The 288,358-nt window shown below is 44.2% G+C and overlaps 3 protein-coding genes across 6 annotated transcripts in view; 1 reads left to right on the plus strand and 2 right to left on the minus strand.

Annotated features, from left to right (window-relative positions):
* Nucleotides 1–7,199: 7,199 nt before the first annotated feature.
* DNAAF11 (dynein axonemal assembly factor 11) lies at nucleotides 7,200–154,958 on the minus strand. Of its 2 annotated transcripts, XM_089685937.1 has the most exons (12): nucleotides 154,870–154,958; nucleotides 145,207–145,374; nucleotides 142,965–143,042; nucleotides 126,118–126,290; nucleotides 110,335–110,564; nucleotides 98,613–98,795; nucleotides 73,307–73,384; nucleotides 66,462–66,527; nucleotides 64,996–65,065; nucleotides 58,347–58,442; nucleotides 32,794–32,870; nucleotides 7,200–9,845 (listed from the first exon to the last, which is right to left on the minus strand). In XM_089685937.1, the coding sequence occupies exons 1-12, from the start codon at nucleotides 154,877–154,879 to the stop codon at nucleotides 9,656–9,658; spliced, it is 1,419 nt and encodes a 472-aa protein (XP_089542063.1). In that variant the 5' UTR covers nucleotides 154,880–154,958; the 3' UTR covers nucleotides 7,200–9,655. The 2 variants fall into 2 exon arrangements, with proteins under 2 accessions (XP_089542063.1, XP_089542064.1); XM_089685938.1 differs by lacking the exon at nucleotides 142,965–143,042.
* A 6,821-nt stretch (nucleotides 154,959–161,779) lies between these two features.
* Nucleotides 161,780–229,835, minus strand: TMEM71 (transmembrane protein 71). 2 transcript variants are annotated; one of them, XM_089685940.1, is made up of 12 exons: nucleotides 229,466–229,835; nucleotides 214,047–214,110; nucleotides 205,104–205,164; nucleotides 199,571–199,774; nucleotides 195,376–195,524; nucleotides 191,167–191,295; nucleotides 185,302–185,442; nucleotides 185,013–185,120; nucleotides 182,791–182,872; nucleotides 181,588–181,643; nucleotides 170,144–170,196; nucleotides 161,780–167,986 (listed from the first exon to the last, which is right to left on the minus strand). In XM_089685940.1, exons 2-12 carry the CDS (start codon nucleotides 214,090–214,092, stop codon nucleotides 167,978–167,980), a joined length of 1,038 nt encoding a protein of 345 aa, XP_089542066.1. In that variant the 5' UTR covers nucleotides 214,093–214,110; nucleotides 229,466–229,835; the 3' UTR covers nucleotides 161,780–167,977. The 2 variants fall into 2 exon arrangements, with proteins under 2 accessions (XP_089542066.1, XP_089542067.1); XM_089685941.1 differs by lacking the exons at nucleotides 161,780–167,986; nucleotides 170,144–170,196; nucleotides 181,588–181,643 and having other exon boundaries at nucleotides 182,787–182,872.
* A 26,101-nt stretch (nucleotides 229,836–255,936) lies between these two features.
* Nucleotides 255,937–288,358, plus strand: part of PHF20L1 (PHD finger protein 20 like 1) — a 195,672-nt gene continuing 163,250 nt past the window's right edge. For both annotated transcript variants that reach the window (XM_089685942.1, XM_089685943.1), the window contains exons 1-2: nucleotides 255,937–256,166; nucleotides 257,411–257,523. In XM_089685942.1, coding sequence (XP_089542068.1) covers nucleotides 256,161–256,166; nucleotides 257,411–257,523 — 119 coding nt within the window. In that variant the 5' untranslated portion in view covers nucleotides 255,937–256,160. The remainder of the gene's footprint in view (nucleotides 256,167–257,410; nucleotides 257,524–288,358) is intronic.

Here is a 288,358-nt window from a genome sequence, read left to right on the forward strand (position 1 = left end):
AATGGCGCAACATTTTGTGGACTGATGAAAGTAAGATTGTTCTTTTTGGGTCTAGTGGCCGGAGACAGTTTGTCAGACGACCCCCAAACACTGAATTCAAGCCACAGTACACTGTGAAGACAGTGAAGCATGGTGGTGCAAGCATCATGATATGGGGATGTTTCTCATACTACGGTGTTGGGCCTATTTATCGCATACCAGGGATCATGGATCAGTTTGAATACATCAGAATACTTGAAGAGGTCATGCTGCCTTATGCTGAAAAGGAAATGCCCTTGAAATGGGTGTTCCAACAAGACAACGACCCCAAACACACCAGTAAACGTGCAACATCTTGGTTCCAGACCAACAAGATTGACGTTATGGAGTGGCCAGCCCAATCCCCGGATCTTAATCCAATAGAAAACTTGTGGGGTGACCAGGGGCGGACTGACCATTTGGAAACTTGGGCCCTGCCCAACAGCCCGGGGTCAGTAGGGGGCCCCATGAGATGCCCCTGGTACCTTTTCATAGGTTTTTTGAGCTTGGGCAAGGACACAGGGGCCCCATGATCCCCTATTGCCCGGGGCCCCATGAGTTGTCAGTCCGCCCCTGGGGGTGACATCAAAAATGCAGTTTCTAAGGCAAAACCAAGAAATAGAGAAGAACTGTGGAATGTAGTCCAATCATCCTGGGCTGGAATACCTGTTCACAGGGGCCAGAAGTTGGTTGACTCCATGCAACACAGATGTACAGCAGTTCTCAGAAACAGTGCGACTACAACCAAATATTCATTAAGTGATTCAAAGGAAAGCAAAATCTTCAAACATTTTTCAGTTTATATAGTGAATGTTTGAGTTTGTAAAGAAGAATACAAACACTGCTATTTTTTTGAACAGTCTAATATTCACTTTTCTTCAATTTTTTTAGAGGAACAACACAAATTTGATCTATTTTTCTTCATGGTTTGATTTGGAATAGAATGTGTAGTTTTTCCGATGCGTTTGTGTGTAAGGAAATAAAAGCTATTAGAAGGATTTTGAGCTTTATTCACTTTTTTCAAAAGTGAACCATCCTCCAAATTCCAAGGTCACAATGTATGCTACAGAAAACAAAGGCAATTTAGATAACTGTGCACTTTCAACCTTGTGTTAAGAGTTTGAAGAAGGCCCTTTTTCTGTTACATCATGTCCACACCCTGTGCATAAAAGCAGCTTAATAAGAACATGGTTTGATGAGTTTGGTGTGCAGGAATTTGAGTCGCCTGCCAAGAGCCCGGCCCTCAACCCTACTGAACACCTTTGGGATGAATTGGAACACACACAGGTTTTCTCACCCAACATTGGTACCTGACCTCACAAATGTTCTTTTTGCTTAATAAGCCAAAATTCCCACAAAGGCAATCCAAAATATTTTGGAAAACCTCCCCTGAAGAGTGGAGACTATTACAGATGCAAAGGAGGGCCAACTCCATACTAATGTCCATGGTTTTGGAATGGGATGCCCAAGCTTATATAGGTGTTATGGTCAGGTGTTAACAAACTTTTGACCATATACTGTAGTTTATCTACAGATTCTTCTGGTTTTGTTTCAGCTTTTGCAGATTACTTCCCCTTCTGTGTGTTTAGAGCTCACAACAGTAACAAGCAAAATCCTAAAACAATAAATACTTTATTAGCCTGTATAAAGTGGAACAGGATAAATTATAAATAATGTTTGCAAAGTTATTTTGCTAAAAAAAAAACTGACCTTAGGTTACATGTAGGATGCCACCTGACCGGTAAAAATGCAACCTCCTGCCAATGTAATAGGAAACAATCTGTTAGGGACCAGCCGGTGGTAGCCTCTAGCGGCCCACAGACCAGAATTCCCCAGGGCGCGGAATCTAAGTTCCGACCTGCTTGTTCACCAGAGCCCCTGATGGTGGGGATGGACTTGGAGCAAGCCGAGACCAGGTCGCGACCCCTGGGTGCAACCAGCTGTGGTAGAGGCACCTGTCGGTGGTACGCAGCAGGTGAGAGTCTGATGTGAGAAGGTAGAGTAAGCGAGGTCAGACAGGCCGGGTCGGTAACAGCGGAGCAGGTCGGTACAAAACAGCAGGCAGAAGAATAAACGGGTCACGGTCCGGGTTTGGCAACAGGAGATCAAAAGTGCAGGAGCAGGCAGGAGAATGGTCAGGCAAGCCAGAGGTCAGAGCAGGAGAAGTCAGCAGATCAGGATCAGGCAGGGTCCGCAGCAAAGTAAACTCACAGGAAAGACCATACGGCACTTGAGCATTGCAAGAGCTGGGTTTAAATAGCCCGCCCGACTCCTGACAGGCGCTCCTGGGTCCTAATGCTTGCCCGGCGCCGTCATTGGTGACAGGCGCGCCTGGGTCCTAGTGTCCGCCTGCCTGTTCGATTTGTCAGGACTCTACGCATGTGCAGATTCGATCGCCGCAGCGATCTTCCCATTCCCTGACATAATCACAGGGTCAGTATTTTATTCCAGGAAACATTGTCATGTTTAGGAATATGGCATCATTTAGTATTCTGCCTTCTTGCAACTAAGGATGAGTGAACGAATTTTAGTAAAATTTTGCCTATGCACAAACTCCAACTTTCACCCATTGAGCTGCTTAGGTGAAATTTGGTTGGAAAACCAAAAATGTTCTACCCATGCATCCTTATTTGGGGGGGGGGGGGGGGAGTATTTAAAGAAGTTCAATTTATCTCATTTATGGGTCTGCTTATAACTGTTTTCACATGACTTTTATCCAGGATTCACACATTTTTGGGTAAAAACTGTGTGAATCACCTACAGTTAATGTTTGGTGACTGTTTAAATTCTCTGCTTTATAAATATGTAGCCCTCTCTAAGTTAGGTTGCAAAGAAATCGGTAAATGTAGCTTTTAGCTGGTCAGCCCAGTTTGATGTGTGTAGGCGTGCGTTTGGTTTCTCCCTAAGCTCAGAAGGTTTGTGGTCATTCACTATTACCAGTAGGGGGTCATCACTCCATTGGCCATAGTTCCTGTTAGGCTTATGAATTTTCATGTTCCTTCTGGTCATCCCAGTAGGAGGTTCAAGGCACTGGGTCATATTGAGGTAAGAACAGGGCTTTTTTTCAGCTGGATCTTGGTGGAACTCAGTTCCACCACCTCTGGCTCAGGCCCTCTGCTCCCTGCTCACCACTGTAACTTGTAAATGCAGAAGTCCAGCTTGTGTTTACAATTGACAGCTTTTCTCCCAACAGCTCCGATCTCCTGAGTGGCATAATGGGGACAAGGAACATTCCGGTGCCTGGGGTGCAGTGCGAATGCTGACACTGGATGATCTCCCTGCAAGTGAGAGAGGCAGAACCACCTACAGTGTGCGGAGAGGTATTTGATCCAGATGGGTGCTTAAGCTTAATACAGCAACAAAAGTAAGACATGGAAGACGGTAGAGGTCAGAGCCGAAAAGGAGTGAAAGTGAGATGTGGATGGGAAATGCAGAGATAAGCAGCCTTGGAAGAAAGCTGAACACTACACTCTTTGCGTAACCCCCCTCAACTCTGTACTCTGTGTGTAACCCCCCCAACTCTGCACTCTGTACATAATGCACTGTACTTCATGCCCCTTTAAGACCCTTCTGCTGTTGGTGACTACTGATCAGGGTAATGTTTGGTGCTGCAAGGAGATAAGAGCCCATGTAGTGTTATGGGATATGGAATGCTCAACTACCCCTAATCTGTCCTTTCCCTTCCAGTCTCTGGGGTCAAGGTGTGCTTTTTTCAGGACAGTAAAGCTAGTGAACTCTTCTTTCAATCTGCAGTTATCAGAGTATCCCATGCCCTACACCCTAGATAAAGTAAGAGAAGGTTATAACCAGAGGTGGACTGGCCATTCGCGCACTCGGCACTGCCCGAGGGTCCGGGGTCAGTAGGGGGCCCCATGAGATGCCCCTGGTACCTTTCATTGTTTTTTTCATAAGCTTTTTTGGGTGTGGGCGAGGACACGGGAGCCACATGATCCCCTATTGCCTGGAGGCCCCATGAGTTGTCAGTCCGTCCCTGGTTATAACCCCTGTCAGATTTGTTTTTTGGAATCTGTGTCCCATTGGGGAGATTTACTTTCATCTCCTGTCCCAAGGAACACACCAGACAGGTCAGGAATAAATTTGTGGAGACGTTTACAGCAGGGTTAGGTTACAAAAAAAATATCCCAAGCTTTGAACATCTCACAGAGCACTGTTCAATCCATCATCCGCAAATGGAAAGAGTATGGCACAACTGCAAACCTACCAAGACATGGTTGCCCACATAAATTGGCAGGCCGGGCAAGGAGATCATTCATCAGAGAAACAGCCAAGAGGCCCATGGTAACTCTGGAGGAGCTGCAAAGATCCACAGAACAGGTGGGAGAATTTGTCCACAGGAAAACTATTAGTCGTGCACTCCACAAATCTGACCTTTATAGAAGAGTGGCAAACAGAAAGCCATTGTTGAAAGAAAGTCATAAGATGTCCCGTTTGTAGTTTGCGAAAAGCCATGTGGGGGATACAGGAAATCTGGAAGAAGGTGATCTGGTCGGATGAGACCAAAATTTAACTTTTTGGCCTAAAAGCAAAATGCTATGTGTGGTGGAAAGCTAACACAGCACATCCCCCCAAACACACCATCCCCACCGTGAAACATGGTGGTGGCAGCATCAAGTTGTGGGGATGCTTTTCTTCAGCAGAGACAGGGAAGCTGGTCAGAGTTGATGGGAAGATGGATGGAGCCAAATACAGGGCAATCTTAGAAGAAAACCTGTTAGAGTCTGAAAATGGTTTGAGACCGGGGCAGAGGTTCACCTTCCAGCAGGACAATGACCCTAAACATATAGCCAGAGATACAACGGAATGGTTTAGATCAGGGGTGGGCAACTGTGGCCCTCCAGCTGTTGTAGAACTACAAGTCCCATGAGGCATTGCAAAACTGACAGTTACAAGCATGACTCCCAAAGGCAGAGGCATGATGGGTAGTTCACCAACAGCTGGAGGGCCACAGTTGCCCACCCCTGGTTTAGATCAAAGCATATTCATGTGTTAGAATGGCCCAGTCAAAGGCTAGACCAAAATCCAATTGAGAATCTGTGGCAAGACTTGAAAATTGCTGTTCACAGACGCTCTCCATCCAATCTGACAGAGCTTGAGCTATTTTGCAAGGAAGAATAGACAGAAATGTCCCTCTCTAGATATGCAAAGCTGGTATAGACTTGGAGCTGGAATTGCAGCAAAAGGTGGTTCTACAAAGTATTGACTCAGGGGGGCTGAATACAAATGCACGCCACACTTTTTACATATTTATTTGTAAAAAATGTTGAAAACCACCAAGGAAGTTACCAAACTCCTTTCCAAGGCCCACTTCACCACCTGTCTCCTTGATCCTATCCCCTCACGACTGTTGCAGCCTCCTTCCTGCTCTATCCTAAACTCTCTAACCCACATCTTCAACCTCTCACTCTCCATGGGCACCTTTCCCTCCCCACTCAAACATGCACTGGTTAGCCCCCATTCTCAAAAAACCCTCGCTGGACCCCACCTGTTTGAATAACATAACACTCATCTCCCTGCTCCCATTTGCCTCCAAGCTTCTTGAGCGCCTTGTTCACAACCGTATGAACTGCTACCTCACAGACAACAACCTTCTTGATCCCCGACAGTCTGGCTTCCACCAACAACATTCCACAGAAACTGCCCTACTAAAACTCACTAATGACCTACTAACTGCTAAAACCAATGGCCATTACTCCATACTCATACTCCTTGACCTTTCCACTGCCTTTGACACAGTCGACCACCCGCTCCTCCTCACTAAACTCCACTCCATCGGCCTCTGTGACTCTGCTCTCTCCTGGTTCTCCTCTTACCTTTCTCAGCGCACTTTCAGTGTCACATACAACTCCTCCTCCTCCGCTCCTCTTTTTCTTTCTGTTGGGGTACCCCAAGGTTCTGTCCTTGGGCCCCTCCTTTTCTCTCTCTATACCTCCTCCCTGGCCCAACTGATAACCTCCCATGGCTTCCAATACCACCTCCATGCTGATGACACCCAGATCTATCTCTCTGCTCCCCAGCTCACCCCCTCAACCTCCTCACGTATCACAAATCTACTAAGTGACACATCAGCATGGATGTCACATCACTACCTTAAACTCAATCTTTACAAAACTGAGCTTGTAATATTTCCTCCCCCCTGATCCCCCACTCATGACTTTACTATTAAGATAAACAGCACAACCATTGGTCCTTCCCCTCATGCCAGGGTGCTAGGCGTAATTCTAGACTCTGACCTCTCCTTTGGGCCCCACATCCAATCACTGGCTAAATCTTGCTACCTCAACATTTCCAAAATCCGCCCCTTTCTGACCAATGACACCACAAAACAACTTATCCACGCCTTGGTTATATTCCGCCTCGATTACTGCAACTCCCTCCTCACTGGTCTACCGTTACACAGGCTATCCCCCCTTCATTCTATTATGAATGCTGCTGCTAGACTCATCCACCTTACCAACTGATCAGTGACTGCTGCCCCTCTCTGCCAATCCCTTCACTGGCTTCCACTAACCCAACGTATAAAATTCTAAATACTAACCACAGCTTACAAAGCCACCCACAACACTGCCCCTAGCTACATCGCCAACCTCATCCGCAGATACCGCCCAAATCGCCCACTCCACTCCTCCCATGATAGCCTCCTCTCTAGCTCCCTCATCACCTCCTCCCATGCTTGCCTCCAGGACTTTTCTAGAGACTCTCCCATCCTCTGGAACTCCCTACCACAGCATGTCCGGTCAGCCCCCACCCTGTCTGCCTTTAGGCGATCTTTGAAAACTCACTTCTTCAGGGAAGCCTACCCCACCTCCACCTCCACCTAAGAACTGTACTTGAATCACCTCCACCAGATCATCCCCCACAGCTATCACCTTTTGTATCACCTCCCCCTTCCTTTAGATTGTAAGCTCCACGAGCCGGGCCCTCCTATTCCTTCTGTACTGAAATGTATTGTTCCTGTACTGTCTCCCTTATATTGTAAAGCACTGCGCAAACTGTTGGCGCTATATAAATCCTGTATAATATTTGAAAACCATTTATCATTTTCCATCCACTTTACAATTATGTGCCACTTTGTGTTGGTCTATCACATAAAATCCCAATAAAATACATTGACGGTTTTGGTTGTACCATGACAAAATGTGGAAAATTTCAAGGGGTATGAATACTTTTTTCTTTACCAAAGAGTTTATTAAGCATATGAAAAAACATACAAACCGTAACAAATCGAATGTTACAAAGCAACAACAAACAATAAAGGGCAGGGAAACATCACACAACAAACGCAGGGATACACATACAAGACCCCCTCTGGGGTCTGGATAACACTATGGAAGGCAAAGGGCCATAAGGCCTGCAACCACCTACAAAAATATAAAGGTTACATACAAAATGATAACAAAAAAGAAAACACATAAAGAGTCACCTTCTCATGAGGGACAGTAGTCTCGGAAAATCATAGACCTGCAGAACAACAATAAGAACTGAGAGGCACTTGGTCAAGTATAAACAAACCATACAGAAGAGGAACGAGAAAATGGAAGGAAAAAAAGGCAGAGAGAAAAAGAGACAGACCAGCAAAGAAGAGGCGTTCGCCTAGGGGGTTGGAGAGCCGGGAGACATGATCCCCACACAAGGGGAATGGAGGGGTAAAACCCAACACATCATAGATTAGTACGTTTTTTAGGTTAAACGAGAAACCGGTTGGTAATCCACCCACGGTTGCCAAACAGAAAAAAAACTTATGTTTGTCCTCCAATACCGCTTTCAGTTTTTCAAGGATAAGTTCACCTTTTGACAAAAAATAATAAATTACATTTTTTTGCAGGTTATTATTTTTTCTTGCAGGAGCCTGGAAAGCATTGTGCCAGTGATATCCTGACTGTCAGTATATCTGCTTGCTAGTACATGAGCAAGCCGGCACAATCTGACAGGAAGAAACAATGAACTACCACAGCGCTCACAGCACCGTGGTAGTTCATTGAGAAGGTTGTCCGTACTTGTAGTTTTCACATTCACAGAGGACTGTGATAGAGTGGTGCAGCCTGGGTGGGCGGAGCCCCGCATAGACGCATTTTTTTTTTTTACATATTGACAGCTAGCGGGGGAAGAAGATCCCCCGCTAGCTGTCAAAGTAGTGGAGTAGGGGCCGGTCCTTTCATACATGTTACACCATGAATATGGGTGTAACATGTTATGAAAGGTGAACTATCCTTTAAGCTCTGCTGTACAGTGGATGATGCGGCTGATACCAGGTCACATTTTTGTACATTTTATCTACTAATAGAAACAAGTAGTTGAGTGAAGCTCAGCTTCAAAATGCTCATACGTATACCGATGATTTGCTCATGTGTACAATACACAGTAATTTATTCTCAAAGTAAAATAAAACTTCACTCTCTCAATCAACACTGACTATTGTTAATCCTTATGAGGCTAGTATAAGTAAATATATTTGAAAGTGTATCATATTTACATTTTTTAAACTTTTTTTTTACATTTCTTCTATAATTCCTGGTTTCTGACCTAGGCAAATGATGCCATGGGGCAGCACAGTGGCTAAATGGTTAGCACTTCCGCCTGGCAGTACTAGGGTCATTGGTTTGAATCCCAACCATGGCACCCCTGCCTGGAGTTTGCATGTTCTCCCTGTGCCTGCATGAGCTTTCTTTGGGTACTCCGGTTTCCTCCCACACTCCAAGGACATGCTGGGAGGTTAAATGGCTCCTGTCTAAATTGTCCCTAGTATGTGTATGTATGAATGTGAGTTAGGGGCCTTAGATTGCAGGCCCCTTGAGGGTTAGGGACCGATGTGAATGTACAATATATACAGGCGTACCTAAGTTTAAGAATTTAATTCATTCGGAGGGACGTTTCATATTGCGAAAAATGTGTAAGCCGAAACGCGTTTTCCCATAGGAATGCATTGAAAACCAATGAATCCGTTCCGGAGGTCAGAAAAAAATAAAAAAAAGTCTTATCTGTTCAATACTCTTTATAAAGGCATAGTACTGTACAGGGACATGATTAAAAAACTATTTTTAAATGCAAAACCAAAATGTTTAAATGCAAAAATGAAAACCAAGTAATCCGTTCATATTGCAAAACAAATTTGTGAACAGAGGCATTATTTTCAATGAATTTTCATTTGTAAACCAAAAATTACGTTAACCATGGCGTTCATAAACCAAGGTATGCCTGTCTGTAAAGCGCTGCGTAAATTGATGGCGCTAAATAAGTACCTGAAATAAAAATAAGTAAGCATGCCCTCCTGCCTTCATGCCTGAGCTAAGGGCAAATGGATTCCAGGAAGTAAATGCTGCATAAATCATCTTCCTTGCTCAAGAAAATGCTAAAAAGTAAAGGGATTTCTCAGAAAAATAAAGCATGGAGACATGGATGGGTGGGGAAGTTTGCTCTGTATATTAAAAATGGATGAAATAGTGTTTTTGGTTTGTGGAGCTCAGGTGCAGGGCAGTTCCATGTAATGCATAGGATTGAGGCTGCATTTGGTGCAGTCAAGCTCCTGCAGCTCTTGCCTATAAATGCAGTATAGAGCAGCTGCCAGAGAAACAATGGATAAAACAATAGAAAGTCCAAACTGTGGCAGGAGTTTTTCCCATCATAGAAGAGGTGGAACCTCATCATTATCACTAAACTCCCCATCTTTTTCCTTTTCGTCTTTTGCTCTGCAGTTGTGCAGCTGGAGGGGTCCCAGGCCCCTACTGGTCTGTTCCTGGACAATCCTGGTCACATCAGGGAAGGAGTACACGTCTGGATCCACTTCCAGTTTTTCACTTCTTTTCACACTGCTGATTGTAAATGAGAAAAGCACGAATGAGTGGAAGCTGTAAAGGCATTGACTGGAAACCTAATGTAGCATTCTAGTAACCAGTGAGTCAATATCTTTGGTCATAACTGAAAAACTCTTGTAGGATCATCTGTTGTATTATTATTGTAGGGACATTCCAGTCCAAGAGATCACCTGCTGAGTCATTCTTACTGGTTTCTTTGATAACTTGATATAAATAACTAATGATATCGTTATCTTACAGCAGCGTTTTTCACCCTCCTTACCCCAGAGGAAGAGTTAAAATCATTTTCAGGTCTCCTGGAACCCTTACTAAAACCAAATCATTTGAGGTCAGTGGACAAGTACCCCTTACGTTGGTGGTGAATAGGAAGAATGCCACCCTCACAGATAGCTAAAAAAACATCGGTGTCATGCCACTGGCTCTGTCATGTAAAGTTGGACCTAAAATTATCCAGGTGCCATCAGATGGAACGGGAGGTCAATCAGCCATAGCTCAAGTGGATGCTACTAGTGGATGCCAAAGATACTTTATGGTCCCCAGCTGCGAGAGTTTAGACTGTCCTCTAATTCATGTTTCTGACCATTTTGGAGTATCACATGCACCAATCCCTCTCCTGTTACAAGTTCTGCAAGCAATAAATTACAAAAAGACAAACCCCTAGACCAGAGGTGTCCAAACTGCAAGTCCCATGAGGCCTTTCAAGACTGATATCCACAGGCAAGACACCCAGAGGCAGAGGCATGATGGCATTTGTAGAGCTTCAACAGCTGGACGGCCATAGTTTGGACACCCCTGCCCTAGACTGTTTATTGGAGCCGGAAGTCACAAGACTGCTCTAACTGCTGATGAGAAAAGCCAACCTTAAGCATCCAGAGAAGGGAGTCCCTTAAAGCAAACTTCTACACCCGTCCACCCCTTAAAGGGATCTCTGGCCAGTTGGATCCTGTACCTACCCGTGAGCTCCTGACAAGCACCACCACACCTAGAAGGAGGATTAGCCCGGATTAGGATCTTATCCAATTCCTAAAGGGACCTCTACAGTGTCATTTAATGCGTATTCACTTTACGCATCTGGTGAGTGCGTAATTTTACCACACGATTTGGAGCACTATTTGTGGATTCTACAGCTTATTTGCACCTAGACCTGCACAGACTGTTTCTTTATTGGCATACTGTTTGGGGAAGAATGAGTTAAATATCAGCAGCCCTCTATGGGTTAACACTACATTTATGTAACCTGTACATTAACCCTTCACCTCCTCCTCTCTTTGTGTACAATGTATCTAATGCACCATTGCCAAGCTCCATGTTCCAACCCCCTAAATACTAGCATATTAAAAAAAAATTGTCATAAACAATAAAATCTTATTGAAGTGTCTACTTTCTTAAAAGGGGTCATTACAAAAGTAAGAAAAGGGGGGGGGGGGCAGTAGGGGTGGCTGCTCTAGGCAAGGTGGTACCATGTGGGGGGGGGGGGGGGGGCACCGGTACAATCTGCAGAAGCCTTACTACTACTGTCATCATTGAGAGGGAAGTGCAAAGCCCAGTCTGGTGAGGAGGAGAGAGCTGGAAGGAGGTTCACACTGTGCTCTCTCTCCCCTCCAGGTTCTTCCTCCTGTCACTGCCATGCTCCTCGATTGGAACTGAGCAGGGTTTGCCTATCCACCCCCATCTCCTCCCAACAAAGAATGTGGGTAGAGGGCAGGTAAGCAAACCCTGCTCAGTCCCAATCTGACAGCTACTACAATCTCTATTGTGAGTTTCCGCGGCCACGATCCCATGCCCTTGCACCTCTCCCTACCAGTTGTCTGTCAAAAATTTTAAAAGCAGCTTCTACCAGGCTCCTCCTGAACTGTGAGGTGTCAAAAAGAGGAGGGGCCAGGGAGGCAGAACATCCCACAAACCTCTACAGCATCATTGTATGTGAGGTCTGTGTGTGAGGAAGGGGGAATTGAACTGGGTACACAACTAGAGCAGAGTAGCATATATCTGTGATAGGAGGGGGAGGGAGAAGTGCATTAGGGATAGGAGGGGTTTGGGGGGGGGTGGATAAGTGGTGGAAGGGGGGACTGGGGGATTTGTGCTGGAAAAGGGCTAGAGAGGGAAATTTGTGCTAGGAGAGGGGGATTGGTGAAGAGGATCCATGCAGGGAGGATTTGGGGGGCAGTGGGGGGGGGAGATTTGTTCTAGAAGGAAAAATGGGGGGGGTGGGGGGAGGCAGAGGTAGGAGGGGAGATTTGTGCTGGGAGGTGTTTTTTTGGGCGTTGTGCTAGATGTGGTGATTTGGAAGAGGATAATTTGTGCTAGGTAGGGGAAACTTTGGGGGGGCGGGGGGATATTGGTCTTAGGAAGGGTGATTTTAGGGGGAGGATTTAAGCTGGAAGAGGGAAAGGGAAGGCTTGTGCTAGAAGGGAAGATGAGGGGAGATTTGTGCTGTGAGGGGGAATTCTGCTTGGGGGGTAGGAGTTGTTCTACGAGAGGAAATTTGTGGGAGAGAGGATTTGTGCTGGGGGTGATTTGCGGTGTGTGCAAGGAAGGGTAATTTAGGGGTATTTGTGCTAAAAGGAGGATTTGGGAGGGGGGATTTGTGTTAGGAAGGGGGATCTGGGGGGAGGAGTTATGCTAGTAGGAATGATTGAGGGGATTTGTTCTAGGGGGGAAAATGTGGTGGTGATGGTGTGTGTGTGGGGGGAGAGGGGTGATGATTTGTGCTCAGAGGGGAAATCTGAGGAGTAGAGGATATGTATTAGGAGGGGGAAGGATTTGAGGGGGGGGCATAGATTTATGCAAGGTTGGGGACTGCATTGTGGGGGTGGAATTTGTACTAGGAAGAGTGGGAATTCTTCTTTGGGAGAATTTTGATTTTCAAAGGGAATTTATGCTTAGAGGGTATAAGTGTGCAGATAAGTGCTCAAATGTTTTTCGGGAGGGGGAGCGCAGAAGGTTATTTTTGCTGATGCACAAAGCTCATACATCTTGGGAGGGGGGCACTGTTTTGCATCTTCGCCCTGGGCACTAAATGGCCTTGTCCTGGCACTGGGGGAGGGGAGGCATCTGTTTTTTTTCCCTTTTTATAGTAAAAAAGTTATTAAGTACCAACAAAAGAAAGTTCTGTGGTGTACAATTAGTTTTTCTACTCTGTTGCATGACTGAATAATTGTCAATCAAACTATCACAGCACTGGATACTAAAAATGGCCTGGTAACAAAGTCGTATTACAGGCTGGTACTCATGCGGTTAAAAGTTGCAATCAAGGCCTACAGCTCGTATTCATCAAAATTTAAAGACGGGAAAACTAAACTGTGAGACTGCTGAGAGTATTAAACATTTTTAGGCATATGCGATCTTTCTACTGTAATATTTCTTGGGGCAGAAATATTGGAAAGAACATTACATTATATATAACTATATTAATATATGTAATATTATTTTATTCAAAAGATAGATTTCGGAAATGCATTGAAATTATCATTACATTGTAGAAGGGTAGGACATTCATCCCATTCTCATCCACTACTGAATAGCAATGCAAAGAGATTTAATTACAGCTGCATTTAACTAGTATAGTGAAAATGAGCCTAAAGCTCCACCTTCTGGTTTAGAAGGAGAAAGCTAAATGTGAACATGCAATATTTCATATTTAAAGGTGAAGTATGGCCAGAGCAATTTTGGCCATGCTCTCCTATGGATCACAGGAGTGCTCTTAGTTCTACACTTCTGTGACCCAGACTCAGCCAAAGTCCGCTGCTGGCTGACATCACAGACCGGTCCAGGCTATGCAGGGATCCTGACATTAACATTGGGATCCACCCAGATGCCTGACAGCAGCTGGCTCAGCCTCTATGTGCACCGCTGGGAGCCTAAGAAAGTCACTTCTGCCCCTTCCCAGTCTGGCGCTCCAGTGAGCACTGGAGGGGCAGTGCAGAGAGCTGTGATTGACAGCCAGCACTCTGTGCTCAGAACGGACCCAAGAACTCACCAATCAGCAGCTCTTTATCACTCAGTTCTCGGTGAAAAGCTGACTGGAAACATCTGCAGCATCAGATCAATGCTACAGCCATCTAGGAGAGTATGTTTTTTTTTTTATTCTCATGCGTCTCTTTTGACTAACAACATTTTAAATATTAGAATTCATTAGTCTTGTAAATCATAATGAAAGAATACACAAAAAACATAACCAAGGCAGCTATAAAGGCTTTTGCTTTCTTAAAATAACAAACATTATTATTATTATTATTATACAGGATTTATATCGCACCAACAGTTTGCTCAGCTCTTTACAATATAACAGGAGACAAAACAGCAACAATACAGTTCAATACAAGAGGGTTAGGAGGGCCCTGATCCTTGGAGCTTACAATCTAAGAGCGAGGGGCTAGTGGTACAAAAGGTAATAACTGTGGGGGATGGACTGGTAGGAGGAATAGAAGGTTCCATTATTAGCTGAGGGCAGGATAGGCTGCCCTGAAGAGACAGGTTTTCAGAGACCGTCTAAAGGTGAGCAGAGTAGGCAATAGTCTAATAAATTGAGGCAGAGTGTTCCAGAGGATGGGGGAAGCTCTGGAGAAGTCCTGGAGATGAGCATGGGAGGAGGAGACAAGGGAGCTAGAGAGCAGGAGGTCGTGCGAGGAGCGGAGAGTACGGTTTGGGTGATATTGTATGGTTTGGGTGATACTACATGTTAAACTTACCTGCTCTGTGCAATTTATTGCACAGAGAGACAACGAACCTCCTCTTCTGGGACCCCCCTTCTCTGGTGATATCAGCTCCTCCTCTTCAGTGTCTGCCACACCCCCCACTTTCTGCTCACAGGGTTTGATTGACAGCCGCGGGAGCTAATGGCTCCTGCTGCTGTCTCTGTGTCTTGTGAATGCAGAGAGAGAGAGAGAGAGAGAGAGCGAGAGAAGAGAGCTGCTACAGATGGGCACAGTGTCGGATAAAGTGAGGTAATCTAAGGTTAGTATTTAGGGTGGTAGATACTGCTACTGGGACACTTTTTAACTTACTGCAGGGAAGGCATTGAAATAAAAATGTCCTGGCTTTTAGGACAGAAGGGAGAAGGACTGTATAGAATATGGCTTATAAGGTTGAAAAAAGACCCAGGTTTATCCATCTCAACCTAGGTGTGTGTATGATTTTTATTCTCTAGTAATTCCCATAGACCTGTATATTCTACTTCCTGAAGACATCTAAAAGTTTGCTTCTAGTCCCCCAAAGACTCATTGCTCCATAGTCCAACGTCAGTCAGCTTCCTGTTAGCCAAGGGTATTATGCCTTGAGAAAGAGGATCCTTGAAATGTGCCGTGCTGTAAGAACTATATTTTACAGAATGAGCTTTCCTGCTGCTGAACACCAAGTGTTGCTGCCACAGGCCATGCACACCTAAGACTTCAAAGTGAGAGGTACATGTTTGTGGGCATCATGGACCCAGCCCCTGGAAAGAGATCATCACATAGACTAAGGCTCAGCGCAGTGTTGAAGAGAATGGTGCTGACATTAAAACATCAATACAGAGACACTTGATCTTCTGTTATTGGTATCTGGTGTTGTCAAAGATAATCGTATTTTTGAAGCTAATCCATACAACAAAGTGCAGCAAACGCGTCAGTGTTTGAAATGTTAAAATAATCACATAACAAGGTGATTAAACTGCCACTATATGGGACAAAAGCACTCACTGCATGGAGCCAAACACTAAACAATTAGCATACCCTGAAGATGTGCATTTGCACGAAACGCTTCCGGGCGGAGCTTCGCACTGATGTCACGCCGCCACTTCCAGTCTCGGAACTGGTGGCCATTTTAGAGTTTGGCTGCATGCTGTGAATGCTTTTCTTCCATATAGTGGCATTGTGGAAGGCTCAATTCCCTGTAGTGGTACGTGCTGCTGTTGCCAGGAGATTCCAGATGGACGGATGGAGCTGGATTACCACACAAGACGATCAAAATGTAATGTTTCAAATGGGCTACTTGCTGCATTGACAGCTTTGGAGCTGGTGAGTGCGGTATTACTCTTATTCACAAGTGGTGTGAATTTAACTGGATGGTGGAAGTCACACACAGACACCTATTGGATCTACTGGATCTTTAATTTATCATATTATTTCACATGTATTCGGTGGACTTTCTCATTTATTTAATCACTTTGTAATATGGTTATTGTCACACGGTATTCTAAGATTTCTTTGTTTTTTCTTGCACTGAGGAGCTGCACTTTGTTGTATGGATTAGATTTTGGGGTTTTGTATACTTACCTGCTGCTAGCTGCCTTGCTGCCTTTTGGTGCTAACCTATTATATTTACCAAAAGCTGCCTTTTGGTGCTAACCTATTATATTTATCTTTTATTATTTTTGAAGAGCTAACTTCGTTGGGTTAGGCTGTTTGCAAATATCAGAACACACCCCCAAACAAAGGTGGGATTCAGACACATCCAACTATAAAGGAAGCAGAGGGAAGGCTACACCAAAGGTCTGAAGGTTCAATTCACAAAGCAATACTGAATTCGTTACATGGACCGCGTGACTCAATTGGTCCAAATATCTCATGCGATATTGAAAATCTCAATTCATATTCAGTTTATGTGGTATTTTCTGCACAGTAAATACCACATAAACTGATGTAAAAGTCAATTCACAAAAAAAAAAAAAATACAATCAGTATGGGATTCAGCAGACTGGACTTTTAAAAGCAACAGATGGCTTGAGCGTACCCCCACAAGCCTTACCAGGCCCTTCGAGTGGTACCCCCATGTTGAGGGCATGTGACTTGGTATAGTTCAGAAGGGGGATGGGGGTGCACACTTGCCTCCCCCTTTCCTGACCTGCCAGGCTACATTCTCGAACAAGAGTGTGGTGTGGATTTTGAGGGGGACCTCACACCATTTTTTAAAACATTTTTTGGCGTTGGGTCCCCCATAAAATTCATACCAAATCCAAAGGGCCTGGTAGGGATTGTGGGGAACCTCCAAGTTGCTTTTTTAAATGTCTGCACTGCTTTCTTCACATTGTGCTGTCAGCCAGGAATCCTGGTTGTTAGGAAGCTGGAAGGTGCTAGCTCCTCAACAACCAGCTCAGTGCAGAGAAAATTGCATAATTTACAGCTAAAATTCCACACCATTTAAAGGAAAAGCGCTTACTGTATTTTACAATCATTTTTTATGGAATTACTGTTTTTTGGAAAATACTGCATTCCCCGTTTTATTGCTCATTTTGGTGTGGTATTTTAGTTTTAGTGAATTGAGCCCTGAGAGTCTAAAGCAATGTCTTATAAAATGAATATCATATAGCTGTTGCTTTTTAGCCGAGTCCAGTCACATTTAGAGATTATTATTATTATACAGGATTTATATAGCTCCAACAGTTTGCTCAGCGTTTGCACAGCAACAATACAGTTCAATACAAGAGGGTTAGGAGGGCCCTGATCCTGGGAGCTTACAATCTAAGAGGGAGGAGCTGGTGGTACAAAAGGTAATAACTGTGGGGGATGGACTGGTAGAAGGAATAGAAGACTCCGTCACTAGCTGAAGGCAGGATAGGCTTCCCTGAAGAGATAGGTTTTCAGAGATTGCCTAAAAGTGGGCAGAGTAGGCGATAGTCTGATAGATTGGGGTAGAGAGTTCCAGAGGATGGGGGAGGCTCTGGAAAAGTCTTGGAGATGAGCATGGGAGGAGGAGACAAGGGAGCTAGAGAGTAGGAGGTCGTGCGAGGAGCGGAGAGGACAGTTTGGGTGATATTTGGAGACAACACATTACACCAGCCCTGATGAAGAGGGAATGTCGAAACCCTTGAAACACATTGACTTTCTTTCTACTAATTATCTAATAAAACATAACTTTGGACTCTCAGACCTTTAGTGTGGTGCTTCATTGAGGGCTGCCTACCTCCAGAGAGGAGGGGAAGGGCATCCTGCATGTCATGTGGCCTGGCAGAAAACATGAAAAATTATATAGACAAAAAAGGGGCAGGAGGAAGAAGAAAGACTGTGAGTTGGTGGGGTGGGACTGCAATTAGGCTTTAAAATCTGACATAAGTTTTCCTCCCAATGCACAATCTTGGGAGGAAGCTATAAGAAACCTATATTTGTTAAGGAATCCCACAAAAACAAAATGAAAAAAATACAAACTCCATGCATAGAACATTAGTGATGGACGGAAAGAGCATTAAACACTTATCCACCCTGCTGCTCAGCATAAATCAATGGCTACAATTTAACTAACTACACAGGGGGGGGGAAGTAATGATCTGTCTGTGACCACAAATCCTTGAATAAGGAATAAACCCTATTCAACATTATGTATGACAATGCTGGGTCTTCTGCACACACTGACACATAAATGAAATATTGCAGAACACTTTATTCATGTCGATGCTGCACAGGCCCTCTACCGCAGATCCTTGAAGTAAATCTGGACACATCAGCAATTCCAGGAACACATTCGTGGCAGTACATCAGCCTTTCTTGACCATGGTTCTGTGGAATAATAGGGTTCCTCCAGAGATTGCTAGGGGTTCCTTGAGCAAGTAGAAACTCAGAGAGAGAGATATCATTTCCCCCGGTACAAATCATTAGTAAAACCTCATCTGGAATATGCAGTTTAGTTTTGGGCACCAATTCACAAAAAGAACATCGGGGAACTGGAGAAAGTACAGAGAAGGGCAACCAAACTGATAAGAGGCATGGAGGAGATCAGCTATGAGGAAAGATTAGAGGAACTGAATGTATTCTCTCTCAGGAAGAGGAGATTAAGGGGGGGTATGATCTCCATGTATAATACATAAGGGGGGATATGATCACCAAGTATAATACATAAGGGGGGGTATGATCTCCATGTATAATACATAAGGGGGGATATGATCTCCATGTATAATACACAAGGGGGGATATGATCTCCATGTATAATACATAAGGGGGGATATGATCTCCATGTATAATACATAAGGGGGGGTATGATCTCCATGTATAATACATAAGGGGGGATATGATCTCCATGTATAATACATAAGGGGGGATATGATCTCCATGTATAATACACAAGGGGGGATATGATCTCCATGTATAATACATAAGGGGGGATATGATCACCAAGTATAATACATAAGGGGGGGTATGATCTCCATGTATAATACATAAGGGGGGATATGATCTCCATGTATAATACATAAGGGGGGATAGGAACTCCATGTATAATACATAAGGGGGGATAGGAACTCCATGTATAATACATAAGGGGTGGATATAATCTCCATGTATAATACATAAGGGGGGATATGATCTCCATGTATAATACATAAGGGGGGGGGGTATGATCACCATGTATAATACATAAGGGGGGATATGATCTCCATGTATAATACATAAGGGGGGGGTATGATCACCATGTATAATACATAAGGGGGGATATGATCTCCATGTATAATACATAAGGGGGGATATGATCTCCATGTATAATACATAAGGGGGATATGATCTCCATGTATAATACATAAGGGGGATATGATCTCCATGTATAATACATAAGGGGGGGATAGGAACTCCATGTATAATACATAAGGGGGGATATAATCTGCATGTATAATACATAAGGGGGGATATGATCACCATGTATAATACATAAGGGGGGATATGATCACCATGTATAATGCATAAGGGGGGATATGATCTCCATGTATAATACATAAGGGGGGGGGATATGATCTCCATGTATAATACATAAGGGGGGATATGATCACCATGTATAATGCATAAGGGGGGATATGATCTCCATGTATAATACATAAGGGGGGGGGGGGGATATGATCTCCATGTATAATACATAAGGGGGGGTATGATCTCCATGTATAATACATAAGGGGGATATGATCTCCATGTATAATACATAAGGGGGGGGGTATGATCTCCATGTATAATACATAAGGGGGGGTATGATCTCCATGTATAATACATAAGGGGGGATATGATCTCCATGTATAATACATAAGGGGGGGATATGATCTCCATGTATAATACATAATGGGGGGGGGGTTATGATCTCCATGTATAATACATAAGGGGGTATATGATCACCATGTATAATACATAAGGGGGGATATGATCTCCATGTGTAATACATAAGGGGGGATATGATCTCCATGTATAATACATAAGGGGGATATGATCACCATGTATAATACATAAGGGGGGGGGATATGATCTCCATGTATAATACATAAGGGGGATATGATCACCATGTATAATACATAAGGGGGGATATGATCTCCATGTGTAATACATAAGGGGGGATATGATCTCCATGTATAATACATAAGGGGGGGGGGATATGATCACCATGTATAATACATAAGGGGGGATATAATCTCCATGTATAATACATAAGGGGGGCTATGATCACCATGTATAATGCATAAGGGGGGATATGATCTCCATGTATAATTCATAAGGGGGGTGGGGGGTATGATCTCCATGTATAATACATAGGGGGGGGGGATATGATCTCCATGTATAATACATAGGGGGGGGGGATATGGGGGATATGATCTCCATGTATAATACATAAGGGGGGGTATGATCTCCATGTATAATACATAAGGGGGGATATGATCACCATGTATAATACATAAGGGGGGGATATGATCTCCATGTATAATACATAAGGGGGGATATGATCTTCATGTATAATACATAAGGGGGGATATGATCTCTATGTATAATACATAAGGGGGGGATATGATCTCCATGTATAATACATAATGGGGGGGGGGGTATGATCTCCATGTATAATACATAAGGGGGGGGGTATGATCTCCATGTATAATACATAAGGGGGGATATGATCACCATGTATAATACATAAGGGGGGATATGATCACCATGTATAATACATAAGGGGGGATATGATCACCATGTATAATACATAAGGGGGGATATGATCACCATGTATAATACATAAGGGGGGATAGGATCTCCATGTATAATACATAAGGGGGGATAGGAACTCCATGTATAATACATAAGGGGGGGTATGATCTCCATGTATAATACATAAGGGGGATATGATCTCCATGTATAATACATAAGGGGGGGGGTATGATCTCCATGTATAATACATAAGGGGGGGTATGATCTCCATGTATAATACATAAGGGGGGATATGATCTCCATGTATAATACATAAGGGGGGGATATGATCTCCATGTATAATACATAATGGGGGGGGGGTTATGATCTCCATGTATAATACATAAGGGGGTATATGATCACCATGTATAATACATAAGGGGGGATATGATCTCCATGTGTAATACATAAGGGGGGATATGATCTCCATGTATAATACATAAGGGGGATATGATCACCATGTATAATACATAAGGGGGGGGGATATGATCTCCATGTATAATACATAAGGGGGATATGATCACCATGTATAATACATAAGGGGGGATATGATCTCCATGTGTAATACATAAGGGGGGATATGATCTCCATGTATAATACATAAGGGGGGGGGGGATATGATCACCATGTATAATACATAAGGGGGGATATAATCTCCATGTATAATACATAAGGGGGGCTATGATCACCATGTATAATGCATAAGGGGGGATATGATCTCCATGTATAATTCATAAGGGGGGTGGGGGGTATGATCTCCATGTATAATACATAGGGGGGGGGGGATATGATCTCCATGTATAATACATAGGGGGGGGGGATATGGGGGATATGATCTCCATGTATAATACATAAGGGGGGGTATGATCTCCATGTATAATACATAAGGGGGGATATGATCACCATGTATAATACATAAGGGGGGGATATGATCTCCATGTATAATACATAAGGGGGGATATGATCTTCATGTATAATACATAAGGGGGGATATGATCTCTATGTATAATACATAAGGGGGGGATATGATCTCCATGTATAATACATAATGGGGGGGGGTATGATCTCCATGTATAATACATAAGGGGGGGGGTATGATCTCCATGTATAATACATAAGGGGGGATATGATCACCATGTATAATACATAAGGGGGGATATGATCACCATGTATAATACATAAGGGGGGATATGATCACCATGTATAATACATAAGGGGGGATATGATCACCATGTATAATACATAAGGGGGGATAGGATCTCCATGTATAATACATAAGGGGGGATAGGAACTCCATGTATAATACATAAGGGGGGGGGGATATGATCACCATGTATAATACATAAGGGGGGATATAATCTCCATGTATAATACATAAGGGGGGATATGATCTCCATGTATAATACATAAGGGGGGCTATGATCACCATGTATAATGCATAAGGGGGGATATGATCTCCATGTATAATACATAAGGGGGGTGGGGGGTATGATCTCCATGTATAATACATAAGGGGGGATATGATCTCCATGTATAATACATAGGGGGGGGGGATATGATCTCCATGTATAATACATAAGGGGGGGTATGATCTCCATGTATAATACATAAGGGGGGAAATGATCACCGTGTAAAATGCATAAAGGGGGATATCATCTCCATGTATAATACATAAGGGGGGATATGATCTCCATGTATAATACATAAGGGGGGATATGATCTCCATGTATAATACATAAGGGGGATATGATCTCCATGTATAATACATAAGGGGGATATGATCACCATGTATAATACATAAGGGGGGATATGATCTCCATGTATAATACATAAGGGGGGATATGATCTCCATGTATAATACATAAGGGGGGATATGATCTCCATGTATAATACATAAGGGGGGATATGATCTCCATGTATAATACATAAGGGGGGATATGATCTCCATGTATAATACATAAGGGGGGATATGATCTCCATGTATAATACATAAGAGGGGATATGATCTCCATGTATAATACATAAGGGGGGATATGATCTCCATGTATAATACATAAGGGGGGATATGATCTCCATGTATAATACATAAGGGGGGATATGATCTCCATGTATAATACATAATGGGGGATATGATCTCCATGTATAATACATAAGGGGGGATATGATCTCCATGTATAAATACATCAGTGGTTCATATAGTGAACTCGGTGTAGAGCTATTCATCCTGAGGTCATCACAGAGGACAAGGGGGCACTCTTTACGTCTGGAGGAAAAGAAATGTAATCTCCAAACACGGAAAGGTTTCTTCACAGTAAGAGCTGTGAAAATGTGGAATAGACTCCCTCAAGAGTTGGTTCTGGCCAGCTCAGTGGATTGCTGCAGGAAAGTCCTGAATTCTTTCTTGGATACACAGAATATAACTGGATACTAACATTTATAGGTAAAGTTGATCCAGGGAATATCTAATTGCTTCAGGGGATCAGAAAGGATTTTTTTTCCTAGCGGGAGCAAATTGGATCGTGCTTTGCTGGGTTTTTTTGCCTTCCTCTGGATCAACTGTGGGTATAGGATTATAACTTTTTTTTTTTTAATGGTTGAACTAGATGGACTTTGATGAATCTTCACAATGACCACAAATATAAGTGACCATCACACTTATGTAATGTGTGCTTTTGACATAGTAATTATTAGCAGGGATTCCTTGAGCCTGGAGAGTTATTTCAAGGGTTCCTCCATGTTAAAAAGGTTGAGAACGGCTGCAGTAGATACAAAAAGTTGCAACGATACACCGATGAGGAATATATAATCTAGCATTCCTGCACACAAGAGGGAGGAATGCTAGCTCATATGTGTACCAGATTATTTGGAAAGAAGTGATAACTATCAGCTGTCATGGGAAAGACGTGCTGTCCTTCTCAAGAAATCTTCCCGAGAAATACGAAATCGTACATTTCCATAGAATAAGTGTTCCCCCAGGCTGTGGTGCTAGCTGTGAAATCACTATTATTATTTTAATTGTGAAATGAATGAATAACAAGGTGATTATGCACAATCATGATCATGGCGAGTCACTCTGTTTGCATATGTATTTATATTAGAGATTCTGTGTATGCTTCAGTCCCCCAGGGATAATTACTAAGAACATATTATTAACACAGAAGAGGGCTTCAGAAGGAACTACAGGAGCACATACAATGATAGCATACTATTCCCATCCGCACAGGAGCTAATGCAAAACAAAGGCACACATAACACCAAGTCCCGTATGATTAGTCATGTATGGTGTAATGTGGTATAATATTAATGTTATATAATAATACTTTTATCGATGTGTGTAATGATTGTGGCAAAAATTATTTCACAGTAAAAGGTGAAAACTCTCAATTTTGCTCATTGAATTTTCTTGAAAAAAATATCAATTTTTTCCTTTATTTACGGGTGTTTTTCGAGGGTGAATTTGAGATAGTTTAGTAGTTTCATTTTGTGTTCTTTAAACATCAGTTTTTTTCTTTTTTTGTGGGGGGAGGGCATTTGATCAATATTTGTGTACTGCTTCTTCTTTGACTGTCCAATCACAGGCTGGAGGAGGGACAAGACCTGCTGCATTTGGCCCGCGGGCCATAGTTTGGAGAACCCTGAGAACTGCAGGAGGATCCAGAAGACAGCTACTCCTGGAAATGTTGGTCTCCGAGTGGACGTCAGTGGACAGTTTTAGTGATTAGAGCGATCAGTATATTTACTGTCTTCTTTTACAGTCCACAGACCTACTCCAGGAACGGATTACAACATACCACCCAGGCCATCTGGAGTGACTACATCCCCTAGGACCATATAGGGGGACCTCTTGAGGAGAAGGACAACTCACCTAGGACCCGATAGAGGGAAGACCACCCATCACCTGGCAGCAGGATTATTATACACAAGGCGCATTTAATATGCGCGTCCGGTGAGTGCGCATTTCATTACCACCTCAACACGGATATCAAAGTCACCTCAACTATTTATATTTACTTATGTTTACGGAACTACCTCATATCCTTGATTTTTTTGATCCAACAGGGACTTTTACATATATTTTGGTTATAAGCGCTGCACCTTCCACATATATTGTCTATTTCATAGGTCATTGGTACCTATCTTGTGCATAGCAGCTTGTTGATTCTTTACTAAGGCACTTTTTACCACTTCTTGTACAAAATAAAAAATATGTCATAAAATAGTTGAAATATAATAGAATTAAAAAATGTATAATAATAATGCTAATGAGGGACATTTTTCAACACAAGAACAGGTCTAAATTAAAAAAGAAGTTCACGATTAAAAAAAACAAAACAAAAAAACTTACATACTCACCTAGGTGGATACAGCATTGATCTGATGCTGCATCTGTCCCTCTAAGAGAGAACTGAGTGATCAAATACCGCTGATCGCTCAAGTCTCAGTCTTCAGTGAGCACAGAGGCTCTCTGCTCTCTCCCCCAAGCACTCACTGTATTGCTGGGCTGTGCAGGGGATGGGAGTGGCTTGCTCAGACTCTCAGCGGCGTGCCTCATTGGTTGAGACAGCAGCAAGAGCCATTGGCTCCCACTGCAGTCAATCACAGCCAGTAAGCCAATGAAGAGAGACAGGGGTGGGGCCTAGCCATGGCTCGTGTGTGAAAGGACACACGGAGCAGCGGTTCAGAAGCCCCCATAGCAAGCTGTTTGCTCTGGGGGCATTTGGCAGGAGGGAGGGGCCAGGGGCACTGGCAGGGGACCTGAGAAGAGAAGGATCAGGACTGCTCTGTGCAAAACCCTTGCACAGAGCAGGTAAGTAGGACATGTTTGTTATTTTCTTTTTAATTGCCTATAATAATTCCAATTTTTATGTTTTACAAGATCTGGATCAGGATTATTCATAAAATAACAGCAATACATATGTTTTATACTAGGTCAGTGTACAGATTCAAAGATTGTATCTGTCTAGAAGAACAAATGTTGCTCAGTGTTCTTATAACTGGACATAGCCTTTAAAGCAGAGTTCCGCCCCCCTCCCCTCTCAGAAATTAAAATTCAGCAGCTACAAATACTGTAGCTACTGACTTCTAATATTAGGGCACTTACCTGTCCATGGATCTAGTGGGGTCCTCACCCCGAGCCGATTCTTGAGGGACTCTTAAGGGAAACCAACAGTGAAGTCTTGTAGCTTCACAGCTGGTTTCCTGCTGTGCTTTACGAATGGGCCGTAGTCTTCTGGGACAGGTGAAATGACCCAGAGGGCTGCAAGGGGAACAAGGGGAGCCAAACTTCTGGCTCAGTGCACCACAGCGAAATGAGCCAAAAGTGGGAGTGGGTACCTGTCAAAACCAGGTACTCACCCCTCCCCCAAAAGGTGCCAAATGTGGTAGCGGAGGGGGGAGGGAGGCAGATAAGTGGAGCTTCCACTTTTGGGTGGAGCTCTGCTTTAAGAATATTTATAATTAAAACTGCAAAAATAAAAAGATCTTATGATCAACTGGATAAGAAAGAAGTGTGACCTCTTCATAGCATCTGCAGAGTAGCAGAAACTTGCCACACAAATCATCTGAGGATATCAAGTGTCTTGCTCACTCACCTCCACTCCAGCACTGTTCCCCTGCAGAGACCCCCCCCTATAATTCAATTCTCTTCCCGGTTGAACGATATCTAGCAGTGGAAGACTAGGTGGGTAAGAAGGGGGGGGGGGGCTACAATTGGTCTTTAACCTCCCTAGCGGTCTGATTATGTCAGTATTTCTGTGCTCAAAGCGGTACATTTTTTTGCATGGAAATATGTATTTTTTTTATTGTAGGCCTGTAATTCTTAGGAATAACTCACTGAAATCTGTCTGAACAAGAGTCTAGTAAACATCCCGGGTATGTTAAAATTTGAAACACGAAATCATAAATTATAATATAATAAATAGTCATAAAAAATAATAATATAATAATAATAAATTTAATTCAATAATATAATCAAACCAAAAACACTGAAATTTGAAATATAGCGCCAAGTTCGCACATCACTGAGCAAAGTCGCAGAATCGTTTTCAGTGTCTGATGATGAATTTCCCGCACGAATCATTATCACTCAATTCTGCAAGTGGTTCTGATTTACTATCGCTGTTCTCTAGCCGGTCTAAAACCGATTTTGACCTAAATGGACGCCATGGACGTTTCTCAGTTTCCAGGCAGAAAGAACAGTAAAAATGCAGGCAGGGCGCCGGACAAAGCACTCGGGATAAAATGTATGTGAAATGGTTTGATACAGGAATGTTATATTATGAGACGTTAGTGTATTGAGTGAATGTCACTTTTAAAATTTTTGAATTTCCCGCCGGTTCCATCCCCCGTACATCCCGTTGCTCGCAGGGAACAGGACCCGGAAGATGGATGCCAGCATCGGCCGGAGGAAATGGCTGGGGACACTGCAGGGGGGACATCGCGGGAGCGCAGGACAAGGTAAGTGCAGGAGGGAACCCGGAGCAACGCTGCAGTGTATTCCCGAGTGTAGCTCGTGGTTACCGCTTTTGGTACTGAAAGTTAACCCCGAGCTACACTCGGGAATACCGCCAGGGGTGGTCAATATAATAGTGCTTGCAGGAGGCACACACACCAGGGTCCAGGAACCAGTGTAAGTTCTTCCATAAACAGATCTTGTTTGTCTTGGCAAGAGTAGCCCAGAAATGTCTTCAATTAGCATGACATATACCACCAGCATTTGCAACATGGAAACTTAGCTCATCCCTAACAGTTATTACCTTTTGTATCTCTCCCTTTTAGATTGTAAGCTCTAATGCAGTGGTTCTCAACCTGTGGGTCGCGACCCCTTTGGGGGTCAAACGACCCTTCCACAGGGTCACCTAAGACCATTAGAAAACACATATTTCCGATGTGTAAAGAGCAGCTACTGTGTAGAGAGCAGCTACTGTGTAGAAAGCAGCTACTGTGTTGAAAGCAGCTACTGTGTTGAAAGCAGCTACTCTGTTGAAAGCAGCTACTCTGTTGAAAGCAGCTACTCTGTTGAAAGCAGCTACTCTGTTAAAAGCAGCTACTCTGTTAAAAGCAGCTACTGTATTGAAAGCAGCAGTATTGGAGGTAAAACGACACTTCATGACTTATAATTACTGGGTAAATAATTTTATGGTTGGGGGTCACCACAACATGAGGAACTGTATTAAAGGGTCACGGCATTAGGAAGGTTGAGAACCACTGCTCTAATGAGTCATCTGATTCCTCCTGTATTGAATTGTATTGTAACTGTACTGTCTGCCCTCATGTTGTAAAGTGCTGAGCAAACTGTTGGCGCTATATAAATCCTGTATAATAATAATTATTATTATTATTATTATACAGGATTTATATTATTATTATACAGGATTTATATTATTATTATTATTATTAACAGGATTTATATATTATTATTAATATTATTAGAGATGAGCGAATTATTCAAAAATTCGATTCGGCTGATTCGCCGAATTTGAGGAAGAAATTCGATTCGATGCGAATTTATTCGCTACGAATTCAACTTATAAAAAGGCTTTCTAGGCTTCAGAGAGCCTTTATATTAGTGCAGAACACTGTACCTTTAATTTGAATGCCCTTGGAGATGAGGAAGGAGAAGGATAAGGATAAGGATAAGGATAAGGATAAGGAGAAGGAGAAGGAGAAGGAGAAGGAGAAGGAGAAGGATGAGAAGCAGAAGAAGGAGAAGGATGAGAAGAAGGAGAAGGAGGAGGATGAGAAGAAGGAGAAGGATGAGAAGAAGGAGAAGGAGAAGGATGAGAAGAAGGAGAAGGATGAGAAGAAGAAGAAGGATGAGAAGAAGGAGAAGGAGAAGGATGAGAAGAAGGAGAAGGAGAAGGATGAGAAGAGGGAGAAGGATGAGAAGAAGGAGAAGGAGAAGGATGAGAAGAAGGAGAAGGATGAGAAGAAGGAGAAGGATGAGAAGAAGGATGAGAAGAAGGAGAAGGATGAGAAGAAGGATGAGAAGAAGGAGAAGGATGAGAAGAAGAAGGATGAGAAGAAGAAGAAGGATGAGAAGAAGGAGAAGGATGAGAAGAAGAAGAAGGATGAGAAGAAGAAGAAGGAGAAGGAGAAGGATGAGAAGAAGGAGAAGGATGAGAAGAAGAAGAAGGATGAGAAGAAGAAGAAGAAGAAGGATGAGAAGAAGGAGAAGGATGAGAAGAAGAAGAAGAAGGATGAGAAGAAGAAGAAGGATGAGAAGAAGGAGAATTCCAAGCCGGCAAAAAGTGTATCTGCAGAGCTCCGCTATTTCTTAGCGGAGCTCTGCAGATACACTTAGCGGAGCTCTGCAGATACACTTTTTGCCGGCTTGGAATTCTTCTTATTTTCATCCTACTTCTTCTTCTTCTTCTTCATCCTCATCCTCAGAAGAAGAAGAAGAGGATGAGGATGAAGAAGAAGAAGAAGAAGAAGAAGTAGGATGAAAATAAGAAGAATTCCAAGCCGGCAAAAGTGTATCTGCAGAGCTCCGCTAAGTGTATCTGCAGAGCTCCGCTATTTCTGACAGTTCTCTGACATTCACTCCATACAGCGATTGAAACATTGTATCTATTTGTTTCCATTTATGGAAACAAATAGATACAATGTTTCAACCGCTGTAAATGTGAATGTCAGAGAACTGTCAGAAATAGAGGAGCTCTGCAGATACACTTTTTGCCGGCTTGGAATTCTTCTTATTTTCATCCTACTTCTTCTTCATCCTCATCCTCAGAAGAAGAAGAAGAATGAAAAGAAGAAGAAGAAGAATGAAAAGAAGAATGAAAAGAAGAAGAAGAAGAATGAAAAGAAGAATGAGAAGAATGAAAAGATTCTTCTTCTTCTTCTTCTTCTTCTTCTTCTTCTTCTTCTTTTCATTCTTCTTTTCATTCTTCTTCTTTTCATTCTTCTTCTTCTTCTTTTCATTCTTCTTTTCATTCTTCTCATTCTTCTTTTCATTCTTCTTCTCATTCTTCTTTTCATTCTTCTCATTCTTCTTTTCATTCTTCTCATTCTTCTTCTCATTCTTCTCATTCTTCTTTTCATTCTTCTTCTCATTCTTCTTTTCATTCTTCTTCTTCTTTTCTTTCTTCTTTTCATTCTTCTCATTCTTCTTTTCATTCTTCTTTTCATTCTTCTTCTCATTCTTCTTTTCATGAAGAAGAAAAGAAGAATGAGAAGAATGAAAAGAAGAAGAAGAAGAAGAATGAAAAGAAGAATGAGAAGAAGAATGAAAAGAAGAATGAGAAGAATGAAAAGAAGAAGGAAAAGAAGAATGAAAAGAAGAAGAATGAAAAGAAGAAGAAGAATGAAAAGAAGAATGAAAAGAAGAAGAAGAATGAAAAGAAGAAGAAGAAGAATGAAAAGAAGAATCAAAAGAAGAAGAAGAAGAATGAAAAGAAAAAGAAGAAGAATGAAAAGAAGAAGAAGAATGAAAAGAAGAATGAGAAGAATGAAAAGAAGAAGAAGAAGAATGAAAAGAAGAATGAAAAGAAGAAGAAGAATGAAAAAAAAAAGAAGAAGAATGAAAAGAAGAATGAAAAGAAGAAGAATGAAAAGAAGAAGAATGAAAAGAAGAAGAAGAAGAATGAAAAGAAGAATGAGAAGAATGAAAAGATTCTTCTTCTTCTTTTCATTCTTCTTTTCATTCTTATTCTTCTTTTCATTCTTCTTCTTCTTCTTTTCATTCTTCTTTTCATTCTTCTCATTCTTCTTTTCATTCTTCTCATTCTTCTTCTCATTCTTCTTTTCATTCTTCTCATTCTTCTTTTCATTCTTCTCATTCTTCTTCTCATTCTTCTTTTCATTCTTCTCATTCTTCTTTTCATTCTTCTCATTCTTCTTCTCATTCTTCTTCACATTCTTCTTCACATTCTTCTTTTCATTCTTCTCATTCTTCTTTTCATTCTTCTTCTCATTCTTCTTTTCATTCTTCTTCTTCTTTTCATTCTTCTTTTCATTCTTCTTCTCATTCTTCTTTTCATGAAGAAGAAAAGAAGAATGAGAAGAATGAAAAGAAGAATGAAAAGAAGAAGAATGAAAAGAAGAATGAGAAGAAGAATGAAAAGAAGAATGAAAAGAAGAATGAGAAGAATGAAAAAAAGAATGAGAAGAATGAAAAGAAGAATGAAAAGAAGAAGAAGAAGAATGAAAAGAAGTAGAATAAAAAGAAGAATGAAAAGAAGAAGAAGAAGAATGAAAAGAAGAAGAAGAAGAATGAAAAGAAGAATGAAAAGAAGAAGAAGAATGAAAAGAAGAAGAAGAAGAATGAAAAGAAGAATGAGAAGAATGAAAAGAAGAATGAGAAGAATGAAAAGAAGAAGAAGAATGAAAAGAAGAATGAAAAGAAGAAGAAGAATGAAAAGAAGAAGAAGAATGAGAAGAAGAATGAAAAGAAGAAAAAGAAGAATGAAAAGAAGAATGAGAAGAATGAAAAGAAGAATGAGAAGAATGAAAAGATTCTTCTTCTTCTTCTTTTCATTCTTCTTCTTTTCATTCTTTTCATTCTTCTTTTCATTCTTCTTTTCATTCTTCTCATTCTTCTTTTCATTCTTCTCATTCTTCTTCTCATTCTTCTTTTCATTCTTCTTCTCATTCTTCTTTTCATTCTTCTTTTCATTCTTCTTCTTCTTTTCATTCTTCTTTTCATTCTTCTTCTTCTTTTCATTCTTCTTCTTCTTCTTTTCATTCTTCTTCTTCTTCTTTTCATTCTTCTTTTCATTCTTCTCATTCTTCTTTTCATTCTTCTCATTCTTCTTTTCATTCTTCTCATTCTTCTTTTCATTCTTCTTCTCATTCTTCTTTTCATTCTTCTTCTTCTTTTCATTCTTTTCATTCTTCTCATTCTTCTTTTCATTCTTCTTTTCATTCTTCTTTTCATGAAGAAGAAAAGAAGAATGAGAAGAATGAAAAGAAGAAGAAGAATGAAAAGAAGAATGAGAAGAATGAAAAGAAGAATGAAAAGAAGAATGAAAAGAAGAAGTATTCCAGTACAGCAAAAAGTGTATCTGCAGAGAGCTCCGCTATTTCTGACAGTTCTCTGACAGTTCCTTCACATTTACAGCGGTTGAAACATTGTATCTATTTCCGAATAAAAACATCTGTATCCTAAATGGAAACAAATAGATACAATGTTTCAACCGCTGTACATGTGAAGGAACTGTCAGAGAACTGTCAGAAATAGCGGAGCTCTCTGCAGGGACACTTTTGCCGGCTGATCGGGAAAAATCTGATTCGCGCACCCGAAGCATGCTAATATTCGGATTCGCCGCGAATTGAATTTTTCCTGAAATTCGAAACGAATTCCACTTCGCCTGGTTCGATTCGCTCATCTCTAATTATTATTATACAAGATTTATATTATTATTATACAGGATTTATATATTATTATTATCATTATATAAGATTTATATTATTATTATTATACAGGATTTATATATATATTATTATACAGGATTTATATTATTATTATCATTATACAAGATTTATATTATTATTATTATTATACAGGATTTATATTATTATTATTATACAGGATTTATATAGCGCCAACAGTTTGCTCAGCACTTTACAATATAACGGGAGACAATACAGCAACAATACAGTTCTATACAAGAGGGTTAGGAGGGTCCTGATCCTTGGAGCTTACAATCTAGGACATCGAGAAAGCCAAAGGATAAAGATAAGAGGATAGTGACCTATAAAGCTTTGAAATGTCTAGTAGGGCGGAGAAGAAAGGTTACATATAGAGAATGGCAATGCAAATCCTGCCAGAGGGCGAAGCTGTTCATGGACTGTAATGCCATACAGTAAGCAAATTATTTTGGCATCCCTACTAAGCTGCAGATTGTGTTTTCTGCAAGGTTTGCCTGTAGCTGCCCGAAATACAGAGACGACTAAATTCCTGTATCCCATCATGCTGCTTTAGATCTCATTTTCTAGGAATGACCTTTTCCAGTCAAGGTAACGACCCTTATGATTACTTTATACTGAAGCAAGCTGGCATTTATTCAGCAACGCTCTGAGAGGTAAAAGGTCTAATTGCACAGTACCTGTTTTTCACTTTATTACATTCGGTTTTTTTGGCTCCAGGTGAAACAGTCTGCTTTATATGTATCAGTCCTGATGCCTGAAATACACAAAGGAAGAGAATAATTATCAGAAATGCAGATACCCAATTATATGTATAGAATGCACTACATTTATGGGCTGGTAAGACTTTGCAGAAAGACTGCCTAGAATCTGAATAGAGGGAAACACACACTGCTTCATGATCTTAAATGTCATACTGTTGCTAGCAAGCATGCATAAAAAGTAATGTCATCCACAAACATGTAGGAGTTATTTTATTTGTGCTAAAGTGGTATTAAACCCACAACAGTACAATCAGTCTGTATATGCAGTAAAGCATGCTTGTTATACTCACTGTGGACCCTAAGGGGTTAATCCTCTGCATTGTGTAAAAATGCTGATCCCGTCTTCCCTGATCCTCCCCTTCTTCCAGTGCCCCCCTCTTATCTCCTGATAAGACATATCATGTGAAGCCACTCTGCACATGCTCAGTTTGGTGTGTATTGCTAGAGAGGGTTTTTTTTAATCTTGGGAGAGTGCATGTGATCAGCACAGGGCCAATCAGTCCAAACAGAGGTCAGGGGTTCTGCATCCTCCTAGAGCAGAAAGAAAACTCCTCCTACAAGCTTTAACATGTATTCTGCTGGACACTGATAGAAGTTACAAGACTGCTATATACTGCTAATGAGAAAAGGTATTTATCTGTTTATAATTATGAAAATAATTGCATTTCCATGTTGTTTGTACTGTGGGAGACCAGATATAGTGAATGCAGGGTCCGGGGAGACCAGATATAGTGAATGCAGGGTCCGGGGAGACCAGATATAGTGAATGCAGGGTCCGGGGAGACCGGATATAGTGAATGCAGGGTCCGGGGAGACCAGATATAGTGAATGCAGGGTCCGGGGAGACCAGATATAGTGAATGCGGGGTCCGGGGAGACCAGATACAGTGAATGCAGGGTCCGGGGTTTAGTAACACGATAAATATTTTATCTGATCCTGTTCTGTATAAAGTGACAAGTTCACAAACCTAATCATCACCCGTTGCTAATCTCAACCGCTTCCTGTCCGCCCTATAGCAGAAATACTGCTACAGGGCGGCACGGGTGAGCGAAATCACGTATATATATATATATATATATATATATATATAAATACACACACACACACACACGATTTTGCATTTCCGTGTAGGAGGCACGCGCGAGCCGCATGCGCACCCTACCTGTGCCGCCATTCGTGGCCGCAGCTGTCAGTCATTGGGTTCCAGACAGTAATTACTCACCGGCGCCCGGTGATTTCCGAAGATCTCCGACAGGGAGGAGGACTGTTTTGTTTACTAACAGTTCTCTTCGCTTTCAGCTCGGGCACACTGCTCTGGATGGCTGTGCACAGCAGCCATCCAGAGCAGTGTGATTACAGTAAAGCACACTGATACGGCCCTCTAGTAAAACACTCCCAGCACACAGTTAACCCTTTGATCGCCCCTCATGTTAACCCCTTCCTGCCTGGTGCCATTAGTACAGTGTCAGTGCTTTTGTTTAGCACTGATCACTGTATTGGTGTCACTGGGACGTCAGTGACACCAAATCAGTTCCCCCCAGTGTCTGAATGTCCGCAGTCCCGCTATAAGTTGCTGATCGCTGCCATTACTAGTAAAATTTAAAAATTTTTAAAAATTCCAGTAAACCAATTATTTACATGTATTGGGATTTTTATTTAGCAAAGACATGTAGTAGAATACATTTTGGCCTAAATTTATGATGACATTTGATTTTTTACATTTTTTATTGGACATGTTTAATAGCAAAAAGTCAAACATATTGTTTTTTTTCTCAAAATTGTCAGTCTTTTTTTTATATCGCAAAAAATAAAAAAAACGCACAGGCGATCAAATACTACCGAAAGAAAGCTCATTTTGTAGGAAAAAAAGGACTTAAATTTCATTTGAGTGCAGCGCTGCATGACCGTGCAATTGTTATTTAAAGTAACGCAGCACCGTATCACAAAAAATGGCCTGGTGAGGAAGGGGGGTAAATCCTCAGGAAGGCAAATGGTTCACGCAAAATAACTATTTAACCTATGAAAGCCTTTGTTTTACATAAATTGGTACACTAAATGGGAAAGGTTTGTGAACACTTGATCATTACCACTACAACTATATGGGTAAACGTGAGTATCCCCTTTAAATGAGTTCTGGTGATTCCAGTGAAAGCTGTGGTTAATGATACAGCATAGAAAGATATTTTAGACAACTGTGCATTTCCGACTTTTTGGTAACAATTTGGTGAAGGCCCTTTTCTTTTTTCAGCATGACTGTTACCCTGTGCACAAAGCCAATTTCATAGACATTATTTGTTGACTATAGAGTGGAGGAACTTGAGTGGCCTGCAACCTAACTCAACCCTACTGAACACCTTGACACATTGGAAGTCCGGTATGGTGGTCAATAACACTTTGGATAGAAAACCTTTTTGTTTTCTTTTTGTTATTGGAGGGAAAGGGAGTGGGAGAGGGCAAAAGGGGGGAAAAAAATTATGCTCTGTGCATCATCCCCGCAAATTATATATATTTTATATATATATATATATATATATAATGTTCTTAAGTAGAACTTTAATAGCCATTTATTGTTTATTTTCTAAAAATGAGCCGAGCAGGTGCACCAGGTACATGTTGGTAAATGTGTGTGCTGTACTTGGCAATTAGACTGTTTGGTACTTGGGTAGTAGTGCATATTTATAGTCTTAGTTTTGATTTATTGTATATTAAAGCTTTTGGATTTGTGAAATTTGTAATGAGTCATTCTAAATAAAGAATAAGGACGATTGTAAGCTCTAACGAGCAGGGCCCTCTGAATGCTCTTGTATTATTTGTATTGTAATTGTAGTGTCTGCCCTTATGTTGTAACGCACTGCGTAAACTGTTGCGCTATATAAATCCTGTATAATAATAAAAAGGAGGCAGTGGGGATCAGTGGTAGTGGAGCAAGATAAAAGGGGCAACAGGGATCAGTGGCAATGGTGCATATTATGGGAGGGGGCAGTGGGGATGAGTGGTAGTGGAGCAGGATAAAAGAGGCAGCAGGGGTCAGTGGCAATGGTGCATATTATTGGAGGGGGCAGTGGGGATCAGTGGTAGTGGAGCACGATAAAAGAGGCAGCAGGGGTCAGTGGCAAAGGTGCATATTATTGGAGGGGGCAGTGGGGATCAGTGGTAGTGGAGCAGGATAAAAGAGGCAACAGGGGTCAGTGGCAATGGTGCGTATTATTGGAGGGGGCAGTGGGGATCAGTGGTAGTGGAGCAGGATAAAAGAGGCAGCAGGGGTCAGTGGCAATGGTGCATATTATTGGAGGGGGCAGTGGGGATCAGTGGTAGTGGAGCAGGATAAAAGAGGCAACAGGGATCAGTGGCAATGGTGCATATTACACTGTTCAACAAATTTTTATTTTTTGCCAGTTTTGGAAACAAAAGGATCCATTTCTTAATGAATTTCACATTCTGAGTTCAAATATAACAATGAAATTTGTCAATTGGCTCTAGTTTTTCTGTAAACGGAACGATTTCTACTATAGGCGTAATGACTACATAATGCACAATAATTATATAGATAGATGTCTTTCCACAAATATAAAGCAAGTGATATTGACTACATAACAAAGCCTAAATGGCATAATATATTGCATAGGATTACCAAGAAAAATTATAGCCATAAGCTAAGTTGAATCATTTTAATACTTAGGATTCTCACTAGTTTTGTCTTCAGTTTGTGTCGGTTTTGCTTCTCTTGGCTTTTCTCTTGTATTTGAGGAAAGGGCTATCTCTTACAACTGCACGTGACTACACGCTTCAGGTTCTTCCTCACTTGACTCAACCACGAAGGATTCTGGTGCTTTAGGAATTGGTAGCCCCTCTCCATGAGGAACTGGACGTAGTGCCGATGGAATATTTGGATAGTGCACAGATAACTTTTTCTTCTTATTTAGCCCTTTTACAATTGGAGGCACCATACAAAAGTAACAATTGCTAACATGATCTGTTGGCTCTCTCCAAATCATTGGCACAGCGAAAGGCATAGATGCCTTTTTTCCATTCAACCATTGCTCCAGTGCCGTCCCACAAGAATTGCAGCATATATGTGGTGCCCAGCTCTTGTCCTGGTCTCCTATCTTGCAGCCAAAATACAAGTTGTAGGCTTTCTTAATCATTCCTGTTATCCTCCTTTTTTGTGAGATAAAAGTTATTTCACCGCAGATATAGCAGAAATTATCTGCTTTATTCACACAAGTTCGAGGCATTACTGAGTAGCCTATATAAGCATAAAACGAAATGTAAAGACGCTGTCGAACTACAATCAGCTACAGATACTGCAGCTTTTATGCAGTGAAGTGATGCAATTAAAGGCTAATATTGCATCATCTCAGTATACATGCAATTTTCTATTGGTCACCAGTATCAATTGCGCAATATGCAGCTGAAGTTGCATCATAATTTTGAATGGCTTACGTCATTAGATGGGTGAATATATCATGGAAACTAGAGCCAATCAACATTTTTTAGGGTCATTTTCGTTTTCAGCACCCCAAAATTATGTAAGATTAGCTAATTTTATGCCCAAAACTTTTTACCTGTTGAACAGTGTTATTAGAGGGGGCAGTGGGGATCAGTGGCAATGGTGCAAAATATGAGAGGGAGCAGTAGGGACTAGTGGCAGTAGAGTGATACAGAAGTGCCTGAGGTGGTCAATAAGGCTAGAGGAGTAAGCAAGATTATGAGGAAAGGCTAGCACTCGAGGACCCTGTAGGTCTGAACAGGTCCAGGCTGAGCACCTGTCCACAAATTCAGTCCCTTCATTTCAGGCCAGAGCTATAGCTCTCCTTTACTGTCTGTCCCCTGCCTCCCATCATTCTCTCCTCATGTGAGCAACTCAACAACTTCATGGAGAAGGTCGGGTGGGGAGGGAGGTGCAGCAGGGACCTAATGCAGCCTACATTACTGCCATCACAAGCATTTCTCCCTCAACGGGCAAAGCAAACTTGTCAAGTTCAATCAAAGTAAATAAAGCTAAACAAGTAAGCAATTATAAATCTTTAATAGGTACGCCTACACAGGTGTAATAATGGGAAACTGACTATTTAGCCTCTTACATAAGCCCAGCTGTTACTGGTTCTCATTGAATCAGCAAAAGGCTACCTACATACCTCCAGCCCATGTAAAACTATGAGTTCCTACAAGCCCCAACCAACACTAGCTAGAACCAGTATTTCATCAAGAGCTGAATGGACCCAGGTTCTCCAAGAATGGGTTAAATCCAATTTACAGCCTAATAGAAATGTCAAGAAAACTGACATTTTGCTGTGTAATAGCCAGACTAATGTCATTTTCTTCTTAATGAAGTCATTTCATGTCTGCTTAATATTTCAGAAGGGGATGGTGGAAGTGAAATTCAATTAATATAATGTGAAGGCTTTCAGTGATTTCTGAAAGTATTAAATTAGGTTAAAAACAACAACACTTTGATTGTGTCGGCGGTCCAGCACAGTGTTTCTCGGTTGTATTAAATTATGTACCCCTTAATGAGGGCCAGTGTTTACCAAGTAATCCCCAGAGTGGCCCCGTCTGTACCTTCTAAATGTCTCTAAATATTTAATAGTGTTTGACACAAATACTGATATTTGTCCCTAAATACCTCATTGTGGTTTAAGGTGAACTTGTCATTAAAAAAAACAAAAAAAAAAAAACACTTGAGATGTGAGATTATTGGACATTCCATTCCAAAGCCACGACCATTAATATGGCATTGCATTCTCACATTTGTGGTTTTAATATCCTCCACTCTTCTGGGAAGATTTACCACAAGATGTAGGGGGGTGTCTGTGGAAATGTGTTCCTATTCAGCCATTTGTGAGGTCAGGTACTGATGTTAGGTGAGAAGACCTGGCTTCCAATCACATTCCAATTCATCCCAAATGAGTTAGCAGTATTGAGGTCAGGCCACTTGAGTTCCTCCAAGGCAAACTCATCAAACCACGTCTTTATAAAGCTGGCTTTGTGCACTGGGGCACAGTCATGATGAAACAAAAAAAGGTCCTCCAGAAAACTGTTGCCACAAGATTGGAAGCTTGAAATGATCTAAAATGTCTTTGTATGTGGCAACATTAACAGCAGCCATCACTGGAAACACCTGAACACAATCATTTATTTATTTAAGGTACTTATATAGCGCAGTCAATATACGCAGTGCTTTACATATATATTGTACATTCACATCAGTCCCTAACCCTCAAGGGGTGTACAATCTAAGGTCCCTAACTCACATTCATATATATACATACTAGGGACAATTTAGACAGGAGCCAATTCACCTACCAGCATGTCTTTGGAGTGTGGAAGGAAACCGGAGCACCTGGAGGAAACCCATGCAGGCACAGGGAGAACATGTAACTCCATGCAGGAGGCGCCATCATTGGGAATCGAACCCATGACCCATTTACTGCAAGGCAGACGTGCTAACGTCTAAGCCACTGTGCCGCCCGTAGGTGTGTCCACATGAATATTATATACCGTATTTTTCGCTCCATAAGACGCACTTTTTTCCCCCCAAAAAAGGGGGGAAAATGTCAGTGCGTCTTATGGAGCGAATATAGAGCGGCCGGTCCGGTATTTCCACCGCCACCGTGTCAGAATACCGGGCCAGCCGCTCAGCTCTGCAGCGGGACCTTAAGGAGAGGACTGCTGACCTTTGGGGAGGTGGGGAGCGGGTACCTGAATTGGACAGGTACCCGCTCTTACTTCTTTGTTCTTTATCTTACCTGTACCTCTATCCAGCGGCGCGCTGTCTTCCCGGCTTCTGTAGTGTGGGCACTGGGCATGACAGCCGGGTGCCAAGTGCGCATGCGCAAGAAGCGGTGCTTTTTGTGAATGGTAAGGCGGCACCTGGGACACATGACCGATCCCAGAAGCCGCCGGACCAATCACAAAGCGCAAGTGCTTCTCGCTCATGCGCACTGGGCACCCGGCTGTCATGCCGAGCGCCATTACAGAAGCCGGGAAGACAGCGCGCGGCTGGATCAAGGAACAGGTAAGATGAAAGAACAACTCCGAGGAAGTAAGAGCGGGTACTTGTCAAATTCAGGTACCCGCTCCCCCTCCCTCCCCAAAGGTCAGCAGTCATCTGTACTGTCCACAGTCTCTGGTCATCCCTGTGCTGTCCGCAGTCTCTGGTCATCCCTGTGCTGTCCGCAGTCTCTGGTCATCCCTGTGCTGTCCGCAGTCTCTGGTCATCCCTGTGCTGTCCGCAGTCTCTGGTCATCCCTGTGCTGTCTGCAGTCTCTGGTCATCTCTGTGCTGTCCTAGTCTCTGGTCATCCCTGTGCTGTCCGCAGTCTCTGGTCATCTCTGTGCTGTCCTAGTCTCTGGTCATCCCTGTGCTGTCCGCAGTCTCTGGTCATCCCTGTGCTGTCCGCAGTCTCTGGTCATCTCCTGTACTATGTCCGCAGTCTCTGGTCATCCCTGTGCTGTCCGCAGTCTCTGGTCATCCCTGTGCTGTCCGCAGTCTCTGGTCATCCCTGTGCTGTCCGCAGTCTCTGGTCATCCCTGTACTATGTCCGCAGTCTCTGGTCATCCCTGTACTATGTCCGCAGTCTCTGGTCATCCCTGTGCTGTCCTAGTCTCTGGTCATCCCCTGTACTGTGTCCGCAGTCTCTGGTCATCCCCTGTACTATGTCCGCAGTCTCTGGTCATCCCCTGTACTATGTCCGCAGTCTCTGGTCATCCCCTGTACTATGTCCGCAGTCTCTGGTCATCCCTGTACTATGTCCTAGTCTCTGGTCATCCCCTGTACTATGTCCGCAGTCTCTGGTCATCCCTGTACTATGTCTGCAGTCCATTAGTTCAGAATTTTTTTTTTCCTGTTTTCTGCCTCTAAAACCTAGGTGCGTCTTATGGTCAGGTGCGTCTTATGGAGCGAAAAATACGGTAATCAAATTGTTAAAATGTTTTTATTGTTTTGAGATTCTAAACTGCATCAAATTCAACCCAAAATTTCAAAATTAAGTTCATTCAAATGTAATCAAATCTTTCTAATTCAAATGATTACATTACATTAAAGCTAATAAAAAAAAGCAATATATAGTGCTACCATATATAAATAAAAAGTGCCACAAAAACACTGATAAGTCAACAATAATCAAACATATAATACTTGTTTTATTAAATATGGTTGATGTACTACTGTATTTTTAGTCACTTTATTCATGGTAGCACTATATATGACTTATTATTTTTATTAAATTGTAGGTATATTCACCTTCAGTTATAATTAGAATAGAGCAAAATGTAGAATTGTTCTTTAATTTGCTTTTTTATGGATTACTATACAATCGTGACTTTTCTGTGTCTGGTGTTCAGGTATCATGTGCTGCTTCTTTGTCTTTTTTGCTTCTTTTATATGCTTATGTGTCTTTGTTGATTAAGATCAATAAAAAATAAGGGGCTAATTTTGAGTCAAACCAAATTTTGGCAGATTTTCACCTATCACTACATTTGAGCTGTATGTATGTATGTAAAAATAGACTGGTGCTTTTGTTACAACTAATGTTATCCACAGTTATAATTCTCAGAAGACACTATGGGAAGGTGCTGATCCAATTTCCAGTGTGCACCCCTTTATCTGTAGAAAACAATTGTATCCACTTTAAAATTGGTTGTAAACCTCAGACATGAAATATGAACAAAGCACATCCCTCTATATTGTGCACTTGTTTCAATTCAGAGCACTAAGTGTCATTTCTGTCTACTGCCTCGATCCTCTGCTATTGGCATGAATGACATCTGACAAGTTTTCCTGACACCAAGAGAAAAATGGTGACAGGGGAGGGAGCTCCAGCAGATTGACAGCCTAAGCTTTCTTCTTGTGTGCTGTGTGGATGGGGGGGTGTCTCTTCCCTTAAATCAGCTATCAGACCTCTCCTTACTGAGCTCTGCAGTGTGTAACTTCAGCTCTCCACCCCCCTTTTTTGACAGGTATACGAGCTTTATAAACTCAGTATTTTGAACTGATATAGAGAAGAGAAGACTGCAGATAGACAGGTACAATTTATGTGGGAAGATTTGTTTCATCTCTGTGTATCACCTGAGGCCAGTCACTTCACTAGGTGAATGAAAAGTTTTCAACCCCTTTAAGGCCTTGTCAGGAAACCCACCAAGTAAAAGATGATTTTAAAAATGAGAAGTATAGCCAAAGCTTTTAGGCCACACTTTACTTGTGGGTCACAGGAGTACACTTACTTTTGCACTCCTGTGACTCAGAATCAAGTAACAGCTGTTAATGTGACAGAGGTGCTCCACCCTCTGGAAGAAGCTTGACCATATTGTCAGAATCCCCCCAGCTGCCTGACCAGGGGCGGACTGACAACTCATGGGGCCCCCGGGCAATAGGGGATCATGGGGCCCCTGTGTCTTTGCCCAAACTCAAAAAAGCCTATGAAAAAGGTACCAGGTGCATCTCATGGGACCCCCTACTGACCATATCAAGCAGCTTACTATGGTGGACACTCTTCAGAGGGGAGGAGCCAGGAGCACCGGCGGGGAACCCCAGAAGAGGAAGATCGGGGCTGAGAAACCATTACACAGAAGAGGTAAGTATGACATGTTTGCTATTTCTAATAGATACAAATTGTGCCTCACTCCGTCAGAATCAGGCGGGGGAAGAATAAAACCTGTAAATATTACTGACTTGCAACAAAGGTACATTAGGTCTCCTACCTTGCCAGACAAGACTCGGCCGTTGTCAGGAAAAGTCTCACTGCTGGTGGTGCTGGGGCTCACCTGCTGTGTGGTGCTTGCCGGCGGGTGCTTTCAGCAGCCAGGTTCTCACTCCTGCAATCAATCCATCACCTCAGGCTGATTGCAGGAGGTGTATTTAAGCAGTACCAGGCCTGCAATCAGTGCCTTGGTGTTTTCCCATGTGCCCTGTTGTTCTGATCCTGTATCCTGCGTCCTGTATTCTGCCTGCTTGACTCTGCTAGAACTCCGCCTGCACCGATCCCGGCTATTCCTGACCATTCTCCTGCCTGCTCCTGTTGTACCTTATCTGCCCGATTGTTCCTGACCCGGCCTGCCTGACCACTTCACCTCTCCAGCCCTGACTACACTTGTACATATTAATATTAGTTTAAGGTTTGGTTTTTGTTTGCACTGCGTTTGTATATTTGTGCAGCTCTTAATAAATTATATTACTATTTCATCATTTCTGAAGCCTGCTGTTCCCTGTGTCAGTCCACACATCTCTGGTCATACCTGGATCCCTGACAGCTGTCTAGCAGAGATATGTAAATCTAAGAACTGGATGAACAGAAATACAGGGTAAAATAGCCCTCAAGGATTTTATCAGTGAATTTAGCTGTTCAGTTTAAAGCTGTTGTGTTAAATTCACTCCTGTTCCGGTTTCTATAGTTAACCCTTTGAGGACCAAGGGACATATTTGTCCCATGTTTTTAATTGTCTGTATCATCTGATTAAGAACCTAAAATACTTTTTTTTTTTTGGCTTGAGTCAAAATATTAGTTCTTAACAAATGGATCTAGCTTTTTGCCAATTATTTCATGAAATGGCTTAGTTACAGAAACTGAAGGGTACGAACTTTAAAAACAAAAAATTGATTCTTTTGGCATTCCGTAATCTTTTGGTCCTCAAAGGGTTAAGGCATGCTTACCTACACAATTTGGTGGCTCCCTTCTCCATTTACAATCTGTTGAGATAGAGACATTACTGAGAGATGACTCTTTGGAGAAGCCTTTATCTAATATCTACAAGGCCCTGCAGCCCTCTGTCCATCATGGGCTAGATCGTTTACATGCAATGTGGCAGGCAGAAGTACCCGCTCTGGATGGGAAGAGATTTGGGAGTATCCCTCTTAGCAGCTAGTTTCCACTAGGGACAGGTTGATTCAGTTTAATTTACTGCATCGTTTTTACTTCACGCCCTATAGCACAGGTGATAAACTGGCAGCCCTCCAGCTGTTGCCAAACTACAAGTCCCATGAGGCATTGCAAGATTGAGTTACAAGCAAAGGCAGAGGCATGATGGGACTTGTAGTTTCGCAACAGCTGGAGGGCTGCCAGTTTGACACCCCTGCTATAAGATGCATAAGATTTATTTTCATTGGCCCCCCCACCTGTTGGCAGTGCTCGGCAGACACTGCGGACTACTTCCAGATGCTATGGTCTTGCCCTCATATATAGAGTTTCTTGGTATTAGTTTTGGAATTTATCTCAAGCCTAACCAACATTCAGGTTCCACGACAGGTAGATATCTGCATATTGGGTTTAGTGGAGGCCCTGGCTCCCACTAGGGTGGTCAGATCTCTTCTGGGCCTTCTACTGTTTTATGCAAGGAATTCGATTGTGATGCAGTGGAAATCTGCCACTGCCTCCAACTTAAGTTCTTGGAAATCACGAATCAACTCGGTGGTCCCTCTCTATAAAGATACATACCAATTTAGGGGTTGCCCCAAAAAGTTCAATAAAATTTGGGACATTTGGATTGACTCTGTCACAAGCTGCACCCCCCCCCCCTTTTTTTCCTCTTCTTTTCTGTTATTGTATGTTTTTACTTGCAACTTCACTGGTCTTTGGGACCACGGTGATAGGATTTGGTTATTGATAGATATCGAATTTATCAGTTATTATTGTCACTTGGCTCTCCCCATACATAATGTTATCTAATGTGCTAGGACATATCTGCTTTTTATTCACTCCTCCTCATGAATTTGGGTAACTATGAGCAAGGTTGTAGCACTCTGAGTGTCATTTAGTCTTTTATTTTGCTGTTTTGTTTTTTCGGCTATGAAGTGCCTTATGGTAACACCTTGGGCCAGGGTATGCCCCATAGTTTTGTATTTTTATATGCTAAAAATAAGAAGTTTCAAAAAGAAAAAAAAAAAGTTAATCTGTTCTCCAAAACAATACCAAAGGCTGGTCTGGCCATACCAATCCACCCGTTGTTTGACAGTAATTTTCCTGCTGCTCAGTACATCAGCAAAGGACACGGCTTACAAATCCTGTAAGGTGAAAGTCATACAGACTAGAAATCAGCTCCAGACATACACTGAACAGCTTACACCTACGCAGTCACAAAACACTTTCTAAGCAAATCCACTTCACCGGACATTTCCTGCACTGCAATCGCAAATTATCGGCAGATTAACATTTCCTCCCGCCGACTCTGCCGAGGGATTGATGGGTCGGGTGAATATTAGCTGCGGGAATACACGGCTATTTCTAAAATACAGTTCAGCAAACTAGGTTTTCAACTGTTTTCAATTTCTTAACGTTTTTTTTTAAAAATTCAGGCTTATTACATATAGAGGATTAGTCCCAATAATCTGAATATTCAATCTTGTACAGTATTTATGAAATATTTGCCTTCTTATCAAGGGTTTATTTACTTTGCCCAAATTTGTCAGGTCAGCCGAGGTGTAAAAGCTGCCATGCTGTCAAAGTGAAACTAAATTGAATAGAGAATGTTTAGAAAGAGATTCTGTGTTTTATATGCCCACATCTTAAACATTGTACATATAGTTACATAGTTAGTCTGGCTGAAAAAAGTCCATCCAGTTCAACCATTAAAAAAAAAAAAAAAAAAGTTATAATCCTACACCCAGAGTTGATCCAGAGGAAGGCAAAAAAAACCAGCAAAGCATGATCCAATTTGCTCCTGCAGGGGAAAAAATTCCTCCCTGATCCCCCGAGAGGCAATCGGATATTCCCTGGATCAACTTTCCCTATAAATGTTATATCCAGTTATATTCCGTGTATCCAAGAAACAATCCAGGACTTTTTTTTAAAGCAATCCACTGAGCTGGCCAGAACCAACTCTTGAGGGAGTCTATTCCACATTTTCACATCTCTTACTGTGAAGAAACATTGCCATGTTTGGAGATTAAATTTCTTTTCCTCCAGATGTAAAGAGTGCCCCCTTGTCCTCTGTGATGACCTCAGGGTGAATGACTACACCGAGTTCACTATATGAACCACTGATGTATTTATACATGGTGATCATATCCCCCCTTATATATTATACATGGTGATCAGATCCCCCCTTATGTATTATACATGGAGATCATATCCCCCCTTATGTATTATACATGGTGATCATATCCCCCCTTATGTATTATACATGGAGATCATATCCCCCCTTATGTATTATACATAGAGATCATATCCCCCCTTATGTATTATACATGGAGATCATATCCCCCCTTATGTATTATACATGGAGATCATATCCCCCCTTATGTATTATAATTGGAGATCATATCCCCCCTTATGTATTATACATGGAGATCATATCCCCCCTTATGTATTATACATGGAGATCATATCCCCCCTTATGTATTATACATGGAGATCATATCCCCCCTTATGTATTACACATGGAGATCATATCCCCCCTTATGTATTATAATTGGAGATCATATCCCCCCTTATGTATTATACATGGAGATAATATCCCCCATATGTATTATACATAGAGATCATATCCCCCTTTATGTATTATACATGGAGATCATATCCCCCCTTATGTATTATACATGGAGATCATATCCCCCCTTATGTATTATACATGGAGATCATATCCCCCCTTATGAATTATACATGGAGATCATATCCCCCCCTTATGTATTATACATGGAGATCATATCCCCCCTTATGTATTATACATGGAGATCATATCCCCCCTTATGTATTATACATGGAGATCATATCCCCCCTTATGTATTATACATGGTGATCATATCCCCCCTTATGTATTATACATGGAGATCATATCCCCCCTTATGTAATATACATGGTGCTCATATCCCCCCTTATATATTATACATGGAGATCATATCCCCCCTTATGTATTGTACATGGAGATCATATCCCCCTTATGTATTATACATGGAGATCATATGCCCCCTTATGTAATATACATAATGATCATATCCCCCCTTATGTAATATACATGGAGATCATATCCCCCCTTATGTATTATACATGGAGATCATATCCCCCCTTATGTATTATACATGGAGATCATATCCCCCTTATGTATTATACATGGTGATCATAACCCCCTTATGTATTATACATGGTGATCATAACCCCCTTATGTATTATACATGGAGATCATATCCCCCCTTATGTATTATACATGGTGATCATATCCCCCCTTATGTATTATACATGGAGATCATATCCCCCCTTATGTATTATACATGGAGATCATATCCCCCTTATGTATTATACATGGAGATCATATCCCCCCTTATGTATTATACATGGAGATCATATCCCCCCTTATGTATTATACATGGAGATCATATCCCTCTTATGTATTATACATGGAGATCATATTCCCTCCTTATATATTATACATGGAGATCATATCCCCCCCTTATGTATTATACATGGAGATCATATCCCCCCTTATGTATTCTACATGGAGATCATATCCCCCCTTATGTATTCTACATGGAGATCATATCCCCCCTTATGTATTGTACATGGAGATCATATCCCCCTTATGTATTATACATGGAGATCATATCCCCCCTTATGTATTATACATGGTGATCATATCCCCCCTTATGTATTATACATGGAGATCATATCCCCCCTAATGTATTATACATGGAGATCATATCCCCCCTTATGTATTATACATGGTGATCATATCCCCCCTTATGTATTATACATGGTGATCATATCCCCCTTATGTATTATACATGGAGATCATATCCCCCCTTATGTATTATACATGGAGATCATTATTATTATTATTATTATACAGTATTTATATAGCGCCAAAAAGTTTGCTCAGCGCTGTACATTATAGTGGGGGACAGAACATGAGACAATACAGCAACAAACAATACACGAGGGGTTCGAGGGCCCTGCTCTTTCGAGCTTACAATCTAGGAGGGAGGGGAGAGTGGTACAGGAGGAAGTGGCTGTGGAGGATGGAGTGGTGGGAGAAATGGAGGAGATCGGCAGTTTATTGAGGGCAGGGTAGGCTTCCCTGGAGAGATGGGTTTTCAGGGTGTGCCTAAAGGTGAGGAGGGAAGGTGACAGTCTGATGGATTGGGGTAGTGAGTTCCAGAGGATGGGGGAAGTCCTGCAGAAGTCCTGCAGTCGGGCGTGGGAGGTGGAGACCAGGGAGCTAGAAAGTAGGAGGTTTTGTGAGGAGCGAAGAGTGCGGGTAGGGTGGTATTTGGGTATCAGGTCGGTGAGGTAGTTTGGGGCAGCGTTATGAATGGCTTTGTATGTCAGTGTTAGTAGTTTGAATTTGATGCGTTGGGCAATTGGGAGCCAATGGAGGGCATGACAGAGGGGGTTGGCAGAAGAAGAGCGGTTGGTAAGGTGGATGAGTCTGGCCGCTGAGTTCAGGATAGACTGAAGCCGGGATAGTCTGTGATGAGGTAGGCCGGTGAGGATGGAGTTGCAGTAGTCCAGACGTGAGATAATAAGGGAGTGAATGAGTTGTTTAGTAGTGTCTGGGGTTAGGAACAAACGAACGTATTTTGGAGATGTTGTGGAGGTGGAGCCTGCATGAGTTTGCTAACGATTGGACATGGGGTTGGAAGGACAGGTTTGAATCTAGAGTGACACCTAGGACTTTGGCTTGCGGGGTGGGACTGATGGTGGCGTTGTTGGTCGTGATGGAGAGAGTGGGGGGGCGCGGGCTGGGGGGAAAATTAGGAGCTTTGTTTTGGAAATGTTCAGTTTGAGGAAATGGAGCGACATCCAGTCTATGTCGTTCAGTAGGTGGGTGATACGGGCGGAGACTGAAGGGGTGAGGCGAGGGGTGGAGAGGTAAATTTGCATGTCATCGGCGTAGAGGTGATAGTTGAAGCCGTGGGAGTATATCAGTTTGCCGAGGGAGGACGTGTAGATGGAGAAGAGAAGGGGCCCGAGGACAGAGCCTTGGGGGACCCCAACAGAGAGGGGGAGAGAGGAGGAGGTGGTAGCGTTATTGGTAACGCTGAAGGAGCGTTGGGAGAGATAGGAGGAGAGCATTATGTATTATACATGGAGATTATATCCCCCCTTATGTATTATACATGGTGATCATATCCCCCTTATGTATTATACATGGAGATTATATCCCCCCTTATGTATTATACATGGAGATCATATCCCCCCTTATGTATTATACATGGAGATCATATCCCCCCTTATGTATTATACATGGTGATCATATCCCCCCTTATGTATTATACATGGAGATCATATCCCTCTTATGTATTATACATGGAGATCATATCCCCCCTTATGTATTATACATGGAGATCATATCCCCCCCTTATGTATTATACATGGAGATCATATCCCCCTTATGTATTATACATGGAGATCATATCCCCCCTTATGTATTATACATGGTGATCATATCCCCCTTATGTATTATGCATGGAGATCATATCCCCCTTATGTATTATACATGGAGATCATATCCCCCCCTTATGTATTATACATGGTGATCCTATCCCCCCCTTATGTATTATACATGGTGATCCTATCCCCCCCTTATGTATTATACATGGTGATCCTATCCCCCTTATGTATTATACATGGAGATCATATCCCCCCTTATGTATTATACATGGAGATCATATCCCCCCTTATGTATTATACATGGAGATCATATCCCCCCTTATGTATTATATATGGAGATTATATCCCCCCTTATGTATTATACATGGAGATCATATCCCCCCTTATGTATTATACATGGTGATCATATCCCCCCTTATGTATTATACATGGTGATCATATCCCCCCTTATGTATTATACATAGAGATCATATCCCCCTTATGTATTATACATGGAGATCATATCCCCCCTTATGTATTATACATGGAGATCATATCCCCCCCTTATGTATTATACATGGAGATCATATCCCCCCCTTATGTATTATACATGGAGATCATATCCCCCCCTTATGTATTATACATGGAGATCATATCCCCCCTTATGTATTATACATGGTGATCATATCCCCCCTTATGTATTATACATGGAGATCATATCCCCCTTATGTATTATACATGGAGATCATATCTCCCCTTAATCTCCTCTTCTCAAGAGAAAATAAATTCAGTTCCTCTAATATTTCCTCATAGCTGAGCTCCTCCATGCCTCTTATCAGTTTGGTTGCCCTTCTCTGTACTTTCTCCAGTTCCCCAATGTTGTTTTTGGGAATTGGTGCCCAAAACTGAACTGCATATTCCAGATGAGGTCTTACTAATGATTTGTACCGGGGGGGATGATATCTCTCTGTGGAGTCTATACCTCTTTTAATACAAGAGAGGATTTTGCTCGCTTTAGAACCCGCAGCTTGGCATTGCATGGTATTATTAAGCTTGTGATCTACCAGAACTCCCAGATCCTTCTTCACCATTGACCCCCCCAGTTGTACCCCCCTAGTATGTATGATGCATGCATATTCTTAGCCCCCAAGTGCAGAACCTTACATTTATCAACATTAAACCTCATTTGCCACATAGTTGCCCAATTACACAGAGCATTGCGGTCGGCTTGTAAATTGGAGACATCCTGTAAGGACGTTATTCCACTGCACAGCTTGGTGTCATCTGCAAAGACTGAAATGGGATTTATAATCCCAGACCGTATTGTTTATAAATATATTAAAAAGTAAGGGTCCCAACACTGCACATATGATGCCAAGGAAATTGTAGCTATGGACTTTAACCACTTCTGGACTGCCCACCAAAGTTTTACTGGAGCAGTGCAGCCCCACTGCACCGGACCACATACATGTATATGATCCAGCATTTCTGGGTAGGGGGCATACGCCCACTGCCTGACCTGAGCTGTCATTCTACATTCTACTACAGCACAAGTTGGTCAGCAGGTCTCAGCCAATCGTTTATGGCTGGGACCTGCTGATCGGCTTAGCGAATGACAATAGAAAGCTCTTTGTTGACAAACAACACAGGGCTCTGTACAGACAGCAGCAATGTGGCTGTTTTTTTCTCTCTGCAAAGCATGGAGATAAAACAGTCACAGTCACATTTTTTAATAAAAGCAGCACATATTACATTACACATTATTAGGCACCTAGTTAACCTTTTGATTGCCCCTAGATGTTAACCCCTTTCCAGTGTCATAGTACAGTGACAGAGTATACAGTTGCAAGAAAAAGTATGTGAACCCCTTGGGATTACGTGGAGTTTTGCATGAATTGGGCATAAAATGGGCTCTGAACATCATCTAAATCACAGCAATGGAAGAACGCAGTCTGCTGAACATAATACTACACAAACATTAGATGTTGCCATGGTTTAATTGCACATAACATGTAAACATTCACAGTGCAGGGAGGAAAAAGTATGTGAGGCCCTAGCTTAATGACTTCTCCCAGAGCTAATCGGAGCCAGGAGTGAGCCAACCTTGACTCCAATCAGTGTGGTGATATTGGATGTGTTGCTGACAGCTGTCCTACCCTTAAAAAACACACACCTGTTTTGGTGTTACTGGTTTCAAGAAGCACTGTCTGATGTGAACCATGCCTCGCAGAAAAGAGCTCTCAGAAGACCTACGATCAAGAATTGTTGACTTGCATCAAGCTGGAAAGGGTTACAAAAGTATCTCCAAAAGCCTTGATGTTCATGTGTCCACGGTAAGACAGATTGTCTACAAATGGAGAAAGTTTAGCACTGTTGCTACTCTCCCTAGGAGTGGTAGTCCTGTAAAAATGACTGCAAGAACACAGCGCAGAATGCTGCATGAGGTAAAGAAGAATCCCAGAGTGTCAGCTAAAGACCTACACAAATCTCTGGCACATGCTAACATTTTTGTTGACACATCTACAATAAGGAAAACATTAAACAAGAATGGAGTACATGGGAGGACACCACAGAGGAAGCCATTGCTGTCCAAAAAGAATATTGCAGCACGTTTGAAGTTTGCAAAAGAGCACCTGGATGTTCCACAGCACTACTGGCAAAATATACTGTGGACAGATGAAACCAAGATTGAGTTGTTTGGGAAGAACACACAACACTATGTGTGGAGAAAAAAAGGCACAGCACACCAACATCAAAACCTCATCCCCACTGTAAAACATGGCAGAGCGTGCATCATAGTTTGGGGCTGCTTTGCTGCCTCAGGACCTGGACGGATTGTTGTCATTGATGGGAAAATGAATTCCAGAGTTTATCAAGACATTTTGCAGGAAAACGTACGACCATCTATCCACCAACTGAAGCTCCGCAGAGGATGGGTGATGCAACAGGACAATGACCCAAAGCATACAAGTAATTCAACAAAACAATGGCTGCAACAGCACAGAATATGCCTTCTGGAGTGGCCCAGTCAGAGTCCTGACCTCAACCCGATTGAAATGCTGTGGCATGACCTTAAGAGAGCGATTCACACCAGACATCCCAAGAATATTGCTACACTAAAACAGCTTTGCGAAGAGGAGTGGTCCAAAATTACTCCAGATTGTTGTGCAGGTCTGATCTGCAACTACAGGAAACGTTTGGTTGAGGTTATTGCTGCCAAAGGGGGGTCAACCAGTTATTAAGTCTAAAGGTTCACATACTTTTTCTTCCCTGCACTGTGAATGTTTACATGTTATGTGCAATTAAACCATGGCAACATCTAATGTTTGTGTAGTATTATGTTCAGCAGACTGTGTTCTTCTATTGTTGTGACTTAGATGATGTTCAGAGCCCATTTTTTGCCCAATTCATGCAAAACTCTACGTAATCCCAAGGGGTTCACATACTTTTTCTTGCAACTGTAGTATCAGCACTGATCACTGTATTAGTGTCACTGGAGATGCCCGTGTCATTTAGTCAGTTCCCATCCAACGTCAGTTAGTGTCAGATTGCTTGCCACACTATCACGGTCCCACTAAAAGTCACTAATCACTGCTATTAATAGTATAAAACAAAATAAAAACTTCCAGTATATGTACCATAATTTGTAGATGCTATACCTTTTGCACAAACCAATTCATAAACACCTATTGGGATTTTTTTTTACCACAATCATGTAGCAGAATACATTTTGGCCTAAATTTATTAAGAAATTTGTTTTATTTTTTTTAATCGGATATATTTTATAACAGAAAATCAAATTTTTTTCCCCAAAGTGGTCAAAGGACATATAGTTATTAGCACCACAAAGAATTATAAAAGTATAATGTTTATTGTACAAACATTAAAAGCACATATAGCATCATGTCCAATATAGGTCTTACAAATCTTTTCTGTCGAACAATTCACATGTTGGCTCAATGAGTTTCAAATGATTGAACATCTTCCTCAGGAACACATGTGAATGAAATCAGCATAATAGAACCCAGTCTCTTGAAACCACAAATATATACGATCTGCTGGAGCAAGATTAATGTTAGTCATCATTCCCAGAAGGGTGCGACCAAAGAATGATAAAATGGCCAAAGGTTACCCAATCTTCACACAAGGAATGCCATAAGTGGACAGCCCAGCATCAGTCCAATCTCCCAAGGAGGAACTCTCCAATTTATAGGGATCCCAATAAGGTAACACACACACAGTAGTAAAAAGGTTAAGGATAATCAGTCATATGAAGTAATACAGCAAGTACGTCCAACATCTCCCATCACACGGCTAGGGGATGTTGGCCATGTTGGGATCCTGATAAATTGGAGAGTTCCTCCTTGGGAGATTGGACTGACACTAGGCTGGGTTATCCACTCATGGCATCCCTTGTGTGAGGATTGGGTGTCCTTCAGCCATTTTATTGTTCTGTTCCCTCTTCTGGAAATGATGACCCACATTATTCTTGTTCCAGGAGATTGTATATATGGTTTTAAGAGACCGGGATCCATTATACTGATTTCATTCACATGCGCGTTGAAATGCGTTGAGCCAACATTACATCTTACATTAGATGTACGATATGTGAACCCTATATTGGACATGATGCTATACTGTATGTACTTTTGATGCTTGTACAATAAGCTTTATATTTTTATAATTCTTTGTGGTGCCAATAACTATATGACCTTTAATGACCATAGCTACACTAGACTGAATGTATAGCCAAAACGTTTTGGATAGTGATGGGTTAAAAGCTCTGACAATTAATTTTTTCCCTTCACTTCTTGTCCCGCATATAGAAAAGAAAGTGAGAAGAAATCTCTACAAAATGAGGGAATTGCCATTGCAGAAGAACAGGTGTCCCCAATGGAAGATGTTCTCTACAAAGTTGGCCATACACGATTAGTTTTATTTATTTATTTTTTTTCGTTCGGCCAGTCCTAGGTAATACCCACATGCGATGCTGAGCTTCATTGACTAAAGCAGTGGTCGGCAAGCCGCGGCTCGCGAGCCACATGCGGCTCTTTACCCAGTCTAATGCGGCTCTTCTGTGTGCCGGGCGCCTGCTCCCCTCCCTCCTCTCGGTCGGCCGCTCCCCTGCCTCCTCTCGGTTGGCAGCCCCAAAAGTCCGCGCGGACCTTTTAATCCGGCCTGCGGATGTGGCTGTCAGGATGTGTGTAGGCGGGGCAGCGTGCCGAACGTGAGGGGAGGGGAGCTAGGCTCCTCTCACAGTCCGCCCTGAAGACCCGAACGGCGCGGGAAGACAGCGAGAGGAACGCAAAAGGTAAGTGAATTGACACGGGGGACTTGGCTTACTAGAAGGGGGGGGGGGGGAATAGTACTGTGGGGGATGAAATACTATATGAGGGATGAATTACTTTATGAGGGATGAAATACTATATGGGGGGATGAAATACTATATGGGGGGATGAAATACTATATGAGGGATGAAATACTATATGAGGGATGAAATACTATATGAGGGATGAATTACTATATGAGGGATGAAATACTATATGGGGGGATGAAATACTATATGGGGGGATGAAATACTATATGAGGGATGAAATACTATATGAGGGATGAATTACTATATGAGGGATGAATTACTATATGAGGGATGAAATACTATATGGGGGGATGAAATACTATATGAGGGATGAAATACTATATGGGGGATGAATTACTATATGAGGGATGAATTACTTTATGAGGGATGAAATACTATATGGGGGGATGAAATACTATATGAGGGATGAAATACTATATGAGGGATGAATTACTATATGAGGGATGAAATACTATATGGGGGGATGAAATACTATATGGGGGATGAAATACTATATGAGGGATGAATTACTATATGAGGGATGAATTACTATATGGGGGGATGAAATACTATATGGGGGGATGAAATACTATATGGGGGGATGAAATACTATATGAGGGATGAATTACTATATGAGGGATGAATTACTATATGAGGGATGAATTACTATATGAGGGATGAAATACTACATGGGGGGATGAAATACTATATGGGGGGATGAAATACTATATGAGGGATGAAATACTATATGGGGGGATGAAATACTATATGAGGGATGAAATACTATATGAGGGATGAATTACTATATGGGGGATGAAATACTATATGAGGGATGAAATACTATATGGGGGATGAAATACTATATGGGGGATGAAATACTATACGGGGGATGAAATACTATACGAGGGATGAAATACTATACGGGGGATGAATTGCTATGGGGGATGAATTACTATATGGGGGATGAATTACTATGGGGGATGAATTACTATATGGGGGATGAATTACTATATGGGGGATGAATTACTATGGGGGATGAATTACACTATGGGGGATGAATTACTATATGGGGGATGAATTACTATGGGGGATGAATTACTATATGGGAGATGTATTTTCAGTTTTAAAAATGTGGCTCTCAAAATAAATTTCAATCATGGTTTTGGCGAGATTTGGCTCAGTTGAAAAAAAAGGTTGCCCACCACTGGACTAAAGGAACTAAAGTCCAATAAATGAAAGGGGCAGGTAAAGGACAGTCAGGCTGAGGAGGAAAGAGCTAAATGATAATAATGCTACCAACAAACCCGCCCGCAGGCCAGAGTACTTGGTGTCATTCTGGACTCCAACCTATCCTTCCAGCCCCAAGTCCAATCTTTAACAAACTCGTGCAGACTCCACCTCCGCAACATCGCCAAAATCCGCACGTTCCTAACCCCAGAAACCACTAAACAGCTCATCCACTCCCTCATCATATCACGACTCGACTACTGCAACTCCCTCCTCACTGGCCTGCCTCGCCGCTGGCTATCCCCGCTTCAGTCAATCCTGAATACGGCTGCCAGACTAATTCACCTTTCCAACTGCTCCGTCTCCACCACCCCCCTCTGCCAATCCCTCCACTGGCTTCCGATTGCCCAACAAATCAAATTCAAAATCCTAACGCTGACGTACAAAGCTGTCCACCATACTGCCCCGAACTACATCACTGACCTAATATCCAAGTACCGCCCAGCACGCACACTGCGCTCCTCACAAGACCTCCTTCTCTCTAGTTCCCTGGTCTCCTCCTCCCATGCCCGCCTCCAGGACTTCTCCAGGGTGTCACCCATCCTCTGGAACTCCCTGCCCCAACCCATCAGATTATCACCTACTCTCCTCTCCTTTAGGCGCACCCTGAAAACCCATCTCTTCAGGGAAGCCTACCCCACCCCCTGCTAACTTGTCGACCTCCTCCACTCTTCCTACCACTCCATCCCCCACAGCTATCTCCTCCTGTGCCACCATCCCCTCCCTCCTAGATTGTAAGCTCGAAGGAGCAGGGCCCTCGATCCCCTCATGTTTTGCATTGTATTGGTATTGTTCTGTCACATGTTCTGTCCCCCTTTGTAATGTACAGCGCTGAGCGAACTATTGGCGCTTTATAAATACTGTATAATAATAATAATAATAGATGTTCTCAAGCCAAAAAATGATACAGGTTATATCTGACTTGCTGCAGTTTCTACATTGTAATGTATATCATTAGTAAGCAATACCAGTACAGGAGCTTTAAATATACAGCATTATGTTGTGCAATGTAGTCTTATTAGCTCACAGTTACACAGCAAAGTCTTGTCTAGCAGGTCAATAGACACGATTTTTGCTACTGCTCAGTAACTTGTCCCTCCCCCAGCCTGTGACTGGACAGTGAAAGAAGAAGCAGCAGACTGATGTGCTCATCTCTCTGTCACTCACTATCTTATCGGCATGTTCTTTGTTAGAACATAAGCACCACAGTTTAACTGACTGGTTCCTTGTGTTGCTTTTCCCTTTCCCAGTCTGAGCTCTGATGTACAGGGGATAGCAAGAGACTGATAAGGTAAATTTAGGTACAGTACCTACACTGATTGCATTTAAAAATTGTATTTGATGATGTATACATGAAAAACAGCTGCAATAATTTGTGCCTTTTAAAAGAGAACTATGGGCTTCCTAGGTGGAAGCAGCATCGATCCAATGCTGCATCTGCCCCCCACCTCCTCTATACCTAGAACTGAGCGATCAAACAACATTGACTGCTCAGTTCTCCACTCCGCTCTGATCAGAGAGCTGTGATTGTCAGTCTCCAGCTCTCTGCTCTGCCCCTCCAGTACTGACTGGAGCACTGGACTGTGGAGAAGACAGGAGCAGCTGGCTCAGGCTCTAAGCGGCTTGCAGTCCAAATGATTGGTTCCTTATTGTGACCATAGACAAAACACTTTGGGTACCGCTCTAGGTCTTCAATCCAATTATCATCAGTGATTCACGCTAAAAGGACGCCGGCATGGAAAGAGCCCATCCCAGCTCAATGCACTCCCGGAAAAAAGAAACAGTCTAGATGCCACACACCAAAAAGTCTTAGTATAGACAAGTAAATAAAAGCCCAGCTTACATCGGATCCCCTCCATAGCTAAGCCATGTGGGCCGGGTGAAATGCATTGGGGGGCATGGCCTAGCTGCAGTCAGGCTGAAGCCACTTTTTACTTGTCTACACATGGTCTTTTGCTGCTGTGCGACGTCTGGACCAGCCTGTCGGGTTTTTTCACCTGATCACTGACAGAATCTATAGCCTCCAGCAGTGATCACTGTATTCTGCCAGCAGGGAAGGGTCCCCGCTGGCAGATTACAATAGCACTGCAATGGGATTCCCCAGCAACACTGTTTGTGCTGATGGGGAAACTGAACAATTTTCTTTCCTTCCACCCATGGTTAAAGGAAAGAAAATTTCATAATATATGGTCTGCCTTAGGCAGGAATTACATTTTAAGCCTTAACTCTTCCAAACTAGACAAAACTAAAAGTTTAGGTTTTAGATACAGTTTAATATTAATAAATATACAGAGAGCATTTTAGGTCATTTAAATAGCAATATTAAAAGATTGTTTTTTAATAAAATACATCTTTTTTTTATACATTTTAAAAGTTCTGTTTAAAATGTGTTCATTAGTAAGAAACAAAATAGTTGTTTAAATGTGGTACATTCTCTTTGTAGCTCATGTTTCCATGCCACCATTTTAGTAGGACAGTCTCTAGCAAAATGTCAAAAAGAGACAAAAAGACCATATGGATTTTCAATACCTTTGGCATGGTGACCACCAAATGGCCAGTTGTCTGGGATCTCTTGGCAGTGCTGCTGTCTGGTTTCACTTCTCCCGGAAGCACAAGCTGGAACGGCTAAATCATGAAGAATAAAAATGGACAGATTACAAAAAAGCTGAATTACAATAAATACATTACCACTGTGTTTCAATTAAATGGAAATGCAGTCTAATTCTGAACATAAGAAAGCAAATGAATGCAAAGGAAAATGAAAAAAAAGCCATACAAATTAGAAGGCAAATGAATTGCCTTGAAGTATAACTAAAGGCAAAACTTTTTTTTTAGTTTTGGATAGAGCAGAGAGGGATTAGAGCATCTGTCAGTTTTTATTGCCGTCTGTGCCCCTGTTATGGGATTCATCCTCTCTGTTTGTCCTGTTTACCATTATCATTGAAAGTGAAAGTAAAAGAAAATCACAATTTTTGGGTTGTTCCCAGAAAAGTAATATAGAGGAGAAATCTTCCAATGCATACGCTAGTTCCGGAGACCTAGGGGTCCCACAGGAATTCCCTTAATTTTCAGGGATTTCCTCTCACTTCCTGTTTGGCTATGGGACAGGAAGTGAAGGTAAATCTCCCCCATTGAGACACAGATGGTTATAACCCTCCCTTGCTCTATCCACAATTGAATAAAACGTTTTTCCTATAGTTCTACTTTAAAGGATAAACTGTGACCTTAAATATAGTAAAAAGTCCTTTTCTGTTCCAGCATGAACCTCAGGTGTTCTGTCCATAAACACTTGGTCATATAGAGTTTCACTCAGATCCAGCGTGTTACTTCTACACTATTGTTCTGAAATCTGATTACTGAAATATTTGTAAAGCCAATGCTTGTATCTTTTCCATTTTGGATAGAGTATAGAATGGGTAAAACCTGTCAGTTAAATCCCATCTTTGTCCTACTGAGGAGATTTCCTATCACTTCCTGTACAATTGATACAACAAGAATTGAGGAAATTGCTCTAAAGTAAACTAAATTTTCTTAGATAGCTATCATCACAAGTACCCCCATTGGAAGGCTCTCCCTTTATTCCTAGTCCAGTGACAGTTTAAACCAGAAGTGAACTCATTAGTGGGTGTCAGACTTTGCCATAATCTGCAAGTATTCACAGCATACAGTACTTGCAGATTGTGGCACACAACTACCTCCCTCTGTGTTTTTCTCAAGCCAGGACAGGTCCAGGATCCTCTCATCTCTAGGTCCCCCATCACCACCATTTCTGCTGGTGATTCCTCTAGGTCTTGCAGTGATCACACTACTACCTCATTCTACGATTTCCTCTAGCCAGGATGTGTCCAGTATCCTGTGATCTCTGGGTTCCCTGTAACCTCCATCTCTGATGGTGATTCTTCTAGATCCTGTAGTGATTACACAACTACCTCACTCTGGGCTTTTTACCAGACAGGAAAAGTCCAGGATCCTGTCACCACCATCTCTGCTGGTTATTCTTCTAGGTCCCGTAGTGATCACACTACTACCTTGCTCTGGGCTTTCCTCCGGCCAGGACAAGTCCAGGATCTTGTCTGCACCATGTCTGCTGGTTATTCTTCTAGGTCCCGTAGTGATTACACAACTACCTCACTCTGGGCTTTTCACCAGACAGGATGGGTCCAGGATCTTGTCACCACCATCTCTGCTGGTGATCTAGGTGCTGCGGTGATCACACAACTACTTCACTCTGGACTTTCTTCCGGCCAGGACAGGCCTGGGATCCTGTCACCACCATCTCTGCTGGTTATTCTTCTATGTCCTGTAGTGACCACACTACTACCTTGCTCTGGGCTTTCCTCCAGCCAGGACAAGTCCAGGACCCTGTCACCACCATCTCTGCTGGTTATTCTTCTAGGTCCTGTAGTGATCACACTACTACCTTGCTCTAGGCTTTCCTTCAGCCAGGACGGGTCCAGGATCCTGTCACCACCATCTCTGCTGGTTATTCTTTTGCAGTGATCACACTACTATCTCACTCTGGGGTTTCCTTCATCCAGGACAGGCCCAGGATCCTGCCACCGCCATCTCTGCTGGTGATTCTTCTAGGTCCTGCAGTGATCACACTACTACCTTGATCTGGGCTTTCCTATAGGCAGGACGGGTCCAGGGTCCTGTCACCACCAGCTCTGCTGCTTATTCTTCAAGATTCTGCAGTGATCATACTACTACCTCACTGTGCTTTCCTCCAGCTAGGACACATTCAGGATCCTGTCACTGTCATCTCTGCTGGTAATTATTCTATGTCCATCAGTGATCATACTACTATCTCACTCTGGGCTTTCCTGCAGCCAGGACAGGTCCAGGATCCTGTCACCATCATCTCTGCTGGTGGTTTTTCTAGGTCCTGCAGTAATCACACTACTACATCACTCTTGAGTTTTAATCCAACCAGGACAGGCCCAGGATCCTGTCACCACCATCTCTGTTAGTGATTCTTCTAGGTCCTGCAGTGAACACACTGCTACCTCATTCTGGGTTTTCCTCTAGCCAGGACAGGTCCAGGATCCTGCCATCTCTTCTGGTGATTCTTTTAGGTCCTGCAGTGATCACACAACTATCTCACCCTGGGTTTTCCTCCAGACAGAACGGGTCCAGGATCCTATCACCTCTGCATTCCCAGTCACCACCATCTCTGCTGGTGATTTTTCTGGGTCCTGCGGTTACTTATGTTGTAACTTCTGCCCATGAGCACAGGAGTTGTATTGTTTTCAGCATCTAGCTCCAGTCTAGGCATAGCAAAAATAGATCTGAGACGCATACTGCACAGTGCATGCACAGGAAACAAAAAGCCACCAGGAACCAACCTCAATCTCCTGGTGACTCTTTGTTAAAGTGAGTTTAGAATGCAAGATGTTCCCTCAGTTTTAGTCTTGATGAGCAGTAAGACAAATAAATAAGGTGAAATAATTATAACAGGGCAATAGGGAAACACAGATTAGTGTCCTAAGGGGCCCTGAGGACCTCACAAAAATTGGCAAAGGGTCACACATGGCCACCAGGCCATAAACTGGGTACCAGAGCCTTAGATTGTAAGCTGCTTGAGTACAGGGACTGATGTGAATGTACGATATGTAAAACTGTGTAAATTGCTGGCACTGTAGAAATGTCTGTAACAATAATACAATGCATACATAAGACAAAACGATGTGGCACTTTAAATGTATGCTGAAATCACTTCTCTCACATCAGTTATGTCACAGCACAGCCTGCAGCATGGATAAATCCAAAGCAGGACCGATATAATGGGAATGGTAGACCGTATTCCCTTGTGTGGAGACTGATTGATTAAACGAGAGGCAGGAAGCGGCAGATTGCAAATAATTTTGCAACTCAATTCCCTGCTGAGCCGTTTGAGCAGGCCAGAGAGCAGTGAATTATCTGAACATGCAGCTAACGCTGTACCTTATTCTTTATGAACATATAGGACCTCAAGTACAAGGACTAAAGATATTACAGAACATTTGCCTGATCTAGCTGTTTACAGCAACCCTGACATGTCAATAAACAAACCTCATCAATAACATAGTTCTTGTAAAGAAGAAACAGAATAATTAACTTTTCCACTGTAGTGCTGCTGAACGCTTCTCTAATGCTGGAAAATCGCCTCCTGATGTCTCTGGAAGGGTCGAAGTTCTGGGTCTCCCACATTGCTCACTGGTTCCACCCCACAACCTCCACTCATTACAGGACATGTGCTGTTGAACACTGGTCCACTGCTGAAACCTCCCTGAAGGTCTACTGGGAAACCAAAGCTTCCAGAAGTGTTGATCTTCTGAGTCCCCCACAGGATCACTTGTTGCTCCTTCTGACCTCTTCCCTTTACAGGATACATCAGTGCCACTGAATGCTGCTCAACTGCTGAGAAATGTCCCCCAAAGTCTACTGAGCAACCGTCACTTCTGCAACTGTTAATCTCCTGGGTTTCCTGGCATTGCTCACTGGCTTCTCCCTGTGACCTGCTCTCATTACAGGATACAGCAGGGCCGCCAAATGCTGCTCTACTGCTGAAAAAACTGCCCCAAAGTCTACCAGGAAACGATTGCTTCAAGAACAGTCAATCTGGGTTCACCGTCACATTTACAGATTCCTTCCTTTAACCTCCACTCATTGCAGGATACAGAAGTACCGCTGAACGCTGCTCAACTGCTGAGAAATTGCTCCAAATGTCTAACAGGCAACCAAAACTTCTGAAAGCATCTCTCTCCTGGGTCTCCCGCATCACTCACTGGTTCCTACCTCTGACCTGAACTCATTACAGGATATAGCAGGGCCACTGAATGTTGCACAACTGCTGAACAACTGCCCTCAAACTCTACCGGGAAACCATAGCTCATGGAAATGTCAATCTTCTAGGTACTCCGCAGCACTCACTGGTTCCCCCCTTCTGACCTGAACTCATTACAGGATATAGCAGGACCACTGAATGTTGCACAACTGCTGAAAAACTGCCCTCAAACTCTACCGGGAAACCATAGCTCATGGAAATGTCAATCTTCTAGGTACTCCGCAGCACTCACTGGTTCCCCCCTTCTGACTTGAACTCATTACAGGATATAGCAGGGCCACTGAATGCTGTTCAACTGCTGAGAAACTGCCTCTGAAAACCAAGGAATTGTCGATCTCCTGGGTTCCCAGCATTGCTCACGGCTTCCTCTCTTTGACCGCCACACATTTGAAGATACACCAGTGACATAGAGGTCAGCCAAAGAAACCCAGGAGACTGGCACTCCTGAAAGTGTTGGTTTTCCCTGTGGACTTTGTGGGATGATTTCTCCGGATCCTGCAGAAATCAGTGGTGCAGGAAGCAGTAGAAGTAAGTATTCTTTACATCCATGGAATTTCTTCTTTACATCCAAGTGCTTTCTCTTATGGTCAAATCAGGAAATGTGGGCATGTTTGCTGGCACCCCCATGATGGTGGCGGATGATACCCAGCTGGCTCTGCAGCACTCTCTCCTCCACAAACACACATTTCAAGTGGTTGTAAACCTCTAACAAGAAATATGAACAAAGCATATCCCTCTGTGTACTTGTCTCAATCCAAAACACTAAATGTCATTTCTGTCTGCTGCCTTGTTACTCTGCTATCAGCATGAGTCAATTCTGACAAGTTTTCCTGACACCAAAAGATAAAAAGTTGACAGGGGGTGGAGCTCCAGCACACAGCCTGTGATTGACAGCCTCTGCATTATTCCTGTGTGCTGTGTGAAGGGAGGTGTGTCCCTCCCTCCAATCAGCTCTCCTCACTCCTGCAGAGTGTAGCATCAACTCCATGCATCCTGCTTTCTGAAAGCTCAGACAAGTTGTAGAGTTTCTGAACTTTGAAAGGATGTAGAGAAGACAAGACTGCAGATAAACAGGTACAACACATGTAGGAAGATTTGTTTGATCTCTGTGTACCACCTGAGGCCAGTCTCTTCACTGGGTATATCTAAGGGTTTACCACCTTAAATTTGGTGGCTGGGTGGTGCATGCATGACCAGTCACTGTCAAATGGTGAGTAACTTAAATTCTAACTCTATCAAAAAATATTGATAGAAAAAAAATAAAAAAATTAAATATATGGATATTTAATTAAAGAGGATCAGCTCAGTCAGTTCTGCAGAAATTACAATTCAGCAGCTACAAAAACTGTAGCTGTGACTTTTGATAAACAAACATTCAACAAACATTTATGGGCAGCACAGTGGCTAAATGGTTAGCACTTCAGCCTGGCAGTACTCGGGTCATTGGTTCGAATCCCAGCCACGGCACCACCTGCCTGGAGTTTGCATGTTCTCCCTGTGCCTGTGTGGGTTTCTTCTGGGTACTCCGGTTTCTTCCCACACTCCAAAAGACATGCTGGTAGGTTATCTGGCTCCTGTCTAAATTGGCCCTAGTATGTGTATGTATGAATGTGAGTTAGGGACCTTAGATTGTACGCCCCTTGAGGGTTAGGGACTGATGTGAATGTACAATATATATATATATGTAAAGCACCGCGTAAATGGACGGCGCTATATAAGAACCTGAAATAAATAAATAATAAATAAATCTGTGCAAAGATCCAACTCTGTCCTCACCCGGGCATGTATTTCACAGGTCTTCGGTTCCCCGGCGCCACAGTGTTCTGTGGGCAGCCGGCTGTGACTCCTTGCTGCTTTACAACTGGCTTTCCACTGCGCATGCATGAGACTCCCACTTCACTTTGTGAATGGTCCCGCAGGACTTCTGGGACCCTTGATGTGTCCTAGAAGGCTGCGAGCAGGAACGAGGGGGGAGTAGAACTTCCATTCAGATCACCTAGGTGATCTGAGTGGAAGTGGGAGCAGGTACCTGTCAAAACTAGGTACCTGCTCCCCCCCAAAAAATATATTCCAAAAATGGCAGAGGAATGGAGGAGGAGGAAGAGTGGAAATTCCCCGTTTGGGTGAAAGTAATAGAATGAAGACTCGGAAGTTTGAATGTAAGACGTCCGTGGAGGTTAGGTAGGATGGATATGTGGATTTATATGAATGTATTTCTAATTTTCTGGACCTAGAAAACAAAGTTTGTTGTGTTCTTGTTTAGTGATTGCTGCTCATGTATCTGCTGAAGTCCTGTCCTCCTCAATGTACTGACAGTGGGAATGTTGGCTGTGTACCAATAGATGTAAGTACCTTATTTTTCACCAGTACTCTCACGTAAGTGGGCTGAACATCCACATCAACCATCGAGGTGTCCAGATGCCTGGAAAGTAAAAGTGAACATGTTAAGCCTCACTGCAATCCCCTATTACAAGAGCTGGTAATGGCAAAACAAATTAAAAAGAAAAGGACCGGGACATTTTACTATAACTAAAGGTATGGTCAGGGGCGGACTGACCATTTGGAAACTTGGGCACTGCCCGAGGGCCGGGGTCAGTAGGGGGACCCATAAGATGCTCCTGGTACCTTTTTCATAGGCTTTTTTGAGTTTGGGCAAGGACACAGGGGCCCCATGATCCCCTATTGCCCGGGGGCCCCATGAGTTGTCAGTCCACCTCTGGGTATATGTGAGCAAGCCAGCAGTGGTGAAATGCGTCAAGGAAGGTGGTTTTTCGAGTGGAGACAATAATGTTTGCAGTTTTCATCTTTTGACTAATTAAATATAGGAAAAAAAACAAAGTTTTGCAGTGCAGTTTATATTTACTTTTGACTGAGACTGGAGACCGGCTGTGGTAGCCTGCACCTGAATTGTCCGTGTGGGTTAAAAGAAGCAAGTCTGGAGCAGAGCCATGGGTTTGGGTATTTTCCTATTATACGGTATCTGGTGTTACAATTAGTTTTTACTGAAGAAGAGGCACTTAAGAGGGTATCTCTATCTATCCATTCAGTCGTATCTGACCCTTGGCGATTGCATGGACCATCACTCGTAAGTGACCTTTTCCATGAATTCTCTTAGCAATTATTTTACAGGGTAGGTTGCCAGGTCTTTCCCCAACTCCTACCATGCAGGAGATCCCACATGGCCAGGGATGAAACTAGGACAATTTAGACAGGAGCCAATTAACCTACCAGCACGTCTTTGGAGTGTGGGAAGAAACCGGAGTACCTGGAGGAAACTTCATGCAGGAGGCGCCATGGTTGGGAATTGAACCCATGACCCAATTACTGCAAGGCAGAAGTGCTAACCACTAAGCCACTGTTCCGCCCTAAGAGGGTATAGGATCAAAATATACAAATCTTTCAATGGCCACTGAAGCATTGGGAGAAAATGGTTTATTCCAGTGCCTCTAAAGAAAACACACGGCCATAAAATGAAGTTAGATGAGAAGTGGTTGAAACTCAAACTGCGTGATTCTTTTCTGTTAGACCAGTAAAGCCCTTCCACAGTGTAGAAAGTAAAATCCCTTCCACAGTTGGTGGCATCAGCAGGGGATGCAGATAGATTCAGAAAACGTTTAGATGTGATTCTCAGCTAACACAATATATAGAGATATGGAAATTGGTAGCAACATAGACCTCTACACACACGCACACATTGAACTGGATGGACAATGATGTAACCAAAGAATAATATTAATAATAATAATATATAAATATTAGTTTCCAACTGCCTTTCTGAACTCAAGAAAGTCATCTCATGGGAGTCATTGCACCAATACCTGTAGATGGCCAAGTCCAAGATGAACTGATTGTTCTCTTCATCGTCAACCAAGGAGAAATCCAGCCTGAGAGAGAAACGAAAACATTGGCACAACATGGCACTTTCTGAAGTGGAGGTTATCCTCAAACTGGCAAATGTACAGAAATCTTGAGGCTTGTGATCTGTCCTTTGTCTGCGTAGACCTCACGCCAATATAAATTCATACACAGTCATACAATATAACATGCATCTCTGTCCCTGCTCCCTTCCTCTGTGGTCTCTAATGGTACAGCTGTACTGTACATGTCAAGTATCATTTCATAAAGCTGTGAATATCCTGGCACAGCAAACCCTTTGCTTTGCTGTACCAAAAAGACACACATATGGGTCACTGCCATCTCCCACATGTAAGTGTCCCACAGTCACATCATATTAATTTATTCTGGCCATTGAAATGAAAACTCAAGCATGCATTTTTTTCTGCCAAAATGTTCCTTTCCTGAATACGAAAATGATGTTTTTTTCTGCCTCTAAAAGCCTACAGTTGCAAGAAAAAGTATGTGAACCCCTTGGGATTACGTGGAGTTTTGCATGAATTGGGCATAAAATGTGTTCTGAATATCATCTAAGTCACAACAATAGAAGAACACAGTCTGCTGAACATAATACTACACAAACATTAGATGTTGCCATGGTTTAACTGCACATAACATGTAAACATTCACAGTGCAGGGAGGAAAAAGTATGTGAGGCCCTAGCTTAATGACTTCTCCCAGAGCTAATTGGAGCCAGGAGTGAGCCAACCTTGACTCCAATCAGTGTGATGATATTGGATGTGTTGCTGACAGCTGTCCTGCCCTTAAAAAACACACACCTGTTTTGGGTTTACTGGTTTCAAGAAGCACTGTCTGATGTGAACCATGCCTCGCAGAAAAGAGCTCTCAGAAGACCTACGATCAAGAATTGTTGACTTGCATGAAGCTGGAAAGGGTTACAAAAGTATCTCCAAAAGCCTTGATGTTCATGTGTCCACGGTAAGACAGACTGTCTACAAATGGAGAACGTTTAGCACTGTTGCTACTCTCCCTAGGCGTGGTCGTCCTGTAAAAATGACTGCAAGAGCACAGCGCAGAATGCTGCATGAGGTAAAGAAGAATCCCAGAGTGTCAGCTAAAGACCTACAGAAATCTCTGGCACATGCTAACATTTTTGTTGACACATCTACGATAAGGAAAACATTAAACAAGAATGGAGTACATGGGAGGACACCACAGAGGAAGCCATTGCTGTCCAAAAAGAATATTGCAGCACGTTTGAAGTTTGCAAAACAGCACCTGGATGTTCCAGAGCACTACTGGCAAAATATACTGTGGACAGATGAAACCAAGATTGAGTTGTTTGGGAAGAACACACAACACTATGTGTGGAGAAAAAAAAGGCACAGCACACCAACATCAAAACCTCATCCCCACTGTAAAACATGGCGGAGGGAGCATCATGGTTTGGGGCTGCTTTGCTGCCTCAGGGCCTGGACGGATTGTCATTGATGGGAAAATGAATTCCAGAGTTTATCAAGACATTTTGCAGGAAAACGTACGACCATCTGTCCGCCAACTGAAGTTCCGCAGAGGATGGGTGATGCAACAGGACAATGACCCAAAGCATACAAGTAATTCAACAAAACAATGGCTGCAACAGCACAGAATACGCCTTCTGGAGTGGCCCAGTCAGAGTCCTGACCTCAACCCGATTGAAATGCTGTGGCATGACTTTAAGAGAGCGATTCACACCAGACATCCCAAGAATATTGCTACACTGAAACAGTTTTGTGAAGAGGAGTGGTCCAAAATGACTCCAGATCGTTGTGCAGGTCTGATCCGCAACTACAGGAAACGTTTGGTTGAGGTTATTGCTGCCAAAGGAGGGTCAACCAGTTATTGAGTCCAAAGGTTCACATACTTTTTCCTCTCTGCACTGTGAATGTTTACATGTTATGTGCAATTAAACCACGGCAACATCTAATGTTTGTGTAGTATTATGTTCAGCAGACTGTGTTCTTCTATTATTGTGACTTAGATGACGTTCAGAGCACATTTTATGCCCAATTCATGCAAAACTCCACGTAATCCCAAGGGGTTCACATACTTTTTCTTGCAACTGTATATGTGCATGGACACATAGGCTAACATGCGGGGCATTTAGAAGCAGGAAAAAAAACAACCATCAAATGCCCTTAACAGTTGCTTTTTTGACGCACAGTGTGCATGAGGCCTATAACTTGATAGGGATACTAACTCTTCCAAAAAAAAAAAAAAAGAGCTTTTGCCCTAAGCTGGCCATACACAATTAAAAAAAATTTACCAAATTCCTCCACTCTCACTATAAGGCACAGGTGGGCAAATCCCCTTGCTGGTCTAATGTATTCTGACAGCCACTAGTGGCAGCTGTCAGAATACCCCAAAAGCAGCTGCATCTGATTGGATGTATGTTAGTGGACAATTATCAGCCCAGCTCTTTCGATTTTAGAATTGAAGGATGTCGGAGAAGAGGAACCGGCCTAAATTCATTGTGTATGACCAGTTTTAGACACAGTTTAATGGTTTTGCTATCATACATTTTTAACTCCTGGTAAAAAAAGTTTTCAAAAACAGTTCTCAATGAGAAGTTCAATTACATGCATCCTCCTTTGCTTTGCAAAACACACCTTTGAATGTATGCAATATGGCCAAAAGTTTGAGGACACCTGACAGTTACACCTACAAGAACTTGATGGATATCCCATTGAAATTAAAACAGTAGTAAACTCTGTTTAGAAAAAAAATAAAAATAAAATAATAATAATAAAAGGTCCCCCTGCAGGTTAATGTCATAATGTGCTAGTATGCACCACCTTCTGCCACAATATGACAGATTTACTTGTAAAAATGAAGCTCTCCAGCGATGCGCCTTCACCCTTGTTGGTGCTGCCATCTTTACCATGTCAGTAAACTACTGCACTCAAATGTAAAATTTTCAGTTTTAGTTTTACTGGTTTGTACTCAATGCTCTATTACTGATCTTTACTCAGCTATGTGTAATGTCCATTTTCATTGACTAAAATCGCCAGTACATTTCAGTCGACTATATTAATTTTAGTTATCTAAAATCTAATGGGTTTAGGTAACCACTTGCCCTCCAGAGGATTTACCCCCCTTCCTGACCAGACCATTTTTTGCGATACAGCGCTGCATTACTTTAAGTGACAATTGCGCGGTCATGCAACGCTGTACCCAAATTAAATTTACATCCTTTTTTCCCCACAAATATAGCTTTCTTTTGGTGGTATTTGATCACCTGTGCGTTTTTTATTTTTTGAGTTGTAAATAAAAAAAACCAACAATTTTAAGAAAAAAAAAACAATATTTTTGACTTTTTGCACATTAAACATGTCCAGTAAAAAAAAAAAAAAAAAAACATAAAATTTAGGCCAAAATGTATTCTGCTCCATGCCTTTGCTACAAAAATCACAATACGTGTAAATTAATTGGTGACCATGAGAGTTATAGCATCTACAAATGGCGGCAGAGGTGTCACTAGGGTTGGTGTCACCCGGTGCGGTAACACTTGGTGACAGCCCCTCCGACGATCTCCTCAGAATGGATCGGATCTGCGGATTGAGCATAATGGATTGGTCTCTGGCCACTAGACCCAAAAAGAACAATCTCACTTTCATCAGTCCACAAAATGTTGCGCCATTTCTCTTTAGGCCAGTCAATGTGCTCTTTGGCAAATTGTAACCTCTTCAGCACATGTCTTTTTTCCAACAGTGGGACTTTGCGGGGGCTTCTTGCAGATAGCTTGGCTTCACATAGGCGTCTTCTAATTGTAACAGTCCTCACAGGGAACTTTACACCTTCTTTCATCTTCCTGGAGCTGATTGTTGGCTGAGTCCGCGCCATTTTGGCTATTCTTCTATCCATTCCAATGGTAGTTTTTCGCTTTCTTCCACGTCTTTCAGGTTTTGGTCGCCATTTTAAAGCATTTGCGATCATTTTAGCTGAGCAGCCGATCATTTTCTGTGCTTCTTTATATGTTTTCCCCTCTCCAATCAACTTTTTAATCAAGGTACGCTGTTCTTCTGAACAATGTCTGGAACGACCCATTTTCCTCAGAATTTCAGAGAGAAATGCACTGTAACCAGCATGTACAACATTTGCTGCCTTCCTTCCTTAAATAAGGGCAATAATTGCCGCCTGTTTTTCAAAGAATGAATGACCTCACTAATAGAACTCCACACTGCTATTATTTTGAACATGTCCCTTTCAATTAGTGATTCAATGACACAGAATCAGCAGCATGCATGTCATGACTGTTGGGTCTGTTGATTTCTATTACTCTACTACACCTGCTAGTAAATTATTTGCCATGTAGAAATATCATTTCTACCAAAAACAGTGATTGATCCGGTTAGTGATGTCTGACTGCTATTATTTTGAACACAACTGTATATACAGTGAAAAAACAATCATAAAAAACAATGTCTAATAAAGTCCAATAAAGTGCAGAAAAAAATCCCCCACATCTAAGGTGCTTCGCTATTCAATGGACGTGAAGAAATGGTGCCATGTGGTGTGCGCACCAAACAAATCCTAAAATGGCTAAAATGCCCCCTCACCTCCTTTAAATGACCCTATGGGCCAATGCGCCTTTTGGATCACACCAGGATCCTACACAGTTAAGGCCTCCTTGCTATCCGACCTCCAAAAAAGGGCTCCACAAACAGCATCAGGAGTCACGTGGGATACATGAAGCAACGCGTCGATACGCTGTGACGTCATTATGGCGGCAGCCATCTTGGTACACCCTGATACATGTTAATACACCCAGAACATGTGGTGTGAATGCCTGCATACTACTACTAAAATGTGAGTGTAAACCTAGCGTTTTTTTATAATTCTGTTTACTGGATTAAAACACTATTGCACTATGGAGAATTTCTCTTGTTCTTTTATGCGCTATGCATGACCACATGTGAGCAAGTTGGTGGTTGTAAGGTCATCTGCCTACCTATCCAGGAAAAGGGAACATCCTTATGCTGTTTGTGGAGGCCTTTTTTGAAGGTCGGATAGCAAGGAGGTCTTAACCATGTAGGATCCTGGTGTGATCCAAAAGGCGCATTGGCCCATAGGGTCATTTAAAAGGTGGTGAGGGAGCATTTTAGCCATTGTAGGATTTGTTTGGTGCGCACACCACACGGCACCATTTATTCTCGTCCATTGAATAGCGAAGCACTTTAGATGTGGGGGTTTTTTTCTGCACTTTATTGGACATTGTTTTTTATGATTGTTTTTTCACTGTATATACATATTTTTTCCATTTTTTATTTTTTATGGATTTATTGAATTCACATGTGAATATTGTATGAGATTTTGATGAGCACTTGTCACTTTGGTATTTGATGTACGATTATCCCATTATTGGGATTCACCTTTTTTACACATTTGGTGTGTGAGAATTATCCCATTTTTGGGATTGGGAAGTTTGATGTTTTCCACTTTGTATAAGGGTCCATTTTTAGGACCTATTTGTTTATTTCACTATTTGCACTATATGGCACTTTGTGATAGATCCCTGTAGGATCTCTTTTATTTTACATTTATTTTGTTTATATATATTTAAATATATATATTTTTAGAGTTATATATATTTTAGTTTTTTAGCGCTGCACCATTGATAGTTTATATGTTAGTGGAATAGTACCCCATCATTGGTATCAGTTGCAGGAATGGTACCCCAACTTTGGTGTCAGTAGAAAGAATAGTGTGCCATCATTGGTGTTAGTGCAAAAGAATAGTACTCCATCATTGGTGTCAGTAGGAAGAATAGTACCACATCATTGGTGTCCATAGGAAATCTAGTACCCCTATTGGTGTCAGTAGAAAGAATAGTGCCCCATCATTAGTGTCAGTGGAAGGAACGGTACCACATCACTGACGTCAACAGGAGGAATAGTGCCCATCATAGGTGTCAGTAAAAGGAATAGTACCCCATCATTGGCATCAGTGGAAAGAATGGTACCCTACCACTGATGTCAGTGGAATGAATGGTGCCCCATCATTGGTGCCAGTAGAAGGAATAGTGCCCCATCATTGGTGTCAGCTGGAGGAATAGTGCCCCATCATTAGTGTCAGTAGGAGGAATAGTGCCCCATCATTGGTGTCAGTGGAAGCAATAGTGCTCCATTATTAGTATCATTAGAAATAGTGCCCCATTATTGGTGTCAGTGGAGGGAATAATGCCCCATCATTGATGTCAGTGGAAGGAATAGTGCCCCATCATTGATGTCAGTGGAAGGAATAGTGCCCCATCATCGATGTCCATGGTAGGAATAGTGCCCTATCACTGGTGTCAGTAGAAAGAATAGTGCCCCATCATTGGTGTCAGTGGGAAAAATAGTGCTCCATCATTGGTGTCAGTGGGAAGAATAGTGCCCCATCATTCGCGTTAGAAGAAAGAATAGTACCCCATTATTGGTGTCAGTGGAAGGAATAGTGCCCCATCACTGGTGTCAGTACAAAGAATAGTGCCTCATAGTTGGTGTCAGTGGGAGGAATAGTGCCCCAAGGGCTGATAATGGCAAGCAAAGGGCCGCATCTGGCCCCCAGGCCGCAGTTTTGAGACCACTGCTCTAGTACATTATTATAATGATGGGGAAATTTAGCAAGCATAAACAGCAACAGATCTTTACAGCTCCATCACTTGCCTTTCTACGTGGAAAATTATGGAATCATTTCTAAGCACAACAGCCCCATATGAAAACTGGCAAAATAGATCATCTCCTCCTCCAAAATGTTATTCATTGTCCAGATTTCATCAGTCACCTACTTGGGTTCATTAACATTCAGAGCACGTCCATCAGCCATGATCAGCGTCCTCGGTGGTTTTACTTTCTTTTTATCTTCACTAGAAAATAAAAACAATGATAATTATTTCACACATGTGGACACAACAATAATTATATCACTAAAGTGAATATTTCAGACCTCAAACATTTTTTGAGGCTTGGTAATAACTAAGAGCATTTCAATTACAATTTGGGCAATTAAAACTATGCAGCAGTAACAAATTCTGTTAGTTTAGAACATTGACATCAGCACTTCTCAAGCTAGGTACCATTGCTTGCTGTAAACTACTCTGCAAAGAGAAAGCTCTTGATGCATGGCTTTCTCATTGCATGGCCAGGGGAAGCCACTGAATACAGACTGGAAGTGGGTACTAGGGAGAACATTCTAGCACCTAACAATACACATTTATTAAGCAAATTAGTGACACAACTAGTTGCAAATCAGGCAACGTCAGCAAAGTCTCTGCCACAAGTTTACATACCTGTGCCTTTGTATTCCTTGGCAGCAAAGTGCAACATTTTGCAAAGTATTACTGAAGATAAGACAGATAAAGTGGACTTTAGAGAAGCCAAAGAAGGAATTTATGGCTCAGGCTGTAACTTGGTAATACATTTGTTTCTCTACTCCTGTTTAGCACTGCTTTGCCTTGCAATAGAATTGATAAATGTCCCCCAATGTTTCTTCGGTACTATTGAATGGAGTCCTCTCCTGCCTGACATTGCCTGTATAGTTCCAGCTGTCAAGCAGCATGGAACATGGAGCATATTGAAAGGGAAGTGCCACTGAATGCCGATGCTGAGGATTCTATCCTAATCCCATTGACACCAACAATGGAGCACTATTCCTCCCACGGGGGTATTCATTAGTCCCAGTGACCAAAACCACAGGGGAAAATTTACTCCCACCATTGTAGGGACTCGCACTGACTACAAACACAGGGCCCTGCATATTTAGTCCCACTGATTGCCACCACTGAGGCATTTTATGTACTTCCACTGACCACCAACACAGGTGCATTTTTTACCACCATTGATGCTGGTGATTTTTTTTTTTTAACTGCCATTGGCCACAGTCACTGGTCCTTTTTTAAGAAGTTTGAGCACCCCTAACTTATGTCTTAGGCCCCTTGCACCCAGGGCAGACTACATTAGGAGTCCACTTGCTCAGTGGCAGATCTGTACGCTGATCCCCTGCTGAGCAGGCGGATGACTGGTCTGTGTCTGATCTGCTTATGCAGAGCAGACACAGCCCACTCTCCTCTATGGCCTTCGGATGTAAATGGCCCACCTGTCCGTTTACACCCGACTGCCATCCGATCCGATCTGCCTAGACTGAGGGGAACAGATCCCCATTCGTCTGTTTTTAGCAGATCAGATCAGATTGGATTTAGGCGGGTGTAAACATGTCCAGTTATAAAGAGCAGACCTAGTGCATAATCCAAGATTTATTATACGTTTATCCCATTATTGAGATTCACCTTTTTTACACATTTGGTGTGTGAGAATTATCCCATTTTTGGGATTGGGAAGTTTGTTGTTTTCCACTTTGTATAAGGGTCCATTTTTAGGACCTATTTGTTTATTTCACTATTTGCACTATATGGCACTCTGTGATAGATCCCTGTAGGATCTCTTATATTTCACATTTATTTTGTTTATATATATTTATATATATATTTTTTTAGAGTTATATATATTTTAGTTTTTTAGCGCTGCACCATATGATAGTTTATGTGTTAGTGGAATAGTACCCCATCATTGGTATCAGTTGCAAGAATGGTACCCCAGCTTTGGTGTCAGTAGAAAGAATAGTGCCCATCATTGGTGTTAGTGCAAAAGAATAGTACTGCATCATTGGTGTCATTAGGAAGAATAGTACCGCATCATTGGTGTCCATAGGAAATCTAGTACCCCTATTGGTGTCAGTAGAAAGAATAGTGCCCCATCATTGGTGTCAGTGGAAGGAACGGTACCACATCACTGACGTCAACAGGAGGAATAGTGCCCATCATAGGTGTCAGTAAAAGGAATAGTACCCCATCATTGGTATCAGTGGAAGGAATGGTACCCCACCATTGATGTCAGTGGAATGAATGGTGCCCCATCATTGGTGCCAGTAGAAAGAATAGTACCCCATCATTGGTGTCAGTGGAAGGAATAGTGCCCCATCATTGGTGTCAGCTGGAGGAATAGTGCCCCATCATTAGTGTCAGTAGGAGGAATAGTGCCCCATCATTGGTGTCAGTGGAAGCAATAGTGCTCCATTATTAGTGTCAGTAGAAAGAATAGTGCCCCATTATTGGTGTCAGTGGAGGGAATAATGCCCCATCATTGATGTCAGTGGAAGGAATAGTGTCCCATGATTGATGTCAGTAGAAATAATAGTGCCCCATCATTGGCGTTAGTAGAAAGAATAGTACCCCATTATTAGTGTCAGTGAAAGGAATAGTGCCCCATCATTGGTGTCAGTACAAAGAATAGTGCCTCATAGTTGGTGTCAGTGGGAGGAATAGTGTCCCAAAGGCGGATGACTGGTCTGTGTCTGATCCACTTATGCAGAGCAGACACAGCCCACTCTTCTCTATAGTCGGTCGGATGTAAATGGACCACCTGTCCGTTTACACCCGACTGCCATCCGATCTGCCTAGACTGAGGGGAACAGATCCCCATTCATCTGTTTTTAGCAGATCAGATCGGATTAGATTTAGGCGGGTGTAAACATGTCCATTTATAAAGAGCAGACCTAGTGCATTATCCAAGATTTATTCAAAGGTGTAAAATACAAAAACATACTCACAGACATAGCATGTATAAAAAACCTTTGCATAATGGAGATGGCCGCAACAACGGGCAAGGTGTTCCAACTGTCAGTGTAGTCAGGATGATGAAGCGTTTTGGGGGAACAAGTCCCTTTCCTCAGAGCAGGGTGGGTGCTACCACTAGGAAACCTTGGCAACTGCCTAGGGCGCAGCCATGGCCGCTGGTTTCCCTACTCTGTGACATGGTTGGATCTAGGGGGATGCTGGGGTGGGCTATGCCCCCCACAGATTTTTGCTAAAAGGAGAAGGTTAATTTGGAGAGGTTTTAGCTAGAGGAGGGATTTGGGGGAATTTGTCCTAGGGGGGGGGGGGATTGAAGGAAGAGGATTAGTGCTGGGAGGGGGGATTTCAGCTAGGAGAGGAGATTGGGGGTATTTGTGTTAGGAGAGGGGATTGGAGGGGAGGGGGATTGTGCTTGGAGGGGGGATTTGGAGAGGATATGTGCTAGGGTGGAAAATTTGAGGGGAAAGAAGATGTGTGCTAGGAGGGGTGAAGTAGAACTACAGGTAAAGTTTTTTCTTTTTGACGGGGGGGTATGCAAGTAGCTGGTTTTGCCTAGGGTGCAAAATTGTCTAGCACTGGCCCAGCTCACTCGAAATCTGAATTTCTATTAAAGTCACATTCCACTTTTCACAAAGGTTTAAAAAATAGATTGCCCAGCAGTGTAAAGAATAATAAAAAAAATAAAAGTTCAGCTTTTCTGCAACACTCGTCTCCAAATGGAGGTTTGTATACTAAGTCCGTGTTTTTTCTTATTCAAAAACTGTTATTGAAATTTTAAGGTACAGTGAGTAAAGCACAAAAAAATGAGGATTTAGGACCCCCCTAGAATAATGCAGTTCAACCAGACCTCCACGTAGTGAGGGTGGATAGGTTATACAGGAGCATAGGAGAGATAATTCCTCAAAAACATAACATCTCCTTCTCACAACAGATCATTTCCTACTTTAGTCGAAGATAGGACGGTTATTACCATACAAACTTTAGTTGGTAGCATAAAAGAAAAAAGGGATATAGACATGAGACTCTTGAAAAATGAAGAATAAGAAAAGATGGGGGGGGCAAGAAGGGGAAACATGGGAAAGACTTGGAAGAAAAATTGCGAGAGGGGGGTTTGTGGCTCTTTTGACCGACCAAAATGTTAGGGGTCAGGGTTCAAGAAGTGAAGAGTCAAAATTTGGAAGGGGGCAAAAGTGGTCCACCCAGGGCTGCCAGACTTTCATTTATTTACGTATTCTATCCTATAGGAAAGCTTCAAACTTTACATGAACCATAGCCTGTGTCATTCTATTCTTAGCTAGGACACAAAGTGAAGGTGTCTTCCAGGTTCTGGCTATCGTTTGTTTAGAATATGCAAAGTCAACTAAAGCTGTGTTTTTTTACACTACTGCCCTATATTGATTTTATTGCCATATAGGAAATTCCTAGAAAGCCAAGTAATCCGCAAAATGCTACAGACAAAATTGAACCAATAAGTTCTACAGAAGGTGTTTTATGAAGGATGGGAGAATTCCAATGACTGTATGGTGCCACCATCCACCAATTCACTACAGCATCCTACAAGAACTGTCAGCAAGCCTGTAAGGAGTATGTCAGATACAATACAACTTCTTTATGAAGAATGGGATCACCAATATGCTTTCAACACTAAAAGGTATCATATCAGGACAGTGCTTAACACAAAGCAACCCTCTGACTGTATCCATCCAGCAGATTGTCTAATACTAACCTGCCACATAAAAATATGTATACTAATAGGGTGAGTGACTCCTTACAGTCTCCATTGCAACATCTCAAGGTGCCAGTTTGGCTCGTGTCTCTCCAGCGAATTAGTTAAAAAAGAAAACGAATCACTGCACTCCAGACTGCAGCAACCTTTCTTGTTTGTTTAATAGCAACAGGGATCACCTCTGACATGTTTCATGTTGAAAAGTGCTTTTTCAAACAACTATTTTACACCTTTTCAAAGATTCTTTGAAAAACCACATTTCAACATCTAAGCAGGGCTCTGATTCACTGCCAGCAATGGTCAACCTGGCCAAGGGCACCTCCTACCATCTTCCTGTAGAGCAGCGGTTCTCAACCTGTGGGTCGCGACCCCTTTGGGGGTTGAAAAACCCTTTCACAGGGGTCTCCTAAGACCATCGGAAAACACATATTTCCGATGGTCTTAGGAACCGAGACACCACTCCTCTATCAGTCTCCAGGCGGGTCCGCCCACATGCAGATACGTCCACATTTCCCTGGACCGCGATGTGTGCGCGGGATGACATGCCGCCCGTCATCTGACCACATCCCCAAGATCACTCAACAGCTCCGCCTCCTCGCCAGTGATTGGCCGCCGGAACTGTAGCTCAGGAGAAGCACACAGGCAGCCAATCACTAGTGAGGAGGAGGAGCCAAGCAGCAGCGCGAAGATCAAAGAAGATCGAGCGAGGGAGCGGCCAGAGAAGGAAGAAAGCTGACAGGTAAGTGTCTGTAGCATGCAGATGGTGCTGCTGCAGCCAGGTAAGCTGGCTGTGGATGGGAGAGGGAGGGAGCGAGCCCAGGCTGGAGTAGGAGTCAGCAAGGTAAGTATCATTGGTGTCAGTGGGAGGAATAGTGCCCCATCATTGGTGTCACTAATACCAATGATGGGGCACTATTCCTTCCACTGACACCAATGATGGGGCACTATTTCCTCCCCCCCCACTGACACCAACGATGGGGCACTATTCCTCCCCCCACTGACACCAACGATGGGGCACTATTCCTCCCCCCACTGACACCAACAATGGGGCACTATCCCCCCCACTGACACCAATGATGGGGCACAATTCCCCCCACACTAGTATCAATGATGGGGCACTATTCCCCCCCCCCACTGACACCAATGATGGGGCACTATTCCTCCCACACTGACACCAATGATAGGGCACTATTCCTCCCACTGACACCAACAATGTGGCACTATTCCTCCCACTGATACCAATGATGGGGCACAATTCCTCCCACTGATACCAGCGATGGGACACTATTCCTCTCACTGACACCAATGATGGGGCACTATTCCTCCCACACTGACACCAATGATAGGGCACTATTCCTCCCACTGACACCAACAATGTGGCACTATTCCTCCCACTGATACCAATGATGGGGCACTATTCCTCTCACTGACACCAATGATGTGGCACTACTCCTCCCACTGCACAATTACAGTTATGAAGTAGCAACAAAAATAATTTTATGGTTGGGGGTCACCACAATGAGGAACTGTATTAAAGGGTCGCGGCATTAGGAAGGTTGAGAACCACTGCTGTAGAGGATCGAGATAGGGTACCAATTCCAGAGGTATGGAGGAACTTCGACATCTTAGTTACTCACATACTCACTGCCTCAGTACCACCTCTAGGATATTTACCAACTATTAAATAAATGATTGTCCACACTTTTTCAGATGCTCTAATTGACCCACTTAGAAGTATTATAACAATACAGCACATTGCCAACATTTCCTCCCTCTATCCCCACCAACATCAGCAGAACTTGCAAAAACCAATTGATAATGCTTAGCCTTTCCAATATGCATTCCTCCAAAAACAGTCCTTAATTTAGGTCCTCTCCTCCAAGAGTAGCCTAGGGCCTACCCTGAAAGGGCATATCTCTAATGCTTTAGAGCTCACATAATGACTGCACTAGACCAATTCTTTCCATATGTCTCTCTTTTGTAACCTGAGGGGTTGATATACATATGGTTCAATTCCACCCCATGACACTTATTGGAGTGGGAGTGAACCATGCAGAGAATCAACCCCTGCCTGCAAGCGTTAAACACGTCAAAGGTGACTTCTGCTGCTATTTAAAAACACAAGAAAAATTGCTGCAGCCTGGAGTGCACTGATTTTTTTTTTCTGATTAACACTAACCCAAACCCCTAACTGAGACCATTCAGAAGGACACTTAGCACTAAATAAACCCCCAACTATAACCATTGAAGAAGGTGTCTAGAACTAACTCAACCCCCAACCATAACTATTCAAGAGTGTGCCTAGCATTACCCCACCTTCTGAACATAAACCACCAACCTGACTATAACCATACAGGTGGGCACCTAACTCTAACCTGCTCCCTCATTGTAACCATTCAGAAGGATGCCTAGCACTATCCCAACCCTCAACCATAACCATTGAGGAGGGTGCCCAGCACTAAATTAACCCCTAACCAAAACCATTCACCTAGCGCCTAGCCTATCCAGTGCCTAGCACTAACCCACCTTCTGGCCATACACACCCTGGAGGATGTTGACCACCAACCGGTTTCCTGACTGTTTCCATTCTGAAGGATGCATAAAACTAACCCCCTCCTCCCTTACTGTATCAATTCAAGAGGGCGCCTAACACTAACTCCTATCCCCTGACTGTAACCATAAAGGAGAGTGCCCAACACTAACTCCTCTTCTGACTGCAACCATTCAGAAGGGTGCTTAATACTAATACGCTCCCCGACAAAAGCCATTCAGGGAGTGCCTAACACTAACCTCACCCACTAAAACATTCCTGAGTCATAGCAGGTTACAGGGGAAACCATCCTTTCATGTGACAACAGAAGATAAAGTTTGCTAACTTGAGGATAACTAGAGCACTTGCCTACGCATATGGTCATTTATCATCTAAAATAGCATGCCTGCTACATACCATCCCATACAAACCCAACCCGCACATCTATTAGGAACAGACTGTAGTTCAATAGCTTGAGAAATTGCAAGTAAAGGATGTACATTTCTGTCTAAAAATATCTGCAAGCATAAAATAAATTAAAAACAGGAGAGATGGGAATGAAAACACTGTCAGACATATAAAATACAAAGCGATATAAGAAGCACCACCAATCACTGTAGTGGTATAAATCACAGAGCATCTCATTTTCCCAGCAGCAATTTTCCAGACAATACAAATGCTATACAGCAGCATGATTCGTCCAAGTATGATGAAGAAAAAGTGATTTACTCTAAACTGTCAAAGAAATTATATATAGTCACTATCAATACAAGTAGAATGGTGCAGAAAAGTTAAGAGAAGCATGTGACACGATTTTAAAGTTATTTTTGGAATTTTTTGTAGTAGATAGAGAGCCTCCTGAATGTTCTCCATTATATATATATATATATATATTATATATACACACACACTATATTGCCAAAAGTATTGGGACGACTGCCTTTGCACGCATGAATGTTAATGGCATCCCAGTCTTTGACCTTTCTTCTAGAAGTGCATTTGCGAGGTCAGGCACTGATGTCAGATGAGAAGGTCTGGCTCGCAGTCTCCACTCTAATTCATCCCAAAGGTGTTCTATGGGGTTGAGGTCAAGACGCTTTTCAACCCAGTCAAGTTCCTCCACCACAAACTCGCTCATTCATGTCTTTATGGACCTTGCTTTGTGCACCTGTGTGTAATTTAATCTCAGTATAAATAAAGATGTTCTGTAAAGCCCTCAGAGGTTTGTTAGAGAACATTAGTGAACAAACAGCATCATGAAGGTCAAGGAACACCACAGACAGGTCAGGGATAAAGTTGTGAAGAAGGTTAAAGCAGGGTTAGGTTAAGAAAAGCTATCCCAAGCTTTGAATATCTCACAGAGCACGATTCAATCCATCATCCAAAAATGGAAAGAGTATGGCACAACTGCAAACCTAACAAGACATGGCCATCTACCTAAACCGACAGGCCATAAATTAAAGAAGCAGCCAAGAGGCCCATGGAAAATCTGGAGGAGCTGCAGAGATCGACAGCTCAGGTTGGAGAATCTGTCCACAGGACAACTATTAGAAATGCACTCCACAAATCTGGCCTTTATAGAAGAGTAGCAGGAAGAAAGCCATTGTTGAAAGAAAGCCATAAGAAGTCCCATTTGCAGTTTGCAAGAAGCCATGTGGGGGACACAGCAAACATGTGTAAGAAGATATTCTGGTCAGATGAGACCAAAATTGAATTTTTTGGCCTAAAAGCAAAACACTATGTGTGGCAGAAAACTAACACTGCACATCGCCCTGAACACACCATCCCCACCATGAAGCATGGTGGTGACAGCATCATGTTGTGGGGATGCTTTTCTTCAGCAGGAACAGGGAAGCTGGTAAGAGTTGATGGGATGATGGATGGAGCCAAATACAGGGAAATCTTTGAAAAAAAACCTGTTAAGAGTCTGCAAAAGACTTGAGACCGGGGCGGAGGTTCACCTTCCAGCAGGACAACAACCCTAAACATTCATCCAGAGCTACAATGGAATGGTTTAGATCAAAGCATATTCATGTGTTGGAATAGCCCAGTCAAAGTCCAGACCTAATTCCAATTGAGAATCTGTGGCAAGACTTAAAAATTGCTGTTCACACACGCTCTCCATCCAATCTGACAGAGCTTCAGCTATTTTGCAAAGAAGAATGGGCAAAAATGTCCCTCTCTAAAAGTGCAAAGCTGATAGAGACAACCCCAAAAAGACTTGCAGCTGTAATTGCAGCGAAAGGTGGTTCTACAAAGTATTGACTCCGGGGGAAGGGGGGGGATGGATACAAATACATGCAACTCATTTCACATATTTATTTGTAAAAAAAAATGTTGAAAACCAACCGCTGTGTTGCATATCTGAGTGGTTGCAGCCAGAGTATGGGTTAGACACCCTCCTATGTGATTACAGTGGGTGGTGGGTCGATGATAAGCACCCAGTCTGGGGCCGGGTCAGTGATAAGCACCCTCCTGAATGAATTTAGCAACCAGGTTAGTGGTAGGCACACTCCTAAATGGTTAAACACCGCGTTCCAAATTATTATGCAAATTCTATTTAAGTGTCACAAAGATGAAATATTTTGCTTTTCAGTGTAACTCATGGATGGCATTGTGTGTCAGGGCTCTTTTGATCGCTGAAAACAATCTCAGACACCTGTGATAATTAGATTGGCATGGTGCATGGTGCCTACTGTGAAACATGGTGGTGGCAGTGTCTTTCTTTGGGGCTGCATGAGGGCTGCTGGTGTCGGGGAGCTGCATTTCATTGATGGTATCATGAATTCACAGATGTACTGCTCTATATTGAAAAAGAAGATGCTACCATCACGCCATGTCTTTGGTTGTGCACTTTTCCAACATGACAATGATCCAAAACACACATCTAAGGCCACTGTTGCATTTCTGAAGAAGAACCGGGTGAACGTAATTCAGTGGCCAAGTATGTCTCCTGATCTGAACCCAATCGAACACCTATGGGGAATTCTGAAGAGACAAGTTGAGCATCACTCTCCATCCAGCATCCAGGCTCTAAAAGAGGTCGTTCTTGAAGAATGGAAAATGATCTGACTTTTACATGATGAGGGGGGTTTAGATTTGATCTCATATTACACCGTGTTCCAAATGATTATGCAAATTCTATTTAAGTGTCACAAAGATGAAATATTTTGTTTTTCAGTTTAACTCATGGATGGCATTGTGTGTCAGGACTCTTTTGATCACTGAAAACAATCTCGGACAACTGTGATAATTAGATTGGCCGGTGAGCCCAATTTAAGGAAAAACTACTAAAGGACGGTGTTCCACATTATTAAGCAGAGCACAATTTTCAAGCAATATGGGGAAGAAAAAGGATCTCTCTGCTGCCGAAAAGAGTGAAATAGTTCAATGCCTTGGACGAGGTATGAAAACATTAGATATTTCACGAAAACTTAAGCGTGATCATCGCACTATTAAGAGATTTGCGGCTGATTCAGAGCACAGACGGGTTGGTGCAGATATAGGCACATTGAGGAAGATTTCTGCCAGATCCATGCATCGGATCAAGAGAGCAGCTGCTAAAATCCCATTACATAGCAGCAAACAGATATTTGAAGCTGCTGGTGCCTCTGGAGTCCCACGGACATCAAGGTGTAGAGTCCTCCAGAGTCTTGCAGCTGTGCATAAACCTTCGATTCGGCCACCACTAACCAATGCTCACAAGCAGAAACGGCTGCATTGGGCAGAAAAATACATGAAGACTAATTTTCAAACAGTCCTGTTCACTGATGAGTGCCGTACAACCCTGGATGGTCCAGATGGATAGAGTAGTGGATGGTTGGTGGACGGCCACCCTGTTCCAACAAGGCTGCGACGTCAGCAATGCGGTGGTGGAGTTATGTTTTGGGCCAGAATCATGGGAACAGAGCAGGTCAGCCCCTTTAGAGCCCCCGAAGGTGTAAAGATGACCTCTGCAAAGTATGTGGAGTTTATGACTGACCACGAAAAAAAAAAATCCTGTTATCATTAGGAGGTTTGTTCAATAAAATGTGAATTGTACTCTTAATAGTTGATAACATGAGAATTATGCTGACTGTTATTTACATCAATTATTTAGGTAAATGAGAAAAATATCATTTGCATAATAATTTGGAACACGGTGTAGTAAAGGGGTGTTTTAGTGCTAGGCACCCTCCTGAATGGATAAGTTAGTGGACAGATTAAAAACAAAATTTGTTATAATACATATTATACATTTTTTAGAGGTGTTGGGTTTAATTACACACTGAGTATAGCCTGGTCCTAGGTTCTAAGTGGGCTCCACATTGACTGACATGATGTCTAACAGGGATTTGCAGACATCACTCCCACAGTATTTCAAACCTAGGCACATTTTAGGACCTAGGACAGTATACACAGGAGGTCACAGGTGCTGATTATAGATTCCCTAATGCCATACTGACCCTGAACCTGAATATGGGTGCAATATGTAACATGCTACTAAAGGTGAACTTATTCTTTAACTCTGTAAAGCCTATACAGGATAAGGATAAGGAGATAGACGCTGCTCCACCCTGTCCTTGGACTCCGGTGTGAGTAGGATGGCCTCAGCAGCTGCTTTGGCCACACCCTCTGATACAATTCGCCATCAGAATACAATGATCAGTGTTGCCGGCTATGGCTGACAGCACTGATTGAGAGAAAAAAAAACCTGACAGGCTGGTTGTACAGAAGTCGATAAAGAGATTGACTTCTGTACAACCAGCCTGCCCATAGATAGATCCAAATTCAGTTGGTCCCTGCTGAACCGACCAAATTTTGATCTATCTATGGCCGGCTTTAAAGTAGCCATAGATGGATCGAAATTTGGCCGGTTCAACAGGGACTAGCCAAATTTCAATCAGTGTGTAGGTTCCCCCCCACTGAAGAATGGGATATGTTGGAATATTTCCCATTGATCAGTGGCTGCAACCAATCAGTTGCAGCTGCTAATCAGCGTATTCTGAGAGCAACAGGTGCCACTGTCAGAATACAATGTCCCGGCAAGGAGATTCCTCTATCCATTGGCTTTTCTTGTTTGGCCTGCTCGATTTATGCTGGCCATAAACCTGTAGATATAATCTGTTCAGCCTGCATTCTGAATGGAAAAAATGTAACAGATGCCTTCATCCACACTACACAGCACGGATTGAGGAACTTCTGACTGCAACCACCAGGGGCGGACTGACCATTTGGAAACTCTGGCACTGCCCGAGGGCCTGGGGTCAGTAGGGGGCCCCATGAGATGCCCCTGGTACCTTTTTCATAGGCTTTTTTGAGTTTGGGCAAGGACACAGGGGCCCCATGATCCCCTATTGCCCGGGGGCCCCATGAGTTGTCAGTCCGCCTTTGTGTAACATTCAGTGGTAAAATCAAGCCGGCAACTCAGTTCCATCCGAACATAAAGAACTTAATTGGCTACGAGGTCAAAAACAGTATAGTTACAATAACACACTAATGCAGGCCATAGATGGGGAGAAAAAACGGCAGATTTTTCTTTTAAAAAACGAAAATTCGGTCGTTCAAGCGGCCGACGTTACCATCAATGGTAAAAAAAATCGGCCGATTTTCATCCCTTCTACAGCTGGCAAAAAGTGTCCCTGCAGAGAGCTCCGCTATTTCTGACAGTTCCTTCACATTTACAGCGGTTGAAACATTGTATCTATTTGTTTCCATTTAGGATACAGATGTTTTTATTCGGAAATAAATAGATACAATGTTTCAACCGCTGTAAATGTCAAAGAACTGTCAGAGAACTGTCAGAAATAGCAGAGCTCTCTGCAGAGATACTTTTTGCTGGACTCGAATTCTTCTTATTTTCATCCTACTTCTTCTTCTTCATCCTCATCCTCTTCTTCTTCTTCTTCTTCATCCTCATCCTCTTCTTCTTCATCCTCATCCTCTTCTTCATCCTCATCCTCTTCTTCTTCCTCATCCTCTTCTTCTTCTTCCTCATCCTCATCCTCTTCTTCTTCATCATCCTCATCCGCTTCTTCTTCATCATCCTCCTCCTCCTCTTCTTCATCATCATCCTCCTCCTCTTCTTCTTCTTCTTCTTCATCCTCCTCCTCCTCCTCCTCTTCTTCCTCATCCTCATCCTCTTCTTCTTCTTCTTCATCCTCTTCTTCTTCTTCTTCTTCTCCATCCTCCTCCTCTTCTTCTTCATCATCCTCATCCTCTTCTTCTTCATCCTCCTCCTCCTCCTCCTCCTCCTCCTCTTCTTCTTCTTCTTCATCCTCCTCCTCCTCCTCCTCCTCCTCTTCTTCATCCTCATCCTCTTCTTCTTCTTCATCATCCTCATCTTCTTCTTCTTCATCCTCTTCTTCATCTTCATCCTCTTCTTCTTCATCCTCATCCTCTTCTTCTTCTTCTTCATCCTCATCCTCTTCTTCTTCTTCATCCTCATCCTCTTCTTCATCCTCATCCTCTTCTTCTTCATCATCATCATCCTCCTCCTCCTCTTCTTCTTCTTCATCAGCATCATCCTCATCCTCTTCTTCATCATCCTCTTCTTCTTCTTCTTCATCCTCATCCTCTTCTTCTTCTTCATCATCCTCATCCTCTTCTTCTTCTTCTTCTTCTTCTTCATCCTCATCCTCTTCTTCTTCATCCTCTTCTTCTTCCTCTTCCTCTTCTTCTTCTTCATCCTCTTCTTCTTCCTCTTCTTCTTTTTCTTCTTTTTGTCTTCCTCTTGCAGGTCACTGCTCATGCGCAGATTTTTTATCGGTAAAAAATCGGCCGATTTGCCCACTACTTGCCGCGAAAATCGGCCGATCGGCAAAATCGGCCGATTTTTTTCCAACTTTACCGAAAAAAAAAAACGGCCAAAATACCGAAAAACGGCCGACCAAATCGCCCACTAACGATCCGAAAATCGGCCGATTTTATTTTCGGCCGAAAAATCGGCCGATTTTCGACCCATCTATGGCCTGCATTAGGAAAGCTATGAATGAGGCCTGACAGCTGAAATGTGTTAACATATCTGTACTGCACCTGCTCAATTTTACCATTGAATGTTCAGTTTTAATGTACAGGTAATCTTTGAATTTGTGTATATAATTTGTTTGTCCATATGGTCGACAGTTTCTCCACCTGGCTGCCCACCCAGCCCATTACAGTGATTTATGTGCCGTTATTTTTAACTAGAATTAGCATTCACTCAAATCTCAAATGCTGTCCGCTCTGCATATTTGCGAGGTCAGGCATTGATGTCGGAAGAGAAGGTCTGGCTCGCAGTCTCCACTCTAATTCATCCCAAAGGTGTTCTATGGGGTTGAGGTCAAGACGCTTTTCAACCCAGTCAAGTTCCTCCACCACAAACTCGCTCATTCATGTCTTTATGGACCTTGCTTTGTGCACCTGTGTGTAATTTAATCTCAGTATAAATAAAGATGTTCTGTAAAGCCCTCAGAGGTTTGTTAGAGAACATTAGTGAACAAACAGCATCATGAAGGTCAAGGAACACCACAGACAGGTCAGGGATAAAGTTGTGAAGAAGTTTAAAGCAGGGTTAGGTTAAGAAAAGCTATCCCAAGCTTTGAATATCTCACAGAGCACGATTCAATCCATCATCCAAAAATGGAAAGAGTATGGCACAACTGCAAACCTAACAAGACATGGCCATCTACCTAAACCGACAGGCCATAAATTAAAGAAGCAGCCAAGAGGCCCATGGTAACTCTGGAGGAGCTGCAGAGATCCACAGCTCAGGTTGGAGAATCTGTCCACAGGACAACTATTAGAAATGCACTCCACAAATCTGGCCTTTATAGAAGAGTAGCAGGAAGAAAGCCATTGTTGAAAGAAAGCCATAAGAAGTCCCATTTGCAGTTTGCAAGAAGCCATGTGGGGGACACAGCAAACATGTGTAAGAAGATATTCTGGTCAGATGAGACCAAAATTGAATTTTTTGGCCTAAAAGCAAAACACTATGTGTGGCAGAAAACTAACACTGCACATCGCCCTGAACACACCATCCCCACCATGAAGCATGGTGGTGACAGCATCATGTTGTGGGGATGCTTTTCTTCAGCAGGAACAGGGAAGCTGGTAAGAGTTGATGGGATGATGGATGGAGCCAAATACAGGGCAATCTTTGAAAAAAACCTGTTAAGAGTCTGCAAAAGACTTGAGACCGGGGCGGAGGTTCACCTTCCAGCAGGACAACAACCCTAAACATTCATCCAGAGCTACAATGGAATGGTTTAGATCAAAGCATATTCATGTGTTGGAATAGCCCAGTCAAAGTCCAGACCTAATTCCAATTGAGAATCTGTGGCAAGACTTAAAAATTGCTGTTCACACACGCTCTCCATCCAATCTGACAGAGCTTCAGCTATTTTGCAAAGAAGAATGGGCAAAAATGTCCCTCTCTAAAAGTGCAAAGCTGATAGAGACAACCCCAAAAAGACTTGCAGCTGTAATTGCAGCGAAAGGTGGTTCTACAAAGTATTGACTCCGGGGGAAGGGGGGGGATGGATACAAATACATGCAACTCATTTCACATATTTATTTGTAAAAAAAATGTTGAAAACCAACCGCTGTGTTGCATATCTGAGTGGTTGCAGCCAGAGTATGGGTTAGACACCCTCCTATGTGGTTACAGTGGGTGGTGGGTCGATGATAAGCACCCAGTCTGGGGCCGGGTCAGTGATAAGCACCCTCCTGAATGAATTTAGCAACCAGGTTAGTGGTAGGCACACTCCTAAATGGTTAAACACCGCGTTCCAAATTATTATGCAAATTCTATTTAAGTGTCACAAAGATGAAATATTTTGCTTTTCAGTGTAACTCATGGATGGCATTGTGTGTCAGGGCTCTTTTGATCGCTGAAAACAATCTCAGACACCTGTGATAATTAGATTGGCATGGTGCATGGTGCCTACTGTGAAACATGGTGGTGGCAGTGTCTTTCTTTGGGGCTGCATGAGGGCTGCTGGTGTCGGGGAGCTGCATTTCATTGATGGTATCATGAATTCACAGATGTACTGCTCTATATTGAAAAAGAAGATGCTACCATCACGCCATGTCTTTGGTTGTGCACTTTTCCAACATGACAATGATCCAAAACACACATCTAAGGCCACTGTTGCATTTCTGAAGAAGAACCGGGTGAACGTAATTCAGTGGCCAAGTATGTCTCCTGATCTGAACCCAATCGAACACCTATGGGGAATTCTGAAGAGACAAGTTGAGCATCACTCTCCATCCAGCATCCAGGCTCTAAAAGAGGTCGTTCTTGAAGAATGGAAAATGATCTGACTTTTACATGATGAGGGGGGTTTAGATTTGATCTCATATTACACCGCGTTCCAAATGATTATGCAAATTCTATTTAAGTGTCACAAAGATGAAATATTTTGTTTTTCAGTTTAACTCATGGATGGCATTGTGTGTCAGGGCTCTTTTGATCACTGAAAACAATCTCGGACACCTGTGATAATTAGATTGGCCGGTGAGCCCAATTTAAGGAAAAACTACTAAAGGACGGTGTTCCACATTATTAAGCAGAGCACAATTTTCAAGCAATATGGGGAAGAAAAAGGATCTCTCTGCTGCCGAAAAGAGTGAAATAGTTCAATGCCTTGGACGAGGTATGAAAACATTAGATATTTCACGAAAACTTAAGCGTGATCATCGCACTATTAAGAGATTTGCGGCTGATTCAGAGCACAGACGGGTTGGTGCAGATATAGGCACATTGAGGAAGATTTCTGCCAGATCCATGCATCGGATCAAGAGAGCAGCTGCTAAAATCCCATTACATAGCAGCAAACAGATATTTGAAGCTGCTGGTGCCTCTGGAGTCCCACGGACATCAAGGTGTAGAGTCCTCCAGAGTCTTGCAGCTGTGCATAAACCTTCGATTCGGCCACCACTAACCAATGCTCACAAGCAGAAACGGCTGCATTGGGCAGAAAAATACATGAAGACTAATTTTCAAACAGTCCTGTTCACTGATGAGTGCCGTACAACCCTGGATGGTCCAGATGGATAGAGTAGTGGATGGTTGGTGGACGGCCACCCTGTTCCAACAAGGCTGCGACGTCAGCAATGCGGTGGTGGAGTTATGTTTTGGGCCAGAATCATGGGAACAGAGCAGGTCAGCCCCTTTAGAGCCCCCGAAGGTGTAAAGATGACCTCTGCAAAGTATGTGGAGTTTATGACTGACCACGAAAAAAAAAAATCCTGTTATCATTAGGAGGTTTGTTCAATAAAATGTGAATTGTACTCTTAATAGTTGATAACATGAGAATTATGCTGACTGTTATTTACATCAATTATTTAGGTAAATGAGAAAAATATCATTTGCATAATAATTTGGAACACGGTGTAGTAAAGGGGTGTTTTAGTGCTAGGCACCCTCCTGAATGGATAAGTTAGTGGACAGATTAAAAACAAAATTTGTTATAATACATATTATACATTTTTTAGAGGTGTTGGGTTTAATTACACACTGAGTATAGCCTGGTCCTAGGTTCTAAGTGGGCTCCACATTGACTGACATGATGTCTAACAGGGATTTGCAGACATCACTCCCACAGTATTTCAAACCTAGGCACATTTTAGGACCTAGGACAGTATACACAGGAGGTCACAGGTGCTGATTATAGATTCCCTAATGCCATACTGACCCTGAACCTGAATATGGGTGCAATATGTAACATGCTACTAAAGGTGAACTTATTCTTTAACTCTGTAAAGCCTATACAGGATAAGGATAAGGAGATAGACGCTGCTCCACCCTGTCCTTGGACTCCGGTGTGAGTAGGATGGCCTCAGCAGCTGCTTTGGCCACACCCTCTGATACAATTCGCCATCAGAATACAATGATCAGTGTTGCCGGCTATGGCTGACAGCACTGATTGAGAGAAAAAAAAACCTGACAGGCTGGTTGTACAGAAGTCGATAAAGAGATTGACTTCTGTACAACCAGCCTGCCCATAGATAGATCCAAATTCAGTTGGTCCCTGCTGAACCGACCAAATTTTGATCTATCTATGGCCGGCTTTAAAGTAGCCATAGATGGATCGAAATTTGGCCGGTTCAACAGGGACTAGCCAAATTTCAATCAGTGTGTAGGTTCCCCCCCACTGAAGAATGGGATATGTTGGAATATTTCCCATTGATCAGTGGCTGCAACCAATCAGTTGCAGCTGCTAATCAGCGTATTCTGAGAGCAACAGGTGCCACTGTCAGAATACAATGTCCCGGCAAGGAGATTCCTCTATCCATTGGCTTTTCTTGTTTGGCCTGCTCGATTTATGCTGGCCATAAACCTGTAGATATAATCTGTTCAGCCTGCATTCTGAATGGAAAAAATGTAACAGATGCCTTCATCCACACTACACAGCACGGATTGAGGAACTTCTGACTGCAACCACCAGGGGCGGACTGACCATTTGGAAACTCTGGCACTGCCCGAGGGCCTGGGGTCAGTAGGGGGCCCCATGAGATGCCCCTGGTACCTTTTTCATAGGCTTTTTTGAGTTTGGGCAAGGACACAGGGGCCCCATGATCCCCTATTGCCCGGGGGCCCCATGAGTTGTCAGTCCGCCTTTGTGTAACATTCAGTGGTAAAATCAAGCCGGCAACTCAGTTCCATCCGAACATAAAGAACTTAATTGGCTACGAGGTCAAAAACAGTATAGTTACAATAACACACTAATGCAGGCCATAGATGGGGAGAAAAAACGGCAGATTTTTCTTTTAAAAAACGAAAATTCGGTCGTTCAAGCGGCCGACGTTACCATCAATGGTAAAAAAAATCGGCCGATTTTCATCCCTTCTACAGCTGGCAAAAAGTGTCCCTGCAGAGAGCTCCGCTATTTCTGACAGTTCCTTCACATTTACAGCGGTTGAAACATTGTATCTATTTGTTTCCATTTAGGATACAGATGTTTTTATTCGGAAATAAATAGATACAATGTTTCAACCGCTGTAAATGTCAAAGAACTGTCAGAGAACTGTCAGAAATAGCAGAGCTCTCTGCAGAGATACTTTTTGCTGGACTCGAATTCTTCTTATTTTCATCCTACTTCTTCTTCTTCATCCTCATCCTCTTCTTCTTCTTCTTCTTCATCCTCATCCTCTTCTTCTTCATCCTCATCCTCTTCTTCATCCTCATCCTCTTCTTCTTCCTCATCCTCTTCTTCTTCTTCCTCATCCTCATCCGCTTCTTCTTCATCATCCTCCTCCTCCTCTTCTTCATCATCATCCTCCTCCTCTTCTTCTTCTTCTTCTTCATCCTCCTCCTCCTCCTCCTCTTCTTCCTCATCCTCATCCTCTTCTTCTTCTTCTTCATCCTCTTCTTCTTCTTCTTCTTCTCCATCCTCCTCCTCTTCTTCTTCATCATCCTCATCCTCTTCTTCTTCATCCTCCTCCTCCTCCTCTTCTTCTTCTTCTTCATCCTCCTCCTCCTCCTCCTCCTCTTCTTCATCCTCATCCTCTTCTTCTTCTTCATCATCCTCATCTTCTTCTTCTTCATCCTCTTCTTCATCTTCATCCTCTTCTTCTTCATCCTCATCCTCTTCTTCTTCATCCTCATCCTCTTCTTCTTCTTCATCCTCATCCTCTTCTTCTTCATCCTCATCCTCTTCTTCTTCATCATCATCATCCTCCTCCTCCTCTTCTTCTTCTTCATCAGCATCATCCTCATCCTCTTCTTCATCATCCTCTTCTTCTTCTTCTTCTTCATCCTCATCCTCTTCTTCTTCTTCTTCATCATCCTCATCCTCTTCTTCTTCTTCATCCTCATCCTCTTCTTCTTCATCCTCTTCTTCTTCCTCTTCCTCTTCTTCTTCTTCATCCTCTTCTTCTTCCTCTTCTTCTTTTTCTTCTTTTTGTCTTCCTCTTGCAGGTCACTGCTCATGCGCAGATTTTTTATCGGTAAAAAATCGGCCGATTTGCCCACTACTTGCCGCGAAAATCGGCCGATCGGCAAAATCGGCCGATTTTTTTCCAACTTTACCGAAAAAAAAAAAACGGCCAAAATACCGAAAAACGGCCGACCAAATCGCCCACTAACGATCCGAAAATCGGCCGATTTTATTTTCGGCCGAAAAATCGGCCGATTTTCGACCCATCTATGGCCTGCATTAGGAAAGCTATGAATGAGGCCTGACAGCTGAAATGTGTTAACATATCTGTACTGCACCTGCTCAATTTTACCATTGAATGTTCAGTTTTAATGTACAGGTAATCTTTGAATTTGTGTATATAATTTGTTTGTCCATATGGTCGACAGTTTCTCCACCTGGCTGCCCACCCAGCCCATTACAGTGATTTATGTGCCGTTATTTTTAACTAGAATTAGCATTCACTCAAATCTCAAATGCTGTCCGCTCTGCATATTTGCGAGGTCAGGCATTGATGTCGGAAGAGAAGGTCTGGCTCGCAGTCTCCACTCTAATTCATCCCAAAGGTGTTCTATGGGGTTGAGGTCAAGACGCTTTTCAACCCAGTCAAGTTCCTCCACCACAAACTCGCTCATTCATGTCTTTATGGACCTTGCTTTGTGCACCTGTGTGTAATTTAATCTCAGTATAAATAAAGATGTTCTGTAAAGCCCTCAGAGGTTTGTTAGAGAACATTAGTGAACAAACAGCATCATGAAGGTCAAGGAACACCACAGACAGGTCAGGGATAAAGTTGTGAAGAAGTTTAAAGCAGGGTTAGGTTAAGAAAAGCTATCCCAAGCTTTGAATATCTCACAGAGCACGATTCAATCCATCATCCAAAAATGGAAAGAGTATGGCACAACTGCAAACCTAACAAGACATGGCCATCTACCTAAACCGACAGGCCATAAATTAAAGAAGCAGCCAAGAGGCCCATGGTAACTCTGGAGGAGCTGCAGAGATCCACAGCTCAGGTTGGAGAATCTGTCCACAGGACAACTATTAGAAATGCACTCCACAAATCTGGCCTTTATAGAAGAGTAGCAGGAAGAAAGCCATTGTTGAAAGAAAGCCATAAGAAGTCCCATTTGCAGTTTGCAAGAAGCCATGTGGGGGACACAGCAAACATGTGTAAGAAGATATTCTGGTCAGATGAGACCAAAATTGAATTTTTTGGCCTAAAAGCAAAACACTATGTGTGGCAGAAAACTAACACTGCACATCGCCCTGAACACACCATCCCCACCATGAAGCATGGTGGTGACAGCATCATGTTGTGGGGATGCTTTTCTTCAGCAGGAACAGGGAAGCTGGTAAGAGTTGATGGGATGATGGATGGAGCCAAATACAGGGCAATCTTTGAAAAAAACCTGTTAAGAGTCTGCAAAAGACTTGAGACCGGGGCGGAGGTTCACCTTCCAGCAGGACAACAACCCTAAACATTCATCCAGAGCTACAATGGAATGGTTTAGATCAAAGCATATTCATGTGTTGGAATAGCCCAGTCAAAGTCCAGACCTAATTCCAATTGAGAATCTGTGGCAAGACTTAAAAATTGCTGTTCACACACGCTCTCCATCCAATCTGACAGAGCTTCAGCTATTTTGCAAAGAAGAATGGGCAAAAATGTCCCTCTCTAAAAGTGCAAAGCTGATAGAGACAACCCCAAAAAGACTTGCAGCTGTAATTGCAGCGAAAGGTGGTTCTACAAAGTATTGACTCCGGGGGAAGGGGGGGGATGGATACAAATACATGCAACTCATTTCACATATTTATTTGTAAAAAAAAATGTTGAAAACCAACCGCTGTGTTGCATATCTGAGTGGTTGCAGCCAGAGTATGGGTTAGACACCCTCCTATGTGGTTACAGTGGGTGGTGGGTCGATGATAAGCACCCAGTCTGGGGCCGGGTCAGTGATAAGCACCCTCCTGAATGAATTTAGCAACCAGGTTAGTGGTAGGCACACTCCTAAATGGTTAAACACCGCGTTCCAAATTATTATGCAAATTCTATTTAAGTGTCACAAAGATGAAATATTTTGCTTTTCAGTGTAACTCATGGATGGCATTGTGTGTCAGGGCTCTTTTGATCGCTGAAAACAATCTCAGACACCTGTGATAATTAGATTGGCATGGTGCATGGTGCCTACTGTGAAACATGGTGGTGGCAGTGTCTTTCTTTGGGGCTGCATGAGGGCTGCTGGTGTCGGGGAGCTGCATTTCATTGATGGTATCATGAATTCACAGATGTACTGCTCTATATTGAAAAAGAAGATGCTACCATCACGCCATGTCTTTGGTTGTGCACTTTTCCAACATGACAATGATCCAAAACACACATCTAAGGCCACTGTTGCATTTCTGAAGAAGAACCGGGTGAACGTAATTCAGTGGCCAAGTATGTCTCCTGATCTGAACCCAATCGAACACCTATGGGGAATTCTGAAGAGACAAGTTGAGCATCACTCTCCATCCAGCATCCAGGCTCTAAAAGAGGTCGTTCTTGAAGAATGGAAAATGATCTGACTTTTACATGATGAGGGGGGTTTAGATTTGATCTCATATTACACCGCGTTCCAAATTATTATGCAAATTCTATTTAAGTGTCACAAAGATGAAATATTTTGTTTTTCAGTTTAACTCATGGATGGCATTGTGTGTCAGGGCTCTTTTGATCACTGAAAACAATCTCGGACACCTGTGATAATTAGATTGGCCGGTGAGCCCAATTTAAGGAAAAACTACTAAAGGACGATGTTCCACATTATTAAGCAGAGCACAATTTTCAAGCAATATGGGGAAGAAAAACGATCTCTCTGCTGCCGAAAAGAGTGAAATAGTTCAATGCCTTGGACGAGGTATGAAAACATTAGATATTTCACGAAAACTTAAGCGTGATCATCGCACTATTAAGAGATTTGTGGCTGATTCAGAGCACAGACGGGTTGGTGCAGATATAGGCACATTGAGGAAGATTTCTGCCAGATCCATGCATCGGATCAAGAGAGCAGCTGCTAAAATCCCATTACATAGCAGCAAACAGATATTTGAAGCTGCTGGTGCCTCTGGAGTCCCACGGACATCAAGGTGTAGAGTCCTCCAGAGTCTTGCAGCTGTGCATAAACCTTCGATTCGGCCACCACTAACCAATGCTCACAAGCAGAAATGGCTGCATTGGGCAGAAAAATACATGAAGACTAATTTTCAAACAGTCCTGTTCACTGATGAGTGCCGTACAACCCTGGATGGTCCAGATGGATAGAGTAGTGGATGGTTGGTGGACGGCCACCCTGTTCCAACAAGGCTGCGACGTCAGCAAATCGGTGGTGGAGTTATGTTTTGGGCCAGAATCATGGGAACAGAGCAGGTCAGCCCCTTTAGAGCCCCCGAAGGTGTAAAGATGACCTCTGCAAAGTATGTGGAGTTTATGACTGACCACGAAAAAAAAAAAATCCTGTTATCATTAGGAGGTTTGTTCAATAAAATGTGAATTGTACTCTTAATAGTTGATAACATGAGAATTATGCTGACTGTTATTTACATCAATTATTTAGGTAAATGAGAAAAATATCATTTGCATAATAATTTGGAACACGGTGTAGTAAAGGGGTGTTTTAGTGCTAGGCACCCTCCTGAATGGATAAGTTAGTGGACAGATTAAAAACAAAATTTGTTATAATACATATTATACATTTTTTAGAGGTGTTGGGTTTAATTACACACTGAGTATAGCCTGGTCCTAGGTTCTAAGTGGGCTCCACATTGACTGACATGATGTCTAACAGGGATTTGCAGACATCACTCCCACAGTATTTCAAACCTAGGCACATTTTAGGACCTAGGACAGTATACACAGGAGGTCACAGGTGCTGATTATAGATTCCCTAATGCCATACTGACCCTGAACCTGAATATGGGTGCAATATGTAACATGCTACTAAAGGTGAACTTATTCTTTAACTCTGTAAAGCCTATACAGGATAAGGATAAGGAGATAGACGCTGCTCCACCCTGTCCTTGGACTCCGGTGTGAGTAGGATGGCCTCAGCAGCTGCTTTGGCCACACCCTCTGATACAATTCGCCCTGCCCACCAGGGGCTTGTTCATAGAGGAGCCTCATGAGTTCCCTGCCATCAGAATACAATGATCAGTGTTGCCGGCTATGGCTGACAGCACTGATTGAGAGAAAAAAAAACCTGACAGGCTGGTTGTACAGAAGTCGATAAAGAGATTGACTTCTGTACAACCAGCCTGCCCATAGATAGATCCAAATTCAGTTGGTCCCTGCTGAACCGACCAAATTTTGATCTATCTATGGCCGGCTTTAAAGTAGCCATAGATGGATCGAAATTTGGCCGGTTCAACAGGGACTAGCCAAATTTCAATCAGTGTGTAGGTTCCCCCCCACTGAAGAATGGGATATGTTGGAATATTTCCCATTGATCAGTGGCTGCAACCAATCAGTTGCAGCTGCTAATCAGCGTATTCTGAGAGCAACAGGTGCCACTGTCAGAATACAATGTCCCGGCAAGGAGATTCCTCTATCCATTGGCTTTTCTTGTTTGGCCTGCTCGATTTATGCTGGCCATAAACCTGTAGATATAATCTGTTCAGCCTGCATTCTGAATGGAAAAAATGTAACAGATGCCTTCATCCACACTACACAGCACGGATTGAGGAATTTCTGACTGCAACCACCAGGGGCGGACTGACCATTTGGAAACTCTGGCACTGCCCGAGGGCCTGGGGTCAGTAGGGGGCCCCATGAGATGCCCCTGGTACCTTTTTCATAGGCTTTTTTGAGTTTGGGCAAGGACACAGGGGCCCCATGATCCCCTATTGCCCGGGGGCCCCATGAGTTGTCAGTCCGCCTTTGTGTAACATTCAGTGGTAAAATCAAGCCGGCAACTCAGTTCCATCCGAACATAAAGAACTTAATTGGCTACGAGGTCAAAAACAGTATAGTTACAAAAACGCACTTAGGAAAGCTATGAATGAGGCCTGACAGCTGAAATGTGTTAACATATCTGTACTGCACCTGCTCAATTTTACCATTGAATGTTCAGTTTTAATGTACAGGTAATCTTTGAATTTGTGTATATAATTTGTTTGTCCATATGGTCGACAGTTTCTCCACCTGGCTGCCCACCCAGCCCATTACAGTGATTTATGTGCCGTTATTTTTAACTAGAATTAGCATTCACTCAAATCTCAAATGCTGTCCGCTCTGCATATTGCAAGGTGATAAGCTCAATTAAACAAGGCAATGATTCACGGTTATTTTTTTACCTCTTGCTCTCTTTAGATTTGCGTTTTTCCTCCATGTATCTGTGCGTTTCTAATCGACTTTCTGGCGTGTAGTGTGTAGGTTCCTGCCAAAATGCTTTGTCCTCCTCATTTTCATCTTCTGTTGTATCCCGGTCTCCTGGGGATATTTCAGGACAGTTTTCTTTGTTCTCATCACAATCTGGTCTAAAAAAAAACAGATAGGAATAGTCCTCAAATTGAAACAGGTTATAAAATTGTAGGTTAGGTCTTACATTTTTATTTTACATATTTTATTAGGAGGCAATATACAACAGTAGACATTTGTGATTCATTTTGTTGCGAATCGAAATTCAGAGAAAATTTTCGTTATTCAGAGATTCGGATGTGTCTTCCAATCACAATAATAAACCATTTCAAGGAATCCAAAATAAAATATAACCAACCGAACAAATTAATTTGCTTTATTCGAATGACATGATGCGATAATTGGGGCCTTTCTTTTGTTAATGTTTTCAGTAGTCTTTGACTCTTACTGTAGATAATCAGACGATTCTTTTTTGCATTAACATTTTTCATTATTATAAAAATGCACTATTATTATTATTATTATACAGTATTTATATAGCGCCAAAAAGTTTGCTCAGCGATGTACATTATAGTGGGGGACAGTACATGGGACAATACAGTAACAAAACAATATACGAGGGGTTCGAGGGCCCTGCTCTTTCGAGCTTACAATCTAGGAGGGAGGGGATAGTGGTACAGGAGGAAGTGGCTGTGGGGGATGGAGTGGTAGGAGGAGTGGAGGAGATCGGCTGTTAGGTGAGGGTGAGGTAGGCTTCCCTGAAGAGATGGGTTTTCAGGGTGCGCCTGAAGGTTAGAAGGGTAGGTGACAGTCTAATGGATTGGGGTAGTGAGTTCCAGAGGATGGGGGAAGTCCTGGAGAAGTCCTGCAGTCAGGCGTGGGAGGAGGAGACCAGGGAGCTAGAAAGTATGAGGTCTTGTGAGGAGGGAAGAGTGCGGGTAGGGTGGTATTTGGGTATCAGGTTGGTGAGGTAGTTCGGGGCAGTGTTATGAATGGCTTTGTATGTCAGTGTTAGTAGTTTGAATTTAATGCGTTGGGCAATCGGGAGCCAGTGGAGGGAATGACAGATGGGGATGGCAGATGCGGAGCGGTTGGTAAGGTGGATGAGTCTGGCCGCTGAGTTCAGGATAGACTGAAGCGGGGATAGCCTGTGTTGGTGTAGGCCGGTGAGGAGGGAGTTGCAATAGTCGAGTCGTGAGATAATAAGTGCTACATACAGTATGTAATGGAAACATTACAATAAATACAGTAAGGTTTAAAAATGTAGTAATATGATTCCTACTTATTGTGTTTGGGTTGGATGGAGGTGGATCCATCAGAATTTCCAAATCATTGCATACAGTAACAAATGAATCCAAAATTAATTGTTTCATTCATTACTTTCAGATGCATGCAACTCCAGTCAATAGCTCATTCAATTTCTCTTTGTGGGTTGGACTAGCAGGGATGACTCAGAGTGCATGAATAATCTCTCGAAATAACGAATTAACAGGTTAAAACAAAAATAGCCAATCTCCGGAAATAACTTCTGAAAATACGCATCAATCTGGAACAACGAATATAAAAAATTAATTCAAATATGTGAAATGAATTCCGAAAACAAATCATTCTAACATAACTAATATGACGAAACGAAATGATTTACTTACCAAACTGAATCTGAAACAAAACTATTTTTTATTTTGTGCACATCTCTATACTATAGAAAAAAGTGGCAACCACTCCAACCTTTGACTAGCCTTTGCAGTAAGGTGCAGATGGAAGGGCAACGCAGATCACAAACAAAAGATTTCACAGCAGACATACCAGCTAGCCTGCAAAACAACCAAATTGACCCTGTCTATTTACGCTAGCCACATCTCTATACTAAAAAGGTATGAGAATGTAATCAATCTATTCAACATCTGGGTGTTGACAAACTAAAAGGATAAGTTCACCTTTTGGACAAAAAAAATAAATGCACATTTTTTTTGCAGGTAAAAAAATGTGCATTTATTATTTTTGTATGCAGGAGCCTGGAAAGCATTGCACCAGAGATCAGTAGTTTGCTGATGCCATGCAGGTCTCCTGCAGACCTGTCAGAATATCTGCTTACCGCATGGGATGTACAGTCAAGCAGATATATTGACAGGAAGCTTCAATGCTCCTCAATGCCGTGGTAGTTCATTAAAAACTACAAGCCAGGGGCGGACTGACCATTTGGAAACTCGGGCACTGCCCGAGGGCCCGGGGTCAGTAGGGGGCCCCATGAGATTCCCCTGGTACCTTTTTCATAGGCTTTTTAGAGTTTGGGCAAGGACACAGGGGCCCCATGATCCCCTATTGCCCGGGGGCCCCATGAGTTGTCAGTCCGCCCCTGCTACAAGCCCACAGTCGCTAAGGATGTCGGGACTTGCAGTTCATTCATTCACGGAAGCCCATGAATGAATTAAACAGCCGTGTGGGCGGTGCCTCGCACGGCCGCGCTGTTTTCACATCTGACAGATAGTAAGGGGAAACTTCTCCCCGCACACAGGTGGAACCAGGGGCCCCCGGGCAATAGGGGATCATGGGGCCCCTGTGTCCTTGCCCAAACTCAAAAAAGCCTATGAAAAAGGTACCAGGGGCATCTCATGGGGCCCCCTACTAACCCCGGGCCCTCGGGCAGTGCCCGAGTTTCCAAATGGTCAGTCCACCCCTGGGCGGAATATGAAACGTTCCCAAAGGTGAACTTATCCTTTAAAGCCCAACTGAACTTTCAGTTTTAATCACCTAAATACATTCCAGGTGCAAGCTGTAGAGAAGGACCCCTGCTCTTTATGTGAAAGCAGAAATCTCTCTGTGAGATCCCACACACCCCCGGCTGAATCAGAGCAAGAGCTCTTCAATCAATAGGGAGTATGAGTTTTACTGATTGCAGACCTTTAGCTCTGATCCTGCAGGGGGCAAGTCAGACCTCTGCAGAGAGACCACTGCTTCGACACAGAGTATAGTGGCAGGGGAGAGGTTCTTCTACTCAAGTTGCGGCTGCCTTTTAAAGAAAAATCTACTTTTTTTGTATCTAAAAAGTATTTATATGATTTAATCTGAAAGCTCAGTTGGGCTTTATAGTACAGAGTAATTAGCATGCAGTTAGAGCACACCAAAATAGAGACTGTATGTAGTCATATCTAGATATGCAGTCAGATGGACACTGTACAAAAAAAAAAAAACAATTTCCACAGTATTTCCTCCAGCACTTCAGCAAGGTGTCAATGACTGGATGGTCCAATAAGCACCAGAGTTAGATCTAGTGCATCTAGTAACCAGCAAACAGAAAAAGACCTGGTCAGACACATCCCCTCTTCTTCTCTGAGATGTAGGTCTGTTTGAGGACGCTTGTGATGAGGGGTGTGGTGGTTACTTAGCTCTGTCAGCACAGAGCACTGCAGTGTGAGGGCAAGACTCTTACTGAGAGAAAAGATGCTCCTCATGGTGGCACACTGAGAAGAGGTCCTGTGGGGGGACCTCAGAAGAGGAATAGGGGCCACTCTGTGCAATGCCCTTGTACAGAGCAGATATGTATAAATTCTTTTTTTTTTATTTAAAAACAATAATCACTTTAAAGTTTACTTGACTCTGTCAGCACAGGCTAAAATGCAATATATTTAAAAGAGAAGCACAGCCAAAACATTTTTGTTCTTGCGTTTAGACACACTTTAAATTTGAAACACTTTTTTGCTGGTAAAGTTTTATGACATAAGGGACTCTGCAAGTCTCTTGTGTCATAAAACCTCTTTCCTGGTCTGCGAACAATATTTTCTCATTGAACTCTGACTGCTGTGCAATGCTGAGCATGTAAGAACCAGATCTCAGGAAAATGCACCATCTGTGGCTGCCCTGTAATTGAAGACACCGAACCTGGAAGAAGACCATGAGAAAATGGAAGCAGAAAAAGCATCAAGAGGTGGGCAGACCTCACATTGCTGGAGGAGGGTGGTCTGAGAGGTAAGTATGCCAAAATGTGTGAGTATGTAAAGGTGCCTACTTGTACATTATGGCAAGAGTTCTGGTGGCCCAACTATTCACTCTTATTTGCTTTGAATCTGAGTCATATACACTATATTGCCAAAAGTATTGGTCGGCCGGCCTTTACACGCACATGAACTTTAATGGCATCCCAGTCTTAGTCCGTAGGGTTCAATATTGAGTTGGCCCCGCCCTTTGCAGCTATAACAGCTTCAACTCTTCTGGGAAATCTGTCCACAAGGTTTAGGAGGGTGTCTATGGGAATGTTTAACCATTCTTCCAGAAGCACATTTGTGAGGTCAGGCACTGATGTCGGACAAGAAGGCCTGGCTCACAGTCTCCGGTCTAAATCATCCCAAAGGTGTTCTATGGGGTTGAGGTCAGAACTCTGTGCAGGCCAGTCAAGTTCCTCCACCCAAAACTCACTCATCCATGTCATTAAGGACCTTGCTGTGTGCACTGGTGTGCAGTCATGTTCATTCTTATTGGAACAGGAAGGGGCCATCCCCAAACTGTTCCCACAAAGTCCGGAGCATGAAATTGTCCAAAATGTCTTGGTATGCTGACACCTAAAAGATTTCCCTTTACTGGAACTAAAGCGCCAAGTCCAGCCCCTGAAAAACAACCCCACACGATAATGCACACCAAACTTTACACTTGTCACAATGAAGTCAAGTACTTTTCTCGTAGTAGCTGCCAAACCCAGACACATCCATCGGATTGCCAGAGAAGAGAAGCATGATTCAACACTCCAGAGAGCGTGTCTCCCCTACTCTAGAGCCCAGTGGTGACGTGTTTTACACCACTGCATCCGAAGCTTTGCATTGCACTTAGTGATGTAAGGCTTGGATGCAGCTGCTCGGACATGGAAACCAATTCCATGAAGCTCTCTACGCACACATGTGCTAATCTGAGGGCCACAGATTGGAGGTTTTTAGCTATTGACTCTGCAGACAGTTGACGACTTCTGCGCACTGTGCACTTCAGCATGTGCTCATCGCGCTCTGTCATTTTCCGTGGTCTGCCACTTTGTGGCTGAGTTGCTGTTGTTCCCAGTTGCTTCCACTTTGTTATAATACCACGAACAGTTGACTGTGTAATATTTAGTAGCAAGGAAATGTCACAGATGGACTGATTGCACAGGTGGCAACCTATCACGGTACCACGCTTGGGTTCACAGAGCTCTTGAGAGCGATCCATTCTTTCACAAATGTTTGTAGAAGCAGTCTGCATGCCTAGGTGCTTGATTTTATACACCTGTGTCCATGGAGGTGATTGGAACACCAGAATCCAATGATTTGGAGGGGTGTCCCAATACTTTTGGCAATATAGTGTACAGTATGTAGCCCCAGTCCGATGCACTTCCTGGACTACAGCTGCATGGACCAGGCTGTCACTGATCGGGTCACACATGTTGCTGCAGCTCACGCATAGCCAGTGCTGCAGCTTTCTCCCTCTCCTGGACTTTCAGTAAGGAGAGAGAGAAACCATGGAATGTTGCAGGGCTATAAGCAGCCAGAGAAGCCCCACCCACCACCTGGGAAAACAAAGCAAGCAGTAATGGTATTGCTGTGCAGCCTGGAAAAGGACAGAACCTGGTGGGAGAAACTATGACATGGAGTCATGAGTGAAGTCCCCAGGGAGACTGAGCCTATACTTCAGATTGGTCCTGGACCTACAGATCCCAGCATTACCAGAGCTTCAGAGGGAGAAAAAGGAATGACTGTTCCGGGCTAGGGTCAGTTATTGGGAGGACGTTGGAGAGCACAGACAGTGCTAACAGGACATTTGACTACAGCATAACAGACAGCAAGAGGCTAAGCAGCAGACATCTGCTGGTCTGTGGGATTGCCACCGTGTCGCTGCCTGATCATTGAGAGGACATCACTACGGCTGACAATGCTGAGTTCCGGACAGAGAGCAGGAGGAAGCAAGTTGTCACCTTAAAAGTTGGTGAGAGGTCGTTGGTCAAACTCTACTAAACTCTGTTAAAGGAACAGTATTGCCCATTCAGGGCACCAGGCTGGAGCCTATTCCCAGGTTCAGAGGAATTTAATATTGAGTGCTCCAGTGCCAGATTTGGGTCGCAGTGCACTGAGCAGTAGGGGACATATTACCAAAGACTGCCAGACCATTGTCTTAGCATTGCCCCTTAGACAGGACCTCCCATAATGCAGAGATAAGGGGTCAGTTACTGGTCTGTTTTTTATCACCGAGTATATATGTTATTTTGCAATGGTTTCACATACTTATTGAAGTGTTTATTGCTATTGCCATTGTTTATTACTATTGCCATTCTTTGGTTGTTGAATGATTGTTCATTGTTGCACTAAATATCTACCCTTCAGCCCTGCTGTGTCGGAGAGTCATGGGTACTAGGAACAGGGGACCCAAGAAAACAGCGCCTCCTTCGGGGGTAAGCACTACATATAATTAATTTGACTGCTTCAGGTGGATGGAATAGAGCTTTCATTGTGTCTCTGAGCAGGACTGTAGCCTACGTCCTTTCTTGCTATGCTTCCTCAGATCTAGGTCCCTCAGTAAGCATTCTGTTGGATGGAATTGGAATTCCTTGGACTCAGAATTAAAGGCTTGGAATTAGGTGTTCCCTGAATACCAGGCTGCTGCAGACCACAGAATCTGACAGAGGAGGTAACCTGGTCTATTGAAGCAATGTCAGGATGCAGAACAAAATCTTAGACTATGATTAGATCGAGTCTCTTCAATACTCATCTCAGTTTGACAGAGGTATGCTTTTTTTGCCCTTAACCTCCTCGGCGGTATGATTATTTCCGATTTTTTGTGCTGAAAGCGGTACCATTTTTTTGCATGGAAATATGTAGTTTTTTATTGTAGGCCTGTAATTTTTAGGAATAACTCACTGAAATCTGTCCGAACAAGAGTCTAGTAAACATTCCGGGGATGATAAAATTTGAAACACGAAATCATAAATTATAATTTAATAAATAATCATAAAAAATAATAATATAATAATAATAAATTTAATTCAATAATATAATCAAACCGAAAACACTGAAATTTGAAATATAGCGCCAAGTTCGCACACCGCTGAGCAAAGTCGCAAAATCATTTTCAGTGTCTGATGACGAATTTCTCCACGAATCATTATCACTCAATTCTGCAAGTGGTTCTGATTTACTATCGCTGTTCTCTAGCCGGTCTAAAACCGCTTTTGACGTAAAGGGACGCTTTTTGGACGCCATGGACTTTTCTAAGTTTCCAGGCAGAAAGAACAGTCAAAATGCAGGCAGGGCGCCGGACAAAGCAGTAGGGACAAAATGTATGTGAAATGCATTGAAACAGCAATGTTTTACTATGTAATAGTCATTTAAAAAAAAATGAAATTTTAAAAAAATTTCAAATTTGCCGCCAGTTCCGGCGCCCGTACGTCACGATGTCACAGGGACCGGAACACGGAAGCCGGATGCCGGCATCGGCCGGAGGAGATGGCCGGGGATGCTGCAGGGGACACATCGCGGGAGCGAAGGACAAGGTAAGCGCTGCAGGGACTCCCTGAGCAACACCGCATGGTAATCCCGAGTGTAGCTCGGGGTTACCGCTCTTGGTACTCAAATTTTACCCCGAGCTACACTCGGGAATACCGCTAAGGAGGTTAAAGGAGACTTATTTATTTCCCTGAGCAAGGAGCATCATTATTACTGGATCACAGTAGTTGTGACTGTGCAGGAGGCATCTCTGAGTGCTGGAGATAGACTGTTGCTTCCACACACAGCAACAGCGTGTTGTCAGAGAACAGAAGAATAGAACGGCGCTGGGCCCCCTAACTAAAAGAAAATACTTAAAATTGTTGTAAAGGCTAAAGGCGCTGTGCACAGGAGCCTTGGCTGTCCCGGGTCTCTGTCAGGGATCTGGGTATGACCAGAAATGTGTGGACTGACACAGGGAAGTAGCAGGCTTCAGGAATGATGTAATAATAATATAATTTATTATTAGCCGCCCAAATATACAAAACGCACAGTAAACAAAACCAACCTCACACTAATATCAATATGTGCAGGAACACAGGCGTAGTCAGGGCTGGAGAGTTGGAATGGTCAGGCAGGCCGTAATGTAGTGTCAGGCACCGCCCGGCGGGATCTCTAGTGACCCACGGAACGGGATTCCCCAGGGCGCGGAGTCTAAGCCCCGGTCTGCCTTTTCACCGGAATCCCTGATGGTGGGGATGGACTTGGCGCAGGACTGAGACCAGGTCGCAGCCCCTGAGTGCACCCAACTGTGGTAGAGGGGTCCGCTGAAGGTATGTACCGGGGGAGAGCCTGATGTGTAGGGGCTGGCAGGTTTGGACAGTAGTGACTGGATCCGTGCGGGATGGATGGATGACAGTATGGAGTGTAGCGTAGTCAGACAAGCCGGGTCGGTAACGGTGGAGGTCAGTACAGAGCAGCAGGCAAAGAGTAAACGAGTCACGAGCCAAGCTACAGCAAGAGGATGTCAAACAGCATAGGAGTAGGCAGAAGAATAGTCAGGGATGAGCCAGGAGTCAGAGCAGGAGACGGTCAACAGGAATCAGGATCAGGCAGGGTCGGCAACAAGGTAACTTCTCTCAGGAACAGATGCACAGGACACTAGGAACAAGATACAGGGGCTCAAGGGAAAACACCAAGGCGTTGATTGCAGGCCTGGTCCTGCTTAAATACACCTCCTGCAATCAGCTTCAGGTGATGGCTTGCTTGCAGAAATGAGATCCTGGCTGCTGAAAGCACCCGCTGGCAAGCACCGGTACTGCAGCCCACACGGCAGGTGAGCCCCAGCATCACCAGCAGTGAGTCCATTCCTGACAGTCTCCCTCTACTCATTGGCAGAGGCACAGTAGTGGGAGCCATTGGCCATTTAACAATTTTTTATTTTTTAACTTTAGTTCCACTGTATTTGTAAATTCACATGTAAAAATCATCTAACACTGTTTTAAAAAAACACCTTTAAAAAAATTTAATTTACCTTTCTTGCGTCCACTTCCTTGATCCGCTAAAAGTACAAGGGACGTAACCCCAGGTCACTGGTGCCTTCAGGGTGATATCGTGCCTAAGCTGCGAGTGCTCAAGATATGTTGCTTAAAAAAATATATAAATAGAAAAACTTTCTCCCCAAGATATTGCGATTTTTTTTTTTCTATTACACAGATTAATGTAATGTTGTACAGTACATGCACAAGACATCATGTGCTCCATTTTTGACATGCGCATTAAAATAAATTTTCAAAGCGGCGGCACAGGAGCAGCCTTCAAAAGTGTATGTGTACTAATTTATGTACACTGTATTAGATATTGTTACAATTTTTCTTTGAGAGAAGAGCGAAGGTATGGGAAGGAGTACATTAAAGCATTTGTAAAAGTGTTTTTTTGTTTTTTTTTAAAAATAACAAACATGTTATTCTTGCCTGCTCTGTGCAATGATATTTCACTGAGCAGCACCAAACCTCCTCTTATGGAAACCCCCGCTGGCACTACAGACCCCTCCAACTCTAGGTGTGCATTCATAAGAAGCAGCTTGTTATTGTGGCATACCTGTGGGCTTGATTCTGAGCCTGGCTGTGTGCTTCTATTGATACACACAGCGCGGCTCAGCCCCACCCCCTGCTGTCTGCTCACAGGATTAGACTGACAGCAGCAGGAGTCAATGTCTCCTGCTTCTACCTCTGTAAGAATAGAGAAAGGAGAGAGCCACTGCAGATGGGCACAGCACTGGATCAAGATAGGACTCAGGTAAGTAAAGAGGGGGGTGGGGTATAAGGAGGTGATACAAACACTGGGACATTTTTTACCTTATTGCAGGGAATGCATTAGGCCGCAGGGGTGGGCAACTGTGGCCCTCCAGCTGTTGGTGAACTACAAGTCCCATCTGCCTTTGGGAGTCATGCTTGTAAATGTCAGTTTTGCAATGCCTCATGGGATTTGTAGTTCTACAACACCTGGAGGGCTACAGTTTCCCACCCCTGCATTAGGGTAAAAAAAAAAGTCCAGGTTTTAGAACCACTTTAAGGAAGGGAGCCTGCACAGCACTGAAACATTAGCTGTAATTGACCCATGTGGCCTTACACAAATTTTTATTTATTTCAGGTACTTATACAGCGCCGTCAATTTACACAGCACTTTACATATATATTGTACATTCACATCAGTCCCTAACCCTCAAGGGGTGTACAATCTAAGGTCCCTAACTCACATTCATACATAGGACAATTTAGACAGGATCCAATTAACCTACAAGCATGTCTTTGGAGTGTGGGAGGAAACCAGAGTACCCGGAGGAAACCCACACAGGCACAGAGAGAACATGCAAACTCCAGGCAGGTGGTGCCGTGGTTGGGATTTGAACCAACAACCCTAGTACTGCCAGTCGGAAGTGCTAACCATTTAGCCACTGTGCTGCCCACAAATAAACACATATAAATTGCTGATCTTTAATTGAGTACTGGTGATTCTCTTCCATTTTACTGGGACGGTGCTGGAACTCCAATAAAAAAAAAAAATTAAACCTTACCTGTTCAGTACCTAGTCTTTATCTAAAAAATACAAAATGAAGGTACAATTGGGTTTAAGCTGATCACACGGACATGTAAATCTAAAACATTTAACCACTTCCTGACCGGCTGTTGCATATAAACAGCCGGACGGTGGCAGTTCAGGGTCGGGTGGCCGTTTATAACAGCCTCCCCGCACCCTGCTTGTGCGCGCTCCCTGGGAGCGCGCAGCACCGCGATCCGGTGCCCGCTGTGTCCTCCGGACACAGTGAAACACTGATCGTTGGACGGGACCTCTGTACGAGGTCCCGATCATGTGATCACTGATTGGCCAATCAGTGATCACATGCAAAGTAGTAAGCAAGATGTCACTTGTGACATCATTGCTTACTACGTGTGAAATCTGTGAATGATCACAGAGGTCACATGGTACAAGCCTATTCACAACAGGCTTGTACCATGTGACAAGCTGTGACCAATCACAGCTCACACAGTACTTCTCAATGAGTGCAAGAATGCAGCCAGAGAGAAATAGAAATGATTGCTTTTACATCCTATATGGGTGTAAAAGCAATGTGTAAAAAAAAAAAAAAAAAATCTTCATCACCCCCCACAAGTAGTACAGTGTCACCATGGTGACACTGTACTGCTAGGGTGACAGTATGTAAAAAAAATAAATAAATAAAAAATATAAAAAAATAAATAAAAACGTAAAAAAAAAATGTTTAAGAATTATAATTTTTGGTTATAAACTAATTTGGATTTTTTTTTTACTAAAAAGATAATGGAATAAATTTTGGCCAAGATGTATGATGAAATATTATTTATTTGCAAAATTTTATTAAAAAAACACTTTTTTTCAAAAATTTTTGGACTTTTTCATTTACATAGCATTTTCATTAACAAAAAAAATAAAAATCCCAGCGGTGAATAAATACCACCAAAATAAAGCTTTATCTGTCTCAAAAAAATGGTAAAAAATTAATTTGGGTACAGTGTTGCATGACCGCGCAATTGTCATTCAAAGGGTGATAGCGCTGAAAGCTGAAAATTGCCCTGGTCAGGAAGGGGGTAAAAGTGTCCGGTCTGGAAGTGGTTAAACACTCTCTAACTGATAATTATACCGTATTGTATAAAATCAAGCAAGAGAAATTCGGTGTTGGACATACAAGGTGTTGTTGATGTCTGTGTACCAGCGTCCATCAAATCCCGGCCTCCTCTCTGGCGCTGTCTTGTTAGCGGTTTGTTTTGCAGAGGATTCTTTTTGGGCCTCTTCTCTCTCTCTGGTCCTCTTCAACACGTAAGCCTCCTCTTGTGCTTTGATTTGATGCTGCACTTGGCCATAATCCTGCAAGGCCCGGATTCGCTCTGAGCGCTCAATCTCCTTGCCATCCAGCCACTTCAGAAGGAAAAACAATATTATGGTTTCATCTCAACACCAGAGCAGAGAAATAAAATACAAATCATTGAAACCTCTGGAGCCCGAGAACCTCAGCTGAAAGCAATAAGGCAACGTGTGCCAAAGGCATACAGATCCAGCTTAAATAATTGATGGCCCTTGCACTCTGGTGATCAGTGAGATCATGCAGTGTGGGCAATTCACCGGCACATGCAATCCTCCTAAAGCAATTCAAGAAATAAACTTAGTGAAGTATTCATGAAGAATTGACGTTCATTCTGACAATTAAAGAGAAAGCCTTCAACATCTTTCAAATGTTGATTTTAATTAATGGTGAAATTACGCAAAGTCCCAAAGCAGTAGTCACCCTCTACACGGTCCAGCGCTGCACTCCTTGTCCTCCTGAGGTCCAAACCTTCGATCCTCTTCCAGGTTGAATGAGGCACAACATCCCTGGCCAGTAAATGAATGGGGCCAGGTGACATCACTGGTTGCTAAGGACGCAGCGGGTGCCTGCACCCACTGCTTCCTTAACTGTTGATGGAAAGGAACCTGTCATGGATGGTAGCAGTATTTCTACCGCTACTATACATGACGTTTAGCTCCTGCTGAATGAGTAAAATGTCCAGACTGAACTTTGAGCTCATTGTGGGAACTCGCTTCAAAGTGGTAGAGCTTATGTAACGCACACAGCAACTCGCTTCTTTAAGGGCCTTTTAGCCCACTTTTGTTTAAATGAAAGTCCCATAACATAAAGCTTCCCACGAAGGGGTATCCACCATCAAACAAAACAACGATTCAGCCTCCTGGCTTATACTCAGGTTGACGTCTGGCTCCTGCAGACTTCTTCAAGAATTATGGCTCTTGCACACAGCTGACCACTAGCACACAGCTAGTCTCTAGCAGCCCGTTGCTGCTTTTGGCTTCCACCTCCCCTAGGTGGAGTCCTCCTGACTCCTGTCTTCCAGGTGGAGCCCTCCTGACTCCTATCTGCCGGGGTGGAGCCCAGAACCCTGGTCCTGACTCTTATCTAAAGGCCTGCACACACCTGTGCAATCAGTCTCCTGGCCTATTCCAACACCTGGTCCCAGGATTGGAGATTTCATCCCTCCCAGATCTCTTTGAAATCTCCAGGCTCCAGATCCCAAAGCAGACCTTACAAACAAAGGAGGAAAGTGAAAAGCCACTTTCCTCTGCATCCAACACTTAACCCTGGAGCCCCTCAACCTGCCTCGTTGAGAATCCTGGGTGACAGATCGCCCTACTGTCACATCATCCATACTCAGCATACCACATATACTATATTGCCAAAAGAATTGGTCGGCCGGCCTTTACACACACATGAACTTTAATGGCATCCCAGTCTTAGTCTGTAGGGTTCAATATTGAGTTGGCCCACCCTTTGCAGCTATTATTATTTTTTATTATTATACAGGATTTATATAGCGCCAGCGGTTTGCTCAGTGCTTTACATTATAGTGGGAGACAATACAGTAAAAATACAGTTCAATACAAGAGGGATTTGAGGGCCCTGCTCCTTGGAGCTTACAATCTAGGAGGGCGGGGTGAGTGGTACAGTAGGTAGTCACTGTGGGGGATGGAGTGGTTGGAAGAGTAGAGGATACCAGAATTAGCAGAGGGCGGGATAGGCTTCCCTGAAAAGAAAGGTTTTCAGTGATCGCCAAAAGGCAAGTAGAGTAGGTGATAATCTGATAGATTGGGGTAGGGAGTTCCAGAGGATGGGTGACGCCCTGGAGAAGTCTTGGAGACGAGCATGGGAGGAGGAGATAAGGGACCTAGAGAGTAAGAGGTCTTGTGAGGAGCGCAGTGTACGGTTTGGGTGATATTTAGAGACAAGATCGGTTATGTAAGTTGGGGCAGAGTTATAAATGGCTTTATATGTCATTGTTAGTGTTGTGAATTTTATGCGTTGGGCAACTGGGAGCCAGTGGAGGGATTGGCAGAGAGAGGTGGCAGATACGGAACGGTTAGTGAGGTGGATGAGTCTGGCAGCAGTGTTCATGATAGACTGGAGGGGGGATAGTCTACGATGAGGTAGGCTATAACAGCTTCAACTCTTCTGGGAAGGCTGTCCACAAGGTTTAGGAGGGTGTCTATGGGAAGGTTTGACCATTCTTCCAGAAGGACATTTGTGAGGTCAGGCACTGATGTCGGATGAGAAGGCCTGGATCACAGTCTCCACTCTAATTCATCCCAAACGTGTTCTATTGGGTTGAGGTCAGGACTCTGTGCAGGCCATTCAAGTTCCTCCACCACAAACTCGCTCATCCATGTCTTTATGGACTTTGCTTTGTGCACTGGTGTGCAGTGTCCTCCTGAGGTCCCAACCTCCGATACTCTTCCAGGTTGAATGATGTTCTGATTTGAGCATATGGTAATTATATGTGTAGATATGGTTTGAAGATACTCCATTAGTTGCCAGACATGACTCTCAATTTTTAATTGGGTTCATTTCAGGGGCGGACTGACAACTCATGGGGCCCCCGGGCAATAGGGGATCATGCAGCCCGTGTCCTTGCCCAAACTCAAAAAAGCCTATGAAAAATGTACCAGGGGCATCTCATGGGGCCCCCTACTGACTCCGGGCCCTTGGGCAGTGCCCGAGTTTCCAAATGATCAGTCCGCCCCTGGTTCATTTATATATGTACAGTGTGTTTTGGCTTTTAACTAATAAATGGAATTTTGTAGGTCATTAATATCTGTCGGCGCTAAATTATTTTCTAGACATTCAGTTAACATATGTTTATTGGGTATAAATATACTGTATTGATTTGGGTTGAGGTGTAGAGCATAATCCATTTTTTATATATGTTTTTCTGACATAGGTAACGGTTTACAACCATGTAACCCTGTCACAATCCGATATCCCCACCGCAGGCTACACAACAGAGGTCACTCTCTGTAGGCCAGTTTATGTCTGTTTTAAAATAATATATGGCTGCTGTCAGCAAACTGTGGCCTTCAGCTTGTTGTAAACCAGCCCCTGAAAAAAGAAGGACCTGCATGCATGGGGCATCATTGCTCCTACTAACACCATCAATGGGCTACTATCCCTTCCTCTGCAACTGCTGGGCACTATTCCTCCCACTTACGCCAATGGTTAGACACTATACCTTGCGCTCACATTAATGATGGGGCTCTATTCCTCCCACTGACACCAATGATGGGGCACTATTCCTCCCACTGACACCAATGATGGGGCACTATTCCTCCCACTGACACCAATTATGGGGCTCTATTCCTCCCACTGACACCAATGATGGGGCACTATTCCTCCCACTGACACCAATTATGGGGCTCTATTCCTCCCTCTGACACCAATGATGGGGCTCTATTCCTCCCACTGACACCAATGATGGGGCTCTATTCCTCCCACTTACACCAATGGTGAGACACTATACCTCACGCTTACATCAATGATGGGGTGTTAGTTCTCTCACGGACACCAATGATAGGGCACTATTTCTCCAACTGACACCAATGATAGGGCACTATTTCTCCCACTGACACCAATGATGGGGCACCATTTGTCCCACTGATACCAATGGTGTGACAGTATACCTCACGCATACATCAATGATGGGGCACTATTCCTCCCACTGACACCAATGACAGGGCACTATTTCTCCCACAGACACCAATGAGGGAGGCACTATTTCTCCCACTGACACCAATGGTGAGACACTATACCTCACGCATACATCAGTGATGGGGTACTATTCCTCCCACTGACACCAATGATGGGGCACTATTTCTCCCATTGACACCAATGATTGGGTCACTATTCCTCCCACTGACACCAATTATGGGGCACTATTCCTCCTACTTACACCAATCGTGAGGAACTATACCTCACGCTTACATCAATGATGGTGCACTATTCTTCCCACTGACACCAATGATGGGACACTATTCCTCCCACTGACAACAATGGTGGGGCACCATTGCTCCCATTGACACCAGTGACTGGGGCTCTATTCCTCCCACTGACACTAATGATGGTGCACTATTCCTCCAACTGACACCAATGATGGGGCACAAATTTTCCCACTGCTGCCAACAATGGGCTACTATTGCTTCCACTGCCAACAACAATCAGGAATTATTCCTCCTACGGCCTCCAATGAAGGGGCATGATTCTTAACTCTACCTCCAACAATAATGCCATATTTCATTCACCACTGCCAATGACAGGGCATTATTTCTACTAATGAAACTAACACTGGGCACTATTCCTCTTCCCACTGACACCAACAATGGGGAACTATTCCTCCCAATGACACCAATAGGGCATTTTTCATTTCACTGACACTGACGAGTACTATTCCTCCCATTTACATCAACAATGGGGCACTACTCCTCCTTTCACTGACACCAATGACGGGGTACTATTTCCTCCAGACACCAACGACGGGGCATTTTTCCTCCCACTGTTACTACTGACAAACATTATTCATCTCACTGACAACAACAAGGAAGCACTATTCCCCCCACTAACACCAACAATGGAACAGTACTCCACCTCCCACTGACACCAACAATGGGGCATTATTCCTTCCACTGACACCAATGATGGGTCACTGTTTTTCCTACTAACACCAATGATGTGGCACTAATCCCCACTGACTGCCGGGGAATTTAATACTCCCACTTCAACAGAGCATTTTTTTATTCCTATAACTACCAATGCAGGGGTACTTTTACTCCCACTGAAACCAATGGAGCAGTGGTGAAAATAAAAAGATGAAAATCCATCCACGATTATTATGTACAGTTAGGTCCATATATATATTTGGACACAGGCACAATTTTAGTTTTTTTCTGGTATTTACCAAAACATATTCAAGCTATAGTTATATAATGGATATGGGCTCAAAGTTCACACTCTCAGGTTTAATTTGAGGGTATGTACATCCAAATTGGAGGAAGGGTTTAGGAATTACAGCTCTTAAGAGTAGCCATCCCCCTTTTTAAAGGGACCAAAAGTAATTGGACAATTGAATCAAAAGCTGTTTCATGGCCAGGTGTGGGCTACTCCTTCGTTATTTCTTCAATTAAGCAGATAAAAGGTCTGGAGTTGATTCTAAGTGTGGTATTTGCATTTGGAATCTATTGCTGTGAACCTACATCATGTGTTCAAAGGAGCTGTCTAAGCAAGTGAAACAAGCCATTGTAAGGCTTCAAAAATGAAACAAATCCATCAGAGAGATCGCAGCAACATTAGGAGTGGTCAAATCAACAGTTTGGTACATTCTGAGGAAAAAAGAACGCACTAGTAAGCCCAGCAACATAAAAAGGCATGGACATCCTCAGAAGACAACAGTGGTGGGTGATCGCAGGATCCTCTCTATGGTAAAGAAAAACCCATTCACAACATCCAGACAAGTGAAGGACACTCTCCAGGAGGTGGGCACATCATTGTCAAAGTCTACAATCAAGAGAAGACTTCATGAGAGCAAATACAGAGGTTTCACCACAAGGTGCAAACCATTCATAAGCCTGAAGAATAGAAACGCCAGATTAGACTTTGCCAAAAAACATCTAAAAAAGCCAGACCAGTTCTGGAAAAGTATTCTTTGGACGGATGAAACTAAGATTAATCTGTACCAGAATGACGGGAAGAAAAAAGTGTGGAGAAGGCTTGGAACAGCTCATGATACAAAGCATGCAACGTCATCTGTAAAACATGGTGGAGGCAGTGTGATGGCATGGTCATGCATGGCTTCCAGTGGCACTGGGTCATTGGTGTATATTGATGATGTGACAGAAGACGGAAGCAGCCGGATGAATTCTGCAGTGTTTAGAGATACACTGTCAGCCCAGATTCAGCCAAATGTAGCAAAGTTGATTGGACGGTGCTTCACAGCACAGATGGACAATGATCCAAAACACACTGCAAAAGCAACCCAGGAGCTTTTGATGGAAAAGAAGTGGAATATTCTGCAATGGCCAAGTCAATCACCTGATCTCAACCCAATTGAGCATGCATTTCACTTGCTGAATGCAAAACTAAAGGCACAAATAAAGAACAACAAAAGACAGCTGCAGTTAGAGCCTGGCAAAGCATCAGAAAAAAGAAAACCCAGTCTTTGGTCATGTCCATGGGTTCCACACTTCAGGCACTCATTACCAGTAAAGGATTCTCAACAAAATATTAAAAATAAACATTTTATTTATGAATATGTTCATGTGTCCAATTACATTTGAGTCCCTGAAAATGGAGGGACTGTGTATAAAAATTGTTGCAGTTCCTAAAATTTGTACTGGATATTTATGTTCAACCCCTTGAATTAAAGCTGAAAGTCTGCACTTCAACTTCATTTGGATTGTTTGGTTTTAATTTTTTCTGGTGGCATATAGAGCCAAAAGTATGAAAATGGTGCCTGTGTCCAAATATATATGGACCTAACTGTATACATTTGCAGTTTGTTATGATACAGGAAAAATGGTTTTGGATGTTTGCACAAAAGAGAAGACAACATTCTAGGACCTTCTACACAAAGCAGATAACCCACAAAAAACAAGGGCACACATTTGAATTCCTAGCTTTAAATGTCATGTAAAGCTGGGTAGTATTATTTGCTGCATCCACACAAGTATTGCTCTAGGCTGTGGATTTTTTTAATGCAAGTTACACAAGTAGAAATAGTAACCTGCACACGGCACAGATAGAAAACTCTCCAGCTAGGTAAAAAAAGTATTTTCAGCAAATATTCTTCAAGATCAAAAGAACCCCAAGGGGTTTTAAACCAACATACACATGAATAATTTCTCTTTATTCCACATTCAGTGCAGCTGAACATGTATTAGGTAACACAGCAATTTAATTTCTCAGTGTGCCAGTTATTATCTGACCAGAAATATGTATATACACACACATAGATACAACACACACATACAACACACACAAAAACACAACACACTCACACCACAAAACACAACACACACACAAAACAAACACCACAAAACACATACACACACACACACTCAAAACAAACACCACAAAACACATACACACACACACTCAAAACAAACACCACAAAACACATACACACAAAACAAACACCACAAAACACATACACACACACAAAACAAACACCACAAAACACATACACACACTCAAAACAAACACCACAAAACACATACACACACACACACACTCAAAACAAACACCACAAAACACATACACACACACTGAAAACAAACACCACAAAACACATACACACACAAAACACATACACACACAAAACACATACACACACACACACACAAAACACACACACACACAAAACACATACACACACAAAACACACACACACACACACACAAAACAAACACCACAAAACACATACACACACAAAACAAACACCACAAAACACACACACTCAAAATAAAAACCACAAAACACATACACACACTCAAAACAAACACCACAAAACACATACACACACAAAACAAACTCCACAAAACACATACACACAAAACAAACACCACAAACCACATACACACACTCAAAACAAACACCACAAAACACATACACACAAAACAAACACCACAAAACACATACACACACACACACACAAAACACATACACACAAAACAAACACCACAAAACACATACACACACACACAAAACAAACACCACAAAACACATACACACACACACTCAAAGCAAACACCACAAAACACATACACACACGCAAAACAAACAGCACAAAACTCATACACACACGCAAAACAAACACCACAAAACACATACACACTCAAAACAAACACCACAAAACACATACACACACGCAAAACAAACACCACAAAACGCATACACACTCAAAACAAACACCACAAAACACATACACACACACAAAACAAACACCACAAAACACATACACACACACAAAACAAACACCACAAAACACATACACACACACAAAACAAACACCACAAAACACATACACACACACAAAACAAATACACACACACACACAACAAACATTCACAACACACAAAACACAAAAACCACACACACCAGTAATACCAAACATAAAAGGTGATAAACCTGAAAGTAACTAAATCATAAACATAACTACATAGGCAAGTCATATTAAAGTGGTTGTAAAGGCTCAAGGTTTTTTTTTTTCTTACCTTAATGCTTTCTCTGCGTTAAGGTGAAAAACCTTTTGCGTACAGCCCCCCCCCCCCCAAGCCCCCTAAATATTTACCTGTTCCTGATCTCGATCCGCCCCCCCCCCTCCAATAAAGAAATAATTAAATAAATACAATTTAAAAAAAAAAGTAGAAAATATTAAATCAACAAAACATGAGACTGCTAGGTTTCTTTTATAAAAATAAGCACCAGAAAATGCCACCAGCACCAATATTAAAAACAAAACCAGTGTCATTGACGGACTGTATCTGTGGCTGGCAGTTGCAGTGTGTGGAGGATGATGGATCCACACTTTGTCAGATCCCAGGCTGGGATTCTCCCAGGCAATGGGGGGGGGCGATAAAACCTGTGACAGCAGGCAGCACACACACACAAAACACCTGAACTGAGCGATCCCACACAGTGACAGATGGAACACAACACATCATCACTAACACAGATCAGCAGGCCCAGCAGGCACTAGAAGAGCAGGTTGTGGGATCATCATGATATCATCACTCACTGCCACATTGCTCAAGTGATGGCCAGCCGGGTCACACTCATACAGACATCAGTCAGACATTACCTTCCTCCGCAGGCGCAGCTCCACCTCTACTGATGAATGGGAAGGGTTGGAACTTCACAATGATCAGCAGCCTCCAGCCGGCTTGCAGTAAGGGACTGAGTCTGAGAGGAACACTGCAAGGAGCGGCAGCTCAGCTGCTACACTGGCCCCGGACACCTGGCATCTTCCTCTGTCCTGTCTTCCTCTCCTCTGCCACCGCCGTTCCCCTCAGCTGAAGGATCATTCATGATGTGGCAGCGTCCCACACAGAAAGAGTGCCGGTCTGTGCTGCACCCAGGTGCCCCTAGGTGGCAGTGCGCCCTAGGAAGCTGCCTAGTTTGCCTAGTGCAAGCACTGGCCCTGGGGCCAAGATGCACTGTGTGTGTCAATAGAAGCACAGTGCAGCTAGAGATCCAGCCCACAAACGTGCCCCTATAGGAAGTGGCTTGCTGTGGGGGCACTTGGTAGGGAAGAGGAGCCAGGAGCACCGGAAAGGGACCCCAGAAGGGCAGGATCGGGGCTGCTCTGTGCAACACCATTGCACAGAGCAGGTAAGTATAACATGTTTGTTATTTAAAAAAAACAAAAAAGAGCCTTTACAGTCACTTTTAAATTGGCTACCATTAAAGAGGAATTTCAGATATAGATATTTTATATACAGGTGAAACTCGAAAAATTAGAATATGGTGCAAAAGTTAATTTATTTCAGTAATGCAACTTAAAAGGTGAAACTAATATATGAGATAGACTCATTACATGCAAAGCAAGATAGTTCAAGCCGTGATTTGTCATCATTGTGATGATTATGGCTTACAGCTCATGAAAACCCCAAATCCACAATCTCAGAAAATTAAAATATTGTGAAAAGGTGCAATATTCTCGGCTCAAAGTGTCCCACTCTAATCAGCTAATTAAGCCATAACACCTGCAAAGGGTTCCTGAGCCTTTAAATGGTCTCTCAGTCTGGTTCAGTAGGAATCACAATCATGGGAAAGACTGCTGGCCTGACAGTTGTGCAGAAAACCATCATTGACACCCTCCATAAGGAGGGAAAGCCTCAAAAGAGAATTGCAAGTTGGATGTTCCCAAAGTGCTGTATCAAAGCACATTAATAGAAAGTTACGTGGAAGGGAAAAGTGTGGAAGAAAAAGGTGCACAAGCAGCAGGGATGACAGCAGCCTGGAAAAGGATTGTCAGGAAAAGGCCATTCAAAAGTATTGGGGACTTTCACTAGGAGTGGACTGAGGCTGGAGTCAGTGCATCAAGAGCCACCACACACAGATGGATCCTGGACATGGGCTTCAAATGTCGTATTCCTCTTGTGAAGCCGCTCCTGAACAACAAACGTCAGAAGCGTCTTACCTGGGCTAAAGAAAAACAGACCTGGTCTGTTGCTCAGTGGTCCAAAGTCCTCTTTTCTGATGAGAGCAACTTTTGCATCTCACTTGGAAACCAAGGACCCCGAGTATGGAGGAAGAATGGAGAGGCCCAAGGACCCAGAGTATGGAGGAAGAATGGAGAGGCACACACTGCAAGATGCTTGAAGTCCAGTGTGAAGTTTCCACCGTCTGTGTTTATTTGTGGAGCCATGTCATCTGCTGGTGTTGGTCCACTGTGCTTCATTAAGTCCAGGGTCAACACAGCCGTCTACCAGGAGATTTTGGAGTACTTCATGCTTCCTTCCGCAGACGAGCTTTATGGGGATGCTGACTTCATTTTCCAGCAGGACTTGGCACCTGCCCACACTGCCAAAAGCACCAAAACCGGGTTCAATGACTGTGGGATTACTGTGCTTGATTGGCCAGCAAACTCGCCTGACCTGAACCCCATAGAGAATCTATGGGGCATTGCCAAGAGAAAGATGAGAGCCATGAGACCGAACAATCCAGAAGAGCTGAAGGCCGCTATTGAAGCATCCTGGTCTTCCATAACACCTCAGCAGTGCCACAGGCTGATAGCTTCCATGCCACGCCGCATTGAGGCAGTAATTGCTGCTAAAGGGGCCCAAACCAAGTACTGAGTACATATGCATGCTTCTAATTTTCAGAAGTCTGATATTGTTCTATGTACAATCCTTGTTTTATTGTTCATGTAATATTCTCATTTTCTGAGATTGTGGATTTGGGGTTTTCATGAGCTGTAAGCCATAATCATCACAATGATGACAAATCACGGCTTGAACTATCTTGCTTTGCATGCAATGAGTCTATCTCCTATATTAGTTTCACCTTTTAAGTTGCATTACTGAAATAAATGAACTTTTGCACGATATTCTAATTTTTTGAGTTTCACCTGTATAGTTACATTGGTCCAGCTTTCACCAATCTATGTATACCCCATTCCTGGCCAATGCCCCTGGAAGCTGGAAGTCACTGAAGTAGACACCTCTACTCCAGTGATCTCTACTTGCTTCCAGGTCCCATCGGCTGCTCTACTGCATTGTGATGACAGGTCAGCCGCTTGGCTCAGGCGCCATTCAAAGAATGTTTTGAATAAAGTTCTGCTTTAATGAGATCCCATCACCAGTTTCTAATTTCATTTACATTTTTTTTATTAGAGAAAAAATTATACATCTTTGTGTCAATTTTTAATGGCTATTAACTTTTTTTTTTTTTATTTACAACCCTTGCAAATTTACCAGGTCCAACATTTATAAGAGGTCAGATCGTACCAACTACCACCTTCCCCCAATCACTGTTGCCTGAAGAAAAAAAAAAGCCCCCTCTCAGCAGTTGCAGATAGTTAGCCATTATGAATGTTATTTCGGCTAGGTTCACACCTATGCAGTTTGCCTTTGGTCCATTTCTGCAGTTATTTTTGTGGTGCATTTTGCACATGCGTTTTTTATTTTGCGTTTTCTTTTTTTTCAACTTGTTGCTGGGCAGATTAAAACACAAAACTCATTAAAAATGCATAACAAACACATTGCAAGCATTTCTGCAGCGTCTCCATTAAAGTTTATTGAACCAAAAACGCAACGTTTTGTGTTTAAAAAAGTCCTTGACCCTTTCCAAAAAACACAACGGTGTGAACGTGTCCCATAGGAAATCATGTTAAATGGACTGCTGCGCGTTTCTGCAAAATGAAAAACGCAACGGAAAATGCATAGGTGTGAACCTAGTGTTAATCATCCCACCCTGAGACCTCCAGAAAGACTCTCCAATGCTGTCAGGTATGCATGATGAAAAACAATTAATCGCTAACTATCTGTATTTGGATACCACTGTCAGTAACAGCAACCTCACTACCTGCACAAAAAAAATAAAATAAAAAAATAAAAAATAGCCACATACAAGTATTTCTGACAGTATCAAAGAGAAATGTATTAAGAAAACTAAGGTAGAATTAGGCTGTTAAAGTATAAATAAAGGCAAAACTTTCTCTGTAAATTGTCCCGTTCAACATCCCCCATCATTATTACTTTTTGTACCACTAGCCCCTCCCTCCTAGATTGTAAACTCCCAGGATCAGGTCCTCTAATCCCTCTTGTATTGAACTGTATTGTTGCTGTATTGTCTCCCGTTATATTGTAAAGTGCTGAGCAAACTGTTGGCGCTATATAAATCCTGTATAGTAATAATAATAATAATATAAATCCTGTATAATAGTATATAAATCCTGTATAATAATTATATATAAATCCTGTATTATAATAATAATGATATAAATCCTGTATAATAATAATATAAATCCTGTATAATAATAATAATAATAATATATAAATCCTGTATAATAATAATATATAAATCCTGTATAATAATAATATAAATCCTGTATAATAATAATATATAAATCCTGTATAATAATAATATATAAATCCTGTATAATAATAATAATAATAATAATAATATAAATCCTGTATAATAATAATATAAATCCTGTATAATACTAATATATAAATCACGTATAATAATAATAATATATAAATCCTGTATAATAATAATAATAATAATGTCACATGGAATAAACATGAGGGTAAATGAAAAAGTTGCCACCAGAACAGGAATAGAAAGGAAATCTTTCGTAACAGCAATGGGAAAGATTCCCTCTCACTTTCTGTTGAGTCTACAGGACAGGAAGTGAAGGAAAATCTCCCCAGAGCAACACACATGGAAAAAAGCAAACCAAAAAAAAACTGAAAGCAGTTTTAACCCCTCCCCCTACTCTACTAAAATGAAAAAAAATTGCCTTAAGATCAGAGGCGTCCCTAGGGTTGGTGTCACTCGGTGCGGTAACACTTGGTGACACCCTCTCCGACGATCCCCGCAGAATGGATTGGATCTGCGGATTGAGCATAATGGATCGGACGCCGATCCATTTTGCTCAATCCGCAGATCTGATCCATCCTGCGGAGATTGTTGGCTTTCTTTACAACTTACCTTTTCTTGGAGCGGGTCCGGGTGTAGCGGAAAGATGTGTCTCCCATGTAGATATGTCCCCCCTGAAGCAACTGCGCATGTCCCAGTTTCAGGCACGATCAGTCGCTGATAGCAGTAGTTGTATCATTGATTGATCGTGCCTGAAACCGGGACATGCACAGTTGCTTCAGGGGGGACATGGGGACACATCTTGCCGCTACAGCCCCGCAGGATCATCGGCATGCAACCTATACGAGGTGACACCGGACCCGCTCCAAGAAAATGTAAGTTGTAAAGAAAGCCGACGATCCCAGCAGGATGGATCGGGTTCATCCTGTGGGGATCATTGGCTTGCTTTACAACTTACCCTTTTGTGGAGCGGGTCCGGTGTCACCCCGTGCGATCAGTGTCCCCCCCGCACCTGCCTCGGGACGCCACTGCTTAAGATATACTGTACCTACAATCCATTTCAACTAATTTCCTATGAGCCCCGTTCATATCTATGTAGCTTCCTGCAATGTGTTTTTTGGAAAGGTGAAGGGACTTTTTTTTTAAATGCAGCACAGTGCGTTTTTGGCTCCACAGACTTCAATGGAATTGCATCAAAAATGCATGAAAAACGCACATCTACATGGATTTTTGGCATTGTTTCCTGCATGACAGTAGACACTTACCCCTAATAACATCAAACTGTATTAAAATCGCATAAAAAATATGCATAAAAAAACACATCGCATAGATGTGAACCTAACCTCAAGGCTAAGTTTACTTTCTAAGAAAAAATAATAAATGCACATATTTTGCAGAAAAAAAAAATTGCATTTATCATTCTTTCCTACAGGAGCCTGCATAGCATTGAACCTATGAGTAGTGGATCACAGGTTCAATGTCAGGCTCCTGCAGACACTGCCTACAGCTTTTTGTCAGTACCTCCATAAGGGCTTTCAGGTAGAAAGCTGTAGGTAGTATCAAAGAACCACAAGGGTGCTCTTCAGCACCTTCCAAGTTCATTGAGAACTAAAAGCCATCTTCCGCAGTGGCAGATGGGAATTGTAGTTTATTCATTCACAGATTGCTGTTAATGAATTATATGGCTGTGCAGGCAGAACCCCGCTGTTTTTATAATGTGACAGTGGCTGTGGAGAACGTATCCCCTGCCCGCTGTCACAGTGGAGGGGTGGTGGGGTGAGTGGAGCACGAGCTGGAACATGTTACACCCTAAACAACCCCAATGTATAAAATTCAAAATACTAACCACAGCTTACAAAGCCATCCACAACACTACATCACCAACCTCATCCACAGATACCGCCCAAATCACCCACTCCGCTCCTCCCATGATATCCTCCTCTCTAGCTCCCTCGTCACCTCCTCCCACGCTCGCCTTCAGGACTTCTCCAGAGCCTCTCCCATCCTCTGGAACTCCCTACCACAGCATGTCTGGTCAGCCCCCACCCTGTCTGCCTTTAGGCGATCTTTGAAAACTCACTTCTTCAGGGAAGCCCCACCTCCACCTAAGAACTGTACTTGAATCACCTCCGCCAGATCATCCCCCGCAGCTATCACCTTTTGTATCACCTCCCCCTTCCTTTAGATTGTAAGCTCCGCAAGCCGGGCCCTCCTATTCCTTCTGTACTGAAAAATATTGTAATTGTACTGTCTCCCTTTTGTATTGTAAAGCGCTGCGCAAACTGTTGGCGCTATATAAATCCTGTACAATAATAATAAATACAGGTGTAACATGTTCCAAAGGTGAATTTAGCCTTTAAGGGTAGTGTTTTCCTATAAATGTTGACATTTACACTCCGGTCACATCGGGAGCGTCTTGGCATGCGATTTGCATGCCAGGGGACTTGCAAATCATATGCCAAGTCGCACCCTATTGTCCGCTATTAGAACGGTCATATCGGTGCGGTTCTGACTTGGTCAGAGCCGCACCGATTTCTAAAGCAGTGCATGCCCTACTTTTGTTGCGATTTGCATAGACATCTGTGTCAGATGTCTTGCAAATCGCAACTGAAATCGGCGTTTCACCCGACTTTGAAATCGTGCGACTTCACTGTAAATCGCACAATTTCAAAATCGGCTTTGATGTGACTGGGGGCTAAGGGACCGTTCCTATCACGCAATCTAGAATTGTGGGCAGAATTGAGGCAATTCTGCCCGCAATCCCAAAAGGCAAGGCGCACTTTTCGATCCCAAACGTAATGAGATTCTGCTAAAATTGCAGAAAAACACACGTTTTAAAAAATGCGCTACGCCTGTCACCCAAAAAGGAACAAGAGCTTCTTTTCGGGAAACAAACGCATAGTCGCGTGCAAATCGCTCACAAAAATAACGAGCGGGAATGCTTGCTCCCAATACACTAAAATGTGAATACAGCCACAGAAGTTTTTTTCGTTTTCTATAAAATGTGACAGGCTGCGAGGCATTTTATGCAGCTGAAAATGTTTTAATGTCACTCACCTTCAACTGCGGCAAAGCAGCCACAACGTATTTCCGAAATCCTTCATACTGTGCACAGGGGTTCCCCACCAGATACAGCTCCCGCAGATGAATGTTGTGCTGCAGGCTCTGAACAGTAGACAGCTCACCTACAAAGTTCACCGTCAGATCCAGCTTCTGGAGAGACTCACAACCTGAGAAGAAAAAACACAAATGTAAGATATGTATACAAAAAAAAACATGGTCAGTTGGCAACCCCCAGCATTACTCTAGGAAGAAAAGCCTAAAATAGAGGTGGAATCAGATATTATTATTATTATTATTATACAGTATTTATAAAGCGCCAATAGTTCGCTCAGCGCTGTACATTACAAAGGGGGACAGAACATGTGACAGAACAATACCAATACAATGCAAAACATGAGGGGATTGAGGACCCTGCTCTTTCGAGCTTACAATCTGGGAGGGGGGGGATGGTGGTACAGGAGGAGATAGCTGTGGGGGATGGAGTGGTAGGAAGAGTGGAGGAGGTCGGCAGGTTAGCAGGGGGTGGGGTAGGCTTCCCTGAAGAGATGGGTTTTCAGGGTGCGCCTAAAGGAGAGGAGAGTAGGTGATAATCTGATGGGTTGGGGCAGGGAGTTCCAGAGGATGGGTGACACCCTGGAGAAGTCCTGGAGGCGGGCATGGGAGGAGGAGACCAGGGAACTAGAGAGAAGGAGGTCTTGTGAGGAGCGGAGTGTGCGTGCTGGGCGGTACTTGGATATTAGGTCAGTGATGTAGTTCGGGGCAGTATGGTGGACGGCTTTGTACGTCAATGTTAGGATTTTGAATTTGATCCGTTGCGCAATCGGAAGCTAGTGGAGGGATTGGCAGAGGGGGGTGGCGGAGACAGAGCGGTTGGAAAGGTGAATGAGTCTGGCAGCCGTATTCAGGATCGACTGAAGCGGGGATAGCCAGCGGCGAGGCAGGCCAGTGAGGAGGGAGTTGCAGATATAGGCTCCCCCTAGCAATGCCTTCAACTGCTCTCCGGAAAGACGGTGCCATCTTTGTTCAGGCATCATTCAGGGTTAGTATATACTTCCTGGACTAAGATCCCAGCTCAGAAATGACACACTAGTGTAAATATTAATGCCTGTGAATTCTTGGCTGTGTTCACAAATGTCTGATGCAGATCATTACCATATTGCAGAAGACTGGGGGAGAGGAGACTGAGCAAATGCTTTTGACTACCTAATAAAAAGGTACCAATGATGCCAATATGCAAACAATACAAATATATGTAAAAATTAGCAATACAGTTCTATGAAGGTGCTCTCTGCGTTTCCAGTGCATCTGGTAGGAATGCGCACTAACCTGAAGCGTATTTAAAATACGCGGTGTGTGAATAATCCTGAAGATCCCCCTCTTTGTGGTCAGAAAATGGACTGGAGCTGAGGAAAATGAAGAAGGAGCGCCCTCGTGTGGTGAAGATGGGATCCGGAAAATCAGAGATCTCCTTCCAATAATGTAATAGGAAAACCTTGATGGTGAACACACTTTCCCCTTTCTGGAGCTGGATGATCCCGTCTGGGCTCTGAAAAGTGAAGTGCTCCTCACAGGAGAACAAGGGAAATACTCATGGTGTAGTATGTAAATGAAGAACTTTTATTGGAGCAAATATAGCAGGGATACAATGAATCGCATTGAAGATAAAAACCAGAATGACTGACCATCCAGTATCTAAAATGGCCACCGGGCCTCCACGTGCTCCTTCTTCATTTTCCTCAGCTCCAGTCCATTTTCTGACTACAAAGAGGGGGATCTTCAGGATTATTCACACACCGCGTATTTAAAATACGCTTCTGGTTAGTGCGCATTCCTACCAAATGCACTGGAAACGCAGAGAGCACCTTCATAGAACTTTATTGCACTTTATTGCTAATTTTTACATATATTTGTATTGTTTGCATATTGGCATCATGGGTTTGTGTACTTGCATCATTGGTACCTTTTTATTTGGCAGCGCTGCATTTTACATCTTTTATTATTTCACAAGGTTTTATTTGGTTTCCTTGAATGTTCAGCTGCTTCCTGAGAGCGCTCACTGTAACATTTTATTATTACGCTTTTGACTACCTGCAGCAGACCGATGACATCATCTCAGCCTAAGCAAAGTTCGCCTCTGCTGAATATCATTAACCCCAGGTTCACATCTAAGTGTTTTCTGCAGCGTTTTGAAGAAACCCAGTACAGTCCATTTAACATGATTTCTTATGGGACATGTTCACATCTTAGCGTTTTCACCCGATGCATTTTTTGGAAAGGGTCAGGGACTTTTTTGAATGCAAAAAGTTGCGTTTTGTGGTTCTATAGACCTCCATGGAAATGCTACAGAAAAGCATGTATTGCGTTTTTGCTGCGTTTTTGATGCTTTTTGCGTTTTAAATCTGCCTAGCAACAAGAAAAATTAAAAAATGACCCACGCAAAAAAATGCAAAATGCATCCGAAACGCTTCAAAAACGCAAGTGCAAAAACACAATGCAGAAATGGCTCACATGCAACCTGCCTTAACCACTTCCAAACCGGCCGTTGTATATAAACGGACGGACGATGGCAGTGCAGGATCGGGTGGCCGTTTATAAACGGCTTTCCCACACCCTGCTTTTGCGCGCTCCCTGGGAGCACGCAGCACCGCGATCCGGAGCCCGCTCTGTCCTCCAGACAGTGAAACACCAATCATCGGGCAGGACCTCTGTACGAGGTCCCAATCATGTGATCGCTGATTGGCCAATCAGTGATCACATGCAAAGTAGTAAGCAAGATGTCACTTGTGAGATCATTGCTTACTATGTGTGAAATATGTGAATGATCACAGAGGTCACATGGTACAAGGCTATTCACAACAACCTTGTACCATGTGACAAGCTGTGACCAATCACAGCTCACTCAGTACTTCTCAATGACTGCAAGAATGCAGACAGAGAGAAAGAGAAATGATTGCTTTTACATCCTATATGGGTGTAAAAGCAATCAGTGTAAAAAAAAAAAATCTTCATCACCCCACACAAGTAGTACAGTGTCACCATGGTGACACTGTACTGCTAGGGTGACAGTATGTAAAAAAAATAATAATAATATAAAAATGTAAAAAAAAATATTTAAAAATGATAACTTTTGGTTTTAAACTAATTTGGATTTTTTTTACTAAAAAGATAACGGAATACATTTTGGCCAAGATTTATGATGAAATATTATTTATTTGCAAAATTTTATAAATAAAACACTCTTTTTCAAAATTTTTGGACTTTTTAATTTACATAGCAAAAAAAATAAAAATCCCAGCGGTGAATAAATACCACAAAAATAAAGCTTTATCTGTCTCAAAAAAATTCATTTGGGTACAGTGTTGCATGACCGCGCAATTGTCAAAGTGATAGCGCTGAAAGCTGAAAATTGCCCTGGTCAGGAAGGGGGTAAAAGTGTCCGGTCTGTAAGTGGTTAATGTCAGGAATTTGTTCATGTAACATTACAGAAGTGGAATATTCTGCAATAGCCGAGTCAATCACCTGATCTCAACCCAATTGAGCATGCATTTCACTTGCTGAAGGCAAAACTAAAGGCAGAAAGACCCACAAACAAAGAACAACTGAAGAGAGCTGCCGTTAGAGCCTGGCAAAGCATCAGAAAGGAGGAAACCCAGTCTTTGGTCATGTCCATGGGTTCCAGACTTCAGGCAAAGCATCAGAAAGGAGGAAACCCAGTCTTTGGTCATGTCCATGGGTTCCAGACTTCAGGCAAAGCATCAAAAAGGAGGAAACCAAGTCTTTGTTCATGTCCATGGGTTCCAGACTTCAGGCAAAGCATCAGAAAGGAGGAAACCCAGTCTTTGGTCATGTCCATGGGTTCCAGACTTCAGGCAAAGCATCAAAAAGGAGGAAACCAAGTCTTTGTTCATGTCCATGGGTTCCAGACTTCAGGCAAAGCATCAGAAAGGAGGAAACCCAGTCTTTGGTCATGTCCATGGGTTCCAAACGTCAAGCAGTCATTGCCAGTAAAGGTAAAAGTAAACGTTATTGAATGCAGAACTCCATCCAAAAAGTTAACTGCATGGTTGAAATACCTATATATTGATATTTATGAATTTCTTTTCCTGTAAAAAATATTTGTATCTCTGTTGAGACTTTTTTGGTTGACATACCTGCTGCACTGCAAAGCCAGAGGTTACACTACTTTTTTTTTTTAATCTGTTTATTGAAAATATTGAACATGTTACACATGGAAAACAACCACATAAACAAAAAAAACACAAGTAACAAACAATGTTTTACAGATATCATACCCTGTGGAGCAACGCAGGAATATACATTAAGATAAATCGTAAACAGGGAGGTTACATAGACAATCTATTAGTGTTGCCAAGGTGGCAGGGGCGGACTGACCATTTGGAAACTCGGGCACTGCCCGAGGGCCCGGGGTCAGTAGGGGGCCCCATGAGATGCCCCTGGTACCTTTTTCATAGGTTTTTTTGAGTTTGGGCAAGGACACAGGGGCCCCATGATCCCCTATTGCCCGGGGGCCCCATGAGTTGTCAGTCCACCCCTGCAAGGTGGTCATAGTCATGAACTGAAGAGTACACATGACTATGTGGAGTGTCTAGTATAATATAAATTATGGGGTTTGAGATGCTCTCGAGACCAGAAAGATACACTGGAGCACCTCAGAATTGTAATAAACCACTCAAGTTGTTGGCATATCAGAAGCAGTGTGTCAAGGTCCTACCTTTTCCCTGAGGTTATGTTTCTCCATGTGCTGGCGTCCATCTTGGATTCTGCTGTGCATGGTGGGAATCCTTTTATGCCTTCAGGTCTCTGTGGTCCATCCCCCAGAGGGGTGTGGCTGATGACATATAAGCCTGTGGCCCGCACATGCTCTTTGCACTTGTGTCTTGTGTCTTTGTGTTGCTATTACTCTGTTCTGACTCTCGTGACTCTCCTGGTATCTGATTCGGCTTGTGACTCGACTATTCTTTGTATTCTCCTTTGATCTGACCCTGTGTTGCTGAACCCGGCTCGTGACCTGTGATTCTCGTCTGCTGTCCTGTACTGTTTTGTCCTGTTGTTGTTGACCCGGCTGGTCTGACTACTCTTTTGTCTCTTCCACCAGCTACACGCCATTGGCGGCGGCCATTACCGCAGCTGAGGTGTCTCGGGGGCCGCGACCTGGTTCCTGGCTGCGTCAAGTCCATCCCCACCATCAGGGGCCCTGGTGAAGGGCAGCCTGGGGCTTAGACTCCGCGCCCTGAGGGACTTCGGTCTGTGGGTGGTGGTTGTCGTCAGCCAGTGCGTTACATTGTTAGGCCTGCCTGTCCGTTCCTCGGCCCCTGCCCTGACACAGTGGAAGGTTCGGCTAGCCATTTGGACCATACTCTGTCATAATTTTTGGGACAGCCTCTGTGCATATAATTATCTTTATAAAGTGGCAAATTATCATTAACTAACCGCTTCCGAAATAGAAGAGATGGAGGGGCAGACTATTTCCAGTTCAATGCTATGGCCTTTCTTGCATAGAATAAAAGTAGGCTAACCAGAGTGCGTTCAGCTATTGTAGGCAGAGGATTACTGACCAATCCCAAAAAACAGACTGGTATGGAGTGCTGTAGGGAAACTGAGGTCATTTTATTGCACAGGGATATCACCCCACTCCAGAAAACAGTTTTCGCCAGGCAACGCCAAAACACATGGGTGAAATCTCTGGGGACCTCCCCACAGCGGCAGCACTCCAGAGAGTGAGAGGGATTCATCTTGTGAAGTCTATAGGGCGTATAATACGCTCGATGTACTAATTTAAACTGGATTAAACGGTTCCTTAAAGAAACCAGGGTGTGGAAGGGAAGGTTCCAGATGTCATCCCAATCATCATTATCCGGCACATCCCCTGACCATCTGTCCTGCAGGCTCTCCAGAGTGGTTAGGGAGATACCCAGTAGGTGAGAGGAGATATGAGAGGTAGGTTTCACAGTGCAATCAGATCTCAGTACTTACTTCAGGGTCGATTGGATGACCCATAGAGTAGATTGAGGGAACTGAGCGCGGAAGGCATGGGAAAGTTGTAGGTATTGAAATAAGTGGGATGCAGGAACATTATACATGGAAGAGAGGACAGAGGGGGTAGAGCAGAACCAATGACAATTTAGGAGATGGTTTTAATATTGAATTTAGTCCAGACATGGGGTTCAGGTACCATATAGAGATGGGGCAGGGAGGGATTAAGCAATAATGGAGTATTCGTGGAAACAGCCAATTTGGGGTAGTGTTCCCATGTCAGGGCAGCTCGCCAGGATCGCAGGGTGGTAACCATGGAGGACGTCAGTGGGTAGGGAGTGTGAGGCCCTGATACACAAGGAACTTTAGAGCCTCCATGGAACACACCACTGCAGCCTCGAGAACAGTAGAGGGATTATTGAGGTCAGGGTTTAGCCACCAGGCAACTGTAACCAATTGGGTGGCCAAAAAGTATTTGTTGCAGTCTGGGAAGGCTAAGCCGCCTTGAGCAGGCGGTCGCATAAGGGTAGAATGTTTGTATCTGGGAGTGTGAGGGCCCCATATGAAGGAAGAGAACAGTTGATCAAGTTGGGTGAAAAAGGACTTAGGGATCCATTGTGGAGAGTGTCTAAATAAATGAGTTTTGGAAGGAGTTTCATTTTGATAAGATTGATGCACCCAAGGAAAGACAGAGGTAGGGACTCCCATGCCTTCAGCTTCAGCTTAAAATCTTGTACTACAGGAGTAAGATTCAGGGAGAAAAAGTCAGAGGCCTTACGAGAGACCATGACTCCCAGATACTTGAAACTCTCCACCCATTGTAATTGAACATTTGGGGAGGCCGCATTTGGAGCCTGGGGGTTGATGGGGAACAGTAAGGATTTCGTAGAATTTGGAGGGCCCCTGCGAGCGACAGTCCAGCATCGTTTAGGAATAAAAGAGGTCATCAGCGTACAGGGCTACCCTCTCATCCAGACAGCCAACGCGGAGGCCCTTGATGTTAGAAGAGGTACGGAGAGCCTCAGCTATGGGTTCCATGGCTATGGCAAAAAGAGCTGGAGAGAGAAGGCAGCCCTGCCGAGTGCCTCTAGACAGAGAGAATGGGGCCGATAAGCAGCCACTCAATCTGATCGCAGCCGTGGGGCTGGCATACAATATCTTAAGCCATGCAAAAAATGATAAAGGGAAGCCCATCCTACAAAGCACCTCCCAAAGGAAAGGCCATTCAATCGTGTCAAAGGCCTTCTCATGGTCTAGGGAGGCCACCACCCTGGAACCCACGTTGATACTGTATGTCTGGCAAGGATATTCGTGTACAATCTGAGTATATTAATGTCCGTGGCCCAGTGGGCCATAAATCCTGTTTGGTCTGGCTCAATAATAGTGGGCAAGATCGGTTGTAACCTTAAAGTGAGAAGCTTGGTCAGGATTTTAAAGTCGGTATTAAGCAGAGCAATGGGCCTATAGGAGGCGCAGGAGGTAGAGTCTTTAGGGAATTTATAGATCAACACCGAGGATAAACTTTGTTTGTAGAGGGAGGCTAACAGCAGGGCGAGTATATCACTATGAGCCTTATAGAATTCAATAGGGAGGCCATTAGGGCCAGGGGCTTTCCCTGTAGAGAAGGAATGAATGGCAGTGGAGACCTCCTCGGGGTAATGGACCTCACCAAAGATTCCCATTCCACATCTGAAAGCCAGCCCAACGCTAACTGGTCCAACAGAGATGACAAGTCCGAGGGTAGCGTGGAAGCATATAGGGTATTGTAAAATTGACTGAAAGTTTCTAGAATGTCCGACAGGGAGGAAACCATCTCCCCCGAGGAGGTCTGGATCTGGGGAATTAAGGTGAGTGGCTGATCGTGTTGAGCCAGCATCACTAAAAGCCACCCATTACAGTCACTTTGTTACAAAAATCGCTGTTTGCTGTTAAGGAGATACAATCAAGTAATTTCCACTAACTGGAGGTGCAATTCCCTTTTGGCCATGGAGAGGAGGTCAAAGTTGGATTCAGAGGGATCTGCTGCATATTTGCTAGTGTGATCCTCCACTGAGTCCTGCAAAGTATGGGTAGTGTTGGTTTGAACTTTGCGGATCGCAGAATTAGAGGGGATTTATTGACCCTGTGTGTCCCTGTGTGACCCTGAAGGCGTCCCATGTAACATCTGGAGAGGAGGACCCAGTATTATATTCTCAGAATTCCCCCAGTAATGGTGGAACAGCATCCGCAACGGTTGGGTGGGAGATCCAATGGTGTCCCAATCGCCAGAGGGAAGCATTGCAAGAAGGGGGGGAAGGAAGCATCAGGGCCAGCAAACAATGGTCCCACAATCCACCGGGCAGGTAGGAGGCAGTGAGGACATCTGCTAATAATGCGGGATTGGCTAAAGCTAGGTCAATGCGGGAAGAGGTTTTGTAGGATGTGGAGAAACAGGAGATGTTTCCATCTCCAAACCTCTTCTACCCCTGCCGTTTGTGCCCAGGTAACAAGGTCAGTGGAAAATTTTCTTTTTTTGGGGGGGGGGGGTTGTCAAGGTCAGGATGGCACTAAAATCCCCATAGTTATCAGTTTGGCGGGGCAGTATTGGGTAAACTTCTCCAGAAGTATGTATAGTAGTGTGGGGGAGGAGGGCGGGGGGGGGATATAAATCGTAGCAACAATATATCTCTGACCCCATAACATAAGAACCATCAAAACATATTTGCCCTGTGGGTCGGTATGAATGGTCTCGATCACACAGGGGAGGGATTTGCTGATCAGGATGGATACTCCTTTAGCAAAGGTGGAATAGGTAGCATGGAAGGCTTTTTGAATCCACTGTTTTTGAGAGCCAGGAGCTTGCTGCCCATGAGATGTGTCTCCTGGAGAAGTACGATATGGGGGAATGAGATTTAAGATATTGGAAGAGCAGAGCCTGTTTAAATTTGGAGTTTAATCCACGAACATCCACGAAAGCACTGTGAAGGAGGCATCATTAGGTGTAGCCATCATGTGCACCGTAAGCTAGAAAAATTTGCAGGAGGCTATGAAACCAACAAGGGCATCTCAGGAGCAGCAATCCCCACCTCGGCCAGGGACAACAGTGAACCAAAACATATAAAACAAAAAACAAGAACCCAACATGCACCGAGGTGCATACCCTGTCCTCATCCTGCATCTTTCCTCAAAACTGGGAAGGGCAGATCGGCTTTTACCCTAAACAGTAACAAGTGCAGGCAGTAGTACAATACTATGTCCAAATGTCATATACAAAAAAGGGGGAGAAAAAAAATTCCCTCCGCAGCGACACATCAGGGCAGAAGGCCAATGAGGTGCACAAGGTGGGACTGTCCCAGGGGGAGAGAAAAAAAGGGGGGGGGGGGAGAATGCAGGTCCCTTCGGTGTAGATACCGATGAAAGAGGGGGTATTAACTTTAAAAAGGCCTGCAATAACTTACTGGACTCAAAGAGGAAGGTGGGGAGAGGGACCCTCAATCACCAACAGTGAAAAAAAAAATGGGGAAAAGAGGAAGTCACCGTGGCATCCGTGGAACCTAAAACAGTAATCATCGGTGGAAGGTATGGTCGCCAGTCTTAAAGAAAATCCAACCAGTTGGCAGCGGCCTCCGGTATGTCGAAGAAGCGAGCCCGATCCCCATCGGAGATCCTCAGTTTGCTAGGGTACAGAAGACTGAAACGGATGCCTTTTTCTCGGAGTCGCCTGCGGATTTCTGTGAAGGGTTTTTGGGGTGTTGTTGGACCTCCTGGGAGTAGTCTGGGAAAAACAGCAGCTTGGCATCCTCAAAGAGTAATTCAGGTGTGTTATGGGCCGCCACTAGGATTTTTTTGCGGTTCCGATAATTGAGGAGGGTGAAGGAGAAATGGGCACAGAGGGGACCCTGGTGGCGGAGGTGTTGGTGGGACCCTGTGGGCCCGTTCCACAACGAAGAGAAGGCCCAAAATGCGAATGTTATTTCTTCAGTATCGATGGCTTGTTCCTGGAGTGTCTTGACCTGCAGCTGTAGGGCCCTCAGCTCCCGTGAGTCAGAGTGGACCGCGTCCTCCACCGCGGCAACCCGACCCTCCACCTCAGAGACACAGGACATAAATCCGTCAAGGTTGTGATGAATAAGACTGATGTCTGTTGCCAGGAAGTCTATCTTTGCTGTCAGTGTCTCCTTGCAGGTGGTGATTGCTGCCAGGATGTCAGTGCTGGATGGAGAGGTCTCTCGCCCGCAGCCGCCGTAGGTGTCTGAGTGCTGCCTGACATGGTACAAGGAGGAGGCCTTGTGGCCAAGATGGCCACTGATGAGGAAGAAGGGCGGGATGAGGCCAGCCCGCCATGGGAGGCGCGCCATTTGCTTGGTGCCATCGGGGGCTCAAGGGGTATGGGAGAGGATCACAGGATTAGATAACCCTTTTAGAAGTGTCGGAAGCAAGTTAGGAGGTTGGTAGATAAAAGGCAGGATCGGAGCTCCAGCAGCACACGTCTGATCATGGTCACATCCCGGCCATGCCCCCCAAGGTTACACTACTTTACAGCACCTGTAGCGGTTTCGTTTTCCATGTCACCTCCTAACCTCCAGCCAAAACTTAACGCTATTTTTTTGGGGCAGAATGAGGAAAAGGTTAGAACATCTGTTGAGTTTTTTTGCGGTTTATGTCCCCAATGGGAAAATTTCCCCATATTTCCTGTCCTGATCACAGGGTGTCACAGGGACAAGAAGTGATGTGAAAAGGACATTAAAGATGAAACTCATACATCTAATGAAAATGTTAGTTTTTTTCCTTACTCTTTGGTGCTCTTTTTATGCTGTAGAAATATACTGACAAGCTCAGCAGATCCAGCATCATCCTCTTCTCTTGCACCGCTCTTGCTACTCCATGTTCTGTCCCGCTTTGCTATCTTCCTTTGTTACATCACAGCAAGCCAACTGTCTCTTCTGGGTTCTCGCAGGTAGCCCCCTCAAAGACGCAGCATGAGATCTTGCACATGCGCATACAATTGGCACTGTGTTTGTATACATGTTGTCTTAAGAATGGTATAAACTAAAGCCTTCTGGGACACCAGTGTCACATATCTGAGGAGACATTGCTATCCTCTATTCATAGAAGAACATGTTAACAGACACAGTGCCAATTCTTTGTCTGCGTATGTAGAGATCAGTTGCCTTGTTGGTTTACATGAAAGTTGGAAACTTTTGTGCTTTCAAATTGTTAATTAGTTGCATCCTCAGCTACACTAGCCAAGGAATGACAGCTGTGACCCTGGAAATAACGTAATTCACATCGCTTCTGGGGTCATTAGGGAGCGGAGCTTGTAATATTTCCTCCTCCCTGATCCTCTACTTATGACTTTACCATTAAGATCAACAGCACAACCATTGGTCCTTCCCCTCATGCCAGGGTGCTAGGTGTAATCCTAGACTCTGACCTCTCCTTCAGGCCCCACATCCAATCACTTGCTAAATCCTGCTGCCTCAACCTCCGGGACATTTCCAAAATCCAACCCTTTCTGACCAATGACACCTCAAAACAACTTATCCACGTCTTGGTTTTATCCCGCCTTGATTACTGCAACTCCCTCCTTACTGGTCTACCGTTACACAGGTTATCCTCCCTTCAGTCTATGATGAATGCTGCTAGACTCATACACCTTATCAACTGATCAGTGACTGCTGCCCCTCTCTGCCAATCCTTTCTTTGTCTTCCACTAACCGAACGTATAAAATGCAAAATACTAACCACAGCTTACAAAGCCATCCATAACACTGCCCCTAGCTACATCGCCAACCTCATCCGCAGATATCGTCCAAATCACCAGCTCCACTCCTCCCAAGACATCTTGCTCTCTAGCTCCCTTGTCACCTCCTCCCATGCTCGCCTCCAGAACTTCTCCAGATCCTCTCCTATCCTCTGGTCAGCCCCCACCTTCTCTGCCTTTAGGCGATATTTGAAACTCATTTATTCAGGGAAGCCTACCCCACCTCCACCTAAGAACTGTACTTGCGTCACCTCCATCAGAACATCACCTACAGCCAGGGGTGTATTTACCACAAGGCAAACAAGGCTTTTTCCTAGGGCGGCATTTTTCAGGGGGGGCAGCACTTCCCCTTGGAAGAAGGGACACAAGTGGCAAGGGGATCTGATGGGTTCTGAGAGATGCTGTAGGTTTCATGACGGTGTATGCACAGCCCAACTCTCGTTCCTGGGGATGTCCGGAGCTGTGAAGGTGAGTGCCTTTCTCTCTCTCGCCATGGGGGATGGTGGCTGGTATATGGGGGGCAGTGGTAGTGGAAGGCTCAGGTGGAGGGCAGGGGTGTTCTTGGTCAATGTCAGGCTCTTTCTGCAGGGGGGGGGTGCCAATTTTCGTGTTGCCTAGGGCAGCACAAAACCTAAATACACCACTGCCTACAGCTATCATCTTTTGTACCACCACCCCCTTCCTTTAGATTGTAAGCTCCACGAGCAGGGCCCCCCTATTCCTTGTGTACTGAAATGTATTGAACTTGTACTGTCTCCCTTATATTGTAAAGCACAAACTGTTGACTCTATAAATCCTGTATTATAATAATAATAATATTAATGGTTGCAGGAGACCCTGGAACCACCTTGGGCACCACAGGAGAGGAGTGTGTACTTCCAGAGCCCCATAAAAGAGATCGGATGGACACTATAGCAGCGCAGATCACTATTCGGAAAGCCCTCGGCGGCTGTTACAGACGGTACTAAGCTCACAGCTACAGCACTTTAACCACTTGTCTTCCATGCCATGTATAAACATACCTTGGTAGACAAGTGCTTAAAACATACAAAGAGAGAGAGCGCAACACTGTTTTATTATAATAAGGATTAAAAACTTTTCAGATTGCACTCACGTTTTCACATAGGTATCAAGCATGTCTGCATGTAAAGTGATCCACTGCGTGGTCCCTGTAAGATCTGAAGCCTCTAGGTGATCCACTGCTGACCGCAAACAAGCAAGGGATACGTTAGAGGCACAGTAACAGACCGCTGGCGTCCCTCCCCACCGTGCATGCGGCTGGTCTAGCCGGCGCCGTGCTCCGTAGGCAGCTGGTAGCTCTGAGGGAGGTGGATCACAATGTAGGAACACACGTCACAACCACATCACGGTTGCTATGATGATGCGTTTCAGAGGCGTAGCCTCCTTTATCAAGTCACACCCAATCCCTCTTGTCAAAGGTTTTATAGGGAACCATGGCACCTCCTGGCATTCGGATCTTAAGGGACCACGCCACCTATACAAAGCCTTGGTGTACAGTATGCAGCCACAGCCGTCCACTCCATCTGGCTCCCGCCTGACAACACTTGGTAGACAAGTGCTTAAAGAGACACTGTCATTAAACATTCAAACAAATTCAACCAGAAAAAAAAAAAATCTTACCATAAAATTATATGCGCATTTAATATTTTATGAATGTAATTTTCTGGTAAAAGCCTCTCTTATGCAGACATCCAGAAGATCTGAGATGGCTGCTGGGTGCCGCCATCTTGGATGTGATGTCAGCTGCCCCAGCAGAATCAGAGCTGTCCCTCAAGTGACACTCTATAGTAGAGTGTTATTCAAATTACATGATACAGGGGGCCTCAGGTGCGGCTCCAGACATCACCAAATGGCTGCACATAATATTCAGTGAATGTAATCGACTTCTGTCAAACAGGGACAGCTGCACACAGTTCGAAATTCAGCCGGCTGAATTTTGATCTGTCTCTGGCCAGCTCAAACGTTACAAATACTTGATTTTAATTTTACCTGCATTTTTTAAAATTGTTGACAGAGTCTAATATACGGGATGTGGTGCCAATTGATCTCCAGCCCTTCTGCAACAATTTAGATTGGTGTCAGAGTCTGTTTATGGTGCACTAGTTGGGGGGAGATGCTGGTGGGGCTAGAAATTTTTGGTTGACTGTCCATTCTCAGCGACCCCTTGGGAACCCTGTGGTGTGAGATGACAGTTTCACACTACATATTGTGCCCTTCTTTATTGATTTAGTTGATCTTGAACTAAATAACACAAGTCACTTGTGAGTGAAGAAGTCCTGTGAAGAAAATGACATATGCCTGGATCAATGGATATCTAAGACCCAAAAAAACCCATAAAGATATACACCCGGCTGTGAAAAGCCACCGATTACTGTAAACAACGTGATTTATGCTTACCCCATGTGACGCCTAATAAATAAAGGGTTACAAAAAACCACACGCAGCTGAAAATTGTACCCGAGAATCAAAATAAACCACCAACGGCACTATTCTACTTATAATGGCAACATGAAAGTCTTTTTAACGCTTCCACTGCAACCACAGAAACTACATACTATTGCACAGGAGAAATGAACTCAGGCACAATGGCAGCTGAGAGTTGGGTTGTGGCACATTTGTAGAAGTTATTCGCTAAACATGATCACATTATGTGCAATTAAAGTGGTCCTTGTCCTGAACTCCTCCATTTCATGTCACCAAACATCCAGAAACAGTCTCAGGATGGTGAGCAGTGGGAGATCGTCAATTCATCTGCAAATGTGAACCTCAGAAGCCCTCTGTGAACTTGTTGTTGCTGACCAAAACGGCTTTCTCAGCTTTAATTACTGTCAGGAAACAGGTAACTTCTGAGGAAGCCAATGGATGTGCATGATAGCCAATCAGCTTCTTTCTAACTTCAGTTCGTTCAATTAAGCTTTAACAAAACCAACCTGGAAGCTGATTGGTTTTTATGCAGAGCTGCACCAGATTTTTCACTCTCCAGCTTTAGTAAATAACCCCCAATGTGTAGGACTCTGCAAGTCTATGGGTACAAGCAGAAGAGCACAGTGGTCTGCGAATGTGACACACTACAGGTCTCTGCCAGGTCCCATATACCCAGCAGAGACCTGCCTATTTGCAGGATATCATTCCAAGATGGAGGAGTGGGAGCAGAGTGACAAAGAACTTAGAGCTAGAAGGTGGACAAAACTGGACTCATTTAACTAGTATGATTTTTTTTGTCTTTTTTATTTACATACAGGAACAATTATCAAGTAAAATTCGAGCTAGGTAGGGTGAAGCTCTTTTTTAAAAGAGTAGTATCATAACATGGTACTATGACTGACACCAACGATGAAGCCCCATTTATTCCATTGACACCAACAATGGAGCACTATTCCTCCCACTGACCTTGAACATTTCAAATTGCTCAGTGCCTTGTGCTACCGTTATCATATGCAGCCTTACCTCGCAGTTGGGGTGGAACCACTGAAACACACCTGTGTCTTTCCTACCTAGTCCTCCACTCCCTTCTCTCCACTCCCCTCTTGCTTCTCCCCAAACTCCCCTCTCACCCCCATTAGATCTGCACCACTTTGTGAACATTGTACATGGTGTCACAGTTTATGTACAGCAGTGTTTTTCAACCTTTTTTGTGCAAAGGCACACTTTTTTCATGAAAAAAATCACGAGGCACACCACCATTAGAAAATGTTAAAAAAATTTACCTCTGTGCCTATATTGACTATATATAAAGTAATTCTCTTGAATAGGAATCAAACACAAAGAAATTATTTTATAATTACTTTATTATGAAATAATAAAGTATTTTATAATTGGACCCGGGGGCCGGACCAAGAGTAGATGAATGATGTGTATGTGTCATCCATAGTAAGTATAGTAATATTCCCCCATAGTAAGCATAGTAATTAATCCCCCATATAGTAATTCATCCTCCATATAGTAATTCATCCCCCATAGTAATTCATCCCTCATATAGTATTTCATCCCCCCATATAGTATTTCATCCCCCCATATAGTATTTCATCCCCCCATATAGTATTTCATCCCTCATATAGTAATTCATCCCTCATATAGTATTTCATCCCTCATATAGTATTTCATCCCTCATATAGTATTTCATCCCCCATATAGTATTTCATCCCCCCATATAGTATTTCATCCCCTCATATAGTATTTCATCCCTCATATAGTATTTCATCCCCCCATATAGTATTTCATCCCTCATACAGTAATTCATCCCTCATATAGTAATTCATCCCCCATATAGTATTTCATCCCTCATATAGTATTTCATCCCCCCATATAGTATTTCATCCCTCATATAGTAATTCATCCCCCCATATAGTATTTCATCCCCCCATATAGTATTTCATCCCCCCATATAGTATTTCATCCCTCATATAGTAATTCATCCCTGATATAGTAATTCATCCCCCATATAGTATTTCATCCCCCCATATAGTATTTCATCCCTCATAAAGTAATTCATCCCTCATATAGTATTTCATCCCCCACAGTACTATTCCCCCCCCCCCCCTTCTAGTAAGCCAAGTCCCCCGTGTCAATTCACTTACCTTTTGCGTTCCTCTCGCTGTCTTCCCGCGCCGTTCGGGTCTTCAGGGCGGACTGTGAGAGGAGCCTAGCTCCCCTCCCCTCACGTTCGGCACGCTGCCCCGCCTACACACATCCTGACAGCCACATCCGCAAGCCGGATTAAAAGGTCCGCGCGGACTTTTGGGGCTGCCAACCGAGAGGAGGCAGGGGAGCGGCCGACCGAGAGGAGGGAGGGGAGCAGGCGCCCGGCACACAGAAGAGCCGCATTAGACTGGGTAAAGAGCCGCATGTGGCTCGCGAGCCGCGGCTTGCCGACCACTGAATCATTAGATTCTAATGATTGGTCTATTTGTGAGCCGAAGCCACATGTTACAGATGAAATTGGAATTTTTCCCACGGCACACCAGACAATATCTCACGGCACACTAGTGTGCCGCGGCACAGTGGTTGAAAAACGCTGATGTACAGAACACCACATGGATAGCAGTCTGGATTGTGTGTGTTGTGAAAAAAAATGTACACATACCTTCCAGGTTCTCAATTCTTTCAATGTTGTTCAAAGCTAAGTTCAAATATTCCAGTTTTTTCAAACGGCCAACATTTTCTAACAATAAATAAATAATGATTAAAAAATATATGTAGTTAGGAAGCAGACTGTTAAACACTGACACTTATGAAGCACCATTCCTCCCACTGACACCAATGATACCATTTCTCTCACAGATACCAATGATGGAGCACTATTCCTCTCATTGATACCAATGATGGGCACTACTCCAACCACTGATACCAATGATGGGGTACTACTCCAACCACTGATACCAATGATGGGGCACTACTCCAACCACTGATACCAATGATGGGGCACTACTCCAACCACTGATACCAATGATGGGGCACCATTCCTCCCACTGATGCCAATGATGGGGCACCATTCCTCTCACTGACACCAATGATGGGGCACCATTCCTCCCACTGATGCCAATGATGGGGCACCATTCCTCTCACTGACACCAATGATGGGGCACCATTCCTCTCACTGATACCAATGATGAGGCACCATTCCTCTCACTGATACCAATGATGGGGCACTATTCCTCCCACTGATACCAATGATGGGACACTATTCCTCCCACTGACATCAATGATGGGGCACTATTCCTCCCACTGATACCAATGATGGGGCACTATTCCTCTCACTGATGCCAATAATGGGGCACTATTCCTCTCACTGATACCAATGATGGGGCACTACTCCAACCACTGAAACCAATGATGGGGCACCATTCCTCTCACTGACACCAATGATGGGGCACTATTCCTCTCACTGATACCAATGATGGGGCACCATTCCTCTCACTGATACCAATGATGGGGCACCATTCCGCTCACTGATACCAATGATGGGGCACCATTCCTCTCACTGATACCAATGATGGGGCACTATTCCTCTCACTGATACCAATGATGGGACACTATTCCTCCCACTGACACCAATGATGGGGCACTATTCCTCTCACCGATACCAATGATGGGGCACTACTCCAACCACTGAAACCAATGATGGGGCACCATTCCTCCCACTGATAATAATGATGAGGCACTATTCCAACCACTGATGCCCACGATGGGGCACTATTCCGGCCACTGACACCACTGACGCTATTCCTCCTCTTACTGACCACAGGTGCTATGTATTTTTTTTTTTACTCCCACTGACCAGCAAGACTAAGTCATTGTTTACTCCCACTGACCACCAAGACTAAGTCATTGTTTCCCACTGACCACCAAGCTGAAATCATTATTTACTCCCACTGACACTGGTGAATTTATTGCCCCAACTGGCCACAGTCTAGCCAGTCTAAAATTCGGAAGGACAGTAAACTGGCTCTTTATTTAGAAAGTATGGAGATCCCTGCTTTACTGCAATGCATGACACTCTGTGTAATATGTTGCAGGGTAATTTATTAAGATTGGAATCCTAACTCACAAATACAGTAGGTGCTGACAGACCTGTACTCCAACACACATGCCACGCACCGTGGTGCACTACATTAAAAAAATGTAATTCTTTTCTTCTGTTGCCATGCATCAGAACATCATTATAAATGAACAGGCTGCCTTATCGCACCATGATAACTCACAAAATTTTACATGTTAACATGTATTTGGTATTGCACTAAAACAGGATGGCCATGTGAAAAGTGGACCTTAGACAGTGGTCACCAGAACCAGTGTCCCCTTTGGAACATTTCCCTTACCTCCTGTTATGGCGACTGCTATAACATTTTAGATTTCCCACTTTTTCTGCCCCAGTGACAAACTAAGTGTATGAAACTCTAGTCTTTAAATCTGTTTTAGGCCTTTTATTTCATTGTGTAACAGCAACCCCCCTTTCTTCCTTTCAGTGCCAATCCAAACTAACTGCCTAAAACTAAAACCTAATATATTCTTGCATCTGGGGTTAGGAGCACGGAGACTAAACAGTCACTTAGCTTGGTGATTCATATAAAGTATTTATTGGTCAAAGCATCAGATATAGCCAATTAATTTAGGGGGAAAATCCTCAATTTTCTTCAAGGATACCATCAAAAAGAGTAAGCTATACATCCTGCAAAGTTACAGTGATTTGCATTAGACATGGAGTTGCCATATGACCAATATTAGGGCCGGAAGACACTTCATCCACATTCAAAATTTAATAATAACAACATTCATCTCAGTATTATATTGTGAAATTCTGGTGGGTCCAGCATCTGCTCGCTCACCTATTTTAGGTATGAGATTGTTCTGGAGGTAAAGGATTTTCAGTTCCTTGCACCATTTGTCCAGATGATCAATCTTTTCAAGATCTTGCTGGTGAAGTGAAAGTTCTTCCAAGGAGAAGATTTCACAGTTATTGTGTTCTGCTCGTCTCCTGATCAAATCTTCTGTGACTGCAAGACAAAGTGGCAATACAATAAACACATACCAGTGAGTATCTACTGCTACATTGATGGAAAACATCTATTTCAAATGTGGCAACAGTACATATTTTAATGGAGATGTTGGGAGCACAAATAAGGGAGGTTTAATTTGTAAAAGAGGTTGCAATGACTGCTTTATGTATCAAGTCTACGGCCTCAGACCACCTCCTATATCAGGATGGCATTCCTAGACCATCTTCTGTGTCATGTCCACAGTCCCAGGCCATATTGCCCCCACAGTATCTGACCATTTCCCAAACTGCGGCCAAAGTATCTGACCACCTCCCATATTGCATCCATTATTTCCTGTATTATGTTGGCAGTATCTGGCTATCTCCTGTATTGTGTCCTCAGTATCTAACCATCTCCTGTATCACATCCGTGGTCTCCAGCCATCTCCTGTATTATGTCTGCAGTCAAATACTCCTTTATTCATTGAGGACTACAAGCCGAAAGCCACTAAGACTGTCGGGACTTGTAGCTCATTCATTCAGAGAACACTGTGAATGAAAGAAGCGGCTCGGCGGGAGGAGCCCCAAACGGCCAAGTCTTTTAAATGGAGAAGATTCCCCGCTAGCTGTCAAAATGGTGGATCAGAAGGTAAGCAGGCGCCGGTGCTTTCATAACATGTTAGATGTTACACCCTGAATATAGGTGTAACATGTAACATGTTATGAAAGCTGAACTTATCCTTTAAAGTATTACTAAACCCTGGACCCTGCATTCACTATATCTGGTCTCCCCGGACCCTGCAATCACTATATCTGGTCTCCCCGGACCCTGCATTCACTATATCTGGTCTCCCCGGACCCTGCATTCACTATATCTGGTCTCCCCGGACCCTGCAATCACTATATCTGGTCTCCCCAGACCCTGCATTCACTATATCTGGTCTCCCCGGACCCTGCATTCACTATATCTGGTCTCCCCGGACCCTGCAATCACTATATCTGGTCTCCCCGGACCCTGCATTCACTATATCTGGTCTCCCCGGACCCTGCATTCACTATATCTGGTCTCCCCGGACCCTGCATTCACTATATCCGGTCTCCCCGGACCCTGCATTCACTATATCTGGTCTCCCAGGACCCTGCATTTACTATATCCGGTCTCCCCGGACCCTGCATTCACTATATCCGGTCTCCCCGGACCCTGCATTCACTATATCCGGTCTCTCCGGACCCTGCATTCACTATATCCGGTCTCCCCGGACCCTGCATTCACTATATCTGGTCTCCCCGGACCCTGCATTCACTATATCTGGTTTCCTCGGACCCTGCATTCACTATATCTGGTTTCCCCGGACCCTGCATTCACTATATCCGGTCTCCCCGGACCCTGCATTCACTATATCCGGTCTCCCCGGACCCTGCATTCATTATATCCGGTCTCCCCGGCCCCAGCATTCACTATATCTGGTCTGCCAGGACCCTGCATTCACTATATCTGGTCTCCCCGGACCCTGCATTCACTATATCTAGTCTCCCACAGTACACAGAACATGGAAATGCAATTATTTTAGTAAATATAAACTGCTAAATACCTTTTCTCATCAGCAATTAGAGTAGTCTTGTGACTTCTATCAGTGACCAGCAGAGCACTGGTTAAAGCTTGTAGGAGGAGTTTTCATTCTCCTCTAGGAGGATGCAGGACCCCTGACCTCTGTCTGGATAGTGCTGGTTGGCCCTGTGCTGATCACATGCACTCTCCCAAGAAAAAAAAAACCTTTCTAGCAATACAGACCAAACTGAGCATGTGCTGAGTGACTCCACAAGATATGACTTATCAGGAGATAAGAGGGGTGCCCTGGAAGAAGGGGAGGATCAGAGAAGACAGGAACAAACAGCATTTTTACACAATACAGAGGATTAACTCCTCAAGTTCCACAGTGAGTATAACAAGCATGCTTTACTGCATATACAGACTGATTCTACTATTGTGGTTTAGTAACACTTTAAGATTAGATAGGCTTTGCTCAGACCTCCACTTTAATGGAGATGTGCTGCAGATGGATCAAGCTCTGCTTGAAAGAATTTAATGTCAGCAGACATATAAGGATAGAAGCCCATAAAAAAGAGAAGAATACCATCTTGATTTCTTGAGTTGCGATTCTCAGTTGAAACCTGATGAATGCTCTGATTGGGTGGAGTTATATGACGTGCGCTTAAAGCCGCTGTAAACCTTCCTACCTGCACCTTGCTCTTTTCATTTGCATACGATGTACATTGGTCATGCAGTTTCATGGTGTCATTTGTTGCCCTGTATGTACAGTGGTACAGTAATTCTTCACATTCCAGTATCGGCAGTTTATTGTGTTCATACATGAGGCATAATGTGTGGCATTGCACATGTTATTGCATGACCTCTGTCTGTAGTTTGAGAACCGCATATTCCTGTGAAGAAACTACAAATCCTATGGGTCTCTCAGTCTAGCACTGGTCCAAGTGAGAGCTGCACAGTAATTTGGATCTAACATAGTGACAAACAGGCAGAGCATTCACAGACACACAGAGAACTTGCAAGGGAGAATGTCACCAGAACACCGAGGATCACCAATATGGGTCCCAAAGTTTTAATAAACGATCACATAGTTACAGCAAGGCAATGTTTCAGAGTCACAAGGGACTGATGAAGGGGTCCTGCGAGACTCCGAAACGTTGCCTTGCTGTAACTATGTGATCATTCATTAAAACTTTGGGGCCATATTGGTGATCCTTGATGCCTGATGAATGGGTCCTGCGAGACTCCGAAACGTTGTCTTGCTGTAACTATGTGATCCTTCATTAAAACTTTTTGACCCATATTGGTGATCCTTGGTGCCTGATGAAGGGGTCCTGCGAGACTCCGAAACGTTGCCTTGCTGTAACTATGTGATCATTCATTAAAACTTTGGGGCCATATTGGTGATCCTTGATGCCTGATGAATGGGTCCTGCGAGACTCCGAAACGTTGTCTTGCTGTAACTATGTGATCCTTCATTAAAACTTTTTGACCCATATTGGTGATCCTTGGTGCCTGATGAAGGGGTCCTGCGAGACTCCGAAACGTTGCCTTGCTGTAACTATGTGATCATTCATTAAAACTTTGGGGCCATATTGGTGATCCTTGGTGCCTGATGAAGGGGTCCTGCGAGACTCCGAAACGTTGCCTTGCTGTAACTATGTGATCATTCATTAAAACTTTGGGGCCATATTGGTGATCCTTGGTGCCTGATGAAGGGGTCCTGTGAGACTCCGAAACGTTGTCTTGCTTTAACTATGTGATCGTTCATTAAAACTTTTTGACCCATATTGGTGATCCTCGCTGTGCTGGTGACATTCTCCCTTACTGATTCTGTTCGGTTCCAGCCGACGGTCGCTGCAGCACCCACTTATACACACAGTAGGAACGTGTGTGTTTGGATTGTACACTTACACAGAGAACTTGGACACCATGGGGTTTATTTACTAAAGCTGGAGAGTCCAAAATCAGACTCCCTTCTGCATAGAAACCAATCAGCTTCCGGGTTTCATTGCCAAAGCTTCATTGAACAAGCTGAGGTTAGAAGCTGATTGGTTTCTATGCAGAAGGGAGTCTGATTTGGGACTCTCCAGCTTTAGTAAATAAACCCCCATGTGACCTGGAACAGGAGGTTTATATGGCCTTTTAGCAAGTAGGGACAAACTAGGTGAATGAATACATGGACATAGGAGAATCAATTAACCATGACACTACCATCTGCAGCGACAACACAACACGTGAGCCCATCGTTACAAGGTAAGGCAAACAAACAGCACAGGGACTATAAATACTGAATATTAAGGCTATATTCACACTTGCACATGTTGGGAATGCATGCCAAATTGTGCGCTTTCCTCACAGTCTCTGATACTCACAGAAGCGCACTACCCTTTTTTACAGACACGTGGCAGTACCATTAACTGCATTTCGGAGCAGTACAATTCTGCATAAGAGTCAGTGATGTTTTTTGCACATTTGTCATATTTAGGGCAGCCAACTGAAATTAATGGGCTGCCCTACATGCAATGCGTGGAGACGCACACACCCTGTTGCACCTGCATAATGTAACCAGAACCTAGTTAAAAAAACAAAAAAACATTGAAACGTGTACAATACCTTTGAATATACCAGTCCTGAAATAGGACTAAGGGGTTACTGTGCCATTTCTCACATTTTAGGAGTTATATGATATGGCGCTCCTCAATGCTCATGAACAAATAGTACTTGTGAAAGCAATTTTAATCAGCATGTTAAAGCGGTAGTAAAGTCGTGTCCTAAAAAGAAAAAAAAGCTGGTCCCCCGTAGATGTAAGTCAAAGCGTACTAGTATGCACCACATACTAGCACATTATGACAGACTTACCTGCAGACAGAGCCATCCAGAGCAGTGCTGTTATGGCTCTCCTGATGCTTCCATCTTCACCCACCCAGAAGAGAGCGCACTGCACACATGCGCTCTTTGAATGACCTGGAATGGCCACTACTGAACTCAAATAAAGAAGAAGAAAGCGCACTGAACACATGCACAGTTTAAATGGCCTGGAATGGCTGCTACTAAGTTCAGCTAGAGCAGAAGAGAGCGCACTGCACACATCCACAGTTTGAATGGCCTGGAGTGGCCACTACGGGGCTCAGCTAGAGCAGAAGAGAGGGCACTGAACACATGCACAGTTTGAATGGCCTGGAGTGGCTGCTACTGAGCTCAAAGAAGAGAGCGCACTGCACACATGCACAGTTTGAATGGCCTGGAGTGGCCACTACGGGGCTCAGCTAGAGCAGAAGAGAGGGCACTTAACACATGCACAGTTTGAATGGCCTGGAGTGGCTGCTACTGAGCTCAAAGAAGAGAGCGCACTGCACACATGCACAGTTTGAATGGCCTGGAGTGGCTGCTACTGAGCTCAAAGAAGAGAGCACACTGCACACATGCACAGTTTGAATGGTGTGGAATGGCTTTACTGAGCTCAGCTAGAGAAGAAGAGAGCGCACTGCACACATGCGCAGTGTGAATAGCCTTGAGTGGCCACTACTGAGCTCAGTTAGAGCAGAAGAGAGCACACTGCACACATCCACAGTTTAAATGGCCTGGAGTGGCTGCTACTGAGCTCAGCTAGAGAAGAGAGCGCACTGTACACATGCGCATTTTCAATAGCCTTGAGTGGCGACTACTGAGCTCAGCTAGAGAAGAAAACAGCGCATTGCACACATGCACAGTCTGAATGCCCTGGAAAGGCCGCTACTGAGCTCAGCTAGAGAAGAAGAGAGCACACTGCACACAGCCACAGTTTGAATGGCCTGGAGTGGCCGCTACTGAGCTCAGATAAAGAAGAAAAGAGCGCACTACACACATGATTGAATGGCCTGGAGTGGCTGCTAATTAACTCAGCTAGAGAAGAAGGGAGCGCACTGCACACATCCACAGTTTGAATGGCCTGGAGTGGCCGCTACTGAGCTCAGCTAGAGAAGAAGAGAGCGCATTGCACACATGCACAGTTTGTATGGCCTGGAGTGGCCGCTACTGAGCTCAGCTAGAGAAGAAGAGAGCGCATTGCACACATGCACAGTTTGAATGGTCTGGAATGGCCGGTACTGAGCTCAGCAAGGAAAGAGCACTGTGCATGAATGCAATTTCAATGGCCTGGAGCAGCAAACAGCAGGATGGAGGAGGCCAGTGGTTTTTGTGGAAAGGACTTCACACAGCTGCATGTGTAATTGAAGGAGGTGCAGCATTTGAAACAGGAGGAGAGCTGGTATGTACTATTCGGTTATGTAATTTCATAGAGGGATTTTTGGAAAATGTTGCTGAAGGTGAATTTTACACTTTAAGATTCAATTCTAGGCAGAGCAAAGTGCAACATTATTGACTCGCATGTAGGAAGCAAGGTCCGCTAAAGTGCCTCCAAGTAAATACATCCAATATCCCTGAGTAGTAGGGCATGAAGAAACATTGTGCAATATCTGTCAACTACAATGTTTCAGGGTAGTTCACCATGTAGTAGAATGATACAATGTAGCAAGTTAGACAGAAAAAATGCTTTCTAGTTCAATACATGTCAGTTGTAGCAGCTGATCATTTGATAATCACTGATTTAACTGGTGCCATTTGCATCATTCTTTGTTTAGGACTGGTATTAGCTCCCATTATAGACAATTCATATCTGCCAAAAGAATTCCTTCATTATTCAGCAATATAGGTATAAAAGTGGGACCTTCCCTTGGAGGTATGATCCGAGGATTTATACTAGTTGGCCTATTTTATCAACAGTCTTTGTAAATTTTGTGTTTGCAAGGGTGTCTGTATTGGTGAGGGATATAGGCATTCACCTACAACATAGACATACAGACAGTCATGTTTGTATGGAGATAATTATTTTAATATTTTTATATATATCAAAATATTATTTTTGTATATGGTCAATGGTAGCAGTGGAGTTTTTTTCCACTGCCTGTATTCCTTTCTTTTGAAATTTGTATACATACAGAATGCTTCAGGATTTGATCAGGCTGCTGAGAAGATGACCAGGCTGCACCTGGGGGTGTTCAGGGTACCTTGGGAGGTGATCAGGATGCCTGAAGAAGTGACCAGGTGCCACAAGACGTGACCAAACCTGTTGAAAAGATGACCAGGGTACGCAGTATGTGACCAGGATGCTAAGAAGATGACCAGAGTGCCTCTGTGGATGTTCAGTGTACACAGGAAGTGATTAGGGTGCCTTGAGAGGTGACCAGGGTGCTTTCCAGAGGTAACTAGAGTGCTGAGGAGGTGACCAGGTTGCTTCAAGAAGTGACCAAGCTGCTGAGATGATTACAACGGTGCTCCTTGGGGCTTCATAGGTGCTCAGAAAGTGACTAGGGTGTCTCAAGAAGTGACCAGGCTGCTGAGAAGATGACAAAGGTGCTTCTTGGAATGTCCTGGGTGCTCCAAAAGTGACAAGGATGCTTCGGGAGGTGGCCAAGCTGCTGAGAAGATGACAAGGGTGCTCCTTGGGATGTTATGGTTGCACAGAAAGTGAACTTTGGAGGTGATCAAGATGCCTGAGGAAGTGGCCAGTCTGAGAAGGTGCCCCTAGGGGTGTTCAGGATACTCAAAAGTGACAAGGGTGTCCTGGGAAAAGACATCCCTAGGGGAACCTTGGTCATCTTCTTGGCAGCCTGGTCACTTTGACGTGCCCCAGTCACCTCCCAAGGCATCCTGGTCACCCCTTGGGACACCCCTAGTGGAACCCTGGTCACATCTTTAGGCACTCTAGTCTTCTCCCAGGACACCCTCGTATCTTTCTGAGTGTCCTGGTCACATTCTGAGCACCCTGAACACCAAAAAGGGCATCCTGGTCATCTTCTTGGCACCCTGGTAACCTCCAGATGCCCCCTGGTCACTCTCTGAGCACCCTGCACACTCCCAGGGGAACTCTGGGCATCTTATTAGCAACTTGTCCACATCCCGAGGCATCCTGGTCACTTTCTGAGCATCCTTGACACCCAAGGAAAACTCTTGTCATCTTCTTGGCAGCCTGATCACCCCTCAAGGCATCGTGGTCATCCCCTGAGGTGTTCTATTCCTCCGGAAACATCCTGAACACCCTGGTTATCTCCTGAGAACCCTTGTCATCTACACAGCACCCTAATCATACTAGTAAGTATGACCAGTATGCCTCAGGTGGTGACCAGGATGCAAGGGAAGGTGACCAGGATGCAAGGGAAGGTGACCAGGCTGCTGAAAAGGTGACAAGGGTACTCCTTGGGGTGTATAGTGCTCAGAAAGTGACCAGGGAGCCCTGAGAAAGGACTAGGGTGCCTCCAGAGGGGATCAGGGTTCTCCTAAAGGCATCAAAGGGGGTGACCAGGATGCCTTGGGAGGTGACTAGGGTACCTTGAAGTGACCAAGCAGCCAAGAAGATGACCAAGGTTACCCTATGGATGTACTAGTCACTTCCTGAGCACCCTGGACATCCCTAGGGGAACCCAGGCCATCTTCTTGGCAGCCTAGTCACTTTGAGGTGCCCTAGTCACCTCCCATGGCATCCTGGTCACCCCTTGGGATACCGCTAGTGGAACCCTGGTCACCTCTCTAGGCACCCTAGTCTTTTCCCAGGGCACCCTCGTCACTTTCTGAGCATCCTGAACACCCCCAGGGGCATCTTCGTGCTTTGACGGATAACCAGGCTGCTAAAAGAGTTCTCCCTGGGGTGTCAAGGATGCTCAGAAAATTACCAGGATGCACCAGGAGAGGACTAGACTGCCTAGAGAGGTAAGTTCCCCTATGGGTGTCCCAGGGGGTCACCAGGATGTCTCAGAAGATTACTAGAAACCCTGCCCAGGCACTAGGGTGCCTCAAAGTGACCAGGATGCTCAGAAAGTAACCTTGGGAGGTGACCAATGTGCCTCAGGAAGTGGCCAGGCTGCCAAGAACATGACCAGGGTGCCCCTGGGAGTGTCCAGGGCGGTTATGAAATGGCCAGGGTGCTGAGTAGATGGCAAGTGTGCTCCATGGGGTGTCCAGGGTGCTCAGAAAGCAGCTAGGGTGCCCTAAGAGAGGTCTATGGTGACTGAAGATGTGTCCAGGGTTCCTCTAGGGGTGTCCAGGGTGCTCAGGAAGTGCCGGGGTGCCCTGAGAGAGGGCCAGGGTGACTGGAGAGGTGTCCAGAGTTCCTCTAGGGGTATCCAGGGATCCTCCAGGGGTGTCCAGGGTGCGCAGGAAGTGTCCAGAGTTCCTCTAGGGGTATCCAGGGATCCTCCAGGGGTGTCCAGGGTGCTCAGAAAGTGCCAGTGTGCCCGAGAGAGGGCCAGGGTGACTGGAGAGGTGTCTGGGGTTCCTCCAGGGGTGTCCAGGGTTCCTCCAGGGGTGTCCAGGGTGCTCAGAAAGTGCCAGTGTGCCCGAGAGAGGGCCAGGGTGACTGGAGAGGTGTCTGGGGTTCCTCCAGGGGTGTCCAGGGTTCCTCCAGGGGTGTCCAGGGTGCTCAGAAAGTGCCAGTGTGCCCGAGAGAGGGCCAGGGTGACTGGAGAGGTGTCTGGGGTTCCTCCAGGGGTGTCCAGGGTTCCTCCAGGGGTGTCCAGGGTGCTCAGGAAGTGCCAGTGTGCCCTGAGAGAGGGCCAGGGTGACTGGAGAGGTGTCTGGGGTTCCTCCAGGGGTGTCCAGGGTTCCTCCAGGGGTGTCCAGGGTGCTCAGGAAGAGACCAGGACTCCTCTGGAAGTGACTAAGTCGCAGAGGAGATGTCCAGGCTGCCCCATGGGGTTCCCAGGGTACTGAGATCACCGGGGTGCTCAGGAGGCGTGCAGGATGTTTCCTGGGGTGTAGAGGACGCTCTAGGGGGGTTTCCATGGCGATGTCAGGTAATGCAGCCTCAGAATCCAGGACAGCCCCCCGTCGTAGAGCGCCCCCTGTAGACCCAGTAGGGATGGGGGGTTCCTATCTCCGTACACACAACTCTCCATACACATAACAAGGATGTCTGATAGAAATACTCACTGAACACCATGGCGGCGGATCCCGGCTCCTTTAATGGCTGTGATACTCCGACTATCACTCCTGAACGCCGCTCCGGTCACCATGACAACCAGCCGACTACGGCCGACACTGGACAAACTTCTTCAGAGGAGCCGCAATGTGATCCCGCAATGACAGCCAGAGGGCGCCCGAGAGCACTACATCCAGGTCCCTTCCGTGCCTGCACATTCCTCCTTCCAGGGTGGGAACATCGATCCTTCCATGGTGGGAACATTGATCCTTCCAGGGTGGGAACATTGATCCTTCCAGGGTGGGAACATCGATCATTCCATGGTGGGAACATCGATCATTCCATGGTGGGAACATCGATCCTTCCAGGTTGGGAACATCGATCCTTCCAGTGCGGGAACATTGATCCTTCCATGGTGGGAACATTGATCCTTCCAGTGCGGGAACATTGATCCTTCCATGGTGGGAACATTGATCCTTCCATGGTGGGAACATTGATCCTTTAGGATGGGAACATTGATCCTTCCAGGGTGGGAACATTGATCCTTCCAGGGTGGGAACATTGATCCTTCCATGGTGGGAACATTGATCCTTCCAGGATGGGAATATTGATCCTTCCATGGTGGGAACATTGATCCTTCCATGGTGGGAACATTGATCCTTCCATGGTGGGAACATTGATCCTTCCAGGGTGGGAACATTGATCCTTCCAGGGTGGGAACATTATTCCTTCCAGGGTGGGAACATTGATCCTTCCAGGGTGGGAACATTGATCCTTCCAGGGTGGGAACATCGATCATTCCATGGTGGGAACATCGATCATTCCATGGTGGGAACATCGATCCTTCCAGGTTGGGAACATCGATCCTTCCAGTGCGGGAACATTGATCCTTCCATGGTGGGAACATTGATCCTTCCAGTGCGGGAACATTGATCCTTCCATGGTGGGAACATTGATCCTTCCATGGTGGGAACATTGATCCTTTAGGATGGGAACATTGATCCTTCCAGGGTGGGAACATTGATCCTTCCAGGGTGGGAACATTGATCCTTCCAGGGTGGGAACATTGATCCTTCCAGGGTGGGAACATTATTCCTTCCAGGGTGGGAACATTGATCCTTCCAGGGTGGGAACATTGATCCTTCCAGGGTGGGAACATTGATCCTTCCATGGTGGGAACATTGATCCTTCCATGGTGGGAACATTGATGCTTGCATGGTGGGAACATTGATCCTTGCATGGTGGGAACATTGATCCTTCCATGGTGGGAACATTGATCCTTCCATGGTGGGAACATTGATCCTTCCAGGATGGGAACATTGATCCTTCCATGGTGGGAACATTGATCCTTCCATGGTGGGAACATTGATCCTTCCATGGTGGGAACATTGATCCTTCCAGGGTGGGAACATTGATCCTTCCAGGGTGGGAACATTATTCCTTCCAGGGTGGGAACATTGATCCTTCCAGGGTGGGAACATTGATCATTCCATGGTGGGAACATTGATCCTTCCATGGTGGGAACATTGATCCTTCCAGGGTGGGAACATTGATCCTTCCATGGTAGGAACATTGATCCTTCCAGGGTGGAAAAATTTATCCTTCCAGGGTGGAAAAATTGATCCTTCCATTGTGGGAACATTGATCATTCCATGGTGGGAACATTGACCCTTCCATGGTGGGAACATTGACCCTTCCATGGTGGGAACATTGACCCTTCCATGGTGGGAACATCGACCCTTCCATGGTGGGAACATCGACCCTTCCATGGTGGGAACATCGATCCTTCCAGGGTGGGAACATTGACCCTTCCAGGGTGGGAACATTGATCATTCCATGGTGGGAACATTGATCCTTCCAGGGTGGGAACATTGATCCTTCCATGGTGGGAACATTGATCATTCCATGGTGGGAACATTGATCCTTCCAGGGTGGGAACATCGATCCTTCCATGGTGGAAACATCGATCCTTCCATTGTGGGAACATCGATCTTTCCATGGTGGGAACATCGATCCTTCCAGGATGGGAACATTGATCCTTCCATGGTGGGAACATTGATCCTTCCAGGGTGGGAACATTGATCCTTCCAGGGTGGGAACATTGTTCCTTCCATGGTGGGAACATTGATCCTTCCATGGTGGGAACATTGATCCTTCCAGGATGGGAACATTGATCCTTCCATGGTGGGAACATTGATCCTTCCATGGTGGGAACATTGATCCTTCCATGGTGGGAACATTGATCCTTCCAGGGTGGGAACATTATTCCTTCCAGGGTGGGAACATTGATCCTTCCAGGGTGGGAACATTGATCCTTCCAGGGTGGGAACATTGATCATTCCATGGTGGGAACATTGATCCTTCCATGGTGGGAACATTATTCCTTCCAGGGTGGGAACATTGATCCTTCCAGGGTGGGAACATTGATCATTTCATGGTGGGAACATTGATCCTTCCATGGTGGGAACATTGATCCTTCCATGGTGGGAACATTGATCCTTCCAGGGTGGGAACATTGATCCTTCCATGGTAGGAACATTGATCCTTCCAGGGTGGAAAAATTGATCCTTCCAGGGTGGAAAAATTGATCCTTCCATTGTGGGAACATTGATCCTTCCATGGTGGGAACATTGACCCTTCCATGGTGGGAACATTGACCCTTCCATGGTGGGAACATCGATCCTTCCAGGATGGGAACATTGATCCTTCCAGGGTGGGAACATTGACCCTTCCAGGGTAGGAACATTGATCCTTCCATGGTGGGAACATTGATCATTCCATGGTGGGAACATTGATCCTTCCAGGGTGGGAACATTGATCCTTCCATGGTGGGAACATTGATTATTCCATGGTGGGAACATTGATCCTTCCAGGGTGGGAACATTGATCCTTCCATGGTGGAAACATTGATCCTTCCATTGTGGGAACATTGATCTTTCCATGGTGGGAACATTGATCCTTCCATGGTGGGAACATTCATCTTTCCATGGCGGGAACATTGATCCTTCTATTGTGGGAACATTTATCCTTCCAGGGTGGGAATGTTGCTCCTTCCAGGGACACAAATCAGAATTAACTTTTTCACTGCTAGAGCCGTTTAAAAAATAATTTTAGGCCTGAAGATTGCATAAACCCCCAAAACATGATATATTTTCTGAAAGCAGACACCCTAGGGAATACAATAGTGGTAGCTGCAATTTTTTTATGTTGCATGATATTACCGCAAAGGTCTAGTAAAATTTCAGTAACAAAATACACTGTAGTTAATTTTAGGGCACGCAAACACAATACATTACCCAATTACTCAGTAAAATGTCAAATATGAGGTTTTATCAAGTAAATAGATACCCAACATGTCAAACCTTTAATTTGTGTGCGTCCGTGAATTGGTGACAAACTTCAGTACCCTATATTTTCTATAGGCGACACTTTAAAAGCCCCCTCTAGGTCATCAGTTTAGCGATACGGAGGAGGTCTGGTGCCAAAAAATGTTGTTCTCATTATGGCGTGTGCGGCAATATGTACCATGTGTATCGCAGTTGACATATACGTGGCGGTGGGGTGGCCTCAAAAATTTTATGTGCTTGGGAGAGCGGGTACCCGCTCCCACTTCCGCTGTAATTGCCTAGGTGATCAGAAGCGGAAGTTGCCCTCCCCCCCTCCCTCCTCGTAGTCTTCTGGGACACGTGACAGGTCGCAGAAGACTACAGGGCCATTTAGGATGCGCAGCACAACTCGCGCAAGCTGTCACAGTCAGGAGCCCACACTGAAGATGCCGGCGCCTGGAACACAGGACGGCCGGTGTAATGGGCTGCGGGGAAGACACCACAGGATCGTGGGACAGGTGAGTGGCTGTTTTTTAAAAGTCAGCAGCTACATTTTTTGCTAGAAACCTGGGATGAGTCGGCCTGGGTGTGAGGCAGTGAGGTTAGCTCAGGCCAAGCTAGAAGGCTCTACAGGTCAGGGCTTCTGGAGCCCTCCCACCAGGGGTGGACTGACAACTCATGGGGTCCCCGGGCAATAGGGGATCATGGGGCCCCTGTGTCCTTGCCCAAACTCAAAATAGCCTATGAAAAAGGTACCAGGGGCATCTCATGGGGCCCCCTACTGACCCCGGGCCCTCGGACAGTGCCCGAGTTTAAAAATGGTCAGTCCGCCCCTGCCTCCCACCCTTATTGAAAGCTCTGGCACTTTCTAGATGAGGGACAGAGGAGGGGAGGAGGCCTGAATCTGCATGTATGAGGGAACCTGGCCAATCCCCAGACAGGAGGCCTGGCATGGTGGCTGGGATAGCCCTTGAGTGTGGGAGAGCCTGCACAGCAGGGGTGTCGGGTGGAAAATGGAGTGAAGGAAGGTGCTAGAGTGTGGAGCTTGGGAGTGGGGCCTACCTACAGGCTGGAGCTGGACAGAAGGATCTCCACTGTCACACAGTCTACTAGAAAAGACATCCTGTCAGCAGGGATGGAGCCAGCCCAGCGCAAGTCCTGAAAGCAGGTACAACCCATTAAACTACAGAAACAGGATAATGTAAGTACTTATACACCCCCAGGGCCAAAGAAGGGAGAGGGCAGTCAGGTGCAATACCCAACTAATCCCCCCTGGGACTGCTTCATTGTAGGTCTCGGAATCCCTTGCTCAGGGACACCCTCAGGACAGCCAGTCAATGAGATGACTTTCATCTGGGGTCTGAGGAGGTTAACCAAAGGCGACTCCTTAAGGAGGTTGTTTGCTGATTCTTGTCCATTTTTTCTGAGAAGTTTGTCCTCTAAGTTGTACAGTTCTTTGAGCATCCTATATACCCCTAGACCCATCCAAGTTGTTAACCCCTAATAAAAACAACAAAACCAAGCTCAAGGACTGTTTTACTGACTTTGGATGAGAGTGCCAGAAAATGCGTGTTGCCCAGATGTGCAGAGCTTAGTCAGGGACCCAAAAACTCAGCATCCCTCGAGAGGGTAGCACTACAGTAATAATAAAACAAGCTGTAAAATGCACTGTGCAAGAATCAGAAATAAAGACACAACAACCAGTAACAATATGTCTTTAATCATTTTTTTTTTAAAAGTGCAACAATAAATTCTTTGGTGACCATTTACAAATCTATTCCAAAATATGGCAATTTGATAGCAATGTAATTATATTACTGCTTCCCTATATACAGTACAACTTCTTAGAATAATAAAATAAACATTTTATATACAGTATATCACTTTAAATTGGTACCATGTTTTATTGTAGAAGTTCTCTACCCAAAGTTAAATGTTGCCTTTAAGGAGAATATGAAATTGTAAGTTATCTTTAGCAGTTATATTTTTTTACAGGATCCTTGTCTGAAGAGAGTTTCATGGAGAAATGTTAAATAGACTTTGTCATAATATTAAAGAGTAAAATGAGCAGTCTGATGTCACAGAATGTCCAGAAATACTAAATAAATTTAAAGTGGAACTATATTCACCTTGGATCCAATGATGCGGCCTCCAGGAGCTCGCTGCCCGCATGTGCGGGAGTTCAGTCAGATTCAACATGGCCGAGTTTCTGCAGTGAGCTGCGCCTGCACGCCTCACTGTACAGGGACAGACAAGCAGGTAGGCAACTTGAATGCAGAAGAGACAGCATTTCCCTTCTGCATTAAAATTCTTTCCTATTCACCCTTTTTTTTTTATTTTTTGGCTAAAGTTCCACTTTAAATTGATCTGTACCCTGAACCATTCCACCCTAATTGTTCAATCAGAACCTTATGTATCATGCAGGACTCATACCAATCTGAATGAATAAATGTTGCTTAACGTGATATTCAAAGTTTTGTTTATTTATTGTTTTTTTTTTATAACAAATGTCATACGTACCTGCTCTTTGCAATGGTTTTGCACAGAGCAGCCCCAATCCTCCTCTTCTTAGGTCCCCTGCTGGCGCTCCTGGCTCCTCCCCCCTGACATATGCCACAAAGAGCAAGCCGCTTGCTAGGGGGGCACTGGTTATGCTCACCCCCGAGTCCTACTCTATGCATCCATAAGACACACAGAGGTGTGGCTTGGCCCCGCCCCTCTGTCTTCACTGGCTGTCATTGCCAGATGTGGGACCAGGGGCGGACTGACAACTCATGGGGCCCCCGGGCAATAGGGGATCATGGGGCCCCTGTGTCTTTGCCCAAACTCAAAAAAGCCTATGAAAAAGGTACCAGGGGCATCTCATGGGGCCCCCTATTGACCCCGGGCCCTCGGGCAGTGCCCGAGTTTCCAAATGGTCAGTCCGCCCCTGTGTGGGACCCAATCAGATATTGACCAAATCATCACATAGGCAGGTGTGATAGGAATTAAAACTCTACAAATATCTTAACCATAAGTAACGGTATACTGCTTCAGAAGGCATCAACCTCCTCACCTCCTGAAGAAGTAGACCGTTGGCCTAAGAAACCAAAATCAAACTCTCTATACTCATTGACCACTTTATTAGGTACACCTTACTAGTACCGGGTTGGACCCCTTTTGCCTTCAGAACCAGGGGCCGACTGACCATTTGGAAACTCGGGCACTGCCCGAGGGCCCGGGGTCAGTAGGGGGCCCCATGAGATGCCCCTGGTACCTTTTTCATAGGCTTTATTTGAGTTTGGGCAAGGACATAGGGGCCCCATGATCCCCTATTGCCCGGGGCACCATGAGTTGTCAGTCTGCCCCTGTTCAGAACTGTCTTCATTCTTCATGGCAAACATTCCTCAGAGATTTTGGTCCATAGTGACATGAGTTACTGTTGCCTTTCTATCATCTCGAACCAGTCTGCCCATTCTACTCTACCTTTCCCCGCAGGATCGTAGGCATGCAACCTATATGGGGTGACACCAGACCCTATCCAAGAAAAGGTGAGATGTAAAGAAAGCCGACGATCCCCGCAGGATGGATTGGATCCATCCTGCCGGGGATCGTCGGCTTGCTTTTCAACTTACCTGTTTGTGGAGCGGGTCCGGTGTCACCCAGTAAGACCCGCACCCCCTACACCTGCCTCGGGACGCCACTGTGCTGAAATAATTCCTCACAATCTCCATATACTATCTTTACAAAGGAATACATAAGAAATGAATTCTAAAAGGTAGGACAGTAAATGCAGCAGCACCATTCTAGTATGTGCCATTTTTAAAACATAAAGGACTTAAATAATAAAAAGTTCATATTACCCAGAACAACCGATCAGTCTATTTTGTTCATGGTTACTAGAGGAAATACAAATCCTATCCTTAAATTCAATGATGTCCTTGAGGACCAATGTATTAAAATGAAGGTGCATAAAAATTATTACATTTGTGAGAATGAGAGAACATAGCACAGTTGTTCATTTTAGCTGAATCTCTGCTTAAATTCCAAAAAAATCAGTTTTGCATGATTGTCGGGATGTTAAATCGCATGCTGGCTTCTTGTACCTCCCAGTAGCTTGAGTGGTTGATATATCCGCACCACAATTATCAGTTCCACCTAACAAAGGCTCCTCTGAAGGATTCATCATGATCAGGGGCGGACTGACCATTTGGAAACTCGGGCACAGCCCAAGGGCCCGGGGTCAGTAGGGGGCCCCATGAGATACCCCTGGTACCTTTTTCATAGGCTATTTTGAGTTTGGGCAAGGACACAGGGGCCCCATGATCCCCTATTGCCCGAGGACCCCATGAGTTGTCAGTCTGATCATGATATATAAAATATTGTGGAAAAGTGACATCTCCACTATGGCCTTGGGTTGTCGTTGTGGGATGAACTCATGAAGTCTCACCATTGAAGCATCCAGGAGATATAAGGAGCCAGGAGCTCATTTAAAGCACCAGTACCCAACCGAAACTCAAACATTATTTTTGGGTGGAAAAGGCCTTTAGCCACATGCCGCCCAGCCACTGTAGAAATACAGCGGCAGGGCGGCACGGCTGGGCAAATCCACGTTTTAAAACGTGTGTTTTTAAAACAGGTAGGGGGCGCGTGCGAGGCGTGCCGCTGCCCTACCTGTCCCGCCGATCACGGCCACGGATATCAGTCGCCGGGTCACAGCCGGTTGTTACCGGCTATGTCCCAGCGATTAGCGGCAATCAGTGACAGAGAGCACAGCTGCAGTAGCTGTGCTTTCTGTCAGTTCCCTGACAGCTGCAGAACATGCTAATCGGGACAGAAGAGTTTCTCTCTCCCGATCAGCGGTGTTCCCTGCAGTACACACCCCCACCCCCTAGTAAAACACTCCGCTCACACAGTTAACCCTTTCACTGAATAATAAAGTTAACCCCTTCCTCCCCAGTGCCATAAGTACAGTGTCAGTGTTTTTTTTTCGCACTGATCACTGTATTGATGTCAGTGACCCCAAGTCAGTTCCCCCCCAGTGTCAGAATGTCCGCCGCAGTCCCACCATAAGTTACTGATCGCCGCCATAAGTCGCTGATCGCCGCCATTATTAGTATAAAAAAAAATTAAAAATCCCAGTATCTTTCCCGCCATTTGTAAACGCTATAACTTTCACGTAAACCAATTAATTTACACGTATTGGGGTTTTTGTAGCAAAGACATGTCGCAGAATGCATTTTGGCAGAAATTTATGACTAAATTTGTTTTTTAAATTTTTTTTTACTGGACATGTTTTATAGGAAAAAGTCCAAAATATAGTTTTTTTTCCTCAAAATTGTCAGCCTTTTTTTTTATAGCGCAAAAAATATAAAAAATGCATAGGCGATCAAATACCACCGAAAGAAAGCTCAATTTGTGGGAAAAAAAACTATGTAAATTTCATTTATGTACCTTATTGCATGACCGCGCAATTGTCTGTTAAACTAGCGCAGCGCTGTATAGCAGAAAAATGTTGTAAATTGCAGTATCTATACCATAGTTTGTAGACGCTATAACTTTCACACAAAGCAATCAATATACACTTATTGGGATTTTTTTTACCAATAACATGGAGCAGAATACATTTTGGCCTAAATTTATAACCAACTTTGAGTTTACTATATATTTTTTATAGCTGAAAGTAAAAATCATCGTTTTTCTTCAAAATTTTTGGTCTTTTTTTGTTTATAGCGAGAAAAATAAAAAGCGCACAGGTGATCAAATACCACCGAAAGAAAGCTCTATTTGTGTGAAAAAAGGACATAAATTTCGTTTGGAAGCAGCATTGCATGACCGCGCAATTATCATTTGAATTAGTGCAGCGCCGAGTAGCAAAAAGAGGCCTGGTCATTAAGGGGGGTAAATCCTCAGGAGGGCAAGTGGTTAAAGAATAATAATAGCTTATGCCATAATATTGACAAACAAAACGTAAGTGCTAGAAGTCCCAGCTTGTCATGTTTATATTGCTAAAGGAAATCTGTCATTTCCATTACTGACCTCTCCCTCTGAAAATGCTATTTGCCTGGCCGTAATGCTGACCTCCTTTCTTCAATAACTTCCAATCAGTGACTCAGAAGAATCATACATATAAATTTAAGGCTTGACCTTCCTGATCTGCAGATTTGTTTCGGGTCACGGACTCAAAAGTATCAAAGCCAGTGGGGCAAAATAACAGGCTACTAGGATATTGAGAAGGGCAGAAATGACAGAAATCCTGTACGTCTTCAATGACAGGTTTACTTTAAGCAAATAAAGCTATAATTACAAATAAAGTGCATCAAACAGCAGGGTTCATTTGGTAATATTTTCTGCAGCCTTTCATAGGTGCCTGTCCTGCTTTCACATACTGAAGTAAAAGCTATAGGTGTCTCCACCCAGTCAATAATTACAGGCAGGGCTGCTGTTAGAAACCATGGGGCCCCATACAGCCAACCTGGCAGGGCACCCCTCAAAAAAAACAAAATAGTTTACTATGCTTAAGTTATAAATGAACACAATGAGTGATTGGTATTGATCACTCATTGTGTTCATTCAGTAAAGAAAGGGGCTGGTAAATGTGACATATTTACCGGACCTTTCCCCCATTTTCCATCCTAAGGATCCTATTGCATGACTGCAGCTGCCCGTGGGAAGGAGATGAGGGAAGCCGGCAGCACTGCAGGGGTGGGGGCACACAGGGGGGCCTGGGGGAATGGTGCACAAGAAGGGTGATGGGTGCGCCAAGGGCAATTACTGGAATCGATCTCCTGTATGGCTCCCTCTGCAGCAGCTGAAAGCCGGAGGGAGAGTAGAAGAAGCCAGCCTTCAAGTTGCTGCAGAGAGAACCATACAGGGGATAGGTTCCAGTAATTGCCCCCCCCACCATACCGATCACTCTCCCTGCTCACATTTGATTCACTCAGCTGCCTGGGCCCCCCTGCTGGCCTAGGCCCCATACAGGAGGACAGGTGGTACCCCCTTATCCACGGCCCTGATTACAGGACTGTGAGAGACCACAGACCATTAGCTGGGAGCAGGGCTGCTGTTAGAAATCACGTGGCCCTGTACAGCCTACTTGCCGGGGCTGCTCTCCATCTTGAAAGGATCCCCCTGTGTACCCGCAGCAGCTTCCAGCCGGAGAGGAGAGGAGGGAAGCCAAAAGCGCTGCGGGGAAAAGGGGCACACAGGAGGGGGGGTGCACAGACAGCAGGGGGGTGGGTGCGCAGAACCTATTCCCCTGCAGAGCAACTGGTGGGAGGGGAGGAGGAGAAGCCAGAAGCGCTACAGGGGGAAGCACAAAAAGATTAGTGCCAGCAATAAAATAGTACAGCTGGCCTTCCTGCTGGGAAGGTGCCTGGGCCCCCCTTTTAACTGATGGGGTCCGGGCCTGGTACAGAATGGCAGGCTGTACTGCCTTATCAGCGGCCCTGGCTGGGAGAGATAATGATAAACAGGCTTGAATCTAAGCACAGGAAAGGCTGTTGCTGGCTACACACAAGCAGGGGCGGACTGACCATGTAGAACCTCGGGCACTGCCCGAGGGCCCGGGGTCAGTAGGGGGCCCCATGAGATGCCCCTGGTACCTTTTTCATAGGCTTTTTTGAGTTTGGGCAAGGACACAGGGGCCCCATGATCTCCTATTGCCCGGGGGCCTCGTGAGTTGTCAGTCCGCCCCTGCACACAAGACGTTTTTTCATTCAAATCAGCGGCTGAAAGAAACAAAAACTGAGAGGGTGCTGTGCTAACTAAACCATGTTAGAGTGGCGATCTCCTCCACTGAGCTATTGTGTTCTTACAGAGGGACTACCATCGACAGAACACACTGATCAGTGCTTGCAGCCATTGGTGCTGAACGGATGTTGGTTTTCCAGCATGTTCCTTCAATAAAAGCCAATCCTGACCAGCTTCTGTTGGACAGGCTTCTATACCCACTGGCCAAATGTGGGCAGATTTCTGTTTAACTGGCTGATATTCAGCCCGTGAGTACCAGCCTTTAGAGCAGCGGTTCTCAACCTGTGGGTCGCGACCCCTTTGGGGGTCGAACGACCCTTTCATAGGGGTCGCCTAAGACCATCGGAAAAAACATATTTCCGATGGTCTTAGGAACCGAGACACCGCTCCTCTATCTCCATGTGGGTCCGCCCCCATGCAGATACGCCCACATACGAGTACGAGAACAGTCAGCAGTGATGAGACCTGACCCCTCTGCCCCAGCCTATCATCTCCCACAACATCCACCCCGCCCATTGTCTGCACTGCTCCCCCAATCATCGCTGAGCGGCGACATCATCCCCAGCTCTAAATGGAGGGCGGACTAGAACTTGACCAACCAGACGAGGTGACGTGTCAACGGGAAGCGCCAGTGAAGAAGTTTTGACGTCCTCAGATTGGGCGTGGCCTCTGTCAGGGAGCCGGCTAGCTGGGGACTGGGTGGAAGAGGGGGGAGAGCGGATCCAAGATGGCGTCAGTCAGGAGGTGAGAGCGGGCCGTGTGTGAAGAGAGCTGGCAGCTCTGTGTGGTGGGGATGGGGGAGGTGTGACACCTTGTATGGCGGGAATGAGAAGAGCTGCTGCAGTTATGAAGTAGCAACGAAAATAATTTTATGGTTGGGGGTCACCACAACATGAGGAACTGTATTAAAGGGTCGCGGCATTAGGAAGGTTGAGAACCACTGCTTTAGAGAAACTTAGGACCATGTTCCATATGTAATTAGGGTTTAACATGAAGCATATTTGCGTTCCTCAACCCCCTTACCCTCAAACCGGCCATTCAACCCACGCCTCATATACATACATTTCCCTAAACTGCAAGGTACTTCCTCACTATTTCTTTAATTAAATGTGGCTGTTCATGACTCCACCTGCACATCCATGTCATACAGATCTGTGAATTAACATACTACAAGTCCCATTTTCCACCACAGTAGAATATATCAGCAGAACAACTGACAGTAGGGTGGTGATGTCACCACACATGTAATCCATTCATTACTTCCTCCAGCCCCATACCAGAAAGTCTGTACCTCCATAGGGACCCCCTGTTGGAGGATGTAAGTAGGCACCTGGTGGGCTGGGCAAGGCGGGTTCAGGTTAGAATAGCTTATGGGGAATTTGGAGATTTAGTACAGGGTGGATGCTTCCTTTGCTTACAAGCAGACACCAAACGTGGTTGAACATACATTTTGTTACAAAGTGGTTTCTGTGTTGCCAAGAAGCACCCAAATACTGGCACTCCTCATGTGCTATGATGTCTTGGAGCCCCGACATCCTATGTGGAGCCACTCTCTTTGCAGTGTATCATGGGATTCTAAGTGTAAGGCAGACCTAAAGTACTTTACATTTTGATTGGGGATGGGGGGGTGCAAGCTTAAGGCAGTAAACAGTCACTACACTTATCTTCCTGACATCAACAATCAATACCATAAATAATACCAGGGGCGGACTGACCATTTGGGAACTCAGGCACTGCCGGAGGGCCCAGGTTCAGTAGGGGGCCCCATGAGATGCCCCTGGTACCTTTCATAGGCTTTTTTTGGGTGTGGTTTGAGTGTGGGTGAGGACACAGGGGCCCCATGATCTCCTATTGCCCGGGGGCCCCATGAGTTGTCAGTCCGCCCCTGAATAATACATTCATAAATCAGTGCAAATTTCAATACATTCATATCTATCATGTGCGATCAATCCCAAGCTTTACTCCTCTGCTTTAGACATATACAGTATATACAAAAGTGAAACATTGTTCTTCAAATCCTGGGGTTGCTGGTGTGTCTGCAGACTGTCATCATACAGAATCCTCAAGTATCCTACAGACAAAAAAATATTAACTGTAAATGTCCATTCGGTAGAGAAAAATATTCTGAGTGCTGAGCAGCATTTGACAGCTATTCAGCAATTAGATTGTTCCATCTTACGTTGTTGCATACCCACCAACATTTCAGTCCTGGTCCTTGGGACACAGTCTGGTGACAGTGGCTGGGTGATCCTGCCAACACCTGAGCCCACTAACCAGGTTGGCCCACCAAAGTCACATCTCAAATTATGCGGTGACCACAAACTCACAGCCCTTGAACACCATGTTTCCCTTACTTTGTTATAAAACATATAAAATAAAAATGCCAGGATGCTCCAAACACCCCTGAAATGGCCCCTTTTTGAAAAGTAGACACCCCAAGGGAAACTTATGTTTTTTGAAAATGAAGAAGTATTTTGGTTGTGAGGTGGTTAAGGTGCACTTAGCATTTAAAAGTCACCCACTGAAGCCAAGTGCAAGTTTTATGTAATGGAAGAAAGTTCCTTGGAGGATGCAATTGCATTGCACTGAAAATGCTTTGTTTGCAAAAGCTAGATGTCATGGATAAACCCAAAATACTTTAATCCCCTTCAAAGAGATCCCACAGTCATTGGTGGTCAGTGGCACTTTAACCCTCTCCCTTCCTAAACAATCCCACAATCACTGATGGTCAGTGGTATTTGCAAGCTCCCACCCAATCATTGGTAGTCAATGGCACGTTAAAACTCTCCATCCCATTCTCCATCATTGGTGATCATTGGCACTTAAAACCTTTCCTCCCATAACAATCTCAGAATATTGGGTGTCAGAAAACTTACCTCAGTCTCGGCATCAGACGTTTCTGGAGGAAGCAGATGAAGTCTCCGGCTTCCCAGGAACGATCGTCACTTGAAATTCCACAGGAATGCACTCAACCTATTGCCTGATTACCTTTTTGTGGGATTTTGAGGGCCAGCTTTGCTAGGAGGCTTCTATAATGCTGAATGACTTCCTCCCAGAAGCCAGGGCTGAGGTAGGTAATTTTACTATGTAAAAACGTTTTTCATGGGATTTTGTACACTATATGAGGCTCGAGGCTATCAATAAAGTGGATCCTCCATTTTCATGGAAAGTCCACTTTAGGAGAAAAATATGACCTTCTTTTAGGCACATTTATACAGTACATGGGACCACCCATACCAAATGTAGCACCTTTTTAGGCAGCAATTGGGAGCTAGTGTTCAATTTTTAGTTAGGAGGGCAGAGTAGCAGCCCAGGTGTAAAAGTTACCAGGGTTAAATTCAGATCAGGGCTGAGAGGCTCTGCGAGTCAGTTCCCTGATACCTCCCTCTGCTCTAGAATCTTAGATAAGATTCTAGAAGCAGTGGGCGGGGATGAGGAGAGGCTGGCCTGCACACTTAGGGGACCCTGGCCAATCCCCAAGCAGGAGGCTTGGCATGAGGCCAGGGCAGCTATTATTTGTGATAGAGCCTGCTCAGCAGCAGGAGAGTTTGGGTGGAACATGGAGTTAAAAGGCTGAGGTGCAGGAGCCTGGGAGGGAGCCCAGTTGGGAAGGGATCCACATCCAGGCAATGGTGCTGGAGAGGAAGAAAGCTCAGACCTCATTGGCCCCCAGAGCGAGGACCACCTGTCCAGCAGGGAAGGAGCTAGCCCAGCAAAAGGCCTGAAAGCAGTTACTAACCCACCAGCTCATAGAAACAGGACTGAGTAAGTAATACTACACCCCTGGAACAGTTAAAGAGGAAAGGAGCATTCTGGTGGAGAACCTGATTAGCTCCTTACCCAGAGCTGTTCAACTTACAGTGGCAGGCACTGGATCCCCTTGTCCAGGGATTCCTTCAGACAGCTGGATAGAGAAGGATTATCTGGGGTCTGGGGTGGTACACCAGTAGAAGCTGGAAGCTCTCTAAGAAGAGATTTTTTCTGTGTAAAGTCTTGTACATAGTTCCAGGAAGTTGTCCTCATTTACAGTTCCTTTGGGCATCCCATACATCCCTTACCCTATCCAAGTTCAATTCCCCTAATAAAACTTACAAAAACCCAAGTGCAAGGGCTGGTTACTGTCTCCTGGATACAAGTCTGTGAGGAATGCGTGTTGCCTGGCAGTGCAGGACTATAGGGGGACCCAATTCTCTAGGGGTAGTGCTACACTAGTCTTAAAGTCACTTACCCCTCTGTTCTTCTTGGGACCTCTTCTACTTCTTGATGCCGGGTATAGAACATCTGTTATACAGGAAATAAAATGTCAAACGTAAATTCTAAAGTTAACGTTTGTCTAACTTTTAGGCTGGCTTCAGACCTTTAAGACCTTCAGTGCCATGGTTTTGCATCATGTACAGCCCCAGTTGGCAAATCTCATAAACCCATATTTTGTTCACAATAGAAAATTGAAAAAATATCAATGTTTAAACTGAGAAAATATACTATTTTAAGAATAAAATAAGGTAACTTTGCAAATGATGGCAGCAATATATCTAAAAAAGAGTTGTGAAATTCTTTGCAATTTTTATATTATTCCAAAATTGTTTGCCAATTTTTAGAAGCAGCTTTTCACAGATTGGTGAACCTCTGCCCATTTTTACTTCTGAGACACTCTGACTCTCTAAGATGCTCTTTTTATACCCAATCACGTTACTGATCTGTTGCCAATTAACCTAAAAATGTTTTTTACAGCTCTTCCTTGTTAGTACCATTTACTTTGCCAGCTTTTTGTTGCCTCGTCCCAACTTTTTTGGGACATTCTGCTGCCATCAATTTCAAAATTACCTTATTTTTTTTTTATTAAAATAGTACGTGGTTCATTTGATCTGTTTACTATTATTAATAAAATCTGGGTTTATGAGATGCATATCATTGCGTTCTGTTTTTATGTAGACTTTACACAGTGTCCCAACTTTTTTGGAATTGGGGGTTGTATGCATTAGTACTTTGAAATTAATTTTGATTAGAATCCAAGTGCAGTGCGATGCATGATAACACAGTACCTTGTGTTGTGGCGCATTGAAAGGGGTCAGGTGCATGAGTTCTGGTCTGGTCTGGTGTGTTGGGGTATATTTATTTTGAATGGGCAGCATAGGGGTGAAGCCAGCCTTAGCTCTAAGATTTGCCTTGCACAGGTTAACACATGACTTCAAACCAGGGAAGGACTGACCATTGGGGAACTCGGGTACTGCCCGAGGGTCCTGGGTCAGTAGGGGGCCCCATGAGATGTCCCTGGTACCTTTCATATGCTTTTTTGGGTGTGGTTTGAGTGTGGACGAGGACACAGGGGCCCCATGATCCCCTATTGCCCGGGGGCCCCATGAGATGTCAGTCTGCCCCTGCTCCTAACTCTGACAAACCGTTCCGCTGGAGGAAACTTCCAAGTTCACTGGCCACAGGTGCCAGGCCCAGTTTTGGCAAGCAAAAGTCCAGACCACATACCACTATTTTTGTTCTTTAGTTTCTAAAAACATTATAGACATTACTGAATGGCCATTTTTGCTTAATTACTCCTCCAGGATATGACTCCTCCACTGACGCATTTTGCCCTCAAATTTGGCCTAAGGAGTCCTTTGATAAATCCCTAACTGAGGGCAAACTACATCAGAGGAGTCATGTTTGGTGGGAGTAATGATTTAAGAATGGACACACAGCTGTGTCAACAAAGTTTATTGAAATTAAAAAAAAACACAGTGGTGTGCACCCGGAACCAGGGGCGGACTGACCATTTGGAAACTCGGGCACTGCCCGAGGGCCCAGGGTCAGTAGGGGGCCCCATGAGATGCCCCTGGTACCTGTCATAGGCTTTTTTGGGTGTGGTTTGAGTGTGGATGAGGACACAGGGGCCCCATGATCCCCTATTGCCCGGGGACCCCATGAGTTGTCAGTCTGCCCCTGGGCTGAACCTTTGTTTGTTAGGACTAACAGGAAGCATATTGTTACGATACATCCAAAATTCCTGTTTGCACTTCCAATGGTACTCACAGAATGCCTGCCAATGGTACACGCAGAACTGCTGCAGGACTTCAAAAGTTCCCTGAAACTACACAGGGCATTGCCTCTGACCAAAAGGATATTTAAGCTCCAGCCTTTGAAGTGGAGGGTACTGTGTCTTCTCATCAGCTACCCCTTGTTGCAAGAGCGACAATACTTACCTGTCAGACTGCCTGACCATTGTTGACCCAGATTAACCCTGACTATTCTTCTGCCTGCCAACTGCCAAGACCTTTCCCTGGACGGGGTACTCTTTTGAATGCTACCTGCCAAGACCCCTGCCTGGACTTGACTACTTTCCTACCTGCTGCCTGCCAAAACCTTTGCCTGAATCTGACTGCTCTTCTACCTGCTGCCTGCCAAGACCCCTGCCTGAACCTGACTACTCTTCTGAATGCTGACTGCCAAGACCCCTGCCTGAACCTGACTACTCTTCTGATTGCTGACTGCCAAGACCCCTGCTTGGACTTGACTACTCTTCTAAATGCTGCCTACCAAGACCCCTGCCTAGACCTGACGAATCTTGCCTCGTGCCAAAACCCTTGCCTGAACCTGACTAGTCTTGTGACTGCCACCTGCCAAGGCCCTGTCTGGACTCGACTGCTCTTCTGCCTGCTGCCTGCCAGGAGCCTTGCCTGGACCTGACTACTTTTATGCCTGCTGCCTGCCAAGAACCCTGCCTGTACCTGAATATTCTATCACCTACTGTCCTATACTGCAGTCTTCACACTGTAGCTGTTCCCGTTTCTTCAACCTCTTGGTGGGGCAATACGAGTGACAATTGCAGCAAAGCAGACCACTAAGCTCTCTGGCCCATCTCAAGCTTCATGATCTCACATAAAGACCACTGTCACTTAGAACCCATGCCAGGAGTCCACCATAACACATACTACAGTTGCAAGAAAAAGTATGTGAACCCCTTGGGATTACATGGAGTTTTGCATGAATTGGGCATAAAATGTGCTCTGAACGGCATCTAAGTCACAACAATAGAAGAACACAGTCTGCTGAACATAATACTACACAAATATTAGATGTTGCCATGGTTTAATTGCACATAACATGTAAACATTCACAGTGCAGGGAGGAAAAAGTATGTGAAGCCCTAGCTTAATGACTTCTCCCAGAGATAATTGGAGCCAGGAGTGAGCCAACTTTGACTCCAATCAGTGTGATGATATTGGATGTGTTGCTGACAGCTGTCCTGCCCTTAAAAAACACACACCTATTTTGGGTTTACTGGTTTCAAGAAGCACTGTCTGATGTGAACCATGCCTCGCAGAAAAGAGCTATCAGAAGACCTACGATCAAGAATTGCTGACTTGCATGAAGCTGGAAAGGGTTACAAAAGTATCTCCAAAAGCCTTGATGTTCATGTGTCCACGGTAAGACAGACTGTCTACAAATGGAGAAAGTTTAGCACTGTTGCTACTCTCCCTAGGCGTGGTCGTCCTGTAAAAATGACTGCAAGAGCACAGCGCAGAATGCTGCATGAGGTAAAGAAGAATCCCAGAGTGTCAGCTAAAGACCTACAGAAATCTCTGGCACATACTAACATTTTTGTTGACACATCTACAATAAGGAAAACATTAAACAAGAATGGAGTACATGGGAGGACACCATGGAGGAAGCCATTGCTGTCCAAAAAGAATATTGCAGTACGTTTGAAGTATGCAAAAGAGCACCTGGATGTTCCACAGCACTACTGGCAAAATATACTGTGGACAGATGAAACCAAGATTGAGTTGTTTGGGAAGAACACACAACACTATGTGTGGAGAAAAAAAGGCACAACACCAACATCAAAACCTCATCCCCATTGTAAAACATGGCGGAGGGAGCATCATGGTTTGGGGCTGCTTTGCTGCCTCAGGGCCTGGATGGATTGTTGTCATTGATGGGAAAATGAATTCCAGAGTTTATCAAGACATTTTGCAGGAAAACGTACGACCATCTGTCCGCCAACTGAAGCTCTGCAGAGGATGGGTGAGGCAACAGGACAATGACCCAAAGCATACAAGTAATTCAACAAACCAATGGCTGCAACAGCACAGAATACGCCTTCTGGAGTGGCCCAGTCAGAGTCCTGACCTCAACCCGATTGAAATGCTGTGGCATGACCTTAAGAGAGCGATTCACACCAGACATCCCAAGAATATTGCTACACTGAAACAGTTTTGTGAAGAGGAGTGGTCCAAAATTACTCCAGATCGTTGTGCAGGTCTGATCTGCAACTACAGGAAACGTTTGGTTGAGGTTATTGCTGCCAAAGGAGGGTCAACCAGTTATTAAGTCCAAAGGTTCACATACTTTTTCCTCCCTGCACTGCGAATGTTTACATGTTATGTGCAATTAAACCATGGCAACATCTAATGTTTGTGTAGTATTATGTTCAGCAGACAGTGTTCTTCTATTGTTGTGACTTAGATGACGTTCAGAGCACATTTTATGCCCAATTCATGCAAAACTCCACGTAATCCCAAGGGGTTCACATACTTTTTCTTGCAACTGTATATTGTATAGTTTCCTTCCTCTACGTTTACATTACTGCACATGTACCTGACAATGAAAGTCACACTGTTGCTACAAAAACATAATCCAAAAACACCATGTAAAAGAAAAAAGCACTAATACCCACCTGTCCTGCTGCCTATTTCTCGGATCTTCGATCCAGCAGAATCCTCACATTGGATGCACTTTCCAAGGTGTTTAGTTTCTGCTTCCCCACTGTGCCCCGTTGTTCCATCTGCTGGTCTCTATGTCACTAACAGACATCAGTGACGCAACAGCCAGCAGATGGCTGATTTAGCCCATGGCTTCTAAGGTCCATGTGGCATTTAGCCACCCTACATGGGTGTCAGGGCTCCAGGGTATGACCAGAGGTATGTGACTGACGCAGGGAAACGCAGACTTCAGATATTTTATAAACAATATAATTTATTAACACTAACAATACAAACATAAACGCAGTGCAATACTAAAACATAACACAGTGCAAACAAACCAAACCAACCACCCTCAGATGACAGTACATACAAGCAAGCATCGTCAGGCAGGCCGGGTCAATATCAATCGGGCAGGTAGGTACAGGGGGAGCAAGCGGAGAATGGTCGGGGTCACAAGCCAGGTTCAGCAGGTAGCGGGCAGCGTGGTACAGAGGGTCAGGCAGAGGAGAATGGTCAGACAAGCCAGGGATCAGGAGCAGGAGAAAGGTCAGACAAAGCCAGGGATCAGAGCAGGGTCAGCAACGAATCAGACAGGAACAGGGAGCAGGAACAGGATACAGGGCCCAGGAGAAACACACACCAAGGCAGAGTCTGCAGGTCTGGCCATCCCTTAAATACACCAGTATAATCAGTTCCAGGTGTTTGACTGGCTGCAAGGTTGAGTCTCTGATTGCTGGGAGCACCCGCTGGCCAGCCCTGGTACTGCAGCTGTCAGGGATCCCCTCGATCCCCGCCGCGATGGTCCCGGCGCAGGCGCAGTATGCCGCCCGGCGCAGGGACTCGAGCACTGGGTCCGGGCCGGCCGCGGCGTTCGAGTTCGCGCATGCGCAGTAGAAGCCGCGGCCGCCCGCTGGGCACCAATGGCAGCGCAGGGCGGGATATTTAAACGACCCTGAGCTGTCATTCAGTGCCTTCTGGTCTTACCTGTATCCTGTACCCGTGAACCTGTGAATTGTAGTTGCTGACCCGGATTGTACCTGACCTTGCTGTATTTCTCCTGCCCAGACCCTTGCTTTGCCTGACCTCTCTCCTGAATGCCCCCTATTGGATTTGACCTGCTGTTGCTGACCTGGCGTGTGACCCGACTATTCTATGCCCGCTGCCTTGTACCTTGCCGTCCTCTCTGTTACCGACCCGGCCCGTCTGACCTTGCTCATCCATCCATCCATCCCGTGCAGTGGGGTCTGCTGACCTCCTCATATCAGACTCTTCCCCGTGGGAGCCCTTGGCGCATACCACTACCACTGACGGACGCACCCAGTAGCCACGACCTGGTCTCAGGGGGCTCCAAGTCCATCCCCACCATCAGGGGCCCTGGTGAACAAGCACCCTGGGACTTAGACTCCGTGCACTGGGGACGCCTACTCAGTGGAGTGCTAGTGGTACCGCCAGGCGGTCCCTTACAGTACCAGAAGGCCATGACTGAGTCTAGAGAAGGGCCCTCGCCGCTTGAGGAGATCTGCAGGCACCTGTCTAACTTGACGCAGGCCGTATCGGCCCTGCAGGACAGATGTCAGCAGATTGAGAATCACTTCCAGACCTGCACTATATCCGTTTCTGCCCCACAGGCCGCGGTCCCCGCACCCCCGGCCGTAGCAGCCCCTGTACCGGTTTCTGGGGCATCCGCCCCACTCCCGGCGGCCGAACCCCGAGTACCCCTACCGGAACGGTTTCACGGGGACCGCACACGCTTCAGGTCATTCCGTGAGTCCTGTCTCCTCTATTTTGAGTTGCAACCACGAACCTTTGTGACTGAATCCGTGAAGGTGGGGTTCGTCATCTCCCTCCTGCAGGGTGAACCCCAAGACTGGGCCCACCGACTGCGGGGAAAAAATGACCCTCACCTTAGCTCGGTTGACTTTTTTTTTGACGCAATGGCCATCCTATACGATGACCCACAGCGGGCAGCTTCTGCTGAAGCTACTTTGTACACGCTCCGGCAAGGCCGCCGAGCGGCGGAGGAGTACGCGTCTGAATTTAGGCGCTGGATGGGGGACACACGTTGGAACGAGTTTGCTCTCCTGCATCAGTTCCGTATAGGCCTATCAGAAGGCCTGAAAGATGAGCTCGCCCGGGTGGAGGTGCCTGAGACTTTAGAGGACTTAATTGCACTGACTATTAAGATTGACCGTAGACTGCGGGAACGCAGGTTTGAGAGGTCCGGCCAGGGTCATGGAAATCCCTGGGGGCCATTTCAAGGGCCCAGTCAAGCACCTAGGCCAAACATCCAGAACCGGCCACCTGGAGATATCCCTGAACCTATGCAACTCGGCCTGGCGCGGCCTAAACTATCTCCAGAGGAACATCAGCGCAGACGATCCCAGAACCTGTGCCTCTACTGTGGCGAAGCTGGTCATATGGTACGATCCTGCCCGCAGAAACTGAGTAAGTGCACCTCTTCTTCCTTGTCCATTGGCAATGTTAGTCCATCCCAATACTTAGTGGTGCCCCTTTCCTTTCAGCTTCCGGAAAGGACCGTGGAAGTGTCAGCCATAGTTGATTCGGGGGCATGCAGCTGCTTCCTGGACATTAATTTTGCTCACCAGCAGGGTATTCCTCTCCAATTGAAACAGAAGGGGTTCAATATTTATTTGGCTGACGGTTCCCGGATAAAATCAGGGGTGGTGAACCAGGAAACCCCCTCCATCGCCACTGTCATTGCCGGCCAGCACCAGGAACTGCTCCGCCTGGATGCTATAGCTTCACCCCTCTTCCCAGTCATTTTGGGGCTCCCATGGTTACGGGCCCATAACCCCCAAATTGACTGGGAGACCGGAGTAATTTCGTTCCCTTCTCCATACTGTCGGGTATACTGCTGCACTTCGGGCCCGGGGGTCCCCCAAATCCTCCTGTGCTCTGAGGGGGAAGCTGAATTAAAACAGGTAATCCCGGCAGCCTACCATGAGTTTCTAGATGTGTTCAGCAAGCGGGGAGCTGATACTCTACCCCCCCACCGCCCTTATGACTGTCCCGTTGACCTGTTACCCGGTTCAGAAATTCCTTTTGGGCGAATCTTCCCCCTTTCAGAGCTCGAATTGGGAGCCCTGAAGGAATATATCGAGGACAGCCTCCAGAAGGGGTTCATCCGCCCCTCCACTTCACCGGCGGGGGCGGGAATTTTCTTTGTTGAAAAAAAGGACAAAACCTTGAGGCCGTGTATCGATTACAGGGAGTTGAACAGGGTCACGATAAAGAACCGTTACCCACTGCCGTTAGTACCAGAATTATTCCAAAGTTTAAAAACAGCAGTGGTTTTTACAAAGCTGGATTTGAGGGGAGCATACAACTTGGTTCGCATAAGGGAGGGGGACGAGTGGAAGACGGCCTTCCGCACCCGCTTCGGCCATTTTGAATATTTGGTCATGCCGTTCGGGTTGTGTAATGCTCCGGCCACGTTTCAACACTTTGTGAATGACATTTTTAGGGACTTCCTGGATGTCTTTGTTATCGTCTATCTAGACGACATTTTGATTTTCTCCCCTTCCTTGGGGGAACACAGAATACATGTAGCGAGGGTATTGGGGCGATTGCGGCAGCATGGGTTGTACGCCAAGGCAGAGAAATGTTGTTTCGAACAATCCAGCATTACTTTCTTGGGCCTGATCATCTCCACCGCGGGGGTCGCGATGGATCCCCAGAAAGTCGCTGCAATACTGGATTGGCCTCAACCCACGGACAGGAAAGGCGTCCAACGGTTTATTGGTTTTGCAAATTTTTACCGAAAGTTCATCAAGAACTTCTCGGGTCTGGTCTCCCCCATTACTCAGCTAACCAAGCTGGGAACCCGGTTCAGATGGACACCTGAAGCTCAGAAAGCTTTTGAAGCCTTGAAGAAGTTGTTCACCTCGGCACCCATTTTGGGTCACCCAGACGCCGCCCTGCCCTACATCCTGGAAGTGGATGCATCGGAGAATGCGGTAGGTTCCATTCTCTCCCAGCGGAAGGGCACCAAGGAATTGCTCCATCCTGTAGCTTTCTTCTCACGGAAGCTTACCCCAGCAGAGAAGAATTATGATATCGGTGATCGAGAGCTACTGGCGATCAAAACGGAATTAGAGGAATGGAGGTACCTGCTGGAAGGTGCTGTGCACCCCATCTTAATTTTTACTGATCACAAAAACCTAGAATATCTGAGAACCGCCAAGCGTTTACGCCCGCGACAGGCAAGATGGGCACTATTCTTTTCTAGATTCAACTTCCACATTACGTACCGGCCTGGATCAAAGAACACTAAGCCAGATGCGTTATCACGTATGTACGAGGACGCCAAGGAGACCCCAGTACCCGACACCATCTTGTCCTCGGGAAACTTCTTGGCCCTTCAGTCGGACCTTCGTTCCAAGATAATGGAGGCATCCACAACCGTCTCTACCTCAGCCGGAGGGCTCCTCCAGAACAAGGGGGGACTCCTATGGAGGGAAGATCGGATTGTGGTGCCGGAGGTAGCCCGAACCCTGGTCTTGGGCCATTGCCATGACCACCCGATGGCGGGGCACTTTGGCCCAGAAAAGACCCTGGAACTTCTCTGACGCTCCTTCTGGTGGCCGGACATGGCTAAAGATTGTAAGGGCTATGTAAGGTCCTGTATCACCTGCCAAAAGAATAAGCCTTCCAGAAACAAAGTTTGGGGTCTGCTGCGACCCTTACCGATTCCTGAACGGCCTTGGCAAAAGATATCGTTAGACTTTATAGTCGAGCTTCCGCCATCACTAGACCACACGGCAATCCTGGTGGTCGTAGACCACTTGTCCAAGATGGCCCACTTCATCCCGTTGAAGAAAACCCCCTCGGCAGCCGAGACTGCGCGAGTTTTCATTCGTGAGGTAGTAAGGCTGCATGGGGTCCCCGAAGACATTGTCTCAGACCGAGGGGTCCAGTTCACGTCGAGATTTTGGAGGGCACTGTGCAAAGCCCTGGACATCAAATTGTCCCTTTCCTCTGCATTCCACCCTCAAACTAACGGTCAAACCGAAAGGACCAATCAGACCCTGGAGCAATACTTGAGATGCTACATGTCATTTACTCAAGATGACTGGATGCCACTTCTCCCCCTAGCGGAATTCGCATACAACAATGCCCGTCACTCAGCGACGGGCCAGTCCCCGTTCTTTGCCAACTATGGGTTTCACCCTGTCTTCCTCCCGGATTTGGTCCCGGAATGCCCAGTACCAGCATCGCAAGACGTAGTAACGTTTTTCTCCACGAACAATAAGAAGCTTCAAGAGGCCATTAGTCGGGCCCAGGAAGACTACAGGAAGGCATTCAACAGGAAACGGAGGGGAGATCTTGTGTTGCGGCCTGGGGAGAAGGTTTGGCTAGCGACGTCCAATTTAAAGATGCTTTGTCCGTCGAAGAAATTGGGACCCAAGTTTATAGGCCCCTTCTGCATTAAACGGATGGTCAACGAAGCGGCCTACGAACTCGTCCTTCCTGACACACTCAAAATCCACCCAGTCTTCCATGTGTCTCTGCTGAAGCCAGTAATCCCAGATGCCTTCCCTGACCGAGAATCTAGACCCCCGGAAGCCATAACGGTCGAGGGTGAGGAGGAATTTGAGGTGGAATCAATCCTGAAGTGCCGAAGGAGGGGGGGCCAGGCCCAATTCCTAATCAAATGGAAGGGCTATGGCCCTGAGGACAATTCCTGGGAACCAGCCCAGAATGTCCATGCACCTAGACTTGTCCGGAGGTTCTTTCGCGATCACCCGTGGTGGAGAGATCGGGTGGGCATCCGGAGGTTGCCCGTAGGGGGGGGGGCAATGTCAGGGATCCCCTCGATCCCCTCCGCGATGGTCCCGGCGCAGGCGCAGTATGCCGCCCGGCGCAGGGACTCGAGCACTGGGTCCGGGCCGGCCGCGGCGTTCGAGTTCGCGCATGCGCAGTAGAAGCCGCGGCCGCCCGCTGGGCACCAATGGCAGCGCAGGGCGGGATATTTAAACGACCCTGAGCTGTCATTCAGTGCCTTCTGGTCTTACCTGTATCCTGTACCCGTGAACCTGTGAATTGTAGTTGCTGACCCGGATTGTACCTGACCTTGCTGTATTTCTCCTGCCCAGACCCTTGCTTTGCCTGACCTCTCTCCTGAATGCCCCCTATTGGATTTGACCTGCTGTTGCTGACCTGGCGTGTGACCCGACTATTCTATGCCCGCTGCCTTGTACCTTGCCGTCCTCTCTGTTACCGACCCGGCCCGTCTGACCTTGCTCATCCATCCATCCATCCATCCCGTGCAGTGGGGTCTGCTGACCTCCTCATATCAGACTCTTCCCCGTGGGAGCCCTTGGCGCATACCACTACCACTGACGGACGCACCCAGTAGCCACGACCTGGTCTCAGGGGGCTCCAAGTCCATCCCCACCATCAGGGGCCCTGGTGAACAAGCAACCTGGGACTTAGACTCCGTGCGCTGGGGACGCCTACTCAGTGGAGTGCTAGTGGTACCGCCAGGCGGTCCCTTACAGCAGCTCATAAAGCAGGTGAGTCCCACCATTGCTGGCCAGTCCATTCCTGACAATGGGGCTCCGGTACTGACTGTACCATCCAGCCCTGTCCAGATGCAGTAGCTGTGAGCCTCTCATAAAGTTTGATAGGCTGTGGACAGTGGGGCTGGATGGTGCATCTGGGCCCTCCACTTGTGGCTGAACAACGGCACTCCATGAACTGGTACTTCCAATGCCCGGTGTACATGGGGCCTTCTATGTCTTGGGTGCTAAAACAGTGTGATCTTCTGACCATAATGCTTGACTATTCCAGTCTAGTTGGAAATTCTGAGTGTTCACATCAACTTATATGCTTTTCAGCATCTCCCCATGTACATTCCATTATATAAAATAAACCAAAGGGACCCTTTTCAATTTTTGATTGCAAGAAAGGTTAGAACTTGTAATAAAACTTTTGTTACTTTTGTACTTACATGCAAAACTCAACAGCAGAGCAAAGAGACTGGGGATGAAGGCACTTGTCCAGAACCTACAATAAATAGTCATGGTTAATAATATCAGTATAGCCTTATGACCGGCATTCATAGACTTTGTTGTTTTGCTGGGCTGTAAGGTTCCATTTACATAGATGTCAAATGCATGTTTTCTTTTTTTGTGCATTTTTCGTATGACACGCATAGGGCAGCCCAACCAATTTCAATAGGCTGCCCTCCGCACGACAAACACGGCAATGTAGCTCATGGAGCTTTCGGACATGTTCTGGTTTGTGCATTTTCGACCCCACGTGCATAGAGAAGCGCTGATGACCTCATGTGGTCTAAAATAGGGTATATCAGGGCGCAACAAATCCCAGGCGCAACGTCACCATGGCAAGTAGAAATTGTGTCCTGGCACTTGAGTTCAAAAATTACCTCCAATAGATTTGAGTGGGAAATTGTGCCCCATAGACTTGAATGGGAAATCGCTCCTCATGGACTTGAATGGGAAATTGCGTCCCATAGACTTGAATGGGAAATTGCGCCCCATAGACTTGAATGGGAAATTGCGTCCCATAGACTTGAATGGGAAATTGCGCCCCATAGACTTGAATGGGAAATCGCGCCCCATAGACTTGAATGAGAAATCACGCCCCATAGACTTGAATGGGAAATCGCGTCCCATAGACTTCAATGGAAAAACCGCCTCCCATAGACTTCAATGGGAAAACGCTTCCCATAAACTATAGTGCGCAAATGCCTCCCAATAGACCCCAGTGCGCAAACACCTCCCAATAAACTTCAATGCAAAAACTCCTGTCAATAGCAAAACACTTATCTCCACATGCCCTTAATAATGGCACTCAAAACATAATGCGTGTGGACCACATCTGTGTGAACCACTTCAATAGGAACACGAAATATCTAGCCTATCATGCGAATCTGTGAGTTTCAAAATGAATCCAGAATCCCATATGTGTGAACCAGGACAGCTCCATTCACACCTGGGCATTTTGGGATCGCAGCAGAATCGCTGTGATCGTAAAACGCAGGTTCAGGTGCCATTATTTTCAATGCCGCGTAAAATGTGGTGCGGTGTTGCCATGATCGTCGAGAGAGCAAATTTTGCAAGCCCTGGGGTATGTAATATACTTGTAAACAGCAATGTTTTATTTTAAAGCAACTTTATATGTTCCTTACCTTGCACAAAGGAAGATGAGGAAAATGAAGATGCAGATGTATAATACAGCAATACAGATATTTATCTCCTGCCTTGCTTTATCTGAAAGAAAACATATGCACAGATTCCATACATAGCTGATCTTCACATACACCTATATTATTTTATGTTTTATATATATTAACACTTAATAATTGAGATCATTTGCATTATGTTTAAAAAGCCACAGATAACATTCATTCATAACATTTAGGCCTCTTTTTGAGCCAAGGTTTAACTGCCCTCCCCTCAGACCGCCTCTTAAAGTCTTCAATACACCCAGAGGAGGGTGTTCACGTGCCGCTGCTCTGATGCTGCGTGTTGCAGCCGCAGCATATTTAATGCAGCATTATACCACTAAAAGGCTATTTTTAATGCATAAACGTACCAACCCCACTTGTCATAAGTGTGAAATAGAACAGGGAGACTTCCCTCCTATGGTATGGTCTTGTAACAAGGTCACACTGTTCTGGTCAGCGGTCACTGCTTTCATCTCGGAAATCTTAGAGCTCCCTAATATATGTAATCCTAAATGGTGTCTTTTGGGGGTGTTTGATGATGTTGAGCTTCCCTCCAAGACTAAATTGTTCTTACGATTATTGCTTTACTATGCTAGAAAAATAATTGTATCATATTGGATACAGTCTGAACCATTACATATTAGTCTATGGTGTCACCTTATCAATCAACATCTTCCACTATACAAGTTGACCTATGATGCTAGAGGGTGCCCAGACAAATTTGCCAAAATTTGGGGACCATGTTTAGACAAGCAGGATATGAGTGACTCTTTGCTACATTTGATCTATGATCCTCCTTTATAGTTGACACCTCCCATGGTCCTGCCACTGTTTTGTGGGCTGACCTTTAATCCCCCTTTTGGAAAGTGAGGTCGGAGTTCTGTGATATACGTTTGGGGGCGACAGGGTGGCAGGGCTGCACAAAATCACGTATATATATATATATATATATATATATATATATATATATACTGTATATATATACACACACACACATATATATATATACACACACATATATGTGTGTGTGTGTGTGTGTGTGATTTGGCATTTCTGAGTAGGGAATGCTCGCACCATCCTACCCGAGCCATTGGCGGCCACAGATGTCGATCATTGGGTCCCAGCTGGAGATTCCCCGCCGGCACCCAGCCATCGCCGAGAAACAGTGACAGGGGAGAGACCTTTGTGTAAACAAGATAGGTCTCTATCATGCTGCTGTGTATTTCTCTGCACAGCAGCATGTTTCTCTAGTAAAACACACACAGCACACACAGTATTACAGCACACAGTTAACCCTTTGATTGCCCCAGATGTTAACCCCTTCCTGCCCAGTGTCATTAGTACAGTGTCAGTGATTTTTATTAGCACTGATCACTGTATTGGTGTCACTGGGGATGTCAGTGGCAGTTAGTGAGTTCCGCCTCCAGTGTCAGAATGCCCGCCGCAGTCCCGCTATAAGCCGCTGTTCGCTGCCATTACTAGCATAAAAAAAAAAGTCCCAGTATCTATACCGCCATTTATAGACGCTAAAACTTTTATGTAAACCAACTAATTTACATGTATTGGGATTGTTTTAGCAAAGACATGTCGCAGAATACATTTTGTTCTAAATTTATGACAAAATTTGATTTAAAATTTTTTTTACTGGACATGTTTTATAGCAAAAAGTCAAAAATATTGGGGGTTTTTTTTTTCAAAATTGTTGGTCTTTTTTTGTTTATAGCACAAAAAATAAAAATGCCACAGGTCATCAAATACCACCAAAAGAAAGCTCCATTTGTGGGAAAAAAATAACATAAATTTAATTTGGGTGCAGCATTGCAGTTGCATGACCGCGCAATTATCAGTTAAATTAAAGCAGCGCCATATCGCGAAAAATGTCCTGGTCAGGAAGGGGGGGGGGAATCCGCTGGAGGGCGAGTGGTTAAAGTTTAGGTAACCGGATAAACAGATTGGCTTATGTAAGATGCATTTTTGTGTAAATCTCTATCTGATATTGCTATTATAATGGATATTTGAGTAGTTTCTGCACCTATTCTCTGAAAAAAAAAAAGCCCTGCCTGTTAGTAGTTTTTGCCCCCCCCCTCCGTTCACACAAAACAAATGTAAATGCAGTATCACTGGATGAATTATTCTGCAATTTTTTTATCAATACACCCCTAGGTGCGGCCCCCCATCATTACCAGGTTCTTTAACAGAAATTTCCTCCACGCTTCCAACCAGACTTAAAGGAATTGTCTTCTGCTGTGCTGGTATGAGGTTCTTTGTGTCATCTGAAAATGTGTTGTTACCTGTAAAAATTACATTTACATATTTTTATACTGATTTAATGGTAATAAAATGCAGATCTCATCCGTTTTTCCAAAATTAAGGAATCTCCTAAGCCCCACCCCTCACATACAGCAATACAGCCAGGCATAGACTTCCTATGTGAGCAATTACCAGGAAGAAGCAGCACAAAGTCATACCTACCTTTGTTAACACATGGGCGTCCTTCCATAGAGCTGCACACAGAGCTTTTCTCTAATATTTCTTCCACTTCTGCTGTACTTGGAGAGCTTATTACTGGGATCAAAGTTCTGCTCTCTGAATTGAAAATCGAAGATAGTGACCCTAAAAACAAAAACTTTGTTTAAAAAATTGCATTTATTATTTATTTAAAATTGCATTTATTATTTATTTAAAAATAATAATAATAATGTATTCATTTTATTCATAGGTTTATTTATCCCAACCACAGCTCCACCTGCCTGGAGTTTGCATGTTCTCCCTGTGCCTGCGTGGGTTTCCTCCGGGTTCTCCAGTTTCCTCCCACTTTCCAAAGACATGCTGGGAGGTTAATTGGTTCCTGTCTAAATTGGCCCTTATATGTGTATGTATGAATGTGAGTTAGGGACCTTAGATTAATACAAAATAAATAGCACTTCCTTCCTCTACCAAAATCCCAATAAATTGCTTAACATTCCTTCCCCTGAAGTACAAACATAGTAATAATAATAAGCAAACTTATAAGTGACTACCCAAAAAAATATCCAAAAGAATAAATCCAAAAGAATATATATATCCAAAATATATATGAAGTCCCATACACCTCAAGTCCAAAATAAAGTTCACGTATCCAAAATCTTTACAAGTGATCTCTCAATATGTCTTTATCCCCAGATCAGATTGGTGATATATTCCAGAAAGTCTTCAAGTGCCTCAAAAGAAAAAACTCAACATAGTGTGTTACCCTAAAAAATATATATATATTTTGTGCCACACGTGTAACATGCAAAATATAAAACTAAGAGTGTCACAGCAATCGTGAGATCTCAAGGGTATAAATTGAGTTAGTAACTTCAATATATTTTTTAGGGTAACACACTATGTTGAGTTTTTTCTTTTGAGGCACTTGAAGACTTTCTGGAATATATCACCAATCTGATCTGGGGATAAAGACATATTGAGAGATCACTTGTAAAGATTTTGGATACGTGAACTTTATTTTGGACTTGAGGTGTATGGGACTTCATATATATTTTGGATATATATATTCTTTTGGATTTATTCTTTTGGATATTTTTTTGGGTAGTCACTTATAAGTTTGCTTATTATTATTACTAGGGACCTTAGATTGTACACCCCTTGAGGGTTAGGGACTGATGTGAATGTACAATATATATGTAAAGCGCTGCGTAAAATTATTGCGCTATATAAGTACCTGTAATAACTAATAAATAATACGTTTATAAGCTGAATTTTATGCTTTTTCATTATTTGTATAAAATTGATAGTTTAAATATATATATACTGTACTTTATAATATGGGGTACTTCCATGAAACTTTGTTTGCAAACCATGCTTGACTTTCTAATAAGAAAGGATAGCACTTCCTCTGCACTTTAATTGATCTTGTTGGATTTGATGCAAACGCACACTGAGGATTTTCACAGTCTGGGTGTCTGTTGTGTTGCAGTACTTTTAAAAAATATCTTAACCAGGGGCGGACTGGCAACTCATGGGGCCCCCGGGCAATAGGGGATCATGGGGCCCCTGTGCCCTTGCCCAAACTCAAAATAGCCTATGAAAAAGGTACCAGGGGCATCTCATGGGGCCCCCTACTGACCCCGGGCCCTCGGGCAGTGCCTGAGTTTCCAAATGGTCAGTCCGCCCCTGATCTAAACCATGGAATGTAATATTGCACCTTATCAGTCCTTAGATCTGGTGGCTGCATTTGTTTTCTTTTTTGCAAGACTTTTTTTTTACCCATTATTTTTACCTGGTGATCCTGCAAATAATATGCTTCCTGTCCTAGGGTGATAATGTCTACTCCACTGTTTATGGAGGGAGCCATGGTCATCACCCAGGCTAGACTTCAAACATGCCTGCTGTTGTTCAAGTCAATTACATGGGGGAGGAGTGACTAATTAATTTAATTGAATTTCAGGTACTTATATAGCGCCGTCAATTTACGCAGCACTTTACATATATATTGTACATTCACATCAGTCCCTAACCCTCAAGGGGTGTACAATCTAATCTATCTAGTAGTTTATAGAAGGAAAAAACACTGTTTTATTATTATTATTATTATTATTATTATTATTATTATTATTATTATTATTATTATTATGATGCTGTTTTATGCTTCCAGTTCAGCCACCACATCTGAAGATTGGTAAGCTGCCATAAAATTTTCTCTCTCAATAAATAAATAAATAAACAAACAAATGGGCAGCACAGTTGCTAAATGGTTAGCACTTCCGACTGGTAGTACTATGGTCATTGATTCGAATCCCAACCACGGCACCACCTGCCTGGAGTTTGCTTGTTCTCCCTGTGCCTGCGTGGGTTTCCTCCGGATACTCCAGTTTCCTCCCACACTCCAAAGACATGCTGGTAGGTTAATTGGATCCTGTCTAAATTGTCCCCAGTATGTGTATGTATGAATGTAAGTTAGGGATCTTAGATTGTACACCCCTTGAGGGTTAGGGACTGATGTGAATGTACAATATATATGTAAAGTGCTGCGTAAATTGACGGCGCTATATAAGTACTTGAAATAATAATAATAAATATATATACATATATCACATTGTAAAGTGCTATGCAAAACTGTTGGTGCTATATAAATCCTCTAAATTACAGTATAATTGTATATTTATTAAATTTTGTGTGTGTGTGTGGCTTCACATGTACTTGCAAAAGTATGTGAGAAACACTAAAAAAAACAAAGACCAGAGCAATTTTAATTTTTTTCATTTCTGCTATGGGTCTGTTTATTCCACTACTTGGAGACTACTTGGGATAACATAATACATACTGTATATAATTTTGGTATAATTTGTTGGTACAATTGTCATGCAGAAATTATTTTATTATGCAATCCATATAACAAAACTGCAAAAAAAAAAATCTACTTTGATTGGTGTTTGTCCTGTTTAAAATGACATTACAATTATTATTCTGGTACAAAATATTGTAAAGTTATTTACGATGAACAAGAAATGAATGAAAAGGCTTTGTTTTTCAATTTTGCACTTTTGTTTTTATTGTGGCCTAAAAAACATTAGCGAATAGAATGAATAAAAATAAAAAAAGGTTAAATATTAATCGTTAAAAAAAAAAAAAAAAAAATTGGCAGGATTAAGGCGAGAAGGGGAAAAGGGAGTTAAAAAGGGCTGATTAGGGTAAACTATAGATAACATAGGAAAATATTTTTTAACTTGTCAGGTTGCTTTAAAGTATACCAAAAGGCAAAACGTTTTTTTTTTTAGTTTTGGATAGAGTGGAGAGGGATTAGAACACCTATTAAGTATTTATTGCTGTCTGTGTCTCCCGTTGGGGAGATTCACCCTCTCTATATGTCCTGTTTACCATTATCATTGAAAGGGAAAGTTAAACAAAATCCCAAATATTGGGTTGCCCCCAGACAAGCAATAGAAGGGACATCTTCCAATGGGGAAACTAGTTCTGGTGACCTGGGGGTCCCAAAAGAATTCTGGTAATTTGAAGGGATTTCCTCTCACGTACTCTTTGGCTTTGGGACGGGAAGTGAAGGGAAATCTCCCCGATGGGACACAGATGGCAGAAAAATCTGATGGGGGTTATAACCCTCCCTTCTATTCAAAGTAGAAGAAAAAAAAGGTTTTGCCTATAGCTCTACTTTAACTGGTATCATATGCAGATCAATGCTCATACCTTTAACCACCTCCCGTCCGGCCGTTCTATATAAATGGCCGGACGGTGGCAGTGCAGGGTCGGGTGGCCGTTTATAAACGGCCTCCCGCACCCTGCTTGTGCGCCCTCCCTGGGAGCGTGCAGCACCGCGATCCAGTGCCTGCTGTGTCCTCCGGACACAGTGAAACACTGATCATCGGACGGGACCTCTGTACGAGGTCCCGATCATGTGATCACTGATTGGCCAATCAGTGATCACATGCAAAGTAGTAAGCAAGATGTCACTTCTGACATCATTGCTTACTACATGTGAAATCTGTGAATGATCACAGAGGTCACATGGTACAGGGCTATTCACAACAGCCTTGTACCATGTGACAAGCTGTGACCAATCACAGCTCACACAGTATTTCTCAATGGCTGCAAGAATGCAGACACAGAAAGAGAAATGATTGCTTTTACATCCTATATGGGTATAAAAGCAATCAGTGTAAAAAAAAAAAAAAATCTTCATCACCCCCCACAAGTAGTACAGTGTCACCATGGTGACACTGTACTGCTAGGGTGACAGTATGTAAAAAAAAAAAAAAAAAAAAACAAATAATATAAAAAAATAAAATAAAAATGTAAAAAAAATGTTTAAAAATTATAATTTTTGGTTATAAACTAATTTGGCGTATTTCTTTTTTACTAAAAAGATAACAGAATAAATGTTGGCCAAGATTTATGATTAAATATTATTTATTTGCAAAATTTTATAAGAAAAACACTTTTTTTTCAAAATTTTTGGACTGTTTCATTTACATAGCAAAAAAAAAATAAAAATCCCAGCGGTGAATAAATACCACCAAAATAAAGCTTTATCTGTCTCAAAAAAATGGTAAAAAAATTAGTATGGGTACAGTGTTGCATGACCGTGCAATTGTCATTCAAAGTGTGATAGCGCTGAAAGCTGGACAGGAATGGGGTAAAAGTGTCCGGACAGGAAGTGGTTAATCTGAAGATGAAAGAAACAGAGCAACAGGACAATGTTACTTTGTTTCTCTCTCTCGCTCTCTCTGTCAGACAGTTGGTTTCTGACTACAGCAGTTACTGAAGCTGCTATAATTACACAGCAACTCCCGGCTGTCATTTTTGACAGCTGGAATTGCCAGAAGGGGAGCCCAGCAAGGGCAGAAGGCAAGGCATACTACACATGCCCTGAGTACTTCAATGAACTATAGCACACCTAATGTCCACTACCGGTGAAATGTTTTAACAGTGTAAGGCCCCTTTCACATGGGTGTCCATGTTTCATCTGTCCGTTTACGGATGAAAAATGGACACCCGTGTATTTCTATGGACTAGATGATCATCTGTTTATATCCATTAATGTCCACATCCGTTAACTGCTTGCTGACCAGCCACAGTAGATATACTGCGGCAGGGCGGCACTGCTGCACAAAATCACGTATATATACATGATTTTGCATATCCGGGTAGGGGGTACGCACGACCACCCTACCCGTGTCGCTGATCGCGGCCGCGGGTGTCAATAACCGGGTCCCGGATGGTGATTATCCGCCAGAGCTCGGTGATTGCCGGCAAACACTGACAGGGAGGAGTGCTGCATTGTTTACAATGGAGCTCTCCTCCCTGTCAGTTTGGGCACACTGATCGGGTGATAAATACCACCAAAAGAAAGCTCAATTTGTGGGGAAAAAAAGGACGTAAATTTAATTTGGGTGCAGCGTTGCATGACCGCGCAATTGTTAATTAAAATAACAGAGTGCCGTAACACAAACCGCTTCTGTAAGATCTGTTTTTTGAACGGAAGAAAACTCTATTTTCTTACATTAAAAAAAACGGAAAGGATGAAAAACTGATGTAAACAGAAGAAAAACGGATGTAAACGGACAAAAATGGATGTAAACGGATGAAACCGGATGTAAATGGATGAAAAACAGATGTAAACTGATGAAAAACTGATGAAAAAAAACGGAACGCCCGTGTGAAAGGGGCCTAATTAGGGTTTTTTGTGCTGATCAACTGGATTGAGTGTTTTGTTTTTTTTTGCATTGTTTAGTGCATTGTCCTGCCCATTCACACCTTTCCTGCACCAAATGTACATTGGTCAGCACTGGTGATATGCTTCTAAATCTATAAAATATGGGACAAGAATTGTAAGTCTCCCACCATTGTCCTGGAATGGTTCAGAAGTTTGAAGTTCCTGAAGATTCGATTGCTCTGACTGTAATACTTGGGAAACACTTGCAGCAAGACATGATCCAATAGTGCTTCTTGAAGTGCAATTGGTAATCCTTTCTGTAACATATAGAAAATATCATTAGAATGGGTAAAATACTAACCAGGTGGAATTAGCAATAAAATTGCATGGAAACTATCTGACAGCACATCTTGGTCAGAAGCACACGTCCATTCTGCTGACTAGACAGCAAAATAGTAACTGCAGCCCAATGGTTTGTCATCTCTCTCTCTCTCCTTCTGTCAGTATGCTCACTGCCAGCACATGGAAAGCAGCCGAACCTGATTGACTCCTTGTGCTTGTCCCTGTCGGCCTTACGGGGGTTTCGGGAGGCTAAATTTAAGTAGTTCCATTAGATGCATTTAACCTCCCTAGCGGTCTGATTATTTCCATTTTTCTGTGCTCAAAGCGGTACATTTTTTTGCATGGAAATATGTATTTTTTTTATTATAGGCCTGTAATTTTTAGGAATAACTCACTGAAATCTGTCTGAACAAGAGTCTAGTAAACATCCCGGGTATGTTACAATTTGAAACAAGAAATCATAAATTATAATTTAATAAATAATCATACAAAAATAATAATATAATAATAATACATTGAATTCAATAATATAATCAAATCAAAAACACTGAAATTTGAAATAGAGCGCCAAGTTCGCACATCACTGAGCAAAGTCGCAAAATCGTTTTCAGTGTCTGATGAGGAATTTCCCCCACGAATCATTATCATTCAATTCTGCAAGTGGTTCTGATTTACTATCGCTGTTCTCTAGCCGGTCTAAAACCGCTTTTAACCTAAAGGGACACTTTTTGGACGCCATGGTCGTTTCTCAGTTTCCAGGCAGAAAGAACAGTAAAATTGCAGGCAGGGCACAGGACAAAGCACTCGGGACAAAATGTATGTGAAATGGTTTGATACAGGAATGTTTTACTATGGGATTTTAGTGATTTTAGTGAATGTCACTTTTTGTCATTTTCAAATTTCCTGCCGTTCCGTCCCCCGTACGTCCCGACGCTCGCAGGGGACGGAACCCAGATGACAGATGCCGGCATCCGCCGGAGGACATTGCCAGGGACACTGCAGGGTGGACATCGCGGGAGCGCAGGACAAGGTAAGTGATCGAGGGATCGTGGAGCAGCGCCGCATGGTAAGCCTGAGTGTAGCTCGGAGTTACCGCTTCTGGTACTGAAACTTTACCCCGAGCTACACTCGGGAATACCGCCAGGGAGGTTAAAAAAAAAAAATGTACTGAACAGGGACGGACTGACAACTCATGGGGCCCCCGGGCAATAGGGGATTATGGGGCCCCTGTGTCCTAGCCCACATTCAAACCACACCCAAAAAAGCCTGTGAAAGGTACCAAGGGCATCTCATGGGGCCCCCTACAGACCTCGGGCAATGCCCGAGTGCCCATATGGTCAGTCCGCCCCTGGTACTGAATATACATCAGTCAGCTATAATATTATGAATACCTAATATTGAGTTGGTCCCCTGTTTACTGCCAAAACTGCCCTAACCAATCAAGGCATGGACACCACCTGACCTCTGAAGGTATGTTGTGGTATCTGGCACCAAGCCGTCAATATCAGATCCTTTAAGTCCTGTAAGTTGTAAGGTGGGGCCTCCATGTATTGGGCGTCCAATAGTGCAAATCTCTTCTCCTGGTAAGTGATGCACATGCACCTGGCCATCCACATGATATGAAAGAATACGTGACCAGGCCATCTTCTTCCATTACTCTGTGGTCCAGTTCTGATGCTCATATGCCCATTGTAGGAGCTTTTGGCTGTGTACTCGGGTTAGCATGGGCACCCTGACTGGTCTGCAGCTACACAACCCCATACAGAACCATCAAAACCAGCATTTAAGCAGGCCATAGACAGCTCGAAAACCTGGCGTTTTTTTCGTCCGATAAACGAAACCAACGTAACCACCAATGATTACGAAAATCGGCCAACCAAGTCATAAAAATCAAGACATATAACGGGAAATTACAGGTCATGGCTCATGCGCATATTTTTTTTTCTCGTAAAAACGATCGTACGATTTGACCATCATTAACGCGAAAATTGGTCGTTTTCCACATATTTTCCAACATGACCAATAATCCAAAAATGGAAAAAACGTGAAAACCAGCCGATGAATTAACCCACTAACAGTGCGAAAATCTTTCAGACGAAAAATCGGCCGATTTTCGAACCGTTTATGGCTGGCATAACGTTTTCAGAAATTTGAGCTACAGTATCTCTTTTATTGGATTGGACTACACGGTCCAGCCTTCACTCCTCACGTGCATCAATGGAGTAGATTTACCAAAGGCAAATAGACTGCAAATAAATGTGGTAAAGCTTTGCTGACAGTTATCATCCAATCATGTTCAAGCAAAAATGTGTTTTTTTTTATTTTCCTGGCATGTGATTTGGTATTCTTTGCAAAGTGAAGGTTTTACTTCATTTACTAAGCTTTGCAGCAAATGCCCTTACAAAGTGCACAGTCTATTTGCCTTCAGTAATTCCACCCCTATCTCTGCCTTCCTGTTCTAGTGGCAGCCACTTCCTTCATTTCGTGTTCTGCTTTTACAAGGACATGAAGTGGAGGGGAATCTTCCCAAAGGTATCAGAAAAAAGAAATTGGAGAGAAGCATTTACCCTTCCCAAAATTGCAAAAATATGTCTTAACTAGAGTTGGGCCTTTAATCCCTTCAAGTCCAACCCACTGACCATGGCTCTTAGGAACTGTCTAAGCAGACCACAAATTCAGTCATGTAAAGGTCTACCTAAATTTATTCAAATTACAATCAGGCATTACTTATCTATTGGTAGATCTAGATGAGGTTATCTAATCAGATTGTTAAATATATGGTTAACATTAATAGCGCACCTCTATAAAAACTAGCTGGGACAGCTTGGCCAGCAGACAGACTGACCAATACAGAAAACTAATGCTGGCCATAGATGGTTAGAAAATCGGCCGATTTTCGCACTGTTAGTGGGTTATTTGGTCGGCCCTTTTTGGGGTTTTTTGCACTTTGAGATTATCGGTCATGTTGGAAAATTTGCGGCCAATTTGGACGAACGGCCGATTTTCCCGGTAATGATGGCCAAATCTGCCGATCGTTTTAACGATAAAAAATTGGCGCATGAGCAGTGACCTGCAAGGGACAGAAATTATGGGGTGAACTTTATGATTTAGTCGGCCGATTTTTTAAACTGTTGGTGGTAACAACGGCCGAACGACCAATTTTTCGTTTATCGTTCGAAAAATCATCCGATGTTCGACCCGTCTATGGCCTGCATAACGAACCACACTAATGCAGGCCGTAGACTGCTCGAACATCGGCCGATTTCTTGAACGATAAACGAAAAATTGGTTGTTCGTTCGGCCGACATTACCACCAACGAATAAAAAAAAAAAATCGGCTGACTAAATGATAAAGTTCACCACATAACTTCTGTCCCTTGCAGGTCACGGCTCATGCGCCGATTTTTTATCGTTAAAACGATCAGCCGATTTTGCCATCATTGCCGGGAAAATCGGCCGATCGTCCAAATCAGCCGCAAATTTTCCAACATGACAGATAATCTAAAATTTTAAAAAACCCGAAAACCGGTCGACCAATTAACCCACTAAGTGCAAAAATCGGACGATTTTTTTTCGGCCGCAAAATTGGATGATTTTCGAACCGTCTATGGCTACCATAATGCAGGCCATAGACGGTTCGAAAAACGGCCGATTTTTCGAACGATAAACGAAAAATCGGTCTTCGTTCGGCCGACATTACCACCAACGAGTAGAAAAAAAAAAAATCGGCCGACTAAATCATAAAGTTCACTCCATATCTTCTGTCCCTTGTAGGTCACGGCTCAGGCGCCGATTTTTTATCGTTAAAACGATCAGCCGATTTTGCCATCATTGCCAGGAAAATCATCCGATCTTCCAAATCTGCTGAAAATTTTCCAACGTGACCGATAATCTAAAATTGCAAAAAACCCAAAAAACAGCCGAACAATTAACTCACTAACAGTGTGAAAATCGGCAGTTTTTTTTTCAGCCGAAAAATCGGCCGATTTTTGAACCCGTCTGTGGCCGGCATAACCAAGAAGGGCTTAAAAACCGTAAATGTAGGGAAGTCCCACCTGCAAAGTTATTGAACGTTTGGATGAAATCGAGAGGCTCACAGTCACAAAGGTCTTCTTCAAGCTGCGGCCTCCAGCCTTCTTGGTTTTCATGATTTGAAAGATCGAGGGCTCTCTGTGCATGTGGTCTACGTCTCCTTCGAAATATTCTAAAAACAAACAAACAGAATATTTCAGTTTGGACTTTAGACCATTGGTGCTCAACCTGCAGCCTGAGGGTCATATGTAACCATTTCATACTTGCTGTGCGATCCTTTGTAGACATTGATTGAAAATGTTACTGTAATGTCTGAAATTGCTAACAAATCATCATGGTTGCGATATGTGAACAGCCCCCTCTGCCTGGTATTTTTACAGTTCGGGTGGGTGGCCAACTAGAGGGAGAACCATGGCTCAGTCACCAATTTTTACCTTAAGGCAGTGTTTCTCAACTCCAGTCCTCATGGACCCCCAACAGGTCATGTTTTCAGGATTTCCATTATTTTGCACAGGTTATTTGATCAGTTTCACTGCCTTAGTAATTACCACAGCTGTTTCATCTGAGGGAAATCCTGAAAACATGACCTGTTGGGGGTCCATGAGGACTGGAGTTGAGAAACACTGCCTTAAGGAGACCTTAAGGCTTCCTATACCCAGGGGCGGACTGACAACTCATGGGGTCCCCGAGGCAATAGGGGATCATTGGGGCCCCTGTTTCCTTTCCTACACTCAAAGCACACCCAAAAAAAGCCTATAAAAAGGTACCAGGGGCCTTTCATGAGGCCTCCTACTGACCCCGGGCCCTCGGGCAGTGCCCGAGTGCTTGAATGGTCAGTCCACCCCTGCTTATACCTCATAACTTTACAACCTTTGCTCTAGACAGTTCCCTGCAGTCTGTAGGCTACATGACTATGCCTCTCCTCTATCACCTCTAGTTTTACATGGCATTTCTCTGTCAATTTTTTTATTCAGGGAGAAAGTACCTTACTCGGTACCTGCTCCTGCTTCCTTAACCGTCACTTAGACGAGTAAAAAATTGCCTTGGCTCATCGGCAGCCTCTTGGGATAAGATTACACACGTTTCCCTGCACCACTTGATCTTGCGCATGCACAGTGGGGAGCTGACTGTGAATCATCAGGGAGTCACAGCTGACACCCAAATTCAAGATGGTCCTGAAAAGAATTGACAAGGGGAAAAACAGCACTGGACACTATGGACTGGGACTATAACACCCTCCGGGTTAGTTAGGTAGTTTTTTTGTTAGATAGAGGCTAAGGCTGGTCATACATTATAAAATTATCTGCAGATTTTTGGTTTAGATTTACCAAAAACCATATAATAGGAGGACAAACCTAAACAACACTTTCAATTGTATCCAATTAGGCAGGCCCTTGCACTACACAGTTGAAGGTAAATCTAAAGAAAAGTGGGCAGAAAATTGGAAGATAATTGTATAATGTATGGCCAGCATAAGTAGCAGCCTGGGGATGAATCTGCCTGGGAGTGAAGTAGTGAGGTCACCTCAGGACTAGCTAGGAGGCTCTAACAGATCAGGGCTTCTGGAGCCCTCCCACCTTTCCAGAAAATTGAGAACTTTCTGGAGCAGGGAAGAGGAGGAAAGAGGCCCAGATATGCATGTTTGAGGGACCTTGGCCAACCCCCTGGCAGGAGGCTGGTGACCAAGGAAACCCTCAAATGTGGCAGAGCCTGGGGGGAGGTGTGCAGGGTAGGGTGGAAGATGGATTGAGGAAGGCTGCAGTAAGAAGCTTGGGAGGGGGCCCAGAGAGGGGAGCCTACCTACAGGCAGGTCACTGGAAAGGAGGATCTCCATTGCCTCAACATCTCCTGGGAAGGACAGCCTGAGCAGCAGGGAAGGGGCAGCCCAGCGTAAGGCCTGAAGGAAGCCACCAACCCACTAAGCTAACAGGAGAAGACAGTGTGAGTACTCTTACACCCCCTGGGCCAGATAAGGGGGGAGAGCGATCAGGTGTAACACCCAACTAGCTTCTCATCTGGGACTATTCAATCGGCAGCTCTTGGGCCCCCTTGCTCAGGGATACCCTCAGGCAGCTGGGTGAAGAGAAGGAATCATCCGGGGTCTGAGGAAGTACACCTAGGAGCCTTTAGTGCTATTCAAGAAGACACTGTTGCTAAGCTGAATCTTTGTACATAGTTGCTAAGGAGTTGTCCTCAAGTTCTTCAGTTCCTCGGGCATCCCATATACCCCTAGACCAGGGGTAGGCAACCTTAAAGAGGAGGAGATCTACCCAAAAACATGGGAGAAATCAAAGATCACCAGGCACAGTGTTACCTAGTCACACCTGCAGGTGGAGTGCAATTGGTATCACTCCACATGGGACAGGAGCCAGCACTACAGAGGAGGCATCGGATTATGCGGCTCTTGCTCCATACTACAGGGCCAGCTTTACAAGTAGTCCCTCTGCATTGCACTCTGTTTGATCCCCTGGAATGGTGGGTCAGCTAGCCCAGGCCTCGATCTACCAGTCACCTTGCCGCGATCTACAGGTTGCTGACCCCCGCCCTAGACCCTATCAAATTTTAACCCCTCAATTAAATCACAAAACCAAGCTCAAGGACTGACTCCAGTGTGCAGCGTGTGGGAAATGAGTGTTGCCTGGCCGTGCAGAGATTAGTGTGACCCAAAACAAATTCAATGGCCCTTGCAAGGGTAGTGCTACATAAACATCTGTTTCTTAAAGTGTTACTAAACCCAGGACCCTGCATTCACTATATCTGGTCTCCCCGGACCCTGCATTCACTATATCTTGTCTCCCCGGACCCTGCATTCACTATATCTGGTCTCCCCAGACCCTGCATTCACTATATCTGATTTCCCCCGACCCTGCATTCACTATATCTGGTCTCCCCGGACCCTGCATTCACTATATCTGGTCTCCCCGGACCCTGCATTCACTATATCTGGTCTCACCGGACCCTGCATTCACTATATCTGATCTCCCCCGACCCTGCATTCACTATATCCGGTCTCCCCGGATCCTGCATTCACTATATCTGATTTCCCCCGACCCTGCATTCACTATATCTGGTCTCCCCGGACCCTGCATTCACTATATCTGGGCTCCCCGGACCCTGCATTCACTATATCTGATCTCCCCCGACCCTGCAATCACTATATCTGATCTCCCCCGACCCTGCATTCACTATATCCGGTCTCCCCGGACCCTGCATTCACTATATCTGGTCTCCCCGGACCCTGCATTCACTATATCCGTTCTCCCCGGACCCTGCATTCACTATATCCGGGCTCCCCGGACCCTGCATTCACTATATCTGATCTCCCCTGACCCTGCAATCACTATATCTGATCTCCCCCGACCCTGCAATCACTATATCTGGTCTCCCAGGACCCTGCATTCACTATATCTGGGCTCCCCGGACCCTGCATTCACTATATCTGGGCTCCCCGGACCCTGCATTCACTATATCTGGGCTCCCCGGACCCTGCATTCACTATATCTGGTCTCCCCAAACCCTGCATTCACTATATCTGGTCTCCGCCGACCCTGCATTCACTATATCCGGTCTCCCCGGACCCTGCATTCACTATATCTGGTCTCCCCGGACCCTGCATTCACTATATCTGGTCTCCGCCGACCCTGCATTCACTATATCTGGTGTCCCCGGACCCGGAATTCACTATATCTGGTCTCCCAGGACCCCACATTCACTATATCTGGGCTCCCACAGTACACAGAACATGGAAATGCAATTATTTTAGTAAATATAAACTGCTAAATAACTTTTCTCATCAGCAGTTAGAGCAGTCTTGTGACTTCAGCAGAGCACTGGTTAAATCTTGTAGTAGGAGTTTTCTTTCTGCTCTAGGAGGATGTGAAAGTCCTAACCCTCTGTCTGGACAGTTTTGATTTGCCCTGTGCTGATCACATGCACTCTCCCAAGAAAAAAAAAACCGCTCTAGCAATACACACAAAACTGAGCATGTGCATGTGACCACAGGTTCAGTCTTTATCAGGTGGTCATTTCAACAAGAGGAGGGGCAGAGAAGAAAGGATCAGACCGCCTTTTAACACAATGCAGAGCATTAACCCCTTAGGTCCCACAGTGAGTAGAACAAGCATGCTTTACTGCGTATACAGACTGATTGTACTGTTGTGGGTTTAGTAAAACTTTAAATGTCAGCAACTGCTCAAAATTAGTGTACAATAAAAATACCTTACAACATTTTCTTTATAGGAAATGGTACATTTTGTTGGGCTGAAAGACAGATTCCCTTCATCATCCGTGTTGTAGCTGTCATCCTCAAACATGTAGTATCCATTAGAAAGTAAGCGAGGACTGTGCCGACATGGGGATGCATCAAGCGTAGGCAGGAATGATTTATTAGGTGTATCCAATCTTAGCAAATCACATGTGTCTCTAGAAAGAGAAAGATACAAATCATATTGGGGGAATCAATGGTGGAGAAGGATCTGGGGGTTCTGGTAGATCACAAGCTTAATAATGGCATGCAATGCCAAGCTGCGCTTTCTAAAGCGAGCAAAATCCTCTCTTGCATTAAAAGAGGTATAGACTCCAGAGAGAGATATCATTCCCCCCGGTACAAATCATTAGTAAGACCTCATCTGGAATATGCAGTGCAGTTTTGGGCTCCAATTCACAAAAACAACATTGGAGAACTGGAGAAAGTACAGAGAAGGGCAACCAAACTGATAAGAGGCATGGAGGAGCTCAGCTATGAGGAAAGATTAGAGGAACTGAATGTATTCTCTCTTGAGAAGAGGAGATTAAGGGGGGATATGATCACCATGTATAATACATAAGGGGGGATATGATCTCCATGTATAATACATAGGGGGGGATATGATCTCCATGTATAATACATAAGGGGGGATATGATCTCCATGTATAATACATAAGGGGGATATGATCTCCATGTATAATACATAAGGGGGGGATATGATCTCCATGTATAATACATAAGGGGGGATATGATCTCCATGTATAATACATAAGGGGGATATGATCTCCATGTATAATACATAAGGGGGGATATGATCTCCATGTATAATACATAAGGGGGGATATGATCTCCATGTATAATACATAAGGGGGGATATGATCCCCATGTATAATACATAAGGGGGGGGATATGATCCCCATGTATAATACATAAGGGGGGGGATATGATCCCCATGTATAATACATAAGGGGGGATATGATCTCTATGTATAATACATAAGGGGGGGATATGATCTCCATGTATAATACATAAGGGGGGATATGATCTCCATGTATAATACATAAGGGGGGGGGGGATATGATCTCCATGTATAATACATAAGGGGGGGATATGATCTCCATGTATAATACATAAGGGGGGGGTGATCTCCATGTATAATACATAAGGGGGGGTATGATCTCCATGTATAATACATAAGGGGGGATATGATCTCCATGTATAATACATAAGGGGGGGTATGATCTCCATGTATAATACATAAGGGGGGATATGATCTCCATGTATAATACATAAGGGGGATATGATCTCCATGCATAATACATAAGGGGGGGATATGATCTCCATGTATAATACATAAGGGGGGATATGATCGCCATGCATAATACATAAGGGGGATATGATCTCCATGTATAATACATAAGGGGGGATATGATCTCCATGTATAATACATAAGGGGGGGATATGATCTCCATGTATAATACATAAGGGGGGATATGATCTCCATGTATAATACATAAGGGGGGATATGATCTCCATGTATAATACATAAGAGGGGATATGATCTCCATGTATAATACATAAGGGGGGATATGATCTCCATGTATAATACATAAGGGGGGATATGATCTCCATGTATAATACATAAGGGGGGATATGATCTCCATGTATAATACATAAGGGGGGATATGATCTCCATGTATAATACATAAGGGGGGATATGATCTCCATGTATAATACATAAGGGGGGATATGATCTCCATGTATAATATATAAGGGGGGATATGATCTCCATGTATAATACATAAGGGGGGATATGATCACCATGTATAATACATAAGGGGGGGGATATGATCTCCATGTATAATAGATAAGGGGGGATATGATCTCCATGTATAAAATACATAAGGGGGATATGATCACCATGTATAATACATAAGGGGGATATGATCTCCATGTATAATACATAAGGGGGATATGATCTCCATGTATAATACATAAGGGGGGATATGATCTCCATGTATAAAATACATAAGGGGGGATATGATCTCCATGTATAATACATAAGGGGGGATATGATCTCCATGTATAAAATACATAAGGGGGATATGATCTCCATGTATAATACATAAAGGGGGATATGATCTCCATGTATAATACATAAGGGGGGGATATGATCTCCATGTATAATACATAAGGGGGGGATATGATCTCCATGTATAATACATAAGGGGGGAAATGATCTCCATGTATAATACATAAGGGGGGATATGATGTCCATGTATAATACCTAAGGGGGGGGGATATGATCTCCATGTATAATACATAAGGGGGGATATGATCTCCATGTATAATACATAAGGGGGGATATGATCTCCATGTATAATACATAAGGGGGGGATATGATCTCCATGTATAATACATAAGGGGGGATATGATCTCCATGTATAATACATAAGGGGGGATATGATCTCCATGTATAATACATAAGGGGGGATATGATCTCCATGTATAATACATAAGGGGGGATATGATCTCCATGTATAATACATAAGGGGGATATGATCTCTCAGATCAGGAAGGAATATTTTTCCCTGCAGGAGCAAATTGGATCATGCTTTTCTGGGGTTTTTTTTGCCTTCCTCTGGATCAACTGTGGGTAAAGGATTATAACTTTTTTTTATGGTAGAACTGGATGGACTTTTGTCTTTTTTCAGCCAGACTAACTATGTAACATTCACATTTTTCTTTTAGGCGCTTCTTTTAATGCAAAAATGCTTCAAAAGCTCCTCAGTGGGAAAGTATCCTTATTGTTGCCTGTAAGCCCACTACTCCCTGTACTTCCTGTCTTAGTGACACCAATGGCAGGAAATGGAGTTGGAGAGGTGTCTCCAGGACACAATGTCACATATAGTATTAGTAACCTAACAGAGGTTCTAACCCTTTCTTAATACAAAACAAAGCAAAAATGCATAGGTTGGACATCAGCTTTAAAAGAACACGTATGTCAAATATTCACTGGAGCAGTGATATGAGCAGTCTCCATTGGAGCAATTTCCCATCACTTCCCTTGTCACTGAGATAAGTAGCTAGGAGAAATTTCTTTAAAGGGAACAGAAACAGCAATGAAAACCTTCCAAACCTTCCCTACTTTGTCAAATACTGAGGAAAGCTTTGGCTGAAGTTGTTTGGATTTACCCCAGGCTCACACCTAAGTGTTTTTTCTGCAGCGTTTTGCAGAAACGCAGTACAGTCCATTTAACGTGATTCCCTATGGGACATGTTCACATCTCCGCGTTTTCCCCTGGTGCGTTTTTGGTTCTATAGACTTCAATGGAAACGCTGCAGAAAAGCATGTATTGCGTTTTTGCTGCATTTTTGGTGTGCTTTGTGTTTTAAATCTGCCTAGCAACTAGAAAAAAATATATATGATATATGTTTCACATATCATTTGGATTTGGTGGCTCAGCCAGTTTTTTTTTTTTTATATACTATTAACTTTATTTGTTTCAGAGATTTATTCAATTACTCATTGGGTTTGATGCTCAGGAGGGTGTTTATTAGGTTTTTTTTTTTTTGGGTCACTAGGGGGCAGTGCAGCACTATTCTTGGGGAACTCTACAGTTAAAAGCCTCTTTCCTCTTCACTGTACAGTTCCCTTTCCAAATGCAGCAGTTAGGAAGGGGACACAGTGGAGCAAATGTTCTACTCACCAGCACATCTGTAGCCTGTTACCTCACTCCCAGTGCTAGAGCAGTTCCCACCAGTCACTTAGTGCAGAACTCTATTGCTACCGAGCTTGACTTGTATTCCTCCTTCCGTACCCTCCAGCTAGGTCCCTGGGTGCCCCGTTCTGCGATATCTGTCCCTAAGTGGGGCACCAATCACTAGGGAGGGGGTCAAGCTCACCAACCCCTCACTACCAGGTCAACCATCACCAATGCCAGGTACCGACCTCCCGCTAACCGCATTCCCACCACTGCGCTGGTTACCCATGGCAATTTAGCTGCATCTCCCGCTAACTCCTCTGCACATTTAACCCTTGCAGGGTGGCCCTCTTACATCTTCTTTTCGTCCACTTTTGTACAAGCCCTGTTCAGATATGCCCTGCATGCACCCCTTTGTGGATGAACTTCAGACCAGGCACTGAAACAGTTAAAGGAACTTAAAGGGCCAGTTCACACTCCATGCATTTCAGTTGCTTTGTTTCTGCATCCAAAACGCACAGAAAGTAGGTTAAATGGTTGTCAATGTCATAGTTCACATCAGTGCTTGCAGTTACAGTGTATTCCAGTTGCAAAAAAAAAAAAAGTAGAACAGGCTGCATTTTTCCTGCAAAGAACTGTACTGAAATGTGGTAAGACGTATAAAAAACACACCGGAACGCACTGGAAGGCCCCAAAAATGCACTGGAACGCTCATGTCCCTATTTCCATTGAAGAACAAAAGAGGGGGAAATTAACTGGAAAGTATCAAAAACGCACCGGAATGTGTCAAAAATACAGTGGAACAGGTAAAAAAAATGCATCAAAAACGCACCGGAACATTCCAAAAAAAGTGTCAAAAACGTGCATACAGAAACGCAGCCAGAACACATCTAGACTGTGTCCCTAAGGTGTGAACCAGCCTTAAGGGCCTGTTCAACTCATGGGGCCCCCGGGCAATAGGTGATCATGGGGCCCCTGTGTCCTTGCCAAACTCAAACAAGCCTATGAAAAAGGTACCAGGGGCATCTCATGGGGCCCCCTACTGACCCCGGGCATCTGTGAACCGTGCAGCAAGTACAGACATTTTCAGCAGTCTCTTACAGCTAGTCTTTGGCATAGCTCTGTCTCCTCCAGGGGCGGACAGACCATTTGGAAACTTGGGCACTGCCCGAGGGCCCAGGGTCAGTAGGGGGCCCCATGAGATGCCCCTGGTACCTTTTTCATAGGCTTGTTTGAGTTTGGCAAGGACACAGGGGCCCCATGATCACCTATTGCCCGGGGGCCCCATGAGTTGTCAGTCCGCCCCTGCTCCTGCCTATTGGTGTCCATCCAGCACTCCTGCTCCGCTATGGTCTACTAATGGTATTCCCCTGCTTGATCCAGAGAGTCCGTCCAGCCCTGCTGCTAGCACGATCAATAGGCACTCATGGCACTCAGTACTCTTGCACCACCTGTCTGCTCTATCAGAGGTATAAGAAGAGCCTTCCTCGTCATATCAGGCTCTTCTACCAGGTACCTGACACTCACTCACTATTCTTAACCAAGAACTTGGCAACATAAAGGAAAAAAAAGCAAATTTAGCCTATGCAATGCAATAAAAACGAATTGAAAGTTTCTGCTTTGGTGAGAGTTCACCAACATAACGGTGAGATCATACATCACAGATGCATGCAATTCATGAAATACCTTACATTATATATAACAGACCCATATATAAGACAGACCTGGAAATACTGTATGTTTAGCTACTAAAATGCCCAATGGAACAATATTTTATCTTGCAGGTGAAATGGATCCTTACCTTGAGTAATGGCCAAATAGAATGGAAGGCAGTCGTGCCAACTCCTTGAACAATGATGAATCTGTTTGGGATTAATTATAAAAAGAAAAAACATGAAATAAATACATAATTATCTGTGTGTTAACCCCTTCACGCCTAAGGGTAAAACAAATCTTAACGCCTAAGCACAATTCTGCAACGTTGACATGTGTTAGTAAAACCGTACATATCATCACAACTACTTTGTACATCCAGGTGAATTATACCTTGTTTTTTTTCAGGACAATTTGGGCTTTCATTTGGTGGTAAATGGTAATGGATAGCTCCTAATTTTTTTTTATTATCAAAGGAAAACTGGCCCAAAATAGTAAAAAAAAAAAAATTTTTTTTTAATTTAGCTGTCTGTTTCTTGTTACGACCATAACCTACCTCCATAGAACAACCCAAAATAAATTCACCAGCTCTTGACGATCACAGTGATACAATATATGTGTATGTTATTTGTACCCGCAGTACAGCCCAGAAACAATAGTGCGCATTTTGTTTTTGTCTTTTTTTTTTTTTACCTAAAAACACACTGACATTAACGCTAACTGACACTGATACCTATTTTTTTTTAAATCCTGACCTTTGACCCTAACCTTGACCCAAACACTAACCCTGGCACTGAACTAGATCAATCCTTGATCTAGGTATTTTTCTTTATTTTTTATTTTATTTTTTAATATTTATTTATTTATCTTCTTTTTTTTTTTTTTTACAAACATTTTTTTATCTCTCTATGTCAGGAATTAGAGAGATACAATGTATCTCTCTTCTCCATTCATAGAGAGAGAAAAAACAAGGGGGCCGGGCTACACAGTGACTGATCACTGTGATAGTCAATTAGAGGCTATCACAGCGATCATGTGACCCGGAATCGGGAGTCCCGGGTCCCGATCGTTAGAACTGGACCCGTGGCTCTCAGTGACACCGCGGTCATTGTGCTGGGAGCACACCATGCAGCGCGCTCCCACCACAAAGATAGGTACGCAAATATGCGGCCCCACAGAAAAAAGCCCAGTTCCATACTTGTGTGCCGTCGGCGTCAAGGGGTTAATGTGCATTATGGACACATTCCTACTACGGGGGTCTATGTATAAAAAACTTGCTGTGCAAATGCCTCAAGGATTCACACAACCATCACAAATAATCACCATAATAAGTGTACTATGTTTATTTCCTATGATATGATCTAGTGGCCCTAATGCGGTATTGTCCTTATTGCACCCCTGAGGAAGGAGTTGTTTCTCTGAAATGAGTCGGGTGATCCCGTGTTAACAGCAATACAGACGACACATTATGAAGCGAGACAATTATTATTGCTAACTGCTTGAGCTCTGGAAGGTTTTACCCCCTTCATGACCAAGCCATTTTTTACTATTCGGCGCTGTGCTACTTTAACTGGCAATTGTGCAGTCATGCAATGCTGTACCCAAATGAAATTTATGTCATTTTTTTCACACAAAGAGAGCTTTTATTGGTGGTATTTGATCAGCACTGGGGTTTTTATTTAATTATTAATGAAAAAAAAAGACAAAAATTTGGGGGAAAAAGCTATTTTTTCTACTTTCTGTTATAAAACATATCAAATAAAAAAAAATAAAAAAAAAAATATATATTTTCATACATTTTGTCCAAAATGTATTCTGCTAAATGTATTAACTTTGGTTAAAAAAAGTCCCAATAAGTGTATATTAATTGGTTTGGGTGAAAGTTATACCGTCTACTAACTATGGTGTAGATAGTGAAATTTTTGTATTACAGGTACTTATATAGTGCTGCCAATTTCCGCAGCGCTTTACATATATTTTGTACATTTACATTAGTCCCTAACCCTCAAGGAGCGTACAATCTAAAGTCCCCAACTTACATTCATACATACACATACTAGGGACAATTTAGACAGGAGCCAATTAACCTCCCAACATGTCTTTGGAGTGTGGGAGAAAACTGACGCAGGCACAGGGAGAACATGCATACTTCAGGCAGGTGGTGCTGTGGTTGGGATTTGAGTCAGCGACCCTAGTACTGCCAGGCAAAAGTGCTAACCATTATTTCTTCAATCTCTCCCTCTCTAATGGTGCCTTTCCCACCCCTCTAAATCATGCACACATCACTCCCATACTTAAAAAGTCCTCATTGGACCCCACCAACCTGAGCAATTTAAGACCCATCTCCCTGCTCTCGTTTACCTCAAAACTCTTAGAATGCTTAGTCTACAATCGCCTGAGCTCCCACCTCACCGACAACAACCTTCTTGACCCTTTACAGTCCGGCTTTCGCTCACTACACTCCACTGAAACTGCCCTACTAAACCTCACTAATGATCTACTAACTGCTAAAACCAATGGCCACTACTCCATACTCTTACTACTTGACCTCTCTGGGGCTTTTGATACGGTTGACCATCCCCTCCTCCTCCTCAAAAAACTCCACTCTCTTGGCCTCAGAGACTCTGCTCTCTCCTGGTTCTCCTCCCTCGCTCCTTCAGCGTTACCTATAACTCAGTCTCCTCCTCTCCACTCCCTCTTGCTGTAAGGGTCCCTCAAGGTTCTGTCCTTGCGCCCCTTCTCTTCTTCATTTACACCTCCTTCCTTGGTCACTTGATAAACTCCCATGGCTTTAAGTACCATCTCTATGCTGATGACACACAAATCTATCTTTCTACCCCTCACCTCACTCCTTCAGTCTCCTCTCGCATTACTAACCTACTAAGTGACATATCGGCATGGATGTCACTCCACTTCCTCAAACTCAATCTTTCCAAAACTGAGCTCTTAGTATTCCCCCTAGCCCATGCCCCGTCCCCTGACTTCTCCATCAAGATCAATAATGCAATCATCAGTCCCTCCCCTCATGCCAGGGTACTAGGTGTAATCCTGGGCTCCCATCTGTCCTTTCACCCCCAAATCCAATCACTGTCCAAATCTCGTAGACTTCACCTCCACAACATCTCCAAGATACGCCCGTTCCTAACCTCGGAAACCACTAAGCAACTTATTCACTCCGTGGTTATCTCTCGCCTTGACTATTGTAACTCCCTCCTCTATGGCCTACCTCATCGCAGGCTATCCTCTCTTCAGTCTATCATGAATGCTGCTGCCAGACTCATCCACCTTATTAACCGTTCCATATCTGCCACCCCTCTCTGCCAATCCCTCCACTGGCTTCCCATTGCCCAACGGATAAAATTCTAAATATTAACAATAACTTATAAAGCCATTTATAACTCTGCCCCAAATTACATCACCGATCTTGTCTCTAAATATCACCCTAACCGTCCTCTCCACTCCTCGCAAGACCTCCTACTCTCTAGTTCCCTTGTCTCCTCCTCCCATGCTCATCTCCAGGACTTTTCCAGAGCTTCCCCCATCCTCTGGAACTCTCTATCCAAATTTATCAGACTATCACCTACTCTGCTCACTTTTAGGCGATCTCTGAAAACCTATCTCTTCAGGGAAGTCTATCCTGCCCTCAGCTAATAATGGAATCTTCTATTCCTCCTACTAGTCCATGCCCCACAGTTATTACCTTTTGTACCACTAGCCCCTCCCTCTTAGATTGTAAGCTCCAAGGAGCAGGGCCCTCCTAACCCTCTACTATTGAACTGTATTGTTGCTTTATTGTCTCTCGTTATATTGTAAAGCGCTGAGCAAACTGTTGGCACTATATAAATCCTGTATAATAATAATAATAATAATTTATGCAGCTATTATGCTATACTGGTAATGGTGGTGATAAGTGACTAATAGAGTGACTGTGATAGTGTGGTAGGCAATCTGGCGCTAGCTGACTCCGGCTGGGAGGGACACTAACTGACTGACACTGACATCAGTAGTGACACTAATACAGTGATGAGTGCTAATACTGTACTAATGACACTGGCTGGGAAGGAGTTAACATCTATGGGCAATCAAACTGTGGGTCTTACAATGTGTAATATGTTCAATATGTGCTGCTATTTCTTTAGTGTATGGCTGTTTATTCTCCCTGCTTTGCAAAGCAGGGAGAATAAACAGCCAGATCATTGTTCCCTGTACAAAGAGTTCTGTGTGTGATTGGACACAGCCAGTCTGCTGATTTCTGCCAAAATCAAAGGCTGAAATCAGCTGGCTAATACACACTGTATCCCATCACACTGTGGGTTGGGTGGGGGCATCCGTGTGCTGCCCAAAACCGGAAGTTTGGCTGCGACATACCAGTATGACGCCTGGCCTGCCTGTGCTGGTCACCCGCAGTACATGTACTGAGAGCAGGTGGCACATGGTTAACCAAGTGTATCGGGTATTCATATGCATGTAATGCACTACATCATGTATGTATAAAAATCAGCCATGTCATGATTTTAGAACAACTTTTTATGGATTTTGTAATAGAATAAACATTGACACGATTGTCTTTTAATATGGTGTGCTAGTTTACCTAACAAATCCCAAATATGGAAATGTGAAATTTTGTGCTATTGTCCTTATTGAGGTATTTTAGGAAAATACTGCATTATGGCCACTATATGGAGCTGATGATTATAGGAAATAAACTCATTATGGTGAATAATCCTGGTGGCTGTGTGAATGTAAGTATATAAATATATATATATAAATACAGATATGCTGCTTTATTTCTGCAACACACTGGAGCTCACCTGGAGTCACTTTCCCTTTCCACATGAAATCCCATGATAAAGTGTGGGATATGTGTTCTGCCATTCATTTTAAATGCCAACTCAATGCACATATACATACCTGCACTATAGTGCACCACAACACACCAAATGTGACTGTTCTGTAACTTGTAATGTAGCAATTTTTTTTCATGTGTTGCCCCGAGTTAACTCACTTGGGGAGGTGTGAATGGGCTCTTAGTGTTTCATTTTACTCATGCTAGCCTTAAGCAGAAATTAGGATTTTGAAATGTGGACACATTCATAAAAGTGTTCCTAAACCCTGGACCCTGCATTCACTATATCCAGTCTCCCCGCACCCTGCATTCACTATATACAGTCTCCCTGCACCCTGCATTCACTATATCCAGTCTCCCTGCACCCTGCATTCACTATATCTGGTCTCCACAGACCCTGCATTCACTATATCCGGTCTCCCTGCACCCTGCATTCACTATATCTGGTCTCCCTGCACCCTGCATTCACTATATCCAGTCTCCCTGCATTCACTATATCTGGTCTCCACAGACCCTGCATTCACTATATCTGCTCTCCCCGGACCCTGCATTCACTATATCTGGTCTCCCCGGACCCTGCATTCACTATATCTGGTCTCCCCGCACCCTGCATTCACTATATCTGGTCTCCCCGGACCCTGCATTCACTATATCTGGTCTCCCCGGACCCTGCATTCACTATATCCGGTCTCCCCGGACCCTGCATTCACTATATCCGGTCTCCCCGGACCCTGCATTCACTATATCCGGTCTCCCCGGACCCTGCATTCACTATATCTGCTCTCCCCGGACCCTGCATTCACTATATCTGCTCTCCCCGGACCCTGCATTCACTATATCTGGTCTCCCCGGACCCTGCATTCACTATATCTGGTCTCCCCGGACCCTGCATTCACTATATCTGGTCTCCCCGGACCCTGCATTCACTATATCCGGTCTCCCTGGACCCTGCATTCACTATATCTGGTCTCCCAGGACCCTGCATTCACTATATCCGGTCTCCCCGGACCCTGCATTCACTATATCTGGTCTCCCAGGACCCTGCATTCACTATAACTGGTCTCCCCGGACCCTGCATCCACTATATCTGGTCTCCTCGGACCCTGCATTCACTATATCTGGTCTCCCCGGACCCTGCATTCACTATATCTGGTCTCCCCGGACCCTGCATTCACTATATGTGGTCTCCCACAGTACACAGAACATGGAAATGCAATTATTTTAGCAAATATAAACTGCTAAATACCTTTTCTAATCAGCAGTTAGAGCAGTCTTGTGACTTATATCAGTGTCCAGATGAGCACTGGTTAAAGCTTGTAGGAGGAGTTTTTATTCTGCTCTAGGAGGATGCAGAACCCCTAACCTCTGTCTGGACAGTGCTGATTGGCCCTGTGCTGATCACAGACACTCTCCCAAGAAAATAAAAACCCTCTCTATCACTACACACCAAACTGAGCATGTGCTTCACACAATGTCTTATCAGGAGATACAAGGGGGACACTGGAAACATGGGAGAATAACAGAAGACAGGATCAAACAGCATTTTTACACAATGCAGAGGATTAACCCTTGGGTTCCACAGTGAGTACAACAGGCATGCTTTACTGCATATACAGACTGATTTTACTGTTGTGGGATTAGTAACAATTTCAATTATACATTCCTGTTTCAAATCTGATTCTCTTCTTTCTACAGCCTGAAGCTATTAGTATTCCATAAACCTATATTAGTTGGCATGTGCAGTTCTTTTCGCTCGGAATCTAAATTCAAACAAAATTTTTGTTATTTGGAGATTCAGATGTATCCGAATTTCCAACAACCAATTTAAATGAATCAGAAATAATGAAAAGAAATTTAATTAAAATTTCACAAATTCGAAACGTAAACATATTGCTAAGTTCCTTCAAAGACTAAGTATTTGTGTTAGATCAGGGGTGTCAAACTGGCGACCCTCCATCTGTTGGAAAACTACAAGTCCCATCATGCCTCTGCCTTTGGGAGTCATGCTTGTAACTGTCAATCTTGCAATGCCTCATGGGACTTGTAGTTTGGCAACAGTTGGAGGGCCGCCAGTTTGACACCCGTGTGTTAGAATATAGCAGAATATTAAAAAAGAATAGAATAGAAAATAAAGAATGGAATCGAAAATAAAGGAATATAAAAGAATAGAATAAAATAGTATAGAAAGAATATAGTCATCTACAGAAATTTAAATTGCAAAAAGAATAGAATAAAACAGAACATAATAGAAAAGAATAGAATAAAATAGAAAATTAAAGAATAGAAAATAAAAATAAAATAGAAAGAAAATTGCCGTCTTCCAAAATTCAAATTTCGAAAAGAATAGAATAGAATAAAACAGAACAGAATATAAAAGATTAGAATAGAAAATAAAAGGATAGAACATAAAATAAAGGAATAGAATAGAAAACAATTGAATAGAATAGAAAATAAAAGAATATAATAGAAAAGAATAGAACAGAATAGAAAATAAATAGAATAAAAAGAATATAGCCATCTTCTGAAAATTCGAATTTTGAAAAGAATAGAATAAAATAAAAAATGATAGAAAAAATAGAAAAGAACAGAGTAAAATAGAATAGCAAATAAAAGAATAGAATAAAATAGAAAGGAATAGAAAAGAATAAAATAGAAAGGAATAGAATAGAATATAAAAATCATAGAATAGATCAGACCGGAATAGAATAGAAAGAATATAGCCATCTTCTGAAATTCGAATTTCGAATAGAATATTATGAGCTATTCTTCACAATGAATTTGGATTGATTTGATATTTTCAATATGAATACTTTGAACCCATTGGAAAATGAATCTGGTCGAAAAAACAAATGTTCAAATAAACAAAACAAAACAAATTTTTTTACAAATGCAACAAAACCAAATTAGTTCGAATCGATCCGAAATGAAACAAAACTAAGTTTTTCGTTCTGCACATATCTACTTTTTAGGCTCATAAAAGTAAAGTACCAATAGCAACCGTTACGGCATCTAGATGCGAGTGTAGTCACCAGGGGTGGACTGACAACTCATGGGGCCCCCGGGCAATAGGGGATCATGGGGCCCCTGTGTCCTCGCCCAAACTCAAAAAAGCCTATGAAAGGTTCCAGGGACATCTCATTATTATTATACAGGATTTATATCGCGCCAACAGTTTGCTCAGCGCTTTACAATATAACGGGAGACAATACAGCAACAATACAGTTCAATACAAGAGGGATAGGAGGGCCTGATCCTGGGAGCTTACAATCTAGGAGGGATATCTCATGAGGCCCCCTACTGACCCCGGGCCCTCGAGCAGTGCCCGAGTTCCCCAATGGTCAGTCCTCCTCTGGTAGCCACTGTAGTCATGAAGTATTTCTAGCAGTGATATGTTACATTGTTTCCTTCTGTTATATTTATACAGCATACTAAGCTCATGGGTTGGCCCCTGTTTACACGGGTGATCCGATCAGGTCTGACTGTCAGTTTTTCAGGCAGACTTGATCGGAAGGTCCATGCATTCCTACGGACAGGCTGGTGTAAACGGATTTGTGACTACTTCCAGGGCTGATCCAATCCACAAAAAAACCGAAGGGAACCTCTTCTGTTTAGGCCGATCGAATTGGCGGACAGCAGAGTCTGTGTCATCCATCCGCTCAGATCAGCAGGGGATCTGTGAGCTGATCTCCTGTTGATTGGAACAGAATCCACCCCATGTGAAAGGAGCAGGGGCGGACTGACCATTTGGAAACTCAGGCACTGCCCGAGGGCCCGGGGTCAGTAGGGGGCCCCATGAGATGCCCCTGGTACCTTTTTCATAGGCTTTTTTGAGTTTCGGCAAGGACAGAGGGGCCCCATGATCCCCTATTGCCCGGGGGCCCCATGAGTTGTCAGTCCGCCCCTGGAAAAAAGCCTTAAAATGGTGTGAAACTCAAAAACAAAAAATCAATATAATGCAGTTTACTAATCCTTAAATGCAGTGGCTGCATTAGTTTTGATTTTCAGGCTTCTTTTCCCTTTATTTTCACCTGGTGATCCTGCCAGTAGCACACTTCCTGTCCTAGGCTGTCTACACACCATTGGAGGAGCCACCCTTGGACAGCGGAATGGTCAGTCTGGGGAGAGGGAAACCAAACAGATTCCCGAATCCACATAATTGAGGTAGATGGAGGAATCCTCCCAGCTGTGCCATTATATTCTGGCAGCAGGACACATGATCTTTGAACAAATATCTGTCATACGTACATCTTCCTTTTTTCGGGGTTGACATCACGGGAGGTTTTCCGTCCATTCTGAAAATGTCTGTGATCTGTGAGGATAAACACTTTGGTTACAGATGGAGTAATACTACGAGGACAACCCATCATCAAAGCACAGAATCATTTTAAAGCAAGTCTGCAATGGTGGCTCCAGTGCTGGATCTGTATTCTGACAGGTCCTCATCAGTCATGTCTCAGAGTCACTCGGGAATTTCAGTCTGAATTTATTTTATATGAACTTATTACGGTGACCAAATATATCACTAACCCTAGAATGTATGGTTGTATTAGAATCCTACTGGCTCAAATAAGCCCAGCAGATAAAGACTTCTATGTCTGGGACATGAACCAGACAGATGAAAGGTCCTTGAGATAAAGAAGGAATGCACACAAGTGGCAGAAATATCTAAAAATGGGAACATAGGACGGTAAATTCCTATTGGCAATTCCATATACAACTAGCTACTCCTTAAAGTGAACCCATCAGGAAAGTAATGGGGACATCATGAGAGTGGTCACCAGGAGGAAGGAGGTCCTAATTCATCTACAGTATATAGATCTTTATATCACTAGAGGGGTCACCAGAAGGAGGGAGGAGGTCCTGATTCCTCTATATAGATCTCTATATTACTAGAGGGGTCACCAACGGTGAGGAAAGAGGTCCCGATTCATCTATATAGATCTTTATATTACTAGAGGGATCACCAACAGGAGGGAGGAGGTCCTGATTCTTCTATATAGATCTCTATATTACTAGAAGGGTCACCAACGGGGAGGAAAGAGGTCCTGATTCCTCTATATAGATATAATATCACTAGAGGGGTCACCAGCAGGAGGAAGGAGGTCCTGATTCCTCTATATAGATCTTTATATCAGTAGAGGAATCACCAGCAGGAGAAAGGAGGTCATGATTCTTCTATATAGATCTTTACATCATTAGAGGGATCACCAAAGGGCAGGAAAGAGGTCCTTATTCACTTATATAGATCTTTAGTTATCACTAGAGGGATCACCAGCAGGAGGAAGGAGGTCCTGATTCACATATACAGATCTTTACTTATCACTAGAGACAGGGCTGCTGTTAGAAACCACAGGGCGCCATAAAGCCAACCTGACAGCCCCCCAAAAAAGAAATCACATTTTACTGTGCTTTAGTTATGAATGAACACAGTGAGTGATCAGTACCAATCACTCATTGAACCGATCCCCTGTATAGCTCTTTCTGAAGCAGCTGAAAGCCAGCAGGCTTGGTGGCTTTCAGCTGCTGCAGAGAGAACCATATAAGGGATCAGTTCCAGTAATTACCCCCCCCCCCTTCCTTCTGTCCTGATCAACCTTCCTTCCCAAATCCAATTCACCCAGCTGCATGGGCCCCACTGCTGGCCTGGGCCCCGTACGGGAGGACTGGTGGTACACCCTTATCCATGGCCCTGTCCACAACCCTGACAAGAGGGGTCACCAGCAGGAGGAAGGAGGTCCTGATTCCCCTATATAGATTTTTATATCACTAGAGGGGTCACCAGCAGGAGGAAGGAGGTCCTGATTCCTCTATATAGATCTTTATATCACTAGAGGGATCACCAGCAGGAGGAAGGAGGTCCTGATTCCTCTATATAGATCTTTATATCACTAGAGGGGTCACCAGCAGGAGGAAGGAGGTCCTGATTCCTCTATATAGATCTTTATATCACTAGAGGGGTCACCAGCAGGAGGAAGGAGGTCCTGATTCCTTTATATAGATCTTTATATCACTAGAGGGGTCACCAGCAGGAGGAAGGAGGTCCTGATTCCTCTATATAGATCTTTATATCACTAGAGGGGTCACCAGCAGGAGGAAGGAGGTCCTGATTCCTTTATATAGATCTTTATATCACTAGAGGGGTCACCAGCAGGAGGAAGGAGGTCCTGATTCCTTTATATAGATCTTTATATCACTAGAGGGGTCACCAGCAGGAGGAAGGAGGTCCTGATTCCTCTATATAGATCTTTATATCACTAGAGGGGTCACCAGCAGGAGGAAGGATGTCCTGATTCCTCTATATAGATCTTTATATCACTAGAGGGGTCACCAGCAGGAGGAAGGAGGTCCTGATTCCTTTATATAGATCTTTATATCACTAGAGGGGTCACCAGCAGGAGGAAGGAGGTCCTGATTCCTTTATATAGATCTTTATATCACTAGAGGGGTCACCAGCAGGAGGAAGGAGGACCTGATTTCTCTAAATAGATCTTTATATCACTAGAGGGGTCACCAGCAGGAGGAGGGAGGTCCTGATTCCTATATATAGATTTTTATATCACTAGAGGGATAAAACATCAATAAAAAGCAAAACCAGTGCTCATGTCTTCATGCAGCACGGGAACACGGTATCTGTCACTCGCTGAGGTGCAGCCCTCTAAAGATCAGGAAATCTTGATACTACTAGAAGAAAACACAAAAGGGCGCACTCTTCTCGTGCATTACCGTGATAAAAAAGGATTTACTAAAAAATAGACAAATGTATACTCACAAACCAAGGGTCATATAAACAGACAAGAACCAAAGGTGACAGTCCCAAACAATAGAAGTCCAAGGACAGAGTATGCTAACGCGTTTCGAGAGTCGAACCTCAGAGCTGAAAACACTAGACATGTTGGGAGCCCATATATAGGGGAGCAAATGTAGTAAAAGACCAAATGAGCAATTGATGTGAGAGACCAAGCCATACCCCCTCCAAGTGACCGCTCAGCTGATGGGTCATTTAGTGGAAAAAAAAAAGGAATGATATGCCAATGGATGTAGCGCTTAAAGTTCCAGTCCTCGGTACCCATACTGACAACCATAAGATATTCTTATTGATATTATCTGTATATGTACATGTATATAAAGGGAATGAAGGAGGACTTACTGTGCCGCTAAGTGGAGGGCAGGGGGAATATGGAGCGAATGAAGGTCAGTGGAAATGGCATCCTCCACGTGTATAGGGACGCCAAGAGCTTGAGCCATGTTTCGGCCATCGCTCTGGATGGATGTGTACCGATTGCTGTTACTACGCATGCATTATCATGGTAATGCACGAGGAGAGTGCGCCCTTTTATATCACTGGAGGGATCACCAACAGGTGGAAGGAGGTCCTGACTCTCCTACATACGTAGACCTTCTGGAGACATAACTCACAAAAAGATATTGATAAGATAGGACGAGTCCAGAGATGGGCAACAAAAATGGTTAAAAGTCTGAGGTATAAAGCATATACTGGAAAACTGCAAGACTTTAAAGCATTTGTAAAGGTTCAGATTGTTTTCTTTTTAAAATAACAAGCAAACTTACCTGCGCTGTGCAATGGATTTGCAGAGAGCAGACCAGATCCTCCTTTTCCTAGGTTCCCCACAGGTGCTCCTGATTTCCCCCCACAAAGCTGCTTACTCTTGGGGCACTGGTGCGTGCTTGTTCCCGAGCCACCTCGGTGCGTCTATTAGACATTGGTAGGGGTGATGTAGGGGTTAAGGTGCCCTCCCCGGTATGTGCCCTGTATGTGGGTCTCACCTGAGTTGCGACCGCTCTGGCTCTCCCCTCCTCCTCCACAGCAGGCAAGTGCCAGTCAGGTCTCTCAGTGTGGGTACAAGGGGGCATGGATGCTTTCCCTGTGGTGAAGGGAACAGACCTGTCACAGTGGGGATGAGGGGGACATCCCTAGACTCCAAGCGCATGTCTGCACAACAAGGGCAGGTGTGACAGGGTAGCAGCCAGGACTAGAGAAGTATCGGCAAATGCGGCCTACTGCTTCTTCCATGGTGCCTGCCCAATGCTGCAGTGTCTATGGAAGTACCTGCCGGTACTAAATATACTGATGGCAACCCTGGGCAGCATGGGCTCAAGGGGCAGCTGCTTTGGGCCTCAGAACAATGATTGGGCTTGGGGTAGGTGCCCCTTTTGCCCTGCCTTAAAGACAGCCCTGCCAGTTATGGGGTTGGAGACCCAAAAAACAAAACTCAAGGCTCACTACTTTACAGCTCTAGTCCTGTTGCAGGGATACATTTATATTGAGAGGCCTCCTGTAAGAGAAATCGAATTCCTAGCACCAGAGAACCAGTAAAGACTTATGCTCATAATCGTATGCATTGCTCATGTGCTTATATTTATTAGCAAAGAAGCAAAAGATGTGTTGTTCCATCTCATTTGTGCGCACGTGCACACACGCAAACGGCTCATGCACATTTCAATTAGCATGCTCACTTGGTGCCCAATGACCTATTTAAACTGGTCTGTCATTATGAGCAGTTGCTGAATGGTCTTCAGCTTGTTCCCGTGTTCTTGTGACCTGATCCGCTGTACCTGCTTACCTTTGTATGACCCAGCTTGCCTTTGGACTTCACTTTGGCTCCTGCTTAAACTCTGTTCACCTGATTACTCTGACCTCAGCCTACTTTTTCGGTTCTGCGTTGCCGGCTGTTACTGACCTTGGCCTGCCTCCTGGACTTGCTCTGCCTGCCGATTCAGTTCCTCGCTGCTGTATGCTGCCTGTCTCCTGGTCCTGCTTCATCTTCTGCTCTGGTGCCAAGCTGCTCCTGCGCTCCATTCTGAGGACTGCAACTACCAGCTATACCCACCTACATAGTGGACACCACCAGCCAACTACTCTGGCACTCGTGCCACTCTTTGTCCCCACTTTTAGGAGTGTTAGGCAGGAGGTGCAAGAGAGGCCTCCATAACATTCCAGTCTTTGTCAGGTACGTGACACCTCCCTTTTTTCATTAGCCCCAGGATACTGTCTTGGGGTCCCACAGCAACATAAAAAGCCATTGAGATACCATAGCCCAAAGTCAAATTGGCTCATTTCAGGAGAAGGGAAGGCCATTTATTCAATGCCACAGCAATGGCCACCCTAGGCCAACTACCCCTTTCCCAAAAAGAGCCATTCACATATTCTGCACCCCAGGCTTAGGCACAGGATGAAGGGTAGACTCAGTCCAACATAGCTGGTTGTGTAAAACATTTACTAAACCTCAAAATTAGCTTTCACACCTTCATGTGCATCATTTCAGGTTTCTACAAATAACTTTTTTCATTATAGCTCACAATACAGTTTACTAAACTTTTGGGACAAATCTCATGCCCAGAGGATTGGGGAAGCACAGATCCTCTCTCATTCCTGTATCAAGTCCCAGTTCTCCTGGCAAGGCTCCCTAAGGAAGAATCCTCCATCTCCTTCCCTAGGGGGAAGCTAGGCCCCTTGCTATTCACATAGCTTCAATGGACACGTCACCCTTCCAAGAAAGCTCAACTCTGCCCTGCTGGGTTCCCTTTGTCAGTACACTTCCCTTCTACCAGACTTCATGCCCTCCCATCTGAGAGGGTTCGAGTGGCATTGTAAACTCCTAGCAATGGTGCAAAGACCTACACTAAAAGGGCCCTTTGTGGCCCCTATCAGGGACATCACAACCTCTTCTCTATTACCACACTCTATACCTTCCCATCTAAAGGGTTTGAGTGGTATTGCCAACTCCTAGCAAACATGGGGTGAAGATCTACACTAAAGGGACCTTACGTGGCTACTATCAGGGACATCACAACCTCTTCCCAACTTCCCTACTAGTACACTTTATACCTTCCCATCTAAAGGGTTTGAGTAGTATTGCTGTCAAGGTCCTACCTTTTCCCTGAGGTTATGTTACTCCATGTGCTGGCGTCCATCTTGGATTCTGCTGTGCATGATGGGAATCCTTTTATGCCTTCTGGTCTCTGTGGTCCATCCCCCAGAGGGGTGTGGCTGATGACATATAAGCCTGTGGCCCGCACATGCTCTTTGCACTTGTGTCTTGTGTCTTTGTGTTGCTATTACTCTGTTCTGACTCTCGTGACTCTCCTGGTATCTGATTCGGCTTGTGACTTGACTATTCTTTGTATTCTCCCTTGATCTGACCCTCTGTTGCTGAACCCGGCTCGTGACCTGTGATTCTCATCTGCTGTCCTGTACTGTTTTGTCCTGTTGTTGTTGTTGACCCGGCTTGTCTGACTACTCTTTTGTCTCTTCCACCAGCTACACGCCATTGGCGGTGGCCATTACCGCAGCTGAGGTGTCTCGGGGGCCGCGACCTGGTTCCTGGCTGCGTCAAGTCCATCCCCACCATCAGGGGCCCTGGTGAAGGGCAGCCTGGGACTTAGACTCTGCGCCCTGAGGGACTTCGGTCTGTGGGTAGTGGTTGTCGTCAGCCAGTGCGTTACATTGTTAGGCCTGCCTGTCCGTTCCTCGGCCCCTGCCCTGACAATTGCCAACTCCTAGCAAACATGGGGCAAATATCTACACTAAAGGGACCTTACGTGGCTACTATCAGGGACATCATAGCCTCTTCCCGACTTCCCTACTACTACACTTTATACCCTTCTATCTAAGGGGGTTTGAATAGCATTTCCAACTCCAAGCAAACATGGGGCAAAGACCTACACTAAAGGGACCTTACATGACCTCTATCAGGGACATCACAACCTCTTCCTGACTTCCTATTATTACCATGCTCTGTACCTTCCCATTTAAAGGGTGTGAATGGTATTGCCAACTGCTAGTAAACATGGGGCGAAGATCTACACTAAAGGGACCTTATATGGATCCTATCGGGGACATTACAACCTCTTTCCGACTTCCCTTCTACCACACTTTATACCCTCCCATCTAAGGGGTTTGAGTAGTATTGCGAACTCCTAGCAAACATGGGGAAAAGACCTACACCAAAGGGGCTCTTTGTGGCCCCTATCAGGGACATCACAGCCTCTTGTAGACCTCCCTATTACCACGCTCTATACCTTCCCATTTAAAGGGTTTGAGTGGTATTGCCGACTCCTAGCAAACATGGGCCAGGATCTACACTAAATGGACCTTACATGGCTCCTATCTGGGACATCACAACCTCTTCCCAACTTCCCTACTACCACACTTTATACCCTCCTATCTAAGGAGGTTTAAATGGCATTGCCAACTCCTAGCAAACATGGGGCAAAGACCTACACTAAAGGGACTTTACATGACCCCTATCAAGGACATCACAACCCCTTCTCAACTTCCTGATTACCACACTTTATACCCTCCCATCTAAGGGGTTTGAGTGGTATTGCCAACTCCTAACAAACATGAGGCAAAGAGCTACACCAAAGGGACGTTACATGGGCCCTATCAGGGACATTGCAACCTCTTCTGGACTTCCCTACTACCACACCTTATACCCTCCCATCTACGGGAGTTTTGAGTAGTGTAATCAAATCCTAGAAAACGCAGGGCAGATACCTACATTCAGGAGTGGACTGACAACTCATGGGGCCCCCGGGCAATAGGGGATCATGGGGCCCCTGTGTCCTTGCCCAAACTCAAAAAAGCCTATGAAAAAGGTACCAGGGGCATCTCATGGGGCCCCCTACTGACCCCGGGCCCTCGGGCAGTGCCCCAGTTTCCAAATGGTCAGTCCGCCCCTGCCTACATTAAAGGAACTATATAAGACAGTGTCATCACACTTACTTATTCTACGATTTCAACTATTTGGAGCATGCCTGCCCCTTTCATATCAACCAATACCCTATGTATAATACAACTATGGGTACAATGTTGATTTGTAAGAAATTGAATGATAATAACAAATGTTACTATAAAAAAAAAAAGAGCTAAATATAAGTGGTAATTAAAACTTGTGGCCAGCGGGGTATCTGTCACCTAAACAGCTTTTGCTAAGCAGGGTCTCTCTTCCCCTTCTCAGAAGGTTGGAAGCCTATGCTGTGGCTGAACTGTAGAGTGTTTCCAGAGCCATTCAGTGGTGACTGCTGACTTGAGATGTAAGGAATTTCTGCTATGTACACACTCTGGTAGCATAACACAGGAAGAGATTATACAGCCAAAGCCTATATGCTCAACGTAATGCAATACAACAGGGGTCTCCAAACGTTCTGAACAAAGAGCTAGTTTACTGTCCTTCAGACTTTACGGGGGCCAGACTGTGGCCATAGGGAGTATAAATTGTACTGCTGTCAGTGGGAGTAAACAATGCATCTTTGGCATTAGGGGGAGGAATAGTGCCCCATCGTTGGTGTCAATGGGAAAAATAGTGCCCCCATTTTTGGTGTCAGTGGGAAAAATAGTGCCCCATCGTTGGTGTCAATGGGAGAAATAGTGCCCCATCGTTGGTGTCAATGGGAGAAATAGTGCCCCATTTTTGGTGTCAATGGGAGAAACAATGCCCCATCGTTGGTGTCAATTGGAGAAATAGTACCCCATCGTTGGTGTCAATGGGAGAAATAGTGCCCCATCATTGGTGTCAATGGGAGAAATAGTGCCCCATCGTTAGTGTCAATGGGAAAAATAGTGCTGCATGCTTAGTGCCAATGGGAGAAATAGTGCCCCAACGTTGGTGTCAATGGGAAAAATAGTGCCCCATTGTTGGTGTCAATGGGAGAAATAGCGCCCCATCGTTGGTGTCAAATGCAGAAATAGCGCCCCATTGTTGGTGTCAATGGGAGAAATAGTGCCCCATTGTTGGTGTCAATGGGAGAAATAGTGCCCCATCGTTGGTGTCAAAGGGAAAAATAGTGCCGCATTGTTGATGCCAGTAACAGTAATTATGCCCCTTTGTTGGTGTCAGTGGCAGGAATAGTGTCTTGCATCAGTGGGAGAAAAAGTGCTTAGAGGGCCAAATAAAAGCAAGCAAGGGCCACATCCGGCCCCACGGGCCGCAGTTTGGAGACCACTGCTATAGAAGAAAAAAAATGATTCTACACATGCTACAACCACAATTCCAGCATAGATACTGCAATGCAAACCAGCACCATAGAGTGTGCAGACACATGAGAACCAAAACCCTCAAAAGGCAAATATCTGAACCGTAAAAAATATGTAACTATGAAATAACTTTAAAACACCATACAGTTGTACGTTGTATAACATCACATCATTGTTACCGCCCAGCATCCTCCTTTGGAAGGACACAGGTGGCTATTGTTGTCTAGGGTCCTTCACTGCTGAGACACAGACAATTCTTTTGTGTTCCAATAATGTATGTTTGTGCTGTATGCTATAAGCATGTGTAGAGCATAATATAGGGGCCATACGCAGGACCTTCGATGCAGAGTTTTCTTTTCTTTTTCTTTTTTTTTTATTTACATAAAGAGTAACTCCACTTTTGTTGAGAAAAGCACATCCCCCTCTTGGTGATTAATAGAAATTGCGGTGATTTTACCAAACTTTGTTGCAGATTCCTACCTTTTGTTATTCTGAAGAAATAGCTGTTTGCTTCTCTGTGTCCATGTGGAGAGTGAATGTGAATGGGAGTGACTTTATAATTATCAATAAGCTGTTGCATGAGGAAAGTGGAAGGGTCTGCATCCCTTCACCCTAGGTTCACATCTGTGCGGGTGGTGCCGCTGCGGATCCGCACAAAAATCCGTGCAGCCACACCACCCGCACAGAGAATTGCGGACCCGTGGGCGGGTGCCATTAATTCTAATGGCACGCCGCCCACACTGGAAAACGCAACCGTACTGGGAACCGAGGTTCCCGTGTGGGCTGTGTTTTCCAAAGAAGTGCAGGGACTTCTTTCCCTGCATGTCACTGGCACGGGAGTCCATTCAAATGAATGGGCTCTCGTGCCCGTCCAAAACGCGGCCTGCATGGCCGCATAGATATGAACCAGGGGTGAGAAGTGATCTCCCTTTGGGAGTATCTCACAAAAACTACATTTTTGTTGCAGGGGATGCCTAAAATCTGACTTGTATCTTAGTGCAGGCTTCTGGGAAAATCAGTGAACCAATTAGACAAGCAGAAATTGACATTTCTGGGGGGAGAGGTCTGTATACCATCTGTGTACAGAGCGCCCCCAGGCTGCCATATTGCATTTTACAGAAAATTGCAGAGCTGCAGAAAAGGAGAGGTCGTTTTTAATAACATTTAATTATCATTATACAGGATTTATATATTATTATTATTATACAGGATTTATATATTATTATTATTATTATTATACAGGATTTATATTATTATACAGGATTTATATATTATTATTATTATACAGGATTTATATATTATTATTATTATACAGGATTTATATATTATTATTATTATTATACAGGGTTTATATATTATTATTATTATTATACAGGATTTATATATTATTATTATACAGGATTTATATATTATTATTATTATACAGGGTTTATATATTATTATTATTATTATACAGGATTTATATTATTATACAGGATTTATATATTATTATTATTATTATTATACAGGGTTTATATATTATTATTATTATACAGGATTCATATTATTATTATTATACAGGATTTATATATTATTATTATTATTATACAGGATTTATATTATTATACAGGATTTATATAGCACCAACAGTTTGCGCAGCGCTTTATAATATAAGGGAGACAGTACAATTACAATACTTTCAGTACAGAAGGAATGTGAGGGCCCTGCTCGTGGAGCTTACAATCTAAAGGATTCATTACAATATGACTTGTGTAGCAATTGTATATACTATATTAATTTTTTTTATTTTCTATTTTTTTTTCCATGAGCCCGGGTTCACATCAGTGCCGTGCGATCAATCGCACCGCATTCCTGTACAAATCACATGCGACTTGTGTGCGGTGCGATTGGAGCCGTACATTTTGTATGGCTCTATTCGCACTGCACCCGCACCAGAAACATGCAGGACCCTTTTTTGGTCCGCACTAGAATCGGATTCCATGGGTATTCACACCTATGCGATCCGATTCTGCACATCGCACCACTTTTATGGACCACTTTCGGGGTGTTGTTAACTTAATATACACACCAGCAGTGGTTCGCATAAATCGTTGCACGCTTCTGATGCGGTGCGAAATTCGCTGAAAACGCTGCGAATTCTGCACCGCATCACTGTGAACCAGGGCTGAATGTGGAGTTACCCTTTAAGGATCTAATTTTTATGCAGCTGTGTGGAAGTGCCCTGGTTAAATAATACACCCCAGTATACAATAAACCTTTAAAAAGTAAAAAGGTTTACTGATAAAAATGCAGCGTTTTTTAGCTCCTGTGTGCATGAGCCCAAAAATAATCCACGTAATAAAATCCCCCCAAGACAATTAAAAACACCAGTCCTTGTGGAAAATTTTTTTATATATCATAAAGCTCAACTAGCCCTGATAGAAACCAACCAGGGGACAGCCATACGTGGACCAAAATTCGTCCAGTCTCTGCTTCACCGGATAAAGCGTAATACAGAGCAGGGGCCCAGGAAAATATAAACCCTTAGGGTAGGAGCACAAATTTAGAGGCTAGCTGAGTATTATTTGATTGCTACACAGACTGTTCCGTTTTTAAGTTGCACAAGTCGCATGCAATTGTTATAATGCACAATGCTCCAAATGTGGCTAATCATTACTCAATGTTATTTTGTTTAACTCATACCCTAGGCAGCCATGTGTTCCATCTGCACGGCGTCTGATTATCCCCCTAAGTATTAAAGTGACACTAAATATGATCCTTATTCTCCAAAATAATCACTGCCCTATCATTGGTGTCAGTGGAAGGAATAGAGCCCCATCATCGGTGTCAGTATGAAGAATAGCGCCCCATCATTGGTGTCAGTGGATGGAATAGTGTCCCATCATTGGTGTCTTTGGGAGGAATAGTGTCCTATCATTGGTATCAGTGGGACTAATAGTGCGCCATCACTGGTGTCTGTGGGAGGAATAGTGCCCCATCATTAGTATCAGTGGGAGGAATAGTGCCCCATCATTGGTATCAGTGGAAGGAATAGTGCCCCATCATTGGTATCAGTGGAAGGAATAGTGCCCCATCATTGGTATCAGTGGAAGGAATAGTGCCCCATCTTTGGTATCAGTGGGACGAATAGTGCCCCATCATTGGTGTCAGTGGGACGAATAGTGCCCCATCATTGGTGTCAGTGGGAGGAATAGTGCCCCATCATTGGTGTCTGTGGGACTAATAGTGCCCCATCATTGTTGTCAGTGGGAGGAATAGTGCCCCATCATTGGTGTCAGTGGGAGGAATAGTACCCCATCACTGGTGTCAGTGGGAGGAATAGTGCCCCATCACTGGTGTCAGTGGGAGGAATAGTGCCCCATCATTGGTGTCAGTGGGAGAAATAGTGCCCCATCATTGGTGTCAGTGGGAGAAACAGTGCCCCATCATTGGTGTCAGTGGGAGAAATAGTGCCCCATCATTGGTGTCAGTGGGAGGAATAGTGCGCCATCACTGGTGTCTGTGGGAGGAATAGTGCACCATCACTGGTGTCAGTGGGAGGAATAGTGCCCCATCATTGGTGTCAGTGGGAGGAATGGTGCCCCATCATTGGTGTCAGTGGGAGGAATGGTGCCCCATCATTGGTGTCAGTGGGAGGAATAGTGCCCCATCATTGGTATCAGTGGGAGGAATAGTGCCCATCATTGGTATCAGTGCGAGGAATAGTGCCCATCATTGGTATCAGTGCGAGGAATAGTGCCCCATCATTGGTATCAATGGAAGGAATAGTGCCCATCATTGGTATCAGTGGGAGGAAGAGTGCCCCAGCATTGGTATCAGTGGAAGGAATAGTGTCCCATCATTGGTATCAGTGGGAGGAATAGTGCCCCATCATTGGTGTCAGTGGGTGGAATAGTGCCCCATCATTGGGATCAGTGGAAGGCATAGTGCCCCATCATTGGTGTCAGTAGGAGGAATAGTGCCCCATCATTGGTGTCAGGGGGAGGAATAGCGCCCCATCATTGGTATCAGTGGGAGGAATAGTGCCCTATCATTGGTGTCAGTGGGAGGAATAGTGCCCCATCATTGGTGTCAGGGGGAGGAATAGCGCCCCATCATTGGTGTCAGTATGAGGAATAGTGTCCCATCATTGGTGTCAGTATGAGGAATAGTGTCCCATCATTGGTGTCAGGGGGAGGAATAGTGTCCCATCATTGGTGTCAGTGGGAGGAATAGTGCCCCATCATTGGTGTCAGTGGGAGGAATAGTGCCCCATCATTGGTGTTCGGGGGAGGAATAGTGCCCCATCATTGGTGTCAGGGGGAGGAATAGTGCCCCATCATTGGTGTCAGTGGGAGGAATAGTGCCCCATCATTGGTATCAGCGGGAGGAATAGTGCCCCATCATTGGTGTCAGTGGGAGGAATAGTGCCCCATCATTGATGTCAGTGGGAGGAATAGTGCCCCATCATTGATGTCAGTGGGAGGAATAGTGCCCCATCATTGGTATCAGTGGGAGGAATAGTGCCCTATCATTGGTGTCAGTGGGAGGAATAGTGCCCCATCATTGGTATCAGTGGGAGGAATAGTGCCCCATCATTGGTGTTCGTGGGAGGAATAGTGCCCCATCATTGGTGTCAGGGGGAGGAATAGCGCCCCATCATTGGTATCAGTGGGAGGAATAGTGCCCCATCATTGGTGTCAGTGGGAGGAATAGTGCCCCCTCATTGGTGTCCGTGAGAGGAATAGTGCCCCATCATTGGTATCAGTGGGAGGAATAGTTCCCCATCATTGGTGTCAGGGGGAGGAATAGTGCCCCATCATTGGTGTCAGGGGGAGGAATAGTGCCCCATCATTGGTGTCAGGGGGAGGAATAGTACCCCACTGTTGGTATCAGTGGAAAGAAATATACCCCATTGGCGTCTGATTATCCCGCTTAACTACTAAAGTGACACTAAATATTATCCTTATTCTCCAAAATAATCAATGTAATATATTTTTCATGAAATTGCTTCTTAGGGTGTTTTCTGCTGCCTTGTAACATCTCTGTGAGCTCCTAAACCTCTCCTTTCCCCCCTCACTTCTGTTTGTTTGGAACAAGCTGTACACATTAGTTGCAGTCATGTGCACTGCTCTATACACACTACAAATCCCATAGTCCATCTCAGGAGCGAGCAAGAGAGGATGACTACTTACATACCTACATACAGTGGGACTATGGAGAAGAAACGTAGCCACCTTCTAACAGGAAGTCAGATCACAGAAGCAAATAAAGAAATGTGGAGATTTGGAAGAGGCTGAGAGCAATTGAAGGGACTTTTTTGAGTTACATACAAACTGGAATAGAAATGCTTAGAGTTTAGTGTCACCATATTTCAAGGGTATCCAAACTTTCTAAACAATAGGCTAGTTCAGTCTTCAAGGGGGCCAGACTGTCCCCTTGTCCCCCTTCAATGCCCCATCATTGGTGTCAATGGGAGGAATAGTGCCCCATCATTGGTATCAGTGGGAGGAATAGTGCCCCATCATTGGTGTCAGCCGGAGGAATAGTGCCCCATCATTGGTGTCAGCCGGAGGAATAGTGCCCCATCATTGGTGTCAGTGGGAGGAATAGTGCCCCATCATTGGTATCAGTGGGAGGAATAGTGCCCCATCATTGGTGTCAGCGGGAGGAATAGTGCCCCATCATTGGTGTCAGTGGGAGGAATAGTGCCCCATCATTGGTGTCAGTGGGAGGAATAGTGCCCCATCATTGGTGTCAGTGGGAGGAATAGTGCCCCATCATTGGTGTCAGTGGGAGGAATAGTGCCCCATCATTGGTGTCATTGGGAGGAAAAGCGCCTCATCATTGGTGTCACTGGGAGGAATAGAACCCCATCATTGGTATCAGTGGAAGGAATAGTGCCCCATCATTGGTGTCAGCGGAAGGAATAGTGCCCTATTACTGGTGTCAGTGGTAGGAAAAGCCCCTCATCATTGCTGTCAGTGGGAGGAATAGAGCCCCATCACCGGTGTCAGTATGAGGAATAGTGCCCCATCATTGGTGTCAATGTGAAGAACAGTGCCCCTTCCATGATGTCAGTGGGAGGAATAGTGCCCCATCATTGGTGTCAGTGGGAGGAATAGTGCCCCATCATTGTTGTTAGTGGAGGAATAGTGCCCCTTCGCTGGTATCAGTGTGAGGAATAGTGCACTATCATTGGTAGCAGTGGGAGGAATAGAGCCCCATCGCTGGTGTCAGTATGAGGAATAGCGCCCCATCATTGGTGTCAGTGGGACAAATAGTGTCCCTTTGTTGGTGTCAGTGGGAGGAATAATGTCCCTTTGTTGGTGTCAGTGGGAGGAATAATGTCCCTTTGTTGGTGTCAGTGGGAGGAATAGTACCCCACTGTAGGTATCAGTGGAAATAAATATACCCCATTGTTGGTGTCAGTGGGATGAATAGAACCCCAAGTACCACATAAAGGCAGACAAAGGATCTTGGGCCGCAGTTTGGAGACCACTCCTTTAACTCAACCAAATGAATCTGACGACAGCCTACAAAAGCAAACGCTGAATTAGCGGCTTACCATCTTAAGCTGCTAATGCTAATTAGATACAAGGAATACATAAGAACAATGACTTTTCTGTGTATCAACCCCAAACGTTAGCGTCATGTATCACCAGTAAAAAAAAAAAGTTACCAGTACCTCCGGTCAGTTGCAGGTGTTTGCTCCTGGGTCACTTCGGGGAATATTCTGCATTGAGGCAGTGGGTTATAATTGGCGAAGTAGAGCAAGCTGGCCGGCTAGAAGGTCATTGTTCATGTGAGCGGCACAGCAGAGTGGCAGATCCTTGCAGACTTTCCTGGAGATCTGAATGCTGGCTCTGTGATATCAGCCTATTATACAGCTGTGGGGAAGGCAGTTCACTCTTTCTTGTTTCCTTTCAAAAACAGTCTGTGCAGTCAGTGGCTGTCAGGCAGAATGAGGTCACATTTCCTGTTACACTTCAGCTCTGATCAGAGACATTCTTAGGGATAGGCGGCCCATAGAGCAGTAACAGATGGAGCTGAACTGGACAGGGCAACACATAAGGCCGCCCGCCCGCCCGCCGGTTTCAAAATTGTTTTGCAGTTGCAACTGCCATTCTATTGTCCTCCCCTCTAGACGGTGATTTTTGTCATTGCGCATCGCGAAATGGTCATTCATGCAACTAACGTCATTTCTGGACCAAACACGAATCTATTATATTGCAGTCCTTAGAGGTGGGGGCTGCTTTTGTTTTTTTAGGGCTTTAAAAGCTGAACTCCAGGAATAAAAACTCTCTTTTGAATCTATTCCTCAATAGCCACAAAGGATATAAATTCCATTTGTGTGCAGCAAATGCCGTTGAAAATCTAGATATTGCCTGGTGATCTAATCACTGTGCTGTGCAGAAAGCAGAGCAGTGGGAGGGGCCCAGCAGCCCCACCCACTACAGGATGACTGTAGAAGACTAAAGGAGAGGGCGGAGACAAGACCAGTCACCCTGCACAAGGAAAGAAAGGAGCAGTGAGCGGTCTTTATTACAGGAAGGGAAAGGATCACACTGGATTACTGCACAGAAAAGAAATACACAAAGCACACCAAGAGTCAAGGAAGGATACACATGAGTGTATTCATGTACAAACCCCCCCAGTGGGATTTTTTTGCAGCAATAAGGAATTATACGTATATGTCAGGGCTCCGGGTATGACCAGAGGTGTGTGGACCGACACAGGGAAACACAGACTTCAGGTATAGCGTGTAAAACAATCTAATTTATTAAGGGCAACACAAACATAAACGCAGTGCAACAAACCAAACCCAAAACTAGCACAAATACATACAACAAGGTGCAACAAACCCAAACCTTAACTGATATATATATATAAATATGGAACACAACGTAGTCAGACGGGCCGGGTCAGTAGCTAACGGGCAGACAAGGTACAAGGAGTAGGCAGAAGATTGGTCAGGAGTAGCCGAGGTTGGTGCAGGCAGAGTTCAAGCAGAGTCAGGATCAGGCAGGAAGCAGACAGGATGCAGGTACAGGAGCTCATGGGAACAATACACCAAGGCCCTGACTGCAGGCCTGGCCAATCCTTAAATACACCTCCTGCAATCAGCCTCAGGTGATGGCTTGATTGCAGGAGTGAGCTTCTGGCTGCTGAGAGCACCCGCTGGCCAGCCCTGGTACTGCAGCCCACAAGGCAGGTGAGTTCCACCACCATTGGCGAGTCCATTCCTGACAGTATATTCCAGAAAACATTTTTGTAAAAGAAATATCAGCTTTATTACATACACATATTCAATATAAAATACATGAGTTTAAAAGTAATATCGCTCTGACAATATTCTTATAGGAAGAGAAAATTACTCCGACGCGTTTCGATCATTCCACATTTTTGATCTTCAGGGGGCAAAAAGACAGAGAAAGTTTAAAAACATATGTCAGAGCAATTATGAAATAGATGACATCCAGGATGAAACCACATGAATCCAAGTCCCGGCAGAATGTGCCAACCAAAAAACAAGAGTGGTCAGATGTAAGTCACCAGGAACGAACAAACAACTGGGAAGCCGCAAATCACCCCCTAATCTTACGTGTTGAAATCGGGCCAAAAATAAATTGAAATTTCACTCGATGATAAAGATGACAGCTTGGAGCAATAGAGTGGAAAATGGAGATACTTTTTCTTTCAATAATACGAATGTCATATATCCCATAGGGCAAAAACCAAAGTAACACAAGAAGCTATTGTAAAAAGCAGAGCCACCAGATCACTGGTAGGCAAAGATGTAGTGAGCCTCAGTTGGTGTAAATTGCATCCAAATGGTTATCAGGTCATGGTAGTAATACAGAGCCCACCTTAACCCCTTGGCGTCGGCACCTCCCGGCCCTTTAAGGGTTTCAGAAGGCGGGAGGCGGGGTTTTACGGTCACGTGATCAGGAAAGGTCCCGATCGAAAGAGGAGATTGGGATCTTTCCGTGAGTATCAGGGGCGGACTGACCATTTGGAAACTCGGGCACTGCCCGAGGGCCCGGGGTCAGTAGGGGGCCCCATGAGATGCCCCTGGTACCTTTTTCATAGGCTTTTTTGAGTTTGGGCAAGGACACAGGGGCCCCATGATCCCCTATTGCCCGGGGGCCCCATGAGTTGTCAGTCCGCCCCTGGTGAGTACCGGACATATGTGCTAGGAGTGCGCAGGGCGCGCGCTCTCAGCTTATATGTTTTTGTTATTTGCACACAAATGTGCGGCCGCTCGGCGTCTAGGCCCAGACATCGGGGGGGCGTACATTTGCATGTGGCTGGAGTGAAGAGGTTAAGGATAAGAACCAAAAGACCTTTGTAAGCAATGTGCTTAGAGTGAATCACAGCGCACAGTTAACCCTTTGATTGCCCCAGATGTTAACCCCTTCATGCCCAGTGCCATTTGTACAGTGTCAGTGCTTTTTATTAGCACTGATCACTGTATTGGTGTCACTGGGAATGTTAGTGACACCAAGTCAGTTCCTCTTAGTGTCAGAATGCCCGCCCGCAGTCGCTGAACACCGCCATTACTAGTAAAAAAAAAAAAATTCCAGTATATATACCGCCATTTGTAAACGCTATAACTTTCACGTAAACCAATTAATTTACACGTATTGAGATTTTTTTTTAGCAAAGACATGGAGCAGAATACATTTTGGCCTAAATTTATGACGAAATTTGATTTTTAAACTTTTTTTACTGGACATGTTTAATAGCAAAAAGTCAAAAATATAGTTTTTTTCTCAAAATTATTGGTCTTTTTGTTTATAGTGCAAAATATTAAAAACGCACAGGCGATCAAATACCACTGAAAGAAAGCTCAATTTGTGGGGAAAAAAAGGACGTACATTTCATTTAGGTTCAGCGTGGCATGGGCACGCAATTGTCAGTTAAAGTAATGCAGCGCCGTATTGCAAAACATGGCCTGGCCAGGAAGGGGTGCCCTTCACATCAGCAGTCCCCCCATCACATCAGAGGACCTCCATCACATCAAAGAGCCCGCCATCACTTTAGAGGTCCCTCCATCACATCTGAGTGACCTTTACGTCAGTAGCTCCCCATCACATCAGAGGTCCCCCATCACATCAGAGGTCCCCCCATCACATCAGAGGTCCCCCCATCACATCAGAGGTCCCCCCATCACATCAGAGGTTCCCCATTACATTAGAGGTTCCCCATCACATCAGAGTGCCCTTCACATCAGCAGCCCCCCCATCACATCAGAGGTCCCTCCATTACATCTGAGTGCCCTTTACGTCAGTAGCTCCCCATAACATCAGAGTTCCCTCTATTATATCAGGGGTACCTCCATCACATCAGAGGTCCCTCCATCATATCAGAGTCCCTCCCATCACATCAGAGGTCCGTCCATCATATCAGAGGCCTTCCATCACATCAGAGATCATCCCATCACATCAGAGGCCCCCTCTTCACATCAGAAGTCCTCCCATCGCTTTAGAGGTCCCCTTTTCACATCAGAGTCCCTTTCACATCAGAGGCCCCATATCACTGCTAAGGCCCCCAAGTCACTCCAGAAGTCTCCCATTACATCAGAGTCCACCCTTCATGTTAAAGATCTTCCCCGCATGTCAGAGTCCCCCCATCACATTAAAGTCCTCCCTATACACAAGAGTCACCATCACATCAGATTACCCCCATGACAGAATCCCCCATCACCAGGGGCGGATTGACAACTCATAGGGCCCCGGGCAATAGGGGATCATGGGGTCCCTGTGTCCTTGTCCAAACTCAAAAAAGCCTATGAAAAAAGTACCAGGGGCATCTCATGGGGCCCCCTACTGACCCAGGGCCCTCGGCAGTGCCCGAGTTTCCAAATGGTCAGTCCGCCCCTGCCCATCACATCAGAGTCTTCCCATCACATAGGAGTTAACCCTCCATCATCACAGAGCCTGTCCTTCACAAGCCCTCCTAAAGCCCCTGATCCAGGGCAAACTGGGTCCTGTGCCCGCAGAACCCTGGTTGAGAAACCCTGTTCTAACCCAAACTAAAAAAAAAAATATAAAAATTCTTCCTGCGCCAAGGAAACTACTACAGGATCTACCCTGCTGCTGTGCAATGTGATAAAACACAAACAATACCTGATATAAATAAACAGCGCAAACATAGACCTCTAAATACAATCAATATATAAAGTGCGTACTAATATATCATAAATCATATTAATAGTGAAAATCCATCATAATAGTAAACACCAAAGGTTCGTGAGTGTAATTGATGTTGGTTTGCACAGGTGGAAGGTGGAAGTTTCTTTGCATCTGAAGAATTTTGGATTTCTTATCTTTACACGGATATTTTTTATATATCTCACGAACTTTCAGTGTTTACTATTATGATGGATTTTCACTATTAATATGATTTATGATATATTAGTACGCACTTTATATATTGATTGTATTTAGAGGTCTATGTTTGCGCTGTTTATTTATATCAGTTAAAAAAAAAATGTTGTCTTTAACCATTAGCCGCCCGGCCAATGGCCGTTTGGCGGCTTCAAAAGTGTCTCTGCACTCCGGGTGCATGCCATTTGGCGTGCTCCCGCACATCCGCAGTTTGCGCTAATGCAGAGCGGCGCAGCAGAGCGATCTGTCACCGGCCGTGCACCTAGGACACGGCCGATGACAGATCCGAGTACCGACTCCCGTTGCTGGTACCATGTGACCTGCTATGACCAATCACAGCAGGTCACATGACAGTTGTATACAATGGATGGCTTCATTCATGATGCCATCCATTGTATACTAGTGTCTAGCTGTGAATGGTCACAGCTTATCACATGCACATGTCATGTGATTAGCTGTGACCAAATCACAGCTAAGCACAAAAAAAGAAAAAAAAAAAAAAAAAAGCTGAATGAATCGATTTCATTCAGGTAAATGCTTGCTTATAGCAAAGTAATTCTTTGCTATAAGCAAATTGTGTAAAAAAAAAACAAAAAAAAACTGATCACTTCCCCAAAGTAGTACAATGTTACTATGGTAACATTGTACTACTTTGGTCATAGTAAAATATGAAAAAAAAATCTTAAAAAAAATAAAAAAAAAATGTAATAAAAAATTAAATATAATAAAAAAAATATATATATACATATATTTTTTTCATACTGTCACCAGTCAGTGTCCCTGTTTACCACCATGCCAGTTATATGATGATGCTGTACTGCACTGGTGACAGTATGTAAAAAAAAAAATTGTGAAAATAATTTTTTTAATTTTTTCATTTTCCGAAAAATTATGACAAAAAAATACAACTTCAAAAAACTCGCCATGCCTCTTATGAAGTACGTCGGACTGTCTACTCTGCAAAAAGGGGTCATTTGGGGATATCTGTACTATTCTGACATTCTTGGAAATCAAGAAATTAGATTGGCTGTCAGTACTTCAGGATTGATCAATAATCAGATCTATTCCATAGTTTGTGAACTCTATAACTTTCCTACAAACTAAAAAATACATCCTAATTTGGGTTATTTTCACCAAAGACATGTAGCAGAATACATCTCAGCCTAAATTTATGAAGAACAATTATTTATTTGTAAACTTTTATAACAGAAACAAAGAAAAATGTGTTTTTTTTTCAATATTTTTGGTCTTTTTTTGTTAATTTAGCAAAAAATAAAAACCCCAGTGGTGATTAAATACCATCAAAAGAAAGCTCTAGTTGTGTGAAGAAAATGATAAAATTTTAATTTAGGTACAATGTTGTATGACCGCGCAATTGTCATTCAAAGTGTGAAAGCGCTGAAACCTGAAAAATGGCCTGGGCAGGAAGGGGTAAAATTGCATGGTATTGAAACGGTTAAATAAACTTTTAAAAAATCTTTAACATCAGAATAGTCTGCCACCATAAGACCAGTGACATTTCCTCTTGGATTCATCCATACTGGAGAACGGATAAAAAGTGAGTCTAGTCCTCCTTAGCATGATGTCATCTAATTCTTGATTGAGGAACAGACTGGGTCTGCAGGGTGGATTAGCTCATTGTGAGTGAACTTCTGCATTCCATATAATGCTTCAAGATGATGAGATTACAGAAAATGCTGCTTTGTTTTAGAGACATGCGGTTGCCGTGACGATGGGAGAAACATGTCAGTTTGGGATATAGCTTTCATCAGAGGTATTTGACAAGTTGGGTCCACACCTGGAAACACAACTGTAGAGGAAAGATACATAGAAACATAGAAGAATGATGGTGGAAAACGACCGAGTGGCCCATGGATTTGTTTTTTGAAAGAGTAACTCCCTCACCCCTCTGGGGTTCAATGTACATTGCAGGGATTTTGAAAAACTTTGTAGCAAATTCCTACCTTTTGTTTCTCTGAAGAAATAGCGGTTTGTTTCACCATGTCCTTTGCGGACTGATTCTGAAAGGGGGGTCTGGTTTATTATAAACACCCTGTGCACGCTCAGTGTTCTAATGAGAAAAGTTTCAGAGTCTGCATCAATTTAGGAGTGTTTAGCCGTTGGTGAGTATCTCACCGAAAAGTAAAATACCTATTGATTTGTATCATTGTGCAGACTTCTTGTAAAATCAGTAAAATTATACAGTATTTATAAAGCGCCAATAGTTCGCTCAGCGCTGTACATTACAAAGGGGGACAGAACATGTGACAGAACAATACCAATACAATGCAAAACATGAGGGGATCGAGGACCCTGCTCTTTCGAGCTTACAATCTAGGAGGGAGGGGATGGTGGTACAGGAGGAGATAGCTGTGGGGGATGGAGTCGTAGGAAGAGAGGAGGAGGTCGGCAGGTTAGCAGGGGGTGGGGTAGGCTTCCCTGAAGAGATGGGTTTTCAGGGTGCGCCTAAAGGAGAGGAGAGTAGGTGATAATCTGATGGGTTGGGGCAGGGAGTTCCAGAGGATGGGTGACACCCTGGAGAAGTCCTGGAGGCGGGCATGGGAGGAGGAGACCAGGGAACTAGAGAGAAGGAGGTCTTGTGAGGAGCGGAGTGTGCGTGTTGGGCGGTACTTGGATATTAGGTCAGTGATGTAGTTCGGGGCAGTATGGTGGACAGCTTTGTACGTCAGTGTTAGGATTTTGAATTTGATCCGTTGCGCAATCGGAAGCCAGTGGAGGGATTGGCAGAGGGGGGTGGCGGAAACGGAGCGGTTGGAAAGGTGAATGAGTCTGGCAGCCGTATTCAGGATTGACTGAAGCGGGGATAGCCAGCGGCGAGGCAGGCCAGCAAGGAGGGAGTTGCAGTAGTCGAGTCGTGATATGATCAGGGAGTGGATGAGCTGTTTAGTGGTTTCTGGGGTTAGGAACGTGCGGATTTTAGCGATGTTGCGGAGGTGGAGTCTGCACGAGTTTGTTAAAGATTGGACTTGGGGCTGGAAGGATAGGTTGGAGTCCAGAATGAATGAAAAAGTCCCAACATTTTTAAAAAAAGTGTGTTTCTTATATAAAATTTTGCAAATAAATAATCTTTCTTCATAAATCTTGGTCAAAATGGATTCAGCTATCTTTTTAGTAAAAAAACAAAACAAAACAAATTAGTTTATAACCAAAAATTATAATTTTTCAAAATTATTTTTTACATTTTTATTTTATTTTTATATTATTATTTATTTATTTTTAAACATACTGTCACCCTATCAGTACAGTGTCACTATAGTGACACTGTACTACTTGTGGGGAGTGATGAAGATTTTTTTTTCTTTTTTTACACTGATTGCTTTTACACCCATAAAGGCTGTAAAAGCAATAATTTCTCCTTCTCTCTGGCTGCATTCTTGCAGCCAGTGAGAAATACTGTGAGAGCTGTGATTGGTCACAGCTTGTCACATGGTACAAGGCTGTTGTGAATAGCCTTGTACCATGTGATCTCTGTGATCATTCACAAATTTCACACGTAGTAAGCAATGATGTCAGGAAATTACATCTTGTTTACTACTGTTCATGTGATCACTGATTGGCCAATCAGTGTTCACATGAATCGGGACCTCACACAGGTCCCGTACAGCGATTGGTGCCCGCTGTGTCCTCCCAGGGAACGTGCACAGGCAGTGAACGCGGGTGATGTTTAGAAACGTCAACCTGCTTCGGCAGCGCTCCTGTACGGCTGTTTATCTACATGGGCCGGACAGGAAGTGGTTAATATATTTTTTTTACAATTTTTTTTTCAGGGAAATAGAGTTATCCTGTAAAGTGATAGTAAACACATTACAAAAAACCCCAAGGTAATATCATAATGTGTTAGTATGCAACTCATACTAGCACATTATGAAAGACTTAAGCTAGCCATACACATGTAGATTTTCAGAAGAGAATATTCGTAAGAAAAGTCATACAAAAATTCATTGAACATTCGATGAATGGACAAATGTCGAAAATTGTCTTTTGCTTTTAACATTTGATTTTAAAATGAATGTAATTTCTGAATGATAACCACATACACTGGCCAAAAATTTGTTTGATCAAAAAAAGTTTTCCTTCCTGCCCCTTGGAATTTTCCCATCACTGCTGTCGAAAACAAACATCAATTTGACCCCACCAACGGTTAGATAATGAAACGAAAATTCTTGAACGAAAATCTATACATGTATAGCCAGCTTTACCTTAGAACGAAGCACTCTAGTGGTATGCTGTCACCGCTACAGAAGGCTTCCATCTTCAACCGGACTTTCTTCCATGTTCACGGGCTGCGGCTGCATGAATGGCCAAGCCGCCAATGACGATGCAGGAGTTACGGCCATGGCACACAGCTCTGAAGGAATGGCACGGGTACGCCGTTCCTTCAGAGCGCATGAGCAGTATTGTTACCGGCTGCTGCTCAATAGAATGTCTACTAATGGTGAACATTTAGGAGATATTCATTTTACTTACAGGTAAGCTCTATTATAAGCAGGGGCGGACTGACAACTCATGGGGCCCCCAGGCAATAGGGAATCATGGGGCCCCTGTGTCCTTGCCCACACTCAAAGTACACCCAAAAAAGCCTATAAAAGGTACCATGGGGCCCCCTACTGACCCTGGGCCCTTGGGCAGTGCCCGGGTGCCCGAATGGTCAGTCCGTCCCTGATTATAAGCTTACCTGTAGGTAAAAAATATACAAAGTGACTTTACTGCCATTTAACCATCTCCCGCCCGCCATATAGTAATATGACGGGCGCAAGGTGGTTCTCTCGTTCTGGGGGGACGTCATATGACGTCCTCCCATTCTAACCGTGCATGCGTGGCTCCCGGAGCGCGCAGTACGGCGATCGGGCGGTGCGCTGTGTCCCACCGATCCACGAAAAGAGCCGAAGATGTCAGTTTGGTCATGTGATCAGCTGTGTCCAATCACAGTTGATTACATGTAAACAGGGAAATGCCGGTTATCGGCATTTCTCTCCTCTCGAGCTGTCACGCTGACAGAGGAGAGGAGAGCCGGTAATCAGCATTCCGCGGAGGGGACATGTACACTGATCATCAGAGCACTGATGATCAGTGTGCCCTGATGATCAGTGTAGCCCAAGCAGTGCCACCTGTCAGTGTCCATCAGTGCCTACTGTCAGTGCTCATCAGTGCCACATATCAGTGCCTACAAGTGCACATCAATGCCACAGATCAGTGCCCATCTGAGCTGCCTTTCAGTGTCACCCATCAGTGCCACCTATCAATGCAAATCAGTGGTACCTATCAGTGCTGCCAGTCAGTGCCGCCTATCAGTGCCCGTCAGTGCCGCCTATCAGTGCCTGTCAGTGCCGCCTATCAGTGCCCGTCAGTGCCGCCTATCAGTGCCCGTCAGTGCCGCCTATCAGTGCCCGTCAGTGCCGCCTATCAGTGCCCGTCAGTGCCGCCTATCAGTGCCATATATCAGTGCTGCCTTTCAGTGCCCATCAGTGATGCCTGTCAATGCCCATCAGTGCCAACTACCAGTGCCTCCTCATCAGTGCCCATCAGTGCCACCTATCAGTGTCCATCAGTGCCACCTATCAGTGTCCATCAGTGCAGCCACATTAGCGCACATCAGTGAAGGAGAAAAATCACTTATTTACAAAGTTTTATAACAAAAACTAAGAAAATTTTTTTTTTTCAAAATTTACAGTGGTTTTTGGTTTGTTTAAGAAAAAATAAAAAACCCAGAGGTGATTAAATACCACCAAAATAAAGCCCTATCTGTCACAAAAAAATGATAAAAATTTCATATGGGTACAGTGTTGCATGACCGCGCAATTGTCATTCAAAGTGCAACAGTGCTGAAAGCTGGAAATTGGCCTGGGCAGGAAGGGGGTATAAGTGCCCTGTAGGCTAGTGGTTAAATTAGTTGCAGACTCTGGGTGTTATACACGCCCATAAAATGTCTTCATTTTATACTTCTGCCCTGCTGCTAGGACTTCCCATGTCCCAGTACTGGCAGTTCAGCTCTGATTAATCAAAGTGGCATTGCCAAGTACACAGAGAAGGTTCTGGCAGCTGTCAAAAAAATCAATCTTGTGTGTTTATCATCAACATTGCTTATCACATGAACAGTAGTAAAGAAGATGTCATTTCCTGACATCATTGCTTACTACAGATACCTACAAAGAAACATTGTATCATTTTGTATCTTTCTGTTTATTTATCTACAGATCAAAGGGATGAACTTCAATCTGCACTTGAAGTCAAAGCAGAATTATAGGCAAAATTTGTTTTCATTTTGGATAGAGCAAGGGAGGGTTATGACCCCTGTCAGATTTTTTTATTCACCATCTGTGTACCATTGCAGAGATTTCCTTTCCCTTTCAAAGAAATATTGCATCATTTTGTATTTTTCTGTTTATTTATCTACAGATCAAAGGGATGAATTTCAATCTGCACTTGAAGTCAGTTAAAGTAGAATTAAAAGCAAAACCTTTTTTTCATTTTGGATAAAGCAAGGGAGGGTTATCTGTATCCCATTGCGGAGATTTCCTTTCACTTCCTTTCCCATAGCCAAACAGGAAGTGAGACTAAATTACAGATACCTACAAAGAAACATTGCATCATTTTGTATATTTCTGTTTATTTCTCTACAGATCAAAGGGATTAACTTCAATCTGCACTTGAAGTCAGTTAAAGTAGAATTATAGGCAAAGCTTTTTTCATTTTGGATAGAGCAAGGGAGGGTTATGACCCCTGTCAGATTTTTTTTTCGCTATCTATGTCCCATTGAGGAGATTTCCTTTAACTTTTAATCAAAACATTGTATAATTTTGTATCTTTCTGTTTATTTATCTACAGATCAAAAGGGATGAACTTTAATCTGGACTTGAAGTCAAAACAGAATTATAGGCAAATTGTTTTTTTCATTTTGGATAGAGCAAGGGAGGGTAATGACCCCTGTCAAATTTGTTCGCTATCTGTATCCCATTACAGAGATTTCCTTTCACTTTCAAAGAAACATTGCATCATTTTGTATTTTCTGTTTATTTATCTACAGATCAAAGGGATGAACTTCAATTCGCATTTGAAGTCAAAGTGGAATTATAGGCAAAACGTTTTTTTCATTTTGGATAGAGCAATGGAGGGTTATGACCCCTGTCAGATTTTGTTTCGCCATCTGTGTCCCATTGCAGAGATTTCCTTTCACTTCCTTCCCCATAGCCAAACAGGACGTGAGACTACATCCCTGCAAATTAATGGAATACCTTGGGGACCTCCAGGTCATCAGAACTAGTGCCTCTATTGGAAGATTTCCCCCCTATTAGTTTTCTGGGGACAACCCAAAATCTGAGATTTTCTTTTACTTTCACTTTCAATGATAATGGTCAACAGGACAGATAGAGAGGGGGAATCTCCTTAACAGGGACACAGACAGCAATACAAATTGACAGGGGTTCTAATCCATCTACAAGAAACAAAAAAAAAGTTTTACCTTAGTTAAGCTTTAAAGCAACCTGACAAGTAAAATAAAAGTTGTTTTTTTTTTTTAATTTAACTGCTTCCATGGCGAACTGACCTGGAATTTTATCCCCCTCCTTCCCCCCAGTCTTCAAGGACACTTCACAGATCCCAAAAGACTAAGGGACCAATCACAAGGTGCAGCACGACTCGTGCATGTGCAGTAGGAAACCGCCTGTGAAGCTGCAAGGCTTCACTTTTGGTATACAGAAAAAAAAGGGGTGATGTGCTTGTAAATAACCTGCTGCTTCATCCCTAACACAGTCAGAGGTAATTAATGTCCCTTCGGACTTTACATTGATATTGCTACAGGATCAAATATTGCACAAGTTTCCTGTCTGTTATCATTTTGAATTTCAGAGGGTGGGCTGTGGATGTGCGCTGCTGGTCATACCTTGCTCCTGCTCTGGCTCCCTGGGGGTCTTGGTCACCCAGGTGGAGACGTGGGTCCCCCAAGGCAATTTTTGACCTGCCAGACAGTCTTCATGGTCTCTGTACTTCAATGATAATTGTAAGCTGCTTTGATATATTATTCTTATTGTGTCTACTTGTCTGTTATGACTCTTTGTGAAGCTGATATTGTTATTACTTGCATGTACTTTTCTGTTTATATATATATATATATTTTTTTAATTACAGGTACTTATATAATTATGTAATTTATGCAGCGCTTTACATATATATATATTGTACATTCACATCAGTTCCAAGGGATGTACAATCTAAGGTCCATACCAGGGGCGGACTGACCATTTGGAAACTCGGGCACTGCCTGAGGGCCCGGGGTCAGTAGGGGGCCCCATGAGATGCCCCTGGTACCTTTTACATAGGCTTTTTTGAGTTTGGGCAAGGACACAGGGGCCTCATGATCCCCTATTGCCCGGGGGCCCCATGAGTTGTCAGTCCGCTCCTGGTCCATACATACATATACAGTGAAGGAAATAAGTACAGTATTTGATCCCCTGCTGATTTTGAATGTTTGCTCACTCTCAAGAGGAAGCACATTAGGCACATACTCCCGAGTGGAGCATTACATTTTTAGATGCCCTGTGTGTGATATCGATCCATCCCAGTACCCAGAGGGATCCTCCTGCCTATCCAGGAAACAGCATCCACTTAGCCCTTAAGGGGTACTCTGGCTGTGTTGGGTCAGCATTTAAAGTCCCAGGATTTAATCGTCCTACCACCATGCCCTTCAGAGGGACGTCACCTTGACATCATACCTACCTTGATGACTTCAGGATATAATTTTACTGGCGCATATTAATTACGCGTCTGGTGAGTGCAAAATTCTCCTCATATCACTGCATAAGCACAGACATACCAGAATTACAAGTACCTTTAAGAGCACTGAAAGTCACTTTATGAACTTTATTATTTTTATATGAACTTTTAATATAGCATTTTTACCAATTTTATGGCCATAATATTATTTTAGCGCTGCCCTACCATTATATTATTCTTGTGAGGTTTTTACTTTGGTTACCTTTGTGCAAAGCTGAGTGCGCTAACATATGCTTATTTTACACATTAAGGTCCTGGAGTGGCCTAGCCAGTATCCAGACCTTATTCTGATTGAAAATCTGTGGAGGGAGCTGAAAGTTCGAGTTGCCAAACGTCAGCCACCAAACCTTAATGACTTGGAGAGGATCTGCCAAGAGGAGTGGGCCAAAATCCCTCCTGAGATGTGTGCAAACCTGGTGGCCAACTACAGGAAACGTCTGACCTCTGTGATTGCCATCAAGGGATTTGCCACCAAATACTAAGTCATGTTTTGTGAAGGGGATCAAATACTTATTTCCCTTATGAACATGCAAATCAGTGCATCATTTGTTAGACATGCATTTCTTTTGAATTCTTTGTTGCTATTCTGTCTCTCCGTGTTACAATACACCTACCATTTGATTTTTAGACCGATCATTTCTTTGTGAGTGGGCATTCAAAATCAGTAGGGGATCAAATACTTATTTCCTTCACTGTACTAGGGCTAATTTAGACAGGAGCCAATTAACCTACCAGCATGTCTTTGGAGTATGGTAGGAAACCGGAGTACCTGGAGAAAACCCACGCAGGCAAAGGGAGAACATGCAAACTCCAGGCAGGTGGTGCTGTGGTTGGGATTCGAACCAATGACCCGAGTACTGCCAGGTGAAAGTGCTAACCATTTAGTCACTGTGCTTCCCATATATGCAGATATTTCTCCAGTTTCCCATGATGAAAACTTGTTTATAGTCGAAACACATCAAGAAAGTTCACTAGGGAAAGTCATGTTGCACTGTAACTCGTATGCAGTTTTTTTGAATGTACAAGTGCTTTGTAAACCATACTAATCAGATGATATAGTATAATGTCACATTATTATTATTATTATTATTATTATTATACAGTATTTATAAAGCGCCGATAGTTCGCTCAGCGCTGTACATTACAAAGGGGGACAGAACATGTGACAGAACAATACCAATACAATGCAAAACATGAGGGGATTGAGGACCCTGCTCTTTCGAGCTTACAATCTAGGAAACATTGAAGAAGTTGTATAGAATATGCTAGTTGTATAGACAAGGCCAGAGTCTTTTGTTTTTGTTTTTAATCAACAAAATGTTTTATGTGGAATTACAATAAAATCTGTTTTTGACTGATTTTCTGGACACATTTTTTTTATATCCTTTTCTGTTGCTGCATGAAAGTCCCAGAGGAAATTTCCTTGTTGGCTTCACTTTTGGTTTCCCTTACTTGCAATACTGGCTCTGGAAGCTAGTGAAGAACTAACCCGGGTGACGACGGCGCTGGACCCCTGGACAGGTAAGTGTGCTTATATTAAAGTCCAGCAGCTACAGTATGTGAAGCTGCTAACTTTTAATTTTTTTTTGGAGGGGGAGCCCAGAGCTCTTATTTAACTCCTTATTCTCCTTTTCCATTCAATTATTATTTTCCTGCTAATTTTTTTTGTTCATTTCTATTTTATTAACTACCGTATTTTCTGGCGTATAAGACGACCTCCTACTTTTCCTGCTAAAATGTAGTGTTTGGGCTATACTCGCCGTATAAGACTACCCCTCTTCCAATGCACACCAGTGGGAGGAATAGTGCCCCATCATCGGTGTCAGTGGGAGGAATAGTGCCCCATCATTGTTATCAGTGGGAGGAATAGTGGCCCATCATTGGTGTCAGTGGGAGGAATAGTGCCCCATCATTGTATTAGTGGGAGGAATAGTGCCCCATCATTGTATTAGTGGAAGGAATAGTGCCTCATCGGTATTAGTGGGAGGAATAGTGCCTCATCGGTATTAGTGGGAGGAATAGTGCTCCATCATTGTATTAGTGGGAGGAATAGTGCCTCATCGGTATTAGTGGGAGGAATAGTGCCTCATCGGTATTAGTGGGAGGAATAGTGCCTCATCGGTATTAGTGGGAGGAATAGTGCCTCATCGGTATTAGTGGAAGGAATAGTGCCCCATCATTGTATTAGTAGGAGGAATAGTGCCTCATCGGTATTAGTGGAAGGAATAGTGCCCCATCATTGGTATTAGTGGGAGGAATAGTGCCCCATCATTGGTGTCAGAGTGATGAATCGTGCCCCATCATTGGTGTCAGTGGGAGGAATAGCACCCCATCATTGGTGTCAGTGAGAGGAATCGTGCCCCATCATTGGTATCAGTGGCACGAATAGTGCCCTATCATTAGTATCAGTGGGAGGAATAGTGCCCCATCTTTGGTGTCAGAGGGGGGAATTGTGCCCCATCATTAGTATCAGTGGGAGGAATAGTGCCCCATCTTTGGTGTCAGTGGGAGGAATAGTGTCCCATCATTGGTGTCAGTGGGGGGTGGAATAGTGCCCCATCATTGGCGTCAGTGGGGGGTGGAATAGTGCCCCATCATTGGTGTCAGTGGGGGGGGGGGGGGAGGAATAGTGCCCCATCTTTGGTGTCAGTGGGGGGGAGGAATAGTGCCCCATCGTTGGTGTCAGTGGGAGGAATAATGCCCCATCATTAGTATCAGTGACACCAATGATGGGGCACTATTCCTCCCACTGACACCAATTACACTTGCTGACCGATGTTCTAGTATGGTGCTGCTGCAGCCAGCATATGTGGTTGCAGCAGCACCTCTACACTGCACACTTACCGGCCGCTCCTTCACTCGATTTTCGTGGGGCCGCTCGACTCCGCCCCCTCGCCGGTGATTGGCCACCTGTGTTACTTTCCTGAGCTACAGTTCTGGCAGCCGTGCTTCCTGGACCGGATCGTCGTGGGACCGGATCCAGGTAAGAAACAGCAGCCCCTGCCCACCCCTGTACTTAGTGTCCCTTCCGTTGGAAGGGGGGGGGCGGCGGCGGCACCGTGCCACCCCCCTAAAAAGTGTCGGTATGACGTATACCGGCGTATAAGACGACCCCTGACTTTTGAGAGGATTTTCAAGGGGTAAAAGGTCGTCTTATACGCCGGAAAATACGGTAATACTATTTAAACTTTTTTTTTGTTTTTGCTTTTTTTGTTTGTTAATATTTTTACACCTTTAACATTCTGCATATTTACAAATTTCACATTTTAAAAAAGCGCAAAATTTAAAAAAAAACCCCCACTTTGCTTCATTTGTAAATAACTTCACAATGCTTTGTAACAGAATCATAATTTTAGTGCTGTTTTTAACAGAACAAATTGCAGAATAAGATGCACCCTTTTTATGTGCAGTAACACTACTTATTGTTTAACTAACACTGCTTAAAAAAAAAAAGTGAATTTTGTTACGTTTCGTCAACTGTAATTGTTTAAGGATTGCAGGAAAAAAAATATCATTGTTGCAAGGCAATATTCACAAAAAGAAAGCGTTGTTTGTTCTTAAAAAAAAAAATATATGTATTCAATTTTTTTCTTAACCACTTCCCGTCTGGCCCATGTACATAAACGACTGGACGGAAGCAGTGCATAAGCGGGTTGCTGTTCATAAACGGCGCCCACATTTTAAGCCTGTGCGCGCTCCCTGGGTCCCGATCGCTGTACGGTACCTCTGTGTGAGGTCCCGATCATGTGATCAATGATTGGCCAATCAGTGATCACATGAATAGGAGTAAGCAAGATGTCACTTCCTGACATCATTGCTTACTATTTGTGAAATCTGTGAATGATCACAGAGATCACATGGTACAAGGCTATTCAGAACAGCCTTGTACCATGTGACAAGTGTGACCAATCACAGCTCTCACAGTATTTTTCAATGGCTGCAAGAATGCAGCCAGAGAGAAGGAGAAATGATTGCTTTTACAGCCTTTATGGGTATAAAAGCAATCAGTGTAAAAAGAAAAAAAATCTTCATCACCCCCCACAAATAGTACACTATCACCATGGTGACACTGTACTGCTAGGGTGACAGTATGTTAAAATAAAACAAAACCCTATAAATAATAATATAAAAAAATAAAATAAAAAAGTAAAAAAAATGTTTAAAAATTATAATTTTTGGTTATAAACTAATTTGGGTTATTTTTTTACATAAAAAAAGCTGAATACATTTTGGCCAAGATTTATGAAGAAAGATTATTTATTTGCAAAATTTTTTGACTTTTTAATTTATATAGCAAAAAAAAAGTGGTGAATAAATACCACCAAAATAAAGTTTTATCTGTCTTAAAAAAAAGCCTAAAAAATTCATATGGGTACAGTGTTGCATGACCGCGCAATTGTCATTCAAAATGTGACAGCGCTGAACGCTGAAAATTGGCCTGGACAGGAAGGGGGTAAAAGTGTCCGGACTTGAAGTGGTTAAGTAATGACAACGTTATCACAGAATAAACAGGCCCATAGCAGAAATGTAAAAACTGCTCTGATCCACAGGGGGTGAACAGGTGTGAGAGGTGAAGTGGTTAAAGTATATCTAAACCTTAAAACCAAAAATGTAATACATCATAGATTAAAAGTCCTTGGTGTGATGGCTGGATTTTCCTTACAAGTTTCTTTTGCTTTATTTTCACCTTGTGATCCTGCAAATAATACACTTCCTGTCCGGAGGTGGCTACATCACTCCACCACTGTATCTATGGAGGGAGCCAAGATTGCACACCATTCTGTTATGGACTACAAGCATGTCTGTATCTCTTCATCTTCATTTCATGGGGGGCAGGGCAATTGGTCATTTACTGAAGTCAGCTAGGAATGAAGATATTCTTCGCTGCAGCTCACAGAAAATGACAAGGACACAGCATTTCTGGCAGGATCCACAGGTATTCCTGTATTTGTGGAAAATGTTCATAGCTTAAAAAAAAAAAAGACAACCACATAAGTCACCACCAGGGGCACTGGACCATTGGAGAACTCGGGCACTGCCCGAGGGCCTGAGGGCCCCATGAGATGCCCCTGGTAGCTTTCATAGGCTTTTTTGGGTGTGGTTTGAGTTTGGGCAAGGACACAGGGGCCCCATGATCCCCTATTGCCCGGGGGGCCCCATGAGTTGTCAGTCCGCCCCTGGTCACCACATCTAAGGACTTTAAGCTTCAATATATTGTATTTTTGTTCTTGGGCTTACAGATTTATGTTTGTGCCAAACATGCCTAAATGTACTTACCATTGACTGACTTTCTATCTCTGCTAGAATTTGTTCCACCTATCAACTACTCTTTTGGTAAAATAATACCTTTTCAGGTTAGATTTGAAAGTATTTCCTGCAAGTTTGAGGTCACATCCCTGTGTTCTTGATTTTGGCTTCTTATTGAAAATACTGTCCTCCTGAACCTGATTACACCTGTAGCATCTATTTACCCCCTAGAGGCAGTTAGGGACCTCCAGAGGTCAGATGGGCTGACATTTCACTAAAGGGTTGAGTCCTTTGTTTTGGGGTGTGAATTACTTTGTGTAAATTGCTTTGGAAAGGATAAATGACTTCATTTAGCACCAGGTGTAGCATTTAGGTACAGCTCGAAGCTTGGCTGAAAAACTCCCAGAGGTGCCATCGTCCAATCCTGCTTTGTTGCTAGGACATTGCTAAGTCACTGCCAGCTAATTCAAACCTCCGCACATGCTCTCTCTCCCTGTTGCAATAGCTCCCGAGCTCAGCACTGGAGGAGATAGTGGAAAACACATGTGCAGGGGTTTGAGAGCTCACTCTTGTGATGGAATGCCATCTCTGGGAATATTTCAGGCAGGCTTTCAGAGGTACATAAACCGCCTATATCTGTAGCAAGGTCATTATCCAACTTTAGTCAACACTGCATGGTTTGATTTTATGCCTTGACTATTGTAACTCCCTCCTCATTGGCCTACCTAATCGCAGGCTATCCCCTCTTCAGTCTATCATGAATGCTGCTGCCAGACTCATCCACCTTACTAACCGTTCTGTATCTGCCACCCCTCTCTGCCAATCCCTCCACTGGCTTCCCATTCAGTGTCCTCCACCCCTCTCTGCCAATCCCACCACTGGCTTCCCACTCAGTGTCCTCCACCCCTCTCTGCCAATCCCTCCACTGGCTTCCCATTCAGTGTCCTCCACCCCTCTCTGCCAATCCCTCCACTGGCCTCCCACTCAGTGTCCTCCACCCCTCTCTGCCAATCCCTCCACTGGCTTCCCTTTGCCCAATGGATAAAATTCAAAACATTAACAATAACATATAAAGCCATTTATAACTCCGCCCCAAATTACATCACCAATCTTGTCTCCAAATATCACCCAAACCGTCCTCTCCGCTCCACGCACAACCCCCTGCTCTCTAGCTCCCTTGTCTCCTCCTCCCATGCTCGTCTCTAGGACTTCTCCGGAGCTGCCCCCATCCTCTGGAACTTTCTACCCCAATTTATCAGACTATCACCTACTCTGCTTACTTTTAGGCGATCTCTGAAAACCTATCTCTTCAGGGAAGTCTATCCTGCCCTCAGCTCATAATGGAATCTTCTACTCCTCCTACCAGTCCATTCCCCACAGTTATTACTTTTTTTACCACTAGCCCCTCCCTCCTAGATTGTAAGCTCCAAGGATCAGGGCCCTCCTAACCCTCTTGTATTGAACTGTATTGTTGCTGTATTGTCTCGTGTTATATTGTAAAGCGCTGAGCAAACTGTTGGTGCCATATAAATCCTGTATAATAATAATAATATCTACAGGTGCCCCTTACCTTTACTCTTTAAGCTGAGACCAGTACTTTTCGGACCCGGGCTATAGAGCAGACACAATATGTACAATTTGTGAACATGTCACCAGACTTTCTGCGAGGTTCCAGCTCAAATCCAACTTCTCAGGACACCTCCACCAGCTGAAGTTTCTCCCTGTTGCTTTTGTTCAGGATCGAGCTTCCCTTCTCCTGAGCAAATCCTTCTGCAAGACACATACCTACACTATATTGTCAAAAGTATTGGGCCAGCCCTCCAAATCATTGAATTCAGGTGTTCCAATCACCTTCATAGCCACAGGTGTATAAAATCATCACCTAGGCATGCAGGCTGCTTCTACAAAAAGAATGAATGGGTCGCTCTCAGGAGCTCAGTGAATTCAAAGGTGGTCCCGTGATAAGTTGCCACCTGTGCAATAAGTCCATCTGTGACATTTCCTGGCTACTAAATATTCCACGCTCACCTGTTAGTGGGATTATAACAAAGTGAAAGCAACTGGGAACAACAGCAACTCAGCCACCAAGTGGTAGGCCACTTAAAATGACAGAGCGGGGTCAGCGCATGCTGAAGTGCACAGTGCGCAGAAGTCGCCAACTGTCTGCAGAGTCAATAGCTAAAGACCTCCAAACTTCATGTAGCCTTCAGATTAGCACAACAACAGTGCATAGAGAGCTTCATGGAATGGGTTTCCATGGCCGAGCAGCTGCATCCAAGTCTTACATCACCAAGTGCAATGCAAAGCGTCGGATGCCATGGTGTAAAGCACGCCACCACTGGACTCTCGAGCAGTGGAGATGTGTTCTCTGGAGTGACAAATCACGCTTCCCTGTCTGGCAATCCAATGGATGTGTCTGGGTTTGGCGGTTGCCAGGAGAAAGGGACTTGCTTGACTGCATTGCATCAAGTGTAAAGTTTGGTGGAGGGGGATTATGGTGTGGGGTTGTTTTTCAGGAGTTGGGCTTGGCCCCTTAATTTCAGTGAAGGGAACTCTTAAGGCGTCAGCATGCCAAGACATTTTGGACAATTTCATGCTCCCAACTTTGTGGGAACAGTTTGGGGATGGCCCCTTCCTGTTCCAACATGACTGCACACCTGTGCACAAAGCAAGGTCCATAAAGACATGGAGGAGCCAGTTTGGGGTGGAGGAACTTGACTGGTCTGCACAGAGTCCTGACCTCAACTCAATAGAACACCTTTGGGATGAATTATAGCGGAGACTGCGAGCCAGGCCTTCTCATCCGACATCAGTGCCTGACCTCACAAATATGGTTCTGGAACAATGGTCAAACCTTCCCATAGACACCCTCCTAAACCTTGTGGACGGCCTTCCCAGAAGAGTTGAAGCTGTTATAGCTGCAAAGGGCGGGGCCAACTCAATATTGAACCCTACGGACTAAGACTGAGATGCCATTAAAGTTCATGTGCGTGTAAAGGCAGGCCGACCAATACTTTTGGCAATATAGTGTATATGTGGGGTCTGATGTGATGAAGATGGCCTCTTGCACAGTTCTTGTCTGAGCATGCCTGGATATTAGGACAGGTTCTGCAGGGGCAATGGAAAGTAGGAGTAGGAATTTGCATTTTGAGTATTTGAGAATGCTGGTATCAGATGAGCAGGGTCACAGCAGGTGATACACCGTGGATATGCCAAGCTCAGTTAAAAGTGGGTCACAAGCCTTGCCCATTGAGAAGGCACCAAATCTGAGGCAAGATCAGAGTCAGAAACAAGCAGAGGTCAGCAAAGTGCAGTCAATGAAGTAGAAAGGCGATGAGCAGAATTTTGGTTTTAAGTCCAGTCTGAGGTTAGAAACGGAGACCGGCAGCAAATATAGGCAGACACAAGAAGAATACCAAAGTCAGGTATCAGGATCAAGATCAGGATCAGGAACACAGGAACTAAGACTGAAAGACCATTAGGCAATGATCAAGTGCAAAACTTGGGTTTAAATAGCCAACTTGGCACCAGTGGACATGCCCATGCACCTGGGTGTGCACTGTAATGTGCAAGCCTGGGAGGCAAGGGTCACCCCTATCATTTATATCCTCCCCCAGCCTGCACCACAGGCAATAAACCTGCATTTGGTTAGTCATGGAGATACAACCCAAGCAACCCTATTCATTTAGTTTAGGATTATTACAAATTACCTCCTGCTTAGGGCAGGGTGGCTACACACCCGTAATGTACTTTAATGTACCCTTAATGTACTTAAAAGTTTATATTATATCCCTCTTTTCCTTCTTTCCTACAGACCATTCATATTAGGTTCCTGCATTCTTTCTTTTTTTTCATCATTCTATTATTATTCATTTTTTTTTCCTTTTTTTCCCACAAAAGTGGAGTTACCTTTTAAAGTTCTTTAGCACAATGCCTCTGTGTCAGGGATATATTAACAAATGTTCTCCCTTTTGACAGCCAGCAGCTGACACTTCCCATGGTTGCTGGCTCTCAGTACTGGCTGTCATTTTGCAGATAAACAGTGCCATCTTCAGGCTACAATGGAATCTGTAGTGCCTATTAATGTAACTGTCGGATACAATCACATTATAAAAAAAAAAATGAAACATGTTTTTTTTTGCATTCTTAATTTCAATACCATAAGTCTTTATTGAAGTTTTGTAAGATACATAATATGACCTGTACAAATGTTCAAATGTAGCATATGTGCATCCATAAGTCATAGAAAACAATACAGGTTGTCATAGGATGGATACGTATGGCATATCACAAGCTAGATTTGCAGTAACGATACACATATTATGAACTTACAAGAAGATAGGTAAAAAAGGGGAGGTGGGAGGGAGGGCAATTGTGTGTCAACCATAAACCGGGAGAAACTCTTGGATAAGACATAAGATTCGGACCCTGCTCAGAGGATAGCCAAAAATATAGTAGCCAAGGCCTCACATAACAGGGGTCCAAGAGAAAAAAGACAAGGGAAGGGAGTAGAACAGAATTGAAAGAAAGAAGAGGAAAACAGAAGAAACACACCTGGGCCAGAAACTCAGGGCACTCACTGCCTACAGTAGGGAGTAGATTTTGGGGCGGGTGGGGGGTGGGTGTATTGTATCAACGGGGCCCAGATTTTTAATAATTTCTCATGTGTGTCTAGGTCATAGGAGAATGCCAGTAAGATATTAATTACTAAAAAAATTGTGCGATGGTGAAATTCCTTGAAGGAAACAAACTGTTGCTTCCAAGCTTTTGCGATCATTTGTGTGGTTGCTAGTAGAACATATGGAGCCATATGTAGGGATCTTGTGAGGTTTCAAAAGGTTCCTGAGAAAGGGACGAGTTCAGGGGCGGACTGACCATTTGGAAACTCGGGCACTGCCCGAGGGCCCGGGGTCAGTAGGGGTCCCCATGAGATGCCTCTGGTACCTTTTTCATAGGCTTTTTTGAGTTTGGACAAGGACATAGGGGCCCCATGATCCCCTATTGCCCGGGGGCCCCATGAGTTGTCAGTCCACCTCTGGACGAGTTAGCAACGTTTGTAATAGTTTTAGGACCTTCGCCCAAAATCTGGAAAGCATGGAGCATGACCACTATGTGTGAAGTACATCCCCTAGGAGTGAGGAGCAGCCTCGAAAATAGGTGCTGGAAGAGTTAGAGCAAAGGTGCGCTAAATGGGTCGCGACCATATACCATCTGGAGACAGATTTACCCACTTCAGTAACAGGTACTTTCACCCCTTTCCTGCACAGACCAATTTTCAGCTTTCAGCGCTGACACACTTCGAATGACAATTGCGCAGTCATGCAACACTGTACACAAATTATATTTTTATAATTTATTCCACACAAATAGAGCTTTCTTTTGGTGGTATTTAATCACCACTGGATTTTTAATTTTTTTTCTACACAAATGAAAAGAAAGAAAAAAATGTTTTCTTGGTTTTTGTTATGAAATTTTGCAAATAAGTAATTTTTCTTCTTCACTGATGTGTCCTGTTGAGGCTTTACTAATGGGTACTGATGAGGCTGCACTGATGGGCATTGATGAGACAGAGCTGATGGGCACCGATAATCTGCACTAATGAGTGAGAGAGAGAGTGAGAGAGAGGGGGGTGACATCAGGGAGAGAGCTGACGAGAGAGAGAGATGGGGGGAGGGGAGAGAGGGGGGGGGGGGAGAGAGAGAGAGAGAGATGGGGGGAGGGGAGAGAGGGAGAGAGAGGGGTTGACATCAGAGAGAGAGCTGACGAGAGAGAGAGAGAGAGATGGGGGAGGGGAGAGAGGGAGAGAGAGAGGTGACACCAGAGGTGGGGGTGACACCGGAGAGGGAGAGGGGGTGACACCGGAGAGGGAGAGGGGGAGAGAGAGAGGGAGAGAGAGGGGGGGTGACACCAGAGAGAGAGAGAAGTGACACCAGAGAGAGGGAGAGAGAGGGAGAGAGAGGTGACACCAGAGAGAGAGAGACATGACACCAGAGAGAGGTGACACCAGAGAGAGAGGTGACACCAGAGAGGGGGGGGAGAGATAGAGAGGGAGAGGTGACACCAGAGGGGGGAGAGAGAGAGAGAGAGAGAGAGAGAGAGAGAGAGAGAGAGAGAGAGAGAGAGATTAGTGACACCAGAGAGAGAGGTGACACCAGAGAGAGAGCGTGAGATGGATATGTGATGTATAGGGGAATGGCACTTTGTAGAGTGAGATGGGTATGTGATGTATGGGGAATGGCACTGTGTAGTGTGAGATGGGTATGTTGTGTATAGGGGAATGGCACTGTGTAGAGTGAGATGGGTATGTGATGTATAGGAGAATGGCACTGTGTAGAGTGAGATGGGTATGTGATGTATGGGGAATGGCACTGTGTAGAGTGAGATGGGTATGTCATGTACAGGGGAATGGCACTGTGTAGAGTGAGATGGGTATGTGATGTATGGGGAATGGCACTGTGTAGAGTGAGATGGGTATGTCATGTACAGGGGAATGGCACTGTGTAGAGTGAGATGGGTGATTTATAGAATGGCACTGTGTAGAGTGAGATGGGTATGTGATGTATGGGGAATGGCACTGTGTAGAGTGAGATGGGTATGTGATGTACGGGGGAATGGCACTGTGTAGAATGAGATGGGTATGTCATGTATGGGGAATGGCACTGTGTAGAGTGAGATGGGTATGTCATGTACGGGGGAATGGCACTGTGTAGAATGAGATGGGTATGTCATGTATGGGGAATGGCACTGTGTAGAGTGAGATGGGTATGTCATGTACGGGGGAATGGCACTGTGTAGAGTGAGACGGGTATGTGATGTATGGGGAATGGCACTGTGTAGAGTGAGATGGGTATGTCATGTACAGGGGAATGGCACTGTGTAGAGTGAGATGGGTATGTGATTTATAGGAGAATGGCACTGTGTAGCGTGAGATGGGTGATTTATAGAATGGCACTGTGTAGAGTGAGATGGGTATGTCATGTATGGGGAATGGCACTGTGTAGAGTGAGATGGGTATGTGATTTATAGGAGAATGGCACTGTGTAGAGTGAGATGGGTATGTCATGTACGGGGGAATGGCACTGTGTAGAGTGAGATGGGTATGTCATGTATGGGGAATGGCACTGTGTAGAGTGAGATGGGTATGTCATGTATGGGGAATGGCACTGTGTAGAGTGAGATGGGTATGTCATGTATGGGGAATGGCACTGTGTAGAGTGAGATGGGTATGTCATGTACGGGGGAATGGCACTGTGTAGAGTGAGATGGGTATGTCATGTACGGGGGAATGGCACTGTGTAGAGTGAGATGGGTATGTCATGTACGGGGGAATGGCACTGTGTAGAGTGAGATGGGTGATTTATAGAATGGCACTGTGTAGAGTGAGATGGGTATGTCATGTATGGGGAATGGCACTGTGTAGAGTGAGATGGGTATGTCATGTATGGGGAATGGCACTGTGTAGAGTGAGATGGGTATGTCATGTACGGGGGAATGGCACTGTGTAAGGTATGGGAAGGTTTATTCCACTTTGTGTGTCATTGGTCCTATCCGTAGACAGGTAACCTTGACAACACAGAACAGCCTGTCAGTACGCCACATCTACTGCATGAGACCGGCCCCGCCCACACAGCACGGTCAGTCACATGACCAGCCAGCTGATCTGTAACAGGGGGAGGAGCGACAGCTAGCCACGCCGGAAGTCGCTGCTTCCTCACCTAGGAGACGGCGGCCGTGCGTCCCAGGTAGGACGCGGTGACCCGGAAGCCGTGCGGCTCAGGTCCGTGACGTCTCGGTAAGTGATTGGCTGAGGGGTTCTGAGGGAGCAGCGGGAGGGGAGTCCGGCGGAGAAGCGGTTGGTGGAAATGAGGCTTCCCGGAGACCGGACGGCCCGGGACTAGAGACGGGAGGAGCTGCGTTCTCACGCCCCCCCGGCCTGTGCTGTGCGGAGACTGCATGGAGGTGAGAGACACACCTGGGAGAGAGAGACATCGGAGAGAGGGGGAGGCAGGGGATACCAGAGAGAGAGAGGCGACACCAGAGAAATAGGTGACTCCAATGAGAGAAAGAGGTGACACCAAGGAGGGAAAGGGAGAGAGATGACACCAAGGAGGGAAAGGGAGAGAGATGACACCAAGGAGGGAAAGAGAGAGAGGTGACACCAAGGAGGGAAAGGGAGAGAGGTGACACCAAGGAGGGAAAGGGAGAGAGGTGACACCAAGGAGGGAAAGGGAGAGAGGTGACACCAGGGGGGAAAAGGAGAGAGGTGACACCAGGGGGGAAAGGGAGAGAGGTGACACCAGGAGGGAAAGGGAGAGAGGTGACACCAAGGAGGGACAGGGAGAGAGGTGACACCAAGGAGGGACAGGGAGAGAGGTGACACCAAGGAGGGACAGGGAGAGAGGTAACACCAGGGAGGGATAGGGAGAGAGGTGACACCAGGGAGGGACAGGGAGAGAGGTAACACCAGGGGGGAGGGGAAGAGAGAGGTGACACCAAGGAGGGACAGGGAGAGAGGTGACACCGGGGGGGGGGGGAGAGAGGTGACACCAAGGAGGGACAGGGAGAGAGGCAACACCAGAGAAATAGGTGGCTCCAATGAAGTAAAAAGAGAGAGAGGAGACCCCAGGGAGAGAGAGAGAGGTGACACCAGGGAGGGAAAGGGAGAGAGGTGACACCAGGGAAAGAAAGGGAGAGGTGATAACAAAGAAATAGGGGAGTGACACCAGGGAGGAAAAAAGAGAGGTGACACCAGAGAGAGTGAGAGAGGTTTGACCAAGGAGGGAAGGAGAGAGAAGTGTCACCAGATAAATAGGTGACATCAGGGGGGGAAAGAGAGAGAAAGGTGACACCAGAGAATAAGGAGGTGAGAGGTGACAACAGGGAAGTAAAGAGAGAGAGGTGACACCAGGGAGAGAGGGGAGTAGCAAACTGACACAAGAGACCTGGTACAAGAAATAGAGACTTGACAGCAGACAGAGGTAGGGAGGTGACTGACACCATGGAGAACCAAATCTTACACATGAGAGAGATGGCTCCAGAGGTGATGGAAAGCTGCTGCCGTGGAGAGTACGTAAAGAGAGCTGGTGTGTCTGCAGAGGACAGACAGAGAGGTGACCCCAGAGTGAGGAGGGGGGGGGGGGGGGTGCAGGTACAATTGTTAAGTAATCATTGAAATTTATAAGTGAATTTTTCTTGTGGTTCAGGTGGTGGGCGGGATGACGGAGGAAGAGCGGATGAGTAAGAAGCCGCCTCTTCGGCCCGGGATCACATTTGAGGTCGGTGCTCGGTTAGAAGCGCAGGACTACTTGCAAAAATGGTATGTACTGGTCATGTGACCTATCCCCGAGCCGTGAGTAATCATAACCTGTTCCAATAAATGCATTTAAAGATTAAGCTACAAGCCTCTGTTGCTTAGTATCCTTGGTTGCCAGGACGGAGGTAGCCCCTGTTGCCTAGTATCCTTGGTTGCCAGGACGGAGGTAGCCCCTGTTGCCTAGTATCCTTGGTTGCCAGGACGGAGGTAGCCCCTGTTGCCTAGTATCCTTGGTTGCCAGGACGGAGGCAGCCCCTGTTGTCTAGTATCCTTGGTTGCCAGGACGGAGGCAGCCCCTGTTGCCTAGTATCCTTGGTTGCCAGGACGGCGGCAGCCCTGTTGCCTAGTATCCTTGGTTGCTAGGACGGAGGTAGCCCCTGTTGCCTAGTATCCTTGGTTGCTAGAATGGAGGCAGCCCCTGTTGCCTAGTATCCTTGGTTGCTGGGATGGAGGCCGCCCCTGTTGCCTAGTATCCTTGGTTGCTGGGATGGAGGCTGCCCCTGTTGCCTGGTATCCTTGGTTGCTAGGATGGAGGCAGCCCCTGTTGCCTAGTATCCTTGGTTGCTAGGACGGACGGAGGAAGCCCCTGTTGCCTAGTATCTTTGAATGTTAAGACAGAGGCAGCCCCTGTTGGTTGCTAGGACGTAGGTATCCTTGTTTGCCAGGACGGAGGCAGCCCCTGTTGAATAGTATCCTTGGTTGCTGGATGAAGGGACTCCTGCCACCTAGCGTCCTAGGTTGCTAGGATGCAGTCGGCTGATGGCCAGTAGGCTGCATTAACACTGTACGCGTGTATGCATGTAAGGCTTCATTTCTGTGGGTGCATTAGGGGTGCACATTGGGGCCTGTAAACATGTGTCTAACATTCAGGCCTCGTGTACACAAGTGCATTCGGGTTGTACAACATTCTGGCTTTTTTTCTGTGCCTGGAAATCCCAGGTGCTGCATCCATCCGCCCATAGACCTGAATGCTGTGTGCGGCTGTATACAGGTACCCACATGGAAAGGAAAGGCTGCGTTCAGGGAATACGTCTGTAAGCTATACTTGTACACCAATGTACAGCCATTCGTGTCTATGAGCATCTGTACACAGCACCTGGGCTTCCCAGGCACAGGAAAACAGCCAGAATGTTGTACAACCCAAATGCACGTGTGTACACGAGGCCTGAATGTTAGACACGTTTCCAGGCGTACACTGCAAGGAACACTCACATTTCTGGCTCTGAACGCAGCTGCATGAATGGACCCCTATCACTGCGAATAGATGCGTGCAGAACTACGATCAGTATGCATCTGTGTGCAGTGGGTTTATTTCCTGTGTGAATGAGCCCTAAATAACTCCATAGAGCAGGACTGCCGTAGGGGTGGAGATAGTTCAAACCCTCTTCATAGGTGACATGTGTAGGAAGAGGGGCCTGTCAACTCTGTGAAGAGAGGCGCTGGGATGCCATAGAAAGTGCTTTCCTGAGACAGATCTAGTGGCTGGGATTGTTGACCTACTGAAAATTGCTAGTTGCCTGGCTGTTAGGGTGATCCACTGACTTTCAGTACATTTTATAAGTGTGCAGATCAGGAAAATCCTCCTCTGCATATGTGTACATTTATCTTTTCATTTAAACACAATTTTCATTGATTAAGCACAGCTTTGATGATAATGTCCTCATAAAAACACATGTAAAGTTGTTGTCCGGTCTCCTGTGGAAAAAAAAAAAAACGTTAGTTTCCGACTTTTAAAATACAGAGATTCACCTGTCCCGTGATCCGTTGGTGCGCTCACCTCAGCCGGGTTCACCGCCATCCTCTGTCCCCGGTGCCGGCATCTTAACCACTTCCAGTCCGGACGCTTTCACCCCCTTCCTGCCCAGGCCAATTTTCAGCTTTCAGCGCTATAACACTTTGAATGACAATTGCGCGGTAATGCAACACTGTACCCATATGAATTTTTTAGCATTTTTTTGAGACAGGTAAAACTTTATTGTGGTGGTATTTATTCACCACTGGGATTTTTATTTTTTTTCTATGTAAATTAAAAAGTCCAAAAATTTTGAAAAGTGTTTTTCTTATAAAATTTTGCAAATAAATAGTATTTTTTTATAAACCTTGGCCAAAATTTATTCAGTTATATTTTTAGAAAAATAAAATAACCCAAATTAGTTTAACCAAAAATTATAATTTTTAAACTTTTTTACATTTTTTTAAAAATGTTTTTTATATTATTTATTTTTTTGCATACTGTCACCCTAGCAGTACAGTGTCACCATGGTGACAGTGGACTACTTGTGGGGGGTGATGAAGATTTTTATTTTTTCTACACTGATTGCTTTTACACCCATAAAGGATGTAAAAGCAATAATTTCTCCTTCTCTCTAGCTGCATTCCTGCAGCCATTGAGAACTACTGAGTGAGCTGTGATTTGGTCACAGCTTGTCACATGGTACAAGGCTGTTGTGAATAGCTTTGTACCATGTGACCTCTGTGATCATTCACAGATTTCACACGTAGTAAGCAATGATGTCACAAGTGACATCTTGCTTACTACTTTGCATGTGATCACTGATTGGCCAATCAGTGATCACATGATTGGGTCCTCGTACAGAGGTCCCGTCCGACGATCAGTGTTCCACTGTGTCCGGAGGGCACAGCAGGCACCGGATTGCACTGCTGCTCGCTCCCAGGCAGCACACACAAGCAGCGAGAGGGGAGGCCGTTTATAAACCCCTGCACTGCCACTGTTCGGCCGTTTATCGTTTATATACAACGGACGGACGGGAGGTGGTTCACTGTGGGCACCTGGCTGTGACAGCTTGCGGCTTCACAGCTGGGTGCCCAATGCGCATGCGTGAGCAGTGCTGTGCATGATGGATGGTCCTGTAGTCTTCTGGGACCTTATGTGTGTCTCAGAAGACTGGTGGGGAGGGGGAGGAGAACCTCCACGTTTGATCGCCTAGCCAGTCAGAGCGGAAGTGGGAGCGGGTACTTGTTAAAATCCGGTGTCCTACATGGCCTTCCCCCCCGCTCCTCAAAAATGCCAATTCTTCATAGGGAGTGGGGGACCATTCCTTATAGCGGATCTTCCCCTTTTGGGTGGAGCTCCACTTTAATGTACACATGAAGTAGGCCTGTCACTACTAAAACTCAGTTATACTAACACATTCCGACAAAATAAAATGAAAAGCCGTCTATGGCACAGCATAAATAGGGGTACAAAACAGAATTCTATGGTCCAAAATAGATTACATTAGAAGCAAACAAATTATTATGGAATTTGGGGACCGTTCTGTCCAATCCAAGAACCAACAGGATTTGTTGTAGGAGCCAGCTCCATAAACAATAGCTAGGGAATCCCTCTAAACTGAGATCGCTGTCATTTTTTAACCACTTGCCTACCGGGCACTTATACCCCCTTATTTACCAGTACAATTTTCAGCTTTCAGCGCTGCCGCACTTTGACAATTGCGCGGTCATGCAACATTGTACCCATATGAAATTTTGATCATTTTTTTCTCACAAATAGAGCTTTCTTTTGGTGGTATTTAATTGCCACTGGGCGCTTTACTTTTTGCGCTATAAATAAAAAAAGTGCAAAAAATTTGAAAAAAAAAAAAAAGTTTCTTTGTTTCTATTAAAATTTTTCAAACAGGTAATTTTTCTCCTTCACTGATGTGCGTTGATGAGGCAGCACTGATGGGCACTGATAGGCGGCACTGATAGGCAGCACTAAAGGGCACTGATAGGCAGTACTAATGAGGTGGCACGGATAGGCGGCACTGATAGACAGCACTAATGAGGTGTCACGGATAGGTGGTACTAATATGCAGCACTGATAGGCGGCACTGATAGGTGACACTGATGATGGGTACTGATAGACGGCACTGACTGGCATCACTGCTGGGCACTGACTGGTGGCACTGACTGGCAGCACTGCTGGGCTGCACTGGTGGGTGGCACTGGTGGGCAGCACTGGTGGGTGGGCACAGGTGGGTGGCACTGGTGGGCACAGGTGGGTGGACACAGGTGGTTGGCACTTCTGGGCACAGGTGGGTGGCACTTCTGGGCACAGGTGGGTGGCACTTCTGGGCACAGGTGGGTGGCACTTCTGGGCACAGGTGTGTGACACTGCAGAGTGGCACAGGTGGGTGCACTGCTGGGCACAGGTGGGTGCACTGCTGGGCACAGGTGGGTGCACTGCTGGGCACAGGTGGGCGGAGCTAGTGGGCGCACTGCTGGGCACAGGTGGGCGGAACTTGCGGGTGGCACTGCTGGGCACCGATCATCAGGGCACTGATCATCAGTGCCCTGATGATCGGTGCCGATCCCCGCTCTGACAACTGCCGGTTCTCGGCAGTACTTTCCTCACGATCTGACAGCGTGAGGAAAGTGTAGCCGAGAACCGGCACTTGCATTTCCCTCTGATCAGCGTGTCATTGGACACCGCTGATCACATGGTAAAAGGCCGCTGTGATTGGCCTTTTACTACATCACGTGATCAGCTGTGTCCGTAGGACACAGCGATCACGGAGATCGCCGGGTGCGCGCCCCCTGGGGCGCGCAGGAGAGCGCGTTCTGGGAGGACGTCATATGACATCCACTCAGAACTGGCCGGCCGCAGTGCAGCCGTCATTCGGCTATCTGCGGTCGGCAACAAGTTAAAGAGGAGTGCAGGAATGAAATAAAGCAAGCCTGCATACCCGCCTAGGTGGCTGCAGCACTGATCCGATTCTGCATCTGTCCTCTGCCAGCTCTACACCGAGTACTGAGCTGATCGCTCAGTTCTTGGGTCTGTTAGCAGAGAGCCGGGACTGTCAGTCTCCAGCACTCTTCTCTGCCCCTTCAGCACTCACTGGAGCGCTGGGCTGTGGAGGGGGCGGGAGTGGCTGGCTCAGGCTCTCAGCTGCTTGCTGAAAGGATGATCCAGCTGCTGGTCATGCATCTGGGTGCATCCCGAAATTATTGTTGGGATCCCTTCAGAGCCTGGACTGGCCCTGTGATGTAAGCCGACAGCAGACTTTAGCCAACCGCTGACTGAATCAGTGTCATTGGAGTGCAGAACTAAGTGCTTTCCTGTGACCAAAAAGAGTTTTGGCCATGAGCCTCCTTTATAGCTGAATTCCAGGTATGGCAATTTTGACATAGTTGCATTGGTCCAACTTGGAGCGATGAAATATGTTTGTGGCATTCCTGTTGGATCCCGGTGGAAGCTGGAAATCACTGTAGTAGGCATGACTGCTTTTAGATGCCATGCCAAGCAACTGGCCTGCTGCAGGTGAATACAGGCGGTTGCTCGCTCGACATGGGCACCATTTAGGGAACACTTTCCATTTTCTTAGTGAATGCAAAGTGTTCTCTGATTGGACTTGGTGATGCTATGATATCAAACTCCTCTGATTGAAGGACACATTGTATTTGTGAAAACGCACAGTATTTTTTAAATCAGCGTTTCTCAACCTTTTTTCAGCCAAGGCACCCTCTAAAATTATGGACAGTCTTGAGGCACCTCATTCTAAAATGTGAAAAACTATTCTAATAGTTTTATATAACGCAGCAACACCCACACATGTAGGACACCTAACATTAGAGGTGATTTATTCTTCCAAAGCAAATACACTTTTGCACACGGTACTGACTAGTATTCCAGTGTTTCTCCTCTGCCTGAGTGTTTCTCCTCTGCCTGAGTGTTTCTCCTCTGCCTGAGTGTTTCTCCTCTGCCTGAGTGTTTCTCCTCTGCCTGAGTGTTTCTCCTCTGCCTGAGTGTTTCTCCTCTGCCTGAGTGTTTCTCCTCTGCCTGAGTGTTTCTCCTCTCCCTCAGTTTTTCTCCTCTCCCTCAGTTTTTCTCCTCTCCCTCAGTTTTTCTCCTCTCCCTCAGTTTTTCTCCTCTCCCTCAGTGTTTCTCCTCTCCCTCAGTGTTTCTCCTCTCCCTCAGTGTTTCTCCTCTCCCTGAGTGTTTCTCCTCTCCCTGAGTGTTTCTCCTCTCCCTGAGTGTTTCTCCTCTCCCTGAGTGTTTCTCCTCTCCCTCAGTGTTTCTCCTCTCCCTCAGTTTTTCTCCTCTCCCTCAGTTTTTCTCCATCACTGAGCTAATGTGACCCCAGCACTGATAGAGAGGGGCAGGGGACGGTCAAACTAGGATGCTGTGCAGGCCGCTGACATCCTCCTTATCAACTGACGATGTTATTGGTTGACAGGATGCTGGTGGCTAGAGGGTTGTAATGATGCATACTGAAAACTGGTGGCTTTGTGTAACTAAAAGCAAAGTTTGTTCCACCCGATGGCTTGTATACTAGTTTTTATGCAATTTTTGGACATTTTACCAAGGCACCCCTGAAGAATCCTCAAGGCACCCCGGTTGAGAAAGGCTGCTTTAAATGGCGCCCATGCTAAGGGAGTGCCCCTTGTATTCACTATGCAGCACATAAACTGTTTGGCACGGTACCTGCAAGCCAATGGCAGTTGCTGTTTCTCAGGGATCCCACAGGTATGGCATATGCATACTTACATTGCTCCAATCTGGACCAATCTAACTGTATAAAACTTGCCATACCTGAACTTCATCTTTAAGAAGCATTGACTTCCTGACTGCTGGGATCTGTCCAGGTCAGGATTAGATACAGTAAATGCATTGACAACTCCTTCTTAGTTGGGTCCCTTGTACAGAAAACATACCTATAATTAGGTTGAACTTGATAGACGTGTCTTTTTGGTTTTTTGTTTTTTTTTGTAGGGTTGATTTAATAAAACTGGAGAGTACTAAATCTGATGCAGCTCTGCATGGAAACCAATCAGCTTCCAGGTTTCATTGTCAAAGCTTAATTGAACAAGCTGAAGTTAGAAGCCGATTGGCTCCCATGCACAGCTGCACCAGATTTTGCACTCTCCAGTTGTAGTGAATCAGTCCCTATGTAATTCAGAATCATTTTCTAGTGGTATCTCTGCAATCATTCATAGCATGCACTGGGAGTTTTGCCGCTTATTGTAGCCCATGGTAGAGAGTCAAAAATGCATCAGTTCATAAACTAGATTTAGGGCTAGTTCACACAACAAAAACTCACTCCAGACCAGGGGCGGACTGACCATTTGGAAACTCAGGCACTGCCCGAGGACCTGGGGTCAGTAGGGGCCCCATGAGATGCCCCTGGTACCTTTTTCATAGGCTTTTTTGAGTTTGGCCAAGGACACGGGCCCCATGGTCCCCTATTGCCTGGGGGCCCCATGAGTTGTCAGTCCGCCCCTGCTCCAGATCCGTTCTTGGTGAATTTTCTCCATGTACATTTTTAATGCATTTCTGATGCGTTCCAGTGTGTTTTTGATGTGTTTCAGGTGATTTTTTTCTTTTTTTACTTTTTTTTTTTTTTTTTAGTTTTTCTCCACTGTATTGGCGTCAGGTGCGTTTTACCGCATTCCAGTACAGTTCTGTGCAAGAAAAATGCAGCATGTTCTACTTTTTTTTTTTTCTGTAACCAGAACATGATGGAACTGCAAGCAATGGTGTGAGCTATGCCATTGAAAACCATGTAACCTACTTTCTGTGCGTTTTTGGATGCGGAAAATAAAAGCACTGGAACGCAGGTGGTGTGAACTAGCCCTCAGTCTAGGTTCATACCTGTGCATTTTTCCATTGCGTTTTGCAGAAACGCATAGCAGTCAGTTTAACATGATTTCCTAAGGGACACGTTGACATCTCCGTGTTTTCACCCGGTGAGCTTTTTGGAAAGGGTCAGGGACTTTTTTTAAACGCAAAACGTTGTGTTTTTGGTTCAATAGACTTAAATGGAGATGCTGCAGAAATGCATGTAGTGCGTTGTTTACACGTTTTTGGTGCATTTTTCGTTTTAATCTGCCCAGCAACAAGTTGGAAAAAAAAAACAAACGCAAAAAGAGTCAAAAACGCATGTGCAAAATGTACCGCAAAAAAGCACTGCAGAAACAGATCAATCACAAATGTATAGGTGTGAACCTAGCCTAAGGGTCCTTTCACATGGGCGTTCTGTGTTTTCCTTCAGTTCAGTCACGTTTTTTCCAAGAAAAAACGGATGAGTTTACACCTGTTTTTTTTCATCCATTTACATCCGTTTTTCTTCTGTTTACATTTGTTTACATCCATTTTTCATCTGTTTTGATCCGTTTTTTTATCCGTTGATGTCCGTTTTCATCCGTTTTTGATCTGTTGATATCTGCTTTGCATCCATTCCGTTTTTTTTGCAGAAGAAAAATAGTGTTTTCTTCCATTCAAAAAAACAGATGTTAACGGTTGCGGACATTAACGGATCTAAAAAGATGTTCATCCGTTTACATCCGCAAGTCCATAGAAATATATGGGAGTCCATTTTTCATCCATAAACAGACAGATGAAAAAAGGACATGGGAAACGTCCGTGTGAAAGGACCCTTACGAAGGGGAAGTATTCTATAAAAATCAATGACAGTTACATAAAGCCCAGTTTAACCCCTTTGCGCCGGCCGCACACAAATGTGCGGCCGCCCGGCGTCTGGGCCTAGACGCCGAGCGGCCGCACATTTGCGTCCATGTAACTAAATACATATGTGCTGAGAGCGCGTGCCCTGCGCGCTCCCAGCACACATGTGTGGTACTCACGGAAAGGTCCCGGTCCGCTCTTTCGAACGGGACCTTTCCCGATCATGTGACCGCCGTGACGCGTCATCGCGGCGGTCACATGATTCCTAAACCACGCCCCAACCGCCCCGCCTCCCGGCGTCTGAATCTCTTAAAGGGCCGGGAGGCATCGGCGGGAAGGGGTTAATGACCCTTATAGACTTTATTTGCACCATACGTGCAGAAAAACCTGATAGAAATGGACATGCAGATTTCATTTGCAGAGACATCAGTTTTTATATGTGCTTCAGTGAGTTTTATTCACGTTGCATTCCTGCGCAGAAAAAAAATCTGCACTTGATACTAGTGTTGTGGTGTGAACAGGGCACAAAGAGAACAATTGATTTTGTTGTTCCTTTGCAGAACGTGTGCAGAAAAACTGACATCTCTACACCATGGTGTAAACGAGCCCTAAATAGGATTTATTTTTTAACTTGTATGTAAGCCTGGCCATACATTGTACAATTTTCTTGTACAATTTTTCTTTAGATTTACCAAAACCATATAATATGAGATGAAATCTAAACCCCCCTCATCATGTAAAAGTCAGAAGCTAAGCTTCCATTATCTTTATCTCAACCACTTTCTCTGACCAATGGCATATACAGAAAACAGTGACACCAGACTGCCACGGGATGGACAGAGGTGTCATTGATGTGGACAGTGATTGACCAGTCTGGCTTCACCTTTTCTGTTCTGAGTGAGAAACCATATGCTCTCATTAGGAGGAATAGCTAGGTCCAGGTTGACAGACAGGGGCTGAGTGTTTGTACACTGATTATGTATTGGTATGTTATGTGTAAGCTGAATAGCTTATATTTGGCATGGACTTCTGTAAAAATTGGCAAAGGAAAATGTAACTTTAATCAGTTGGTGGCGGCCATATGCATATACAGTGCTCAGCATAAATAAGTACACCCCTTTTGAAAAGTAAGATTTTAACCACCTTACGCCCGCCATATAGTCCAATGACGGGAGCAAGGCAGGTCTCTCGTTATGACGTCCTCCCATTCTCACTGCACATGCACGGCTCAGGGAGCGTGCAGCGCGGCGATCGGCGGTGCACTGTGTCCCTCGGACACAGCGGATCACCCATCCACGGAAAGAGCTGAAGATGTCGGCTCGGTCATGTGATCAGCTGTGTCCAATCACAGCTGATCACATGTAAACAGGGAAATGCCGGTTATCGGCATTTCTCTCCTCACGAGCTGTCAGCTCGAGAGGAGAGGAGAGCCGGTAATCGGCATTCCGCAGAGGGGACATCTACACTGATCATCAGAGCACTGATGATCAGTGTGGCCCCAGCAGTGCCACCTGTCAGTGTCCGTCAGCTGTCAGTGCTCATCAGTGCCACCTGCCAGTGCCCATCAGTGCCACATCAATGCCACATATCAGTGCCTACCAGTGCACATCAGTGGCACATATCAGTGCCTTTCAGTGCCGCCAATCAGTGCTACCCATCAGTGCCGCCTATCAGTGCCCATCAGTGCCGCCTATCAGTGCACATCACTGCAGCCTCATTAGCGCACATCAGTGAAGGAGAAAAATCACTTATTTACAAAATTTTATAACAAAAACTAAGAAAAATTTTTTTTTCAAAATTTTCAGTGGCTTTTGGTTTGTTTTAAGAAAAAATAAAACACCCTGAGTTGATTAAATACCACCAAAATAAAGCTCTATCTGTCTCAAAAAGAAAATGATAAAAATTTCATATGGGTACAATGTTGCATGACCGTGCAATTGTCATTCAAACTGTGACAGCACTGAAAGCTGAAAATTGGCCTGGGCAGGAAGGGGGTATAAGTGCCCTGTAGGCTCGTGGTTAATTAATATCTCAATGAAAAAAAGAACAATTTCCAACATGTAGACACAACTGAGTTTTATAGAACATTTATTTAGTTCATGACATGAAAGTAAGGGTAATAATATAACTTAGATTACAAAATCTTCAGTTTTACTCAAATTAGTGGATGCACAAATGAATCCACCCCACAACAAAAACGACTCCATCTAGTATTTTGTATGACCTCCATGATTTGTAAGGACAGCACCAAGTCTTCTAGGCATGGAATGAAAAAGTTGGTGACATATTGCAACATCTATCATTTTCCATTCTTCAAGAACAATCTCTTTTAGAGCCTGGATGCTGGATGGAGAGTGATGCTCAACTTGTCTCTTCAGAATTCCCTATAGGTGTTGGATTGGGTTTAGATCAGGAGACATACTTGCCCACTGAATCACATTCACCCGGTTCTTCTTCAGAAATGCAACAGTGGCCTTAGATGTGTGTTTTGGATCATTGTCATGTTGGAAAAGTGCACAACAACCAAGGGCACAGAGATATGGGAGCACCTTCTCTTTCAATATAGAGCAGTACATCTGTGAATTCATGATACCATCAATGAAATGCAGCTCCCCGACACCAGCAACACACATGCAGCCCCACAGAAGGACACTGCCACCACCATGTTTCACAGTAGGCACCATGCATTTTTCTTTAAACTCCTCACCGTTGCGACGCCATACAGTTTTTTGAAGCCATCAGTTCCAAAACCATTTATCTTTTTTTTTTTCTCATCACTCTCCAGTACAGAGTCCCAGTAGTCTTCCTCTTTTTTAGCATGGGTCCTGGCAAGTTCTAAACTGGCTTTTTTGTGAATGGGCTTTAGGAGAGGCTTCCTTCGTGGACGGCACCCATGCATGCCATTCCTCTGCAGTGTACGCCGTATTGTGTCACGGGAAACAATCGCCCCAGTTTGGCTTTCTACATTTTTAGCTAACTGCAGTGAACTTGCATGCCGATTTTCTTCAACCCTTCTCATCAGAAGACGCTCTTGTCGAGGTGTTGAATTCTGTGAACGGCCTGGACATCTCTGTGAGATGGTTGCAATTCCATCTTTGTTAAATTTTTGTATCACCTTTGCTACAGTATTCTGACTGATAATTGAAGCTTTGCTGATCTTCTTGTAGCCTTCACCTTTCTTGTGTAAAGAAATTATTTTCTTACTCAGGCCTTGTGACATTTCTCTTCCATGTGGTAAAATTGCTGACCGCATGAAATAGGAAGGGTTTTCTTTAAGTGCCCAGTCACAGCGGTGCGATTTCAGGTATGATTTGAGAATTGAAATCGCTTTTAATGAATGTGAATGTCAGTGTCTTATCATGCGTGATTTGCTGCAGCGTGATTTCTAAAGTAGTTCTTGCATTACTTTTTCTGCAGTTTTGATGTGATTTCACATACATAAAATATAATGTAAATTGCACTGCAAATTGCAAGAAATCATTGAAAACCTTCACAGGTAGCAATAAAGTCTTCATAAATTGCATCTAAAATCACGCAATTTTAAATTGCTGCGATGTGACTGGGGATTAATGCAGGCCATAGACGGTTCATCTATCAGCCGATTTTTCGTCCGAAAGAATAATCAGCCGATATTTGCACCGTTACTTGGGCAATGTCGTCGGCCTTTTTTTGCGGTTCCTCCTAATTTCTTTATCGGTCGTGCTGGAAAATTTACGAAAAATGGCCGATTTTCGTAATCATTGGAGGCAACAGAACGACCGATTTTGTTGTCTAAAATTTAGCTTTGCTCCTAAGACTTTCATTAGGGTGTATTCATTTTTGCAACATGGTCTTGAATGAATTTGTTAGGAAAAATACTTTTGTGTGTGTGCAAATGAACAAATCTTGTTTGCAATCAATGGCCGGTATTTTTGGGAGGATTTTGTAGTATAGTGTCCCATGGAAAATGTTGATTCTGAAAGGAAAGTAAAGGTTTTCTGACAAATCTGTTGGGGGGTACTCATTTATGCTGAGCACTGTGTGGCATCATGGTTGTGGGCTTTAAAGTGATTCTAAAGGATTTTTATATATTTTTTAACAAACATGTTATACTCGCCTGCTTTGCATAGAGCAGCTCTGATCCTCCTCTCCTGGGGTTCCCCTGATGGTGTTCCTGGCTTTTCCTCTTTGGTGAGTGCCTATCATAGGAAGATGCTTCCTATGTGGGCACTCGTGTGGGCTCGCTCCCAAGCCCAGCTGCCTGCATCTATAGACACAGACAGTGGAGCTCAGCCCCACCCCCTGCTCCCTTGTCATAGGATTCGATTGGCAGCAGCAGGAGCCAGTGGCTCCTGCTGCTATCAATCTGCCCTGTGAGGAAGGAGAGAGCCGCTGCCCTCATGTACAGTGCTGGTTCAAGACTGAGCCCAGGTAAGTATATGGGTGGGTGGGGGAGGAGGAGCTGCACAGATAGGTTTTTTTACCTTAATGCATTAAGGTAAAAAAACCTTTCACCTTTATAACAACCTTAATGCTATGTTTCCTGTGTACCGCCGGCGCTGCTGTTTTGTGCTGGGAGCGAGTTCACTCGGCACCACTAGCACTGTCACCAGAAGCCCAGGATACTACTCCAGCATTAGGAACCCCTAAAGGATCAGAAGTAAGGGGTTAAAATTATGTTGACTAGCATGAGGGCTGCCATTGCTGACTTCTACTTTGAGAATGCTACTTTCCTGGCTGTCAGGCTTATAATATAGCTTCAATACTTCAAGTCACTGACCTGAAACAAATATAGAGATAAGGAAATTCTGATGCCCAACTACAGCATGACTGTTCAAGGTCTTTGACTCCGATATTGAAGCCAGGGCCGGTTTACACCACAATTTCTGTGTTCTGGAGGCGTTTCTGTTGCATTCCGGGGCATTTTTTTCCTCTTAATTTTCTTCATCTCAGTTCAGGACATGTGCATTCCGGTGTGTTTACATGCCTTACGGTGTGTTCATAATGTTTCGTCACATTCCCAATGCGTTTAAACAGAAAAAATGCAGCATGTTTTACTTTTGTTGACCTGCAGTGGAACGAACAAGGGCCATTGGAATACATGGAAAACAATGTGCATGTGTTTTTGATGCAGATTAAAAATGCACTGGACTGCATCTTGCGCGAACCAGCCCTCAAGCATAGTGTTTGCAAAAAAGGGACAGCAATGGCAGCTCCTCTACTTTTTTATGATTCCACCACCGCAATTGAATTGGGCTTTAGAAAAGATTTGTGGAATGTAGCAACGAATTTGTGGTATTAGTATTGCTGCTCCCAGAGGACGCCAAGTGACGAAACATGTAGGGCGGGGCTAGGAGGTGACGTCACCACGCACAACAGTGTTGTCCAGCTGGCAATGGATTATGGCCGGGGATGACCCAGCTTTACAATTTTTATGCGTTTTCAATTGTATTAGTGGAGACACAAATCTATGCGAGTGGCTTTATGCTTTTATTTGAATAAACAGATTGAAATCTTTTACACTATGGTAGCTCCTTTTCTCTTTCTCTCTTCACGAGATATTATGGGATAGTGTGATGCTGTTCTGAAAAGCCTCCGGAGATAGAACTACAGACTTCAGAACGTTACTCCTATAACAACATGCGGTTTTGCTGGTTTATAACCTGACTAGGATATCGCTCTGATGAGTTCATTTTAAGCTATTAGGTGGTGGAAGAGCACTTTATTGGTGACATCAGAAATTGGATTGGTGGGTGGTTTTACGTACGGACACAACAATATATTGCTGGACTTTGTAATACACCAAACGTTATTTGTACTTTATGCATAAGTCTGCACTGGACTTTTTAAAAATAAGTTGCTGTACAATATATATATATATATATATATACACACACAAATCTATCTCTCTACCCCTCACCTCACCCCCTCAGTCTCCAATCGCATCACCAGCCTACTAAGTGACATATCGGACTGGATGTCACTCCACTTCTTCAAACTCAATCTTTCCAAAACTGAGCTCCTGGTATTCCCCCCAGCCCGTGCCCCCTCCCCTGACTTCTCCATCAAGATCAATAATACAATCATCAGTGCCTCCCCTCATGCCAGGGTACTAGATGTCATCCTAGACTCCAATCTATCCTTTCAGCCCCAGGTCCAATCGCTGTCAAACTCATGTAGACTTCACCTCCGCGACATCTCCAAGATGCGACTGTTCCTAACCCCGGAAACCACTAAGCAACTCATCCACTCCCTTGTTATATCACGACTTGACTACTGTAACTCCCTCCTCTCTTGTCGACCTCATCGCAGGCTATCCCCACTCCAGTCCATCATGAACGCTGCTGCCAGACTCATCCCCCTTACTAACCGTTCTGTATCTGCCACCCCTCCACTGGCATGGCCTCCACTCATGTCCTCCACCCCTCTCTGCCAATCCCTCCACTGGCCTCCACTCATGTCCTCCACCCCTCTCTGCCAATCCCTCCACTGGCTTCCAATTGCCCAACGGATAAAATTCAAAACGCTGACGTACAAAGCCGTTCATAACACTGCCCCTAATTACATCACTGACCCTGTCTCTAAATACCACCCACACCGTACTCTCCGCTCCTCGCAAGACCTCCTACTCTCTAGCTCCCTTGTCTCCTCCTCCCATGCTGGTCACCAGGATTTCTCAAGGGCTTCACCCATCCTCTGGAACTCCCTACCCCAATCTATCAGGCTATCGCCTACTCTGCTCACCTTAAGGCGCACTCTGAAAACCTATCTCTTCAGGGAAGCCTATCCCGACCCCAGCTAAACACTGGAATTACCTCTTGTACCACTATCCCCTCCCTCCTAGATTGTAAGCTCCCAGGATCAGGCCCTCTAATCCCTCTTGTATTGTTACTGTACTGTCTCCCTCCATAATGTAAAGCGCTGAGCAAACTGTTGGCGTTATATAAGTCCTGTATAATAAAAAAAAAAAAAAAAAAAAAAATATATATATATATATATATGATTTTAATTTGCAGTACACTAGATGTTATATAATTAGTTGCACTTTATTTTGTTATATGGTTTCACAGACACTTTAATATTGAAGTCCATATCCAGTATGTGATTAATAGTACACAGTGAGATAGCCGACACATATGAATGTTTTTGCACTTCAGGTAGGATTGTTATATAATATGAGATAATTTATATCTTTTTCATGTGGTTGGAGGTATATATGAGTATCTCTGTTCATTTCATTGATGATTTACCCCCGGGTCACACCTATGTGGCGGTGCGTGCCGTGTTTTGCACAGGCATGAGAGCCCATTCATTTGAATGGACTCCTGTGCCCGTGACACGCAGGGAAAGAAGTCCCTGGACTTCTTTGGAAAACACAACCAGTGCGGGTGGCGTGCCATTCAAACCTTTGGCACCCGCCCACGGGTCTGCATTTCTGTGTGAGGGTGGTGCAGCTGCATGGATTTTCGTGCGGATCCGCAGCGGCACCACCCGCACAGATGTAAAGCTAGGGTTATAACATGACCCCAGTGCTGACCGAGAGGGGCAGGGGGGCTCAAACAAGGATGCTGTGCAGGTGCCCAATGTCCTCCTTATCAACCCAAGATATTAGTGGCTGTTAGGATGCTGGCAGCTGGCCTGCACAGTGCCCAAAGTTGTAATGTTGACAAAACTTGTGGTTCTGTGTAACAAAATAGCAGGCTTGATCCATTCATTGGTTTGTACACAATATTTGGGCAATTTGGGGAAATTTTTAGGCATTTTTTTAAAGGAACCTCTGAAAAACCCAGAAGGTACCCCGGTTAAAAAAAAAAAGCCTACTTTAGAGGTTGTGGCCAACTGCGATACATGTATGTAGTTTTAGTTCATGATTTAAAACATGATTATTTATGTATTTATTTATTTTGTGACAATGGCTAGTATACCCAAATCCCCAGAGGGTGCTCTCTTTCTCAGGATTGATGTTGAACTTCCCAAATGTACTAAATGACTGATATCCCTTTAGCAGCTAGAATAGCAAGAACAAAATATTGGAAAAAAAACCCTCTATCCCCTTAGAACAGGGGTGGGCAAACTTTTTGACTTGAGGGCCGCAATGGGTTCATATATTGGACCCGGGGGCCGGACCAAGAGTAGATGAATGATGTGTATGTGTCATCCATAGTAAGTATAGTAATATTCCCCCATAGTAAGCATAGTAATTAATCCCCCATATAGTAATTCATCCCCCATATAGTAATTCATCCCCCATATAGTAATTCATCCCCCATATAGTAATTCACCCCCCATAGTAATTCATCCCCCATAGTAATTCATCCCCCATATAGTAATTCATCCCCCCTATAGTAATTCATCCCCCCTATAGTAATTCATCCCCCCTATAGTAATTCATCCCCCCTATAGTAATTCATCCCCCATATAGTAATTCATCCCCCATATTAAGTCCCCAAGTCCCCCCTGTGTCAATTCACTTACCTTTGCTCCACGCGTTCCTCTCGCCGTGTTCCTGCGCCGTTCCGGTCTTCAGGGCGGACTGTGAGAGGAGCCTAGCTCCCCTCACGTTCCTCACGCTGCCCCGCCTACACACATTCTGACAGCCGATGTTTGCCACGCTCCGCGGGCCGGATTAAAAGGTCCGCCGGGCCGTAGTTTGCCCATTGCTGCCTTAGAATATGTCAGAAATAAACTAAATTGGGTGATGGTAAATAATATACTTGTGTATTCTGTACAATTTCTTTATTTATTTCACGTACTTATATAGCGCCATCAATTTACGCAGCACTTTACATATATATTGTACATTCACATCAGTCCCTAACCCTCAAGGGGCGTACAATCTAAGGTCCCTAACTCACATTCATACATACACATACTAGGGACAATTTAGACAGGAGCCAATTAACCTACCAGCATGTCTTTGGAGTGTGGAAGGAAACCGGAGTACCTGGAGGAAACTCACGCAGGCACAGGGAGAACATGCAAACTCCAGGCAGGTGGTGCTGTGGTTGGGATTTGAACCGGCGACCCTAGTAGGACCCTCGATCCCCTCATGTTTTGCATTGTATTGGTATTGTTCTGTCACATGTTCTGTCCCCCTTTGTAATGTACAGCGCTGAGCGAACTATTGGCGCTTTATAAATACTGTATAATAATAATAATAATAGTACTGCCAGGCAATACCCAAAGAAGTCTGAGAAAACCCCCTTCCTTTCCTATATCTTTACTTCTTACCTCTCTCAAGGGAAACTGATGTGCCAGCAATATTAGGCCGGGCTGATTGTTAAAAATGGCTTTCTGTGTTGTACGGGCTGATATGACTTGTCAGTCTTTATACCTGAAGTCATGATGTAACTAATGTGACTTTGTTCCTTTGCCATTTTTATATGCTTTTTATAATCTTGGACTGGTGATATTGCAAAAACAAGACGAGTGCCTGCTCTTCAGAATACAAGACCTTTACTGTTGCATTGATTAAATATGCGGTATATGCAATGGATAGTTTTAATAGATTTAAATACAACCGGATGCACAATGAAGAATGGTAAGGGGCAGATTTTAGGGCCCCTTTACACTAGAACAGTGTGGAAAACTGCCCTTGTGATCTGCAGCAGGTGTCAGTACAAAGTTAACGGCACCCCAAATGCAACACGTTTGCCTACGCTGGATCACATGGTACAGAAGTACTCTGCGATCCGGTTGCAGTACATTTTCAAAAGTATTTCAAGGACTACGTTTGGTGCAGTGCGGTGCAAATGAATGGGCTGACATCGCACTGCACAGCACTGTATGTGAATCGCACAGTAACTGCACAGCGTTCCCGTGTGATTCACATGCAGTTCATAATGTGAATGGGCCCTTAGGGCTAGAACCTGCTTGAAGTGGATCCGTCTAGGCAGCCCAGGTACAGCTTGTACAGCCTGTCATTGAAATGAATGACTGTGCTCTGCTTTACTGGTGTATTCAGCAGTGCTTTTATAAACACGAGTACAGTGAATGGGCAAATTCAAACAAACAAATATAGGGTTCTCTATTATTTGCATGTGCCGTATGCTGTACTGTGTATGCTGTGTTGTTACAATAGCGCCGCCATTGTCAAGGTCCTACCTCTTCCCTGAGGTTATGATACTCCATGTGCTGGCGTCCATCTTGGATTCTGCTGTGCATGGTGGGAATCCTTTTATGCCTTCAGGTCTCTGAGGTCCATCCCCCAGAGGGGTGTGGCTGATGACATATAAGCCTGTGGCCCGCACATGCTCTTTGCACTTGTGTCTTGTGTCTTTGTGTTGCTATTACTCTGTTCTGACTCTCCTGGTATCTGATTCGGCTTGTGACTTGACTATTCTTTGTATTTTCCTTTGATCTGACCCTCTGTTGCTGAACCCGGCTCATGACCTGTGATTCTCGTCTGCTGTCCTGTACTGTTTTGTCCTGTTGTTGTTGACCCCGGCCTGTTTGACTACTCTTTTGTCTCTTCCACCAGCTACACGCCATTGGCGGCGGCCATTACCGCAGCTGAGGTGTTTCGGGGGCCGCGACCTGGTTCCTGGCTGCGTCAAGTCCATCCCCACCATCAGGGGCCCTGGTGAAGGGCAGCCTGGGACTTAGACTCCGCGCCCTGAGGGACTTCGGTCTGTGGGTGGTGGTTGTCGTCAGCCAGTGCGGTACATTGTTAGGCCTGCCTGTCCATTCCTCGGCCCCTGCCCTGACAGCCATATGCACAGGTTCAGCAGTTCACGTCCTTGATAGGCTGTTTGCTGCACCTGAGCTGCTTGGGAGGAGGACATATAGCTGCGGATATGCCGATTTTCATGGGATACCCACCTTGTCGCTACACCGGTGTGAGGAGGTAGGTGGACCTTCACTCTCTCAATCAACACTTTTTAATCCTTATGTGGCTAACATTAGTAAATGGCAAGCGCACTCTCCTGAAAGGATTTTGGCTTCTTCAGCAATTCAATCCACCCAGGACCCCAGGTGATCCATCTGGACCAGAGGAGGGAAGCCTATGACCAGACCCTATTGCCGTATACTCATTTAAAGGGGCCCTTTTGACTGACATCTCTAACATCCAGATCCATAGAGGAGGGGATCTCGTACCAGGCTGTACCTTAAAGGTGACCTCCGTTTCTGGCTTATTTGATCAATGCGCATTAAGATTGCGCTTCCAGTGAGTGGGCAATCTTTCCATTTAAAAACAGAAAAGATACGAGCGCTGGATAAAAACCAAAAAGCGACTAGCATGAAAGGCGAACACCAGGAGCCTCCAAAGTAAATATAGCAAACAAACATGCAGCGCTAATATAATTCAATAATAGATTAATTGAAATGCATATAATCATATAGTGCATATGGTCAAAATAATGATATTGTGAACACTACTTAATAGTAGATGGATCTAAAATTATCTAAACGTCCAGGAATTGTGCTAATGGTGAATAAGTATCTCCCACAAGAGTGTTCTTGCGGTGCACAGTGCAAACTTTCAAGGCAAGATGGTTAGAAAATTAGTGACTTCTGTGACCATGTTCATCCCACAGAGATGAGTGTAGATTGCACTAACCAGAAAGCGCAATGGTAATGCGCATTTGAGTGTTCACCAACTCCTGGTCATCCGCCTATTGGAACTGGATCACAGCGAGGGTCGTGTGGCCTGCGTCAGCTGGGCAAGTGTCGCAACCTCAGGGTCTCCAGGTACCAGGGGATATGTAATCATCTCACCAGCAGGGGGAGTTTAACCATTCATGTTGTGGCCACCAGATCATCCTAATCCGCCTTGAAGGAAGGGGGGGGGGGCTCGGGAGTAATGAGCCAGAACACAGATCTGATAGTGTAGTACTTTAATAGCCACAGGGATAAAATAGACAGGTACTGAATGTACTACTCACATGCAGTAGTAAGCAGCTGGTATCAGGAAATTCCAAAATGGCCACCGGCCGTCCGGTGTGACGTCACAGGATGTAGGGCACCTCCCTAACGCGTTTCGTGCGCTTGCACGTTATCAGATCTTTCCATTTGTCACATGTCACCGGAGTACTACTGGTTCACACCGGGATATAGAAGTTTTTCATCCGTTAATAACCATTGGGGACTGTCACTGTCACCTGATATACATACTACCACCTTTTGGCACTTTAATTTAGCTATATATTTAATTGCACTTTATCTGGACGATCGTATCACTTATACCAGAGTTTGTTTGTTCTTATGGAAATACCTCATGTCATGTTGTTCTATTACTATTCTTTGGTTTCTTACTGTTTTAGCACTGCACTTTTTTATTTACATTGTACATTGAGAAGGTTTTCCTTTTTGGTGCACTAGCTGCTACTGTAAGCGCTCGCTAAATTCTTATTGTTCTTATATAGCTGCAGATATGCTGAAAGCCTTAAAACCCCGCTCACATCAAAGCCGATTTTGAAATCATGTGACTTACAGTGAAGTCGCACTATTTCAAATTCGGGTGACATGCCGATTTGAGGTGTGATTTGCAAGACATCTGACACAGATGTCTATGCAAATTGCACTAAAAGTAGTGCATGTACTATGTTAGAAATCGGTGTGGCTCCGACCAAGTTGGAACCGCACCGATATGACCGCTGTAATAGCAGACATTAGGGTGCGACTTGGCATACGAAATACAAATCGCATGCCAAGTCGCACCCTATGTGACTGGGGTGTTAAGGTTGGTTCTAGGAACAATCTTCCCCCCAAATCAGGATAAACACACCTGTGAATATATGTGTTGCAGTTATGCAGGGAATGTAGAGATTAAACAAGGCCTGGCCGGGAAAGGGTTGCAGGTATCCCCCTAGTGGTAGACACGGGCTCCCTTGGGCTGTAGGGTTTAGGAACAGATGGTGGAGAGATGCAAGGTAACTGGAATGTTGTGATTCCCAGAGTTGTCCTGCTGGTGACCAGATTAACCCCCCTGGCGGTATTCCCGAGTGTAGCTCGTAGTTAACTTTCAGCACCACAAGCAGTAACCCCGAACTACACTCGGGATTCCCCTGCAGCGCTGCTCAGGGATCCCTCTTGCACTTACCTTGTTCTGCGCTCCCTCGATGTCCCTCCTGCAGTGTCCCCGGCAATGTCCTCCAGCGGATGCCGACATCTGTCTTCTGGGTTCTGTCCCCTGCGACGTCGGGACGTACGGGGGATGGAATGGCGGGAAATTTAAAAATGTTAAAAAATGACATTCACTAAATACACTAAATTCACATAGTATAACATTACTGTATCAAACCATTTCACATACATTTTGTCCCGAGTGCTTTGTCCTGCGCCCTGCCTGCATTTTTACTGTTCTTTCTGCCTGGAAACTGAGAAACGTCCATGGCGTCCAAAAAGCGTCCCTTTTAGGTCAAAAGCGGTTTTAGACCGGCTAGAGAACAGCGATAGTAAATCAGAACCACTTGCAGAATTGAGTGATAATGATTCGTGGGGGAAATTCCTCATCAGACACTGAAAACGATTCTGCGACTTTGCTCAGTGATGTGCGAATTTGGCGCTATATTTCAAGTGTTTTTGGTTTGATTATATTATTGAATTAAATTTATTGTTCTTATATTATTTTTATAATTTATTTTATTATAATTTATTATTTTGTTTCAAATTTTATCATACCCGGGATGTTTACTAGACTCTTGTTCGGACAGATTTCAGTGAGTTATTCTGAGTTATTCTTAAGTATTACAGGCCTACAGTAAGAAAACGACATATTTCCATGCAAAAAAATGTACCGCTTTGAGCACAGAAATACTAACATCAGACCGCTAGGGAGGTTAAGGCAGGCACGTATTTGGTATCACTAAAGGCTTGTAAATGTGGCTAAGCTCACCTTTAAAAAAAAAAAAATTGTGCAGTCAGGGGGCCCCAGTAGTGTAAAAGCCATGTCAAGTTTAGAACAATGGAGCTACGTTTACATGACATACCTGTGGGTAAGTTGCAGCAGCAGCCGAGCTCAGAACTGCCATGACGGGGAGGAAGAACACATTCTATATGTGCCGGTTTGTGAACAAGGAAGAGTGCTGTTTCCTGTTATGATGGGGGCACACTGACTGGTCAAGGTGGCCCAGTTTCTATACCAGGACTGGGCACATCTGTCGGTGTGGTAGATTTTTTTTGGCACAGGCTTTGACTGATGCAGATATTGTAAAGCGCTGAACAAACTGTTGGCGCTATATAAATCCTGGATAATAATAATATTGGCCTACAGGTATGTCATGTAAACTAAGCACTATTTTTCTACGTTTTCTTGTTTTTTTCTGATACTGGGACCCTTGACTAAACAATATTTTTTTTTTGTATTGTGAACTTGACGTTTAAGGAGTCCTCACCATGCAATTAAAATATTTCCTTTGGAGGTGCTTCTGTGCTGCTTTAAAATTCTCAGTGACTTGTATGAAAAAGACAACTATTGTCTTTGTTCTGTCTCTCCATTGAAAGTTTGATCTCTGTAACTTACAGTTGTGATGAGATAGCAATAACTCCAATCTCAGTTGGATTCCACAGTCAGTGACTCAATCGAGATTATATCTTGTAGATCTTGTGAAGTTTATTCCAAAAACTGAGAGAATCTTACATCAATGAACATCTGATAGGTCAAAAGATCATAATGTGCTCTGCTTCATGACATGAGGCTTGCTGCAATGCATTTCCGGGAAAGAGGGAGGGCTATCTATACTGCATTAACTAAACCAAAGGAAAGGAAGGAGCAGAAACAAAATACAGAGAACACTTAAAGGCATATGACAGTCATGTGAAACATGACAGGCTTGCAACAAGTTGTTCTGCAATAAAATAACATGCTAAGTTGCAAAGTAAGGCCAGACCCAGTGACCAATGGATTTTGCCAATGGTGAGTACCAGGTGACGTACTATAGCAGGAGCCTAATCGTAGCTAAAGCATTGCCCAAGATCATTATTATTATTATACAGGATTTATATAGCGCCAACAGTTTGCGCAGCGCTGTACAATATAAGGGAGACAGTACAATTACAATACATTTCGGTACAGAAGGAATATGAGTGCCCGGCTTGAAGACCATGTTCAATGGTGCAGGTGGTAGAATGAATAGACCAGACACACCATGGAATGCTCTAGGTGTCTGGACATAATGCCAAGCCATGCACGCATCCATACTAAACAGTGTGGATGGAGAAAGTATTCCCTGCCGGCTACTGTATGCAAGTAGGTGTGGCACCCAATGCTGCAGTGACTGCTTCTCTTGCAATCGCTGTTTGGACGTCAATTTGCAAACCTGGCTCCTTCAATTTACCAATCCAAGCTTGTGTAGCTGGGGGTGTAATTTAACAGGAATCCTCCAAAAATTGTGCCATGTATGGCCAACTCAAAAGCTGATAATTCAGTTATCACAGAGCAGGTGCAAGATTTTGTTTAGGCTAATAGAGCTGGAATATGTGTTGGGAGAGCTTTATTTGTATTTTGTTCACCACAGAAGTCCACCACTGAACGCACAGTTCTCTGGGCAGAACAGTGTCAACCTTTCTTTAAAGTGTTACTAAACCCCCGGACCCTGCATTTACTATATCTGGTCTCCCTGGACCCTGCATTCACTATATCCGCTCTCCCCGGACCCTGCATTCACTATATCTGGTCTCCCCGGACCCTGCATTCACTATATCTGGTCTCCCCGGACCCTGCATTCACTATATCTGGTCTCCCTGGACCCTGCATTCACTATATCTGGTCTCCCCGGACCCTGCATGCACTATATCTAGTCTCCCCAGACCCTGCATGCACTATATCTAGTCTCCCCGGACCCTGCATTCACTATATCTGGTCTCCCTGGACCCTGCATTCACTATATCTGGTCTCCCCGGACCCTGCATTCCCTATATCTGGTCTCCCTGGACCCTGCATTCACTATATCCGGTCTCCCTGGACCCTGCATTCACTATATCCGGTCTCCCTGGACCCTGCATTCACTATATCTGGTCTCCCCAGACCCTGTATTCACTATATCTGGTCTCCCCGGACCCTATATTCACTATATCTGCTCTCCCTGGACCCTGCATTCACTATATCTGCTCTCCCTGGACCCTGCATTCACTATATCTGCTCTCCCTGGACCCTGCATTCACTATATCTGGTCTCCCGGGACCCTGCATTCACTATATCTGCTCTCCCTGGACCCTGCATTCACTATATCCGGTCTCCCTGGACCCTGCATTCACTATATCTGCTCTCCCCGGACTCTGCATTCACTATATCTGCTCTCCCCGGACCCTGCATTCACTATATCTGGTCTCCCCGGACCCTGCATTCACTATATCTGGTCTCCCCGGACCCTGCATTCACTATATCTGGTCTCCCCGGACCCTGCATTCACTATATCTGGTCTCCCCGGACCCTGCATTCACTATATCTGGTCTCCCCGGACCCTGCATTCACTATATCTGGTCTCCCCGGACCCTGCATTCACTATATCTGGTCTCCCCGGACCCTGCATTCACTATATCTGGTCTCCCCGGACCCTGCATTCACTATATCTGGTCTCCCCGGACCCTGCATTCACTATATCTGATCTTACCGGACCCTGCATTCACTATATCTGGTCTCCCCAGACCCTGCATTCACTATATCTGGTCTCCCCGGACCCTGCATTCACTATATCTGGTCTCCCCGGACCCTGCATTCACTATATCTGGTCTCCCCGGACCCTGCATTCACTATATCTGGTCTCCCCGGACCCTGCATTCACTATATCTGGTCTCCCCAGACCCTGCATTCACTATATCTGGTCTCCCCGGACCCTGCATTCACTATATCTGATCTTACCGGACCCTGCATTCACTATATCTGGTCTCCCCAGACCCTGCATTCACTATATCTGGTCTCCCCGGACCCTGCATTCACTATATCTGGTCTCCCCGGACCCTGCATTCACTATATCTGGTCTCCCCGGACCCTGCATTCACTATATCTGGTCTCCCCGGACCCTGCATTCACTATATCTGCTCTCCCCGGACCGTGCATTTACACTATCTGGTCTCCCACAGTACACACAACATGGAAGTGCAATTATTTTAGTAAATATAAACTGCTAAATACTTTTTCTCATCAGCAGTATATAGCAGTGACTTCTGTCAGTGTCAGCACTGATTAAAGATTGTAGGAGGAATTTTCATTCTGCTCTAGGAGGATGCAAAACCCCTGAACTCTGTCTGGACAATACTGATTGGCCCTGTGCTGATCACATTCCAAGAAAAGAAACTCTAGCAATTCACACTACACTGAGCATGTGCGAATGGCTACGGTTCAGTCTGTTTTATTAGGAGATAAGACGTGGACATTTGAATAAGAGGAGGAGCAGAAAGGTCAGGATCAAACAGCGGTTTTGTACAATGCGGAGGATTAACCCCTTAGGTTCCACAGTGAGTTTAACAAGCGTGCTTTACTGCATATACAGACTGATTGTACTGTTGTGGGTTTAGTAACACTTTAATACTGTTATCATTGTTGGTTTATTGTATGTTAGTATGCACTTGTCCTGGCTTTTCTTTTTTTATCATATGTGTGAAGTTTGCTATACATTTTGCATTGTATTTGTTAGACGTGTGGTTCTAGCATCTTGAAGTGTTCATGTTCATTCTATGTCTCTTCTATCTCTTCTACAATAGAGGATTCTTCCTGTACTCCTAGCAAACTCTCTACAGTATACAGTATGCTGAACTGTGAATGCGCAGCTCAGTGTACACTTCTGACATATACCAGGTGCCAGAATGAATTAACTCCCATGCGAGTGCATTAGTGTTACATCATCCTGGCCTGGCCAATCAAGATGATTGAACCCGGAAGAAGCTGGTGAGAGGATGTTGGCGATCCTGCTGGTGGACGTCACATTGCTGCAGCACAGGGTGATTATAGTTCCGCTTTAATGTAGAAAGTCTCTATATCTTGGTTTTCTCACAGCAGAGACGGGGGCCTGTGCTGGTGGGCTTTGGGCTAATGTCAGTGGCATCAGGTTGAGGTCAGAGTTCATTGCCAGGTGCAATGGACCTGTAGGAGACACTCCTGACTTGCTTCTGGTAGGTTTTGCATTTCCATAGACTTGTATAATTATTATTATTATACAGGATTTATATAGCGCCAACGGTTTGCTCAGCGCTTTACAATATAGTGGGAGACAATACAGCAACAATACAGTTCAATACAAGAGGGATTTGAGGGCCCTGATCCTTGGAGCTTACAATCTAGGAGGGAGGGGTGCATGGTACAATAGGTCATAACTGTGGGGGATGGAGTGGTTGGAAGAGTAGAGGATTCCAGTATTAGCTGAGGGCGGGATAGACTTCTCTGAAGAGATAGGTTTGCAGTGATCACCTAAAGGTAAGTAGAGTAGGCAATAGTCTGATAGATTGGGGTAGGGAGTTCCAGAGGATGGGTGACGTCCTGGAGAAGTCTTGGAGACGAGCATATAAGAATGCAAAACCTGTTTGAAGCAAACAAAAGCCCATCGACACGGGCCTGGAGGTTTTTAAATTTAAAAGAGAAGTTTGACCAGCTCTTTTGGCCTTACTTCTCTACATTCTCATTGCATGTCTCTTCTGCAATAAAAGCCTGTCTGCTTGATGTTTGTGACCATGAACTTTAGTTTCGCTTTAATGTGTTTTGTAAAGGCTCCATCCTGTGCCCCAGTTATACTCTCCATACCAAAGCTCCCTTTTCGACTTATTCCTATGCAGCAGCTGGCACTGAAATAGCTAATAGTGGATGGTGTCAGGCGCTAGGAGTGGTGACGTCACTCGCTCGTAACATGACTGTACTTGAACCTAATGATTGGCTGCTAGACTCAGGTACTGGGGCTTTTTAATCTGGCATTGGTTAAAGGCACTGGAAGCCTGAAATTTGGTGATTTCATCCAAAACTATGATGGTGGTGTGTCTGCGGAAGTGGGAATATAAGACTGGCAGGTTCTGCATACCGATTTCCACATCCGTGGGTTGTGATTGAGATTGGTATATGTGGAATTAAAGGGATACACTGTAATTATCAAGTCCAAAAGATTAAATTGTAGACGGCTCCATTCACACCCCTATAGAAATACGCATATATAAGTGTTTTTTAATTACAGATCTAAATGCAGCTGCATTTTTTTTCGATGGATCCATTCACACAGGTGCGTAAACATGAGCTGCTTTGAGATCCAGAACACAGAATCCAAAAATCTGCAACTAAGATGTGCCGTGTATATATATGCATTTCTTTAAAGGGAGGGGGTAAGTGAGCGCAAACCACAGAACAGGCAGCTAGCATACAAGGCAATCCTCAATACCTAAATAGCAAAATAAATCAGTGGAGTATGCAGCGCTATGACACCTCTTATGATAAATCATATATCTTTGGAACATTGAATAGCAGTTCCTAAATTAAAACTGAAAAAATTACTTAGGTATCCACATTATTTATATTGATAGATAAATTAAGCAATAATAATTGTAAAAGAAGTTCGTAATGTTCGGTGTATTCCAAATCCGGAAGAATCTAATATAATTATGCGCTTTCCACAAGAACATACAAACTGAGCGTTGTATGTATGTAATCTGGTGTACCATCCGCGGGTGTCGGTCTGGTCAGCAATATGGGCAGCAACCGGTCATCAAGGTAGACACTTGGAGATGACAAGACTCACTCGGGGGTCACATCTGGCTCACCAGCAGGTCCAACGACGTCCAGCCTCCTGATGGTATTATTCCTGGGGAGCTCCACCTTGCAAGGCTCACAAATAACGAGCCAAGGGGCAAAATAGCACTAATAGTGAAGCACGTCTTTATTAAATAAATCCAAAGTAAAGGTAAGCAACTCACACTTGTGACCATGAATTTAGTTTCGCTTTAATGTGTTTTGTAAAGACTCCATCCTGTGCCCCAGTTATACTCTCACAAGTGTGAGTTGTTTACCTTTACTTTGGATTTATTTAATAAAGACGTGCTTCACTATTAGTGCTATTTTGCCCCTTGGCTCGTTATTTGTGAGCCTTGCAAGGTGGAGCTCCCCAGGAATAATACCATCAGGAGGCTGGACGTCGTTGGACCTGCTGGTGAGCCAGATGTGACCCCCGAGTGAGTCTTGTCATCTCCCAAGTGTCTACCTTGGTGACCGGTTGCTGCCCATATTGCTGACCAGACCCTGACACCCGCGGATGGTACACCAGATTACATACATACAACGCTCAGTTTGTATGTTCTTGTGGTAAGCGCATAATTATATTCGATTCTTCCGGATTTGGAATACACCGAACATTACGAACTTCTTTTACAATTATTATTGCTTTATTTGTCTATCAATATAAATAATGTGGATACTTAAATAATTTTTTCAGTTTTAATTTAGGAACTGCTATTCAATGTTCCAAAGATATATGATTTATCATAAGAGGTGTCATAGCGCTGCATACTCCACTGATTTAATATACATTTCTTTGTTTACAAACGTTTTTATTGAAAGATAGACTACAGAAACTGTACATCATACATGAGGTAGAATGAACAGTAAGAAAAAGGCACATAAATGTTTACAGTGAAATAAAGATAATCACAAAAAATTAAGATCAAGTACATGAATGAGGTGATCAACATTGTACGCAGATTAACCGCATAACTGACAAAGAATCAAAGACAAATAATGGTACAGAAGCTGTTTAATCTAACATTAAATGTCGATGTGTTTTCCAACCATTCCATTTTCGGTTGAATAAATGCATCCTGTCCAATAATGTGCACTGAATACGTTTCATGAGCATAACCATATCAACTCTCCACAATAAAGAGGCCAGAGGGACTACTGGGGACTTCCAATGAAGGACAATGGCCCATAGGGTGGAAGCGCAAATAGTATGGATTAGTCTCATTTGGTTTGCTGGAATCCCCAAAATGGCTGCAGCCAATAAACAAATGTGCAGTGACAAGTCAACCAGGGAGCCCATCAAGGCAGAGGCCACCTCCGATATCCTACGCCAGATCAAGGAGAGCCCAAAACCTATGCACAAGAGTTCCAGCAAGGCCACAACCCCTAAAACAGAGAAAATTGGGGAACTGGATAAAGTGCAGAGAAGGGCAACCAAACTGATAAGAGGCATAGAGGAGCTCAGCTATGAGGAAAGATTAGAGGAACTGAATGTATTCTCTCTTGAGAAGAGGAGATTAAGGGGGATATGATCTCCATGTATAATACATAAGGGGGGGATATGATCTCCATGTATAATACATAAGGGGGGATATGATCTCCATGTATAATACATAAGGGGGGATATGATCTCCATGTATAATACATAAGGGGGGATATGATCTCCATGTATAATACATAAGGGGGGATATGATCTCCATGTATAATACATAAGGGGGGATATGATCACCATGTATAATACATAAGGGGGGGATATGATCTCCATGTATAATACATAAGGGGGGATATGATCTCCATGTATAATACATAAGGGGGGGGGGGGGATATGATCTCCATGTATAATACATAAGGGGGGGGGGAGATATGATCTCCATGTATAATACATAAGGGGGGGGGATATGATCTCCATGTATAATACATAAGGGGGGGGGGTATGATCTCCATGTATAATACATAGGGGGGGGATATGATCTCCATGTATAATACATAAAGGGGGGGGGATATGATCTCCATGTATAATACATAAGGGGGGGGATATGATCTCCATGTATAATACATAAGGGGGGGAGGTGAACTTGTAGTTCACCAACAGCTGGAGGGCCAGAGTTGCCCACCCCTGCCTTAAAGCGATTCTAAAGGCCTAAATGTTTTTTTTCTAAAGATAACAAACATGCTATATACCTGCTGTATGCAGTGGTTTTGCACAGAGCAGCTTGTATCCTCTTCTTCTCAGGTCCCCCACAGGCTCTCCTGGCCCCTCCTTCCTGTTGGGTGCCCCAGCAGCTTGCTATGGGGGCACCCACTGCTCCGTGTGTCCATTCACATATGGAGCTGCGGCTTGGCCCCACCTCTTCTCTCTTCTCATTGGCCCACTGGCTGTGATTGACAGCCAATGGCTCACGCTGCTGTCTCAGCCAATGTGAAGAGAGAATCCTGGGATAGCCGAGACTCTAGTGCACATCGCTGGATTGAGAGGGGGCTTAGGTGAGTATTAGGGGGGGGGGGCTGGGAGGCATGCTGCACAGAGAAAATGTTTTACCTTCATGCATAGGTACTCATGAAGGTAAAAAACCTTGAACCTTTAGAACCACTTTAAAGTGGTTTAAAAGGCTTAAGGTTTTTTATTATTTTGTTATTCTCCTCTGCATTAAGGTAAAAAAAACCTTCTGTGTCACATAATCCCCCCAGCCCCCCCTCCCCTTTTCCTGAGCCTGATCGTGATCCAGCTTTATGCCTCAGAGCAGCATCTCTCTTCGTCTCTCTTTTCTCGCAGAGCAGACTGATAGCAGTGGGTTACATTGGCT

Source organism: Staurois parvus, unplaced genomic scaffold, assembly GCF_062004578.1.
Source record: "Staurois parvus isolate SC_StPar_1 unplaced genomic scaffold, SC_StPar_1.0 ptg000389l, whole genome shotgun sequence".
In the NCBI taxonomy this organism is placed as follows: domain Eukaryota; kingdom Metazoa; phylum Chordata; class Amphibia; order Anura; family Ranidae; genus Staurois; species Staurois parvus.

Excerpts from the sequence above, each read along its gene's own strand:
- TMEM71 (XM_089685940.1), bottom strand. The coding sequence starts at position 214,092 with ATGGACGGAAAACCTCCCGTGATGTCAACCCCGAAAAAAGGAAGAT. Across the intron at positions 199,775-205,103 it reads CTATTTGGCCATTACTCAAG|AGACACATGTGATTTGCTAA; the intron begins GTAAGGATCCAT and ends TTCTCTTTCTAG. Across the intron at positions 185,443-191,166 it reads TGAACCATTCCAGGACAATG|GGTCACTATCTTCGATTTTC; the intron begins GTGGGAGACTTA and ends TTTTGTTTTTAG.
- DNAAF11 (XM_089685937.1), bottom strand. Across the intron at positions 126,291-142,964 it reads AAGAATTGAGAACCTGGAAG|GTTGTGAGTCTCTCCAGAAG; the intron begins GTATGTGTACAT and ends TTTTCTTCTCAG. Across the intron at positions 65,066-66,461 it reads TTGGACTTGGCCATCTACAG|GCATCTGGACACCTCGATGG; the intron begins GTATTGGTGCAA and ends TTTACTTTCCAG.